Here is a 236,761-nt window from a genome sequence, read left to right on the forward strand (position 1 = left end):
GGGCAGCTAGATGGCGCAGTGGGTAGAGCACTGGCCCTGAAGTTAGGAGGACCTGAGTTCAAATCTGGCCTCAGACCAAACACTTGACACTTAGCTGTGTGACCCTGGGCAAGTCACTTAACCCCAATTGCCTAAAATAAAAAAGTGAATCAACTACTTTCTTATTGGCTTCTTAAAAAAAAATTTTTTACCTTGGTCAGGCACTAATAAATCTTGCCAACCATTTTGACCTCTTTCAAAAAACCAAAGAGTAACTGTCAGTGATCTTTAGAAGATCATGGAGAATAGAAGTTTTGGAACAGGGCAAATATCCCATTTTCAAAAAATGGAAAAGAATAAATCTGTAAAATGTAAACCAAAAAGTTTGACTTCAATCTCTGGAAACATTCTAGAACAGATGCTGCTGGCTGCAAGCAGCCCACAAAACTCCTGAGTGTGTCCAATGAGATTAAAATATAATTTTGAAATGCTTAAATAAAAATATAATACAACATAAATAATGTGAATTCATGGTTTTCTAAGTCACTATGTTTCTATTGGAGTTTGCTACCACTGTTCTAGAACACAATGTTAAAGAGCTAGCTAATGAGAGAATTTATTTTGCTAGACTGTTTCTATTTATTATATGGGCTTTTTGTTTTGGTTTGGTTTTGTATTTTTCTAATGGTGGATAGGTAGAAGTGGGAGGAAGAGAAAATAGATTCTTGCTAATCAAATAAAACTAAATTTAAAAAAAGAAATGGCTAGTGAACATCTAAAAAAGGGAGGTATGATAATAGCATAGCATCTTCAAGATAATCCAATGCTTATGCCTATTTCTTTATTTGATAATATTACTAAATGGGTAGATAAGGAAAATGCTGTAGATAAAAATTGCCTAGACTGTTACAAAGCATTTGCAAAAGTTTCTTATGCAAGTGTTATGGAAAGAATTAAAGTTTGTGTGGCAGACCAGTAGTCTGGTGGAAGAGTCAAGGCATGTAATCAAAACTGTCCATTTTATTTTTTGTGATCCTCTCTACTTCTGTTCTGGTGACGACATCTTCCTCTATCCATAAATTGGAAAGGTAGTTTCTTTTATGCTCCTCTAACTTGTTTGTGATGTGACCTTCTATATCCAAGTCATATATCCATTTGGAACTTATCTTGCTGTATGGCATGAGATGTCCAAACCTAATTTCTATCAGATTACTTTCCAATTTACTGAACAGTTTTTGTTGGCTATTGAATCTTTGCGCCATAGGATAAGATGCTTGCGGTATTGTCCTAAAGCTACAAGACATAAGGGTTTTTGGTTTTATGAAACACCATACTGTGTTTGTTTGGTTCTGTATATTGTGTATCTAATCTGTTCTAATGATCAACTTATTTTTTAACCAGCACCAGCATCTTGAAAATTAGTACTTGGTAGTATAATTTAAGATCAAGTATTGCTAGGCCTACTGTCTTCTTTTTTTTTTTCCCTTATTCCTCTAGAAAAATTCTTGAGTTTTTGTTCCTCCAGATAATTTTCTTTAGTATTTGTCTATAGCTGGATAAACTAATTCTTTGGTTTTTTGATTGGTATTAGCCATGAATAACTAAGTTAATTTAGGTAGTATAATCAGTTTTACTTAGCCTACTCATAAACAAGCATTTCTCAAATTATTTAAGGCTATCTTTATTTTCATAATGTGTTTTGTAGCAGTATTCATGTAACTCCTGTCTCTTGATAAGTAGGAATGTGTGCACACGTTTTTTTCAGATGGGCCTGGCATCTTTTAAAATTTGATCATGTACTAGAGAATGAAAAACCTTATAAATGCAGAAAAGCAGAAGTATTGCATATTTTACTGACCACAGTGTAATAAAAATCATATTCAGTAAAGAGTCATTGGAAAAAAAGAATTAAAATTAAATTAGAGACTTAAATCTGAAAGAATTTGGTTTAAAGATCAAATCACAAAAACAAGAGATAATTTCATCAAAGATAATAATGAAAATGGAGTAACACACCAAAACTTCTGAGATGTCACCAAAGTGGTCCTTGGGGGAACATTTATATCTCTATGCACTTTAATCAAGAAAAGAGAGAATGAACAGATCAACGAAATGGGCATACTATTTTTAAAAAAGGCAATAAATATTTAAAACCTTAGCTAAACACTAGAACAGAAATTCTGAAAAACCAAAGAAGAAATTAACAAAATTGAAAGCAAAAAGCCCATTAAATTAATAAAACTAGGAGCTATTTGAGGGGGGAGGGGAATAGATAAATCATTGACTAACTTAAAGTACTAGCCCAATCAGTATTAGCAGGCAGTATTAAAAGTTTAAAAATAAAAAAGGGATTCATAAGTATGGATAAAAGGGAAATTATTAGAAATTATTTTGCAGTTCTATACCAACAAAACTAATAATTTAAATGGAGAAATGTTTACAAAATTATGAAATGTTCTGATATACTGAATAAGAAATAGAGAACTTAGATCAATCACAGAAAAATTGAATAAATGATAAGCAAACTCCCAAAGAGGAAAAAACATACAACCAAATGCACTTGTAAGAAAATTCTTCCAAATATTCACAGAACAATTAATCCCAGTATAATATAAACCCGTTTACAGAAGCAGGAGTAGAAGGGATCTTACCAAATTTCTTCTATGACATAAATATGATCATGATACCTAAAAAAAATGTAGCACCTGCTTGAGGGCTATTCACCTAAACTCTGACACTCACTGACAGTATACCTGCTTTAATTTTTCTCAGGTTCTAGGAATAAATCCTGAGGGGTTTTGTTCTAATGCCATAATTATTGAGTCCCCACTGGTATGCTTCCTGACAATATCAGCTGATATAAACTAGTCAGCCAGACTTAATTAGCTTTTAGAAAGGTATATACTAAGAAAATATAATAAGAGCAGTTAGTATAAAACATCCCTCCAAAAGTCTATGACAATCTGTCATAAGTACATACAAAGACCAGGGCAAAGTAGCATAAACTTAGCCCATATGAAAAAAAAAAAGGTAACACACCAGCCGAATATCCTGTTGTTTGAGTGCTCACAATATTCCACTTGCTTATCCTTTTAGAACCTTAAATCTGCTTTCTTCCTGTGATTCAGTTTGTCCTTGGCCTCTGAGGCAGACACTGCCATCAGCCAATCCTAGAACTCTGAAGAGAAGATGGGAAGTTCTCCAGAACTCCAAAGTTCATAAGGTCTTCCCGTGACTGAGTGGGGGAAAAAGGCAGGAGCCAAAGGCATTATACCTTCCCCACTCTCCAATTAGATCATTCTTAGAGGTAGAACTAAAAAGCTCTTTCTTCTCCATTTGCTTCAATTTATGGATCTGAACTAGTTCCTTCATTTTATGTAGCTCCCTGCAAGTTTCTTCAGCTATTTTGAATAGGATTCCTTTCTGGTGTCATTTCACTTTTTCCAGTCCCTTTCTAAAACATTTTAAATTGAGCAAAGACTTTTCACATTTAGTCTGAAATCTTGGATCGATTGTCAGAGACACATTCTCACTTTGTTAAGTCATGAGGGCTTAGAAACTTATCACTTATTTTAAGAGGCATGGGGTGACTTGACTAATTTATAAATGTAGTTCCACTCTAATAAACAACAGAGAAAGAAAACTGTGGAACAATATTTCTAAGAAACATTGGTATGAAAATGTTAAAATATTGGCAAAAAGACTATAGGAACATATCAAAGACCTTATGAGCTGTAGCCAAGTTGGATTTATGTCAAGAATTCAGGGTTGGTTCAAAATTAGGAAAATGATCAATATAATAAAGAGCAAAAATAACAATAAAATAATTGCATCAATAGGTAACAGAAAAGATTTTGACAAAACATAAAGATCAATTTCTGTTAAAAACATAAGAATAAACTTTTTCTTTAATATGGTAAGTAATATGCACATAAATCCAGAAAAAGCATTATATATAAGAAAGCTTTTGGACTTTCCTGTAAAATGAGGATGTAGCAAGGATTTTTATTATTTCCAATATTTGATATATTGCTAGAAAAGCTAGCAATAGGTATGAAACAAAAAATGGAAATTGAGGAAAGAACCTTAGCAAAGGGAAAACAAAAATGTTGCTTCTTGCAAATTTAATGGTTAAGTAGAGATCTCCAGAGAGTCAATTAAAATTAAAACAGTAGGTTCAGAAAAGTTGCAGGATCCACATAAATCACAAGCATTTTTGTATGTAACTAGCAAAACCCACCAGGAAAAGATAGAAATTTTATTTCAAAGTAACCTCAAAACGTATAAAATATTTGGGAATCTACCTATCAAGAGATAGGAGTTAAATGAATACAGCTATAAAACATATTATGAAAATAAAGACAGCCTTAAAAAATTTGAGAAATGCTTGCTTATGGGTAGGCTAAGTAAAACTGATCATACTACCTAAATTAACTTAGTTATTCATGGCTAATATCAATCAAAAAACCAAAGAATTGGTTTATCCAGCTATAGACAAATACTAAAGAAAATTATCTGGAGGAGCAAAAACTCAAGAATTTCTAGTGGAATAATGGAAAAATAAAAAAGAAGACAGTAGGCCTAGCAATACTTGATCTTAAATTATACTACCAAGTACTAATTTTCAAGACAATTTGGTGCTGGTTAAAAAATAAGTTGATCATTAGAACAGATTAGATACACAGTACGTAGAACCAAACAAACACAGTATGGTGTTTCATAAATCCAAAAACCCTTATGTCTTGTAGCATTAGGACAATACCACAAGCATCTTATCCTATGGCGCAAAGATTCAATAGCCAACAAAAACTGTTCAGTAAATTGGAAAGTAATCTGATAGAAATTAGGTTTGGACATCTCATACCATATAGCAAGATAAGTTCCAAATGGATATATGACTTGGATGTAGAAAGTTGCATCACAGACAAGTTAGAGGAGCATAAAAGACACTGCTTTTCCAATTTATGGATAGAGGAAGATGTCATCACCAGAATAGAAGTAGAGAGGATCACAAAAAATAAAATGGATAGTTTTGATTACGTAAAGTTTTTGTACAAATAAAACCAATGCAGTTAAAATTAGAAGGAAATATAAGGCAAAAGATTTTACAGTATTCCTCTCATAAAATTCTTATGTCCAAGCTATTTAAAAAAGTGATTCATATTTTGAAAAATAAGAGGCATTCCCTAATTGATAAGTGGTCAAAGAATATGGAACAGGCAGCTCACAGAAAGAAAAAAATCCAAGCTATCAACAACTATATGAAAAAATGTTCTGGATCACTGATAATTAGAGAAATGCTAATTAAAGCAAATCTGAAGTTCTACTTGATCCTCATTAAGTTGGTAAACATGACAACTGTTGGAGAGACTGTGGGAAAACAAATATTTTAGTGCATTGTTGGTGGAGCTTAACTTAAACAAAACAAAGTGAAAATGGATCTATATGTACAAAAATACTAGTATCAAGCCTCTTTATAATGGCAAAAAACTGGAAACTAAAGAAGCATCCATCAGTTGGGAAACAGTTGAACAAATTATGATGTATGAATGTAAAGGAATACTATTGCATCATAAGGAATGGTGAAAGGGACAATTTCAGAGAAACCTTAGAAGACTTGTGTGAACTGATGTAAAGTGAAGGGATTAGACCAGGAGAACAATTTGTACAATAAAAAGAACATTGTAAAGACTAACAATTGTGCAAGATTTAAGAACTCTGATCAATGCAATACCACCTATGATTCCAGAGGATCTACAATAAACAATACTACTCACCTCCTAACAAAAAGACTATGGACTCAAGGTGAAGAATGATTTCACTGTTTCATATACAGTCCCCTCCTCTTCAACAGGGCTTATGTATATATTGCCTGCAAAGTTCTTAATTTTTTAAAACAAAGTAATGTATGCAGTTAAAAAAATCAAACACACAAAGTAGAAATGTTAAAAATTAAAGACGAGATTAATAAAATTGAAATCAAAAGGACCATTGAATTGATAAATAAAACTAAGGGTTTAAAAAAATACTAGTTTAAAAAAGTACTAGTGTGATTTTAAAATGGAGAGAGAAAAATTATATCAAAAATAAAAAGGAAGAATCTCAACAATTGAAGAAATTAAGGAAGTTATCAGAAACAAAAGCATGAACTTGGAATAGATGAATATATAAAATAAAAGAAATTGAACTAGCCATAAATGAATTATCAAAGGAAAAAGACTCTAAGGTGAGGAGGATTTATAAGTGAATTTTATCATATATTCAAAGAACAATTCTAATACTACATAAAACTATTTTCAACAATAAGTAAAGTAAGCACCCTTTTAATCTTTTTGTATGGTAGGGAAATGGTCTTGATACCTAAGCTAAGAAGAGGCAAAACAGGGAGAACACTACAGACTAGTATCCCTAAAGAACATTGACACCACAACTTTAAGTAATATATTAACAAGTAGACTACAAAAACATAATAGAAAGATTATACATTCTGACAAGGTTGAGTTTATATTAGTTCAGGTTTGGCTCAACAGAAGGAAGATCATTAACAGAATAAATTATGTTAATAATATAAATAAAAACTATGATTATATCAATAAATGCTGTAAAGGCATTCATTAAAATTTAACACCCATTTATGTTAAAACTCTAAAAACAAGAATAAATAGACCTTTCTTAATATAGTAAACAGTATCTATTTAAATCCAAGAATAAACATTATATGCAGTAGAGAAAAGTTTAGAGGCCTTTCCAGTAAGACCAGGGATAAAGCAAGAATTTCCATTATTGCTGCCACTACTTAACATAGTGTAAGAAATTCTAATAAATAATAAGACAAGAAAGAGAAATTAAGGGAATAAATATGGAAAAAGAGGAAACAAAATAGTTGCTTTTTGCTCATGTTATGATAGTGTTCTTAGGACATACCTGCACAACATACAGCCCACAAGCCACTTGAGGCCCTCCAAAGGATTTTGGGTGGCCAGTGAAAAATGTAGGGTTGCCACTGTGCACTCTCTATCACGTGACCTGTGGCAACCAGCCATCCTCAGTCTGTCTCTAGTCTAACCTATTTGGAGCCCAGAGAAGTTTAGCCTATTTTAATTTTGGCCCTTACTGCCAAGTTATGCAGGTCTGACTTAGGACATTCTAGACAGCCAACTAAAAATTCTAACAATAACTTCAGCAAAGTTGAAGGAAATAAATATACATCAACCATCAGCTTTCCTATATAATAAGTTAAGAAAAAACCTAACAGAAAGATATAGATAAATTCCATTCAAAATAACTACAGAATGTATAAAATGTGGAAGTGTATCTACCAAGATTCAGTCATAAATGAATCCAATTACAAAACACTATTCACAGAAATAAAAACAGACCTAAAAATTGGATAAACATTCATTGTTCGTGGGTAGGTCAAGCCAATGTAATAAAAATTACAATATATTTAAATTTATTCAGTATTGCACTAACCAACTACTAAAGGAATATTTTATAGAATTAGAAAAAAATATATATGTAGAGGAACAAAAGGTCAAGAATCTGAAGTGTAATAATGGAAAAAGTAAGAAGAAAGTGGGTGGTGGTATAGATTATCAGGACCAGATCTCAAACTGTATTACCATTAAAATGACTAGTTTTAAAAAGGTCAATCAGTGGAACAGATTAGGCATACAGCATACAGAAAGCATAGTGTTTTGACAAACACAAAGACCACAATTGCAAGGGGAAGGACTTTAATATTTTACTCAGTTGACAAAAATTGCTGGAAAAACTAAAAGTAATCTGGCAGAAGTTATATTTAGGCCAACATATAACAAAATAAGTCAAGAGAAGCTCCAAATGAATATATGATCTATCTGTGTAAGGTCACATCATATACAAATTAGGGGAACAAGGAAGATATTACCATTTAAATCTATGGATAGGGGAAGAGTTTATGGATAAGTAATAGAAAAGATCACAAATTAAAGTGAACACTTAATTCTATAAAATTAAAAAGGCTTTATACAAACTTAATTTTATTTAGTAATGAGTAGGGAAACAAGTAACTGCAGGGAAAAAAATCTTTGCAACAAGTTTCTCTGATTCAAATTTGTAAGACAAAGAGCTATTTCCCAGTAGTTAAATGGTCAAAATATATGAACAAGTAGTTTTCAAAGGAAAAATTCTGAACTATCAACAATCATATAAAAAAAATACTCTAAATAGTAATGAAAGAAATACTAATTAAAGCAGTTTTGAGGTTCCACTTCATACCCATCAGATTGGCAAAAATGATGAGGAAAATAAAATGTTGTGGGGGGGCATAGGAAAACAGGTACCCTATTGGTACCTTTTGATAGTGCTGTGGATTAGTTCAGCCATTCTTAGAAACAAATTGGAACTATGCTCTAAAAGATACTAAGATGTACAAATCCTTTGACTCAGCTTTTTTGCTACTAGGCCTGTATCTTAAAGAAATCAAAGAAACTTATATGTACAGATGTATGTATAGCAGCTCTTTTCATGGTGGCCAAAAATTGAGGTGGTGCTCATCAGTTGGGGAATGGCTAAACAAATTATGGAATACGAATGAAATGGGATATTGTACTAGACAAAACGATAAAAGACATTTTCAGAGAAAACTGGGAAGAACTCTAAATTGATGCAGAACAAAGTGAGCAGAACTAGGAGAAAAATTTATACATTAGTAACATTATAGAGAAAAATAATTTTGAAAGACTTTTAGACTTGTACTCTGATCAATATAATGATAAACCAGGAATATAAAACAAAATCAGTAAAACCTGTTATTCACCTCCTTCCAAAGAAACACCAGTATACTTTTTCAGACTTGGATTATGTGGGAATTTGTTTTGCCAAATTACGTAGCTGTATTTTCAGCTATTTTTTGGTTTGGGGTTTTTTTGTTGTTCATGGAATAGTGGAGAAGAGGGACAGGTTAATAAAAATTTTTGTTAATTGGAAAATTAGAATAATTTAAAAGAATAATTTAAATTGTGCTATAGAAATTAAATGAAATATTACTATACCACTAAAAATTACAAATATAATGAATTAACAGAAGCATACAAAAACTTACATGAACTGATGCAAAAATTATAGCTATATCAGAAAACCATATGTACAATGTCTACAGTAATGTAAATGGAAAAGGGAGACAGACAGAAATGCCAGAAGAGTGGAGCAGGGGCAAAATTTAAGGGGGGAAAAAAATAAGGATGAATAATCAGTATAATATATTCTTTGATATAAGGGATATGTTGGTGTTTAGTCATTAGCAGGAATGATCTTTGTATATTTCAGCCTAACTGATTTTTTTAAAACATAAATTAGTAATGGCTACATCTTTAGACAATAGATAGGCAGAAAACAGAAGTATTGTTGGTAGGTCAAAATAGCTTCCAGTCTTGGGACTCTAGAATGATCTGGACAACCTGTACAGTCAAAATCTTTGATAGTCTTAAGTCAGCTACTTGAATTCCTAGTCAAACCTGCATGACAGCACTCCATGAAAGCCCAGAAGTCTCAGTCCTAAAGTCATCTATTAGTTGCCTGCATGAAGTCTGAATCCAACATCAACCACCAGTCACTCAAAATTAGCTAGACTGAATCTCATTGGCAGCAGCCCAGCGTATAGGCATGTCTCTTTATCCCATTGCATATATTCTTCTCTCACAATATACTTAGGGAGTTCCAGCTTACCTGTTCTCTGTCCTAGAGAACACCAGGGCATTTTCACTTCTGGTGGTGTATCACATTCTATTTCCGTCTGTGCAAACTTCACGGGCCCTCAGTTCCCTACTCACATAGATTAAATCGTCAAGTAAACAAGCATTTATTAAACACCTTCAATATGTTAGGCATTATACTAAGTCCACAGGGTACAAAGAAAGGCAAAATATAATCCCTGTAATCAAGGATCTCAGAGTTTAATGAGACAACATACAAATGCTTATGTATAAGCAAGATATATACAGGATGGATTCACAAGATAATTCTATCAAAATTTAAAAATAATTTGTACCAATACTACACAAATTATCTCAAAAATTGAGGAAATACCCTTCCAGATTCCATTTCTTAGACAAATATAGCCCTAATACCTAAGCCAAGGAAAGAGGAAACACTGGGGAACTATAGACCAGTATCATTAATATCACTTGAAATACTTTTTGAGCAGGAGAGGAGGTGGGGCAATCAGGGTTAAGTGACTTGCCCAATGTCACACAGCTAGTAAGTGTCAAGTGTCTGAGGCTGGATTTGAACTCAGGTCCTCCTGACTCCAGGGCCAGTGCTCTATCCATCTAGCTATCTCTCACTTGAAATTTTAAAAATAAAATCTTGTCAAAACTACAGTGATTAATCCAATAAATTATTTGTTACCAACTTGGATTTATATCCTGCAGGGATACAAGATAGTTCAATATTAGGAAAATAAATCTAATCATATTAAAAACAAAAATATCCTAGGTCATTTGATTATCTCAATAGATGCAAAAAAGCCTTTGATAAAGCACAATATTTATTTGTGCTAAAAACCCTACAAAGTATAAGCAGAAAAGGATCTTTTTTAAGGTCATTAAGGGTATGTACACACAAAAAAGAAAAAACCAAGCATCATATGCAATAGAAATATATTAGAAGCTTTCCCAGTAAATACAACAGTAAAGCAAGAATGCCCACCCTGTCCACTGTTATTTGATACAGTTCTGAAAATGCTAGCAATAACAATAAATTGAGAAAGAACTTAAAAGCTTAAGTGTAGGTAAAGAGAAAAAACTATCCATATTTACTGATGATATGATGATTTACTTACAAAATCTTAGGGAATCAGAAAAGATATTAATTGAGACAATAAACTCAGCAAAGTTGCAAGCTACTAAATAAACTTCCCAAAATCAGCATTTTTATATTATAATAACAAAATCTAAGAAGAAATAATAGGAAAATTCCATTTCAAATAACTGCAAAGATGCACAAAATATTGGAAACAATCTACCAAAGTACACAAGATTCCTGTGTGGATTCATTTACAAAGTATTCCTTCAAGAAATAAAGACCAGCTTGAATAGATGGAGGAATACTAAGTACTTATGGCTTGACTATTCCAATATAATAAAAATGGCAATACTACCAATGATAATTTAGTGTTTTAATGACATAATCAGATTATCAAAGGAATACTTTATAATATCTAATAAAAGAATATTAAATTCATTTGGAAAAATAAACCATCTATACTGTCATGGTAAATAATAAAAAGAAGTAGAAATGAAGGGGGAATTAGACTTCTAGGCCTTAGGGTATACTATAAATCAGCAGTTATCAAAACCCTCTGGTATTGGTTAAACAGTAAAAAGGTAAATCAATGAAGCAAATGAGCTAAAGGATAATCAGAAACAATGGAGCTGAATAACTTATTGTTCAATAAACAGTAAAAAAATAAATTAGTTATGGAAAAAACCCCAGGTTAATTTTCTTAGTACTTTTTCTAGATGTATAAAATCATCTTTTAGAAGTTTTATTGGTATGGCAGTGAATGAGTAAATTAAATCGTATTGCCATTTTCATTGACTTAACTTACTCCTAAAAGGCAACTGGGTGGCAAAGTGGATAGAACTCCAGGTCAGAGTTGGGAAGACTCATCTTTCTGCATTCAAATTTAGCCAGAAAAATTGGCAGGTCAAAGAATAAAGCACAGAAACAATAATGACAGGAATTAGACATCTATTGTTTCTGTTTTATTCTTTGACCCAACAATTATTCCAGATTGAGTTATGTGCTCTCCTGTTGATTTTTAATCCTTTATTTTTAAATAATATTTTATTTCTCCCTATTGCATGTAAAAACAATCTTTTAACATTCTTTTTTTTAAATTTTGAATTGCAAATTCTATCCTTCCCTCCTTTCCCTCCCTACTCCCTGAGATAGTAAGCAATCTGATATAGGTTATACATGTGCAATCATGTAAAACATTTCCACATTAGTCATTTTCTGGGGAAAAAATTGAAATAAAGAAAAATAAAAAGAAAGAAAGAAAGAGGAAAATAGTATCCTTAAATCTTTATTCAGATGCCATCAAGTCTTTCTCTGGAGGCAGATAGCATTTTTCATTATGAATCCTGTGTGATTGTCTTAGATCATTGTATTGCTGAGAATAGCTAAGTCATTCACAGTTATTCATCATACAATATTGCTCTTACTGTGTACCGTATTCTCCTGGTTCTGCTTACTTCATTTTGTATCAGTTCATGCTGCTCATCATAATAATATTCCATTACAATCATCTACCACAACTTGTTTAGTCATTCTTCAGTTGATGGGTATCCCCTCAATTTCTAATTCTTAGCCACCACAAAAAAGTGGCTATGAATGTTTTTTTACAAATAAGTTCTTTTCCCTTTTTCTAAAATCTCTTTGGAACATAGACCTAGAAGTGGTATTGTCTGGATGAAAAGGTATATACAGTTTTATAGCCCTTTGGGCATAGTTTCAAATTGCTCTCCAGGATGGTTAGGTCAATGAGATAATTTCACAAGTTTGTCAGCAGTGCTTTGGGGTCCCAATTTTCTCAAATACCCTCTGATATTTGTCATTTTTCTTTTCTGTCATGTTAAGCAATCTGATGAGTGTGAGGTGGGTACCTTAGAGTTGTAATTTGCATTTCTCTAATCAATAGTGATTTAGAGCATTTCTTCCATATGATTAGAGATAGCTTTGATTTCTTCATCTGAAAACTGCCTGTTCATATCTTTTGACCATTTGTCAATTGAGGAATGACTTGTATTCTTATAAATTTGAATAACAGATGTAATTAAATCAACCTTGAACATTTATGCACCAAATGGCATAGCATCTGAGTTCTTAAAGGAAAAGTTAAATCAGTTACACGAAGATGTAGTAACACTACAATAGTGAAGGACCTCAGTTTATCCTTTTTACACCTTGATAAATCTAAATATAAAATTTTAAAAAGCTATGGGGATGAATAGAGTTTTAGAAAAGTTAGATATGATAAACCTCTAAAGAATAATGAATGGAAAGGAGTACACCTATTTCTCAGCTATACTTGACAATGTCACAAAAATTGAACATGTACAAGCCACAAAAACCTCACAAACAAGTGCAGAAAGGCAGAAATATCAAATGCATCTTTTTGAACCATAATGCAATATAAATTGCATTCAGTAAGGAACCTTTGAAACATAGATTAAAAATTAATCAGAAACTAAATAACTTAATCCTAAAAATGAGTGGTTCAGTGAATAAATCATAGAAAGAATAGTTTCATTAACAATACTGATAACGATGAGGCAACCAAAATTTTTGTACCAAAATTTGTGGGATGTTCCCAAAGCAGTACCTAGGGGGAAATATATGTCTTTAAAAGCTTATATCAACAAAAGAGAGAAAGAGCAGATGAATGAATTGGGCATGCAATGAAGCCAGCTAGGGAAACAACAAATTAAAACCCCCTATTGAACACCAAAATAGAAATCTTAAAAATTAAAGGAGAAAATAACAAACTTTAAAGCTTAAATAAATAAATAAATCTAGGAGCTATTTTTTTTCTGTAGAAATTAAAAAAAACCAACAACAATATTAAACCATTGGTTAATTTGATTAGAAAAAAACATACCAATAAAAAGATTAATTGACTAGCCAATGAAGAAAAGCAATTCTTAGGAGACTTTTTGCTGAACTATAATAAACCAATAGAATTAACAAACTAGATGAAATTAGTATTTACAAAAATATAAATTGCTCAAATTAAAAAAACAGGAAATAGAATACTTAACCCTGTTTTAGTCAAAGAAATTGAATAAGACATAAATGAACTCCCTAAGAAAACTCCCAGGACTAAATTTATCTACAAGCTAATTCTACCAAAACATTAAAAGAACGATTAATTCTAATACTAAATAAGCTATTTGAAAAAATAGGTAAAGAAGGCTTCTTACCGATTTATACCAGGAATGTAGGGCTGGTTCAATATTAGGAAAACTATTAGCATCATTGAGCATATCAACAACAAAACCAACAGAAACCACATGATCATCTCAATAGATGCAGAAAAGGCTTTTGATAAAATACAACACCCATTCCTATTAAAAACACTAGAAAGCATAGGTATAAATGGAGTCTTCCTTAAAATAATAAATAGCATTTATCTAAAACCTTCAGCAAGCATTATATGTAATGGGAACAGGCTAGAAGCATTTCCAATAAGATCGGGGGTGAAACAAGGATGTCCATTATCACCGCTGTTATTCAATATTGTACTGGAAACCTTAGCTTTAGCAATAAGAGAAGAAAAAGAAATTGAAGGCATTAGAATAGGCAAAGAAGAAACAAAGCTATCACTCTTTGCAGATGACATGATGATATACTTAGAGAATCCTAGAGAATCAAGTAAAAAACTACTTGAAATAATAAACAACTTTAGCAAAGTTGCAGGCTATAAAATAAACCCACATAAATCATCAGCATTTCTATATATTACCAACAAAGCCCAACAGCAAGAGATAGAGAGAGAAATCCCATTTAAACTTACTGTAGACATTATAAAATATTTAGGAGTCTACCTCCCGAAACAAACCCAGGAACTCTATGAACACAATTACAAAACACTTTTCACACAAATAAAATCAGATCTAAATAATTGGAAAAACATCAGTTGCTCATGGGTAGGCCGAGCTAATATAATAAAAATGACAATCCTACCTAAGCTAATTTACTTATTCAGTGCCATACCAATCAAACTACCAAAATTATTTTATAGAGTTAGAAAAAATAATAACAAGATTCATTTGGAAAAACAAAAGGTCCAGAATATCAAAGGAACTAATGAAAAGAAATGCAGGGGAAGGTGGCCTAGCAATTCCAGATCTTAAATTGTATTATAAAGCAGCAATCATCAAAACTGCTTGGTACTGGCTAAGAAATAGGGAGGTGGATCAGTGGAATAGGTTAAATATGCAAGACACAGTAGTCAATGACTATAGTAATCTATTATTTGATAAACCCAAAGACCCCAGCTTCTGGGATAAGAACCCACTCTTTGAAAAAAACTGCTGGGAAAACTGGAAAAGAGTATGGCAGAAACTAGGCATAGACCCAAATCTCACACCATATACCAAAATAAAGTCAAAATGGGTTCATGACTTAGATATAAAGGCTGATACCATAAGTAAACTGGGAGAACAAGGAATAGTTTACCTATCAGATCTATGGAGAACAGAAGAATTCATGACCAAACAGGAGATAGAGAACATTATGAAAAGCAAAATGGATAATTTTGATTACATTAAATTGAAAAGTTTTTGCACAAACAAAGCCAATGCAACTAAGATTAGAAGGAAGGTAGAAAATTGGGAAAGAATTTTACAACCTCTGATAAAGGCCTCATTTCTAAAATATATAGAGAATTAAGACAAATTTATAAGAACACAAGCCATTCCCCAATTGATAAATGGTCAAAGGATATGAACAGACAGTTCTCAGATGAAGAAATTAAAGCCATCTATAGTCATATGAAAAAATGCTCTAAATCATTATTGATTAGAGAAATGCAAATCAAAACAACTCTGAGGTACCACATCACACCTATCAGATTGGCCAACATGACAAAACAGGAAAATGATAAATGTTGGAGAAGATGTGGGAAAATTGGAACACTAATACATTGTTGGTGGAGTTGTGAAATGATCCAACCATTTTGGAGAACAATTTGGAACTATATGCCCAAAGGGCTAAAAAAATGTGCATACCCTTTGATCCAGCAATAGCAGTTCTAGGGCTATATCCCAAAGAGATCAAACAAATGGGAAAAGGACCCACATGTGCAAAAATATTCATAGCAGCTCTTTTTGTGGTGGCAAAGAATTGGAAATTGAGAGGATGCCCATCAATTGGGGAATGGCTGAGCAAGTTGTGGTATATGAATGTAATGGAATACTATTGTGCTATAAGAAATGATGAACAGGCTGACTTCAGAAAAACCTGGAAAGACTTATGTGATCTGATACTGAGTGAAGTGAGCAGAACCAAAAGGACTTTGTACACAATAACAGCCACGTTATGCAATGACTAAGATTGTTAAACTGAACCCTTCTCAGCATTATGAGGATCTAAGACATCTCCAGAGGCCTCGGGATGGAAAATGCTGTCCACATCCAAAGAAAGAACTATGGAAGTCGAATCGCCATCACTTATTTTTACCTTCTGTTGAGTTTTGTTTCGTCTTTCTGATGGTTCCTCCTATTGGTTTTAATTTTTACTTAGAACTTCACTAATGTGAAAATATGTTTAATGGGTAAATGTAAAGCCTATATCAGATTGTGCGCCGTCTTGGGGGAGGTTGGGGGGGAGGAAGGGGGAGAAAAATTTTCAACTCAAAAGCATATGGAAGTGATTATTGATAAATCAAAATAAGTTAATAAAATTAAAAGAGAAAAAAAGAAGGCATCCTACCAAATTCTTTCCACAATACAAATATGGTCTTGATACCTAAACCAGGAAGAACGAAAACAGAGGAAGGAGGATGAAAAAGGAAATAAGCATTTATATAGTACCTGCTATGTGGTATTCACTATGCTAAGTGCTTCATAAATAATATCTCGTTTGATCCTCGCAACAACCCTGAAAGATAGATGCTATTAGTATCTCCATTTTATGTTTGAGGAAACTGAAGCAAAAAGGAGGTTTGTGATTTTCTCAGGGTCACAAAGCTAGTAAATGTCTCTGGCCAGATTTCACCTCAGATCTCCATGATTCAGGGTCTGGCTCTCTGTCTACTCTCTTTCCATTATCTACTGTCTCTATCCATTGTGCCACCCACCTGCCTTTATTCATGGAAAGAAAACTATAGACCAATTTCCCTAATGGATGTAAAAAAATTAAAATACTAGCAAGAAGATTATAATAATATGTCACAAAGATTATACACTATGACCAGCCTGGATTTATACCAGTAATGCAGGGTTGGTTCAATACCAGGAAAATAATATGCATAATTGGCTATATTAATAACAAAACAACACAAAATCACATGATCCATCAATAATGCATTAGTGTTCCAATTTTCCCACATCTTTTCCAACATTTATTATTTTCCTGTTTTGTCATGTTAGCCAATCTGATAAGTATGATGTGGTACCTCAGAGATGTTTTGATTTGTACTTCTCTAATCAATAGTGATTTAGAGCATTTTAGGAAAATGGGAGGGGAGAAATGAGGGAGGTCTGGCTTGATTGAAGTGCAGATACCTAGGGGGAGATACTGAATCAACAAACAAGTCCTAGGGGTAGCAGCCTCAGCTTCAGGAACTGTGGTCCTATGGGCGGTGTGGAGGTCAGATGGTTGATTAGAGGAAGATTGCAAGGCCCTCCACTGGTCCTAGACGTGGGGCCCAGGTATGCTGACCAGATATGGTCCTAGGCTGTGACTCTGGGAAGGGAGGGTCAAGCACATTCTGGTCACTGTAGTCTCAGAGTTGCAGAGGCCCTACTGGTTGTGGTCACTTGCAGAAGAGTAGAGTCGTTGGTTTTGGTTCCAGGGCAAAGGGGTAAGCTAACACTTGCAGCGACAGGAGGGAACGAAAGGAGAAAGAGCACAGAGAGGAGTACCTGAGGTCAGGCCAGAAAACAATAGCTTGAACAATCTGAAGCCTGAGACATTATCCCCTACACCTCAGGACTACAGCCCAACTGTAACATAAAGTTAACAGCCAAGAAATAAGCTACTGAAAAATGAATAAGCAAAAAATAACCTGACCATAGATAACTACTGATAGAGATGATATGAGCTCAAACTCAGAAGAGGATAGTGAAATCAAAATAGCTGCTTCTACTTCAAAGCAAAATGTAAAATGGTCACAATACCAAGAGTTCTTGGAAGAGCTTAAAAAGGACTCTAAAAATCAAATGAGAGAGACTGATGAAAAATTAGGGGAAAAAATAAGAGTAATGCAAGAAAATTATGAAAACAAAGTCAATTGGTTGGAAGAGAACCAAAAACTTACCAAAAAAATAACTCTTTAAAAATCAGAATTGATTAAGGGGAAGTGAATAACTTCATAAGACACCAAGAAATAATAAAAGCAAAATCAAGAGAATGTGAAACATCTCATTAGAAAAACAGCTGATCTGGAAAACAGATTTAGGAGAGACAATATATAAGAATTGTTGGACTTCTTGAAAGGTATTATTATAAAATATAGGCTAGGAGTGAAAGCAGTGACTTGCTTGAGCACTCCCCCAAACCCCTCCAAATACTCATAAAAAATGGCTCTAAACAAATTCTGAAGCAGCAGAACCCACAAAAAGACAGAGTGAAACAAATTTCCAGCCCAAGACAACCTGGATGATTGATCAGAAAGGTATATCGCACGGGGCTGGGAGAGCAGCACAGCTTGGCGTGGGCGCACAGGCCGCAGCAAACCTGGAGCAGGCCTCAGAGGACTGAATCGCAGGCAGCTGTGGAGGTTTCCAGACTCCTCAATCCACCAATGCCAAAGACAACTTAGAAGGTCAGTGGGAAAAGTCTGTTTCTGTCTGTGCTGAGACAGGAAGGTGGGATTTCAGATCCATTCCTCAAGAGCGTGGCCCGGGGTGGGGGTGGGGCAGCTGCTTCCCGAGCTTCCAGCCCACAGACTGAGGGGGAATCCAGTGGCTGATCAGAGAGGGCCTGCAGGGATCTCTTTGCCAGTGCTGAGGCAGGAATCTCTTGCTTTGCCCATGTGTGGATCTGGGTCACAGTTCTGGGCGGCAGTGCTGGGGTGAGGAGGAGCATTGGCGTGGTGGAGCTTGTAGTGGCTGTGGAGAGGAACCCCTCTTCACAGTTACAGAACAGAAAGGAATACTTGTGGTCACAGGCCAGGAAAGGAGTAAACACCTCGTCCCTTATCATACCACCTTGGAAGAACTGAAAATTTACAGGTCCCTACAGGTATCTCTGAAAACAGCAACACAAACCCCTGAAGCTTGGGACAGTACACTCTCCACATTGGAAGCAGACTCTTACCTTAACAAAGAGTTTAAAACTAAAGTAATTGGCTGGGATCATGAGCAAGCAGCGCAAAAAAGAGTCAGACTATATTATCTTACTTTGGTGAAAAAGAAGATCAAAATATACAACCAGAAGAAGACAACAAAATCAAACCTCCTACATCCAAAGCCTCCACGAAAAATATGAATCAGTCCCAGGCCTTGGAAGAGCTCAAAAAGGATTTTGAGAAGCAAGTAAGGGAAGTAGAGGAAAAAATGAGAGTGATGCGAGAAAATCACGAAAAACAAGTCAACAGCCTGCTAAAGGAGACCCAAAAAAATACTGAAGAAAACAACACCTTAAAAAATAGCCTATAACCCAAATGGCAAAAGAGGTCCAAAAAGTCAATGAGGAGAAAAATGCCCTAAAAAGAAAAATTAGCCAAATGGAAAAGGAAGTCCAAAAGATTACTGAAGAAAATACTTCCTTAAAAATTAGAATAGAGCAATTGGAAGAGTGACTTTATGAGAAATCAAGACACTGTAAAACAAATCCAAAAGAATGAAAAATTAGAAAACAGTGTGAAATATCTCATTGGAAAAACAACTGACCTGGAAAATAGATCCAGGAGAGAGAATTTAAAAATTATTGGACTATCTGAAAGCCATGATCAAAAAAAGCCTAGACATCATCTTTCAAGAAATTAAAAGGAAAACTGCCCTGATATTTTAGAACCAGAGGGCTCCTGAAAGAGATCCCCAGAGTTCCCAGGTCAAGGAGAAAATATTACAAGCTGCCAGAAGGAAACAATTCAAGTACTGTGGAAACACAATCAGGGTAACACAAGATTTAGCAGCTTCTACATTAAAGGACCGCAGGGCATGGAATATAATATTCTGGAGGGCAAAGGAGATAGGATTACAACCAAGAATCACCTACCCAGCAAAACTGAGTATAATCCTTCAGGGGAAAAAATGGTCATTCAGTGAAATAGAGGACTTTCAAGCATTCCTGATGAAAAGACCAGAGCTAAACAGAAAATCTGACTTTCAAATACAGGACTCCAGTGGAACATGAAGAGATTGCACTTTGTCCCTGCTTATCTCCATTTTCCCCATCAGCTCAGCAACAGTTCTCCTGGTCCCTCTCTCTTCAATGGATCTTTTTGTATCTCAGTATGGTGGGCCATCATAAGATTTTAAAGTTGGAGACTTGGAGTTGTGAACTGATCCAACCATTCTGGAGAGCAGCTTGGAACTATGCCCAAAAGTCTATCATACTGTGCATACACTTTGATCCAGCAAAACCACCACTAGGTCTGTATCCCAAAAAGATTTAAAAAAAAAAAAGGAAAAGGACCTATTTGTACACAAATATTTATAGCAGCTCTTTTTGTGGTGGCAAAAAATTGGAAATTAAAGGGATGTCCATTGATTGGGGAATGGGTGAACAAGCTGTAGTATATGATTATAATGGAATATTATTGTGCTATGAGAAATGCTGAGCTGAATGATTTCTGAAAAACCTGGAAAGACTTACATGAACTGATATAGAGTGCAGTGAGTAGAACCAGGGGAACACTGTATATAGCAACAGCAACATTGTGTGATGATCATCTGTGAATGACTTAGCTCTTCTCAGTAATACAATGATCCAAGACAATTCCAGAGGACACATGATAAAAAAAAGTGTTTTTCACCGCCAGAGAAAGAACTAGGGTCTGAATGAAGCATACTTTTTTTTTCCACTTACTCTTTCTTTCTTTTTTAGTTTTCTTCCACAAAATGACTAATATGTTAATATTTTACATGTTTGCACATGCATAACCTGCATCAGATTGCTTGCTGTCTCAGGGAGGGGATAGGGGGTAGGGAGGGATAGAATTAGAAACTCAAGACTTAAAAAAAGAAATACAACAAATATTAAAAATTGTTTTTACATGTAATTGGGAGAAAATAAAATATTATTAAAAATAAAAATAAATTTAAAAAAATAAAATAAAATAAATATAGGCACTAGACACTATATTTCAAGAAATTAATAAGAACTACAAGGTAAAATGGAAATTGAAAACATCCACTTATCACCATCTGAAAGAGATCCAAAGATAAAAACTCACAGGAACATTATAACTAAGTTTCAGAACTCCCAGGTCAAGAAGAAAATACTATAAACAATTAGAAAGAAACAATATAAATACTGTGGAGCTACAATCAGGCTAAGACAAGATTCAGTGGCTTCTATATTAAAAGACCAAAGGGGATGGAACATGACATTCTGAATAGCAAAAGAAGTGGGTTTGCAACCAAGAATAACTTACCCAGCAAAGCTGAATGTAATTTTGCAAGGAAAAAAATGGGTATTTAATAAATTAAAGGACTCTCAGGTTTTTGTGAGGAAAAGACCAGAACTAAATGGAAAATTTGACCTACAAGAATCAGGAGAAACCTAAGAAGGTAAATATGAAAGACAATATTATAAGGGATTTAATAAGGTCAGACTCATTTTGGAAAGTGGTATCTATAACTTAAGAATGTTATCATTACTAGGATAGTTGTTTTTAAATAGTATTTTATTTTTTTCCAGTTATATGTAAAGACAATTTTTAGCATTCATTTTTACAAAATTTTGTGTTTCAAGTTTTTCTCCCTCCTCTCCTCTCCTCTCTTCCTAAAATGGTAAGCAGTTTGATATAGCTTATATGTGTGCAATCATGTAAAACATGTTCCATATTAGTCATAGTTGTGAAAGAAGAAACAGACTAAAAGAAAAAAAAATGAAAAAAATAAAGTGAAAAAAGTATGCTTTGAACTAGAGTAGTTTGAAAGTGTATATATAGATAGAAGGCTTGGGGTTAAGTTGCATATAATGGGATGATCCTAAAATTTGGAAAGAGGGGTAAAATGGAGCAATAATCTCACACAAATGATGCATGAATGGAAAAACTCGGTGGAGGGCTATTAATACAAGAACCTTATTCTCATCAGAAATGAAGGAATAACATACGTGTAGAAGAGTATAAAAGTCTTCTTAACCTAAAGAGAAAAAGGAGGGTGAGGGGATAGGATAAGGGAGGCATTCTTTGAAGGGTATACAGATTAAGAAATAGGAGGGCAAAGAGAGAAGATAAGGGAATGATTCCTAGAAAAGGTGCAGATTAAGAAGGCAGTGGTCAGAAGTAAATTAGAAATCTGAGGAGAAATAAGATAAAAAGAGGGAGAAAAGGATAAATAAAAAATAGGATGGAGGGAAATACATAACTAGTAATTATAACTATAAATGTGAATAGGATGAACTCATCCATAAAATGGAAATGGATAACAGAATGGATTAAAAACCAGAATCTGACAATATGCTGTTTATAAGAAACACATTTAAAAATGAGAGATATACATAGAGTAAAAATAAAGGGCTGGAGTAGAATTTATTATGCTTCAGCTGATGCAAAAAAAGCAGCGGTAGCAATCATGATCTCAGACAAAGCTAAAATAGCTAAAATAGATTTAATTAAAAGAATATGCATGGAAAATACATTATGATAAAAGATACCATATATGATGAAGTAACATCAATAATAAACCTGTATGCACCAAATGCTATAGCATCCAAATTTTTAAAGGAAAAGGTAAGTGAATTAAAGGTGAAAAAAAATAGCAAAACTAAAATAATGGGGGACTTAAACTTTCCCCTCTCAGAACTTGATAAATCTAACCAAAATATATATAAGAAATAAGTCAAGGAGGTGAATAGAATCTTAGATAGATAGGATAGATATCTAGAGAAAACTGAATGGGAATTGAAAAGAATATACCTTTTTCTCATAGGTATATGGCAACTTTATATTAGGACATAAAACTTTAAGTGTAGAAAAGCAGAAATATTAAATGCATCCTTTTCAGATCATAATGAAATAAAATTATATTTAATAAGAGACCATGAAAACACAGACTAAAAATTAATTGGAGACTAAATAACCTAATTTTAAAGAATGAGTAAGTTAAAGAACAAGTCATTGAAACAATAAATGATATGAATGATAATTATGAAACAACACGCCAAAATCTATGGGATCCAGGAAAAGCAATAATCAGAGGAAAATTTCTATTTCTAAATGCTTACATCAATAAAATAGAGAAAGAGCAGATCAGTGAATTGGATGTGCAACAATAACTACAACAACAGAACTAGAAAAAGAACAAATTAAAAGTCCCCAATTAAACATTATATTGGAAATCCTAAAAATTAAAGGTGATAACAAAATCAAATGTAAGAAAACCATTGAATTAATAAATAACCAATAAAATAGATAAACCATTGGTTAATATGATTTTTTTAAAAGAGGAAAAAGAGACAAATCATTAGGATCAAAAATGAAAGGGATGAATATGCCACTAATGAAGATGGAATCAAAGCAATTATTAGGAGTTATCTTGCCCAATTACATGCCAATAAATTTTACAAGTTGAGTGAAATGGAAGAATACTTTTAAAAACATAAGCTGCCTAGATTAAGAAAAGAGGAAATAGGTTATCTAAATAAATCTATTTTAGAAAAAGAAATTGAACAAACTTTTCCTAATTAAAAAAGCATCAGGACTAGATGGCTTTACAAGTGAATTCTACCAAACATTTAAAGATCAACTTGGCACAGTGGATAGAGCGCCATCCTTGGAGTCAGGAGGACGTGAGTTCAAATTTGGCCTCAGACACTTAGTAGCCATGTGACCCTGACCAAGTCACTTGACTGTGCCTCAGTTTCCTCATCTGTAAAATGAGCTGGAAAAGGAAAGGGCAAACCACTCCAGTCTTTGCCAAGAAAACCCCACATGGGGTCACAGAGACTCAGATGTGACTGAAACAGTTCAACAACAAAATCTGGAATAATAGGCAAGGAAGGAGTCCTACCAAACTCCTTTTATGAAACTAATATGATGGTGACATCCAAACCAGGAAAAGCAAAAACAGAGAAGGAAAATTACAAACCAGTTTTACTAGTGAATATGAATGTAAAAATCCTAAACAAAATGCTAGCTAGGAGACTATAACAATATATCACAAAGATAATACATTGTGACCAAGTGGGGTTTATACCAGGAATGCAGGGATGGTTTAGCAGAAGGGAAATTATTAGATAATTGATTACATCAAAAATATAAGGAACAAAGATCATATGATTATATCAATAGATGCAGAAAAAACTTTTCACAAAATATAACACTCATTCCTATTAAAAACACTTGAAAGCATAGGGATGAATGGATTTTTCCTTCAAATGATAAGGATATCTACCTGGAATGATCAGCAAGTGTTATCAGTAATGGGGATAAGCTATAAGCTTTCCCAATAAAATCAGAAGTGAAACAGAGATGCTCATTATCAGCAATATTATTCAATATTGTATTAGAAATGCTAGCAATAGCAATAAGAGAAGAAAAAATTTAAAGGAATCAAAATGGGCAATGAAGTAATAAAAACTATTTCTTTTTCCGCATGGTGTGATGACATACTTGGAAAATCTTAGAGATTCAACTAAAAAGCTAGTTGAAACAATTAATTTTGGCAAAGCAGCAGTATATAAAATAAACCCATATAAACCAACATTTCTACATATCACCAACAAAACCCTGCAAGAAGAGATAGTAAGAGATACCCCATCTAAAATAAATGTAGATAGCATAAAATACCAGGGAGGAACTACATGAACATAATTATAAAACACCCTTTCTACAAATAAAGTCAGATTTAAATAACTGGAGAAGTAGTAATTGTTCATGGGTAGGCAGAGTCAATATAATAAAAAATGACAATTCTGCCTAAACTAATTTGCTTATTCAATGCCATCCCAATTAAATGATCAATAATTTATTTTATTGAGCTAGAAAAAAAATACTGAAATTAACTTGGAAGAACAAAAGGTAAAGAAGATCAAAGGAATTAAGGAAAGATGTAAAGGAAGGAGGTTTAGCAATACCAAATATTAAACTGTACTATGAGATAGTAATTATTAATACTGGCTAAGAAATAAAAAGGTGGATCCATGGGACAGAGTAGACATACAATACACAGTAGTAAATGTTTGTAATAGTCTTGTATTTAACAAATGTAAAGATTTAAGCTTGTGAAATAAGAATTCACTATTTGGTAAAAAATTATTGGGAAAACTGTAAAATGCTCTGGCAGATACTGGCTATAGACCCATGTCTTATGCCATTTACCAAGATAAGGTCAAAATGAGTACATGACCTAGATATAAAGGGAGATATTATAAACAAATTAGAAGAAAATGAAACATATCACCTATTGGACTTATGGATATGAATAAACAAGAGATAGAAAGCATTGTGAGATGTAAAGAAGATAATTTTGATTATATTAAAAAGGTTTTGTACAAATAAAACCAATGTATCGAAGATTAGCAGGAAAGCAGAAAACTGGGGAAATTTTTATACACAGTTTCTTAGTTAAAGGTCTCATATCTCAAATACATAGAGAACTTTGTCAAATTTATAAGAATGTGAGATTCCCCAGTTGATAAATGGTCAAAGGATATGAACAAGTAGTTTTTTGATTAAGAAATTAAAGCCATATATAGGCATATAAATATGCTCAAAATCATCATTGATTAGAGAAATGCAAATTAAAACAACTTTGAGATATGTCATATCTCTTAGATTGGCTAAAATGATAGAAGGGGGAAATGACAAATATTGCAGGGGATGTGGAAAAATTGGGATGCTAAGATTCTGTTAGTGGAACTGTGAACTGATTTAACCATTTTGCAGAGCAATCTGGAATTATGCCCAAAGAGTTATAAAACTATGCTTACCCTTTTACCCAGTAATACCAATGATATTAGGTGTGTTTCCTAAGGTAACCAGGCAAAAAGGAAAGGAACCTGTATGTTCTAAAATATTTTTAGCTCTCTTTAGTGGCAAAGAACTGGAAATTGACGAGATAGCCATCAATTGGGGAATGGCTAAATAAGTTGTTAAATATGATTATGGTGAATACTACTGGACTGTAGGAAATGATAAGCAGGGTGATTTTAGAAAAACATGGAAAATTTGCATATAATACTGAAGAGTAAAATGAGCAGGACCAAGAAAACATTGGATATAACAGCAATATTGTTTGAAGAATAACTATGAACAACTAAATTATTCTGAGTATTATAAATACCCAAATCAACTACAAAGGAACTATGAAAGAAGATGCTATCCAGAGAAAGAACTGATAAACATAAGTATGAATAGTATGGTTTTACATCTATCTATCTGTCTGTCTATCGATATATCCATCCATCCATCTAGCTAGCTGTCCTTCTATCTCTGTGTCAAATGGTGGCTTTCTCTAATGCAAGGTGGAAATGGGGAGGGAGATAATTTGGAACTTAAGATGGAACAAAAAAATTAATTGAAAAAAAGAAAAAAGTACTGGGCCAAGCACAGATCCTGGGGACACTCCCATGGAGATTTCCTTCAAAGGTGTTATTTAAGTATTAGTAATTTTTCTTTATTTCTGTCTACACGGCCATTTCCAAATAATTCCAAATAATAATACTATTATTTAAACTGCAACTTTCAATCTTTCATACAAAAATAGCATGAAATCCTTTCTCAGATCCTGGGTAATCAGGGAAATGCAGAAGAATATAATTCTGAGATATCACCTTATCCCCATTAAATATAGCAAAGAGTTAAAAATACAAAATTAAACTGGCTAATCTGTAAAGAAGCAGACAAGTTATACTGCAGACATTTTGAGGAAAGTATGACAATTTAGGAGAGCTATAAAACTTTATACTTTTTGACCCAGTGTTCTCAATTCCAGGGCCTGTACCCTAATATTATTGAAATGAAACAAAAACCTCTAGAAAAATAATTACAGCAGTTTGTTTATAAATTTTTGTTGAAACCTTTTACTGTTATATCATATACATTTCTAAGTATATCTGTCCTGTTTCCTCTGCCCAGCCAACCCTTGTACAAATACTGAAAAAGAAAGGAGGAAAAAGCATTTCAGCAAAACCAAGCAATATATCAACTGTGTTTGAAGATATGTGCAATACCCTACCCTACACCCACAGTCCTTCAGCTCCTCAACGATGAGAGGGAGGCACATTTTTTAAACTCTTGTTTGGAACTAAACTTGGTTATTACAATAATAGCATTCAATTTATTATTCCTTCAATTTACATTATTGTAGTCATGGGGTATAGTTTTACTGGTTGTTTACTTCACTATTCATCAGTTCATGGTTTTTTCAAGAGGCATTCATTCTATTGAGGGAGACAATATACAAATAACCATGTACATACGAAATGTAGAAAGTATACATGAAAGGTAATCTCAAAGCTTTTTTTTTCCTCTGTAATTTTTTTCTTTTTTTCTTTTATTAATTTATTTTGATTTATCAACAATCACTTCCATATGCTTTTGAGTTGAAAATTTTTCTCCCCCTTCCTCCCCACCCATCCTTCCCAAGACGGCGCACAATCTGATATAGGCTTTACATTTACCCATTAAACATATTTTCACATTAGTGAAGTTGTAAGTAAAAAATAAAACCAATAGGAAGAACCATCAGAAAGATGAAACAAAACTCAACAAAAGGTAAAAATAAGTGATAGCGATTCGACTTCCATAGTTCTTTCTTTGGATGTGGACAGCATTTTCCATCTCGAGGCCTCTGGAGATGTCTTAGATCCTTGTAATGCTGAGAAGGGTTCAGTTTAACAATCTTAGTCATTGCATAACGTGGCTGTTATTGTGTACAAAGTCCTTTTGGTTCTGCTCACTTACTCAGCATCAGACCATATAAGTCTTTCCAAGTTTTCCTGAAGTCAGCCTGTTCATCATTTCTTATAGCACAATAGTATTCCATTACATTCATATACCACAACTTGCTCAGCCATTCCCCAGTTGATGGGCATCCTCTCAATTTCCAATTCTTTGCCACCACAAAAAGAGCTGCCATGAATATTTTTGTACATGTGGGTCCTTTTCCTATTTGTTTGATCTCTTTGGCATATAGCCCTAGGAGTCATCAGTTCATGTTTTCCAATGCTTTGAATACTTCATATTAGTCATTTCTTATGGCAGAGCAATATTCTATTATATTCATGTACCACAATTTGTTTAGTCATTCTCCAATTGATGACAACTACTTTCTTTCCAATTCTTTGCTAACAAAAATAAAAAGAGTTCCCGTAATATTTTAGTAAATATGAAACCCTTTTTTCCTCTTTGACCTCCTTAACATGCCCCGCAGTGAAATATCTAGGTCGAAGGATATAGGCATTTTAGTCACTTTTTAAAAACTGAATTCCAAATTGTTTCTCAAAATAGTTGAATGAACTCACAGCTCCATCTTGTGGAGCCTTGTGTGTTCACTTTATATATCTTCCTGAAGTTTTTCTATTTCCATCTTTTGTCATCTTTATCATTTTGCTGTGTGGGAGGTAAAATATCAGTTGTTTTAATTTGTGTTTATTTTCTTACTCATGATTTGGAGCACTATTTCATATAGTTTTTAATAGTTTACAGTTCTTTTGAGAACTGTTCTTTTTTCATATCGTTTAATCACTTATTCATTGAGGATGTTCTCAGTCTTATACATTTTTATTATTTCACTATAAATCCTAGTTATTGAATTTTTACCAAAGACATTTGATGAAAAGATTTTTTTCTCTATTTGATATTTTCCCTTCGTATCTTAACTGTAGTGATTTTCTTTTCCTACAAAAGATTTTTCATATAATCAAAATGATCAGTTTTTACCTTGTATGATTGCTTCTTCCTTTTTCCATAGCTGGAATAGGTAACCAGATCTGTTCTTCTTATTATTATTTTGTGTGTGGCTTTTCTGTTCAAGTTGTGTATCTATTTTGGGCTTATTTTGGTACATGGTATAAGATGTTGGTCTAAACCTATTTTCTGTCACAGTGTTTTTGAGTTTTCCCAGCCATTCCTATCAAATAGGAAATTCTTCCCAAAGTAGTTTATATTCTCAAGTTTATTGAACACTGTCTTGAATTCAGTTTATTCTGATATTTATTTACCTCATCAGTTTCATTGACCTACTACTTTTCTGTTTTTTAAGCTGATTCTAAGTATTTTGATAATTCCTATAGCACTATTATTAACTACAAAAAATTAAAGACAACCCATACTCAACAATTAGATTATTGTTAACTACTGTCATATAAATGTTATTGCCTCTTCAAAGTTATCCTTTCTTAAGAATACAAAGAAATATGAGAAGACAAATGAAGTGATACTGAATCAGAATATACACATTGATAACAATTGTATAAAGAAACTCTATAGAAGCAACATAAACCTTAAAAACACATTAAAGTTAAGGAAGATCAGAAGGGGATAAGGAAGTAAGCAGAACATTTTGTTATTAATTTATTAGTTTATCTATATGTATGTATATTTAAAAGGAGAATGGATGATGAACAGAGGTGAGTTTGAATGACAACTGAAGATTTAACTCAAAAGAAAGATGAAAAAGAAAAATATCTATCTCCTACCAAGTGACTTTTCTTTGAGTTTAAAAGGAAATATGAGTGTAGGAATGTCAATGTAGTAGGAGTGATGAAGAGAACCCTTAATTTGCTGGACCCGCCATGGAGCTTGGCATGAGCTCTGGTTCTAGTGCTGGTACAACACAGCAACTCCTAACTGGCCTCTAGTGACTTGGAGCAATCACAGATTGGAGGGGAATAGAGCAAATCAGGGTTTCCCCTGATCATCCTAGCTACATCAGGAATGTGATTTGTTAAGAATATAAGGCTGTTTGAAGGCACTTTTATCAGACAGCTTTATATCCCTCAGCCTTAGAGAACTTTGAGGACCATTCCTTTCTTAGAATTTAAAAAAATACATACACTTGAATGACCAGTGGGCTTTTGCATGCAGTGGTTCATCTTCTTGCTTTTTACTCACTCACCTTTATAGCTATTTCTTAGGAATTATCACTCTTCATATATTCTTGAGTAGATACATGATGAAAGTGGTGTTTCAGGAATAAAAGAATGAGAAACTAGTTAGCTGCTTTTTTTCACATAGGCGGTCACAAATAGACAAAGGTATTAAAGCAATGCTGAGCCAGAGACATTTTTTTACTATTCTAAAGAAACCTCACTCCAGAAGGAGGTAATACTGTGATATTCTAGGCAGCTCCCTCAACTGAAAAATGAGCTACCAAGTCTCTGTACATGCCTCCTAAACAGAATATAAGATCTGAGATGATGATACTTTTTTAACTTTTAAAATTATTTACATTTTTTTTTTATCAAAGGCTGTTTTTAAAAAACCTAACGTGGAATTAAAGGAGATGTCCTTATGGATAGTCAACTGATTTAAACTTCTCTGAATAGTAAGCTTCTCCAGGATTGGCAGCGGAACTAGTTTTATCTAATATGTCCATAAATCATCCATAAGTGGGTGTGCGTGGACATTTCTAAAATAAAAGATGACACAAAACTTTCCTGGGCCACAAAATGCCCCATACCACCTATATTCTTGTCTTCGTACTTCACTGATCAATCCCAGGAACGTGTCATTCAATTGTAAGTAAAAGCTGTGAGATGAGCTCAAATATAGGCAGGCATAAGAACTATGCTTCTAACGTGATGGCTGCTGAAGTTACTTACCATGACCCAAGACAACTGTTTTGGAATTACTGGAGACTATTCACTGAAGACATAAAACCAATTTGTTGCCTCAATTAAAAAAATCAACAAAGTGCTAGGCATTTCCTGCCAGGAAGGGGAACAGGAGGGGAGCCAGAGGCTGACCACCCTGCTTTCTCAAAGAAGGTACCAGGCTAGAATTATATCTACTCCTTTAAATATTGTTAGTCTAGGGGAAGTAACTTTAAGGTTTAATCTAAACTTCTGATTGCTATATATTAATAGAGAAAACCTTTATATGGAGAGCCTACTCCATTCTCATCAAATACTTGTTCCACCATGAACACATGTTATAAATAACAAAGAAATTCATGTATCCAAGTTGATAGCAAAATAGAAATCAGAGACCGTATACATATGAGAATATATACAAGACAATACAGATTGAAGCTCTGCCATGGGGAGTGTGATATCTCAGCTCAACCAAGAGAGACAATCTCAGATCTCACCAAAGGAAAAAATTCCCCAAAGTCTCTAGTGTAGCAAGCTGAGGATAGGTACATAATGAAGACTACCAGTTCTTCTCATGTTGACTTCTCAGAATCTTTCCCTTCAGCAACTGGAAGAGAGGTTGGAATAGCTATCTCTCAAAAATGGAAGTCAGAAGAATACTGGATTTCTCTCTTCTCTTCCTCTTGCCAATTCTGGGCCCACCCCCAACGTGGGCATAGAGCATTGTTCTCCGCCAATCAAGAAACAGTCCTATACCAGTGGGCTTTGGGGATCAGGTTATAGATTAATGCCACATTTGTTGATGAACCTTAAAGTTTTCCCAACTTTTAATTTCTAGTTAAACAATATTCATTTTAGACATTTCTCTTGAAGATATATATATATATATATATATATATACACACACACACACACAGAGACATACAACACACACACATACACATACCCTTTTTCTCTTGAAGAGGTCTATCATCCTCAAGAGAGCCATATGTAACCCTCACAAGTATATGCTACAACCCATAATGTTAAATACAGTATTTTATGTTAAGATGAAGTAGGCTGTGATTAATTTCATAGTTCATTTTCCCCTTTGTACCAAGATAAACAGCTATGCTCATTTATTCCCTTTTGTTTATCTTATTGCAAATTTGAAATTACTGTGTTACCACACTCACCTAGAAGGCACTATGAATTAATTTCGAAAGTGGGATTTCACAAGATGTTAGACCAAATGCTTTTCTGATATCTCAATCTAGAATATCTAGCATTTCTCTTCTGCCCACTGTTCCTGGAATTCTTAAACCAAAAAACCCCCAGAAAACCAATCAAATCAATCTGGCAAGGGCTGCTATTTATAATTCATCACTGCTGCTTAGGATTCCTTCAACCCCAAGAGGTTTTTAGATTTTTCTTTTTTAAATATTTATTCCATTATTTTAATCAATGTTGAAATCTTAGAGAATGGTGGTTTCCAAGAACACTTTTAAATTCAGTATATTTATTTTCTTTTCTCCTCCTTCTTTGATTACTCTAATGCCTAGTATTTATTCCATACCTGTAGTATACAGAGAGCTGAAGGAAACTGACTATGCCACACTTTTCAGAGATTTAAAAAATATCTGTGATATTTTAAATCTTATCACCACTGAACAGCACTACTAGTAATGATAATTTTGAATTTCCTGGGTTTTTACCAATAAGTGTTTATGAAGGATATTTATTGCTCCTATCCCATTATGAGTAGACCTTATTCTTCTTGCCAGAAGATAAAATGTAAACATATATTCATTCAGTGCCTCAGCTGTTTGATTGTTCTCAATTTCCTGACTCCAACTTGATAGTCATATTTCTTGTAATCTCTCCTCTTAGACATATTTATAAAAACTTCCTCTCTTCTCATCAGTATGACTTAATCCATACTATTTTCTCCTGAAATATTTTCTCCATATGTCTTTTACTTAATGAATGCTTGTTGAATGAATTTTTTTTAAAAAGGCTAATATGAGGAATTCAGAGAAATATAGGAGATATATTAAGTGATAGAGCAAAGAATGCAGAATCAAAAGTCTATAATATGTGTATGTATGATGACTATAAAAATGTAAACGAAACACTAATAGGCATTGAATTCAGCCAAAATGTAAAGGATAATCTTGGTTTTAAAGGCTAGATAATGAAAAACATTTTGCTCCTCTTGGTAGAAAGGTGGGAGTCTAACAGGTATGGAATGTTGTACATCCTGCCAGAAATAGTCATTGTGTTTATTGGTTTCGCTTAACTCTTTTCATTTGAAGAGAGGATTCTATGAAGGAAGTGACTGTTGTAAAAAACAAAGAGCAGCAGTAACAGGAGGACCTGAGTTCAAATCTGGCCTCAGACACATAACACTCACTAGCCGTGTGACTCTAGGTAAGTCACTTAACCCCAACTGCCTCACCAAAAATTAAAAATATATATATATATATTGGTTAAAAAAATGTAATGAGGTCCCAGTTTCTAGAAGTATTTAAACAGAAGCCAGATAACCAGTTGTCAGAAAGGTTGCAAAAAGAACACTTTACACTGAGTGAGAAATTATCCTAGAGAACTCTTTAGGCTTAATCTGAACTCTAACACTATATAATTAATAAATACTGTTTGAATGTAGTACATGGAATTTGTCAAGAACCTCAACATGTTGTCATTTAAATAAAGGCACTGAAGAAATAAGCGTACCCTGAGCTCATGGAGAATATGTTTTTTAAAAAGTAACTTTTAAAGATGTCTTCTGCTTTTTATATCATCATAGTTATCACCTCTCTCTCTCTCCCCCTCCCAGAGAGCTATACCATATAAATAGTATTTTTTAAGACAAAAAAGAAAATGGGGGGGGGGAAATTAGCACAACAGATGACTACATTGAAAAAGTCCAAAAACATGCACAATTCCTTACACCTGTGGACCTCCCATCTCCATGAAGGGAGTGGGGGTATCCTCATATCTTGAGCTCCATTAATATTAGTATGCCTGTCACTCCACAACCTTCCCAACATTGATTCTTGCCATTTTTTGGTCATCTTTGCCAATTTGTAAGGTGTGAGATAAAGTTTCAGGGTTGTATTTATTTACATTTCTCTATTATTAGTGATCTGACCCATTTTTTCATGTGGTTGTGAATACTTTGCAATTCTTCTTTTGAGTACTGTTTGTTCATATCCTTTGACCATTTAGCTATTGGGGAGTGACAATTAAGAGTGAGTGAGAGGGGCAGTTAGGTGGCACAATGGATAGAGCACCAGCCCTGGAATCAGGAAAACCTGAGTTCAAATCTGACCTCAGACACTTGACACTTACTAGCTATGTGACCTGGGCAAGTCACTTCACCCCATTGCCTTGTCAAAACAAAAAAAGTGTGTGTATAATTTGTTTATACATCTTGGATATCAGACCCTTATCAAATAAATTCTATACAAAGATTTTTTCCCTTTTTGTCTATTTCCCTTCTCATCCAAAGTGTGTTAGTTTTCCTTATGTAGTTTATCAGTTTCATATAATCAATTATTTCCTCTTGTAATTGCCTCTATCTCTGGGTATACTCTGCTTCTCTTCTAATTTTTTAATAGTATGATCCTTAATACTAAGGTCACATATCCTTTAAGAATGTATTGTGAAAAAAAAAAAGAATATATTGTGGACCCTTTGACCCAGCAATAGCACTTCTAGGACTATATCCCAAAGAGAGCGTACATATGGGAAAAGGACCCACTTGTACAAAAATATTCACAGCAGCTCTTTTTGTGGTGGCAAAGAATTGGAAATTGAGAGGATGCCCATCAATTAGGGAATGGCTGAGCAAGTTGTGGTATATGAATGTAATGGAATACTGATGAACAGGCTGACTTCAGAAAAACCTGGAAAGACTTGTATGGTCTGATGCTGAGTGAAATGAGAACCAAGAGAACGTTGTACACAATAACAGCCACGTTGTGCGATGACTAATATTGATAAACTTAACCCTTCCCAGTAATACAAGGATCTAAGACGTCTCCAGAGGCCTTGTGATGGAAAATGCTATCCACATCCAAAGAAAGAACTATGGAAGTTGACTTGCTATTTTTTTTCCTCTTCTGTTGTGTTTTGTTTCCTCTTTCTGATGGTTCCTTCTATCAGTTTTAATTTTTACTTACAACATCACTAATGTGAAAATGTGTTTAATAGGAATGTAAACGTATAGCCTATATCAGATTATGTGCTGTCTTGAGGAGGGTGGTGGGAAGGGGGAGAAAAATTTTAAACTCAAAAGCACATGGAAGTGATTATTGATAAATCAAAATAAATTAATAAAATTTTTTTTAAAAGAATGTATTGTGGAATATGGTGGAATATGTTTGTTTAAGCCTAATTTCTGCCAGATTACTTTCCTGTTGCCCCAGCAATTTTTATCATATAAGGCATTTTTTTTCCTAGGTAATTTATGTTCTCCACTTTATCAAACAATGAATCATTGGATTCCATTGTTTCTGATTCTCCTTTGTCTAGTCTGTTCCATTGAACTATCTATTTTTAACCAACATCAAGTAGTTCTGATAACTACTGCTTTATACTATAGTTTGAGGTCTGGAAGTGCCATTGAGGGAATGTTCTTTGTAAAGGTGTTTGCTTGGTATTCACTGGGAAGTCCTTGCGCCAAAACCAAATATATCAAAATACAAAAGAACAATAAAATTAAATTCCCATCTAATGCTTTTGCATTTGGAGTTTCTATTTTTGAATAAATGAATGAATGAAAAAGCTAAGTGCTGGGGATACAAATGAAAAAGCAAACAACTCCTGCCCTCAAGGACTACACATTCTATTGGGGGCGGGGGGGACTCATATATAGGATGTTTCAGCTGCAAATCAGATAAAAAGGCCCAATGATCCTTAGGATCCTCTGCAGTTACAATGCCAGTACATTTCCTTTATTGTTACTTCCACTGATAAAACCATGTCTGTTTCTTAGGTTGAACCATTTAACAGTGCCAAGGTCTGTGGGGCGAGAGCTTTTTTCTTCCAGGACTTTAGAAGTTGCATCACATATAGAGGTAGTTGTCAGTTCTCATTTCCACAAAGGTTGATTGCCTTGATGGTAACTGTGGAGGCAACTGTAGGCACATGTTAAAAACCTTTCACTTGTTAGAACAGAAAAATAGGATAACAGATTTAAAGCTGGAAGGGACTTTAGTAATGATTAATTAAGATTCTCTACAGAATACAGACATTCAGGTGGTTAGCATGTTGGTCATGGAGGTTATTTTAAGTAATTCCCTTGCTAGATGCCCCTCTTAGGTATGTGTATAAAATTCATTAGTTTTCAGAGTAGGCAGTAAACATGTGGAATTTGTGACTGCCATTACTCTCTGCTCCTACCAAGATCCAGCCTAAAAACCAAATTTTAAAAGTGTTTTTAGATAAATTCATGGGAGATTGATCCTTCTGGGTGATTGGTTACTAAAATGCAGCTGAATGCCTCCAAAAGCAATGTACTTTAAGATCAAGTCCATAAGCATTGAATCTAATATATAAGGTTAAAAACAAAAAAAACCCCTACTTTATAAACAATAGCTGCAGTCACTACCCCACATATGTTACACTTACACTCTGGTAGAATACATACAATTAGCTTTGAAGGCACTATATTGAATTTTACAAAATTTTAAATGTTTATTTTCATATATACTTATAATTTTAAAATAATGGATTTTATTATTAGTATTTTATTTCATTCTAATTTGCCTTATTTTTCTTCTTAAAAAGGAAAAAATGGAGGCCTTCAATTTATTTAACCCTAATCAATTTTGGGCTTTCAACTGGCTTCTAAAAAGCAAACTATGGCTGTTCTCCAGTCAAGTTTCACAACAAAGGCAACTTCTTCCACTCACTTCCCCAATTACTGGAACTTGCTGTTTTGGCCATTCTTTGGAAATATTTTCAATAGAATTTTTTTTCCATTACAAGACTCTCATTTAAGAGATTCATAACTTGGATATCAGGTGACTTTCAATCTGCAAACAATGCACTTTAGGGGAATTTGAGAAATCCAGAATGAAGGAGGAAGTATCTTACATGAATCAGGGATGTTACTAGTATACCAAATTAAGTCTTAAAGTTTGGGCATATCACATCTGAATGTTCAGTCCTTCTAGCAGTATAGCCAGCTTTATGAAGAAACAATACATGAAAGTGGATTAGTTCCTAACTCCACTAATTCCGTTCACTTAGTGTCTTCTCAATCCTCATCTTTCTTGATCTCTCTGCAGCCTAATTCTGTCGATCACCCTCTACTTAATATTCATTTCTCTCTTGGTTTTCATGACCCTGCTGGGTACTCCTAGTTGTCTGACCACTCCATTTATGGATCTTTATTCAAGTCACACCAATTAACCATGGGCATCCCCCCCCCAGCCCCCAAGGGTCTTTCCTGGATCCTCTTCTTTTCTCCCTCTTATATACTATTTTGCTAAGTGATCTCATCAGCTTCCATGGAGTCAATGATCATCTCTATGAAGATTCTTGCATTTGTCAAACCCAAACCTCTCTCCTGACCTCATCTCATATCTCCAACTTCCTATTAGACATATTGAACTGGATGTCCTCAACACATTAAACTCAACATATCCCAACTAAACTTATCTTTCACCCAAATCCTCTTCCTAATTTCCCTATCTAGGTCATCGACATCCTACCAGCCATCCTCAAGTCCTTATTCTCCTTTAGCCCTTATATTCAGTCTGTTATCAAGTCTTATTTTTACCTTCACATTATCTCTCCTCTATATACCCTTCTTTCTTCTGAGATAGCAGCTACCCTGGTTCAGATTTACATGACTTCACACCTAAATTATTGCCATGGCCTCTGGCTGGTCTCCTTCCCATAAGTTTCTCCCCACTCCAGGCCATCCTCCATTTAGCTTTCAAAGTGATCTTCCTGAAGTGCAAGCCTAACCATATCACTTTCTTATTCTCTAAACTCTAATAGCTCACTATTACCCTTAGGATAAAATATAAAATCCTCTGTTTGGTTTTTAAACCCCTTCAAAACTTTGCACCTTCCTACCTTTCTAGTGCTCTTACACATTACCCCCCTCCACATACTTTGTGATCCAGTCACACTGGCCTTCTTGCTGTTCCTCACACAGTTCACTCCACCAGTTACCTCCAGGCATTTTCACAGACTGTTCCCCATGCCTGAAAGTCTTTCCCTTCCATCTCCACCTTCTGATGTCCCTGGTTTCCTTAAAAATCTCACCTGAAATACCATTTGCTGCAAAAGAACCTTTCTAGATTCTTCTCAATGCTGTTGCTTCCCTCTAAGATTATCTCTGGTTTATCCTGTACATATCTTATTTGTATGTAACTGGGTTCAAAGCCCAAAGATTTTCTTCTTTGGTGAACACTGATTATTCAATGCTCTTCACCTACATGAGGAGTAAAGTGGGCAAGAGCTTCAGAGAAGAGAGATCCTCATCTTCTGGCTTCCAGCTTTGAGAGAGAAAGGAGAGAAAGACTGGGAAGAAACCCACTTGCAGACGAATTATCACCATAATCACCTCCATTTCCCAAGCTTACTACGTTAGAGACTTTGGGGCATTTCCCTTTAGGTGAGATCTGGGATTCTTTGTGATGGTTAGACTAAGTTTTCTTGATCCCAGTGGGACAGCCCATTCACTCTGTGCATTATATGGTATATTCTCATCTCTACACCTTTTTAAACTTATTTTCTGTCTACTTGGATAAATGGGTTTATTTGCTATTCACTACATGTGTTCTTTATGGATCTGGCATCTGGTAGGAAGGGAATCAAGCATTTACATACATAGCTTAGTACACTCAATTCTTCATTAAGGGGTAGTCATCAGGAGTTCAACTTTAACCTAAACATTTCCCCTAGACTAATCTCAATATTTAGAGGAGATGACAAATATATTTCTATCCCAGTACTATTTCTCTGAGAATAGAGTGGCCAGCTTCTGCCCACAACTCTTGCTTCCCCTCCTGGAAGGAATCAAAAGCTCCCTTGGAGAAAAGTGGACAGAGAAGATTCTAGAGAATTCATGTCTCACTGCAGGCCACATCTAGACACACTTAAGTAGACACAAAACCTACATGGGCATAATACACAGCACACACCCTTGCATGCACATAGCTGTTTACACTTTGTCTACTCCATTATATTGTGAGTTTTTGAGGACAGAGATTGTTTTTGCTTTTCTTTGTACCCTTACCACTTAGCACATTGCCAGTACATAGTAGATATTTACATACATGCTGACTTCATATTTCTTGACAAATTTCCTAAAAGGGTTAATTGTCCCCAAGCAAGTCTGAAATCCATTCAGAGCATGAAAGTATTGCCTCTTTTTGCCCCCACAGGCCTTAACTTGCAAAGCTTAGAAACTTAGAGTTATGGTTCATATGACTTAAAAACTTATTAGTGTTCACTGTTCTGTATCCTTCATCATATAGACTTTCAGCTTTGGTGGGAGGAGTGGAAGAAGAAAAAGACAAGCTGAATAAGGAGAAAAAAATAGTGTAGGTGATTTGGTAGGGAAGGGGAGTTATGTGTGAAGGTAAGAGACTGAATTTGGGGAGGAAAAAATTTGGAAGAAATGACAGAAATCTTGAAGAACAATTTACACGTTCAGGTTCTGCTTCTGGTTTCTGTGAGAAAAGTTTGGAGGTGTAGAAGGGACCAGCAAAGGAAGAATTTAGGAGAAATACTTAAGACAGAAAAAGAAAAGGTAGTTGGCAAAGCAAGGGCCAGATTCCACTTCTAGATCTTTAAAAGAAGATTGCATGAGGAGTAAAATTAAGGAGGAAAAGACCCAAGAAGGCAAGGAAGATGGAACAGACTGGAAGAGGAAAGTAGATCTGTGGAACAGATTGGTGGGTACAGTAGATTAGTCAAATAGATGAAAAGGTTAGTGCTATGGGTGTTGGGGAAGTAGAGTGTTATTGTGGATTTAATGTTGAAACAACAAAAAAGGAGGGGGCTATCAAGTTATTAAGAGATAACTGTCTAGAAAGATGCTTATGGAGGTGCTTAGAAATAAGGTATAAATATAAATGGATGCAGTTCAGATGGGTCAGGTCAGTAACTTGTTCAAATTTTTAAAAAAAACAAGGTTGAAATTATTTGTCATTATGGAACAGGGCTAATTTTGCAGTGATGTTCATTGAGCATGGGATATTTTTGTTTCTGCCACAGTCAAGCAACTATTTTCTGTTTGTATGGGTTGCTCTCTCTCCTGAAAGAGAAAGTAAAGGAATTCCATGAAAGCCTATCCACTCTTCCAATTGAACACCTGGTTGAAGTGTTCCTAAGGGAAAAAGAATCAGGTATTTAATGGAGAAAAGGATAGAAATACAGTAAAAGCAAAAAAAAGAAAAAAGTCTGAAGAGCTTGTTCTGCAAGGAACAATATAGTAAAGCCACAAAAATTATCAGTTAAGAGATCAACCAGTAAGGATCTGAGATAAAAGCAGAGTACATTGGTTTGTATTTGCCTGCTCTGGGGTACTGAGGAAGCTATTTGTTAACCTGCTAACAATAGATCTTTTCTGTTTCTGGTGTCTCATACATACCAGAGAACCCCTAAATATATACCAAAATAAATTATTACACTTGTGGCAAGCAGGAGTGTAAACAAATGATACTGCTAGGGGGAATGGAAAAATTATGGCTAAAGATTATGAAGTTTGAGGCAAGAAACTAGTGACCATAAGAAGTACCACTTGTGTTCTCCTCACTGTTGCCAACTGAAGACAAGACATGCAGAATAGGGAAAAAAATAGATTTGGAAAATGAGCAGCTAGCTAAGATAGTGGTTTCTGAGAATGTCATTTTGACTTGTTGGCCACAGCTTTAATATAAGAATGAAAATTTCTGGTCAGGAATAAATACACCTAACAAAGATTGATAAGAATATATTTACTGCATAGACGTCTCAGCAATTTAATCAGAAAAGCTTTAAGCTAAAATGGATAGGGGAGAAAGAAAATGGCCTATTTATATCCAACAAGCTGGATACTATAGAGAGTAGCTATAATGAAGAAAGAACAGCATTTAAACACCCAGAAGTTCACAGGAGACAAAATCCAAGAAAGGAACCAATAGTAAAATTCAAAGGCAGCTAGGTGGCACAGAGCACTGGGCCTGAAGACAAGAAGACCTGAGTTCAAATTTGGCATCAGACACTTACTGGCTGTGTGACCCTGGGCAAGTCACTTACTCCCTATTTGCCTCAATTCCTCATTTGTTAAATGGGGACACACCAGAGAAGGAAATGGCAAACCAGTCCAATATCTTTGCCAAGGAAACCCACGGACTTTGTTCATGGGGTCATGAAGAGTAGGACATTATGGAATGACTGAACAACAGTAAAACCCAAAGTCTCAAATGTCTAGAATTTAGGCAATAAACAAAAGGAACTAGAGGCCCTAATATAAGGAGGCAAATTTTACCTCTGGGATGAGATATGGGGGGATAAAACGATTGCTGGCCTATGGCTCAGGATGAGTAGACCTAATTCTAAAGAAATAGGATATCTAGCAGCGAGAGAGAAGAGAAATTCCATTTAAAATAACTGCAGACAATATAAAATACTTGAGAAACTACCTGCCAAGACAGACCCAGGGATTATATAAACACAATTACAAAACATTTTTCACACAAATAAAGACAATTGAAGAAATATTAATTGCTCACAGGTAGGACAAGCCAATATAATGAAAATGACAATTCTACCTAAGTTATTTATTCAGTGCCATACCAATCAAACTACCAAAGAATTCCTTTATAGAGCTGGAAAAAAAATAACAAAATTCATCTGGAAGAACAAAAAGTCAAGAATATCAAATGCATCAATGAAAAAAATGTTAAGGAAGGCATCCTAGCAGTTCCAGATTTCAAACTATATTACAAAGTGGTAATTATCAAAACAATCTGGTAGTAGCTAAGAAATAGAGTAGTGGATCAGTGGAATAGATTAGGTACACAATAAACAGTAGTAAAAATGACCATGGTAATATACGTTTGATAAACCCAAAGATCCGAGCTGTAAGAACTAACCATTTAACAAATATTGCTGGGAAAACTGGAAGGCAGTTAGGCAGAAATTAGGCAGAGACCAACATCTCACATCATATACCTGGAAAGGTCAAAATGAATAAATAATTTAGATATAAAGAGTGATATCAGAAGTAAATTAGGGAAGCATGGAAAAAATGTATCTTTAGATTTATGAATAAGGAAAGAGCTTATGACCAAACTAGACATAGAGAAGATGACAGGAAGTAAAACAGGTAATTTTGATTACATAAAATTAAAAAGATTTTGCACAAGCAAAACTAATGCAGCCAAAATTGGAAGGATAACAGGAAACTGGGGGGAAAAAATTTACATCAAGTTTCTCTGATATAAGGCCCCATTTTTCATACATATAGGGAACTGAGCCAAACTTGACAAAAATGAGTCACTCCCCTAGCTGATAAATAGTCAAAGGATATGAACAGGCAGTTTTCAGAAGAAATCAAAGCTATCAACAGTCACATGAATAAATGCTCTACACCACTACTGATCAGAGAAATGCAAATTAAAACACCTCACACCTCTTAAATTGGCTAACATGACAGAAAAGGAAAATGACATGCTGGAGGGGATGCAGAAAAATTGGGACACTAACACAATCGGTGGAGTTGTGAATTAGTCTAACCATTCTGGAGAACAATTTGAAACTACGCCCAAAGATCTATAAAACTGTGCATACACTTGGACCTAGAAATATCACTACTAGGTCTGTATCCCAAAGAGATCAAAGAAAAGGGAAAAGGGCCTATTTGTATAAAAATATTTACAGTAGCTTTTTTTGTGGTAGCAAAGAAGTGGAAATTGAGGGGGATGCTCATTGATTGGGACATGGCTGAACAAATTGTGCTATAAGATTGTGATGGAATATTATTGTGCTATAAGAAATTACAAAGGGAATGAAATTTTTTCAGAAAAATCTGGGAAGACTTAGACAAATTCATGCAAAGTGAAGTGAGTGGAACCAGTAGAACACTGTATACAGTAACAGCAGTATTGCAAGGATGATCAACCATGAAAGACTTAGCTACTCTGATCAGGACAATGATCCAAGACAGTTCCAAAGGACATATGATGAAAAATGCTATCCACCTCCAGAGATAGAACTGATGTACTCTTAATGCATATTGAAGAATACAGTTTCTAATTTTCCTAATTTTGCTTGTTTTTTTTTTGTCTGTTTTATAACATGGCTAATATGGATATGTATTTTTCATGACTCATTATATTGCTTGCCTTTTAAAGAGGTGGAAGAGAGAATTTGAAACTCAATTTTTAAAAAATGAATGTTAAACATTTTTACATGTAATTGGGAAATATTTAATAAAATAAATGAAAATATATTTTAAAAATAAAGAAAAAGGATAAGCAAAAGAGATGGGTGAGACCCATACTGTATATTAAGAAGGTATAATCATTGGGAGGAAACCCAAAAACAAGAGAGAGAAAGCATGACAGAGAGCATTTAGGTGAAGATTAATAGAGAAAAAATAGAAGTGATTTTGGCTATGGACCACCTAAACAGAAAGAGAAAATAGATGAGGAATTTAGGAAACATCTCAACCCTGAAATAGAGGCTTGATGTAGGAATGATAAACTTTAGTAATGCATACAGATGCTGGAGCTCACTTTACTCTCTGCTAAAAGTGGAGCAGCTAACAATTTCATAACTAACATTCCTGATAATTTAATTCTTCAAAAAAGTACAGAAAACAATATATCAAAATGCTATTCTGCATGGAATTCTCACTAACTGGGAGGAACTGATTTCAGGGTAGAAATGATAGAAATTGGGAGGGGAGGGAGGTTGAAGAAAGTGACCAGTCCCTCCTAGAGTTTGTGACAGAGAAGCTGGACTTGATTTTAAGGAAGTATATTTCAAAGGGTTCAGAGGAAGGATAGGTCAAATCCTTGAAGTCAAATGATGTATTAGAGTAGTGGTGCTGTGACCTCATGCAAATAGGAGTGTGTATGTAGAGAGTAATAATGTGTTTGGAAGACTGTTATAGTAATGTACTAGAGAGTGTTATAATGATATGTGGACACTGGGTGATGCCTGAGGTAAGACTGGCCAATATCCCAGCACCAGGGTAGGCTACCAAGTAGATACCCTGCTAGATTAGCTGAAGCCTGTAGGCTTAAAAGGGAAACACCTCACTAGTGTAGCTGAGGCCTACTAGGCCCCAATGGCAGCTAGCTGTCCCATAAGATTGATGTATGTGCCCCACAGAATATGCTAACGAGGCAACCTTAAGATGGCATCAGCAAGGGATGCATCATCCTAGGACTGCCTCCAAGGCAAAGTATAAGAGGTGGCGCTGGTGCCCCAGAGCCCCAAGCACTGCCTAGCCAGCAGTCATCCATCATCCAGTGCTCCCAGTGGTCTCAGAACATAAGTCATCTATATTCTCATTTTAGTGTTCAGTAAATTATGTGAGCATTTAACTTTTTTTATGTGAGATAATTTACCCCATTCTACCTCTCCCTTTCTCCTTCTCCCAGTATAATCCTCTCTCACCCCTTAATTTTATTCTCCAGATATCACCCCTTCATCTTCAACTCATCCTGTGCCCTCTATCGATATAGATATACATATATATATATATACATACATATAGGTTTTACCCTCCAACTACCCTAATACTGACAAAGGTCTCATGAGACGTAGAGAGCAGCAACCACACCTATCATAGGGGAACATGGTGCTTTGAGTCCATGGGTAGAAAGCAAAGGCCTCAACAGGAATCCCCTGACAGAGCAACTAGTTCAATAGACAGGATTCTCTATGGGATGCTTCTTTAGCAGTAGGGCAAGAGGAATACTTGGAAGACTGAGACAGGTCCTGAAACAGCAAGGACAGAGATTCTAGGAGGCAGGTAGAGATGTGTGGAGCCCCAGCACAGAAGGTTTCTGTACCTTCTGCTTTGAGGTTTGTCCCTGTTGTTGCCAGTAGTGAAGAAAGGAGGAGAGGGCACCAGCACAGCAGTGATGGGAAGAAGGGGGGCTAATAACTCTTTTGTAGCACAATGAGACTCCCAGAGGAGTAGGGGACCAGACAGTGAAAGCCTAAAGCTACTGAGTGTGGGAGTTATCCCACCTACTCCATGAGAGTTGGAATAAGTGAATCAAGGACACTATCCTGGAGATCAGGTGAAGCCACTTGTTCATAGGCCTCAGGAAGGGAGGGTACAAGGACCGACTGGGGGCACCAATCGGGCAACCAGCGAAGCCACTCATTTGCAGATCTCAGGCTGCTGGAGTCAATCCCTTTTTAGAAGAGGTAAAGTGACTTGTTAATGCCAGCTCAAGTAAGTAAACGGGTGGATGAGAGAAAAGGGAACATAAAAGGAGCACAGCCATTTGTAACCTCAGGCACTCTAGAGGTGGCACAGAATCCCAGAGAGGCAGTCCACCGATAAAACTTTATCCAACTGGGCTAGCACAGACTCAGCACCATGCTGAGGGCCAACCAGCCCAGAAAGGCCAGAGATTGCATGGTAGAGTCCCCATTCCTCTATCGCAGGGAGCCAGCATTAGTAGGGCACCCACCCCAGACAAGGAAGGAATGTGGAATAGGTTTAGGAGAGAGTAGAATCATAAGTAAGGCCTGCTCATGCCTCTGTTGCTGTTTGTGCTGCTGCCACAAAAAAGTCCCAGTCCCCAGGGGTACCAGCAACCCAGCATGTAGTGCCAGCAGGTGCCAATTCATCTCCAGGTTCCTTACTTGTCCCACATGATCACCACTTCCTGATTCTCTGGAAATGAAAGAACTAAAATGACTATAATAGGGAGTTGATACATTGATAAAGAAAAAGTTAAATAGAGCACCAGCCCTGGATTCAGGAGGACCTGAGTTCAAATGTGGCCTCAGAAACATAACACTTATTAGCTGTGTGACCCTGGGCAAGTCACTGTACCTACCGCATTGCCTAACCCCCCCTCCCAAAAAAGAGAGAAAGTTAAGAGTATTTAGTTTCCCTTGCTGAAGTAAAGTCATCTGGCCCAGATGAACTATATCCATGAGTATTGAAAGAATTGGCAGATATGATTGCTAAGCCACTATCAGTAATATTTGAAAAATTACAGAAAAACAAAAGATGTCACAGGCCTGGAGAATGGCAAATATTTCAGTTTTCAAGATAGGGAAGAAACAGTTTATAAACTATAAGCCAGGGAGCTTGACTTAAGATTACTGGGGAAACTCTTGCTCATTAAAGAGATAGTGAACATCTAGCAAAAGAAAAAGTGGTTATAAAGAGCCAGCATGACTTCATCAAGGACAGGTCACATCAGACATTTACATGGTTTATTTTTACAGGGCTACTAAAGATTTCAGCAAATCTTTTGACAAATTATTTCATAGTATTCTTGTGGAGAAGATGGAGAAATGGTCACTAGACAATAATACAGATTGATTCAAAACAGGTTGGATGGCCAGACTAGAGTCCTTAAAGTCCTTAAAGCTTTAATATCAATGTGACAGGAAGTCCAAATAGAATATCTAAGGGTTCTGTGCTTGGCCCTGTGCTGCTTTAACAATTTATCAGCAACTTCAATGAAGGCATGGATGTCACACTTATCAAATTTGCAAGTGACACAAAGCTGGAAGTCAAACATACTGGATAAGAGTCAGGATCCAAAAAGATCTTGACTGGCACTGGGATAACTCTAGTAAAATGAAATTCAGTAGGAATAAATGTAAAGTCATATGGGTACAAAAAATATACTTCACAAGTACTAGATCAGGGAGGAGGATCAGACAGCATTTCTGGAAAAAAATCTGGGAGTGAACTATATGCTCAATATGAGTCAGCAGTGAGATTTGGCAGCCAAAATAACTAATGCTATGTTGAGCTACATTAAGAGAAATATAGTTTCCAAGAATAGGGATGTAATAATCCTACTGAACTCAAATGAAGGAAAAAGTATCTATTAAACAACTCAGTATGTTCCAAGTACTGTGTTAATCTTTGGAGATAGAAATACAAAATGCATAAAGGTCCCTGCCCTCAAAGAGCTTGTATTCTAGAATGAGAGAAGACTCCATATATAGGGGGAAGAGAGTTTTGGTCTGAGAAGTCACAGAGATTGTGAGTAGAGCCAAAGGACAATTGTCTTTTCAGGAATAGTAGTACTGATTAATTACTGAACTTGGATCTACAGGTTCAAAAGGGAGGGAAGAGAAACAAACACACAAGGGAGACATGGCATGAAGACAGCAAGAAAGCAACAGAAAAATTTAACCAGTCAGGAACCTAAGACTCCAGAGCAGAAGATGCAGCCCTGAGTCAATGGATCAGTGGCCAAGATGAGGGTCAGGTCTCATTTGATGTATTATAATCAGGAACAAATCCATTCAGAGAGTCAGTGGGCCTGAGTCTGCAGGTGGAGAGAAGGAGGCACATTTCACTATACTAAAGAATGAAAAGGTAGATTAAAAAATATATTTTCTGATGTACAATGAGCTGTCACCCTTTCTTTTCTCTCTAATCCAAAGGGATAACCAAGTTCAAGTTTCTCTTATTTCACCTGGACTACTGCAATAACCTCTTAATTCGTTCGTGGGCCCCCACTCTCTACCCCTTTCAATCCATCCTCTACCCAGCTGCCAAATTAATATTCCTAAAGCACAAGTCTGATCACATCACTTTCCTGAAAGACCCTTGTTACCTTGATGATTTAAAAAAAAAAACCACCACCAAACTCCTCTGGCACTTAAAACACTCCAGATGTTTTCAAACATTTCCAGTCTTCCACATTGCTTCCCCTTGTACTCTGCCTTCCAATGAAACTGGTCCCCTTGTTGTCCCTATACAAGCCCACCGGCCCACTCTGCACATTTTCACAAGCTACTTTATGGGCCTTGGGCTGCTCTTCTTCCTCATCCTCCACTGGAAAGCCTGACTTTTCTGACCTCTCCCCATCCTCCAACCCTTAGTCTTTGCCACAATGCTAGTTACTTTGTACATAGTATATATTTATTTGTAAAAATTGTAACACCTTTCAGTAAAATAGAAACTTACCAAAGGCAGAGACTGTTTTGTTTTTATTTATATGCTCAGGACAGGTTGTCTACAACATAGTAGGCACTTAATAACTCAATTGAATAAAAGGTAGCTCTTTTATTTGTTATGTTACAAACATTCTACATATCCTTTCAGTTGCAAACTCTTATCAAAGCTACTGTAACATCATAACATCGGCCATCTGTCCCCTTCTCCACTCCCCCTATCATGACCTCAGCTTAGATTCCCATAGCTCCTAACTGATCTCAACTAAATTTCTTTGCATATGTCCTACATTTACCTATTTTTAAATGCTTTTATGTATCTTTTGATTCATATCATCTACTTTTTTCCTTTATATTTTTCTCCCAGAAAGTCATTACTTATAAGAAAGAATTATAAAAAGATTGTGTAAAACTAAAAGATTTTTGTAATAATTAAACTAAGGCCCCTAGGATAAGAAGAGTCTCTGATGACTGGGGTGGGGGGGGGGAGAGGAAGGGGAGCCTACATAAAATACCTCTGATACAGCTCTGCTATTCAAAATACATAAATAACTAACAAATAACAGATCAAAAGCCATTCCCCAATAAACAAAGGATACAAATAAAATGTCCTCAAAATAAAAATTGTAAACTATGAACAACCACATGAAATGTTCCAAGTCACTAATAACAGAAATGCTAATCAAATAACTGTGAGGTTTTAACTCACAGGAAACAAATTGTCAAAGATAACAAAAGATGGGAATAATCACTTTTGTACTGGTTGTGGAAAGAATGGTACAGGGATGCCATATGGGTGGAGCATGAATTGGTCCAATCATTCTGGAAAGCAATTTGGAATTATTAAATAAAGTGACTAAATTGTCCTTAGTTTTCCCAGGCTTCATCTAGTGCCCTGTTATGGTTTTCCACTCCAATCACTGAAATCAGGACATGAGATATGCAAAGTACCTTTCAAAATACCATGTTCTAAAGATACCTGGGTTTCTTCTGGATTATTTCATAAAAAACAAATCTTGATCCCCTCAGCAAACTTTCTGAGACCATCAAGTACCAAAATGAGCTTATTATAAATCCCAAACCACACAGGCTCAATAAGCAAACACTCAGCACCTAAGTAAATGCCCTGGCCCAAGCATGAGGACCTTGCCTAAGAATTTGAAGAAAACCCTTGAGATATAATGTATGAAATGAACACGATGTCGAATCCTTGTGCTAAGCAGTTGACAGTGTATTGCTTCAAGAACAGGGATAAATAAATCAAGTACAAAGAAACTAAAAGAATTTCCTTGGCAGAAAGAAACTTGAAATATAATCTGCTAATGCTTGTTTATGGCACAAAACAGATAAGCCATTCAAAACAAAGCAAAAAAACCAGGTTAAAAACAATAAAAATTATAATGTGTCGATAACAAAGTATTCTGTAAGTAAATAAATATGACTGAAACTAAAATTCACCACTTCTCTCAAAACTAAACCAAACCTACCACAAAGAGATGACTTTCTGATAATGAACATAAGATTCTCTTTCTCTTCAAACTTTTTTGTATGCAATAAGAAATAACTATTACTGCTACTGGTAAACTTACCATACAATGACATAAATGAGTCCGAATTTGACTTTCTCCACTATTTAACATGCCTATTTCCAACCCTCACAAAACAAACAAACAAAAAACCTAAGAAGTAGGAGGTGAGGCAGAGAGAAAAGATCACACATAAGAGCTGGAAATTACACACAATGGGGAAAACTAAGTCTTCCCACACTTACAAAACCAGGAAGATGGTAACTTTTCCTCTGTAGGAACAGAATGACTACAAACATGTTCCATCACTGGGGCTGTCAGCCATCTTCCAGGTTACAGAGCAGCTAGTTACTAGAAGGTTTTATATATGAATTTAGCTAGGAGTCAGGCTTCTCCAAGGCTGAACAAGAATAAGATTAGGGAACTACAGATCTCTTTAAAGGTTGAAAGTAATCTCTTGGAAGTGTTAGTTTCCTGCAGAAGAGAAAGAGCCAGTCATTTTGTTTTCTACATTCTCGTCTTCCTTTCCTCCCATCAACAGCAGTTCTATTTTCTCTTGCAAGGACATGCTAGATTGTGTCTATTTTGGTGTATCAGTTTGTTCCTTCCGAGTTACTTTGACATCCTTTGACTCCTGTCGACCAAAGCAACTAGGTGTCTCTGTAGTAGAGTCACCTGTTTCCGGCTCCTCTGTGGAAGATGAATGTTGATATTTTGTTCTCACTTGTTTGCTGTCATATTTTGTTTCTTGTTTCTGCAAACATGTATCTTCCTGAGCCTGGTGAGGTTTGAGACAACCTAAATTCAAAGCTTTAGGAAGCATGGCTCCTTCAAAAGGCAAAGAACCTCTAGTGTTTTTTTGTTTCCCTTCTTCTACTGGCTTTTCTTTGGGACATACTAGCTGCGGTCTAACTAGGAGCCCCTCTGCATTTGTCTCATAATCTTTCATGGCTCGTTCCCTTCGAAGTCTCTGGAAATCCATCAGCTGACGCAACTCCTCTGGCAGCTCCATACATGATGGCTAAATAAAGAAAAAGAAACATTCCTGCTTTTTCAAAAACTTCTGAATACTGTATTTGAAATCATCTTACACTTAACTTGTAAGCAATTGCCCATACCTTAAATTATGTTAACACAGTGCCCTCTAGTGACATCAACTAGTATTGAGGATGGAAATAAGTAAGTTCATCCACAATTTTTTAAGACCTGGTATGAATGTGCACATGGTGACAAATAATTCCAGAATGTGGCCCCAGTTAGAATATTTGTCCCCATGCAATGCTATCAATATAAAGTTTGTTATAGCAACTGGGAAATAGCTCAATGTAATGATAAAAACACATGGAGTCAGAAAACCTAAGCTCAAGTCCTGGCCAACCTTTATGTGATGATGGACAAGTCTCTTATTCTCTCTCTCTTAGTTTTCTGATCTGTAAATAGGGATAATACTTGCATGACCTCACAAGGTTATTGTAAGGAAAGCACTGTGTAAATCAAAGTTCTCTATAAATACTGATTTAGTAAACATTTCAAGTAGAATAGTTCCACCATTTTCCCTAAAAAATTAAGAATACTGGAGCAGCAAGGTGGTGCAGTGGACAGAGCTCCAGCCTTGGAGTCAGGAGGACCTGAGTTCAAATCTGACCTCAGACACTTGACACTCACTAGCTGTGTGACCCTGGCCAAGTCACTTAACCCTGATCGCCTCACCAAAAATAAAAAAAAAATAAAATAAGAATACCGAGGTCTTTTTGTCATCTACCAGACAAGCAAAGTTGTGCCTACCTCTGTGCCTCCCAACAGACCTCCAGACCCTTCCCGATAGGTATTTAAATATGCATCCACCATCATAGTCAGGTCAGACATCATCTCATCCAGAAGCAACAAGCGAAGGGGCAGCAAATATGTTGTCTCCAGGGCTAGCACTTTCAGCAAGGAAGGTGGGAGAGGTCGCATAAACCATATTTCAGGATTCTCCTGTAGCCATCAAAATAATGTCTTCTGAATTATAAGCAAATATTTAAGGCTAATATCTACTTTTATCCATGTTTCCTTTACTCACGGAGTAGCAGCTTACTGAATTATTACTCTGCACTTATCTGATAATTTAGTCAACTATTTCTTAATGTTTCCTTATAAGGAAGTATATCTCATGCTCTGCCTCCTCAAATTTCAAAAGATGAGAGAAGGATAACTTCTAATCAGATGGAGACTTCTTCACCCAGAGCTATTCCTAGTATAGATAAATGAACAAGTCTTATGATTCTTGTGGCCATGGCCTAAAATCTGGAGATCACCATCAGACCACCCCAGTAGCTGAAGAAATTATCCTTTCTTTGTGAGAAGCAGCTGGAAAAATTTTGATTCCTATTCCCTCAATTAAGAATCTTGCCCCTCTACCCCTAAACTTGAAAACTGAATGCTTTCAGAGAACATCTCTTTGGAAACACAATAAGACTGGTCTTGGCAAGGTTACAAAGATTTTCCAAAGCAGGAAAATTAAGAATTTGGTACTATGTATACTTCTAGATTGCATCTAGCTCTTCCCTTATATAAGCTGATCACCTGATTCAGCAAACACTAGAAAAAACAATACCAAGCAGAATATTCTTTGAAAGTCTCTACCAATCACCTGAACCATCTTTTGCTTGTCATCCAGGAAGGAGACACATTTGGAGGACATTTTAAGGTGTCGAATTAAGCTCTCCTGCAAGGTACTGATGCAATGTGGAAGAAAGCCACCTGTTTCCATGGAAAACTGAAGGACATCAGCCACCTGTTATATTACAAAATAAAAATAAAAATAAAAAACCACCCCAAAATATTTGTGCAGTGTGAAAACACTATAAAGTAGAATTACAAAAACACAGTAATGTAGTTAATATCTGTGTGACCTGGTACAAATCACTTATCATCTTTGGACCTCAGTTTTATTATCTATAAAATAACACGGTCTGACTAGGTGGGTTCTGTAAGATCCCTTCTGGCTCTACATCTATGACGCTAGTATTATTCCATCATGGCATAAATGGTCTGTACCCTGTATTCATGTTACACAATCAACTGCTGACCTCTCCAAAAACTAATTATCTAGTTCATGAACTATCCCTGCCTAATACTTTTGTTCTTTTCAAGGGCCATGAGTACTTTCATTAGAGACACAATAAAGAAGTAAAATTCAAGAACCAAATATGCTGTTTGTTCATTCAGGTAAAGATTTCATAGAGAAGGTGGTTGTAATTAATGTTAAAAATAAATTTATCTATAAACTCCATTAGCACAAATAATAACAAAATAAACATATAATAAATGGATCATAAAAATCTAAGTCTTGAACTCCTGCTTCCTGGTCTATGGATATCTGACAGAAGTCTGAAAAGGTTACAGCAAGGCCTTCTTTATAAGATGTATATAGGCACAAAGTAAGAAAAACAGAAGACCTGGGGATAACCCTAGGAGAACAACTCCTTAGCTAAAGAGTGGTACTTTTCTTGAGCTGAAGGGTAAGCACAGAGGAAATCTCTTCTTTAGTGAAATAGCCTGAAAGTCAGAAAGGTCCTGAAAAAAAAATCCTAACAGAGAAAAATAACACGAAGGTTCCTACGTGAAGAAACACAAAAAACATAAACCAATCTACGGTTTCAATGAACAGACTTGATTTTTCTGTGGTTACTGGCCAACAAAACTTATACAGCCTTTTAGTTTATTATATTTGTTGATGAGTTGAGATTAATTTTATCTTCTCTCCTCAAAAGGCTTCAAACTAGAACCCCAGTATTGGCCCAAACCAGATGGCCTAAAAAGAGCTTTAAAAAGCCTACTGCAAATCACTGTGAAATTAGCTGCCTGAATTTATTTGCTCCTAAGGCCATAACCAGGAATTTAAGTTTCCTTTTAGTTCTGGACTACCAGGGTTTCTCTAAGACTATCCTAAATGCTAAAGAATTCTAAGGAAAACAGATCATTTGAGCTAGACACTCTCTCCATGCTATTATGAAGCATATTTCATTCCCTGGTTCTGCCCAGTTTTGACTTGCAGACCTCATCCACAAGCATCCTGATTCTCATAAGTGAATCATTTTTCACCTCCTGGTATTGTCTTTAAGGAATGAGCACTAAAAGCCATAATTTCAGATGTCTACATACAAATGCACAAAATACAGGTGACCTATACAAAATGATCTGGAGATCCTGATATGAAGAGGCCAAGTTTACTTCACAGTTATTCCTGAGACTTGGTGGGATGAAGCCCATGACTAGGATATGGCTCTAAAGGAAGAAAAAACAAGCAACAGGTGTAGAATAGCAACATCTATCAAGAAATGCGAGGGGAGGAAATTTCAGAACGGGAAGGGTAAAGCATGATATCTGGGTGAAGATTTGAGAACCACAAGTGGCATCCTCTGAACTGGAAAGGACAAAACAAAAATGACCAATCTGGTATTCAAACTCAAGATGTTCAAGATAATAAGAAAATGTTTTGCTTTTGTCAGAGCTCTGTTTCCTCAAGTCAGCAGATTCATGAGAATTCCAGCCTCAGGTGACTGCAAGAACCTGCAGATGTGGTTGCTAACCCACTCTATCAATGATCTCTGAAGGACTGCTGAGAAAAGAAGTGCTATAGGACAAGAGGACAAATGTTCCAATTGTCAAAGCAGTTAAGAAGGTAGAATCTGTAAGGCAAAGAGTGGTAAGCTTGATTTCAGTTCCTAGAAAAATTCTAGAATGCCATTAAAGTTACTGAATACCTAAAAAGGAAAACATGGCCTAGTCAAGTCAGGCTGTAACGGACTAACTTCACTTCATTATGTGACATGGGACTACTGGACTGGTAGAAGAAGAGAATGTCATCAACAACTTTTACCTAGAAATCAGAGTCCTTGGCAGTCTTTCCTAATATTCTTATGGAGAAGACAGATGAAGGCTAAACAACAGAACAGTTAGGTACATTTGGATTCCTGAGGTGATGTCAAGCTGTTCGGAGGTCTTTAGTGGAATGCCCAGGTTCTGTTCTTATTTCTCTGCCACTTCACATTTATCAGTGACTTCAACGAAGTAGTCAATGTCATGCTTATCAAATCTGTGTATAATACAAAGCTGGAAGGGATAACTACCACAATGGATATTAGGATGAAAAAGTTCTTGATAGACCAGAACAATGGACCAAATCTAATAAAATGCAATTACTAAAGAAAATGTAAATTCCTACATGTGAGTCCAAATATTCCAACTTTCCAAAAACAGTTTTCTTAAAAAGATATCACAGGGAAATACAAGGTGCCAAATTATCAGTGTGATCTTAGGCTACACTGAGGATGGAACAGTGTTCACAACAAGGGAGGTGACAGCCCTACCACACTGTGCCTGCTTAGACCACAACTGGAGGACTGTTTTTTGTTTGAGATTCCATGTTTGAAGGTAGATTGCACTGTTCTTAAACTGAAGAGTCTCCATAAAAAGATAACCAGAATAGAAGGGCCTCAAGGTCATGCCATTAGGTTTGATGTAAGGAAAAAGTGCCTACCTGTCCATGATGGGATGCCTCAAGAGGTACAATGGAGGTCTCAAGAAAAGGTCAGATGAACACCTATGAAGGATGCTGCAGAGGGACTTAGCAGCCTTTGAATTCCCTTTCAATTCTGAGACCTTGTGAGTCACTGCCAGATTCCCGAATTTCTCCTCTTTATACAATGGGACTAGCCATTTAGCATAATGAGGCATTGACTTTATTTCTTGTCATATTTCTTTCAAGAGAACTTTAAAAAAAGAATCATATATATCCTATACTAAAAAGTGACTCATTTATTCCTCTGAATCAGAATCTACTGTTTTCTACAGATACAAACAACAAAATACACATATTCCAATATACCTCTGTATGCCAGAGGAGGTATACAGTGAAACAGTGACAAGAGTTATGAGCTGAAAAATACGAAGACTCATGCTGGAGTCTTGGTTCTGACACTTACTACAAGGGTAATTTTAGGCAAGTAAGTTCCTTCTCTGGGACTCAGTCTTGTCTGTACGACAAAGACAGTACTACTGCACTCCCTGCCTCCTCCAGCTACGGGGAAATGTTTTGCACAGCATAATATAAATATCAGCTATTATTATTGCACACACCTGTGTGTCAAATACATTAGAAAGAACAATTCCATACTGATGAGAAAGGCAGTCAGAAAGCCAACGACAATCATGAATAACCTGAAGAACAAGAAAACAAGAAGATCAGGACCTGACTGACACCACAAGCACCATTCTCAGACTACCCCCCTTCATTCCACATATCAGGAGAGTCACTTATACTCACTTTCAAAATCTTCCTATCTTCTAACACCATCTGAAGTCCATTATTGAAAGCTCGACTTCCCAGAAGGAAAATGTCAAATAAGTAAACTCGACTACTTGTTGCCACCTATTAAAAAAACCATCCAGACACATGAACCCCAGGACTGAATTGTGGAGGAAAGGGTTCAAGGATTGAATAATAGGAAAGATGTAACAAAAATTTGATATCCATGCTTTTATGCTATGGAATGTGTTTATAAAGATTTTTCTAAACAGGTTTAAAATTACTTGAGAAAGGACCCACAAATAATCTGGGTTATTTTCTTTGCCTTTTTAAAAAAATAATTTATTTATTGTTAGTTTTCAATATTCACTTCCATAAGATTTTTTTTTTTGGTGAGGCAATTGGGATTAAGTGACTTGCCCAGGGTCACACAGCTAGTGAGTGTCATGTGTCTGAGGCCAGATTTGAACTCAGGTCCTCCTGACTCCAAGGCTGGAGCTCTATCCACTGCACCACTTAGCCGCCCTCACTTCCACAAGATTTTGAGTTTTAAATTTTCTCCTCTTCTCTTTCTTCCTCCCTCCCCGAGACAGCGTGAAATCTGATACAGGCTGTACATACACATTCATATTAAGCATATTTTCCCATTAGTCATGATATAAAGAACAATTAGATCTAATGGGAAGAACCACAAGAAAGAAGCAAAACAAAACAACAAAAGAAAAGGAGAACAAATAGTATGCTTCCATCTGCATTCAGACTCCAGAGTTTTTTTCTCTGGATGTGGATAGCATTGTCCATCATGAGACTTTTAGAGATGTCTTAGATCCTTGCATTGCTGAGAAGAGCTAAGTCTATCAAAGTCAGTCATTGCACAATGTAGCTGTTGCCATGTTTTCCTGGTTCTGCTCATTTCACTCAGCATCAGTCCATACAAGTCTTTCCAGGTTTTTCTGAAGTCCACTCGCTCATCATTTCTTATAGCACAATATTATTCCATTACATTCATATACCACAACTTGTTCAGCCATTCCCCAACTGATGGGCATCCCCTCAATTTCCAATTCTTTGCCACCACAAAAAGAGCTGCTATAAATATTTTTGTACATGTGGGTCCTTTTCCCATTTTTATGATCTCTTTGAGATTGCTGGACCAAAGGGTATGCACACATTTATAGCCCTTTGGGAATAGTTCCAAATTGTTCTCCAAAAGGGTTGGATCATTTCACAACTCCACCAATAACGCATTAGTGTTCCAATTTTTGCACATCTTCTCCAACATTTATCATTTTCCTGTTTTGTCATGTCAGTCAATCTGATAGGTGTGATGTGGTATCTCAGAGTTTTAATTTGCATTTCTCTAATCAACAGTGATTTAGAGCATTTTTTCATATGACTACAGATAGCTTTAATTTCTTCCTCTGAAAACTGCCTATTCATATCCTTTGACCATTTATCAACTGGGGAATGACTTGTGTTCTTATAAATTCAACTCAGTTCTAATCTGGGCTATTTTCAAAGGAAAAAGATAAACATAGTATCTATATACATAACCTTTTCTCTGTAAATATTCAAATCCCATCTATGTTTTGATTATCTACCTTCAATAGTCTAGTAATCTTTTCCACAAAGATTTAGAAGGAATGAGGAACAGAATGTAATTGTCACTAGATAATAACGATATACCAATATGAACACAATATTATGCTAGATATCTATCACCTAAAGCTTCACAAGCCAAAAACTCTTATTTATCCAGATGCTTACATTTTAAATGGGCAACAAAAACTGGACAAGTGTCAATAAAGTTCACAATACTCTGAGGTAGATAAATCAAAAAGGGATAAGTTGGTTTTAAAGAAGTTTCAAAGAAATCTTTTGTTTACCTGAAGCCAACAGAGTTTCCCATGACGACATAAATTAACTCCTTCTGCCGCTACACTCAGGACACTCTGTTTCTTGATGTGCAGCATCTAGTAACAACCAAAAGAAAACTGTTCCTGAAAACTCTCAGGCTAATCAACAAAGGAGAGGGATATTAGTAGGACTCAAGTTTTAGCAATGAAAGAATTTTCACATAAAATAAACATCTGCAGTTTGATGAACCTGTTATCTTATAAAAAATTTGCCTTACCAAACCTGCATTAAGCACTACTTATTTCAGGGGTGGGGACCCTGCAGCCTGGAGTCCACATGTGGGCTTAAGGCAGCAAGTTTCCCATCCTTGACTTATTTTCTTCACTGGTAAACTCAGCAAAGAAATCCTAGCCTTGGAAATTAACTACATTTACAAGTCAGAATAAAAGGAATAGAAACTGGTACAGCTCCCACTAGCACAAATGCTGTAGCTGTTTTTGCAGAAGAAATTTCAAGATTTATCAATTTCAAATTCTACAGTGCTGTTACTTATAGTTGTATATTGTCTTTCTTTGTTCAGAGGACCTGAAAAGCTCTACATGAAGGCAACATAACATGATACAGTGGAGACAGCACTGGATTTGGAGCCAGAGAACCTGCAATCTAATCCTAGCTTGTTCATTTATTCTTTGTGAGACTTTGGACAAATCACATAATGTCTCAGAAATGATTTCCTTCTCTGTAAAACTGATAGGGGAAAGAAGAAAAGAAGGCAAGATGATTTCCAAAAGTCCCTTTCAGCTCTAAATCTATTATGATAATAATGACAAGGACAAAATTTAAAACATGTCTTTTTGTTGAGTGACTGAAGAGAACAGAATTGAGAATAGAACCAAGTCTCTTCAAAACTAGTACACTGCAGAATGGACTCATGCTTCGGGTCTGAGGGCCTGGACCTCTAAGATCTTTTCCAACTATAAGGTTCTATAAATTTCAGGGTCCTTTTATTAATTATTAAACTAAAATGAACTCTTTGACCCCTAAAATTTCTCAAATTAACTCTTGAAAAAATAGGAAATAATCAATGGACAAAACTATCTAAAATATTGCAAAATTTTGACCAGTGATGTTGAAATCTATGGCATAGAAGAGATGACAAAGAGTTTTAAGTAATACTTACAGCAGAACCAAACTTTTGTTGGAACTGATTAACTACTGTGTATGTCACATCTTCTTCCTCTGAATGAGAAAGACAGCAATTACAGACAAATCTCTCTTCACCAATGGAACTTACTCTCCAATTCTGGCCATATTGGTAAACCTTTCCCTTTTGCAAATCAAATCCTAAAGAATCTTCATTATTGTCTGTCAAAACCTATCTACTAACCCCACATCTGTACTTTGAACATACAGGCACAGGAAAGAGAATACCAGTGACAATTTCCTCTGATATTTCAATGCTTTCATCCTTGTAAAGAAGCCTAAAAAATTCTCTGGTCTAAGCCCTGACTGTGTTAATTTCACAATAATTCTTGCAATAACAGAAAATAATCTAGTCTTAAACAAATTTGGAAGACAGCATATGAACAAAAAGTCTATATCTTAAACAAATGGCTATCCCATCCATCAGCTGGCATGTCGTTGAGTCATTTTTTAGTTGTGTCCATAAGTCCATTTGGAGTTTTCTTGGCAGAGATACTAGAGTGGTTTGCAATTGCCTTCTCCTGCTCATTTTACAGATGAAGAACTGAGGCAAACAGGGTTCAGTGACTTGCCCAGGCTCACACAGCTACTAACTGTCTGAGATCACATTTGAACTCAGGAAGATGAGGTCCTAACTCTGGGTCCTGCACTCTGTACACTATGGCACCACCTAGATGCCAGTTTGTATTATATATTTAGCTTCTTTTCAATACCATGTTATTTTATTATGTTGATACCCAGAGAAAATGATGCAGATTAAAATTTTTGGCCTAGAGAACAGATAAGAAAAATCTACCTCCTTCCCTTCATTTTATAGATGGGGGGATGATGGGGGTGGCCTGTTATGTATGATACCAGTGTCACTTGGTTTTGATTTTTTTTAAGTTTATTTTAAACGTAATAAGAAAAGGAAAAAATTGCCGGGTACACAACAGAACATGAGAGGATTCAATATAAAGCAATTAATTTCCATTTCAAGAACCTATATAATAAATACTACACATTGTTTTCAAAGTTGTCCAGCTTTTCTTTGTTTTCTTGTCGGTTTTCTTTTGTTCTTTGATGTATACTTTTACTTTTTTCCCTCCCCCTCAGAAGGCTACAATTAAACAAGGATATTTATATGTGTATGTGTGAGTGTATATATGTACATATATACATATACACATATATATAATACATATAAATGGATATCTATAAACATACACATATACACTTATATACATGTATGTAAGACCATACTGTGCTTATTTCTATTTGTCATTTGTTTCTCTGAAGGTGGATATCATCTTCTTTCATATGTCTAAGACTTTCCATGTTTTTCTAAATCAAGCAGCTCATCATTTCCTACACTACAGCCATATTCCAACCCAATCCCATTCTATCTGAGAGACTGTCTATGAAAGTTTTTTCCCAAATTTTCTGCACTCTTTCTATCCTTGGCTGCATAGGTTTTATTTACATAGAAATTTTTAACTTAAAATAATCAAAATTATCCATACTATACTTCAACAATGCTCTCACCTTATAATATGGTTTAAGGTCTATTATTACTGGATCTGCTTCCTTTACATCTTTTTCCCCTGGTTTCTTTGAAGTTCCTGACCTTTTGTACTTCTAAATGAACTTTGTTACTTGGTTTTGATTTTTTAAAAAATCTTTTGTTGTACACAGTAACAGCCTCATTGTGCAATGACTGACTTTGATAGACTTAGGTCTTCTCGGCAATGCAAGGATCGAAGACAACTGGAGACTCACAATGGAAAATGCTATCCACATCCAGAGAAAAAACTCTGAAGTCGGAATGCAAAGGGAAGCATACTATTTGTTCTCCTTTTCTTTTGTTGTTTTGTTTTTTTCTTTCTCATGGTTCCTTTCATTAGTTCTAATTCTTCTTTACATCACAACTAATGTGAAAACATGCTTAATATGAATGTATAAGTAGTCTATATCAGATTGCATGCCGTCTTGGGGAGGGGGAGGAAAGGGATAAAATTTAAAACTCAAAATCTTATGGAAGTGAATGTTGAAAACTAAAAATAAATAAATTAATTATTTTTTAAAAAGCTTTGTTAGAAGAGAAGGATCATCGGGGAGAGAGGAGGATTCCATGCTTTCATTGGGACAATCAACACTAGGTCAAATCCTGAAAAGTCTGAAGCCATAATAAACCTCATTGTAGAAAATTCATAGTACCAGATCCTGCCTTCCAGGCCCACTATCAATTAATTACCTGATGGACTGTATTTTAAGTCATTCAGCAAGGTGATAGTATGTGACTCAAGGGAAGAAGAAGCTGAATCATTCATACTCTGGTCTGCTTCTTGCACTTTGTCCATCCTTGTTCCTTCTGTATTTAGGCTATCCCTACATTAAGACAATACTCAGAGGTATTTATTCTCTACTACCATTGACATATATAGATTTTGCTTTATATCAGTAGTATAGCACTGCAGACCCTATAAGGGTAATCTTGCCTTAGCACACCTGGCATACAGCAAGTGCTTAATAAATGCTTATTGACTAACTGAATTTAATAAAAAGGACCTAGTTCTTTTGGATAACTCTCTTAAGAAAAATTACCTACAAAATGGAAAAAGCCACCCCCCACATTCCCTGTAAATTTTTCTTACATCAAAACAACTTTTCAGACAAGTTCAAGAAAAATTTGGCTGATAAAGTACAGGAAAGACCTTTTACCCTGACCAAGGTTACATTAATGAATATATTCCTGAAACACCATGATTAAAAAAAATTATTCCTTCTTCATACCTGACAGAGGCTGTCTTTTCTCCTACTCCTTGTTCCACATCATCCAGCAGTTCCACTAAAAAAAAAAAGTTTCCAATAGTTCCCCGCATAGAATCACCATAATCCCCTCAAAAACAGACCCTGATCATGTTACCCTACACAAGAAATAAGCTTTGAGAAACATAAAGTTTTATTGATGCCTTTTTCCCTTCTGTATATATTCCTCTTCTCTTCCCAATAATCCTTCCCTTCTAACAAAGATTTTTTTAAAAAATCAAAACCAAGTGACACTGTCTATTATCATATGTAAGAGGCCATAATACATACATCTATACAATGAAGGGAAAGAGGCAGATTTTTGTATCTATTCTCTAGGCCCAACTTGGCCATTATTATTATTATAGTGTTCAGTTTCATTTAAGAATTACACACTTATGCACAGTTACCAGAAAGAAAGAACGAGTCACAATTACAGTCAGCTCCAAATTATTCACATGGTCCAAGGATCATTTGCTCCCTTCGATGCTATGTTCTTGGACAGCTTTTCAGTTTTCTCAACAACAACTAGGATCACTCTGTTGTTCTTTCCTCCTGTTGGCCCCGTCAAGGCTTTTGTGGTCACTCAACTGAGTTTTAAGGCCCTTTCCTTTTATTTACCCACCACATTTGCTAAGTCATCCTCTCTTATATTACAAACTTTTATATTACCTTATTTCAAGTTATCCACGCAAGATTTTGCTCCATTAAAAAAATAAAAATTTAAAAAAGATTTCTCTCCATTAATGTAGACTAGTGAATTACCCCTATCAAAACTATTCTTTTCAGAGTTTACCAAATGCTCTACTAGTTACTAAATCCAATGGCCTTTTCTTAATCTTCCTCTTCCACGATTATTTCACAGCTTTCAGTAGTCATGATTAATTCCTCCTTCTGGATTCTTTCTCTTCCCTAGATTTTCATAAACTCACTTTCTCCCTGTTCTTCTTTAATCTGTCTGACCATTTCTTCTCACTCCCAACTAATTTATCATCCTGCTCCCACAGATGTTTCCTAGGGCTTTCTGTCTTGAAGACTTTTTCTGCTTATTATATATTCTCTCCTTTTATGTGATCTATTCTCGAGTAAATCACACACAGCCTTACTATTGCTCCTAAACTTTCGTTCTGCATCTTCAACAGCCTATTAGCCATATCCACCACTAGCATTTCAAATTCAGCATCTCTCAAAATGAATTCTTTATCTCTCCTTTCCCTCCTCTTCTAAACTTCCCCATCTCTGTACTCAGGTTCAAAATCTTGGAGTCATCCTTGACTCCCCTTCTTCCCTTATCCCTCAAATATAATCAGCTGCCAAATCTAATGGATTCTAGCTCTACAACATCTTTCTTCTCTCTCTTCCTTTTCTCCATTAATACAACTATCACTTTACTTCATGCCCTTATTACTTCTTGCTAAGACCATTACGAAAAGCTCCTAGTCTTCCTACTTTCCAGTTGCTCTCTTCCCTGATATAATTGCCACAAAAAAAAAAAAAAGGTTTTAAGCCATAGGCTTGACCATGTTATTCTTCTGGTCATAAATGCTTAGTAGACCCCTTACTGCCTTTACGATAAAATGCAAACTCCTTGGCCTAAAAATTAAGACCATCCCCACTACCATCCAATTTCTAGGCTTCATTCACTTTACCTCCATTCATATTTCAGTCAAACTGAATTACTTGCTATTTCTCTGAACTCAACATACTGCCTCCCACCTTTGTGTAGCTACACAGGTCATAACACATAGTGGAATGCCCTCCATCTCAGTTTTTTTAGAATTTTTATCTTCCTTTAAAGCTCATCTCCTCTCATGAAGTATTCTCTAATCTACACACTAAAAGTATTCTCTTCCTTTGACCAATTTGCTATCACTCCCAATCTGGTACCACATTTAATCTGTGTACACATATTTAATCTCTTCCAGTACAATGTAAAATCCTTGAGGGCAAGAATGTTCTCATTTCTGTTTTTATTACCTAGATACTGAGGCACTTAATGAACTTTTGTTGAATTGAATTTAACAAATGTACAGTGAGAGTCTATGAAACAATGCTTCAAGAAAGTATAAAAAGGTAAAACTAGGAATTCTGTTGGCTTTATGGGAAATTCCAGTGGTTTTATGTTTAATGAAATTTCCTTGGGTAGTATGAAAGCATTTCACAATATTTCTTTTAAAAATATATTATCAAGAGTATAAAAAAATTATAATAAAATAAAGCAATACTACCCCTTTATTCCTAATATTGGAGAATCAAACTTCAGTTTACTAATAGGGCAAATATCAGTCTTACTGTTCAAGATGAAACACTCACCATTCACAATCTCATGGCCAAAAAACATCTTCACTCCTGGGACGCTTCGGCCAGTCTCCAAATTCTTGACTACATTTTAAAAAAAATTATGTTAACAAAATATTATATATTAACAAGAATAATGAAACTGCCCCAAATCTACAAAATGCCTTGCTTCTTACAAGCTTAAATCTAAAAAGTACTATCATATTATCTCTTAGAAGAAAAGTTAAAAGTGAAATTAAGTTACAGCCTTGAAACCTATAATACAGAAAACATAGTAATCCCATAATATACCAATAGGAACTAGACAGACTGGTAGTATTGTAAAAAATTTTGATACTCAGGGGCAGCTAGGTGGTGAAGTGGATACAGCACTGGCCCTGGATTCAGGAGGACCTGAGTTCAAATGTGGCCTCAGACACATAACACTTACTAGCTGTGTGACCCTGGGCAAATCACTTAATCCCATTGCTTAGCCCCAAAAAAAGAAAGAAAAATTATAATACTGTTTTAGACTCTTTTCTAGGTCAAAAACCCCTTAAAGGCAATCTGTGCTCAATTTTGCAACATTTTCCCATTTTATACTTTTTTATTTGTTTGTTTGTTTTAGGTAATTGAGATTAAGTGACTTGCCCAGAGTCACACAGCCAGTAAGTGACAAGTGTTTGGTCTGAGGCCGGATTTGAACTCACGGTACTCCTGACTTCAGGGCCAGTGCCCTATCCAGTGCGCCACCTAGCTGCCCCCCCCCTTTTTTTTAAGATATAAATTTATTTATTTTTAGTTTTCAACATTTACTTCCACAAGATTTTGAATTCCAAATTTTCACCCCAGCTTGCTCCACCCCAAGATGGCATGCATTCTGAATACCCCTTCCCCTAGTCTGCTCTCTCTTCTATCTCTCCCCCTCCCCTTCTCTTATCCCCTTCCCCTTCTATTTTCCTGTAGAGCTGCCCCCCCATTTTACACTTTGCTAAGCTTACATAGTGCTAAATGTTCTTTGGGCACACAAATCTTAATTTTCATGAACAACCATCAGGTCAAATCAGAGATATGAAATGTGGATGGGTAAAGAAAAGAAGCTTCAATATCAGTTTTAAAATATTTAGTATTTTTTTGGATGGAGGAATACATCATAACATATAATACTGGCTGACACTGACAACACCCCCCCACCCTATACACATACATGCATGTCCAGGTATAAACTTGAAAATTCAGATAAGAAGTCTATACCTATCTCAGACAGAAGGAGACTTTAAACTAGAACTGTTTTGATGTAGTAGATAATGCAGGAAATTGCTTTGACAGTACAGATTAATTTTATAAGACTTTTGATTTGTATAGACTTATTTGTATAGTTTTCAAAACAATTTTATATCTATGATCTCACTTGATGCCCATAATAGCCATGTAAGTTTTTTCATAAACTTCATGTTGCTAATTAGGAAATAGGTCTCAAGAACATACCCAAGGTCATACAATCATGGCAGAGGAATTAAAACCCAGATTTTTTTTTTTTACTTTTAGGCAATTGGGGTTAAGTGACTTGCCCAGAGTCACACAGCTAGTAAGTGTCAGGCATTTGGTCTGAGGCCAGATTTGAACTCGGGTCCTCCTGACCTCAGGGCCGGTGCTCTATCCACTGCGACACCTAGCTGCCCCTCAAATCTTACGATACTAACCACAAATCTCTCCCTACCATATTACCCTTCAGAACAGAGGTACTTCTCCAGCTAATATAATATCTCATATTTATAGCTTATATAAACCTTAAGATTCACAAAGTGCTGATAATACAGGTACTATAACCCCTTTCATAAATGAAGTACTGAGCTTCATTTTGTGTTTTCCTACTATGAACTGTGCTCCACTATGCCTCTTACAAATGGACTGTGTTCCAAAAGTTCATTTGTAAATACACTTTGAAATTTGGAACTCACTTTTCCACAGTAATCATGTTATAGCTAATATGGAAATTAAAGCCACAAAAGCCTATGTAACACCTATAACATGGAGAAGGAAATGGCAAACCACTTCAGTGTCTTTGCCAAGAAAACCCCCAATGCGGTAAGGAAGAGTGGGACACAACTAAAATGACTAAACAACAACAATCATAAAATATGGCCGAACCAATAACTAAATATCATTAACTATGTGGTCTCTACAGGAACATATGTTCCAAGCTGCAACTTTTATCTCAGAATGCCTATGAGCAGCACAAAGGGACTCTCCTCCCATCACCCCTTCTCCAAATTCAGGTTCATTGGAGACAGAGAAAAGTTTTCTTACTGTAGAAGCATCTTGGGAAGGGAAGTCCCCTAAAATAGCTGCTATCCTTAACAATAGGTGTTTGCATGCAAAATATATTCATGTGCAATAGGCATCTGAAAGCTAATTTCTAGAATCTCTGTAACTGACTATCCTGGGAAATACCTTTCCTACACAATGATAAGAGTAAATGTTTCCCAAAAACCTAAGAACAGTCATATTGCAAACCAGATAGAACTAGACTTGAGGGATTTAACACTTTACTAAGGAGTTGCCTGGATTTGTCATTTAACTAGCTGAGTAAATCTGGCCAAGTGAGTATTTCTTCATCTTATATTTCTTATCTGTAAAACAAGATAACTGGACTAAATTATTTCTGAGTTTCCTGAACTGAATTTTGATTCTGTAAATTTAACATTCTAGGCAAATATGAATTGGAATAAATTTTTCACTTTAGTGGAAAAAAGGAATATAGAAACACAGGCAAAAGTCTTACAGAGTTATGGGCTGTTGTGCAAGCCATTATATGCTACAATGCTCCTGTGTTGGGTAAAGCCATCTAACCTTCCAATTTCTCACAAAGTAGAAAATGCCTCAATTCCCAAATGATCATAATGGTATCATTTAAACTTTGGTTTAATGGCTAATGTTTCACTTAAGAGAACAGTAGAGACAAGACTAAAAACCAAACAGAATAAGACCTTTTTTCAGGACAATAATCTTGCTAGGGTCCACGTGTTGAAGCACTCCCTGGAAGATGCCACAGACTAAAGTTATTTTCACCCTTCTTCCCAGAATCTGGTTTAAGAAATGGTAATCACTGCTGGGATCCATCCTGTTTGATACTAAAGAGAAGTCTTCAAGCCTTCAGCTTCCTTAAATTTCTAAGCAGTTGAAAATCAAAAAGAAAATGTGATTTTTTGCTATTGGTTTTTCCTTTTCTTACATCTGAAAGAGACAAAGAAAAGAACAAGAATTATAAATTTGCTATACTTATTAAGTTCCTATTATATACCTGAGCAAAATGCTACGGGCTGTCTCAGGAAGTATGTAATGGTTCTTTGTAAGAAATATACTGTCACAAACACCAACGCAAAGTCATGCATTGGAAATCAAAGAATTATAGGAAAATTCTCCTGTTTCCTTAACTAAAACGTGAAGCAGACAGTACCTAAAGACAATTTATATGGGTAAAGAGTACTCCTTAAACAAAATAAAAGCAAATAGGAAAAAACTAACATTGGTAAATTGTTGTCCAATATATTACTAGTTTGCTTACTCAGTCTGACATTTAAATATTATAACTACAATACATCAATCTAGGGAAATAAATGGGTATCTCTGAACCTAATATAGAGTCAGGACTGCTTGAAGAATGTCGAATGAATGCTGACCCTGAACATAGAACATTACATTCTACCCAGCATGCAGCACAATCTCCAAGTCCTATATGTAAAAATGTATCACAAGCACAAAGCAAAGCAAAAGATCAAATCTTCAAGCAAATGATTTTTCTATTCTTTTTTTCGAGGTTAAATAGATAAGATTTACAAGTAACAGAAAGAAAAAAGAAACAGGAGAAAACTGATTCTAATAAAAGAGAAGACAAAATGCAGTTTCCTCCTATTATTCCCTCACTTTATTTGGTCTGTTTGACAACTTTCCTTTAATATGACTATGACAAAAATTAAGATAAATAATAAAATCACAATAGGCTTTTGCAGTTATATATTTTATCATGTATAACTTCATATCAAATAAAGCTGTTATTAAGCTGATGAACATAATTTAAACTCAACACCTTGAAGAAGTTATCCTAGATGTACAAAAACATAGGATTAAGAATCAAACATATACTTAAAATTTCAAGGATCTATGACTTAGCCGAGTACTCCCTCCACCAATGGAGACTACAAACTTCTCCACCTTAGTTGTCTCAGGTTGCTGTAACTGAAAAATGCATCACCCTGTTGCCAACTCTCCTTAAGATGATAATCATATAGTTTGGAGGCAAGGATACTGCAATTTTCCTAGCTTGGTAGGGCCTTCCAGAGCTTTTGTTCCAGTGGCAGAGAGCCTAGAAAATCTCCAGGTTCACCCCTATGTCAACAGTTGGATACAATGGAGCAGGTTCCACGAAAAAAATTAAAAGCAGAAGCCCATTTTTTTCCAACTATCAGGCTAAAAGGTAGCTTATTCTAAATATTTACAAAAACTTCTATCAATTACCTTTTTAAAATGGCTTAAAGAATATGAGACGCTTAAAAGTTTTATATGTAAATATATACTTCTAAAAAGAAGGGGAAAATTCAAATCATGGATTATTAGGAAACAAATAATCCTATGATCTGATGGATTTGCTGGTAAAAAGTAAACAGAAACCTCAGGAAATATCAACAATGAAAAGCTAAACTAAATAGAAAGCTGCAATTCAAAGCAATCAAGATTGAGTAGGTTAAGGACTGGGAAAACATCATAGAACCATGGATTTAAACCTGGAAGGTCCTGGATCCGACCACAATATTTTATAGATGAGGAATGGAAAACTTATTAGCGATGAAGCAAGCTTAAAATGAAATGCCTATCTTTTCCAAGGCTATCATGATTTTCCTAGCCCACCATAAAAATCTGCAATGCAGATTTCTTCAGGGGGCAAAGAGTTTTCTATCACTTAAAGAAAAAAAATGGTTAAGAAAGAGTGGCCCACTCTGGCAGGTGAAAACTACTAGCAACAAAACAAGCTGCTTTCAAGGCCTACTTGGGAAAGCATTTTATTATTTCATCGGTGAAATAAAGAAAATTGGTGGTGTGCCCTGCTGATGCCACAGAAACTCAAACCCTTTTCTGACTAAGGGAAAAAAGATTATTTCTACCATAGAGCGCTGGAAGGGGGAAGGGTATTTGAAATCCAAGTCGGTGACTACTCGAGGCCCAGCTAAAGGGCAAAGAAGACAGTTAAGAGGAGCAGGAAGAAGGGGTGCAGTGCGGGCCCCAAGTCCGTGATTCCTCGAAGCCACGAAGTGCTGGGGGCCCAGGCAGGGCCAAACTCGGACTAAGACGCCGTTACCCGGGCGGTCGGAGGAGCCAGGCCTGACTGGCAAGCAAAGAGGGTCCTGAAGCGAAGAGCAGGAAACCGGGCCGAGATCAGCCTCGCCGCGGCCCAAAAGTCAGGGTTCGGCCCCAGTGCGGCGCGCTCAGCTTCGACGCTCTGGGCGGACGCGGACGGCTCTCGACTGGCCCGCCCCCGCTCTCAGGTGCCGGAGCGTGCTCGTTTCCCCAAGAGCCAATCAGCAGGAGCCTAAGAGCGCGCACTGCCGGGGCGGGGGAGGGAGTGAGGCAATACGTCACCCGAAACCAGACCCCAACTCCCGGCTTGCAATTCTCTAGCAAAAGGGATTAAAAAGTATTTTCCCCCCCCATCGTCCCAGCAACCTGTATGCCGGCACTCGTAGTAAGCTTTTTTCAAACTGTAGAAGGAACCAGGCGTCGAGGACGCAAAAGAAAGGGGTTGCACTTCAACCTCATTTTTGAGGTCACCCTGTCAGGCCACCGCCGTTTGGATTCCAGGTGACTCTGCGCCTCAGACATTGTCCCTTTTAAGGCAAGCGACCTGGTTCCGGGGGGCGGAGTTTCTCCCTCCGAGAACTAGTCCCGAGGAAGGCGCGGCGATTTCACTCGGGGTCAGCGGCCGGCAGTACGGACGTCGGTTCCGTGCGAGGGGCTTACGGGCCGTTTTCGATTGGCTGACTCGCTCGGGCCGCCCTCCTCCTCGTGCCCGCCCACAGTCCTCCCTCAGGTCGGCCGAGAGTCTCTGTCTTTCCCTTCCTGACCCCTATCCCTTCCTTCCCTCTCCCCCTCCCCCCTTCCCTGCTGCTGCTGCTGCTGCTGCTGCCGCCGCCGCCGCCACCGCCGCCGCTGCCGCTGCTTCTGTCTCGGGAGCAGGTCGTCCGTCTCGGCGATGGGTTCTCGGGCCTCCACTTTGTTGCGGGACGAAGAGCTCGAGGAGATAAAAAAAAGAGACCGGCTGTGAGTCGGGGCTGCGGGTGGGGACAGGCCGGGTAGGGCCACAAGTGTGGGCAGGGCAGCCGCGCTCCTCCGGACCCCCGGGGACGCTTGCGGCCTCCCCGAAAGCCAGGCTTCCGTAGGCCGTGTAGGGATCCCAGCACCCCTCCCGCCCCAAGCCGCGGCACCCCCCCCCGTCGGTGGTCGGGGAACCTCGTCCACTTCTCGGTCAGCCCGGCATCGCGCGACACGTCGCCGCCGTCCACTCCACGGGCGTGTTCGGGTCGGCGGAGGGGTGGGCTGGGGCGCGGGGGATCGGGGTCCGGACCTGGGAATGCGGGCGCTCCTCCGCTTTGTCAGCACGTCTCTCGTCCTGCTCAGTGCCCGGAAGAGGACGAGGTGTAACTCCCGAAATAAGGATGCCCATTTGGTTAGTCCTAGCCCTACCGTTCTCCAGCCCGGCTTTAAACTGAGCAGTGCCCCAGACTCGGCGAGGCACGCTGGCTCTTCTTAGAGGAGACAGCCTGCTCCTGTGACGTTTCTGAGCAGGGACCTCAACCACCACCAGCTGGTGGAAATCAGAGATCATTGCCAAGCATAGGATGGCTGTCCACAAACCAGCAATTAAAGCTAGGGAATCCGAGCTCTGAGAAGTGACCCACGACCAGAACCCTGGCTAGTGTGATGAATCTAAGGATCTCTCCAGGTAACAACGCCCACCCCACCCCAAAGATCACCTTTATAAAAGGAATGCTTAGTTAAATCGTCCATTTGAGTGTAACAATGAGTTATCCAAACTTGTTAGTACCGTGTTCCTTGCTGCTTTAATTCCAGATATATTGACTTCTACAGCGATGGGGTGCCTTATAGTATGGCCTTTTGAAATTGAATGTGTTCTAGAAAACTCAGTGATACTTTGTACTAGAAGCCTTGTCATAACTCTGAAGTATTACTACAGGTTTAACCACACTGTACACATAAGGAAACTGAGCCTTAGAAAGTTTGTTATTCACCCATGACTACACAGCCTGGCTAGCTAGTAAAATGGAATTCAGACCTTCTGATTCTAGATCCAGTGCTTATTCGCCTATAGCAGGCTACCTCCTAAGAATTTTGTGTGAACAGCTGGCTTGAGTTTTCTAAATAAAACCAACGGGTAGGCACAAGCATTGACCCTTTAGTGACATCTACCCCCACTATTTATTTGTACTGACATCAGAAACAGTTCCTGAACTTGAATGACTTTTATGTAAAGCATAGAGGATATGGAATTGCTAAGATTGTAAATGTCTGATAGTTCTCTTGGGATAAGTAAAATATTGTCTTACACATCCTGACCAGGACTTTGCACAGCTTTGTAGACTCTTAGAAGTGGAAAAGGCCTTAGAGGTTAAATAATCCTATCTCCCACCCATTACAGGAATCTCTCCTTGTACCACATTCCTATTTGTCATCCAGCCTCTGTTTAAATAACTTCTGTGAGGTGAAGCTTAAGACTCAGAACCGCAGTGTTCTTGGATCTTGAGCAGGAAACATTCTTTTTATGACTGGTTCTAACTCTAGGGATAGAGACATGAGTTCTTGAGTGCATCAGTACTTTATTACATTTATTGACTCTGGCCTGTGGCCACATTTACAAACAGTTTCTGTCATCATGCCCGATTGTCAGTAGACACCAGGAAATAAGATCTTCAAACCTACCCCACCCCCTGAAAAACATGCACAATATGAGGAAATGTGAAAGAAATCAAGGAGTTGGAGAGAAGATCCTTCCTTTAAAGTGGGGAAGAAATAAGCGTAGAACTGCCCTCCCTGTCTGATTAAATAAAGAATATGGGGATAGGTTAAACAATCTGTCCTAGTAACTGCTTTAATGATACCTATCATGAGTTTCTGGATCTTATGATTCCCAGTTTCTCTTTTAGATTTTTACCCTCTGCTACTTGTTGCATGCAGATGTCTAAATCCTTAGAAAAAGCTTTCTTTCGGGCAGCTAGGTGGTACAGTGGAGAGAGTACAGGCCCTGGAGTCAGGAGGACCTGAGTTCAGGTCCCAATACCTTACTGGCCACTCCCACACATAACACTTACTAGCTGTGTGACCCTTAACCCCATTGCCTATTCCCCCCCCCAAAAAAAGGCTTTCTTTCCTGTTTATCAGAGAATGCCTTCAGCATGAAGGGAGTCTGGGCTTCAAAAGATGGAGGATATAAGTGGTGGGATAGAAATGGCTTCTAGTTCTCGTAGGAGTTAGTCTAGCTTGCTTTTTGTTAGAACAGGAGTATCAAATAGAAACAGATCTTTCGGGCAACATATTGACTTAGAAAACCACAAATTCACATCATGTAGGTGGTATACTTATTTATTTTATTAAACATTTCCCGAATACAAGTTAATCTGGAGAGCTTTGCCTTAAGTTTGACACCTCGGTGATAGAGGACCTGTGTGGTGACTTGAGTTCAGGACAAAGCCCAATGTTTCCTTTCAAACAACTTACCTAATTGTGGAGATTAGACTGGCAGATAGGAAATTTTGAGAGAAAAGTACAAAATTGTTTACATTTCTGCTAAAAATGGTACAGTACCTTCTCCTGAGGATCTACTGCATATAGGTGACTAACAAAAATATCCTTATTGAAGTATATGAAACTAAAAAACAAGCAGTGCTTAAAAGTCTCATACCCCTAACAACCATTGGAAAGAATACTTCAAATCGTTAATAATAAGAGAAATGCAAAGCACAGCAATGCTGAGGTTTCACTTCACAGCCAGCAAATTACCAAAGATTATTCAAGATGGGAATAGACAGTATTGGAGGGGTTCTGAAAAGACAGGGACACATCTGAGTTGTTGGTAGAGCCATGAATTGGTCCAGCCTTTCTGAAAAGCAATTTGGGGGGGGCAGCTAGGTGTCGCAGTGGATAGAGCACTGGCCCTGAAGTCAAGAGGACCTGAGTTTAAATCCAGCCTCAGACCAAACACTTGACACTAGCTCTGTGACCCTGGGCAAGTCACTTAATCCCATTGCCTAGCAAAAAAAAATAATAATAATAATGAAAAGCAATTTGGAATTAATCAAAGAAAATAACTAAAATGCCTATATATTATAAGCTAGAGATTTCACTGCTAGACATAGATATCAAGGAGGTTAATGTTAAAAAAAAAGTTACAATATAAATATTTATAGCAGTACTCTTTGTGGGGAATGGTTAATATTACTATTCTGTATGGAAGAATAGATTATTGAATACAGAGAAGCCTGGGAACACTTATATGAACTTATTTGAAGAAAAGAGAACCAGGGAAATGATATACACAGTGATGACAACAGTGTAAATGGGAAACTATCTGCTTATATTTGGTTTTTGTTTTGTTTAGAGGGGTTACCAGTGTGGCACATCAGCTGTCTCTCATCCTGCCCTTTTCTCCCAGTACCTTACTGGCCACTCCCTTTTCTAGTTATACATGGGTGTGAAATCTTTTTTTTTTTAATCACTTTTGTGCAAGTCAAGAACAGTTGCACACTCTTGAGATCCTCCTTACCTATCAGATATTTTAAGATAGTTGAAGAGCACAAATATGAGATGATCTCTTAAAAGCTTTACATTAGAATTGGAAACCATATTCTAAGATTTCCTTTTCATAGTTCTAATTTGTTTGGAATTTGTTCAGAGGGCCAGTTTAGCTGTTGCTCACAATTTGAGCCATTGGCGTTGGGTAAAATAATTCTAAGAGTAGTTCAGTATTAACCATTCTAATAGAAGTAGAGATTATTTCACTTAGCAAATATCCTGTGTAAACACTAATAAATTGGTATCTAAAGCCAAGGGAGTGTTGCATAGTGGCTGAAGTTGGCCTCAAAGACAAGACTCTTAAATCCTGCCTGACCTACACTGGCTATGTGACCATGGGGAAGTCACTTAATTTCTTAGTGCGAGTTTAGGCAATTCTTTTTAAGTTGAAGAGAAGGTACCTCTTCTTTGGGACCAAGCTTGGTCTTTGTAGTTTTGCAGAGGCTCATTGTTGCAGTCACTGGGTATATTGTTTCCCTAGCTCTACTTATTTACTTGCCATCGATTCATATAAGTAAGTCATCATGTTTATTGTTTCTTACAACATATGTTCCATTACGTTCATGTAGCAGTTTGTCTAGGCACTACTCTTTGAATGATGGGCCTCTTGTTTATTTCCAGTTCTTGATTACCACCACTAAAAGTACAGCTATAAATACGTTGGTGTGTGGGGAGCCTTTCTTCTTGTCATTGCCACCCTTGGCATAAGTGCTTAGCAATGGCATGTGTGAGTCAAAGGGTATGGACGTTTTAGTCGATTTCTTTGCTCATTGCAGATTGCTTTCCAGAATGGTTGGACCACAGCTCCACCCACAAGACAATAGTTTGCCTGTCTTTCCAGAACCACTCCCACATTGACTATTGTCATTTGTCATCTTTGCCAGTTTTCTGGATATCAGACAAAAATTTAAGAGTTGTTTTGATTCACTTTCTCTTGCTATTAGTAATTTCAAGCATTCTTTCTGTTTGTTGTTAATAGTTTGCAATTCTTTTGAGAGCTATTCCTTTGACTATTTCTGTATTGGCTTTTGTTCTTATGTATTTCTGTGAGTTTTCTATCTATCTTAGATACTGAATCCTTGTCAGAGCTTCGATACAAAGATTTTTCCTGCAGTCTGCTGCTTCCCTTCTTATCCTAGATGTGTTCATTTGGTTTGTGGCAAAAGCTTTTCAATTTTATGTAATCAGTATGACCTATTTTATCTTTTGTAATTGCCTCTATCCCTTGTTTGGTTAAGAATTCATCCCCTACCCATAGTTGTAAAAGGTACATGATCTGCTTTTCTAATTTTTTTTATGATGTGATCTTTAATATTCAGGTCATGTATCCATTTTGAATTTATTATGAAATATTTCGTTCTTGTATTTCATTTGTTTGCTCTCTCCTTTCTCCTCACAGTACTCTGTACATACCAGGAATTTGATAACAAATTGAAATAAATGTGAAACACATAATTAAGAGGAAAGTTAGCAAATGTTAAATTACTCTCACAAATTGGGTAATTTACACCTACCATTCAGGCATAACTTTGTAGCAATGTTCTGCCTAGGAATTATACTCTTAAAGCAAGAATGTGACAAATGTAAAACAATGTAAAAAATCATTAATGCAAATAGAATAAAGAATGCCCATTCATTTTGCTACTTTCTAATGAAAGTGGAGAATAGTTTGAAGGCAGTTGGAGACCCCAAAAAATCCGTTTTTAGGCTAGTGAAGTTTTCATGTGGAGAAGGTATAATTTTACCAGCAGTTCTATGCCATGCCTACATTGGAAAAGCTGAAGCAATGGGGAGTGCTGGTGTTGAGATTCTTATCCTTTCCACTAGAAACAAGCTTTCCATTGACAAAAGTGTTTGGATAGTTGAAGAAACACCCTCACTCCATATATTGTCCCCCTTCTCACCTTTTGTTCATGTTAACACACTGGCCCATTTTCACATTACTAGTGGCCCTGGGAATGAGGCGAGATAGTGGAGTGGCAGCATGATGTAATGAGTGGAATGCTGGACTTGGAGTCAGGAAGAACTGGGTTCAAATTTTTGCTGTGATGGACAAGTCACTTAATCTCACCTTCAGTTTTCTTATCTGTAGAATGGGGAACTATTAGGCCATATAGCGTGATTGTCAGGTGAGTGGTAAAATTTCCATACTAGAGAAGTTAGGGTTGAGAAGCCTTCTTTCAAGGGACTTGAGTATTACTTATCATTTTTTATTTACTTGTTAATTCAGGATAATTGTAGAGATAAAAGTTTTTATTTTTGTTCTCTACCTCCCTTCTCCACTTTTGTTTAATCTCTTTGTACTTTTACACAGGGTTCTTCCTCCTACTTAATGCTGTTACCTCTCCCCTTAAAAGTAACACAGTGCATTCACTTCTCAAAGGGCTTAAAAGGGCATGAAGTTTAAAAGGGGGGAGGGGGACATGCAGTAAAAAAAAATGACTGGAAAGTCTATACCCTTTGACCCAGGGATTTTGCTGGTGGGTAGGAATATACACAAAGACATTAGTGACAAAAAGAAAGGTTTTATATATACCTCCCAAAATATTTATGTAGCAACCATTTTTGTGCTACCAAAGAATTGGAAACAAAATAGATGCCTACAATGTATACAGTGAAATGTACCGTAAGAAATGATAAATGTGATTAATACAGAGAAGCATGGAAAGGCCTATATGAGCTGATGAGGAGCAAAGGAAGCAGAACCAGGAGAACAATGTTCACAATTATTCCAGCAGTGTAAATGGAAGAAAACAGCAAAACCTGAATGCTGGGAAATGAAAATGACCAAGACTGGTCCCCCCCCCAAAAAAAGATAATTCCTTCTGTTCCTTTGCTGAAGTAGGGGACCATAGGTGTGAGGTGCTGTAAATAATATCAGATTTTTAAAAATATATCAGTTTTGTAGAATCTTTTTTTCTCCTTTTCTTCAAATGTTATTATAAGATATGGAATATAACGAGAAATATAGATTGTTGGGTTTTTTTAAGACATTAATAAAAAAGTTTTTAAGGTCCATTCAACTTGTGTATGATGTAAGATTTATGGTATATTGGTTAGTTTTGCTGAATTTTTTCTTTGTTTAAGTGATGATTGTCTGGGAGAGAGTTGGGGGGAAGAACAATGGGAACTGTGTATGATATAAAAATAAGATGATAAAAGTTTATTTTTTAAAAGACAGTCCATTCCATGTTAGATGTGTAAGTCAGGAAGGTTTTCAGGACCCAATTTCCTTCTTGGAAAGAGCATAAGATCTGAAGTCAAAGGACCAGTGTGCGAGTCCCAGCTTGGCCATTTTTAGCTGTATGACCATGACCAAGTCTCTGAGCTGAATTTCCTCATCTGTAATATAAGACTAATAGTATTTGTCCTTCCTACTTCCTAATAATGTATGTGAAGCACTTTGTAAGATTTAAAGTGTCATAGAAATGTGAACTATTATTATTTTATAGTATGAAATTGTTTTATTAGAGTAGATGAAGAAATATTTCCTTCAATGACCATGAAATTCCCATTTATATTTTATATATTAAATATTCCCATTTATGCTTCATAAGGAAGCAACTTTAACTACTGAGGGTCTTCCTTTGGTTACCAAGAATGTAGTTGCTGTCAGGCATTTGTCCTTAGCTAATGCCTTCCGAGAGAAAAGAGTTAACAGGAAACACGGTAGGGATTGAGTTGATGCCAGTAACTTCCTGAACTTCAGCTCCTTTTAGGGGTAGTTTGGAGTTGTGCCCAAATCTACCCCACCCCTCTTTTTACCCTCCCAGGGTTTGTTTTGTGTTCACTGTTAAGAGTAGACTTGGCAACCAGCTCAAAGAATAGTATTATCATTTAAGTCCCCAAAGCCCTTTGTAACAGTTTCAATAGCGAACTGCCTTTGGAATCCAGGAAATAAGTCTTGGATGATACTACATTGGAGAATGTTAAATATTGACATTTGATTGTGTATTTCCCTAGTACTTCCAGTACTTTGCACATAGTAGGTGTTCAATAAATATTTGTTGAAGGAATGGCTCTGATCCAGTATGAAGATGCCAGTTCAAGGTATTGGTGTCTTTAAAATAAAAATTAACAAAATCTTTTAAAATTATGAAGTGGTCAGTTGTAAAGACTGGTCCATTTTTACAAGTTATAGCGTATGTTGGTCACCTTACAAAATGCCTTTGGGAAGGATAGAGAAGGTAATCTTAAAAACATCATGGAGAGATCTGTTTCAATTATGAAAGGGTTACACGAAAGAATGTCTTTTGTTTGTTCAGTTCACCTTCTAAAAGGAAAGTGGCCTGAGATGCTTAATATTGGATCGGGATGTTAGTGAATCTACTGGCAATTCTAGGAAAACTTGCTTATGTATTCCAAACATTTGTATACCCTGAAATTCTAGTGGTGGTGGTGGTGATTGAAGGGCTAGAGAAGGAAAAACATCATTGTTAAGTGGTAGATAAGCAGTTTTCTGGACTTTTTCCTCATCTCTAAAATGAGGATAACACCCAGTGGTATCTACCTCACAGGTAGTGTGGGATGCCACTCAAATTAAAAAACACAGAGGTATCCAAGGAGAAACAGAAAGTTAATTTTTATTTGCTATTCTCGAGAAAAGGGTGTCCCTCCACCAGAATACTCTGATGAGGGGAGACAGAGCACAGGAGCTAAGAACCAGATTAAATAGCCCTAACGGGCAAATCCCCCCTCTCACCAACTGGCCAATGTTTTGGCTCACAATCTATGGAAACAAAAAACAAAACAAAGAGATCTGTATTTAGCCCCTTAGTTTGCTGAAGTAATACCAAAGAAGCAATTAAAGATGTGCAGTCAAGCTAGACACTGTACTGTATAGCCAGGTCACCGTGACCGAAATATAGCAACAGGTGTATCAACAAAATACAGAGGGGGTTTCAAGGGTTTAACAATGGCTGGGGCGGGGGGGGGGGGGACGGGACGACCTGGGGCTGGATTCCCGTAAATCAGGTGATTTCTAGTAAACCGAAACTTAGGCCTGTCAGGCTGCTATGCCTGCCTTGAGTCTAATACAATTTCTATTTATTCTTCTAAGAAGTTTTCACAGGACCCCTCATCCCACTCAGCCTTATCCCAAACCTTAATTACAATGAGGAGTCTTCACCAGGACATCCCATTCACAGGGTTGTTGTGAGGATCAATTCATATAATATAGACTCTTCTGGTTTTGCCCGAGGGAGCTGCTATATATGTTCAGATTTGGGTAGAAAGATATTCTTGACATCTGATCTATCCCCCGATCTCTTCAAATTGCTGTACACAAAGAAACCAGCCCATAAGAATAAAACCTAAGGAAACTATTGGGATCCTGATATTAACAGCTGTTCAGTGATCTCCTGCCAAATTTTGCCCTACTCACTTTTCTGTGTTCCCTTATTTCTCATCTTCACTGAAATTTCAGGTGGGTTTTTGTTTGTTTTGTTTTTCTTCTGGGCAATGACTAAATATTCTTAAACCTGTGGCTAAGCTGTCTTACAGAACTGATTGTGCCATGGTATCCCTTATTGATTCCTCCCTAATTCAGCCACCAGTTGTCTCTAGTAACATCTAGCCTTCCTGGGGCTGCTACTGTAACAAAGTTCAGGCTGGCCACACCCTCCTTTTCTCCTTTGTTACTTCTTCTACCTTTCCTGCTACCTTATTTCTCCTGCACAAAAACTGAGTGGCTCAAAAAGGCCATTTTTCAGGATTAATTTTGTAAAGTTCTTTGTCCTTTTGTCATTTGATAGTGATAAATTTCATTCGCATTCTGGATTTACTTTTCTGTGTATGTCTCCCCCTTCCTCTAACAGGATGTTAAGCTCTTCAAGGGCAGAGACTGTTTCATTGTTATCTTTTATTTTATCCCCAATGCATAGTGCATAGGCACTTAATAAATGCTTATTGAATGGATGTTGGCATACCCTTTAATTCCCTAATTACCTTGCTCCCAGCTTTATTGGGAAGTATACAGAGCTCAAGCTCAGTTAAGAAAAAGGAGGCTTATCTTAGGCTGGTTAAAGGCTATGCCTATTCTTTACTTTTCCCAAGGGGAATGATAAGTCTCAAATGGCTGATAAATGAATAAACCTGACTTAAGAGATATAGAATCTACTTATTGTTCCTTAATCTTTAGTACTTCATCACTTAGTCATTTACCTAGTGCCAAACTGAAATCTCAAACTGATAAATGGGTTTGTGTTTATAAAATCAGCATGTTATTAAAAATCTCTCAATCAGTAAGAGCATAGAGACCTTGAAGCTTCTTTTTTTTTCTCCAAGAACATTTGGATCCCCTTGGCTAACAATTTATGTGGGAAAGAGAATTTTTTAGAGTATACTTATGATGTGTGGGTTTTTTAACCTACATGTTCAAATCTATAGACTTGGAACACAAAAACTCTTGAGTTAATCTATTGATAAGTTAAGCTCTTAGCCAAGTGAAGTTTTAACACAAAAATTTCCGTATTGGTGGCCATATTTGATTGCATTTGATTTAGTTTAGAATTTCTAATTCCTTTTATTCAATTATCTTTATGGACCCGAAAACTTAGTTATTAACTTATTTGGCCATATAGTGGCAAATTAAATGTAAGGCTCCCTAAAAGGAAAATGAGGCACGTAGTTTGTAATTATATAATGATGGAATCAGGAAGAAAGAGTTAACTTGGTTCTAAAATGTTATGCAACATGGTATTTTAGTTTTGTGTTTAACTTTGTGGAGGGGAAGACCCCTGCCATATTAATCTGGATCTACTTTTGTATTCTTTAGTTTCCCACAGTCAAATCACCCGTCTCTACAGCCGGTTTACCAGTCTGGACAAAGGGGAGAATGGTACTCTCAGGTAAGCATTGTCTTTCTTCATTCACTGGACACCATTCCCAGGTGTTCTCTTAACAGCTGCTATTACTGCAAGGGCAGACTAGACAGTCATTTATCATACAAAGAACTAGCCCTCCTTGAATAGTAGAACTGTAGTCTTCTTGGCCAATGAGATCAGCTAGTAACAACCACATATTTATTGTCTTTGCACTTTTCCTTCTGTTGAACTCAAATATTTATTTGGCTGATTTTTAATCAACATCCAGGTAAGAAATATGTGATGTGTTTCATGTCTAAGTATCAGATAAGCCTGATTGTTAAATTTCCCCACTGTAGGCTTTCTGTATCCCAGAGCTGAGCTTGTTTTCTTATGGTAATGTAATGTTTTCTTACTGATGTTATTATTGAACTCAAGTGAATTATTCCTAAGCTCTGGGTAGATAATACACATTTAAACTGGGCTTTTTTGGAGGCTGTCCCAAAGAAGTTCTATGTACCAGGCTTCTGGCATAATCAGTGGAATATAATATGAGATTAAAGGTACAGAAAGACTATTTAATGTTGTAGTCTCTGGAAATAAATCATAGAAGGGAAAAGCCTGATCCATAAGACTACTTAGAATGTCAGAAAAAGCTCTAAGTTCATTAAAACTAAGTTTCAGAACCTAATACTTATTGTGTATGAAGAGTTAGCAGATTAGAAATCCTGGCCTGATTTTCTATCCCCAAACACAATTTAATAACCTCTTTAAATTAAGAGATTGGGTAGCAGTCCTCAAATAAAATGTAAACCACTTCAAAAAGGGCTAGCCTGCATCCAGCCAGTTTCAAACTAATTCATTCCTTTTTCCTTTGTGGGAGACAAGTTGTTTGGTTTTTTTTCAGTGTTTGTGAGAAAATACCTAGTTCCTCCCTCACTAGTTTGTATTGCTCCTAAGTAACAATAGGAAGACTAGAATCTTTGTTTAAAAAACCAAAAAGGGGGTGGGTGCACCTCCTCCATTGAAAAGCTTAGCCTTTGTTCTTTTCATTTTAGTATCCCAAGATCTTCTGTGTTAGGCTTTTGATTGGGAAAAAGGGAAGTAGAATTCATCCAAATGAGAATGGCTGACCATACCCATGCTGTACGTGATGTACTATCTGTGGGCTTCATATGACCTTGACTCCTTCTCCTGTGGTCATTAAGTTCAATTGTGTCTTGGATTCATAAAATTTATATTAATCCTTTCTGTCTCTTCCATGCCTTTTATCTTTTCTGATGAAAGTTATAGCCATGACAAACTCAGGTTCCAATCACAGTAGTTTATATAATACTTTATCACTGTAAAATTAGGGTTAGGGTTAGGGTTAGAATTCTCACAGAAATCCTAAATGACAGGTAGCATAAGTATTATTTTCTCTCTTTTACAGATTAGAAAACTTGTTGAGGTTTAGGGGTGCTGGGACCCTGAAATAGCAACACGTGGGTCCTGCCAGAATAAATTTTACCCAATCCTTTCTGCCAGTGACAAGGTTTATTAGAATACTGATTGGGGTGAGCAAGATTCCTAATGGGTCTGCACTGTTGACTAGATTTTAAGAATCTGATCCATTGTCCAGATTTTAAGAATATGAGCATCTTAATGGATCTTATATACAGAAAGACCATGGGAGGGATCTAGGAGTGGCCATGTAGTTTGGGGTGACCGGAGGAGGAGTCTAGGGTGCATCTTGATTGGAGTGGCCAATAGGCTGGAGTGACTGTGAGGTGACAGAAGGATTGGGTGAACACCAGGGACCTAAATCGAGTGGCCAAGGGAGAATGGGGTCTAGATGGTATCAAGAATGGGTAGGTAATAGACAATGAAGGGCTGGGTGGGTCTGAGGTAACAGAAGTGGGAGATTGGGCACAGCCACAATGAAAGGCCAGATGAGTGGATTATAGTCTCAGGCCAGAGGCCTGACCATGTGGGAAAGTCCAGGGCTTTTCCTTTTTGGGGTCCAGATCCCAAAGACATGGTCTTTTCCTTTTGGGGGTTCAAACTGAGTCTCAAAGAAATTGATTGACTTGCCTAAGGTTAGATAGTGAATAAGTCAGAGAGCTGGGGCAATACTTTAGGATTGTGCTCTTGCTCCAGGCCCAGCTCTATTTCTAAATTCAGCCTTTTTGAAATGTAGTTAAGTTTAGTGGATAGTAAGTTCTTGTTTTGTGTGAGACACTGTGCTAGCCTCTAGGATACAAAAACAAAAATGAAAAATGTTTCTCTCCCTCAAAGAGCTTACATTCTACTTGGAAATGAAATGTGTAAAACAGATGTAAGTAAATAGAAGGTAATTTGATGAAAGAGAAAGCGCTAACTAGGGTGATCAGGAAAAACTTCCTGGAGGAGGTGCATCAGAGCTGAGCCTTAAAGGAAGCTAAGGATTCTTAGACATGAGTAGGAGAGGGAAGTACGAGTCCTATATAAATGCTTGGAGAACACAGAGGATGCCAAGTTTGGGAGAACAGCAAGTTCTTTGGTTGGAACATGGATTACATGAAGGAAAGAGTAATATGAAATTAATTAAAAAAAAAAGTAGGCTGGAGCCAGGTAGTGAAGAGTTTTAAATGCCAGCCTTTAAAGGAGAAGCTTGTATTTTATCCTAGAAGCAGTAAGGATACACTGAGCTATTTGAGAAGGGGACTGACATGGTCAACTTGTATTTAAGAAGTTTATTTTGGCATCAGGCAAGGGCAACCAATTAACTGGCTGTTACAGTAGTCCCAGTGAAGGGTAATAGGGCCCTGAATTTACGTGTTGGATGAGTGAATAGGAATAGAGGTTGAATTTGAGAGATGTGGAAGTAGGATCATTAAGTTCTGGTGACTGATTGAATGTGACGGGAACAAATTGAGGGTGAAAAAAGTTGCAAAGCTAGGGGATTGAAAAGATACTTTCCTCAGAAAGTTTGGAGAAGGGGCTGGTTGTTTGAAGGGAGGACTGCCCTAGAACTTTTGGGACACTCTGTATAGATTTGGGAGACATCGATGTAAAGTGATTAATTCAAGAGAGAAGAAAAAGATCCTAAGACAGAACTTTGAGAAGCACCACAGTGAAGGAGTAGGAAACGAGGAATGAATCAGGAAGCAAAACTGAGAAAGAAATGGTCAGGTAGATTGGGAGAAAACCAGGAGAAAGTGGTATCCTGGAAGCCAAGATATCAAGGAGGACATAGTCAGTAGTGTGGCTGTAGAGAAATCCAGTAGAATGAGCACTGAGAAAAGCACACATGAGATTCATCAATTAAGATTTCCTTGGCAAACTTGGAGAAACCAGTTTGATTCTAGTAGTATAGTCAGAAATTAGATTGCAAGGGGGTGAGAAGTGAATGAGGGATAAAGAAGTAGAAACAGTGAGTATAGACAGCTGTTTCTAGGAGTTTGGCTATGAAAGGAAAGAATGAATGAATGAATTAGCATTTATTAAGTGTCAAGCACTGCTAGGTGCTGGAGATATAAATACAAAATTAGGAGTCCCTGCCATTAAGGAGCTTACCTTTGAGCAAACAACCGGTACACATCTAAATATGCAAAAAGTATATAAGGAGGAGGAAGCATCGACAACTAGGGGTCAGGAAAAGCTTCATTTAGGAGGTAGAAAGCAAAGGAAGCTAAAAACTCTTTAAGATGCAGAAGTGAGGAAGGAATGCATTCCTGGCATAGAAACAGCCAGCACAAAGTCACAGCAATAGGCAATGCCATGTCATATGTGAGGAACTGCAGAAATAGCAGTTTGATTAGACCAAGATTTGGTAAGAGAGAGTAACCATAATTTAGAACTATAGATTCAAATCAGATTGTGAAGGACTTTAAATCCAAAACAGAGGAGTTTCTTTGGCAGTTAAATGGAGCATGGATTAGCATGAGGAAGATTTCAGGTGAGCAGACAAATTATGAGGTATACAGGAATACCTAGGAGAGGTTGTCAGGGATGAATGTTGTGGGAACAGAACCAGGAAGTGTCTTCCTGGCTTAACGATCTTGAGTTGAAGTCTCCCCTGTTCTGCACAGCTTTAAGGGTGTGTATCGTTGCTAAATAAACTCCTCCTGATGCTTGCTTATTATTTACAAAGCCTCTTAGATGTTAAATCACCATGCAACTTAATTTGATTGCTGCTACTGATCAGCTGACCCCTGTTGAAAAATAATCATTGGAAATTTCTAGTTGCTATGTCATTTATCAGCTAGGAAAATAGACAACCATCTGTCCTGGTGGCAGACGTTTACCTGCTAGATTGAATAATCTCCTTAACTTCGTCCTGCTTTTTTGATTCTACTCTACTCTGTGTCAGACTTTTTCAGAATCCTCCAGTAGCTTCAACCTCGATAGAGTTGGATTCCACCCAATTTCCAAAACAAAGATGGAATGGTAATAATAACTGCCATTTATAAATGTTAATAAAGATAAGTTAAATTCCTTCCTGGGGCTGAGCTTATTTGGCAAGTGAGTGTAAACTCATCTGTGTTTATTTGCAGGCCCCAGCAGTGTTTCACATCTATCTACCCTGAACCTCTTGGGACATCTTGCCATCCCATTTTAACTCCCTCCCCTACTTTCCACCTCTTGCTGAGGTAATAGTAATCAGATCAGTGCTACTGTTGCTTCTGGAAAGGGAGTGATAACCCTCTAGTCCACTTACCAACATCCCTGGGGCCACCTTGATAACTCATTTTCCTTACCAACCTCCCTATGGGAGCTGTCTCCCCTATTAAAACTGTCAGGTCCTTGAGGGCAAGGATCTTCCCACTTTTGTATTTATATCCCTCGTACGGCACCTCCCACATAATTGTTATTTGAGTGCTTTTTCATTCATTCAGACTCAAGTACTGATGAATATTGTGTAAAACTCCAAGAAAAGTTATTATGGTTAATAAACTCTGAGCTGCTTAAACATGGGAATGAAATATAAGTGAAAAGAGCACTGGCTTAATTAAGCCAGAAAGCCTAGCATTTTGTTCTCTTATTAGAAGTGTCTATTAACCCTTCTGTGATTTAGAGGCCTTGTATATAAAATGAAAATAATACTTGGTCTCCTTATTTTGATATAGTTATAGGGATCAAATAAGATGATAGAGTCATTTAATAAACTAGAAAATGTTCTGTGTATAGTAGATATTTAGTACATTTTTATTGAAATGTTGCCATACTGTACAAATGTAAGGTGAGTATTACTGTTACTGTTATGAACTATGTAGAGGCTTAGTTTTCTTAGTCAAGTGTGACTATTAGAAGAAAGGTGAAGGGAGTTTTACCTTTTCATTGAGTATAAAATTATCTAATGTATTAGCTTCTTATAGAGGCAAACAAGTGAATAATTGACTAAAAAAATTAGTGTCAGAGAAAACAATTTGCGTATTTGGACTTGGGCTTAAGATTCAAATTTTGGCCATTTGGTGAGTAGGGAGAATCTGTCTGCTTAGAGACTTGCTTATCTGATCCAGAGCCTTAAACTAAAATGGGAGGGGGAGGGAAACAACTACTAGACGAAAACAAAAAAATAATAATAATGTGCTTGTGGGAGGAAAAACAGTAATGAAAGGTTGTCATAATTTACAGAAAATACTAATGGGAAAGAAAGACAAATTATTTTCATATCCAAAGACCAATGTATTAATAATATAAATTGTGGATAATAAGTTGAGTAGAGATCTTAAAGCAATGAGATAAATGTAACTTCCTAGACATAACTAAGGTGCATTGGGATTCAACTGGATATGGGCAAAAGGCAGCAGGGAGACATTGCATAGCAAAAAGATTTACTTCTCTGTGAAAATTCAGATACCTGAGGAAGGAAGTATGGTAGAGAGTATATAGGTGAGAATTAGAGAAATAAGAGCCAAAAGTGATTTCAGCATTAGAATCAACTATAGGGACCTGGCAGAAAAAAGGAATTGGATTCTGAATTCCTCATACAAATCACAAAGCTGACACAAAGCCAGTATAGTTGGCATCACAGGCATTTATATGACAAAAGCAGTGTAGCTCATAAATTCTTGCCTTGCCTTGCCTATTATTTTATCTTTCACAATGTAGAAGCAATAAGAATTAGTATCCTAGATCTAATTGTGACCAATGAGGAAGAACTGGTAGGGGAAGTAAAAATTATGGGACTGAATTAGCATGCTATTTTAGAATTTATAATAGCTAAGGAGATTGCCCAACATAGTATACATGGTATGTGGTATACATTAGACTTCAGGAGAGTAGACTTTAAGGAATTCAGAGAAAGGTAGATAGATTTAATCTGAGACTGTAAAAAAGAAAAGCTTGCTTTGAAGGGACAGGAGACAAAATTGTACACAAGTCCCTCGAATGGGAAAGAGGGTGGGGGTAGAGATACAGATGCTCTATGGATGACTCTGTGATGTTACTGGGATAGCTAACTGTCTACCAATGCATGTTGGCTGCCTGTAGCACTAAGACTAGCTCAGGATCTATGTCAGGTTTAAAGTGGGGTGGGCAAACTATAGCCTGCCTGACACATTTTTTTGTGCAGCCAACAGGCTGAGAATGGTTTTCATATCTTTCAATAAAATTTTATTGCATTTAAAAATGTAAATTCATTGTTACCTGAGGAGAAAGGGGCTTGGCCCTCCAGCCATACTTTGCAGAAAGGGAAGTCTTTAAAGAGACTGGTATAGCTATACATGTTGCTCATGAAGGAAGTCATATTTTTAAAGCAGACACAGAAAAGATGGTAGGTGAAACAGATAACTGAAGGTGAATGAAAAAGTATAGCATATTCTTTTGAAAAGAGTATCAGCCAGACTAGAGCCTTGATCAGACTGAGGCACAAGAAGAGCCTTTTTCAAAGTTCTGTTGGGAACAAGAGGGGGAGTGTGAACAAGGCCAGACTGGAGAGGAGGGTAGAATGACATCTGCCCTTTCTTAACAAAGGAAAATGGTCTTCAGAATGAGAAGGGTAGAATAAGCATCGTTAGCAAGTAACTGAAATTCGAGGTAAGTGTAATAAATAAGAGAGCACCTAGTTGTATTCTGTTATACATGTAATACTGATGAGTCATAAGGTTTTGAAGGAACTTGCTAATAACACTAAAAATACAGTGTTCTTTGAGGAATCAGAGGAAATTAGGGAGCTTCGTGGGACTGGAGATGTACAAGCATAGCACCATTTTTCCAAAGGAAGAAAAAGATAGATACATTAAGCTACAGACCAATGAAATAAATGTTGGTTTCTCGAAAAATTGTGGAACAGATTGTTAAAAGAATAACTTATGAACACCTTGGCCAACTCACTACTTTTCGTTCCTGAGTCTCATCTCCAGGTGGGTTGGACTGAATGGTCTTTGAAGTTCCTTCTAGCTTTAACTTTCTGATCCTGAGACTTCAGAACGCAGGAATGATGAGTAATGTGCAATAATAATGGCTAACATTTATATAGCACTTTAAGGTTTGCAAAGCAAATTACAAATATTATCTGATTTGATCTTCACAACAACTCTGGGAGATAGATGCTATTATTAACTTCATTTTACAGATGAGGACACTAAGACAGAAAAAAGTTAACTAATTTGCCCAGGGTCACAGCTGTGGAACTGAACATGGATCTTTCTGACTCCTGACCCTGCATGCTATCAAATGGCTTGCCAGCTGCATTTAATAAAATGAAATCTAATGGGGATAAGTATAAAACCCTTAAATGTAGGTTTAAAAAATCAACTCTACAAGTATAGGATTAAGAAGACAGACTAAAGACAGTTTGGGTGAAGTAGACGTAAAGGTTTTAGTGAATTCCAAATTTAACAAAAATCTCCATTTTGGTGCCACAATTGAATCCCCACCCCAATTGTAGGATATGGGACTTATGTGCACTGGTGGTCCAGGGCAATTACTGAGTCCAGAGTGAAAGAACTTTCTTTTATTTGTTTTATTTGGGTTTTTTTTTCTTTTTTTGCTTTTTTGTATTTGAGGCAGTCAGGGCCAAATTTCTTGCCCAAGGTCACACAGCTAGTAAGTATCAAGTGTCTGAGTCCACATTTGAACTTAGGTCCTCCTGACTCCAGGGCCAGTGCTCTATCCACTGTGCTACCTAGCTGCCCCTGCTTATTTGTTTTTTAAGAGAAAAAAAGCTGTTGGCTGGAGTGAATAAACAAGTTTTAAATACAGAGAAGAGTTTACTTGGTGAAGCCAGAATCCATAGAGTAAATAGACCAAAGAGGCTCAGCATGAAATCATCAGTAATCAATAAACATTTGTTAACTTTCTACTATGTGTCAGGTACGAGGACACAAGAAAAAGACAGTCCCTGCCTTCAAGGAGCTTGTAATCTTATGGGGGGAAAACAACACATAAAAGGAAACTGACGGGGAGAGTTGCCAGAGGGTACCCAGAGAAGAGGCATGATGTTGATGTTTTGTGGTGTCAAAATCAAGCAGAGCAGCTGATAGAAAATGCAGCAGAATGGAAAGTTCTGAGCCCTCTCTCACAGGAATGCTTTGGGAGCAGAGGCCACAGAGAAGGTGCTGAGCATCAACACCAGGTCAGTCTCCATGCTGATAAGCTTCTGCTGGGGAAGGAAGGAAGCTAAATATCTGCTAGTGGAAGATGAAGACATAGTGAAAGAACGTATAGAAACTGTACTGCAAAACAGTGTCCTCAGAGCCTATACAAAATTGAAACACTCTGTGTCCTCAGGGAGCTAGCTTACATTCTATAGAGCAAAACAATAGGAATACATCTAAGTAGGATATGGATAGATATGTCCATAATCTAGATAGTGTAATTGGGGAGGAAACACTAGCAGCTGAAGTTCAGGAAAAGCTTCTTGTAGGAGGTAAAATCAATATTGAAGGAAGCTAAAAATTCTAAGATGCTGAGGACAGGAGGCAGTGTGTTCCTGATATGGAGATATTGCCTGATATTGCCAGAGCAAGGATGCCAATTTGATTAGAGCTTAGAGTTGGTAAGTGGGAGTTATTTATAATAAATCTGGAAATTCAGGCTGAAATCAGTTTGTAAAGAACCTTAAATACCAAATAGGAGTTTCTGTATAAGGAAGAAGTTGGTGGTGACAAGATGCAAGTTTCATAACAATTTTTTGCTGGTAAAGGTGCAAAATGGTTCAGCCATTTTAGGAAACCATTTGGAATCATGAAGGAAAAGTTGCTAAATTGTTCCTACATCTTGACCTAGAGATTTCACCACTAGTATTTACCCCAAGGGAGGTCACTGACATTAACAAAAGACCTATATGTACCAAAAATATTGAGTGGCATTATTTGTGATGACAAAAATCTAAGGAAAAAATGTACCCAGCAACATGGTACAGTTTCAAGAGTAGTGACAAGATGAAAGCTTTTCTTGCTCACTGTCTCTACATGAGACAGTGTTCTTCTATATTGATATCCCCCCACCTTCCCTTGCTCTCCTCCTTTGGGGTGAGTGTGGTTCCAGACAGAAGAAGCCAAAAAAATCCAATGCCTAGAACAAGGAAAGTGATAATCATGCTCTACACTGTCCTGGTCAAACCAACATCTGGAGTATCATGTCCAGGTCTGAATGCCACATTATTTTCTCTCCTTTAGAAACCAATAAGAACAACCAACATATATCTAAGTCTTTAAGGATACAAAGTGCTATGCTTGCATCATCTCTTTTGAGTTTCATAGTGACTCTGAGGTGGGTAGCTATTGTTTCCCCATTTTTCAGATGGAGAAACTGAAGCTCAAAAGAGGTTACATGGTTTGCTTAAAGTCACAAAATGAGAAGTGTCAAAGGCAGAACTCAGATCTAAGATTTCCTCATGCCAGGACCAGCAGTATCCACCATGGCATGCTGCTTTTCCTGTTTTGACACATCAGATATTTTTCAACAAAATCCCTCTGCAAAATATATTCACCCACCCCCTCAAGCAATTATATTATCAATTGATTATTAACAGAAAGAATGGATGTCTCTTCTTTTTGGCTCTTTGATATTAACATTGAGTTGTATTTGACTGGAATTTTGTTGCTTCTTCATGTTGACTTTCCATTACATTAATAGGCGCAGTGGATAGAGCACCAGCCCTGTAGTCAGGAGGACCTGAGTTCAAATCCGGCCTTAGACACATAACACTTACTAGCTATGTGACCCTAGGCAAGTCACTTAACCCCATTGCCTAGCAAAAGAAAAAGAGAGGGAGAGAGAGAGAGAGAGAGAAAGAAAGAAACTGCTATCTATTACATTAATAGGTCATAATTTGTTGGTCCATTTCTCCAATCATAAGGTCACATATTTAGACTTAGATTAGATGACCTCTAAGGTTCCCTTTAAGGGGATCTTAGAGGTCATCTACTTTACTCCCCCCGTCCCCCCCTTTTTTTTTTAAACAGGTGAAGAAACAAGACCCACAAAAGAATTTTCTCATATGGGTTGTAAGTAGCAGAGATTAGATATAAACGCAGGTCTTCTGACTCCAAATCTAGCACTCTTGAAACTGTACCATATTGCTGGGTACATTTTTTTCCTAGATTTTTGTCATCACAAATAATGCCACTCAATATTTTTGGTACATATAGGTCTTTTGTTAATGTCAGTGACCTCCTTGGGGTATAATACTAGTGGTGTAATCTCTGGGTCAAGGGGTAGGAACAGTTTAGGAACTTTTCCTTCATTATTCCAAATTGTTTCTTGAAATGGTTGGACCATTTTGCACCTTTACCAGCAGAAAACTGTCATTCTTGACTTACCATAACCCTTCAATATGCTAACACTTTTACATTATCATGGTTTTCTAATGTATTAAGAGTTATCTTGTATGAATATGATTAGATTTGTTATCTTTGGTCCTGAAAAAAAGCAGAAGTAAGACTAGTGAGTGGAAGCTATAACAAGACAGATTTTTGGCTCTAGTTAAGGAAAACCTTTTATCAGCTAAAGACAGTCCAATAAATATTAATTAAGTCTCCCTGTGCCAGGATACAAAGAAAGGCAAAAGATGTCCCTGCTCTCAAGGAGATATATAAAGGTGGAGATAGTGGCAGCAGGGCCATCTGGTAAATTTGAGTTGAGGAGTGGAGAGCTTCATGTGGCTTCAGTTCTTTAGAAGAAATATGAGGCAAGATTTTCAGCTGAAAAGATGAGAGGGAAGAAATCTATGGGAAATTTGAGATGGAATGAAAAGGTTTTGAAAAGCCCCTGTGGTGAGTGGAATAGGTCATCATAAGGAAGGCAAAGGAAGAGGTGGTATGAAACTAGAGAGCTGTCCAAGAAGGGAGCAAGCTTCTTGGAGAGCTGATGAGTTATCATCAGTATGGATGATCACTTGTTGAAGATGTCATCCTGGGAGGAATTTGTGCTTCAGGAACAAGCTGGACTAGCCTCAGAAATTCCTTTAAATTGTAAGACTCTATAGATTTTATGGGGAAGGTTGTCCCTTGTCATGTCAGTTTATGCTCTTGTAAAGGAAATCTCAGGCCAACAAAAAGAACTCTCAAGGTAGAGACAACTTGCACAGAGTAGAGTCCACATCCATAGTAGCTGTATATCTGGTACTCTTCCCTCTCACTGAGGATTTTTTTACCGAAGAGAATACTATTAAGTGTAGTTAAATCTTAAATTTCACTATCTTAAGTCATGATGGCTTGTGGCTCTCAAATAAAACCGTGAGAAACATAAAACTGATGGGGCTACAGAGCTATCAGATCTCTTTAGGGAAACTGACCTTACGCTGAGGCGCAGGAATCATTAAGCCAATACCATACTATGCTTGTGTTCTCAGTCTAATAACTCCTGCTGCATCGGCTATTTGACCTGCATGCTAATGGCACCATTGAAAAGTGTCAAAGTACAAGGTTCAGGTTCTCATTCACATATGAACTTAGGATGAACTGTAGTGAAAATCCAAAGTTAGGGCCCTTTTCCAGACTGAGTTCAAAGGAAATTGTTCACCAGCCACTTAATACTAGACTTGGCATTTAAACTGTGCCTTTTCTCAGTTGAAGTTACTTAAAGCTGGTTAGAGATTAAACCAAAGTTTATGACCCTTGCAATTCAAATTAGCCTTAGTTTTCCTCCAAGAAACAATGCCCATCTCTTTTCTAAGCTTTCTCCTGTCAGACAACCAGTAGCCATGTTTTTGGGAGATAGTGAGGCCTCCATATTACAGATTTTATCAATTACATATAAGGTTCCTAGTAAGTACTTGCTAAATTAACTGCATCAGGAGTTTTGTCTTTTTTTTTAAATTCTGTTACAAAAACCAACTCATGACTGATTTCCTCTGATTCATTCATTAATGTTTTAAAAACATTTCTTACCAAAGGGCCTAGGATCAAAACTTGGAAATATCATGATAACATCAAAGATCTAGACTAGAAGTGACATCAAGAGTCCAACCTCCTCATTTTACAGAAAACTAATTGAGGCCCAGAAAGATGAAGTCAGTTGCCTAAAGTTACACAAGTAGTTGTATCACAGAGGGCAATGAGAATTCCATACATGGCCTCAAACTAAGCTTCCTAGCTAGCGCCCCCCCTCCCCACTCATCCTTATCACACCATTTCCACCATTAGCATTACCATTGGTTCATCCATAATTTAATTTTTATAGTACTTTTTTAACTCATATCAGTAGTTTCAGAACTACTGAGGAATATCTTTCATATTTCTTCCCTTCTGTCTGTTACTACTGATACCATCTTAGTAGAGGTTCCATGACACTGTTAGCAGGCACTCCTGATAGAAGAGAGGTTATATTTATTTTGCTTGCTTCCAGAGGGCAGAACTAAGAACTGTGGTTGAAATTTGCAGAGACAGACTCCCATTCAAACTAAGAAAATCTTCCTTATAATTAGTACTGTCAGGGCAGCTAGGTGGCACAGTGGATAGAGCACCGGCCCTGAAGTCATGAGGATCTGAGTTCAAATGTGACCTCAGACCAAACACTTGACACTTACTAGCTGTGTGACCCTGGGGAAGTCACTTAACCCCAATTGCCTTTAAAAAAAAAAGATAATTAGTACTGTCCAAAAGTAGAATGGGCTACCTCCAAAGGTAGGGAGTGAGCTCCCCAGCACCATAGCTCTTCATGTTGTAGAGGGAATTCTTGCCCAGGTAGGTGTTGGACTAGATGACTATATAAATGTTAGTCTTTATCATCTTTATCTTTTTAACTTTGAGGTTCTGTGGTTCTTCATGTCTGCCACCCAAAATGCTGTGGAGATAAGTTTGATTTAATCAAGCATTGATTAAAATTTAAGCTTCAAAAGAAATTGGTTAAGGATTCACTTTTGTGTGAAATAAAAGCATTTCCTGCGGATGTGATGTGAGGACAGTCTGTCCTTATTAGCAACATCTGGTCTTTTGATTGAATATTTTGTATTTAAGGATTTTTATCTTCTAAAGAATTCAAAATTCTTTGACATATATTGTCTTCAGAGCATCCTTAAGAAAGCAGTTATTGCCTAGTTTTGGAGACAAAAACATGGAGATCCGGAAGGACAGGATTGTTTTTAGGGAAAAGGTTCTTATTTCACTTTTTCACTCAGTACGAATTGTGTTTGACTCTACCTGACATAATTATTTTCTTAAATTCTTAATTTACACATAAAAATGAACTTTATAATCTCAAAATTTGACATTGAATGGAAAGTATGTATAATTTTCTTTTGACCTTGCCCTCAGGTCTCAACAATTTGCTTACATTTAACCAATCTGTATTAAATACCTATTATGGTCAGGACATGGCATTACTCGAGGCTCTGGAGGAGCTACACAGATTAAATAAGGTACCTATCTGCCCTCTTAGAGTTTATAATTTAGAGGGGAGGATACAACACAAATTCAACTATAATATAAAAGAGAACAAGATAAGTGTTTGGCTTAGGTATATAAACCGAGTGCTATGTGCAGTCCAGTAGGGGAAGGGTGATGTACTGTATCAGGAAAGGCATCATTCTTGATAAAAGAGGCATTTGAGCTGATTTTTTGAGAAGGATTTCAACAAGCAAAGATGGGGGTTAGGGAGTAGGAAAGGTGACTTTCCAAGTGCGACATTAGCAAACACACAGTTTGGCTGGAACATCAAGTTGTGATGAGATGCCTGTAAAATAAGGTTGAAAAGGTAGAGTGGCATAAAATTCATGGAGGGGGGAGGTATGGCTACTAACTGAAGGAACTCGGTCTTTTTTTAGTAGGCTGTAGGGAACCATTGAGCAGAGTCATGATACAGTCAGATATCTATGCAAAGATAAAAGTGCCATTAGGCACCGATTCTAGGGTTTCAGGAAACTGCATTTTGTGTGAAGTATTCACTACAGCAAAGCTTGCTGGAGGTAATTACTATTACTCAGTTTTTTGAGGATTAATTTTTTCCTCTAATTTGGGAAGGGGAGAGTGGGCTAAAATAAAAACAGAGCAAGGAAGCAGCCTGTTATCTCATGTTATTCTTTCTATTGATATAAATATTGCCTAAGTAGCTCTATGTTGCTATAGGACCAAAGTTCTCGTTAATTTGCTATTAATTAAGGGGTAAGAGGACTCTTTGTAAATTTTTGCTTAGAGAACCAAAATTTCAGGCTGTGCCTTTGCTTGATGATGCCATCATTTTTGCTGTAAATTGTCCAGATATGACTGGAAACAAAATGGGAATGCTTGGGGAATCATTTACTTGTAGGGATTAGTATTTGCATGGGAATTGGTTTCCTTAATAAAGCAAAGTGCTGAGTTCACTGGAGTGTAGCATAATCAAATCTGGCTTCTTACTGCTTTTCAGAGTTGTTGATGGAAGAACATTTGGCAGGTGTTGCATGCTATATCCTGCAGTTGTTCAACTACATTTGGCATAGAAGTACATTTCAGAAGGTGAAAAGTGTGGTCAGGGTCAATGGGTTCTTACTCAACATGGTTTTCTTTCTGATTGGGTAGCCGGGAAGACTTCCAGCGGATTCCAGAGCTTGCCATCAACCCCCTGGGGGATCGAATCATCAATGCCTTCTTCCCTGAGGGGTGAGTTTTTCCTTAAGAGTCTGATTTTTCCTTACTAGATACTGCCTTAGCCAATGTGAAAGTATACAGTAAAATCTGAAATGGCTTTGTGGGCTAGAATTGCCCTCCAGTTCTGGATCTCTCCTCCTAAAATTGCTTTGTCTTAAGTGCAACGAAGCCCAGATTTGCTAGAATGAAACGAAGTATAACTTTGTCTCTAAGTTTTACAGGAGAAATCTTCAGAGGTGAGCTGTAAAAAGTAAATATATGCTGCACAATATATCATAACACAACCTCTAAAACACTGTTTCTTGATTGGTCTATTGTCTTTCCTGACCAGAGTCCTGTTCAGCATTTATCTCCGGTAGAGGCAGTATTTAGTGCCCTTTATAATAGTCAAACTGCTGTTTCTAAATTTTGTAGCTCTACTCACCCTTTTTCATGTAATCTAACTCTTCCTTTCCCCCTACACCAGGTATCCTGTGGCAAATTAGAAGTTTCTATCTATGTCAGTGGGTGGGAAATATTAGGAAGTATTGCCACAAGACTCCATGTTCCTGTGTCAATCCTCATCCCACTCAGTTATCTCAATACCCCTTCACTTGTCAATTGAAATATCTTTGATAGTGCCTGCTAGGATTCATCTAGGAAAATGACCCTAAACTCAAAATTATGGGTTTTTTTGGTTCCAGCAAGGCTTTCAAATTTCTTCTGTGCTTTTCACTTAATAGGTTAATATTAGGTGAATAAGTGAAATGCTCAATAAATATATGTTGATTATGAAACTTTTAAATCTTTAATGTGTGCCTAGTAGCTGGTAATTTGGCTGTATTTATATGAATAAAGACTATAATGTGACTTTATACTGAGCTGTCCCCTTACACAATCCCTTTCTGTCTCCATGTCCCAAGTGAAACTGGGACTAAGAACAAAAATTCAGTGAGAGCCAGTTCTCAATTGTGAAACCAATTCCACCCAGGACAGTAAGCACAGATGCCTAGTCTGGAAGTTTAGATATCTCAGACTGTCAACAAAGGAACTTTTTAGTTAGTGAGGAGAAAGAAGAATGGGAAAACTGGTAGCTATCTTGTTTAAACAGATACTGAATCTAAAGAAAAAGTTAAACACAGGAGGGTGGTTCATGCTGATAGTACTTTCCCTAAGCCTGAAACTTTACTACTTCTTCTTTACATACTAATCTAGTTCATTTCCAGGTTCAACCCCTGCACAAAATCTTTCCATGTCCTGACTTTTTTCTTTAGCTTCTACAGTATGTTAAAACTCCTGCAGAAATAACATTAAATGCTAGGTTTGCCCCGTATTCAGGCAGGTTTTCATTACATAAAGAAAAATCTAGTTAAACTACTCTTACCTGAACTTAGATTTTCATCCTTTGTAAGACTCTTCAGATATACTAGTAGGTATCTTGTAAAGAAATACTGAATCTAAAAAAAAGTTAAACACAAAAAGGCTGATTCATGCTGATAATATTTTCTGTAAACCTTAAGATTGTCTGCCAGCAGGCTATTTCTTCTCAATATTTTGCCAGGCCAAATCAGTATCTACTGTGAGTATGATATCATCTGTATTTATGTCCACTGACTTCCCATTTTCTTCAGCAAGGTAGAAATAGACTGTTAGTGAGCTCTTAGCCAAGCTACAGCTCACTCACTATCCCACGTTGCCCTAATCAGAATTAGATGTTAGGCTGCCAAGTTTTTCTTTTCTGGTCTTTTTGACTAAATATGAAAAATCAGATTTGGAAATGAGTTTTTAAAGATGGTTTCTTACCATATTCACTTCCTACATTTTGCTCTGGTATAACATGCCACCACCATCTACCAGTATCATCCTAGCAAAGTAATTCCGGTGTAAGTTTCTTCAATGCAGAAACTATTTCATTTTTGTCCTTATAATTGCAACATCTAATGCAGTTCCTGGCAAATAGTTCTTATTAAATGCTTATTGAATAAAAGAATGCAGTGTTGTTTCCCAGCCTCATGGCCACCAGTTCTTTTTTACCTTACTTAATATGTTGCAACTTTATTAATAGGATAACTCCTTTTTGAATAGCTGAAGGTCATTCTTTTGGCTGCATTGTAAAACAAAAAATGTATCAGCTTTTGTCTTTTCAAAACCCCCATTCCTTCCCTTGCTCATGCTGAACATCCTATCACCCAATATATCGCACATAACACGCCCAATATATCGCACATAACACACCCACTGTGGCCTGGAATTTACTTTTAGGTGCCTGTGGTAACTAGGCAACCTATCATTCCCATGACTGCTTTTGAGAGTCTAAATAGCTTTGTTAAATGTTTCTTTAGTCTTTAAAAAAAAAAAGGGGGACTTCTGGAGAATCATTTTCTTTAGAGTTACTGTTTGGTCTAGAGGCCTGCATCATAAAAACATTTTTTTTAAATTACTAAAAGAACTGATTAGATGTATATTAGTGCAGTAGCAACACAGACTGTAGAGATGTCAGTGTGTTGAAGTGATTGTCCTTAGTTATCACTAATTTAGTAGTAGGCTACTGAATCTTTAACTAAGTCCTTAATGAATGTGAATTCATTCACAACTGATTTATTTAATAAGCATTTTGTATATTATCCTGGATGAGCCTGACAACAATTTTGTGGGGCAAGTGTTGTTCCCATTTTATATATAATAAAAAAGAATTTCAGATAAATTAAATGACTTTGCCCGTGGTCACATGGTGTCAGCAATGGCCTTTGAACCTAGGTCTTCCTTAGTTCTAGTATTAACGACATAGAAAATAGTCCTGCTAATCAATATACACTGTTGTGTTTATTGTAACTCTTATTCAGAGAGGACCAGGTAAACTTCCGTGGATTCATGAGAACTTTAGCTCATTTCCGACCAATCGAAGATAATGAGAAAAGCAAAGATGTGAATGGACCAGAACCACTCAACAGCCGGAGCAATAAGCTACACTGTAAGGCGCTGTCTGTCTTTTTTGTTGGAACCTTCTACTTTCTTGTCTACTTTTTGTTGCTGTTGTAATTCCATTTCTATCTCTCTGGGGTTCAGTCAGACTCTAGCGATCTTACACATGTGAGCAACACAAGTTGCAGGCCTTCTATTCATGCCTATTCCCTAATTCCTTTAGTGATATTTTAAATTCAGAGACTTTTAGGAGTTGACACTCTTGTCTCATTTAGTGATACCTCCCTACTTTTCAACTCCCCTCTCATCCCTTCTCTCTTTGCACTGCAAGAAGGCTTCATGGTTTATGTTTTTAGTTAAAGTATGTTAAAATTGAGGAAAATTGAATTAGTACATAGATAGAAACTTAAAACTTAAAACCAAGGCTGCTACTGTCTGAAGCAAGAAAAGATCACTAGGAAAGTTTGTCAACTACAATTTTTTATAGTTCTGTGAGAGATAATTACTTTGTAGCTCAAGAGATCTGCCTCAATTGACTATAAATGTAAGAAAATATTGACTTGACCCTCATACTCTGGAATTTTAAAGTTGAAATGCAAGTATATTACTCACTAGGAAGAAGTAATCACCTTAAAAGCCGGAGACTTAAGTCCACATGTGATTGGAGCTGGCAGTATGGTTAACATACGCTGTAGTTAGCCCTCAGCGCGTTTCCATTCTTGAAGTAAATTATCGATTTAGGTATTAGATCAGCACATAAAGTTTGGCAGAACTTGGTTGTAATTAGCAAATGAATGTGAGTTTGGATTTCAGAAGTTTGAGTTTCAGAAGTTTTGCGTTTCATAACAGACGGTGCTGAGCCTCTAAGTAATATAGGCATAGAGAAGAATGGTAGCTTAGCATTTTTCCCAGTGCTAGTTTTTATTTCAGTTCATTGTGAAAAGGGTGAGTACCACATGTTTACATTTGATTATCTAGAGTAATAGAAGGGAAAACAGCATGGATGATCCAAAGGTTTGGATAAGTCAGAAGTCATATATATTTTGTTTAAGAAGGTAGATTTTAAAATGGGTCTAAGTGATTTTTCTACTCGTGACACCTTAAACCTGGCTGATTTTTGGCAAATCACTTAACCTCCTGGGCCTCGGTTTCTTCATCTGTAAAATGAAGAGGTGTTAGGGGCAGCACATAGACAGTCTCTTCCTGAGTTCAAATCTAGCCTCAGACACTTACAAGCTCTCTGATCCTGGGCAAGTCACTTCACCCTGTTAACTTCAGTTTCCTCATCTGTAAAATGAGCTGGAGAAGGAAATGGCAAACCACTCCCGTATCTCTGCCAAGAAAGCCCCAAATGGGGTCAGGAAGAGTCGGACAGGACTGAAAAATGACTGAACAACAACAGAATGAAATGTTGGACTAGATAGACTGTGAGGCCACTTCTGTTATAGATTTAGGATCCAAGAATTTTCTATAAACAAAACAATGAAACTCTGTAAGGCTTAAGAAATGTATAAAGCTGCCCTTTCTTTGCTTAGTTCTGCTGAAAATATCCAGTTCTCTCATATTGGTGCTAAGTAGATCACCTCTAAAATGTTCCTTAGAGCTGGGTCATGGTATAAGTTACAGATTCCAAAGATCTTTCCTGCATGAGAAGAAAGAGCAAATAGAATATGATATCACAAAAGCAGTTACCTTTTTTGATGGGAAAAGTTGTTTTTACCTTTTTAAAAAGTTAGTTTTATTTTTTCAATCAGTAAAAATCCGTCTTTTTACCTTCCCATTCTAACACACATCTTGAATATTAAAGGAAAATAAACCGCATTATGAAAGTATATCTATAGTCAAAACAAACGTCCACATTGGTCCATGTTCCACCAAAAAAAAAAGTTTGTCTCATTCTGCATTCTGAGTCCTTTACCTCTCTATCAGGAGATGGGGAGAATGTTTTTTCATTAGTCCTCTGGAGTTACGGTTGGTTATCACACTGATAAGAGATCCTAATTCTTTCAGAGTTGTTTGCCTTTGCCATTTTGTTGTCCCTGTATTGATTGTTTTCCTGGTTCTGTTCACTTTACTTGGCATCTGATCATAGAAGTCTTCCCAACTCCATCATTTCTTGTGAAGTACCTGGTAGCACAATGGCTAGAGCTAGGGGCCTGGATTCAGGGAGGCCTCAGCTGTAAAATGGGGTTAATAACAGCATCTACCTCAGGGTTGTTGTGAGGCTCAATTGAGATAATACTTGTGAAAAACACTTAGCACAGTACTTGACACATAGTAGGTACTATGTGAATGCTTATTCCCGTCCTCTTTTTCTTTCTTACATCACCATAATATTCTGTCATGTTTACATGCCATAACTTGTTCATCTTTTCCCCAACTTATGTGCAACCACTTAGGTTCCCATTGTTTGCCACATCAAAGGAGCTATAAATATTTTTGTACGTCTTTAGGGTTTATGTAGAACTAGTCCCTCTCTTAATCTAACCTCTTTAATTCCTCCTCCCCTTTCACTCCTATTTCTCTGTTGAGTAAAATGTATTTCTATGTGTGTGTATTCTTCCTTCCTTTACCCAGTTCAGATGAGAGTGAGGTTCAAGTGTCAACTATTATCTCCTGCCCTTTCCTCTTTGTGCACATAAAATATCTACTTGTGCATACTAATAATGTGTTAATTTTCCCTAACCTTTCCTTTCTCCCCTCCACCCCCCCATAGTGTATTCATCTTCCCCTCTTTTTCCATCCGTTTATTAAGATCAACAAAACATAACAGAATGTCTCTCAAGCCTTATCTAATTTAGACGTCCTCCTTTGACCCTTGATGATGATAGGGATCAGAGAGAGGGGACACATGTATGGAGTGATGGCCCCATATTTGAATATAAGTTGTCTGTCATTGTTTAGTGTCTTATTTTTCATTTATGTTTACCTTTTCATGTTGTTCTTTACTTTTATATATAAACTTCAAAGTTTCTCTGCAGCTCTGGTCTTTTCATCAGGAATTGCTTCGAAGTTTTCTATTTTGTTGAAGGTCCATTTCTTTCCCTTGTAGCATTATTCTCAGTCTTGCTAGGTATATTATTCATGGCTGTAAGCCATTTGCCTTTTACAATATCTAATTCCAAGTTCTCCCTTCCTTTATCATAGTGGCTGCTAAATTGTGTGTGATCCTGACTGTGTCTCCTTAGTACTTGAATTCTTTCTTTCTGGCTGCTTGCAGTATTTTTTTTTTCTTTGACTTCGAAATTCTGGCTTTTAGCTATGTTATTCCTGCATGTCTTGATTTTGGGATTTCTGCCAGAAAATGACCAGAAGATTCTTTTTCTTTTCACTTTACCCTTTGCTTACATAAGAGAGCTGCGTAACTAAGATTTCTTGAAATAGGATGCCTAGGAATTTTTTTTTTATCATGACATTCAAATAATCTAGTGATTCTTACATTTTTTCTCCTTGGACCTGTTTTTTGTTTTTTCCTAGTTTTTCAGTCTTTTGACTTTGTTTTACTATTTCTTGTTGCCGTATGGAATAATTAGCTTCTGTTTGGTCCATTCTAATTTTCAGGAAGTTTGTTTTTTTTGACAAGGTTTTTCCAGTTCTATCCCCTGTAGCTCTCCTTTGTTTTCCAGTTTTTTTCCTCAGGTGCTCTCATTTCATTTATATAAACTTTAAAAAAAAACTCTTTTGAAATTCTTGCTTCATCTCTTCAAGGAATTCTCATTGATTTTGTGCTCATTGTGTTTTTCTCTGAAGCTTTACTCGTAAGTGTTTTGGAGTCATTCTCTACTTCTGGGTTTGTGTCTTGAGCACCCCTGCCACCATAATAGCTGTTTATTGCGGGATTCTTTTTTTGTTTGCCAATTCCTACTTCCTGACTTCAAACTTAGGTTAGAGCCAGGCTCTGCACACTTCTGGAGGGAAGGTCTGGGCTGGTCTTATTACTGCCTTCTTTCGGTTTGGAATGTTGTGTTATCCCAGGATCTTGGGGACAGGCTGGAGATCTGTAAGCTGCTTTCATTTTCTCCTTTTTGGTTGTCAGGTAGTCAACTAAGAACCAGGCACTGAGGATACAAGAATCAGTGAGTCCCTTCCATCAAAGAACTTGAACTCCATTAGGAAAGAAAATGTGTATGTAAATAGCATATGCAAAATATATACAAAATATGCACAAAGTCATTTGGCAAGCACTAGCACTTGAGGGCGGAGGGTCAGGAAAGGTGTACTATGATCTGTGTGCGTCATGTGCAAGGACAGTTTGGCTAGACTATAGAGTTCAGGAAGCGGAATAATATATAATATGGCTGGAAAGGTAGTAGGTCTAGGGCCAGTTTGTGAAGAGTTTTAATTGTCCAACAGAGTTGTTGTTTGATCCTGTCAGTCAGTAAGCATTTATTAAGCACCTGCTACATGCCAAGCATTTTGCTAAGCACTGAGGATACAAAGAAAGGCAAATGACAGCCCCTGCCCTCAGGGAGCTCACAATTTAATTGAGGTGGCAACATGCAAATAATCATGTACAAACAAGCTTTATACAAAATAAAAAGGAAACAATTAACAGAGGAAATGAGCTAGAATTAAGAGGGATAAGGAAGGATTTCCTTTAGAAGGTGGGATTTTGTCTGGGATTTAAGCGAAGCCAGGAGGTGAAGTTAATGGGGGAGAGCCAATGAAAATGGCCAGAGTCAGGAGGTGGAACAGCAAGGAGTCCAATGTCATGAATCAGAGTGGGGGGGGTGGGGGGGTGGGGCATGGAGTGGGGGGGAGTGCAGCAAAGTATAAGGTGTAAGAAAAATGGAAGGGGGTGAGGAGGGAGGTTATGAAGGGCTTTTAAATGTCAAACAGAGGGTTTCATATTTGGTCCTGGAGATGATAGGCAGTCACTGGATTTTATTAAGTAGGAGGGGAACCACTGGAATTTATTAAGTATAAGAATAACATAATCAGAACTACACTTAAGGAAAATTACTTGAGTCATTCATGTCATTTATTCAGGAACTGGAAATCAGTAGTAATTCTTCTAAAACGTCAGAGCCCCAATTCCTACAGCTGGGTATTTTATGCCTCAGTGGGCAATGAGGCCAGACCAGTGTTTCTAGCCCTAAATTCCTCAGGCCAATCAGATCTAAAGAACATCCTACATACACCCTTACTAGGAAACTAGCTCAATTGATAAACAAGCACCACCCTATAACATCCCACCCACTGGTGGCATGGTCCCCAAAATTTTCTAGGATACCATATCATGCAAATAATCTTAAAACAATTCTAAGCTCATAAGCAACACTGGAAGAGGAGCTTAATCAAACAATAAAAATGTGAATACTCTTCTTCATTCTCATAGTGAGGATAATATCAAGGATGGGTTAGAGTAGATTTTCTGATCTAAAAAAAGACTGTCCAGGAGCATTGCAGGAACATTAGATCAGTAGCACAGATGACAATACCTCCAATGCTATCATCTATAGGAAAATAGGTAAGAGGTCACAGGCTTTTTCCATGAAACCTCTGCTTGGACCTGAGTTAATGGCAGAACTCACCCTATGTAGTATTTTAACAATCAACTATCCCCACTCCAAAGAAGCCTCATCAGGAAATGGTACCAAATTTTGCCCCTTTTAGAGGCCTCTACTATAAGAGTTGGGTGCACACTCTATTTACCTTCATCCAGGGACTTATATTACCATCGGGTCAATTAATGGCTTTCTTCCAGGAGAATTCTTATCAACTATGATTATAAAAATACAATTTTATCTCCTCTATACTTTGAAAAGAGCAACACACCTCCCAACTTTGTAGAAAAAAAGTTGTTCAGATCATCTGGGGGAAAAGATGCCAATTCAAGTGGAACCTGAACCATTTTTCCTGAGTTGTATAGAATTCTCTGATGAGGCAGAAACCTTAACTGAGACAAAATCCAAAAGCAGTCTGTACTTATCGGGTCAGTCTTAAGGCCAGTTCTGAAAAACTACTGGACCAGATAGCTTTCTCCCTTCCTACGTATCATTAGTTTATCAAAAAACACAGCCTCTTGGATGTGGAACACACAATTGCAGTTACCAGAGGTGTGATGACAAAGTTGTACTTTCAAAAATCTCTTCAAAGTTTCAGTGATGCCAGTTGCCTATGAAAAAGCCAGTTGATGGGATGGTACCAAGCCAAATCTGACCTTCATAATAAAATGAGTGCCCTGATCAGGGGAAATGATATGAAAGGGCCATAAAGAATAAGAATATGTTCCATATCAGCTATGATGGTGGTTTCCATAGTAACAGATTTAATTGGTACTTCAGTCTCCTCTCCTAAATAGGTAGAAACTTTAGTGAGATCAAACTTCTTGCCCTGAGATGGAGTAAGAGAATAAATGTAAATGCTCTGATTGACATGAAGAATAATCTACCACTATTAGACCAGATTATTTGATTCAGCAGACGGCGTATGATGTCTCCAAGAGGCATTAATATACCCCATAAACAATTATATGGAATGAGATACATTAACAAAATTCCTGCAGTGTTTCTCACCTGGAATAGGTGTACCTTTAACTTTCCTGTGATGTTCTCTCGGGCCCTAGACTGCTCGAGCAGATCCATGGCTACTATCCAGGAGGCAGTATAAATAAAACTCTTGGCTGCCTCATCACTCAGAACTATTACATGCTAGCCATGCAACTCCCATTTTGACCCATCCAAAGGATTTTTTAGATGGATCTCTCCTATGCCTTGTCTCATATAAAATGCCATCTGTTTGTTCTAGGACCTCTGCTATCTCGTTCAACATTGATTATTATGGTCTTAGACATCAGTGCCCTCAGGAAGTATGGCCTTTTTCGGGTCTTTGCCCACCAAACTGGCAGTAAGAATATTCAAGAAATCCTGAGGAAAGATGGTGAAGGTATAGCGAAAGCCTTCCCGGGTAAAAGCAAGCTACTTCTACCTCATCTTCAGCCAGGTGAATGGAGAAACAGTCATTATAGAGATATCACTCACTCAGGGTTTGGTCTGCCTTGTCAAGATCAAGAACAGCCACAGCAGTGAGCGCAACTTTTTCATCTCCTGATAATCTCCTATAAGTTACCAGGTACCATCTGCTTCCTTCACTGGCCATACAGGGGTATAGGGGAGTTTGTGTAGTGAAGTACTCCTGCCTCCTCCATCATTAAGAAGGAAAACATCTGTTACTGCTTCCCTCCTCACAACCTGAGGGACCTGATATTGTTTGATATTAACTACAAAGGGTGGTTTGGGCAAATCCAAGGATTTCTGTTCAGCTTTACCCACCAATATAAATACTACTGTAAGCTGCCATACAGGTACTGACTCCCCTAGAATTCATATCTACACCCTGTCTTTATGATTAGCCTTCACAACTGAAACCCAAATGGAGGTCTTCCATCTGAGCTTGGGTGTTCCTTCCCTTGGATTCCCTCTCACCCACAACAGAAATTGAGAAACTCCTATGGAATCCTAGGGAGTCCCTGGAATGATGATAGCTTGATTACTGGTATGTAGCAGCTTTCCCTTTTGCAAATCACAGTAGTACTACTACTGTAGCTTCCAGCTCCTCCTGTGGTCCTGACCACCTGAACCTTGGAGGAACCACTATTCCTCTGCCACCTAGAAGAATCAGAAATCCTTCTATAAACTTTTTTATTATTACTTTTGAGGTAATTGGACTTAATGCAGCCAATAAAATTCATTCTGCCTTTTTGCTTTATAATGGTTAGTTTATTCTAGGTTCCCAAGCAAAAATTTAAGAAGCTAATCCTGTTTATTTTCTAAGTAAGTGAATCTATGTCTCCCTTTGTCTGTAAGGGATACTTAGGTTTAACCAACCTAAGTATTTTACGGAAACTTAGAGATCTCTAATAACTTGATATAAAATTAGTATTCTGAGAAAATTTAATGTTTTATTCAAATAACTTATAATTGTTCATATGCTCATGTTACCTTAAATCACATGAGAGGCAGTGTGTTGCCAGTAGTAGAGAGCCACTGTTATGAAGACCAGCATTCAAGACAAGTCACTGAGACTCTCAATGTGCCCAGGCCAGTCTTTAAGACTCTTAAGTTTCCAAAAGGCCATAGATCTGCAGTGGTAGAGGGGACACTATACCACTGAAATCACAGGTCCTATTTGGGGGGGGAATCATCCATGATTTTCAGATGAGTTGAAACTTATCCTATAGTGGAAGAACCTAAATTTTTACTTTGCTGCATGTAGTTACTTCTTGAAAATTAAGATAACAGATGTTAGAAAAAGACAATCCAAGCTTACCAGCTGCCTTTTATTTCTCTGTAGACTTAAAAATCACAGAATCACATGGCTAATAAATGAAACCAGACTAGAACTCAAGTCAACAAGCATTTATAAACACTTCCTATGTGCCAGGTACTGTGCTAAGCTCTGGGGATATAAAGAAAGGCAAAAACATGTTCACTGCCCTCAGGCAGTTCGCATCCTAATGGGGAGAAAGTGTGCCACACACAAGGAATATTGGAGGTAATTTTATAAGGAAGGCACTAGCATTAAGGAGGCCTATGGAGGATTTGAGCTGAGACTGGAAGGGAACCAGGAAGCAGAGAGAAGGAGGGAGAGGATTCCAGCCACTAGGAAAAGCCAATGAAAGTGCCCAGAATCGGGAGTCAGAATGTCTTGTACCAGAAGGCCAGTGTCACTGGATTGTAGAGTATATAGAAAAGGGAGTAAAGTAGAACAAGACTGGAAAAAATAGGAAGAGGTTAGGTTATGAAGAGCTCCAGTATCCAAAGAGAGGATTTCGTGTTTGATCCTAGAAAGTTCCTGGTGCTCCAATTGAATGGAGGTTTGGGGGAGGGAGTAGTCAGTGCTTTAGGAAGCTCTCTCTGATAGCCAAATGGAAGAGGGATTAGAGAGGCGAGATGCTTGGGGCAGAAAGACCAACCACAAGACTATATCCGGAGTCTAGGCATAAGGTGATGGGGGCCTACTCCAGGTGGGCAGCTGTGTCAGAAGGGGCTATGGAGGAGAGATATTGTGAAGGGGAAAACAGGACTTAACATCATATTGGATATGTAGGGCAAGGGAGAGTAAGAAGTCAAGGATGACACTTAGGTGCCTGGAAGGACAGTGGTGTCCTCAGCAATGATAGTAAAATTTGGAAGTGGGAAAACTTTGGGGGACAAAGAAGAGTAATGAATTCATTTTTGGACATGTTGGGTTTTATCCAATTTGAGATGTCCAATAGGCAAAGATGAGAGACGAGAGATCAGGAGAGAAGTTCAGGCAAGATAGAACTGAGAATTACTTGCATAGGGATGATAATTGAATCCCTGGGAGCATATGAAATCAAACAAAATAAAATAGAGAAGAGTTTTATTTTTTTCTCTATCTATAGAAGAAAGGATAGATTTATTGAAGTTTCATACACCATCATATCCAAAGCAACTAGGTACCTATTAGGCTGAAACCAGATAACTTAAAGAGATAGGGAGCTGGCCCACTATATCTCCTGCAGGTATTTTACAGAGGAACAATCTGCTGAGACTTTAAGCAGTCCTCAGAGCAGATAATATCATGCCCCAATCTTTTGCCCCACCATTTTTAATGGTGGAGGAAAGCATCAGCTATGTTAGTTATCAACATATTTTAAATTAAAAGCTGATCTGCATTCTTAAGACCAAGGGTTATCACTTCAGCATTAACTTCTTTTAGTCTTTAAAAACCCTTCAGTAATAATATTGTTCTTAGAGAAATCTACTACTAATTGATTTTCAGTTTTACATATTTCCTTTATAAATTCAGTTCCTTGGGAAGGGGAAGAGTAAAATGCCATTCATTTGAAATGACTTTATCTTTTCCTTTCTAGTTGCTTTTCGATTATATGACTTGGATAAAGATGACAAGATTTCCCGAGATGAATTGTTACAGGTATGTGGGGCTACTGGTATGGATTAACTTGTGTTTTGATTCTGCCCACTAGAAAGGAAATTGTCTCTTCATTCAGCCAGCCTCTATACAGAGCACTTTATAAAAAGACTTGAGCTACCATTTATTTCAGTAGGAGGATGGCAAAAGATTGTCCTTGCTGTATAAAGTACCTGGCTTAACTTCTGTATATTCACAGGCAAACAAGCATGCAGGAAATAGCTAAGCTCAGACAAGTTAATTGTTGGCAAATTACTTTTTGGGCAATAAGACCACTTCCTGAAAGGATGGTTAGAGTGACTATCCACACCCAGAGCTCACCTCCAAAAAAAAAGAGCAGGAGAGACAGACTAGGATGTGAGGGCAAAGGTAGTACTATAATGCCTCCTGTTGTCACCTGGCCTTGCTGCCTGACATTCCTGCCTTAACCCCTGGTTCTCCTGCTAGAGGCTGCTGGACATTTGCCTCATTTGCACCTTCTATCCCACCCTTTCTTCCTTTAGTTTAGGGGAGGAGAAAATATGTCCCTCTTGGATATATAGCCTTAGACTAGACTGTGAATTTGAATGATCTTCTAGGACCTTAGTTGACTCATGACCCATCTTATAAATTAGTTTATTCTAGAGTGGGCTCACAGCCTGAGAGCCTGGGGCGATAGAGGTTATCCTAAAGAAATCAGAACTAAATTAGTGTCTGGAAAGAAGGAAATAGAAGATGATTCAGGCCACATTAAAGATTATCTCATTTGAGTATCATCCTGTAGTCGTAGGACAGGACACATACTATAACTTGTCCTTTGGGTGAAAGTATCCTGTCTTGGATGAGATGTTCATTCACTTTTTCTGTAACAAACTCTGAAGCCCCTATTCAGCAGGGTTGTATAAAGGCAATTCTATTAAGTCATTTCTATAAGGCAGTTCACTAGTAGAATCCTCCTGTGTTTTTATCCTTTGGCTTACACCTGGCTGCAGGAAAGATTTCAGTTGATTTGAGTTGGTTTGTTTGTATTTTCCCTCAGATTCCTATTAAGATAAGGAAAACTGAGAAAAGGACATGTGATTAGAGAATGTTTCTGGACCTTGTTTGTATCATGGATGTCTTTGGAAGTCTGGTGCAGTCTTTGGACCCCTTCTCAGGATAAAGTTTTTAAACACATAAAATACATAAGATTACAAAAGAAACTAGTTATATTGAAATAAAAATGGAATTTTTTTTCCCATCTAAAATCACAGATTCCCTGAAATTTGTCCACAGAAGCCTCAGAGGTCCATGGGAACCCAGGTTAAAGACCCCTGGACTAGAGTGTCAATCACCTATTTTTCTAGTCAGTGGCACTGGAGTGTTCCCAGAGCTGAGATTGACTGTATGGTTTATTCCTTTTTATATTCTAAATGTTTTTGCTTGTATGATCGCAACTCCTACTTTTTTTTTTATTCACCTGATGTATAATAAAAAATTTTCTAGTCCTCATTTTTATTCTGTATATGTCTTTGTTGTAAGTAACAGATTATGGGGTTTTGTATTCTTAGCCAAACTATCACTTTTTCATTTTTTTGGATTATTTAACCCATTCATATTTAAAGTTATGAGAATTAGCTTTATATTTTCCCTCCATTTGTCTGTAACAATGGGTTTTTTCCCCTTCTTTCTCTGTAAACACAGTACTGTGTCTCTTCAGTTATTTTAGCTAATCTATTTTAAAGCAACCCTATTCCTACCAGCTCTCTGCTCCTTACAAGGCCAAACAGTTCCTATAAAAGGTGAATCCTAGTCTTAGCCACTATACTCAAGACCAAGAAGGGCCTGCCCCAATTATCCAGTAGTACAGGAATAGAGTTTGACTCAAGCATAATCCCCTAACCCAGACACTGACAGGACTGATGATGTGAACACACCTAAGAAAATGCTAAAACTATAAAGTGGGACTGTGAGATGCCAAAGAGGTAACCCACTACCACCACCAAAAAAAGAAAAAATTAGTAACTTCACAAGATGTCCAAGTAGAACCTCAGAGTAAAAGATGGCCTAGCCACAAGGAGTATCTGGAAAATATGAAACAAGAGATACAAAATGGAATAGCCTAAAGGGGGAAAAGGTTCACAAGAGAGATTGATACTTTAGAATAGGTAGTGAGGAACCTTATCTGAGAACTGAATACCTGGAAAATTAATGAACCAAATAGAAAGGAACTCAGTGAGACAATAAGAAATATTAAAAGCAAAATCAAAAGATTGGAAAAAGCAGAAGAAAATAAGGAATAAAATACCAAAAATAACTGGCCTGAAAAACAAGTCAAGGAAATATAATCCAAGAATCTTCAAACTACTAGAGAAATATAACCCCTCCCCCAACAAAACAAAACAAAAGGCATGGATACCATATTTTAAGAAATTACACATTGAAATTTCTGTATCACTTAAAACCAGAGGGCATAGTGAAAATAGAAGAGATCTTCTGGCTACCTCCTGAAAGAAACCTCAAAATAAAAACTCCCATAATGGTCATAGCCAAAATTCAGAACTTCTGGATCAAAGAGAAAACACTCTAAGCAACCAAAAAAAAAATTCCAGTATCATGGAGTCAAAGCCAGGATTACATAAGAATTGGTAGCAGCCAATATGAAGGAGAGGAGAGCTTGGAATATGATATTCCGAAAGGAAAAAGTCAAAGGGTTACAACCAAGAATCAAGTCAAGATGGCAGAGTAGTAGGAATTAGTACAGCCAAGTTCCTTTCCACAGAATTGCTCCAAACATCTAGAAAATGCACTAAATCTTGATGAAGAAATCCAGAAAAAGTCACAGTGTGTCATTTGTCCAGCCCAGGCTGGCATAGGACAAGAGACAAGGAAGCCAATGGTGATGGAGTTGAGTTGCACCAGAACAAAAGGGGGTCCCAGACCTATACTGAGATACTTTGGGACAGGTGTGAACTGGCAGTTTAGTCACTGACTACCCAAGTCCAGGTCACAGATCCAGGACAGGCTGAAGAGACTTTTGCAAGTTTCCAGGTAGAGGTGCCCTGGGATCATAACAGAGCAAGTTCTGAAGCCTGCAGCAATGTGGATCAGACCCCAGGAGCAGGGCAGAGTCGCATTTCCAGCACCTAGCCCAGAGAAATAACCAGGACAGGAATACCAGACCAAAGGAGAGTGTACAGTTCTGTTATTGAACCAGAAAAACTTCCTAAATGGCTGATAGGGGCTAAGTATAGCAGCAGATTCCTCATGCTAAGATCCAAACTCAGGATAGGAACTTGTAGCGTTCAGATGGGGGAATCATAATCATAATCAGACTTTGCCCAGGATCAGACCACTTTGGGAGCACTGAAAGCTTGCAGGTCCTTGGCCTGTTCCTGAGATGCTGGAATAACACAACACTTTACTCCACGAAAGCAGCAATAGGACCAGCTTAGCCCTACCACTAAGTGGGAAGTTAGGAAGTAGACTGGAAGAGTGGGCAAACAACAAAAAGAATCCCACCGTAGAGTTATTATGGCAGGGACATTCAAGACATCCAGAGGAGAGTAACTCCAGAACATCAACAAGCAAAGCCTCAGAGAAAAACACAACTTGGGCACAAATTCTTCTAGAATCCTGGAAGAGGTGAAGCAAGAGTTTAAAAAAAAATTAAGAAACTTTTTATAAGTGAAATATGATGTAATTTAGCAGCCATCACTGTAAAGTAGTGAGAACTTGGATTACAGTATTGCAGAGTACCAAGGATGTGTGCTTAAAGCCAAGAACAACTTACCCATTAAAACTGAGCATTGTAAGCTCCAGCCTTGGGAGTCGGGAAGACCTGAGTTCAAATTTGGCCTCAGACGCTTGACACTTACTAGCTGTGTAACTCTAGGCAAGTCGCTTAACCCATTTGCCTCACAAAAAAACCCAAAAAAACAAACTGAGCATCGTAAGGGATAAAATGAATCTTTAATGAGGACTTCCAGGCACTCTTGATGAAAAAACCAGAGCTGTGAAGAAACTTTAAAGTTCAAACACAAGAGTGAAGAGAAACATAAAAAGGTAAACAAGAATGAACAATAAGTACTAAACAGGAATAAACTTCTTATATTCAAATGTGGGGAGATAATACATGTCTCTCTTTTGAACTCCATCATCATCAAAAGTCATAGCATCTAATCAGATGGGGTTGAGGGGAGCCTGGGATTGTTTCTGTTATATCTTGGTGATCTTTAAAAAAGAATGGAGAGAGGGAAGGGAAAGGAAAGTTAGGAAAAATTTTCTCACATAATTAGAATGCACAAGTAGGCATCTGTAACAACCAGGAGGAGGGAGTAGGACTTCAACTTCACTCTCATCTGAAGTGTTCAAAAGAAGGAAGAATATGTGCAAACACACAGTTGCTTATAGAAATACATTTCATTCAGCGGAGAAATCTGAGGGAAGGGGGAATTAGAGGGAGGGTAAAGTAAGGGTGAGATTAGTCCTAAATGAAACAAACTAAGGATGTACAAAAATGTTTATAGCTCTTTTTGAATTGGCAAAGATTGTCAGTCTGAGGGGATGCCCATAAATTGGGGAAGGGATAAACATGTTATGGTATATAAATGTGCTGGAATACTGTTGTAGGATAACAAATGATAAAATGAATGGTTTCAGAGAAACCTTGGAAGATTTATGATCTGATGCAGAGTGAAGCAAACAAAACCAGGAAAACGGTTTGTACAAAGATAACAATATGGTAAAAACAAACAACTTTGAAAGAATTATATACTTTTATCAGTATAATGAATGACAAACCACCTTCTGGAATACTAATGGTGAAGCCCACTCTACTCACCTCCTGATAGGATGGTAAAGCATTCTAAATGTAGAATGAGAGGGGAAAAAAATTTTTCCAGACATAGCCAATGTGGAAAGTTGTTTGATTGGCTGTGCTTGTTTGTAATGGGTTTTATTTTTCTTGTGTTCTCAAATGGGGAGGTGAGAAGGCAGGTCTTTGCTGGTTAAAAGAAAAAATATTTAAATATAAATAGGGATTTCCCAGTATTTTTGAGAACCTAAATTGAGTAGACACTTTGAAATGGAAACTGCCCAGAAAGTCACTATATGTACATCTTTTGACCCACCAACATAATTTGTAGGCCTGTACTTCAAAGAGATCAGGGAAAAGAGGAAAAAGAACTCTGTGTCCAAAAATGTATAGCAACCTTTTCTGAGTAGCAAAAACTGGAATCTAAGGAAATTCTCACCTATTGGGGAATGAACAAATTATGTTATGTGAATATAATTGAATATTATTGTGCCAAAAGAAATGATGAAATGGACAGTTTCTGAGGAAACAGGGAAGACACCCTCTATCAAATAGTACAGGATGAAGTGAGAAGAACCTGGAGAACAGTTTATTTAATAGCAACATCATAAAGAAAAGTAACTTTGGTTTGTTTTTTTTTTTAAGGCAATTGGGGTTAAGTGACTTGCCCAGGGTCACACAGCTAGTAAGTGTCAAGTGTTTGGTCTGAGGCGAGATTTGAACTCAGGTCCTCCTGACTTCAGGGCTGGTGCTCTATCCACTGCGCCACCTAGCTGCCCCAAGAAAAGTAACTTTGAAGGACTTTAGAACTGATCAGTGTAATGACAAAGCATTATTCTATAAGATTAAAAATGCAGAATGAGACGTACATTTTTGGACATGACTGATGAGAGAATTTTCTTTGCTTGATTATTCATGTTATGAGGGTTTTGATTTTCTTTTGTATTGTGGATCAGTTGGGAGAGTGTGAGAGGGAGAGAAAATAAATTTTAATTGGAAAAACAATAAAATAAATTTAAGAATATGAATATGAGGCTAAAAAATAGGAGACAAAAATAATTAAGGTATCATGGTGGACTGGTGGCAGTTGGGGACCTAAATTCTAATTCCAGTTCTGCCACTTATGACCTTGGACAAATCCTTTTCAACATTTCTTGACCTTACTTTTCTCATTTGTAAACTGAGTTCCTTTCTAATCAACCTGCCATTTGGGGTTAGTTAGCCTAGTTGAATATAATTGATTAAGGCAAAATTTCAAACTACCTTGACTTGCCATTTTCATGCTAGTAAAAGATTTTCCCCAAAAGCAGCCTGTAATTTCTGGACTTTTCATGTTGATAGGTATTACGCATGATGGTTGGAGTGAATATTTCAGATGAGCAGCTGGGCAGCATTGCAGATAGGACAATCCAAGAAGCTGACCAGGATGGGGACAGTGCCATATCCTTTACAGAGTTTGTCAAGGTCAGGAAATCGTTTCTTTTATCCTAGAAATAAAATTCTAATCCCTGAAAGGAGAAAACATACCAAGTATTTGCTGGGGACAGAGCTTGGTGAACCTGACCTTTGGAATGTTGGATGTGGGCTTCTCTCCTTCCTATTTCTTCTCTGAGACGTGGCTTCATATCCCAACATATGACTGATCTGTGGTTTGGGATACTAAAGGGGTTGTGGCTTTTGAACTTAAAACAAAGAAGTTGTCTTATTGCCTATTTGGGTTCTTCTTTCAGGTTTTGGAGAAGGTGGATGTAGAGCAGAAGATGAGCATCCGGTTTCTTCATTAATAGATTGGGACCAAATTGTTCCTGACTGCCTTGTATTTAAGAAGCGGAACTTGAGTTTTTCTCCCTCTCCCTTCAGAGTCCCTCCCCTCCCCAAGCGCTGCTGCTGTTGCATGACACACCTTGCCCTGTTTGTGCCAGCACACACCTGCCAGCCTTGGTGTTAGAAGCAGGGCACTAAGTTATGAATGGTACACCTGGGCTCTCCTGCTCTCTTTGGTTTTTCCCTCCACAGTTCTCCATTTATCAATATTGCCTTTCCTTTGTGTGCTGCTGTCAGCTATAAATCCATCAGTCTGAGAAAGAGAGGGAGGGAAGCACTCCCACCCATCCCCAAAGAGCCAACAAAGCCCCTTCCCTGGATGGAGACTGGAGCCATACGTACGTTCTAGTCAGGTTTTAGCACTCCTTCTCGACTTTCTTTAATGTCTCTACCCGCACGTATGTAACTACACAGCCAATCCTTCGGTCTCACTGTTCCTTTTTATTGAGTCTCACCCTCCCTTGCTCTTCCTTCCCCCAAGCTACACCTATCACACTCGCACATCTCTGATTTGTCGGGGCTTATAAGGTTGGTGAAGTGGCCTGATGGTTTTTAACCACTTTCCACTCCGAACTGAGCTTCTAGGACCTTGCCTCTCCAGGATCTTTTGGGTACCTGCTACTCTTCCTTGGGCTCTTTATACCGTGTTGTAGTTGAAAGACTGCAGGATGGAGGCATCCTTCCTGAAAACAAGTGGCCAGGGTGAGAGGTGGAGGTCAAGCCCCCTCTGAGTGTGCTCACTTAGGTCACCTCACCTCTGATCTCTGACCTACATGATTACTCTTGTTAGTACAGTATTTACCCTTCAGAAACTGGCCATCCACCTGGAAGCACACTTGATCTCTAGGCATGTATTATTGGGATGGCATCTGTGGCAATATGTATGTGAAATTTCTCATGGCTCCTTGGAAAGGGAGGCAAGCTTAGCATCCCAAGATCCTCGGTATTGACACTTGCTGCATGGTTTATACTTCGATATTATTACCCTGAAGTATCTTATATTTTGAGTGTCCAAGCAGACAAATTAGTGTTAAGGAAGTGCCTAACTTATCCCAGACCAAGAGATTTTAAGATTGTCCTCAGTATCTTGAAGTTTTGCACACAAATTAATTCTCTTTAAAATTGACATTTGCAAATGATTACGCTGGAATTCATAGCCAGCTTATATTACAGGTCCAAAGAGATGAATGTATTGCAAAGTTAGCCTCCTGGTTAACTAGCTTCCTAGATCCTCATATATACTGCAGCAGATTCTTCAGAAACGAAGGGTCTGGCACTGATTGCACATCCTGAGGTGGATTTGTAGGTCCTTGAAAAAAGCCAGAGCAACTTCCCTGCCAAAGTCAGCTTAACTGAGGCTTCCCTGAATCAGGCTGTGCCATGCTAACTGTTGTATGAGTTGATTCATTTCTGTATCTGCCCTGGACTGGCTTTTTCCTGGTTCCTTGCTTGCTTATTTGCATCAGAAGACTGATCAAGGTGTACATGGGATTCTTTGGCAAGGTACCTTGCTTACCTATCCTGAATTTTAGAATGCCAGGTGGAAAAATGAGGTGGGTCAGATGGGGCAGTGTAGATGCAAATTGCCAGTGACTTTCTCATGAAGGAATGAACCTAGATTACTGCTCCAATGATGTAATATAGGAATTGTATAAAAGGGAAGAATTGTCCAGTGTGATCTGTTAGAGAGGTACTTTAGTGGCTTCATGACTTGCATATTTAAGGTTCTTAAGGAAAAAAAATGCATTTTCCCCCTTTGGCTGTATAGCAAACTGTTTTAATCCACGGTTGTGCCTTACTGTTCCATTAAAATTGTATTCTTTGATCCATCAATAAATACTTGTGGCTAAAACAAATAAACAGCTCGTTTTAGACTTTTTTTGAAGCATAATTCTTTTCCCATGAACATACACACTTTCTTCCCTCATCTCCCCCACCAAAAGTGGGTTGCAAGTACAGTAATTTATGACCTATTTACACCCAAGGCTGTAGACACAACTAGACAAAGGACAACTCTGCCTCCAATTTGCATGGATACATGTATATCTGGGAATTCACCAGAAGGCTGTAACTTTTTTTTCTTTTTAAAAATTATGATGATGAATTTGACAATCATCAGTAATCACAAACGTTTCCTTATAGAGAGAATAGACAATGAGAGTTCATATGACACCATGATTCTGTTATGTAAAGCTCAAAATGTACATGGATATGTGCATATAATTTAACATGTTAATTCCTACACTGCCCTAATTTTTTTTAATATTTCCTTGATGCTCTTTTCATCCTTATGGAGATTATCACTACCACTCTTCTCTCTCTAAAAAAATAAAAAACCCCAACCATTCTTCTAAATAAAATGCAAACGAATCCATACATAAGCTGTGTCAGATGTATGTCTCGTTCTGTACCTCTAATCCATCACCTCTCTGCCCAGAGGTTAGAAGCATGATTCCTTATCAAACATCTGGAGTCGTCATTGGTCATTTCATCTTTCAGTTACTTTGTTTTACAATGTTACAATGCATAAATTGTTCTGATGCTGTTCACATCACTGCCTCAGTTCATACAAGTCTTCCCAGGGTTCTCTGAATATGTCTCATGTCATGTGTCACTCCCTATGCGTTTTATTCTAACAATTCAATCCAACAAGCATTTTTTGAGCACCTACTATATTCCAGATATTGGGGGGAAAAAAAGATTCCATAACCTCAGGGAGGTTACAGTTAGCTTTTCACAGCCCACATCATACCAGAAACAGCAAAACAAAGTGGGAGTGCTGTGTGAATGACTGCTGAGAGAACATGGCATAGCTAGAAAGCTGACCTGGAAGCCAGGAAAACTGGGTTCAAGTCCTGCCTCTGATACTGACTGGCCCTGGGCAAGTCATTTTACCTCAGTGTCTTGGCAATGCTCTAAGAATATAAGTTGCAGAGAATGTAGAGGGAGTTTATGAAATCTCAGGTTAAAAAAAAAGCTGATCAGGAGAGGACCCCCAAAAAAATCCATAAAAAGCAATAATAACATCCTCTGGAGCAACAGCAATATAACTATTCTGTTCAAAATATGAGTAAATAATTATGTTCCAGATACTCTAAGAAGTCAAAGAATTGAGTGACACTGCTTAGGGGGAGAAAAAGTGCTAAAAACAGCAAATGTCACATCTAGAAAATCCATTTATGTGGAACAGAGTTGGCATCCTAATAACTCCAGCTAAATAAAGTGTTTCTATATGTGGAAGCTTGTTATATTTGTATTTCAAGAAATTGATATTCCAAGCCCAACATAGCAGCTGTGAGGCGATGTTTCCCAGGTTAACTGGGAAAATCCAATGTGAGATCAGCACAAAACAAGGATGTCCTACTGAGCTTATCAACAGAAGCTTTATTTGCATGAAATGGTTCTCGGAATACTAGGAGAAAAGCATGTCTGCCTATAAGCTGCCCCCTCTTCAGCTGCCTGAGTTCAAACCCAGATTGTGACTGTTCTCTGAAAATGTCCTTGTTTAGATGTGAGTCAGGCCCAGGTGAAAGGGATAGCTAATTTTTTGGGAGTGTGTGTGTGTGTGTGTGTGTGTGTGTGTGTGTGTGTGTATACACACACATTCCAGAGCAATGTGGCATTAAATGGTGTCTGAATTCTGTACCTTGTGTGCAATGAAGAGAATATACACATGGATTTCTTGAAGGCAGAAGCTGTGTTTGCTCAGCTTCAGTGAAAGACCAGTTTAAATTTTAGACTGATACTGAAATATTCATTTTTAGGGAGGAAGAGGACAAAGAGTTATCAAAGAGACTTTCACCATCTTTTGAAATAGTTTCTCAAAACTGAGCAGTGAGTGGCTACGTTACTTCCTGAATCAAAACTATCCTTTTCAGCAAAATACTTTCACATTCTAAGGGATCTATATTCTCACCTATGTAGATGTTCCCTTCAGTGATACAGAATGCAAATGATTAATGGCTGCCCATCCTATACAATTTCTGTTTCCTCCTGTAAGTTTTTTGCAGGGGAGGCTGCCCAAAGTTTTTAGTTTAATGGCAAAGTGCAAATGTTCAAATGTTTTGAATCCGAATTCAAAGATGCTTTTTGCTTCCCTCCCTCCCCCCCCGCCTCTCATTTCCTAAGCAACTGTAGAAAAGGACACTGGCAAGCAAAAGAGGACAAACGGTGGTTACTAAAAAAAAAATACTTCCTGTGGCCATGATCACAGATCACACTACTGGTGTCTTCATAGATCTATCAAACATTCACAGTCTAATTTTAGGAGACTTTGGCTCCAAGGGAGGTTGTGTTTAAAAAATAAATAAATAACTCACAAAGCAATTTCAAAACATCCAGAGAAAAGGATGGTATAACTAGAAACTATAAAGAGGAATATGATTTTTTTCAAAGGACAGGTGGTCCTAAAAATGAAATTCTAACTATATAATCACAAGTAATAGCAGTGAGGAAGACAGATGAGAAGGCATCTAAAGAAACCACTGTTGCTGCACAGGGAGGTGTAAAAGATGGAAGGCAGTGAACATAAGGATGACTAAGTCTGGGAATACGATCTGACAAAAATTGAGCACCCATAGGTAGGCCCAGGGCAAATATAAAATTTATATTATGGAACTTCTAGTAGAACATTATGCATATCTAAGTAGATAGAGTATAATTATAAATAATAATAATAATAGTTGACAATTATATAACACTTTCAAGTTCAAAAAGCCCCTTAAATATATTATTTCATTTGAGCCTTACTCACAGTCAATCAATGATGACACCGAGGTTGTGATCCTGGATGAAAGGAAGGGCTGTGGAGCCATCAACAGAAATACTGTAGCTAGGAAAAGGTGGGAAAGATAATGAATTCTGTTTTGTACATACTGGGCATATGATCTGAAATGTCCACTAGGCATCTGAAGATACAGGACTATAGCTCAGGAGAGATGGATGTGAGAATTGTGCAGGAATCAACAGGGCTTGGCAGGCATGAATGGAGAGGACTCATGATTAAACTACCTACCTACTGACAGAGGACTCCAATGGATTGAGTGTAGATTGATTTTTTTCCCCTTGCAATAGCCAATGCAAGAATTTGTTTTGCATGATTATACATATGGGGGGGGGGGTGTTAACCTTTCTTGCTTTCTCAGTAGGAGAGAGGTTAAGGCAGAAGGGAGAGAAGGCTTTTTGCTGATGAAAAAATAAACTAGAATAGTCTCTCCAACTGTGGCTTCCAGAGCTGTTCTGCATTCTCATGCTACAAAGTAACATAAATGCAAAGGACAGAGTCAACTACAGGTGTTTATGAGAAAATAAGATTAGATGACTCAAATACAGTATTTAAGAGAATAAAAGAATATACTTAGAAATACGGTGCCAGTCACACTCAGCTATAGTAATGGAGGGCAAGGGGATAAAGGCTGAGAGTTTCTCTGTATCTTTTTTTTTTCCCTAGCACTAAAGGAAAAAAAAAAGGTCTTAGACTTTGCTGCTTCCCCTTTAGCTTTCACATCTCTGGAGTCTTCCTGAAGGCATGGGTTTGAAAATTCATACCATTTTAGAGTTAAATGGGATTACAATATCTTTAACTCCTACATACCTAAGGATCACACGCTTACCTGCCCCTCCTTGCTTGGAGGCTAATAATATCAATAACTCACAGCTATATAGTGTTTTAAAGTGGGCGAAGTGATGTGCTTGCAACACCACGGTAGAGTTGAGAAAGCACCGTCCCCCAGACACGCACTAAAATTTCTCTGGAACCAGTAAAATAGAATCCCAAGCCCAGTTGGGCAGAAGGGAAAACAACTCGGTTCTAAATGCCAGGAAAAAGTGCCGGGGGAGCAACCATCAAGCTGGGTCCCTTGAAATGCTGAAAAAGGTGGGATAATTAACTAGTCCGCCAACCCCCTTTGCCAGTGACGTCTGCCCTGTTGTTCGATTGGATTTTTAAAAGAAAAGAGAGAGGAAAAAAAAGGGCCAGTTGATCGACATGGATTTCGGCCAATTACTACAGGAAGGTGGGGCATGACCGGTGAAGTCAACTATCAATCGGATTTCAGAGACGGATACGAAGGCGGGGCCTAGCGGGTTCCGTTCGACGCTGGATAGGCGGAGCTGAAAAGGAGAGGAAGATGGCGGAGTGAGAAGCTGCGGTTCCCGCTGCGGCCGCGGCTGCGGCTGCCGGGAGCCCGCGGTGGCCGGGGTTGACCAGCCCTGGTCAGCGGCCGGCTAGTCTTGACAGCTCAGGTAAGCGTGGGAGGAGGATGGATACACGGTTACGGGCGCTTCTTCCATAGACTAGGCCTTGGGAGGTGCCCGCTCTCCTCCCTGTCGGGGCCACCCTGACTGGCCGGGGAGAGAAAGGGCTGTCTCCCCGAGGTGGCCTCATTAAAGTATGAGCGAATGCCACCTTCCCTACTTCCCACCGCCGCCGTTGGCTTGTTCTCGGGAGTCCCATATTCCCGCCTTCTCTACGCCTTTCGTTGGCCCTCTTCCGGCCGTCTTTCCGATTAGCCCGCCCCCTGGACTCTCCCATTGGCTGGCACCTAGCCTCCTTTTTCAGCCTCCCGTCATTCTCATTGGATCGCTCTTGGCTGCCTTTGTGTTATCCCGTTCTATGACTCCCTGATTGGGCAAAGCTTGGGCGTGTCTCTCATCCGCTTTGCCTGCTATTTATTGCGGCCTAAGAGACTGTTTTCTTCATCTGGTTTATTAATTGGAATTATTTTTGCTACTCTAATTAGAATTTCAGCCCTAACCCTCCTTTCCCTCCCCCTCTTCCTCTCTTACCTTCCCCAGTTGATGGGGGACGATTTGATCCTGGCCCCCGCCCTCATCCCATTGACCTTGAGATTTGTCACCGAGAGGTCACCCAGATGGATTTGATTCTGCTCCTGTGCCGTGTGGACACCACCCAGGTTTCCCTTACGCGCTGAATATGCAAACTTTTTTTGGGGGTGTGTGTGTGGTTTGGTTTTTTTTTTTTGCTATTTTACGCCGTACAGGTGCTGAGGTTACTCTTGGCTCCATTAACTTTAGCACCCTGAAATTCACAACTAGATTTTTGTCTCAGCGTCAAGGGAATCAGTAGAGTTAGTCTTCAGTGAGAGAAGGGGTCAGATAGCGGACGCGGTGGATAGAGCATTGGGCCTGGAGTCAGCAAGACCTAAATTCAAATCCTGTTTCAGACACCTACTAGCCGTGTGACCCTGGGCAAGTCACGTAACCCTGTTTGCCTCAGTTTCCTCATCTGTAAAATGAGCTGCAGAAGGAAACGACAAACCTCACCAGTCACTTTGCCAAGAAAATTCCAGATAGGTCATGAAGACCTGACAGGTCTGAACAACAGAAACAAATTGTAGGGATAGGCCAAAGATGTTTTTAAGGGACTTGGTTATATATGTTGTGCTAAGTTATTTTGCCATTCTGAGGGTCATCAGAATGCACCATATAACTTGGATTCGATAATAAAATGTAATTGAGGAAGAATTGAATTTATTATGTAGTAATATTGTTCTGACCCTCTTGGTAGCTACAACACCTCGCCTTCCTCTCTTCCGCCCCCTGCCCCCCAATCATATGACTTCAAGGACTTTTGCAAACTCCAGACTGAAGTACAAATGTAGTTTTTCGAATTGAAGTTAATAAACATTTCTCTATTATGTTTAGACTCTGAACTGATGAACTTTAAAATCAGTCATTTACATTGTTGTAATTGCCTTTTACAAAATTTAATTGAACCATATGCCCCTTGGAGGGAGTTATGGCAGCTGTTCTCTCTGCAGATAAGGAAGCTGAGACTTAAATAAATTAGGGTGGATGAGGTAAGTGGCGAGAGCATTGGACTAAGTCAGATTAATTCCCTCAATTCCTTAATATATTCATCTCTAAGTTGAGGATGATAGTACTTGCACAGAAGTCACTGGATTCTTTCAGGAAATGCTTTGTAAACTATTAACTTATTTGTTATTAAGTTATTGCTATGTATTATTAACATGTATTATTATTAAGTTATGTATCTTTGTATGGAGTTGTTAAGATACTTGCCCAGAGTGACTCAAGATTTAAACCCAGATCTTTTGACTCCAAGGCTAGTGCTACCTGTACCACACAAAACCTTACAAAAAGGTTTTGAAAAGGCTAGATTCTTATTTGTTAATGGATTTGTATCAGAGGAAAGCTTATGTGAAAAAGCCCTTATTTAGAGTTTTTGTCTGTTAGTCAAGACCCGTTTGAACAGACATTTCATAATGTAAGAACATAGACTATTTAGAATAGTCCCTTGTATATAGTAGTGTCTGTGTAAGGAATGAAATTATTTCAGAAATTATGTGCTGTACTAGGAAGGTTCTTGTTTAAGCATGGGCTCGAAATACCTAAATAAGCAGCACTTAGTTACCCTTAAGTCATTTCTATGCATTTTTATAAATAATAGATTGTTGCCCTGTTCAATCCTTGACCATGAGAATGACTGTCAACTTAGACCCCTTTAGAAGAAAAAAGGAGGATTTGGAGGAAGGAAAACAAAGTAAGGAAATTTTCTGTCACAGTTCTTTGGTCATCATAAAGAGAAATCTTCTAGCATCATTTTTAGGTAAATTCAGTTCAGGGTAAAGAATAAATAATTATCAAGCTGTGATTTCTATGTGGTATGTGATAATGCCGTTTCTTAAGGTAGATTGGTTCATTTTAATCGCCATATTGATCCACAAAATGCCAGTAAGGGGCATATTAAAAGCCTTTAAAATTCTGAGATTTTCACTTTTTCTTTATCTGTAGGTTCCTTATCCTAGACACAACAATTTTCTTGTGGTATTTATGTTGTCGTCATCTTGAATGGAAAACGGAATCCATAGCTCAGGATTTAGTAGGTAAGTAAAAGTTGAAGTACCATTCCAAATCCTTTTTCTTTTGAACAGCCTCTTAATAATTCCTTTGACAGTTTGCCCTAAGCAAGTAGCAGTTTCTGGTCAGCACGTAAAAAAGATGCAAATTTTATTCAATTTGCTACCATAAAGCAGGTGGATTGGTAAAAATGTTATATAAGTAAGTAAATTTTTGGCCCAGGAAGACTGATGTTTAAAACCTATTGTTCATGTGAATATGTTTTAAGTTACGAACTTACATCCTGCAAAATAATTGGTATGTAATGCTTTCTTTGATGACCACATAAGCTGTTACATAAAAATTCTCAGGAAATACACTTGAAAGATTTCTAGTTTTTTGTCTGCTATATCAGATGTTTTATATCCTCTGAATTTATCACAAAAGGAAAGTAGTTTTTATGCTTAGAAACTTACTTAAAATATGAATTTCTTAAGGTTTCTGCCCCATCTCCTAATCTAAGAAACAGGCATCATAACTACTTAGCTGTAGCTAATTCTATGATATGAACATTGTTTAATATTATAAACTTAATTTGAAAGTGAAAAACCTACTATATGAGTTTCATTCATTTATAGAAGGGACCAAAAAAAATGGAAAAATAAACTATTGGACTAAATCTAAACCAGTTGCCCTTTAAAAATAAGATTAAAGTCATTTTGCCCATGTATTATATTTATATCTTCCCTAGATTATGAAATCATAATGTGCAGAAACGATTTTTCTGTACAACTCTCCCTGTGGTGTTTAGCATACCATATGCAGTTGACCGATTCTTATCAGCAGTGCTTTTGGCAGCATTATGAAATAGTATTCCAAATCTGTAGTCTGCATAGTACAGCAACATGCTTGCATTATTCTGCACAATGAATCATTCTTCCTGTTACCAAAAAAAAACCATGGTTCTTACTCCCCTAAGCAGGATAGTCAAATTGCTTATATCAGTTTTTGCTAAAAAGTGCTGTTTTCTTTTTCTTCCAGTAAGTCATATTTCTTAATGACATACTCTAACTCTATAGACAGGTGGCTTCAGAGGTTTAGAAGTGAAACTTAATGGACTCCAGCTTTATAGGGCATTTTATATCTAAGTTCTACATTCTGAATCATAGTTCTTTCCCTTTAATGCTATAGAAACTTGCTTTTCTAACCTTTGTATTGAGTTCAGACATTTAATAAGAGCTTGTGGTATACAAAAAGCTTTGTTCAAGATGCTGAAGGAAATGCAAGGGGTCATGAATATAATGCACTCTGTTATGGCAGATAAGAAATGCAGGTAAATAAATATAAAATGTAACCCAGGTATATAAGAAAAGTAGAGGGGAAATTATGAGATTTCTGAATGGAGGACATTTCTGTGTGACAAGATTGGGGAAAAAGTACGTGAAGTAAGTGATATTTTTAGTTGGGCCTTCAGAATGGATAGGATTTCAGCCTGTGGATATTGAGGGGGGAACGAGATTCCAAAAAACTGGAAAGCTAAATTGTTGCCAGGTGATGGAAGGCATTGAATGCCACCTTGAAGATTCTGACTTTATTTGGTAGGCTGTGGTGAATTGTTTGGTTCAGTGCAGTTGGAATCCTGTTATCAAGTTGAGTAGATCCATCCAGTCAGCTGTTTTGAACAGTTTTGACGTGTGCTTCAAGAATATATTCTATAAATGAATTTCCACATTGGAGGTATTAATACTCTTACACGATGTTTTAAAGAGTGTAAACTTTAGGTTTTATGATTTACCTCCACTATTTAGTGTTAGGGCAGCTAGGTGGCACAGTGCTGGACTTGAAATCAGGAAGACTCGTCTTTTTGAGTTCAAATTTGGCCACAGGCACTTATTAGCTGTGTGATCCTGGGCAAGTCACTTAACCCTGTTTGCCTCAGTTTCGTTATCTGTAAAGTGAACTGGAGAAGAAAATGCAAACCACTCTAGTGTCTTTGTCAAGAAAATGGGATCACAAAGAATTTGACAAAACTAAACAACAGCATTTAGTGTTAAGATACAGATGCCCTGGGATCTATGATTTTTTCATATCTGTTTTATCTGTATTCACATGTAATATTTTGATTTGTTGGTTTGAGCAAATAATTTTTATTAAAAATAAAGGTATATTCTTACAAAGGCTTATTTCAACAAATTAAGAAGAATGTAATTTAGGTGTTTCCCCCATTGTTTTACTCATTATAAAACCAGGTGTGTTCTCAGAATGATTTTACTTCATGATCAGTTTTGATTTTTTTTTTAAATCCTAAATCACAGGGATTATTTTATCAGAATTTGACTAGAAAGACTCAAGTTCTGACTTGAATCAGTCATATTGGTGGAAGGTACAACCAATTTTTGTTACCAGATCAGGTTTTTAGCTACATATGAAATAGAGCAAGTTATAATTATGAATTATTTATTAGCTAACAGTAATGCACTGAATTCTTTGCAGAACATAAAGTTGGATTATGAAAGAATGTCTTCCCTATTGAATTATTTGATTATTCAAACAGAAATGAGGAAGATTTTAGAGGTTATACAAGAGAGTGAAGATAATAATACCATTTCTAGGAACATCCTATACTATTAATTAGGTTGATACTTGAAAGCATTACCCATGGAAAAAGAAAACCTATCTTTCCTTTTATACCAGATTTTCTTTAGAAGTGTTTTATATTGTAAAGGTAATAGATGCCTTGTTTGCTTCAGGAACCATTTGCAACGTATTCTTATAGACCAAAAACAAAAAATGTATAACCTAAGAAGAAGGTTAGAAGAAAATGCTTCTTTCTCCATTCATATTTTCTTTACCTTTCACTCATCCAATTTTTATCCATTTAGCCACCTATAGGAAACCTAACTGTAGTTTCTCTTTCCTGTTCTGCATATATATAACCTAAGGAAAAAAAATTTGCCAATTCTTAAATAGAAAAAGATAACCTTTCTCTAAAATGGGGTTGAGAGCAAAAACACAGAATAGTGATAGTAGGAACTGAAGCCTGCACAGAGGCTGATTTTAACCTCTTGTCCTTTCAGGATATTTGTTGTTGAGGCTAAGGCTAGGGATTAAAGACAATGTCATGGTAAATTGGGCATGTGACAATTGACCATAGCTGCTTATACAAAGTATAGTGCAGAAGTGGGAATGGGCCCTTTCAGAAATCAGTGTTGAATCCTGTTAAGTTACCTTGTAAAAATTCAAGCAAACAAATCATTAACTTCTTATGGTGATCTGCAAAGATTAATGTGATTTTTGGAAACTAGGTTTCTTGATTGGGAACTGCCAATATGAAAGCTTATTTTGACTTCAAAATAGAGCTCGTGTGGTGGGGCATGTATCATTGCAGACTGCCATTGAGTCAGAGGTAAAGATTTCTTCTGCTGACAGCCTTTATACAATTTGATGTCATTTCAGAGAACCCTTTACAAGTTATGTGCCCAAATCACCTCTCTCCCATCTTCTATCACAGTCAGAATTTTCTTACCTCAAAAATATCCCCAAGTCTCTTTCCCCCCTCTTCTTGAATAGTTAATTCCCTAACACTAATAGCTACCATCTTCTGTTCTTTCCCACTTTTAATAAATCCTCATGAGATACGCTTTTTCTTTGTGTCTTACAGGTTCTTTAGAAGGAAAAAGACATTCATTTGAATCATTCTGTAGGTATCTCTGGATTTCATTTTGGGGAAGTCTAACTTAATAATAAATCATTGATCCAAGTTCAGTTTTATCCTCCTTCCAGTTCATTGCATGACCCAGAACAAGTTCTTTTTGATGTCATTGTTTCCCCATGTGTACAATGAGGATAATAATAATTTGTACTTGCTTATTACCTCATTAGGCTGTTGTGGGAATTAATGAGGTCATGTCTTTGAAATGGAGTTTCTCGGGGGTATAGTGCCAGGCAGGAACATAAGAATTAGCAGTTAATAATCATTTTATAACTTACTGTTTTGTACTTTAACCAGATACCAATGTCATTCCCATTTTAGGTTAATCTATTGAATAAATAGGCTGTTTTGACTATTTCTTGTACATTGCTAATCTTGGGTAGGGTGTGACTACTCTTTGCAGAACCCCTAAATCAAATTGAAATGTGAAATGTGATGTTTTTCAGTATCAAGTCCTATAGGTTCTTATAACTTTCATGTGTTTCCTATATAAAATTAGCATTGCATTATATCATTGAAAGTTAATGACAGTCATTTCCCTTTTCTTTCATTCCCAGTAGTTATGGTTTAGATATTTGTTTTCCTTTTAGGGAATAGCTTTTGTTTATTTGCATGTGCTTGTGTTATTTATGTATATTTCATATATGACTGAGTGTTGAAGCTGGATGCTTCGATTTGAAAGTCAGCATCAGACAACAAGAGACTATGTAGGCTGTCATGACAAAACTGTGTCAGGAACCACAGAAAACAAAAGCAAGATGCATCTTGCAGAAGGGATTTTTTAGTCTCTTTTGCCTGTAGGAATGTTCCACAGTGTAGGAGGAAGGGAATATGGGAAACTAGCTTTTGTAGGCTTTGAATTAGCCCGAGTAAACTCTGGCTAATGAAGGAGACTTGCAACCCAGAGATTATGTCATTTCAACAACTGGGTTTTCAGCATCCCAAAGAGTTCCAAAAACCTGCAGCCAGCCTGCTCCTTCCTTTCATCTTACCCACTGTGCTTCTTACTGGATTTGCATATTTTCCTGATGAGTCTTCTGTAATTCTCAGGTTTTTTCCCCTAGGCTTTTACAGTCCACTTCAGTGTATATATTTGTAATAGTCTAAAGACCAAATAGAGGCAACTAGGTGGCTCATTCAATAGAGCACTGGGGCTGGAGTCAGGAAGACCTGAGTTCAAATGTGGCCTCAGACACTTGATAGCTGTGTGACCCTGAGCAAGTTAGTCAGTTACGTGTCCAGATATCTCTTTCATACCTCCCAGACCCAAACCCCCTTCTCTGGGCCGAGCTTGCCCTATATGTGTTGTGCACCCTAATAGGAGTGTGTAGGCCACAAAAAGAAAGGATTTATTCATACCTAAATATTTAAAGCAGGACTTTTGTCCTGTAACATTTAGCACAATGCCTAGCACATAATAGGCACTTAGATATTTATTGTTTGGTTTTTTTTTTAATTTTATAGTAGCAAAGAACTGGAAACAAATGAAAAGGCCATTGACTGGGGAATGGCTAAATAGGTTGTGGATCATGAATATTACTGTGGTGGATGGAATATTACTGTGTAAATAATAAATATGATAAATGCAGAGAAGCATGGAGAGACTTAAATGGAATGACATAAAGTGAAGTAAATAAAACCAACCAAGGAAGCAATATGCACTTAAAGTAACAACATTGATAGTGAGAAGAATAGCAGTCTAGCCTGGCCTCAATAGAAGGCCCACCCTACCTGTCTTAATTATTCTTTGTTAAGAGGGATAACTTTCTGGGAGGGGAGGGGATCCATTGGGAAAATGTAAGGGATGTTTAAAAAAAAAGTTTTCAGTACCATTTTATTTTTTTTAAAAGAAGAATGTGCTTAGTAAATTTCTTTCATTTTTTTTTCTGCCTTTGTACAGTAACTAATGTGCCAGTCTAATGATATTTATTAGGCACTTACCAGGTATACCAGGTACTGTGCTGGTGCTAGAACACAAAATCAAAAGTAAGAGAGCCCTTTCAACACAAGACACAAAGGATACTGGGAGCCAGGAATAAAGTAAAAGACTAAAAAGAAATCACCCTTGCTCTCAAGGAGGTTACATTTTATTGATATTGACATGTAAATAAGGAGTTTACATTTTATTATGGATGTAGGAAAGTAAATACAAACTATATAAAGATGTAATCATTAGGTGATGTTTATGTGCAAAGTACTTTCCATAATTACTCTAGTGGTCTTAATCTGGTGCAAATTTATACTCTTAATATCAGTGTAACAGTTTCAGACACATTAAAACTATTAGACACAAAGCGCTTTTTCAAAAAACTTAGCATTTTTGTAGGGACAACAAGGTAGGGTAAAATACATAAGTCTAAAAAGGGGAAGAAGGAAGAAGTGATTCTGGACTTTATTATAGTTTATGTATAGTTTCCAGGGAGACTTGATAATTGTTTCCAGAGGTGCATAACTGCAATATCTAGGTTGGGGTAAAGTAGGTAAGGATTGGATTGAGTAAAACCATTATCTTTAAGGTGGTACATTCATAGGCTCTAGAAGATGATGTTCTGTTTTGTTTTTTAAATTTGGTCTCTTTTATTTTTACATCGCCTTTATTTCAAAATATATTCTCCAAGCCAGTGAACCATCACTTATAACAAAATAAAAAAGAAAGAAGGGGGAAAAAAGCAATTCAGCCAAACTAGTCAACATATCAGCCAAATGTGGCCATATAGGGGATGCTACACACCCATAAACCCACACCCCCATCTCTGCAAAGAAGAGAGGGAGGTGCATTTTCTCATCTTTTCTTCTGGGCTGAGCCCAGTTGTTATAATTACACAGATTCAGTCTCAGGTTTTTGGTCTTTCCATTTACATTGTCGTCCTTGTGTATATGCTTTCCTGGTTCTTGCTATACTTTGTGTACATTTATGTAAGTCTTTCCATGCTTCTCTAAACGAATAGGGTCATATTTTTCCTGTAAGTGTGTTTTAACTTTTCGGCCTTGCATTCAGAAACAGGGACTCATTCTTCAGCAGAGGTATAAATAAGAGCTCTGTTTAGTTAACCTCGTATAACTGGCCTGCTGCTTTGTCACTAATTGTGTCACATATAAATCACCTTTAAGGGTGGTTTCAGATGGAACTGATTTCAAGTCTTATGCAAGAGATAGAGAATGTTGTAATTGCTAAGAGAAAGGCATAAAATAGCATGTGTTTCATAGATTCAGGGATTAAATATGGAATTGTTTATACCTTTAGGAAGTAGGTACCACATTTTCTTCTCTTGGACTTTGTTAAAGAACACTGTTTCCTCACTGTTTTCTGGTTTGCAGCTGAACTAGAGTAGATCTAGACTTTTGGAGACCTAGAAGTAATTTAGTCTGAACCTCCACCCAATGCAAATACTTTCTAATATCCTTTCTTTGTAGCCAGACTTGATCATTATAATTTTGTTTCATTTGCTTTGTTCTTAGAAACATTTAGATTGTTGTAGTGGTCATCCATATTGTTTTGCTGGTTCTGTAATTCATGCGTCAAGGACATCCTTGATAAAAGAATGAAATGGCAGCAGGCAGACTTTTCACAATTACATCTATAGCACACTTTTATCTTTAAACCCATCTAACTGATAGAAAGATGCACAGAATACAAAATTTCCTTGTTTATTTTTTATCAACTTTTTAAAAGCATTGAACTTGGTAGAACAAAGTGCAGTTTTAACAGCTAGCTTCCAACAAGTTTTCTCTCATGGATATGTAAAGATCGTGTGATTATAGATTCACAGCTTAAAGATGCCTTGTAGTTCAACCCCATCCCCATCCTCCCTTCATTTCACAGAAGATTTGAGCTTGGAGAGGTTGTGATTTGTCCAGGGTTACACAGGTAGTAATTGGCTGAACTAGGAATTAAATGGAAGTCCTCTGCTCTAAATCCAGTACTCTTTAAAAGTATTACACCATACTGTTTCCATCAATCACATAAATTCCTTGAAAGATAGAATAAGATAGTGTTGTTTGGTGGTCCTCTTGCTATGAATATTAAACTAGGCATAAAAAAACAAGGAAATATGTGCTCGTCCAAAGTGTTTTCCACTGTTGTGGAGGATGTCCATTTTGTAATAGAAGGTGAATTCCCTGTAGATAATAAAAGTTCTTCATAATCTTTTTCTGAATGATGTTATTATGATTATAACAAACTCAAAAATGTTGAACAGGGTCTCAAATTATAAACCCTTGAGTTCAATCTAATAATCCATATAGGAAAACAGAAAGTGGGAAGAGTGCCTATTGCCCAGATTGTAGTATGGAGTTAGTTGGACAGTGTAGAACTGGCCTGTTGGTACCCAGCATATACAGGGAGATCCTAAGTTGGGCCCAGAATTAAGAGGAAGAGAGTGTTTTAGGTTTACATTTGGGAAATTATTGATGCTTATGATTTGTGGATATGTCTATAAATGTATGAATATTTTTCTGTGACTGCTCATTTGCTTTTGTACAAGTAAAACTTTGTTTACTATTTTGGCAGTATTTGGGGTAGTGGGGGGGGGAGTGTTTTGTTATGGAAATAGACCTTTACCATTGAAATAAGCTCAAGTGGAAATAATCATGCTAATCATCCTACTTTTCTTTTCTGTTTTTAGATCCTTCACTGTTTTCTCAGGTGATCCTGCTTCTTTTATGTAACTGCAGTCCTTGGTCTTGACATGTGGATCTATCTCCTCTCTACTTAACTCCATGGACCAGAATGGAAAAAATTTCTTCACTTCATGTTCCACTTCTCAAATACAGCACATTTAGCTTGTTAGGTGGCTTCTTCCTTGGTGCCATTTAGCTGGCATCATGCCAATTCATCCAGGAAAAAAGAGGCAATTGATGTTGGTACTCAGCAGCAGAGAGAAAGGATTTTTTTTTCAAATGAAGCATAATATTTAGATTGCTGTCAGGCGTTTATATAAAGCTTTTCAAGAATACACAGTAAGAAGTCAAAATGTGTGCTGGGGCTATTTGTATCCTGTTTGAACTAGCATAAAATTACACATATGCATAATTACAGCAGAAAATCTTATATTTCAATACAAGAAAGTACATTTCAGATCTGAATCCTAATTAATTCCATTACACAGATTTCTTAATCCAGAACAAAGGGCCAACTTTGTAGATACTCCTGTGATGTGGTGGTAAGTAAAGCAGCTTATGTACAGTACAATGTCCCTGCATTTTTTATGTGTATGAAGAAAACATGTTCTTTGAACCAAGATATTTCTGCATGGGTATATCCACATTTATCAGTGAGAAGAAAGATTTCTTCCAAGAACAAAGTCTGGCTGCATTGCCTCTTCCCCTGGTGACACTTGGTTGCTTCATACCATTTTAAGATGTTTTTCCATTTTCACAAGAAAGGAGCAGGTTGTACAGAAACAGACCTCATGAATGCATTCCTGGGTCCATTGGAAAACAGTTTTCATTGACTTTTGACTAAACAAAGAACAAAAAGTTTTGATGTTAACAAGAATGGGGGCTCTCTTGTGCATATATATGGCTTGCTGTCACCTTTTTTCCTTGTGGAGTGTTACGGGACATTCTGGAGTTGGCTTTTCATACTTTTGTGCCCAAGAGTGAAGTGGAACAAGGCATCTGCATTGGATACTCAGAATACCAGATCAAACCTATAGTTGGCTATGAATATGGCAGAATGGAAAAAGAGTGGGAGTAGAAAAGAAAATTTTTTTCCCCATACAACTTCAGCCTGAGAGACAAAAAGCAGAAATACTTTGTGTGGCTTGATTGGACTGACATATTTACATGACATTCTGTATCTTCATCCCTTGCAGTGTCATGGGAACATTATCCTTCAATTCAAGATGGCTATGAGAGTGATATCCATGGGTGAAACTGAAGCATCCCACCAGAGAGTGGGCCTCAATATAATGTCCATCAGCGTTGGCTTGAGGCAAGGTGAACTGAGATCTGGAAGAAATTTAGCAATTACATTCCATCCCCCATCCTCCCTGGCCCCCCCCAAATTTCACAAAGTAGTTTCATATCTAGATTAGGCAACAAATATGGAATAGCTTGTTTTCCTCTTAATAAGGGGGAAAAACCCAACACTACCCTTGGGAGCTGAAATCCTTCCTTGCTCCTGTACCTGAGATGCACAGCAGAGTTTGGGATGACATGTTACTAGTAGAGGAGAACATCTACCCTCTTTTATTTGTTATCTTACATTACTAGAGAAATCAATGTAAAACTTGTCAAATATTAAGACCATACATTGCATCTTTGTGTTTCTGGGAATGTGCACATCCAGAGCCCTGTTATGATGCTGGAGTAAAGATAAACAGCCTGGATTTGGACTGCTGTGCCCAAGTAGAATTTTGTTAAAGACAAGAATTGCCAAAATGGAAAGTTATTCTTTGATGAATAGTAGTTCTTAGCCAATGGGAGTATCTTTTCGGGGAAAAAAGATTTAGATAAAGTATGATTTTAAAAGGGTAATAATTAAGATTGGCTAGCAGTAAAGTACACCATTCTCAAAGTCTTGGTGCAGTTTTAAGTTTTAATAGCTTAAAGCTCTAAGACTTTTGGGATACCATGTATAAGTTAGTCATGTCTTTTGAAAGTTGTGTGTTTATAGTAGTTAGAAATCTTTTACTTCAGTTAGTCAGACCTCCCAGTCATTTGTTTGTTTTTTCATTTGTTACTACTACTCTAAAGATAAAGACCAGTGTTGTTGGGGAAACTCCTTACTAAAGGGGTCACTACGGGTGCCACCAAGATGTTGAGAAAGATTTTAAATCTTGTTTCTCTGCCATTCCCTTTAATGTCTTATTATTGGTAGCCTTTCCGGCAGGCAGCAGGGCCATCCTATTCTCCTTACCTCTTCTGTCAAACTTACAAAGAAATCCATTCTGGCCCATTGGTGCTTCAGGCATCAGATTTACTTTTTTAGATTCCTTAAGAGTTCTGTGAATTCATAGCCAATAAGTTAACTGTTTAATGTTTCCCTTAAATATGCTCCTGCCTTATTTACAACTGTCACAAAATCTCATTACAACTAAAATTTGGTCATGATCAGTTGTTTCAGCCTTATGCTCTCTTAAGACACCCTCTTTATTTCTTTTCTGCCTGTCTTTCTGCAGTTTCCTTCCTGGCTGTAGTTTTAGGCAGCACAGTCTATGACCTATTGCTAAACCTTCTTTTCTTCCAGTCCTCCTTGTTGGTTGGAAATTTTCATTTTTGAAAAGTTAAAACAAATAAACAAGGGATATGTGCAATAATTATATATATATATATATATATATATATATATATATATATATATATATATACATATATATATATATATATACACACACACACACATATATTTTAATACTTGTGGACAAAATAATGTTACAAGTTGTTTGAGAACAACAAAATCACCAATGTCTTCCATTTTGATAATATGTATAGTTTCATAAGCATTAATGCTTTGTAGCAAAATGTAGTGCCATGTTAGGGGCCAGTGCATGAGCCTAGTAGTAATTTTAGAATTAAAAATTAATTCTTTATAATAATAACCAATAGTATAACAAAAAATGGAAAATATAAAAATTTCCTTTTTTCTTAAAATTCTGAACCTGTATCTTCTCCTTGGGGAAAAGTGACAGACTAAAAGGGCTAGTTTAGAAATAGAGTGATTTTGGGCCTTGAAGAATATGCTTGGAGATGTTTTGACTTCACATAATGTGGCTGTATTCTAAACCTAATGTGACTGTGTCCAATCTGAACCACACACTAAACTATAGACAACCATCCCCCACCCACACTCCCTCCAAGGTAGTTCTCCTGTATTGTGTTTTTGTGTGAACTAAAATTATTCTTCCTGTGTCCTTATATGGGTATATCTTATAGCTTAATCCTGTTTCATTTCCGTATGTAGACATTCTCTGTATCAAGGAACCACAGTACAATTTAAATATCTTAATCAGATACTCTTGTCAGCCTCACATGAAGTACTCTGTTAACTTAAGGGTAGTCTGTAGACTGTTTTACATTTCCTGTCTGCAGGTCACTGTCTCTGTGTTGTGTCAAGAAACCCTTGTAAATGTTAGAGAGAGTCAAAGTATTTAAGGCTGTCCCCACTTAATCCACTGTGGGGTTTGGTTTTGTTTTTTAATGTGGTTTTCTTGCTGCTACTTTTGCTTGATTTACATTTTGAGAATTGGATGTTTAGGTAGATAGAATCTTGATAGGTCGCCACATTAGTGAAAAGGAAAGGAAAGCATTTGCTTATGTTGGCAGTATGCAGTTTAAAGCTATATCTTTCAGACTTGTACATGTCCCCTTTTCCCTGCCTTCCCAGAAGAAGTAAACAGTTATGTCACTCATAGGATAGTTCATCTTTCTCTGGTAAAGCAATTCCTGTCTTCCTTGAGAAATTGGACCAGGTGGTTTTTCTGAAGTGATTTGAGGGTCCAAGACTCAGATGATCCAGGTTTTATAAAACATGGACTCTACAAATAGTTAAAAATGTGAGAGTGTACAACACTGCATGAGCGAACAGCTTGGAGTAAGTAGGCCCTTTTGTAGCAGTTCTCTAGGGACCAGGTTCAGGTTCTCTTAGTCTGGACTCAAGTAGTTATACCTTTGATTCAAACAGTATAGTGCTTAGGAGAATCCGTTTCAAAAAGAAAAAAAATACCTCTGAAACAGGAATGCAAAATAGCACAGTATGCAGGGGGAATGCCCCTGATGCAAACAAAGCCATAAAATGATTTAATAATTTTTAAAGGATAAAACTTTAGTAGCAATAACTGTTTTGCATGTATTAGTAACTAACTTGAATTAGTAAACCTGTTTAGTAAAGTAAGTTACCACTCAAGTTTGTGGTACGTGGTGCTCAGTCCTTGACAGAGCTGCGTGAAAGGAAACATGTTTTAGGTAGATGATATACATAAAAGATGCTGTTTTCCTTCCTTTGAAAAGAGGTGTGTGTGTGTGTGTGTGTGTGTGTTTATGTATGTGTGTGTTAGGGAGAGAGAGAGAGAGCCATTTCCATGCGTGAGGCTAAAAGCCCCATTTGTTTTCCCAGGTAGCAGGAGGGAGCTGTTGAAGTGAACTCTTTCTGGGAGACAAAGTGGAGTCTCACCAATGCATTCCAAGTAGATCTTCTACTTGAGCCTTTACTTTGAGGACAGCTCCTCTATAACAGAGATTTTTTTTTTCTCATTTTGTTTGCATTTTCCGTATTTGTGGTTAAGAAAGCTCTTGGTAACACGTGTGAGAAAGACTTTATGTATGTGAATTTCTCTTTTTTTGTTTTTGACCATATTCTTAATGGAGGAGTGGCCAGAGCTGTGGCCTTTGACAGTTTGTCCTCCAGTATAGAAAACCATTCCACCTCCTGGAGCACTGTCCCAGTTTACAAGCCAAGACAGAGCAGTGGGGACCGAGACAATTTTTCTATTGTCTCATACTACCTGTACATGTGGATAATTCATCCTGGCCATCTAGTGCCTGGCAAATGAGTACGTCTCTGCATAAGCTGGCCATAAATTCCCTTGGTTCATGTTGTTCAATTATATGCCTCTGTGTGAACCCAGGAGAAAAGATACAGGGTAGATGGGGCAAAGCCAAGAAAGTCATGTCTTTGAAGACTCCTTACAGAATAACCAACCATCCCTCAGCTCACAAAAGAGAACGCACTACATTCGGTTCCTTTTGGTCTGTCTTCAGTGTGTACCGCAGTGTCACCATTGGACACATTGGACTGCCCAGGTAATTTTGAGATACCTGGCTTGGTCACAGGTGTACACTTAGGCCATATAAAGGACTTTGTAGAACAGCCACATTAAATATAGATTTAAATGTTAAAATTGACCAGATGCATCCAGTGCATGGAGGGTATCCAGATAAGCTTATTATATTCAAGGGTGTAGGTAGGCATCATCCTTTTGTGTAGGTTTCACACTGATGGCCGAGCTCTTATTAAATATGAAGTATGCACTTACAGTATGCTAGGCACTATGCAAAATAGGGTGAGGTCTTTGCCCTCAAGGAGTTTACATTCTCTTGGTGCTGCTGGTAAAGGCAAATGGCATCTAGTTTGTTTAGAACATGCTTGACTTAGAATAATCTCGGCCCAAAGGATCACTTGTCACAACAGTTTTTAGGAGAGGGCAACACCAAATTTTAAGGCATTGAAGATTTAACTAATTTACATTGTACTAGCTATGCTATTAATATATTTTTCCAGGGTTTGTGTGGGGTGAGAGGGTAAGGAGTGACGTATAGGTAATTTTCTTCAGTGTTAGTAAAAGAAACCACTTTATTCAATAGGGTCTCCACAATATACCACCATTGTCTTTTCATGGTGTACCCATCACAAAGTTGGCCAGAAAAAACCATAATAGATAAGGCTCTTATTTCTGCTACCATATCATTTCCACCCTTAATAGAATAGATTTGCATACCAGTCTCCCCTGTACCGGTGTGAAATGATCCTAAATTTTACCTTTTTATTTGCTGGGTTTGTACTTCCATTCAAAAGCATCATAGGAATAGACATGTAGAGAATTTAATTAAAATAGTCATTTCTTTTTCCTAAAAGTTTCCAGTTTTCTCCCTTTCAGTTGCAATATTTCAACGAAAATAAATTGCATGCACCCTAGCTAAGCCTCATAATCCCTCTGAATCAAGAGGTTTTGTTTTGCATGAACTTGGGTCTGATTGAGAGGCCTTAGGTAAAAATGCATGCTGATCATATAAGCAATAGTAGCACAAATCCTAGTCCTGTAGAGCTAGAGTCCTAATTATGCATGATTGAAAATGTCTAGTGTCATATAATTACTAAAAAGCTGATATATGCATTTATATATAACAAAGCAATAGTAACTATTAAACAGATAGCTTGAATTTACTGCTTGAAACCTCAGTTCTTGTTTCTCTTAAAAAGATGGTTTGCCTCTATCAATAAAGGGAGGTTAGATAAGAAAACAGGGACAGCAGCATGACACTTCAGCTGTTTGGAAGAGGGAGTAGCAGAACTTGCCCTTCGTTTTACTCTTACCTGGTTTATATTAGTACCTTAAGCATGTGGTTTTTTAAATAACAGGGCGCGAACTAAGAAGCATGTTGTATCAATGAATGATTTCTTAGTTGCCTCAACTGTAGCAATCAGAAAGGTGCAGAGTTTCAGAAAGAATTGAGAGGGTAAGTGAGGCCCAACTGTACATAGAAAGTAATAACTGGGTCTTTTAAACACGGCAAAAGTAGCCTGAGTGTAAGCCCAGTAAAACTAGTCCTTTGGAGGTGAATAAAATCAATAAGCACAGTGCACACATTTCAGGTGTTCAGTAGCTTTTTAATACAGTATTTTTAGGTGATTTTAGCCACTTAGGCAGCTGTACTGAATTGTACTGGTGTCTACCAGCAATAATGGCTCCCTGCAGCAAAGGAGACTTCCACTTTGCAGGAATTGACCTGAAAATATTGTTATATGTGTGATTTTATTTCTCTTTAGTTGTTATATTGATGTACTTTTTAATATATGTGACTTGAAATAGATTTTTAGAGCCAGAGACACAAAATTATTTACCCTTAATGGTCTGATCAGTCAGTCCAGTTAAGCTCCATAAAGAACTCTTGCCCCTCAAGGTGAATTTATACATCCTCATTTCATTAAATAGATTTGCCACTAACTTCTTTATTTGGGGAGAAAAAAAATTAGATGCTCTTTAATTCATTTTAACACTTCAGAATGTTGGGGAATAAAGATTCTTGTGGGGCTTTTGTTGTAACCCCTAGAAGCATATGTGGTAATAGCAAACAAGATAAGAATCATCTACTGCAAGCTAAAGAGGTGACCATAAACTCGTAATTCTTCCCACAAAGGTTTTCCCTCTTAAATTAGCATAACCTCATATTAAAAGGGCTTATCTTGACATTGCTGGGAAAACTCCATCTTCCAAGTTAAAGGATAAAAGTAACCTTTAAATGGTTCATAATTGAACTGCTCAGTTCATATTTAGCAAGTTTATTTCTAATACCCATTGGGAAGATAAAGCTTTACCAAGCCTCTTTACAGTTTTTCTCTTTGCCACTTATTGATAGAATATCTGTGAAATCAAGTTGGAAAATTAAATGTTGATTTTGGCTTAAGAATACAGTAACCATCAACCTTCATTAACCCACTCCTTTTATCTTAAAATTTATCAAGAAACTTAAACTTTAAGAAATACTCTTTAAAGGCAAAAGCTCATAAACAGAAGGCCTTTCTTCTAATTAAGATCTCCCTGGAAAACAAAGTCTTATATGTGCTGCGCCATTGTTGAGATGTTGGGTTCTTTTGTTTTTTTCCAGCAGTGGGAAGAAATATCCAAAATAAATAAAAAGAAACTAGAGCAGGGCATGGTACTTCCATCCTGAGTAACTACTATTCCTGAAGCTGCTTTTAAATTGTGTGACTCTTCTATGTAAAATAAATAATTTGGCATTAGATTAGAAAGACCCAGTGCTGAAGAGCTCACTTCACATACTCTCACATTGTCTTTACTGCAGGAAACGTTGTTTACTTACTGTATGCACGTGCAGCACTGTAATCTCTCTACTCCATTGCAGTTATTCTATTTTACAAGGTAACACTTAGAATTTCATACCTGAAATTTTGGAAAAGGCAACTTGCTGTTATATCTATGCATCTTTGGGGATTTGAAGGAGAGATTTTATTCTTTTGATGGTGTAAAGAGGAACTGTTTTTAAAAACCTAAATTGGAAACTCTGCAACTATATGTAAAACTTTTGGGGTTTGTTTTTGTTTTTTAGCAATAAAGCAGCATGGGCTGAGAATGCACTGAAACTTGACTCTGTCTCATTTGTTACTCAGAATGTATACCTGCAGTAGTTCTACATATGATTGTGAAAACGGGAGTTGGGAGCTTTGGGAAGTGGAAAAGTCAGAAGAAAGTCCCTAAGGGATAAGATAACTCAAAGAATGGAATATATTTACAAACAGACCTCATCTCTTCTTCCCTCCCACATAATTCCACTCTTCAGACTTCCCCATTATTGTCAAAGATTCCACCATCCTTGTTATCCAAGCTTCCCCATCTCTGGCTGACTTACTACCTGCTACATATCCAATCTGTTGATGAAAGTAGGTGGTAGCACAGTGGATAGAGCTCTGGGGCCTAGACTCAGGAAAACTCGAGTTCAAATATGGCCTCAGGAACTGTGTGACCCTGGGCAAGTCTCTGCTTCAGTTTTCTCATCTTTAAAGATGGGGATAAAAGCACTTAGAGGGTTGTTGATGAGGATTAAGTGAGTTAATATTTGTAAAGCATTTATAGTGCTTGGCATATAGTAAATGTCCTATAAATGTTTAAGCCCTTCCCATGCTGAACATGTCATTTTCAGCTTCATAATATCTCTTCTATATGTCCATTTCTACTAAGCCAGCAGATTGGTATAGGCCTTCCTCATCCCTAGACTAACGCAATAGCCTTCTTGGTCAGTCCCCTTGTATGTCTCTCCCTGCTCCAGTCCTCACCTGCTCAGGGGACAAAACAATTTTCCTAGTGCAGGTCTAACTCACCCCCTACCCAATCAACTTGAGTGGCTCCCTGTCACCACCAGGATCAGATACCTCATGATGTTTGCCTTTTAAAGCCCTTCACAACCTCTCTACCTTTTTTATCTTCTTATACTTTACTCTCCAGTCCACCTGTTCTGACCTTGTTACTGCTCCTTGAACGTGACGCTCCATCCCTCTTGACTCTGCCTGTCCCCAAAGCTGAGAATGCTCTTCCTTCTTCCCTCTGCCTCCTGTGTTCCCTGGCTTCTATCAAAACTAAGTTCAGCCCTTTGACCCAGCAATACCACTTCTAGGTCTGTATCCCAAAGAGATCATACAAATGGGAAAAGGACCCATGTGTACAAAAATACATTTATAGGGTTTCCCTGAGGCATGCCATGCTCAGCCAGGGCCAGAAGGTGCAGAAGGTGATAGTGCAGCCGATCAACCTCATCTTCAGGTATCTCCACAATCGGTCCCGAATTCAGGTGTGGCTATATGAGCAAGCAAATATTCGAATAGAGGGCTGCATAATTGGTTTTGATGAGTACATGAATCTTTGTATTGAATGATGCAGAGGGGATTCACTCTAAAACAAAGTCAAGGAAACAACCTGGTCAGATCATGCTGAAAGGAGACAACATTACTGCAAAGTGTCTCTAACTAGAAGTATATGGTTAGTGAAGTTAGAAGACACTCAGAAGGCAATACTTTTTTTTTCTTAGTTACATTCTCTGGGCTTCAAAAGCCAGCTGCACATTTTTCCATGTTATTTTGATCTTTCTTTTATGATATTATAACAATAAATGGGTTGCCCTGGAGTTTTTTTCTATTAAAAAATATATTTATCACAGCTCTTTCTGTGGTGGCAAAGAATTGGAAATTGAGGGGATGCCCATCAGTTGGGGAATAGCTGAACAAGCTGTGGTATATGAATATAATAGAATACTATGGTGCTGTAAGAAATGACGAGCAGGCAGACTTCAGAAAAACCTGGAAAGACATACGAACTGGTGCTGAATGAAATGAGCAGAACCAGGAGAATATTGTACACAGTAATAGTCACATTATGCAATGACTAACTTTGATGGACTTTTCTCTTCTTAGCAATGCAAGGATCTAAGACAACTCCAAAAGACTCATGATGGAAAATGCTGTCCACATCTAAAAAAAGAACTATGGCATCTGAATAGAGATGGAAGAATACTATTTGCTGTCTTTTTTCTTTTTTGTTCTTTCTCATGGTTTCTCCCATTGGTTCTGATTCTTCTTCACAATATGACTAATGTGAAAATATGTTAATAGGAATGTATATGTTGAGCCTGTATCAATTTACATGCCACATCAATTGGGGAATGGCTGAGCAAGTTGTGGTATATGAATGTAATGGAATACTATTGTGCTATAAGAAATGATGAACAGGCTGACTTCAGAAAAACCTGGAAAGACTTATATGGTCTGATGCTGAGTGAAGTGAGCAGAACCGAGAGGCCTTTGTACACAATAACAGCCACGTTATGCAACGACTAAGATTGTTAAACTGAACCCTTCTCAGAATTACAAGGATCTAAGACATCTCCAGAGGCCTCGGGATGGAAAATGCTGTCCACATCCAAGGAAAGAACTATGGAAGTCGAATCGCTATCACTTATTTTTACCTTCTGTTGAGTTTTGTTTCATCTTTCTGATGGTTCCTCCTATTGGTTTTAATTTGTACTTACAACTTCACTGATGTGAAAATATGTTTAATGGGTATGTAAATGTAAAGTCTATATCAGATTGTGCACTGTCCTGGGGAGGGTGGGGGGGAGGAAAAGGGAGAAAAATTTTCAACTCAAAAGCACATGGAAAAAATAAAAAAAAATTTACATGCCATCTTGGGGAGGAAGAAGGGAAGATATGGGGAGAAAATTTGGAACTCAAAAACTAAAAATAAATAGATTTTTAAAAAACTAACTATTGTAAAGTTGTTTGTTAAGATCATTAGGTAAGTGTAATAAAAGAAAGAGATGATATAGCTATCTTTCAATTTTCAGAAGTTATGTGCCTGAAAAAAAATTACTAAAGAGTGAAATTCTGATTATTGAACTTGTTTTCTCATTGACTATTAGATTGTAAGCTCCTTGAGGGTAAGGGTCTATATCTTCATTTTTCATCCTTGTATCTGCAAAACCCATCACAGTGCCTTGAATATAATTGGGGTTTAATAGATGTTTGTTAGACTCTTAAAAAAAAAAGACTAAGCTCAAGTCCTGTCTTCCACAGGAAGCTTTTCTTGGTTCCCCCACCCCACCCCACCCCACCTCACTCCCATGGCTAGTGCCTTGCCTCTGAGATTTCCTTTCATTTACATTGTATATATCTTGAGGGCAGCTAGGTGGCGCAGTGGATAGAGCACTGGCTCTGGAGTCAGGAGGACCTGAGTTTAAATCCAGCCTCAGACATATAACACTCACTAGCTGTGTGCCTCTGGGCAAGTCACTTAACCCCAAGTGCCTCAGGGAGAAAAAAATTAAAAAAAAAACACAAAACACTGTATATATCATATATACACACACACAAACACACACACACACACACACACACACACACACATTGTATGTTGTCTCTCCCATTAGAATGTAAGCTTGAAGGCAGGGACCATTTTTTTTTTACCATTCTCTGTAACCCCAGAATGTGCCTGGCACATAGTAGGCGCTTAAGAAATACTTGTTGACTGACTTGACAATACTACCTATATTAACAGCTCACATTCACATAGTATTGTAAAATTAAATAAAGCACTTTCTTTACAACAACCCTGTAAGGCAGACAGTGAAAGTCACTGTCTCCACTTTATGGCTAAAGGAGCAGAGCCTAGAGCCAGGTCTTCTGATTTCAAAGCCAATGCTTTTCACAATGGCACGCCACTTGGAACGTACAGGCAATATTTTAATGAAACATTTAGTAGTTGATCATGTCATCAGAATCATCAGAAAAAATAAATAAAATGGGAACAAAATATGTTGTAAATAGAAGGGCATTATGAACAAAATCCATTTAAATATTCTCGGGTCGGGGGCAGAAGGAGAATAAGTTAAGGTTAGTGGGGGCAGGAGTCTCATGTTTCCTCAGTTTTTCAGTGAAAGGAGGGCCAGAAATGCTGTCTTAAGGATGTGGCAGAAGGGATTCTCTGTAGTGTGGGTTGGATAGAGTGGTCATCCAACTTTGATTAAAGATCTCTGGGGCAGGGGAGGGGAGAAGGGAAGAAACCCACTACACCCAAAGGCAGCCTGAATTTTTTCCTTTTATCAACTGCTTCTCTACAAATCCATTCTTCTCAATTCTGCCCTGTGCCCAAGAACAAATCTAATCTCCTCCACAAGATAACTCATGTCTCCACAAAGTCTTCTCTCAAGGCTACAGAACCCTAGTTTCTTCAACTGATCCTCATACATACAGTCATATCAAGATCCTTCTCCATCACAGTAACCCTCCTCTAGACATCACAATTCACCAGTGTGCTTCTCAAAACTAAACATGATTAGGGGCAGCTAAGTGGCACAGTGAACCTGAGTTCAAATTCAGTCTCAGATACATAACACATGACACTAGCTGTGTGACCCTGGGCAAGTCACTTAACACCAATTGCCTAGCAAAAAACAAAAATGAAAAAACCCTAAACAATCATAAAATGGATAATTTTGATTACATTAAAAAGGTTTTGCACAAAACATACAGCCAAAATTAGAAGGAAATCAGGAAATGGGGGAAAGTTCACAAAAAATTTCTCTGATAAAGGTCTCAATTCTCATATATGGAACTGAACCAAATTTATAAAGAGCCATTCCCCAATTTATAAAAGGCCAAAGGATATGAACAGGCAATTTTCAGAAGAAACCAAAGCTATCAAGTCATGAAAAGATGTTCTAAATAATAACTAATTAGAGACCATCATATTAGCTAACATGACAGAAAAAGATGACAAATGTTGGAGGGGATTTTTCCTCAAAAATAGGTACACTATTGCACTGTTGGTGGAGCTGTAAACCAGTCTAGTCATCCTGAAGACCAATTTGGAACTACATGCAAAAGATGATAAAACTCTACATACCCTTTGACTCAGCAATGCCTCTAACAAGGACTATAAGCCAAGGAGATCAAAGAAAAAGTTAAAGGACCTGAATTTACAAGTGGTGGCAAAGAACTGGACGCTTGAGGGGATGCCCATCAATTGGGAAATGGCTGAACAAGTTATGGTATATGAATGTGATGGAATATCATTGTGCTAAAAGAAATGAAGGGAGCAGGACAACTAGGTGGCGCAGTAGATAGAGCACTGGCCCTGTGTCAGGAGGTGAGTTCAAATCTGTCCTCAGACACTTGACACTTACTAGCTGTGTGACCCTGGGCAAGTCACTTAACCCTATTGCCTAGCCAAAAAAAAAGAAATGAAGGGTATAGTTGGAAAAACCTGGGAAGATTTATATGACTAATGCAAAGTGAACAGAACTAGAATATTGTACACAGTTAACAGCAACATTGTAACAACGATCAACTATGAAAGACTTAACAATTCTGATTAATATGATAATCCAAAACAATTCCAAGACTCATGATGAAAAATGCCATCTACCTCCACAGAATGAATGACTGAAGCATTTGTTTCTCATTTTGTTATTTATTTTTTACAACATGGCTAATGTGGAAATGTTTTGTCCTATGTATAGTGGTTATTTCTTGCCTTCTAGGAGGGAGTGGGAGAGAATTTGGAACTTAAAATAAAAATAATAAATTAACAATAAAGATCAAAATAAAATTTAAAAACTAAATATGATCCTGCAGGTGTGATCTGGACAGGGTGAAGTGGGACTACTTCCCTAGTCTGGACACTATGTCTCTCAATGAAGGCAAAGATCACTTAGCTTTTGAGACTATTTATATTTATACTTCATTGTTTACTCATGCTGAGCTTGTAGCAGCATCATTGTCCTGCTGGAGAAATACAGATGCTAACCTTAATCTGGCATTGAAAACCCTCCCCAATGGAGCTCCCATCTATTTTTCTAGCCTTATGACATGCTACTCCCCTAAAGAACTGTTTGAACCAAACTGAACCACTGGCCATTCTCCACACTTGGAATGATTTCCCTTCTTATATCTGCCTTTCTATGTTTTAGCTCAAGTGCAGCCTTCTATATGAAGTCTTCCCTGATACCATGCTCTTTTTCTCTTCTGTTTTCTTTGAAGATGTATCTCCCAGCCATACAAGTTCCTTGAGGGCAGGGATGATATATTTATATTTGTATGCTCAGCCCTCAACATGTCTTGCACAATGTATGCACTTAATGTTAGTTAAATTAAAACCCACAGTTTTCAGATTAACCATGCCCATCTTGTTTGTGAAGGCATTTATTTGAACACAAGTCTAAGACTTTAACATTTACTCCTATTAAACTTCATCTTACTACATTAAGCCAAATGTTATAATTTATTAAGATCTTTTTGCATTCTGACTCTGCCTTGCAACTGTTGGCCAGTCTTATCTTCTCTAAATTTTATTATAGTAAGTATGTTATCTCTGCCTTTACCCAAGGCATTTTCATTGGCTGTCCCCCACACCTGGTCTCCCTCTTGGCTTCTCTGCCTTCCTTCAAGTTCCAGGTAAAATCTCACCCTTTATAGGAAGCCTTTCCCCATCCCTCCTAATTCTAGTGCCTTTCCTCTGCTGATTATTTCCAATTTATACTGTATATATCTTGTTTGTATATTTGCATGCTGTCTCCTACATTAGACTGTGAGCTTCTTAAGAGCAGCAACTGTTTCTGCCATTCTTTGCACTCCCAGAAGTTAGCACAGTGCCTGACACATATGAGGTAAATAAATGAGGTAATAAATGTTTACTGACTGGCAAAAATATTAAACCAGAAATTCCTTTGTAGTAATAAATACACAGGACATCACAATTTTCTCCAAGTTCTTTTAATAACTTATTATTTAAAAAAATAAGTAGAGATTCATAGGTAAGAAAAATAAGAAAGACAAGAAGCTGCAAAAATAGTGTATTGAAATTTTGGCAATATTTATATAAACAATTGCTTTGTACAGGTTTAAAATTTAATATCCTGTTCACTTTCAATTGATACTTCAAACAAAAGACATCTGGAAGACAATCTTAAGTTTGAGGCACATACCACCCACTATAATTACTAATAACCTTTGAATTTATAGTCATTAAATGTTATTTTCTTTTTTTAAAAGATACTATACTGACACTGATAAGCTGAAAAAAAATATTTTAACATAACTGAATGCTGAAGCACCACAAAATGGTCAGCACTGAAGGGAAGTCTCAATAAGCTTACTTGGTAAAAAATGTTCTTAAAAACAAATTATTTTATGAAACTTAAATCTTGATGTATATTCCTGGTTTTTAAAAGCTTCCTCCTTACCTCCTTTTACTTTCCAGTTGCAATTATATCAATACAAATGGTTAACCAGAAGAGAAGGAAGACTTAGGGGCAAGAGTTTGCCAGTCAGAAATCAACCAAAGTCTAGACAGGATACACAGACATCATTAGATACTTCCTGAGATCACAGTACAAGATAAAACTTCTCTTAAAGGTTTGTTTCTGATTCGAATGTTAATCTAGCTCTACATCCAATGGTCCATGGATAACCGTCTTCAGGTCCTCAATTATTGTTGTTAAGTTAGAGTCCATCATCATAATCTTCTCTTTCAGCTAAGAAGCAAACAATAGTGAAAATCATCAAGAGGATTATATTTAAAAAAGAAAACACACAATAAAATGAAAGCTTACCTTTGAAATTTGAGCACTTAGATGCTTAGTAGGAAATTCCATCTCAGATGCATTTACTATAGATTTTGTTTTTAAAAGGTAGCTGTAAGAACACAGAAAAGTCATTAGTATTAGTTTCCTTCCAACAACAGTGCCTACAAAACCAATTTCTACGGAGCAAATCCTACATTGTTACCGACCACCATAAATAAGAGAACAGAGGGGGGTGGAGAGATTTGAGGTCACAGTGAAGATAAAGAGAAATTCCTGTTATGCAACAGATAATGAAATAGTGAAACCCAGTGGGAAATAAAGTGTGGCAGTAGTAGAAAGAGAATCAGGTGTGGGTAATCCCCAGGATCTTCTAAAGAAAAGAAACCCAGAAACCAAGTGTAATCTTTCAGGGGGAAAAATGGATATTCAATGAAACAGAGGACTTTCAAACATTCTTGATGAAAACACCAGGGCTGAATAGAAAATCTGACTTTCAGATACAACACTAAAGAGAAGCACAAAAAGGTAAACAGGAAAGAGAAAGCACAAGAGACTTATTAAAGTTGAACTGTTTACATTCCTACATGGAAACATGACATTTGTAACTCATGAGACCTTTCTTAGTATTAGGGCAGCCAGAGGGAATACATATATAGACAGAGGGCACAGGGTGAGTTGAATAGAAAGGGATGTAAAAAATAAAATTAAGGGGTGAGAGAGAATTGTACTTGGAGGAAAAGAAAGGGAGAGATAGAATAGGGTAAATTATCTCACATAAAAGATGCAAGAAAAAGCTTTTACAGTGGAGGGGAAGAAGCAGGAGGTGACAGGGAATGAGTGAATCTTAATCTCATCGGATTTGGCTTAAGGAGGGAATAACATACACATTCAATTGGGTATGGAAATCTATCTTACCCTACAGGAAAATAGGGGGAAAGGGGATAAGAGAGGGAAGGCTGGGATGATAGAAGGGGTGGGCAGGTTGGAGGAAGGGGTAATCAGAAGCAAACACTTTAGAGGAGGGACAGGGTCAAAGGAGACAACAGAATAAATGGGAGAGCAGGATAGGATGGAGGGAATTATAGTTAGTATTTCACAACATGACTATTATGGAAGTGTTTTGCATGACTACACATATATAACCTGTATCAAATTGCTTGCCTTCTCAATGAGGGCAGGTGGGAAGGGAGGAAGGGAGAGAATTTGGAACTCAAAGTTTTAGAAATGAATGTTAAAAACTGTTTTTACATGCAACTGGGAATAAGGCAATGGGGTATAGAAATCTATCCTGCCCTACAGAAAAACAGAAGAGGAAGAGGATAAGAGAAAGGGGGAGGGGGTGATAGAAGAGAGGGCAGATTGGGGGAAGGGATATTCAGAATCCGTGCCGTCTTGGGGTGGAGGGAGGGGAGAGATGGGGAGAAAATTTGGAACTCAAAATCTTGTGGATGTGAATGTTGAAAACTAAAAATAAATTAAAAAAAAAAGAAAAAACAATAACATTGAATATTCCAGAAAAAAAAAATTAATGAGACTACACTGACGACTAAAAAAGAAAGAAAGAAACCCAGGCCCAATTAGTGGCACCAGGCAAGTGGTCACTCTTGTTCCTTATTACCAGCTCCCAGGATGCTGTCCCCCTCCTCCCTCGCTCTTAACAGCTTCCCCTCAGTGTAGGTATTCCTGGTCCTAAAGTATGTAGTGTCTACTGATACCAAATAAGTGAAGACTGAGCTGGGGAGAAGCTGCCCTTGTTCCCAGATCCCTATAGTGGTTAGGGAGAAGACATATTTCTGGCATCTCTGAAAGCTATTTCCAACAGAAACACTGCTAAACATGGTGGTTAGGTTGTATAGTACAATAAGTACAATACCCTAATTCAGGTATATTATGGCTTAAGAAGGCTGTGGTAGAAACCTTGTCACTATAACACTATACGGAAAAATGCCTTTGTAGTTTCAAACAATTCACTAAAATAAGAACTTACGTGTAAATTTACCTAAGGGTTATGTTTTTAGCCAAAAATTACAAAGTATCTTTCCCTCAGTGAGAAGCAGCATGTTGTAGAAAAAGAGCACTGGTCTCTGAGAGGAGGCTTGAGTTCAATCATGATCTGGACACCAATTTACTATATGACCTCAACAAGTCATTTAACCTGAGACTTAGTTTTTTCAAATGTAAAGGATTATCTATGTAATACCTACTGCAGAGTTTTTGTTTTGTAAACCTTAAAAGCACCATAAAAATGCAGGTTCAGAGGTCTATCAGATTTAAAACTAGAAAGAGAACATTTTGAATAACTCATTTTTCAAAGTAACTTGTCAAATTCTTGTCTTTCAGTTTAGATTTTGCTTGTCTCTAAAAATTATAAATAGCTATTTAGAAATTGTAACTGAAGCAATGTGTTAATGACAACATACCTACTAAATTAGTGGTTTTAGGAGAAATTGTAATTACCTTTAAGCTGTTCTAATGAAGAGATGTAATTTAAAATATTACACAGGGAAATATGACACAGTAGTAATAGAATATTATTATTATTGCTTAATAACGACTCTGTAGCCAATCCCAACCCTATCCAGTAAGGGCACTAAATTTAAGAAAGTAAGCCCAAAGGCACAATCATAAATTGACTGGAATACAGCATGCCATGAATCCTCTACATAAAGGCTGCTAGAAATGTGAGAATGTACTTTCATTTGGTTGGTTTTTTATGATGGTTGGGGGAGGTGAGGGAAGAAGGGTTGGTTTTTAATTTTTTCTCCCTTATGTTGCTACTGCCCATATTTTTTTCTGATAGGGTCTCTCCATCTCACTCAGATTGGGATGGAAGTTTTGTTTTGTTTTTAGGCAATTGGGGTTAAGTGACTTGCCCAGGGTCACACAGCTAGTGAGTGTCAAGTGTTTGGTCTGAGGCCACATTTGAACTCAGGTCCTCCTGATTTCAAGGCTAATGCTCTATCCACTGCGCCACCTCGCTGCCCCAGGATGGAAGTTTTGACCTGGTGTTTCTAACCAGCATTAGTTCACCCCGACTCAGGCAGCCTGTTAGCCCCCTGCTCCTGGAGGCTCATTATATCAATGGTGGGCTTAGATATGCAATTATTATTAGCCCTCCTGTAAAGGACTACACTCAGAACTCCAGGTCAGGCACCCTCAGGAGCAGATATAACAGTCATGTTCCACCACACCTTGCCTACTTTCTGCATTTTGACAGCTTCTACAGTGATCCATGGAGCTCCTCAGTTCTATGAAAATCAGTCGCATTATTGGCATTGAAAATATTCTATGAGAGGCAATGTGGTGCAGTTGATGATAAAGTTCTGGACTTGGAATCAAGAGATGTGGATTTAGATCCTGCTTCAGACTCTGATTTTGGGAGCGGGGCAAATCATCTAACCATTCATTCTGTTTCCACATCTGTAAAATGACTACAATACTACTTGTACTACCTACCTCAAAAGTTTGTTGTGAGAAAAGTGCTTTACAAACTTTAAAGAAAAAAGTCAATTCTAATACTATTAGACCACACTTGATTTTCTTTTTTCTAGACAGGTGACATACAGGATTTTAGAGGTGCAAGAGGCTTTTTAAAAAGCCCATCTGACTCAAACACATCAGTTTATAGATACAGAAACTACAGAGGCCCACAGAATGACCGGCCAAAGGTCATACCCCTATAGTCAGGGGAAGGGCCAGGATTAGAATCTAGTTTTCCTGACTCTCAATCCAGTACTCTTTAAATCCTTCATTTAATTCTAAATAGAAATTTCATAATGGCAGAAACTAGAAACTGCTAATCAAGTTTCCAGACTGTAACACCACCAGATTTTATTACCTTGAGCCCCTTGATGGAAAGAAATTATAGAAATATTATGTTGGGTTTTTTTACTGGATACAAAACAAGATGTCACTGAAGAATGGACTGAGCAAAATAAAGCTAGAATTTTGTCCCCACTCCATACCAATTTTACTGCATAATTGTCACACGCTGTGGGTTTTCTCAATCCAAAAATTGGTTTATATCATTTCATTGCATAATCGTCGCACGGCGCATGTTATAATTCTGTTTGTCACACCACTTAAAAGGTAAACAGAGCAGCAATGTATTCACCAGTAGCATATGTATACACATTTATCTCTCACACATTGAGAGCCTAGAATTCTCAGCCCACCTGCATTGTCAGTATTCAATTTTAACATATATTCACGAATATTCTGTGCATCCTCATCTTTCACCAAAGACAGTTTAGTAATAGATGATTTTTAAGTAATACTGGCACAACTTTTTAAAGCTTCACATAATGGTCACACCCCACTTTTTCGGAACAAATTTGTCATAAAATCTTTGACGATTATATGGTGAAATGTGGTACTTTTGAACCTTGCTAATTTTCTCAAATAGGAGTTAATTACATAGAAAAAATGAAATGGTATCTTTAATAATAATAAAAGCAAGCACTTATTGTAGTACTTTAAGGTTTACATGGCACTGCACATGTTATCTCATTTTTTTACACTATTAAAAATAAGAGATCTCTTTTGAGGATATCTGTCAAGGAAAATATTTAGAAATTATTCTGTTTAAACGTTCCAAGATTTCCTTGCTAAAAGAATAGTTGTATTCAGTACTATTTGGCATACTAACGATCATAGGCCCTGTTTTGTTTTGGTTTTTGGTGAGGCAAGTGGGGTTAAGTGACTTGTCCAGGGTCACGCAGCTAGTAAGAGGCCCTGTTTTTAATTCAGTTCTCTAACATACTCCCTACAACAAAGCACCCTGATCCCCTGAACATTCTCATTTATTTAATAAAAATTAAAGTCTACTTACCACACAATGCTGTTCTTAAAAAGGCAGAAGAGACCCTTCAAATCAGAAAGGGTTGCATATGTAGAATAAAGTCTGAAGCCTACAGAAAGCCCACAAGAATGGCAGAATAAAGGGTTGTAGGTACTGAAAAACAACCAGAAAGATAATTAGAAAAACTGTAGCACAAAAGTTAGTCTCAGGAAGCTACCCAGTTTCCACTGTCCACTTCTAGAACCATAATCAAATCACCTTTGTTACGGCTCCTAGAAAGAGTGTGTCAATCAACTCCCCTAAGGGTCTAATAATCCTCATAATTTTCCAAACCAAAAGTCTCTCCCCTGGCCACCACTGCCCAAAATTTGTTGTCTCACTGGTTCAAATATAAACTCCTGAGAGCAAGGACTGTCTTTGCTTTCGAGCTTAGCACATAATAAGCAAGTAATGGGTGCTTTTTTCATCCATTCATTGCCATAAAAATCCAGCCAGTCACTAAGCATTTATTAAGCACTTACTATATGCCAGACACTATGCTGAGTGTTAAGGCATAGACAATCCCTACCCTCTAGGAGCTCACGTTCTAATAAAGGAGGTATATGCAAACACTTTATCCTGTAAAAATACAGGACAAATTGGAGGTAATCAACAGAGGAGAGTCACCAACATTAAATGGGATCAGAAAAGGCTTCTGGTAAAAAGTAGAATTTTAGCTGGGGCTTGAAGAAAGCCAAGGAAGTCAATCGGCAGAGAGCAGAACAGCAGCAATCCCAGGCACATGGGACTAATCCAGAGATGGAGTATTTTTTTTGAGGAACAGCCAGCATCACTGTATGTCACAGACTGGGGGGGGGGAGAGGGGAAAGAGAGCTGTGAACGAGATGTAAGGTGGTAGAAGTCTGAAAATTTAGGAGGGGACCAGGCTATTCAAGGCTTTGAATGCCAAAAGATTGATATTTGATCCTGATGGTGACAGGAAGCCACTGGAGTTGAGTGAATAGGATGGTTAACAGGGTTAGACCTGTACTTTAGGAAGATCAATTTGATAGCTGAATGGAGGATACAGAGGCAAAGGGCTCAATTAGAAGAGGTAATGAGGGCCTGTACTAGGAAGTGTCAGATGAGAGAAGGGGAACTATTAGGAGACATTAGAAAGGTAAAATCCATGATATGGGAGGGTCAGAGTAAGTGAGAAGCTAAGGATGACACCTAGGTTGGAAGTCTGCGTGACTAAGAGGTTAGTGGTACCCTCAACATTAATAGGAAGTTCAAAAGGGGGGAGGATTTAGGTGAAAAGAAGAAATCAGTTTTAAACATGTTGATTTTAAGATGTCTACTGGACATCCACTTCAAGATGTCCAATAGCAGCCTATTAGAGATGCTAGACTGGAGGTCCAGAGAAAGGTTATGACTAAATAAGTAGGTTTAAGAATAAGCAGCATAAAAATAACTATATCCATAGGTTAAAAAAAAATTGTGCGCTTGACATTTGCTAGCTGTGTGACCCTGGACAAGTCACTTAATCCCAATTGTCTCACCCCTCAAAAAAAAAATTGTGCATACTGGCTGCAAACATCCATCATAGATGTGTTTTAAATTTTTTTAATTATCATTGAAAAGATAAGAAATTACATAGTAGTATACATAGAATACTTAACATCACAAATATTACACTATAAACTTGCCATCATCATGTCAATTACTAACTGAAGGAGAAAAAATAAAACCAAATGTCTCCTGGTACAGCCAATGGTCTCTCTGTGGCAGAACTTGATTAGAACATTGACAATTACACTGAAAATCAACTTTATTTGAATGCACTGATAATAATATAAGCCAGTTGCATTCAAGATGCAATATAATCTGGCTCTAATTCACCTTTCAAGTAGTATTTCACCCTGGTTCCCTTCATACATCCAGCCCAAATGGGCTTAACACAAATGGAGAGGATCTCAGAAACAATTTGACAGGCATTTACTGAAGGTTTACTGTGTGCTGGAGGTACAAAAACAAAAATCAATCAGTTTCTCTGCTCAAGTTTAGAATCCTGCTCCACCCAATAGCTGACAAGTGGTCAGCTGTCCAGCCTTTAGACTTGAAAATTTCTTTTTGTTTTGTTTTGTTTTTTTAGGCAATTGGGGTTAAGTGACTTGCCCAGAATCATACAGCTAGTAAGTGGCAAGTGTTTGGTCTGAGGCTGAATTTGAACTCAGGTCCTCCTGACTTCAGGGCCAGTGCTCTATCTACTGTGCCACCTAGCTGCCCCTTGAAAATTTCTAAAAAAGGGAAAATCACCAGGTTCTGAGGCAAGTGTGGACAACTTCAATTGTCGAGAAATTGTTTCTTTTATCTTACTTAAATCTGCCTCTCTGCAATTTCTACCTACTGTTTCTACTTCTTCCTCAGCAAAAGTCTAATCCTTTCACATAATAGACTACAAGTCTCTATCGACTGCCTTCATGAAACCCTAAGTCTTTTGTTCTTTAATGGCATAGTCTCTGTACTTTTCACCATCCTCTGGATATACTCCAGCTTATTTAATATCCTTCCTAAAAATGTAAGGACTGGACACAGCCCCTCAAAGGCAGTCTGACCACCTTTGTTCTAGATACAAGGCTTCTCTTAAGGCAACAAAAAGATGTTGTCTAGTTATACCTCCTTTGAGGCTAATTTTTGTTTCTCAACTGTAATACTTCACATTTACCTCCATTACATTTCATCTTATTCATTTTGGCCTATCAGTCGAATGTGATGAATCCTGAATCTGTCATTCAATTCATTTGCAGCATTAACAAATTTGACTACTAGTTACAGATAAGTTGCTGATTTGCATAGAGTATCCCTTACCAGACAGCTCCTCACAGGCAAAGGTTAAAAAAAAAGGAGGGAGGGGGCAGCTAGGTGGCGCAGTGGATAGAGCACTGGCCCTGGATTCAGGAGGACCTGAGTTCAAATCCGGCCTCAGACACATCACACTTACTAAATGTGTGACCCTGGGCAAGTCACTGAACCCCAATGCCTAACCAAAAAAAAAAAAAAAAGGAGGGGGGAAGAGGTGGAAAAGAAAGGAGTATAAAACAGTAGAAAGGTCATATAAAATGTGAAAAATAAATGGGAGAAAATAAACTCTTTTTCCAGTACATTTAAATATCTCTCATTATAATTTCATCAAATCAGAAATCACAGACACATTTCAAACAATTAGTACTTACCTGCCCAGGAGAGCACCATCAATGCCAACCAGTAAGGACTTATCCAAAATAATATTATGTGTGATCCCTAGGGAGAAAAACACATTAGTGTTTTAAAAAAAAACACTAGTTTTAGTGTTTATTAAAGTATCTGACTCTCTGCTAGTATTAGATTTCTCCATCTAGTATCTTCTAGCCTGATTCACTCCTTCTTCACCCTTCTCAACAAAACAACAGACAATTATAAAGCTCCTACTAGATGTAAAGTAAGGTATGTTAGGTCTGGAGATACAAAAGCCAAAAAAAAGTCTTTGTTCTCAAGGGGCATGCATTCTAACGGAGAAATACAACATGTGCACACAGATAAATTAAACACAAGATAATTTGAGAAGGGAAAGAACACTAATTGTGGTTATCAAGGAAAGATTCAGAGAAGATGGGCCCTAAACTGAACTTAGAAGTTAAAGGCTCTGCACAGACCAAGCTAAGGGCTGACTATATTCCAGGCATGAGGAAAGTCCTATGTGAAGGTACAGAAATGGAAAGTGAAATATTTGGGGAATCTTCACTTTGGTTGGAATGTAAAGAAATACTTGGAAAGGTAGGCTGGAACCAGATCGTGGAAAAGGAAATGAAAAGGCTGAAGATTTTGTATTTTGTCCTAGAGACAATATAAAGCCAATAAAAGTTTCTGAGCAGGGGAAAGTCAGGCCTGTGTCCGAGGAAAACTTTTGGCAGCTCTGTGAAGGACATGTTGAAGCAGGAGAGTCTAGAAGGAAACTACTAGGAAACTTGTGAAATAGGAGGAATGCATGGAAAAAGGCCTGAACCAGGATGTCAGCTGTGGGAAAGAAGAGAGCTGGAGAGATGGCAAAGAGGTTGTAGGATGACTTGGCTCATCAGATGTGGGGGCAGGGAGCAGTGAGAGAGAAATGGGGACAAAGAGTCAAGAACAAATCCTAGGTTAAATATACTTTACAATCCTAGTACAAATCTCAAAAGTAAATGGGGAAATTTCAAAGAAAGGACTGGTGAAGAGTGGGATGTAATCAATTCCATTTTGAACAAATTAGGCTTGAGATATCAGGTGGCATCTAGGTGATGTCCAGCAGGCAGGTGGCTATGCTTTGCATGACTATAACTCCAGGGAGCAGGGGTAGATATGGACATCTAGGAGTGATGTATGTAGAGATGATAATTAAACAAGCAGAAAGTGACCATCAAAGAACAGAGTATAAAGAGGTAAGAGAACAGGGCATATGACAGAACCTTGGAGGATACTCACATGTGGTAGGCCAGACATGGGTCTAGAAAGGAGAGTGAGAAGCAGTCAGATAGGTTAAAGAAAAGAGAGAGAAGTATTCTAGAAATCAGCACAGATGACTCTCTCTACGTATGTGTGTGTTTATATACATATGCACACATATATATTCATATGTGTGTATACATGTATACAAATACATGTGTATACACTGAATGTCAGATTTTGTTAGCATCCTAGATTTATTTTTGCCTTTTCTTTGTATTACCCACCACTTAGCACAGTGCCTGACACATGACAGGTGTTTAATAAACACTTGTGGACTGACTGCCTAGTTTGGGGAAAACAAAGGACCTAACTCCCTAGACTACTGTTTCTTCCATTCCCCACCTATTAGCATGGGCGATGATTGAACAACTAGAGGTCCACAACCCAGAGAGTTCTTGGTAGTAGAAGGCCAGACAGCATATAATCAGCTGTGGATTCAGCTAGAAAGAAATTCAAACCCTTCATTTTACAAATGAAGAAACTGAAGCCCCAAGAGTGACTTGCCCAAGGTCACATAAGTAGAAAGTGACAGAGGTAGAGAATCTGAAACAGGAGCCTTGGACTAATCCGGCATTCTTTCTACGGTGCCAAGTGTAGGGCTGCCTCAATGTGAATTAATTTTCCACCTGGGATTTCCAGAGACCCTAACGCTTCTGAGGCTTAAGTTGACAAACTGAATCAGCACTGATTTCACAGGGCTGTTAAAAGGAGCAAAATGAGATAACTTACGTAAATTGCTTTGCTAACCTTAAAGCTCTATATAAATGCAATTTTTTTATGTTTTTAAAAATTAACCCACTATATCTAGCTGGCCCCAGACCCGCAGTTCACATCCCAATCAGTCATCTCCCAGGAAATCGCTATGCCTGTGACTCCCCAGACCAAAACCCCCTTCCCCGGCCAAGGCTTCTTCCCCTTATATGTAGTCGTTTTCAATTCATCAAACATTTATTAAGCGCCTACTGTGTGTGAGGCACTGTGCTGGAGCCAGTCGTGCCTCCCTTCGGTAGTTGCGCCGCCCAGCGCAGAGCCCAGCTCATACAAGGCGGCGCTCATTCACTCACTCATTCATGCATGCATGCATGCATTCATTCATTCATTCCTTCCTCCCTCCGCCGGCGCAGGGGGGGGAGGGGGCCCCGCGCCGCACTCACGGCTGAGGACGAGAATGCTCAGCAGGCGCGTCTCCTCCCCGCACAGATGCACACTGTCCCCGAGCACGGCGAAGCAGTCCAGGCAGTGGAACACGACGAAGTTCTCCAGAGGCCCCGAGGCCTCGGGCTCCGGCGCGGCCTGGCCTCCGCGGAGCCCGCGGGGACCCGGCGGGCAGGACCTCTTGGCCGCCTTCGCGTCCCACTCCGCGGAGGCGGAAGAGGCCTCCTCACCGGCCGACGGCTCCTTGAGCCGGCGGCTCTCTTTGGCGGCCTGCGCTTCCAACTCCTGGAAGATTTCACTGAGCGGCTTTGAGGTGGTCTTCCTCCCCGACCTCCGGGGCGCCGCCGCAGCCGCCTCCTCTTCCTCTTCCGTCTCGGCCCCGGCGCGCGGACCCCGCTTCCGACGCGAAGACCTCCTCATGGCCAGACTCGGCTCAAGCAACCCCACCGACCCTGACTCTCCAGCCTGAGGATCTCGGAAGCAGCTGGGTGGGGAGGCCCGTAGCCCAAATGCGTGCAGGAAGGATCATGGGCCTGAAAAAACAAACCCCAACCAACCCGAGCCAATCGTGCTGGAGGGGGGAGGGGACGGAATCGAGGTCGGCTTGCTATTGGGGGAATTCAGGATCCCCGCCTCCCTAGCCACGCTCAACCAATGAGAAGACGGCATCCCTCAATTTAAACGGTCTGGCAGAAATTAGCAAATAACGTTTCCGTGGGTGGCGCGGGAGTTTTGAACTGTTGCCGTCTCGTCTGTTAGACTTCGGGGAACTTGATAGCAGGAGAGACGCGTCCCGATGGGAGAGAGCGGCATGGCCTTCCCTTTGGCTGCGGAGCTGGACTCCTTCAAGTACTGCGAGCTGCAGAGCTTGGCCAAGAGCTTTGGCCTCCGGGCCAATCTCCGGGTATGAGGGGCAGGGCCTCTGCGGGGCTCCGGGAGGAGGGTCGGTGGGTACGAGGACGGACAAAGGCAGGTGATACTCGAGTGATCCGTAAGACTGATCCCTTCCAGCCAGGGTTGTGCTGGAGCCAGCTTCCACCTGCTGCTAATAACCGATTGTGAAATGTTTGTTGTATTTACAATACAACTTTCATATTCATTCATTCAAATAAACATTTATTAGCGCCTACAGTATGGCCGCCGGAAATCTGGCAAACGCTACAAATCAGTGCTTGATGTATTGATTTATTGATTGTCCAGACTCAGGGAAGTGCTGGATAAAACTGTTAAAAATGCCAATTAAACTTAAAAGTGTGGCATGCGTACATCTCTTTTTTGGAGAACTGGCTGTTAAACATTTACACTCTCTTGCCACTCTCCATTCCAGTGATCTATCCTCTGAGGGGGCTGGCCCCTCCCCTGAAGTCTGAATGTTTTGTCTACTAGTGTATGTGAGCCCTTTGGTCTTGGTAGCCCCAGAGCCTGGCATACAGTGGGTACTTTACAAATGTTTTTCGAAGTGCATGCCGGGGCTATGGGACTTGACCGTTGTTACTGCTGCTCCATAGGGTTCTCAAGCATCCCTTCCCTATTTGGCCAGGGAGATCCTATCCTGGCATCATAGATTTAAAGCTGGGAGGGGCCTTAGAGGTGGGTTATCTAGTCCCAGCCCGATACCTTTGTTTTATTGGGGGGGAGGGGGAGACAGAAGTCCTGAGATGAAGCCACTGTGCAAGGCCATACAGGTAGTAAGGTAGAATTTGAAACCATATCCTTCCATCATACAGTGCTGCCTCTCAGCCTTACAATCTTGAGAGCACTTTAGGTCCTCTAGCTTTGCCCAGAAAAAGGAGGCTGAGAAAGGCATTGGCTGGGCCAGAAGGCTTTTTGGTTAAAGGATGACTTAGTGGTGATTACCCTCTAAGTGTACTTGAAGCTGTGATGGATAGTATTGGTAACAGCAGGGACACACTTTGGGCTTTAAAGTTTGCAAAGTGCTTTACTTATATCATCTCCTTTGATCCTCACAACAACGCTGTGAGGGTGGTACTATTATTATAATTAACATTTTACTAATGTGGAGACTGAAGTAGGTGCTGGCTGTTATTAGATGCTATTATTGTCAGCACTTTACAAATATTATCTAATTCTGCCCTCACAACAGCCCTCGGAGATAGATGCTATTATTATCCTCATTTGACAGAAGAGGAAACTGAGGCTGAGTGGTTAAATGGCTTGCCCAGGGTCTCATAGCTATTAAGTGTCTGAGGTGGGGTTTGGACTCCATCTTCAGGCCCAGCACTACTGCATCACCTGGACAAACAGTCCTTCCTTCTCAAAGAGGACTATGGCATCAGGAAGGTAATGCCATGTCATGCAAATGCTTTGGATTTAAGTGAGAGAGGGCTGTTTGAGGTCAGCAGCCTCACTTTCCCCTCCAGAGCCATCTGGTTCCAGAGGCAAGACATAAATCAGAAGGACTGGACATGGCCCCCTGCTATCACCTGCCAAGTGATAAATACACCAATTCTTTTCTTTTTCCCAGAATGGGGGTGGGCTGGGGAAATAACACTGGCTATGTTAGAAAACTCTAAAAGGAGCCCCTTATGTTTTATAAATTGTAGGTCTGTGGTCTTAGTAGAGAGAATTCTTCAGTAAGTTCTATTCAACAAACATTTATTAAGTGTGTGCTGAGGGCATGCCTCTGTGCTAGGTGCTCTGTTTGAGACCTATGTTTGTCTTGGGGTAAGGACCCAATGTGTCTATACAAATAACTTCACAAGAGAGAGTTCAATAAAAACTCTGGGGATCAGGGAAGGCAGTCTAACCCTTAGGCAAAATTTCAAAATAGGGCAGTGGTTTTTTATAATCTTCAGGTTGTCATTGCTCATTGTTGTGCATTGCACGAGTCACTCTGGGGGCTGTAACTAGGGAAGATTATTGTAGGAGGGTTGAAAGCAGTATAGTATATCTGTTTTGATAAGGTTTTCCTAATAGTGCTTGTTCTGTGATGTGTGACCTTTTATACAAAAAGAATTCATCTGGCTCCTCCCTTCATTCATTGGGTGCCATAATTAACAATAGAAATCTCAAGCTGATTATTCAGTCACTCATTTGGTTGTGTCCAGCCCTTCATGACTCTGTGGACTATGGTCCACAGCACATCAGTACTGTCCACGGGCGTTTTCTTGGCAAAGATACTGCAGTGGTTTGCCATTTCCTTCTCCACTGGATTGAGGTAAATAGAGATTAAGTGACTTGCCCAGGGTTACATAGCTAGTAGGTATCTGAGGTCGGATTTGAACTCAGCAATTCCTGACTCCAGGCCCAGTGTGCTATCCACTAAGCCATCTAGCTGCCTATCCAGTCACTAAAGACCTTTAGAAGGGGTCCTTAGGGACAGCTAGGTGGCACAATGGATAGAGCACCAACCCTGGATTCAGGAGAACCTGAGTTCAAATGTAGCCTCAGACACATAACACTATGACTCTGGGCAAGTCATTTAACCCTAATTGCCACCACCTCCACACACACACACAAAGGAGGCCTTAGGTCTGCCACCTGTTGTGCCTGAAGGGTAGGAAAGCCTAGGTGTTGGTGATGGTTTAGAGTCCCCTTTTATTACCATGTCTCTCAGCTGGTGCAGTTTGGACTATGCCCAAAAGACTATAAAACTGTGCATACCCTTTGACCCAGAAATATCATTACTAGGTCTATATCCCAAAGAGATCAAAGAAAAAGGAAAAGAACATATGTGTACAAAAAATATTTATAGCACCTCTTTTTGTGGTGGCAAAGAATCAGACATTGAGGGGATGCCCATCAGTTGGAGAATCGCTGAACAAAATGAGGTATGCGATGGAATGCTGTTGTGCTGTAAGAAATGACAAGCAGAATGGTTTCAGAAAAACCTGGGAAGACTTATATGAACTAATGTAAAGTGAAGTGAACAGAACTAGGAGAATATTGTACACGGTAACAATATTGTACAAGGAACAACTGTGAATGACTTAGCTATTCTGAGCAATACAGTGATCCAAGACAATTCTGAGGGGCTTAGGATGAAAAATGTTATCAACTTCCAGAAAAAGAACTGATGGAGTCTGAATGAAGGTCAAAGCATACTTTTTTCACTTTATTTTTATTGGGGGAGGGGGAGAGATTCATGGTCTATGTTTTCTTTTGCAACATGACTAATATGGAAATATGTTTTGCAGGACTTCATATATCATCTATATCAAATTGCTTGCCTTAAGGAGAGGGAGGGTGGGAGAGAATTTGGAACTAAAAATATTTTTTAAAATGTTAAAAAAATTTACATGCAATTGAGAAATAAACAGGTTAGTGCCCTGTCTTGGTTCATTTCAAAGTGAATAACTGCTACAAATGAGGTGTTTGTAGAGCCATTTCAGACAACTTTCCATTTGTTCCTTGGAACATTAGATCTTGAGTAGAAAATTAATTGCCTAATTTTTTTTCTAGATGGTATGTTAGCGGCCACTTAATTTCCTCAGATTACTATAACAGTATAAACTGCTAAACTAAATAAAATAAATTTTCTCTCCTTGCCCCTCCTGCATTGGAAGAGAAAAACTCTTATAAGAAATATGCACAGTCAAGCAAAACAGATTTTTACATTGGCCATGTCCAAAAAATATGTCTCATTTTGCACCCTAAATCCATCACCCCTGTGAGGCAGTGAGTAGCATGCTTTGTCATGAATCCTTTTCATTTATAATTAGCCGTTAGATTAAACAGAGTTCTTAAGTGTCCCAAATTTTTTTCACGATGTTATTCTTATTGTATAAATTGTTCTCCTCCCTTTTTTAATATAAGTTTTCCCAGATTTATCTGAAATGGTCATCATCATTTTTTAATAGCACAACAATATCCCAATATACTATACATGCTATATACACATACTATAATTTGTTCAGCCATTCTACAATCGACGAACATTCCCTTAGTTTTCAGTTCTTTGCCACCACAAGAAGAACTACTACAGATATTTTTGTACATACTGGGTCCTTTTCCTCTCTCAGTGATGTCTTTGGGGTATAAGCATAGCGATGGTATCGATAGGTCAAATGGGATAAGTAATTGTGTAACTTTTTAGGCATAGTCCTAAATTGCTTTCCAGAATGGTTATACCAATTCACAGCACCATGAATAGTATGTTAACAATATCTGTTTTCCCATGGCTCCTCCAGCATTTGTCATTTTCTGTTTTGTCAACTTTGCCAGTCTGATGAGTCATCAGTTCTTTCAGAATCTCAACTGCAGAAGAGAATGTGAAGTTACTGTTTATAACTTCCAATCTCGTTAAGACTAGTATCTCTGTCATATATAAAAATCCATAGCATGGGGGCAGTTAGGTAGCTCACTGGATAGAGCTCTGGCCTGAGTTCAAATCCGGCCTCAGACACTTGACACTCACTAGCTGTGTGACCCTGGGCAAGTCACTTAACCCTGATTGCCTCACCAAAATAAAAAGAAAAGAAAAGATCCATAGGATGTGGAATTGGTAGGGACCTTGAAGATCAGTTAGTTCAACCCTTTTATTTTACAAATGAGAAAACTAGGCTTAGCATATTTAAAGTATCTTGCACAAGGTCAGGTAGGTAGTTTGGTAACCCAGTTCTTGCTGCCTGACTGCAAAACCTGTGTTCTTTTTACTGTACTGCACTGCATTTTGATAAGTGAGTCTCTGAGTCAGTATTCAAGTCGTGTAAAGTTCAGTTCTCTGATAGTCATCTAGTATATCTCTCATTTGGGAAGTCTGCACAGGGTGGTGAAAGTTGGGACCAAAGAAATGGGGAACCATGGGGAAGAGTGCAATGGTTCTACGTCTTCATTTGATTTCCACTGTAATTATGAATTCTTTAACCCTTTGTAGGGGGACAAACTTTTAAAATCATTGAAAGAATACTTTCAACATGAGTTCAAGAAAGAAAATGAGAGTCAGGTAAGTAATCACATCTTGTTATATAAGCCTGTAAGTAAGCAAAAAACTGACCTTAGTAAGTAAGTATTCATCATAATTGAAGTTGACTTACAATCTTCTGCTAATGGATATTTTGGGGACCGCTGTTGGAAATAGAATTAGTTTCCATGGATAATTAACCAAACAAGTGACTTTTGTTTTGATTAGTAATGCTGCTTTCCAGCAGCTAAGTGTGGAATCTAGCACCTAAAAATCTAATGAAACTACTGACTGCCAAACTCTGTTTCATTGTACAAAGACCAGAGTTCTCAACAATCAGGAATTTACATGGTACCAGATGGATCACTGAATGCCTCAATGATGTATGAGGAAACAGAGTAAAAAGGCAGGGAATTTTAAAGTACTTAAGACGTTGTAAAGACATGGTTATATATAAATGTGACCTGATAATTCGGTATTATTCTTCCCCACAGGCTTTCCTCCGTTCCCTTCATAGTCTAGATAGATCTGTGTCTCTGGCTCTAATCTTTCTAAAGTCTGGTTTCCTGTTGATGAATCCTCCATAGTTATTCTAAGCCAATAAGCATTTATTAAGAACCAGCTATGTGTAAGACACTGTGGAAGGTGCTGGAGAAAAAAAGCCAAACTGGCCCTCACCCTCAGAGAGTTTATCTTCTACTGGGATGGGTTGGGGTTGGGAGCAACATATAAACACTATTAAGAATATACATAATTTTTTGGGTGGAGAATTGCTGTGGTTTGTCCTTCCGTTCTCCAAGAGTACCGTGACATTCGGGAGATGATGACGTGACTTGCAATTGACTTTGATTTTAGTGAGGGAGGGCTGTGCAAAGTCACCAGCCTCACTTTCTCCTCCAGAGCCACGTGGGTCCAGTGGCCAGAATATGGATCAGGACGACTGGAGATGGTGCAGGATGCAGTAGAGGACCTTGGCCCTTTTAAGCTAAGGTCTTTTCAGGTTCTCACTTTGAGTGAGGCAACACCCATTCAGTGAACAGGCCTCTCATAGAAAGAGGTAAATGTAAGGAAGCTAGGGACTCTGAGAGGCAGAAGTGATGAGGTCATCCATTCCAGGAATGGGAAAAGGCCACTGGAAATTCATACAGGTAGGAGAGAGAAGGCTAAGTCCAGGGAGCACCAGGTAGGCAAGTTTGGCTGGCGTATTAAAAGTATGAAGGAGAGTAATGTGGAGTTAGTTTAGAAAGGTAAGCTGGAGGAAGATTATGAAGGGCTTTAAAGAACAAACCAAGTTTATATTTATCCCAGATGCAAAAGTGAGACACTGAAGATTCTTGAGCAGGGGAGTGGCCAGGTTAGACTTGGGCTTTAAGATTATTCCAACAGGTGTATGGAAGGTGAATGGGAAAGATGAGAGACTAGGAGACTGGAGTCCAGTTGGGAGATTGTTGCAATAATTGAGCTTAGCAAGGGCAGCTAGATGGCGCACCGGCCCTGAAGTCAGGAGGACCTGAGTTCAAATGTGGCCTCAGACCAAACACTTGACACTTACTAGCTGTGTGACCCTGGGCAAGTTACTTAACCCCAATTGCCTAAAACAAAAATAATAATAATTGAGCTTAGCAACAGCAACAAACATCCACCTGGGAGCCATAATCCGATGAAAATAACAATTCAGTTTCTTGCTAAGTTATGTATAAGCAATTATTTAATAAAAGTAATATATTAATTATATTTTAATCTTATTTGTTGTATCAATTATACCTGTTTAAACTATCCCCTATTATTAAATAATAACAGTTTTAATGAATAATTAAATGCAATATTTGAGGGAGAGAGTCGGACCAGAGCTATGATATCTAACTCACAGTGTCAGAAGGATGTCTACATCACTGAGCTACTAGGTCCACACAGCCAAGATGGGACCAGAACCCTAGTGTTTCCAACTCCAGGGCCAGCTTTCTATCCATCTTACTTGACTGAATCCAGACAAGATATTTGTTTATATATCTGGAGCATTTATGCTCAAAATGACATTTTCTCTTATTGGATGATCCCAACAACCCTGTCAAGTGAGAAATGAAAGTATCATGATCCCTAATTTACAGAAGCCTAGAAAGGTGCAGAGATTTGAGCTGAGGCCTTCTGCTCTATCTTGTTGCTTCCACATCAGCCTTGAGATCATTGTCTTTTAACATTCAAAGCCAAATGAACCTTAGAGGACACCGGTGTTGCAACCCTTCTTATTGTAGAGATGAGGAAGCCAAGGTCAAAAGAAGTATATCTCTCTCAGGAAGTAAGGAGCAGAATCATAGCCTCGTATTCCAGATCCAGTGCACTTTAGAATACCCTGGTCATCCATGGTACCGAGAAGAGGTAGTATCTGCTTTATTTCAAGGACCTGTTATTTTGACAGTATGGAGTACTCTTCCCACTGATGGAAAAACCCTCTATGATTTAGTAGATGGCATTTAATAATTGCTGTGCTGCTGCCGTGCCCCTCCCACCCCCCCAAAAAAAATCACCCTATAGCCACCCTAGTGAATTTAGCTCTAAAGTTAGATAAGCTCGTTCTCTGACAGTAGTTCCTCACTAGATTTGCATGCCCTATTCTTGAAGTCCTTCCAGTTTAGTAGGATTTATGAGAACTTGAACTGTGTTAAGATAACCTTCCCCTGTGATAAGGCATTAGAATAGAATAAATCTGCTTTTCTATAAAAATTCCCTAGTTTTCTTCCCCTAGGCCTACTCTTAAGTTAATGGGGTTTTCAAATATTGCTTTTACACATATAAAGTATGTTTTGTTTTGCATTTGAAATATGGTTTTTCATGTAGAGAATAGTTTTTCACTGAATATTTTCCTATACTTAGGATGTGATAAATTTGTTTTTCTTTTTTACAGGATGGCAAAAGTAATATCTCTGCTTCTTCTCATGAGGAGATAGAAATGCTTAATGGCAGTGAAGACAAATCTGACCAGGAAGCTGTGCTTGTCTCTGTGACTTCACCCCTGGGAAAAGGCAAAGCAGCCCCAGGAAACCTCGGCTCCAAGGTGAGAGTGTGGAAGCCCAGGCTAGATGCACACTATGAGAAGGGGGAGTGTGGGTAACTACATGTGTTGCTGGATTCTGAGGGTATTAATTTAGAGCCTAATACTAGTGCAGCTGTCTAAGAAGAGTGTAAGACAAGGCGGAAATGACGGCTGAATTCAGTGTTGGTAGATCTGTGGTGTTAAGTTTTCTGTTTGTTGTAGGCTTCATCAGGTCACCCTCATTTAAGCAAAAGAGCAGCCTAGGAGGTAGAGAGATATCTTTTTAAGAGTGGCCCACATAATGCATGTGCCTAAAGTGGACTGTCCTACATGGGGTTTATTCAGAGACCTCCACAAGCAAGGCTTTGTGGCATATGGCTTATTTTTCTCCCCATTCTCATACCCTACACATCAAAACTCTTTTAGACTGGGGCAGCCAAGTGGCGCAGTGGATAGAGCACCAGCCCTGGGGTCAGGAGGACTTGAGTTCAAATCCAGCCTCAGACACTTGACACTTACTAGCTGTGTGACTCTGGGCAAGTCGCTTAACCCAAAATGCCTAAGCAAAAACCAACAACAACAAAACCCAACTATCTCAGACTTTTATAGCTAATCTATGTTTCAGAAAGGAAGACGCTTTTTCTCATGGTAACATAGATATATAACATGTGACGATGTGGAGAAATAGAAACATAAATCTAAAACTTTTTACAATTCAACTCTGCAGGGTTCACTCTCCACCTGACCTTGTTAATCTTTGTGAGTGTTAAGCTGTTGTTTTCTGGAGTCTTCCCTCATATATTCAAATGGCTTGATAAATAAATCCTTCATCTTATCCTTTCTTTCATTCAGATGTCACTTCCTCAAGACCTGCTGTCCTCAAGTTAGTATATTTTTTATCTAGATATACCCAGTCTTTCCTTGCCTAGATCAGGTCCCCAACCTTATGGGTGCTCCAAAGGAGTCCTATCTGCAAGTTATCCTCAGCAGTGGACCAAAAAAGTATCTCTCAATTGCACATTACATTATAATGATACTGTTGACCTTGCAGCTAAAGGACCAGCCCTGTTCTGTCTTTCTCCTGTTCTCTTTACAAATAGACTTGAGTGAAAATTCTGTCCTTCCTTGCTTCTCTACTTAATTTTTTGTTTCCCTCACTTTGGTCGCCCTTTTATGGCTTAATGGAACCCCTGAATTTTGTAACAGGATCATTCAGAGATGATAGAAAGTGATCATCCTGGGTCTCCCCAACAGAAAAAATATCAGAAGGAGAATGCCTTAGCTGCTGCAGAGGCCACAAAGCCATCCAAAGATAAGCAAAAGAACAAGCGGGCACTTTGCTCTGACGAGAAAGAGGTGGAAGGTATGTAAAGTAGATAAAGAGCCCTGATTAGCAAGGAGGTCCTCCAAATTCAGAACCAGTAAAGACATTCAGCAATATTAAGCACCAGTAGGAGATCCACAGAGTTTAAATAAGATCGAGCAGCTGTTCTCTGGCTTTCTTTACTTCGGAGGTGGGCTTAAAGCAGAGGAACAAAGAAAATAAGCATCTCCCTCTTACCCAGAGGCCCTGTGACTGAGAGCATCAGGGCGAGAGCCTGCCTGAATGCAGGCTGGCTGTGTGATCTGGGAAAAAGCTCCTTTGAGCCCTTTTAACTAATCTTTCTCTCTGAATTAGGTGATACTCTTTTAAATATCCCTTCAGGAGGAAAGAGCCCTCATCGTAGAGATGGTTTGTCCAAATCTAAGAGAAGGAGAGCAATATTTACAACTCCAAGTAAGTTTAAATAATTGTTAACACACAGCCCTGAATCAGATGCCAGGAAAGTTCACGAGGGACTGTTTGAATGCTTCCCTCTGACATTTATACTGCCTAGTGTACTCCTATGTACGTAAGCACTAAAATGCTCACAGAACTAATGAATTAGATAACACAAGGCTTTCTAAACCTATTTTGAAAAGCCAAATTGTCATGCATAAAGATGCTATTATTTCTGTCTTATTTCTGTCCAAACCAAGATATTTTGGCAAGAAGTGAAAAGGGTAAAGGATAGACAGTAACACATAGAAAATCTACAAGGTGGGGCTTTTCTTCCTTGATCTTAGACCACCTAGACTTACCAAAACATTACCACGCTTGGGAAAGCTTGCACAAAGAGCATGTTGAAATTTGCATGTCTGTGATAATCAACAAGCATTATTAAGTGCCTCCTATGTACCAGGCACTGGGCCAAGTGCTGGGTATAGAAATTACAGGCCATTGACATTACAGGCAGGGACTGCCATCAAGGAGCTTATATCCTAAGGGGGAAGATGTGTACTTATAGAGGAATACATGAAATGAATATGGGGTCGTTTGGAGAAGGAAGAGAGGGAGAGCCCTAGCAGCAGTGACAGGTGGAAAATGTCACTTGAGCAGAATCTTCAAAGAAGTCAAAGATCCCAAGAACGAACAAAAGAAGGGCTTAGTATTAGGGGCAAACAGAAAATGTGAATAAATGGGTTTGGTCTTGATGACTTAATTTTCTTTTTGGGGGGGGTAATACTGTAGATTTTAAGAAGATTCATGAAGCTCATTTTAAGGAAATGGAATCTATTGACAAATATATTGACCGAAAAAAGAAACGTATGGAAGTCCTTAGCAACTCAGTGAAGGAATTAAAGGTATGACACCTAAATTGCATCCTTGACAGATTTGGGCTTTTATTTTTAAACAATGAAATAAAGTTATAGGAAAAGCTATTGTTAGTGATTTACTAATGTTAGCTTTAATTTACATACTCAGTTACCATTAAGTTCAAGGCACTGTGTACCATATCTGTATAATTTACACTCAAGACTTTCCAGCCTGTGAAAAAGCATGAGCTACCCAGAATTCTGTCAGTGGCACCAAGGAACATAGGGTACAGATGTCTTCAGTGATGTGAACCTCAGTGACTTGAGATATAAAACCCCCAAACGTCCAAGATTTTTCTTCCATTTATGAGTGACTGACAGACAAATCCAGTCTCTTGTAAAGTTACCTTATTTCTAGCCTATATTACTTAAAAACAAATTCCCTGACTCCAAAGTAATTCTGCACTTGTTCATCTGACCCACTCATGACTGAAGTATCCTGAGGTTTGTGGGGAGCCTCCCAATCCCTTTATCTACCTTACTACCAAATTGCATTGGCCCCTGATACCTCTAGGTCACCCAGGAATGGTCTGGACCGAGCTGCTTTCCTAAGGTTCAGCGTGTCCCTGTCAACTTGGTGTTTTACTTCCCAGAAAAGTCTTGTCATCTACAAACTGAGATTTTTGCAGGGCACTGACTCTTACAGATTGACAGAAATGTTTAATGAGATCAGTCCTTGTACTTATTCCTAGGGAAATCTCCTATTACTTTTTTCATTAGAGAAATCAAGGTCTGACCATGACGCTAGCTTGTAGCTCCTCATTGCCAATAGAATAAAATACAAACTCCCTGGTTGGGCATTTAAAGTCCTTCCCATCCAACTCCAAGAACCGTCTTTGCAGGCTATGTACATATTACTTCCTCCCTGGGACTCTAACTAAACTTGCTTTCTGTGTTTTTGTCAGTGTTCCATTTCTACATATGTCCCCCAGAACTGAAATGTTCTTTTTCCTCACCTCTACCTTATGAAACCACCCCTCCCCCTTCCCTTTGAAGCTCAGCTTAAAAGTTACCTCTGCCATGAGGCTTTTCCGATTACTCCCTTGTTGTGAAGATCTCCACCCCAAATCACTTTTGTATTTATTATTTATATCCTATACTTACCTTTCTGTGAATATGTCGCATTCTCCCATCTCTACTTTCCACTAGAATGTAAATTCCTTAAAAGCAGGGACTGTGTCCCTTTTGTATTTGTATCACCAGGGCACAGTACCCTGAACACAGTAGGTACTTAGTAAGCACTTATTGATTTATTGGAAAGAGCCCACTACTTTTTGTTTCCTGTTTTGTGCCTTTCTTCTAAATCCCTTCCCTTGTCATGACCCAAGAGGCCCGTTTCTTCCCTACTTTCAAGCCACCAAAAGTCTTTGGCTCTCTTTCTTTCTGTCTTACTAAATACATTCTTTGCTTTCATTTTAGTATCCACTGACAAGCATGAGTAATAAAATATACAAGTAGGAACAGAAAAAAAAAAAGGGAAAAAAACCCCAAAATATTGAAAATAATTATACCTGTGGCATAAACTGTTATTTACTGACTCCTTTAAATAAAAAGTCCACAAAGTTGTTGACCCCTTTTGAAGTCTCTGTGTATGTGTGTAATGTGAACGTTTGTCTCTAATTGTTTTAGCTTTGCCACGATGCAGCTGGGACTTGGCTGCAGAGAAACAGGATGGAGACAGTATGTAGTGTCCCCTCTATTTAGGGTTGAGTCTTGGATACCTCCAACAGTGTTCTTTCTCTGCCACCAACCAGCATGTTAAAACATTGTGGCTTTTGAAGTCAAGGATCAAATTCTTTTTTTCTACCTAGTATGTCATTTGGGACAATTACCATCCAACAAACTTTATAATTACTAGTTATCATCCTGGATGAATTTTCTTTTTCTCCCATGATCCCTGAGAAGCTGAATGGCAGTGACAGAGGGTGATGGTGTTGTGGAAAGATGGAATGGTTTGGAGCTTTTCAGTCCAACCATTTGTAGGAAACTTCATGTATAAACTATAAAATGTGTTCTGGAATCAAATGTGAATTACCATTACAGTCTTCCTACCTTTTTATTGTAGACTTTTTATTTTCAAAAAGCCTTATTGATGTCTTTTGTTTTTACATCACAGTCACTTCAACCCCTGCCTCCAACTGAGCGTGACTTCATGCTCCCTCAAAAAAAAGTTATGCAAAAAACCATCTAACGCAATAACCATATTTTATAAGGAATGTGATATTCTATTCTAATAGTCCTCAGTCCTTCTGCCATGAGATATGTTTCAGAGTCTTGTTCCATGGGACCCTAGTTGGTTTTTCCAGTTGCTAAAAGTTTGACTTCTTTTGATTGTGTTTTCATCTGTATTGTCAGAGTTATTGAATTTGTGCTTTTGTCCATATGGAAGCTTTTACAACGGCTCTTTAGACTGAAATGAATTCAATTTACTTATGGTCTTCCACCGCTACCTTTTATGGTAGGCTTTTGCCACCACAATATTTACGTGCCTAGGGGAGAATAAATTATAGACAAGGTAAATTACATGTATTAGCACAGGAGCTGTAGCCACGAACAGTTTTCTTCCTGGCAAAACCTCAGATGGTTTTACCAAAAGAGTTAAACTATTGTTAATACATCCAGCTACCTGACACTCTTTTAGAAAGCAGGGCCGTTATAAAGCTGTTCAAATCAAACTTAAATGTAACTGGTGCTGACAGAAAAGTGGTCTAGGGGCAGCTACGGGGCGCAGTAGATAGAGTACTGACCCTGGAGTCAGGAGGACCTGAGTTTCAAATTCAACCTCAGACACAACACTCACTAGCTGTGACTCTGGGCAAGTCACTTAACCCCGATTGCCTCACCAAAAAAAAAAAACAACAACAAAAAAAAAAAACCAGAAAAGTGGTCTCCTAAGAGTTCAAAAAAAAACTTTGGACTTTTAAAAATAGAAATAAGAATTATTTTCTTTCTTAAAATGCATTCTGTAATATAGAAATTATATGTCATTGTCTAATACTGCTGAGTCTATGGTAAAGGATTACTTGAGATCTTGGCATTGTAGACTGTTTAAATGCAATTCTCTAGTTTCTCTTTTAGATCTTAATCTGAATTCTGCTACCTTTGACAACATATTGCCAATTTCAACAGTCTTCTCTGTGCCATCAACTAAGATTAAATTTCTTTGTGATGTAGTTAAGACTAATGGAATTCAGTACTCAAATTTTTCTTTCCCTTTTGACAGATATTAGCTAAAAAAGCTAACCTAACTGGAACTCCCCACAGTAATTCCAAGGTAAGCCTTCTGACATTTTTCTGAAGAATTTAGGAATTTATAAGTAATTGCTTGATTCAATGTATCAATATGTTCTAGTCCTCTTGTCTTAAGCCAGTAAGCAACTAGCACAATGTCTGAGATGTAGCAGATACTCAGAAAATTTTTAACTTGAACTATGTTTGGTTTCTGTCTTCTTTAGTAGGGGTTCTCAAATAGGTCAACAGGCATTTCTAAGAGATCTCATAGATGTTCCCCTTTGGGGTATTCTGTGCAGGGGTCTTCTGCTCCTTCTTTATCCTATACATTGGCCGGGAACTAGAGAGTCTATGGGGGCCATTTGTCCTTGTGCTTGTGTTCCAAGTCACCATAAAACAACATGGCCACTGGTGCAGTTCCTGAAATGTTATAATTCTTCGACCTTTTGTGGGGATGCCATGATAATGAGATTATTTTGGAAACTCTCCATTCATACTAAAGGAACAAAATTTACCAGTAAAACGTGATTTTTAGTGGACTGACAGTCACTAGAAACCATTATATTAAAAACGTGGCAATTCTTTTTGTTTCTTCTTTCAGAAAAGTTCATCTGGCATGAGGGTAGTCAGCCCAGTTCCTCAGAGAGGCAGGCCCTCTTCGACCTGCACTCCTGCCAGTCCACGGCGTTCACTTCGTATATCCGTTGGGACGGCGAATCGAAGTATCTTGTGTCAGAAACTGTTCAAGCCGTCTACCCTCTCAACTAACAAAATGAATGTCAGGTAAAGGAGATAAACCAATAGGCAGTCTTCAGAAGCTCTTTTAATCCTATCTAAAGGTTCTAATAATCCTACAACATAATTATGTTACCCACTTGTTAAGGTGGTGAAATATCAGGGGGAGATAAAAAAAAAGTACCAGTTGCGTGATTTATTTTATTTTATTTTATTTTATTTTTGGTGAGTCAATTGGAGTTAAGTGACTTGCCCAGGGTCACACAGCTAGTAAGTGTCAAGTGTCTGGTCTGAGACTGCATTTGATCTCAGGTCCTCCTGACTCCAGGGCTAGTGCTCTATCCTGGCTGCCTCTCCCATGATTTTTTTTTAAAGTTACCCCAATTGACTAGCCTCAGGTTTGAGGGAATACAGTGTTTTAGATTTTTTTGTTTTTGATCTTTTCCAGTTTCCCTAAACATATACATGCAATTAATTACTAGAGAAAATAAGAAAATGGACTACTGTAGTAGAATGGAAAGAAAACTAGTTTGGGAGTCTGAAATCTCAAACACTACCATCTCCGTGATCTTGTTTTTGCTTGGACACACACTCAACAATGTGACTGAATTATATTTGGCTCAGAACTATGACATTTCCAGACTTGGCCAAAAAATCTTGGAGATATTAAAAGAGCTGTGAATGCCAAGCAGACTCCCAGCAGCTCTTAATTCTAGCTCCAGTAATGTCTTCTGGATGCTCTGATCAAAACTTCCAACATACTTTTTCCTCCTTTAAACCAAAAGCTCCTAATCACCAGGCTTGGGTCATTTTCTTCAACCTATGATACAGTGAACTATGAGCTAAAAATGCAGCTGTAACATCACATCTACCCCTTTTTAAAAAACTGTGCTTTACTACCCCCTGCAACCTTTGATCCCTCCACCTCCTTGGAGAATTCTGAGACTTGAACAATGGTATCTGACCAGGAAGTATGACATTTAATTAGTGGTTACTCCCCTTACCTTGAGGATTCCTAAGTAGATATCCATGGGACCGTGGGTAAATTATTTCATTTCTCTCAGCCTCATTTTCCTCTTCTGTAAAATGAGGGGATCATCCTAGATCATCTCTTGTTCTGTATTTTTATAAAACCTCCTTGAATAGATTGAACTGGCAGCTAGCTAGACTGCCTAAATGGTTCCTTCCCACTCCAGCACATTCTATATTAGCATTAGAAACTCAGAAATTCTGAGTTCAAATTCTTACTCTGCCACTTACCAGCGCTGTAAACTTGGGCAAGTCCTTCAGCTTCCCTGAACCTGATGAGGTTTTCTCATTTGTAAAATGGGAATAATAATCTTTGCTCTCCCTACCTCACAGGGCCCTTGGGAAGAAGGCCTTTTGTAAGCCTCAAAGACCTATGTAGAATTGAGTCAGAAGGGTGCTTGCCCTAACCTGGCCTCAGAGGGATCTGGACTGTCCCAGAAACATCTGGCTTATGCATGGATAAAAATTATTTTTCCCTAAAGCCCAATCTGAAGCCAATAATAATTATAATTAGCATTTATATTGCACTTTAAAGTTTGCAAGGCACTTTACAAATGTCTCCTTTTATATTTAAAACAGCTTTGGAAGGTGTGGGGTGTTAACTATTATTCCCATTTTACAGATAAGGAAATTGAGCAGGCAGAGACTAAGTGACTTGCACTCACACATCTGGTGTCTACGTCCATATTTGAACTCACATCTTTCTGATTCCAGGTCTAGCACACTATCCATGGTGTCACTTAGATAAAAAAAAAAAGCTAGGATATCAGGAAGAAAAGTTATATACTACATAAAAAAACTAGACAACTTCAACTCTAAAATTCTATTTCTAATCATAATTTGTGTTGAATTGTCCTCTCTAAAACCTTCCACCATTTTTACCAGTATTCAAGAGATTATATTAAAATGTCTATTTTCAGAACAGTAACACATTTTCTACCTTCTCCCCAAAGAAGAAAAATCAGACAAGTGGGAGTAGAGTTTGAGGAAGTCTGCTTTAGGCTTCCCTCCCTCACTGCTTGGTGAAACTGACGTCCAGGACATGAGCGTCAGCATCAAAGGTGCATGAGCCTCTCAATAAGAGTGTATTCCATTGTATTATTCTGTTAAGGTTCTCAGAGGCTACTAAGGATAACGAGCACAAACGCTCACTGACCAAGACTCCAGCCAGAAAGTCTCCATATATCAGCATGCTTGACACCCAGCCTAAGTGCCAGGCTGTCCTGGTGAAGAGTAAGGAAAAGGAAGCCAGTCAAGCCAAGGCTGGACACACTGCAGGTAATGTTTGCTTCATGTTATCTTGTCTTTCCTCTTTAACAAAAAAATGTTGCAAATCTTCATCTTTAAGCCAGTTAGTTTCCTGGATTTTTTATGTATCCTTGTTTACCCAAAGTTTCTCACAGCAGGCATAATCAGTAGTTACATTCACAACAGCAAATATTTCACACAAAAATTAACCTCTACCTGCTGGGGGAAATACTAGATGCTCACAAGCATTGAATCAACCTTGCTTTCTGGATTCTAGAGGTGTAGCCCAGAGATTGAGCAGGACCTACCTGGGGCTGTGTTAAACGTTCACATTTTTTAAAATATTTTTAAATTTTTAAAAATATTTTATTTTTTCCCAATTACATGTAAAAATGTTTAACATTTGTTTTTTTAAAATTTTGAGTTCCAAATTCTTTCTCTCCCTCCATATCCCCTTTGAGAAGCTAAGCAATCTGATGGAGGTTGTACGTAAACACTCACATCTTAGAAGAAAATACTGCCACTGATCCTAATAGGCTGTCCTTGAACGTGGCAAGATCTAAGCCCAGAAGGTCCCACACTGGCAGCTGCTCATGGAATAAATTCCATGCCTTGAACTGTTTTCAGAAGTAGATTGTACAAACTAGAGTTCAGCTTGAACCAACTGCAGCCAGACCTCTGCAGACAGTGACTACGGTCCTCTTTAGGGGTAGTTTCTGGCTGCAAAGTACATTGCAGCAGTGGTCTGAAGGCAGCAAAGGTCTCCACACAGAGAAAGACAGGTGGAAGAAAGAAGGGTTAATTCACTGGAGGCTTTTATTACAACTCAGGCCCCCGGAGCCTGGACAGTCGTGATGTGTGGTTCAGTGGCAACTTCAAAAGAGTGCCAAGTGTTACAAGTAGTAAATTCAGCCTTCTGCCTCCTAAACATCCTTCCTTTTCCTTATCTTAGCCCAGCAGGCAAACAACACTTTGTTTACTCCCACTGTGTGCAGAGTCAGCGCACGGCATGAGGACACAGACAGCAAACCTAGGAGGCCTAAAGGGAAGGCCTTCCTTGGAAGCATGGACAAGACCAGATGAGGCCAATATGACAGAAATCGCCACCTAAATCAGTTTCCTTACTTGGTGCCATACCAAACCACCAGAGGGTTACTTTATAGAACTAGGAGAAAATTCATCTGGAGGAACAAAAGTTGAAGAATCCTAAGGGGAAATAAAGGGAACAAGTGGGAGGAAGGGGGCTTAACAGTACCAGAGTTCTAACTATACTATAAAATAATTATGAAAAACATTTGGCAGGATGTTAAAAAATTGAAAAGCTGATTAAGTATATGACAAACTGTAGTAAACAAGTAGAGCTACATAGTATTTGATAAACCCAAAGACCGCGACTATTACAGTAAAGTCTCATTTCACAACAAACATTGCTGAGAAAACTGGAAAATAACTGTGTAGAAATTGGGTATAGACCAATGTCTCACACCAAATGCCAAAATAAACTCTGAAAGGATACTTAGACACAAAAAGTCACATCATAAACAAAAACAGAGAAGGAGATACACATGAAAACTATGGATAGGGAAAAATTCTTGACCAAATAAGGGACAGAGAAGATGACAAAATATGTTTTGGGAGATATGACAGAAAAATAAGGCCCAGTGGCTAATTATTTAGCTACTCTTTCTACCACATAATCTTTCATTGACTCTGTTAAGTTTAGACTACTTAAATACATTGCCTTCTCAAGACAAGATACCATTACTTTGAAAAGTCTGAGACTTTGGGAGTGATTTATGTACTATTTACAAATCTTCTGTTTGTCCTTTTGGTTTTTAGTTGTTACCCCATTCAAGTTTACAGCTGAGGCAGCACAGACTCCAGTCAGTAATAAGAAACCAGTATTTGATCTCAAAGCAAGTCTTTCCCGTCCACTTCGCTATGAGCCACACAAAGGTATGTCATGATAGTATATTTTGCATAGGGCATGCAAAGAACACACCTCTAAGCAGTTCTACCATCCTGAAGACTCAAAGACTTTGTCAAGAAATGAGACAGCTATTGGGGGCAGCTAGGTGGTGCAGTGGATAGAGCTCTGGCTTTGGAGTCAGGAGGACCTGAGTTCAAATCCAGCCTCAGACACTTGACACTTACTAGCCGTGTGACTCTGGGCAAGTCACTTAACCCCAGATTGTGTCATCAAAAAGCAAAAAAAAAAGAGAGAGAGAGAGAGAGAAAGCTACCACCTAGTTTAGCATGGTGGTAGTTTGGTTACTGGCTGACTAACTACAACTATCCTTAGAAATGTCACTACACATCCATCTATCAAAATTAAAAACTAGTGATGGATGGGACCCCAAAGGTCATCTAGGCCAACTCCTTCACGTTTACTGCTAGGAGAGTGAGGCCAGGGACAGAGGGCTGAGCCAAGGTCACATGGGTGTTAAGGCTCTGGGAGGGGCTGTGAACCTCTTAATTCTAGAGCCCAAGGTCTTTGCTGTTCCTTGCTGCTTCATGCTTTATTTAACCATTCTCCTATTGCTGGATGTTTAGTTTGCTTATGAGGTTTGTTTGGTTTTTTCCAATTACATATTATGCTGCTAGGAAAATCTTTGAACATGCAGTTCTAAAAAAAACCAAACTGTCCAGTTATATTCATAACCAAAGGAACTGGGTCAAAAGGGTATGACTGTTTTTTATGGTTAATGCTAGATTGCTTCCCAGTAATTTAATGTTTTAAATTCTAGCAATAAATGAACATACTTGTTTTGCTATAACCATGCTAACACTGAGTTTCATTGCTTTTCATTATTTTTGCCAATTCGGTGAGTGTAAGGGTGGTACCTCAAAGTTGTTTTGGATTTAGACGCAAGCATTTTTTCCAAGTGGTTATTAATAATTGTATTTTATCTTTTGAAAATTCTATTCCTATTTTTTTACCATTTAGGTCAAAAGGTCTTTAAGTATTACCACTGACAAATTTTAGGTGTCTTATTTGTGGGCATGTTATTTACATATGACTATAAATAATCTGTTTTTTAAATTATATAGTTTTCAGGTTTTGTTTTGTATTATTTTTAAAATTTCAATATACTCAAACACATCTGTCTTGTTCATTGTAATTCCTTCTGTTTGTTAAATCAAACAATTGGTCTTCTATGGGTTTTGAGATAACTTTCATTCTATTTTCTCCCATATCTTCCAGATCTGTGTATATTTGTACTTTACCTATTTAGAATTCACAGTGTTCTGCCATATGGATCCAAATTCCTTACCTGTCAAACTGACAACTAATTTTACAAAGTAAAATTTACAAAAGTACCATTGTTCACAGCATTTAAATAGTTAAAGGTACTACTGTCAGATCTATAGTTTTAGAAAATATCTGTTAAAATAGAGTAAGTTGGATTTTGGTTTTGGGGGTGTAGACTCTCCCTAGAATCTAAAAGTGTCCCCTTGAGAGAGGTAGTTATTGTATACTTAGAGAACCCTAGAGAATTAATTATAAAACTAGTTGAAATAATTAACAACTTTAGCAAAGTTGCAGGACACAAAATAAGCCCACATAAATTATCAGCATTTCTGTATATTACCAACAAAAGCAGGAGATAGAAAGAAAAAATCCATTTAAAATAACCATAGAGAATATCAATGGGAGTCTGCCTGCCAACAGAGAGGTAGTTGTTGTTAGCATCTTCATGTTGCCATAATCGAGGTGTTAAATGCCTTCTTTGTACTTCGTGGAAATAATGATCATTTGAAAATTATGCAGTTTGTAATTTTTTCTACATGAAAATAATTTGATCCAAGTTTTTTTCCATATCTGACTTCCAAAAACCTCCTACAGAATATATTGAAAATTCAGCGGCATAGATAACAGTATGAAGGTGGCCCTGTGCAGGAGGCTGACACAGAAATAGACTACTGTGTTTTGGCGGGGAGGGAGGAAAAGGGAGCATCTTAATACTTGAAGTTCATTCCAGGAGTATGGTATCAAAATGAGTAGAAGACAGTATAGTGTGTGGGTAAATGGGTGTGTATGTGTGTGTGTGTACACACACACATACACACACACATGCATATATATTTTTTAAAGGACAAACTTTGACATTCCCCAGGGAGCCATAGCTGATAAGAACAAAGGTAGCAGCGATATAAATGTAAGCAATCACTAAAACTTTTCATTTCTTTTTGCTCTTATGTAGGGAGGCTAAAACCATGGGGGGAATCTAAAGAAAATATTGCTCTGAATGAGACAACAAATAGAATTGACTTCCACAAAAAAACTTACAAACAGCCACATCTCCAGACCAGGTCAGTTACATAACTGTTGTGATTGTTTAGTTTTGAACTTTTCTATAAAAACACTTAAAATGCTCTTCTTGTATTAAATGTTTTACAGAAGCACTATTTTTTAACTGTTTAGCATAGGGGTGATAGGGGCTTTTAACCATTTGTGCTTCCTGGACCCCTTTGGCCCTCTCTCAGATTGATGGAGGGGCTGCTAGGTGGTGCAGTGGATAGAGCACCGGCCCTGGAGTCAGGAGAACCTGAGTTCAAATCCAGCCTCAAACATATAACACTCACTAGCTGTGTGACCCTGGGCAAGTCACTTAACCTCATTGCCCACCAAATAAATAAATAATTGATGGAAATACTAAGTTTCAGTTAGAGGTTAGTGAAAATGAAGATGTAAATTTTTTTTCCCATTAAAGACCCCCTGAAATCTATCCATGGAGCTCAGATTAAGAAAATCTCCATAGTTTTATACTTTCATTAGATGAAATGCTGTAATTTCATTCTTATCTGGCATATTTGTTGTTTGGGCATTAATACTACTCTGATGTTAAAGTGGTATTCTAATTGCTGCAAGATTATCTTGTTGCTCCCTAATCTCAAATATGTGCTTGTCTTTGTCTTCAGAAAACAGCAGCGGAGGAAACATGAGCAGAAAAGGAAAGAGAAGAAAGATGGTGTCCTTGGAACTCGAAGGGGACTAGTCATGCTTGGGGACTAACAGGCCGCCAAGCACTCTGTAGCTATTCTTCATTATGAATCTTTTATGCTTCTGTAAATATTTCTGTATTTGTTTTGTCATTGTAAATTTCATCCAGCCTGTCCTAACTCTGTTCTTACCCCTGCTTATCACATTAACCTGCTACTAACCGCCACCATTGAAATAGTGAGCCTATCAGCTACAATTGTTTCTTTTATAAACTCTGGCAAATTATCTAAAATGGTCTTTCCCTAACTCTTTTTTTGTTTAATAAAGTACAGCCTCTTAATCCTTGAACTAGATTTTTAATGTCACGTATCCTTTTCTAGTCCTAGGGTTTTAAATAACTTGCAGGCATAACCTTTTTTCACATTTTAAATGATGGGACAGAAGGAGAAGGTAGAATAGAAGCCTCCTGTAAACTTCTAGCGAACTTACTAATTAAAAATACTGAACCCTGACTGAATAAGCATCAGTAGAAAAGAAGTCAAGCTTCAATGTTTTCTTAGACTTTTCCTTAGATAAGTGTTCTCTATAAATGGATACTCATTGCTAATTTGTTAGTAGATGCAATACTTCACATTTATGCCTTAAATGCTTTCGAGACTAAAGCAAAAGGATCATGCTCACAAGAGGCTTTTAATTCTTATATTATTTCTTTAAGTTAGTTTTCAAGATTATTGTGCTCTGTAATCTAGTCTCTTATTCAAAGGATATAAAAGAGTGCAGATGCTTAGAATTAGAGCCATCTCTATTGACTTTCAGAATTTTACATTGGGCATAGTCTCTGTCAGATTAAAATACTGTACCTAAGCTAACCTGCTAAAAGATTTCTACTGCTTTGTAAGATTTTTATAAATAAAATTAAAACTGAAAATTCAGTTTCTCCTGAGCTATAGCCTGGTTTATACTTTTAATAATAATAAAACTTGGTACCCCAAGGAAAAAGAGTAAGAAACAAAAGGAGAGGATCAGCGGTGAGGAGAAGAGAGCCAGTGGGAACAAAGGCACTTTAAAAAACCTAAAGGAGGGCAGCTAGGTGGCAAAGTGGATAGAGCACCGGCCCTGAAGTCAGGAGTACCTGAGTTCAAATCCAGCCTCAGATACATAACATACTCACTAGCTGTGTGATTCTGGGCAAGTCACTTAACTCCAATTGCCTCACTAAAAAAAATAAACAAAAAACCTTAAGGTAAAGTAACTGAAGGAACATAGTACTGTGTTCAGAAGAGAGGGAGGAAAAAATCCTAACTTGAAAAAAAAATAATAGTAAGGACTGATGGGGAAAATATAAACCTAACTCATAAATTTAAATGTGAAAAGATTTTTAAAAATAACACAAAAATGAGTGACACACTAAATAAGAAAACAAAGCCCTACAATTTGTTGCTTACAAGAAACACATTCAAATAAATAAAGAAAAGAAACACATTCAAAACACAAAGACAAAATGAAATAAACCTGAGGGGATAGAAAAAAAATTATGCATCAAAATAATAACAAAGTTCATTTGGAAAAAACACAACATCTGGAATATCATGGGAAATGATTAAAAGTAGTATAAATAGACGAAGGGGGAGAACACTTCTAGAACTCAAACTATATTATAAAGCAGGAGTCATCAAAACCATCTGGTATTGGTTTAAAAACAGAGAACGAGAGCAGCTAGGTGGTGCAGTGGATAGAGCACCCGCCCTGAAGTCAGGACAATCTGAGTTCAAACGTGGCCTCAGACCAAACACTTGACACTTAACTAGCTCTGTGATCCTGGGCAAGTCAGTTAACCCCGATTGCCTAAAAAAAATAAAAACAGAGAACAAGAGAATGGAACAGACTAGACAAGGGAGAATTCAGAAGCAACAGAATGCAATAATCCAACATTTGATAAGGAAGAAAACATAAATTACCTAGGAAAAAACTCCTCGTTTGATTAAAAACTGCTGGGAAAACAGGAAAGCAATCTGGCAGAAATTAGGCTAAACCAATACCTGCCAGTGCTTCTTAAACTGTGGGGTTCAACTCTATATGAGGTCAAGAAAAATTTAGCAACAGTAAAAGGTTTCTGAATGCACAAAGACCAAAAATTAATTCAAAATCAAACACTTCACATGCTGCATCCTACAACTTCCCTGCAGCCTTGGTACTGAACACAAAGCATGCACACTTTGCAGGGCACATGCCTCAGCCCATGCAATGCCAACCAATGCTGCCAAAACTCAAAAAAGCTAGTGGAAAAAGCTTAAGAAGCCCTGTGGGCACACTCCACAGTACATTTTAAATGAATACGTGACCTTAACATAAGATCATACTATAAAAAAGTTGGAAAAGAAACAGATCATGTACCTCTCAAAGTTATAGGTAAGTGACGTACTCTTAACCAAACAAGAGACAGAAGCAATCACAAAAAATAAAACGTAACTTTGATTATCTGAAACTAAAAAGCTGCATAGATGACATTAATGCATCTAGGACAAGAAGAGAAGTGGTCAAATGTGGAAAAAAAAATCTTTGTATCAAAATTTCTCTAATGAGGGCTTAGTATCAAAGATAAACAATGAATACATATGACACATATGTATGTGTGTATGACTAACAGCCATTCCCCAATAGCTACATTGTCAAAGGATATGAACAAACAGTTCTCAAAAGAACTGCAAAGTATTCACAACCACATGAAAAAATGTTCCGAATCACTAATAATAAGAGAAATGCACAATTTCACCTCATACCCTGCAAACTGGCAAAAATGACAAAAAAATGGCAACAATGTTGGAGGGGTGACAGACACACTAATACATTGTTGGTGGAGCTGTGAAATGGTACAACCATTTTGGAAAGCATTTTAGGATTGTGTAAATAAAGTGACTAAAATGTCCATACTCTGAATCAGAGACTCCATTAGTGAGAAAACAGTCACATACACGAAAAATTTATAGCAGCACTTTTTGTGGTAACTAAAAATTGGAAACAAAGTAGACACCCATCAATTGGAGAATGGCTAAACAAATTGTGGTATATGAATATAATGGACTATTACTGTGCTGTAAGAAATCACATTTGTGATGAATACAGAGAGGCATGGAAAGATCTCTATGAACTGAGGCAAAGTGAAGTAAAGCCAAGAAAATAATATACACAGTAATTACAACAATGTAAATGGAAAAATTAACTACACATCAAAAAATCAAAGGTAAATGTAACAAAATTGTAACGATCAAGTGGGACTCAAAGGAAGAGATAAAAGAAGATATCCCCAACCTCAGCCCTTCATGGAGGTGAGAGATCTAAAGGAGTTAGACATTGTACTCATTTTTGGACTTTTTCAATATATTGATCATTTGTGCTGATTTTTTTCTCCCTAAAAAAACATTTCATTATATAGGATGGCTCTCTGGAAGAAGAGGGAAAGGTACTTGAGATAACTATGATAATGTAGAAACAAAAGATATCGATAAAAACTTATTTAAAAAACAAATAAAAATTTTAAATGGTACTGGATTTTTTTTAAATATAAATTTATTTATTTGTAGTTTTCAACATTCATTTTCACAAGTTTTTGAGTTCAAATTTTCACCCCATCTCACCCTCCCCCACCCCAAGATGGCATGCATTCTGAATATCTGTTCCCCTCTTTTCTTTCTCTCCCCCTTTCTCTTATCCCCTTCCCCTTCTATTTTCCTGTAGGGCAGGATAGACTTCTGTACCCCATTTCCTGTATTTCTTATTTCCCAGTAGCATGTGAAAACATTTTTTTTAAACATATGTTTTTAAAACTTTAGGTTTCAAATTTTCTCTCTTCCTCCCTCCCCACCCACCCTCATTGAAAAGGCAGGCAACTCAATATAGGTTGTACATGTGCAGTTATGCAAAACACTTCCATAGTAGACATGTTGTGAAAAACTAACTCTGTTTCCCTTAATCCTATTCTGCCCTCCCATTTATTCTATTCATTCTTTTGACCCTGTTCCTCCTCAGAAGTATTTACTTCTGATTACACCCTTTTCCAATCTGCCCTCCTCTCTATCATCCCCCTGCTCTCTTGTCCCCTTCTCCCCCTATTTTCTTGTAGGGTAAGACAAACTTCCATACCCAATAGAATGTGTATGTTATTCCCTCCTTTAGCCAAATCCTATAAGAATAAGATTTACTCATTCCCTTTCACCTTCCCTTGCTTCCCCTCCACTGTAAGAGACTTTTCTTTTGTTTTTTCTTTGTGAGATAATTTACCCCATTCTACCTCTCCCTTTCTTCTTCTCCGATTATTATCCTCTCTCATCCCTTAATTTTATGCTCCAGATATGACCCCTTAATCTTCAACTCACCCTGTGCCTTCTATCTATCTATCTATTTATCTATCTATATACATAACATAATTTTTTTCCTCTAACTACCCTAATACTGACAAAGGTCTCATGAGTTACAAATATCATCTTTCCATGCAGGAATGTAAACAGTTCAATCTTAATAAGTCTCTTATGATTTCTCTTTCCTGGTTACCTCTTCATGTTCCACTTGAGTCGTCTATTTGAAAGTCAAATTTTCTATTCAGCTCTGGTCTTTTCATCAGGAATACTTAAAAGTCCTCTATTTCACCCTAATGACCATTTTTCCCCTGAAGGATTATACTCAGTTTTGCTGGGTAGGTGATTCTTGGTTGTAATCCTATCTCCTTTGCCCTCCGGAATATTATATTCCATGCCCTGCGGTCCTTTAATGTAGAAGCTGCTAAATCTTGTGTTATCCTGATTGTGTTTCCACAGTACTTGAATTGTTTCCTTCTGGCAGTTTGTAACATTTTCTCCTTGACCTGGGAACTCTGGAATTTGGTTATTTTATTCCTAGGAGTTTTCCTCTGGGGATCTCTTTCAGGAGGAGATCTGTGGATTCTTTCAATTTCTATTTTGCCCTCTGGTTCTACTATATCAGGGCAGTTTTCCTTGAGAATTTCTTGAAAGATGATGTCTAGGCTCTTTTTTTGATCATGGCTTTCAGATAGTCCAATAATTTTTAAATTCTCTCTCCTGGATCTATTTTCTAGGTCAGTTGTTTTTCCAATGAGATATTTCACATTGTTTTCTAATTTTTCATTCTTTTGGATTTGCTTTACAGTGTCTCGATTTCTCATAAAGTCACTAGCTTCCAATTGTTCTATTCTAATTTTTAAGGAAGTATTTTCTTCAGTAGTCTTTTGGACTTCCTTTTCCATTTGGCCAATTTTTCTTTTTAGGGCATTTTTCTCCTCATTGGCTTTTTGGACCTCTTTTGCTATTTGGGTTAGGCTATTTTTTAAGGTGTTAATATCTTCAGTAGTTTTTTTGGGTCTCCTTTAGCAAGCTGTTGACTTGTTTTTCATGATTTTCTTGCATCACTCTCATTTCTTTCCACTTTTTCCTCTGCTTCCCTTACTTGCTTCTCAAAATCCCTTTTGAGCTCTTCCAAGGCCTGGGACTGATTCATATTTTTCTTGGAGGCTTTGGATGTAGGAGCTTTGACTTTGTTGTCTTCTTCTGGTTGTATATTTTGATCTTCTTTGTCACCAAAGTAAGATAATATAGTCTGACTCTTTTTGTGCTGCTTGCTCATGATCCCGGCCAATTACTTGAGTTTTAAACTCTTTGTTAAGGTAAGAGTCTGCTTCCAATGTGGAATGTACCCAACATACAGCTGTTTTCAGAGATACTTGTAGGGACCTGTAAATTTTCAGTTCTCACAAGGTGGTATGATAAGGGGCGAGGTGTTTACTCCTTTCCTGGCCTGTGACCACAAGTATTCCTTTCTGTCCTGTAACTGTGAGGAGGGGTTCCTCTCCACAGCCACTCCAAGCTCCACCATGCCAGCGTTCCTCCTCACCCCAGCACCGTCACCCAGAATTGTGACCCAGATCCAAACATGGGCAAAGCAAGAGATTCCTGCAATCCCTCTCTGATCAGCCACTGGATTCCCCCTCAGCCTGTGGGCTGGAAGCTCGGGAAGCAGCTGCCCCCCCCCCCCCACCAGGACCATGCTCTTGGGGAATGAAGCTGAGACCCCGCCTTCCTTCCTCAGCACCGACAGAAACAGACTTTTCCCACTGACCTTTTAAGTTCTCTTTGGCATTAGTGGGTTGAGGAGTCTGGAAACCTCCACAGCTGCCCATGATTCACTCTTCTGAGGCCTGCTCCATGTTCGCTGTGGCATGCCACGCCACACTGCACTGCGCTCCCAGCCCGGCACGATACACCTTTCCCATCAATCATCCAGATTGCCTTGGGCTGGAAATTTGTTTCAGTCTTTTTGTGGGTTCTGCTGCTTCAGAATTTGTTTAGAGCCATTTTTTATGAGTATTGGAGGGGTTTGGGGGACAGCTTAAGCAAGTCACTGCTTTCACTCTGCCATCTTGGCTCTGCCCCCATGGTACTGCATTTTCAAACATGTCTTATATACTTTTCTGGCAGTCAAGTAACCTGTTTGAATTCTGCCACTTAAGAATTTATATTCAAATGCACATACTGTCAGATGTTAGACATGGTGTGGTGGTTGGTTTTGCTAAATTGCCTTTTTATTTTAAAATCTTTGTTACAAGGGAAAGCTTATTAGAGGAGGCATATATTTGGAAATTAATATGGTATGAATACAAGCCACCCATACAAAAACATTTTCTTAAATTTATATTCATAACAAGAAAGCATCTGAGTCCCTATGCAGACAGTTACATGGAAATACAGAGAAGGAGCTTCAAGCCAAGACAACATAACTACAAGATATTTTGCTATCCTGAAAACATCATGGTACAGTAGAATGTCTGACTTGAGGGATTAGAATCTCTGGGTATAGAATCCATGGTCATAACATGGCTAATGCAGAAATTTGTTTTGCACAACTATATATATTTGTAATAGGTTTTGTTTTTCTTGCCTTCTCAAAGGGGAGGAAGGGGAGTGCGGGAGGCGAAGAATTTAGAACTGAAAATAAAACTGAATTTAGAATCTATGGTCACATGGCTAATGGCTGAGGGAGGAAAGCCACGTACCGCTCAGTTCATCTCTCTACCTGTAAAAGGATGTTAATATAGCCACTACACAGAGTTACTGTGAAGAAAGCACTTTGCAGACCTTACATGCTATTTAAAGAAATGATTATCCTAAGTGTCCTATACATCCCTTGCCTTCTCTTTAGATTTGGATCCAACACTGTTCCTGTTCCTCTTAAGAAATGAAAGGAATTGATCATTTCACAATACATACAACCAAAGACGACACTGCATAAAACACTAGCAATAAAAACTTTATTTCATCACTCTCAAGTAACAGAATGATATCAATTACTTAATTATGAACAAATGATGATCCACTGTGCTGGCTAACGATTCCCAAAAATCTTTTTACTATTTTCATAGGCAAATTCTTCAGTATGAGTGGGGTCATGAAACACTCCAATAAAATCTAATTCCAGGTAGAAAGGACCATTAACTTTATCAGCCAGGGTGAATCCAATACTACTGATCTGTATTGAAAAGGAAGAAAATAATTAAAATCTTGTGTTCATTGTTTACAATATATCTTTAATTCTCTCAGATGCTTATTAACAGCTGAGTCTCTTCACACTTCAATCTAAGTTGCTTCTATGCTCTAATAACAACCTGTAAAACCCTGTTAATCCCCAGGGAGCATTAAAAAAGGTCTTGTCCTCTCTTGCAAAGCTAGAGGAGATTATCACTTGCCCATCCAGGCCACTAGGACAGTGCATGACAAAAGAGAGAGAAAGAGTTGTGTCTGAAACCTGGCTCTGTCACTATCTTGCCACACCACAGGCCTCTCCCTGTTTCAGCTTCCTCATATGTAAAATAATATAATTTTTACTTCACAAAGTTGTCATAAGAGGGTTTACAGACTTTTAACACACCATAAAAATGTGAGTGGTAGCTCTTCTCACATGTAGCCTTTCTCCCATTCTCTTCACTATTCCAGGGAAGGCCCTTTAATTGACTTGTGACATTGTAAGAAGTCCCTGGATTTTGAACTGCTCTACCCCATTTTAAAGATGAAACACACTGTTGTGGCTCTACAAAGATGGGAGTATCACAGTTCCTTCATTTCTTAGGCTGCCTAATGAAAGAAGCAATGATAAGCTTAGCCATAAGATTGGTACTTTTCAGGCATAAACAGTCATTCTTTGCTATCTGTGGAAAATGCAGTCAACGCTTTCACTGGAACAGCATCGTACAAAAAGACCTTATGGTTCTGAAAATTCACAAAAAAACTCACCCGGTCTTTCAGAAGCTGCTGCTGGTTATCCTGGATCCTCCCCTTACTGGAGAAAAAAAACTTGGAGAATGGAATCTGCAGTAAGAAAGCACTTATCTCATCATTCATGCTTGAGATGCAGAGAACTTTGGCATTTACTTAGATTTGATCACATATGCGGACGACAGTGAATTTAAACTTAATTCTCAATTCACACAGTAAGGTAATACTACATTTAGACACATATACATATCACTACATATATACCTAATGAAGGTCTCCTGCAGTTAATATGCTACATCTTAACATACTCTGTTAAAAATAAAACAAAACACCACCTCTTCTGTAGCCCCTTTGCCAACCTTACCACTTCTCATGCATCTGGCTATTTTTATCCCTGTATTGCAAACTTACTTTCCTGAAAAACCTTTTTGGAACTAGCCAGACCTAACCATTGAATAAGAAAGATGTTTATATTCACCTAGTCACCTACCTATACTCCCTAAAATATTTTTGTAGAGTTCATCTCCTTGGCATATAAATTCCATAAAAACATTTGACTAATCCCAATTTCCTATTGTGTATGTGTATATAATTTCAAAAACATAAATATGCAGAGATATGTACCTCGAGACTTTGCAATGTACAATTCTCTTTTTCTGTTCTCTACATACAAAAGTGCCCATTTTATTTGGTGTTAAGTTCTAAATAAAAATTAATTTTACAAGCTATATATGCAATAAAAAAGAATGAGATAAAGTTATACAAATAAGGAAATTCAGGTTACTTAACCAGTAAAAGAAAAAGCTAGTCAGAAACTTTAAACATTCAAAATTTATTTACAGAAGATAAGATGTTATCCCCTATTAAATAATTTCCTTATCTTTAATCCTTCCTTCCTGAAAAATGAGAGGGGAACCATGTAAACATGTGGGCACATTTCCACCATAAACTTAAGCAATTTTAATTAATCTTTGACAGTCTTGCTCTTTCCCAAATCACTAAGGGTTAAACGACATCAAAAAGTTAAGTAGGAGATACATCTCATTTCCTTGCCAATCTAAAAAGTATTACTGGGAGCAAAATCGTTTAAGTCAAGTATTGTTATAAGATTTGTACAGAAAAGAGAAGGAAAACAATTTGTTGGTGACTTTAAAAGCATTTACACATAAGATTTCTTTCATTTGGAGTGTTTAAACAATTTTTGGTTTAGGCAAAACACTAACACATACTAGCTTAGTATTATACCTGACACAAGGTTGGTGATGCTGGCTCTCTGCTTCTTTAACTAAAAGATTAATTATATGGAAATCAACACATCAGCAAACCTGGTTTCAAGTCCTGCCCCTTACAACCTGTGCAACCTTGTCAAATTTATTTAACCTCTTTAGATCTCAATTTCCTAATCTGTAAAATGGGAATAAATAATAACTTGCCCTACCTAGCTCCGAGGAATTCTTTTAAGGTTCAAATGCAATAATGTATGTGAAAGGTTCAACCAATCAACAAGCATTTATTAAACACCTACTGTGTGCCAGGTACTGCACTAAGTGATTCTGTAAAAACATAAAGCAAGCACTAACCAAATGAAAGGAAATATTATTACTAGTTCAAATAGATGAGGTGAGAAATGAAAAACACAATCTCATAAAGTAACATCCCCTAGACTTTTGTTTGTATCCCTGTGCATTGATGCAATTTTGTTCCATAAAGTTTCAATAACTTTAATTCCTGAGAAACTGATTTCTCTTCCTTGAGAACTTAACAGTACCATTCATTGAGCAGAGATGGTTCAGAGTTGCTATGACATAAATTACATGTGAAAAAAATCTATTTGTGCACTTGGCATTATCTAAATCTCTGTGACTCAGCACATTCACGAATATCGCCTTTACCTAATCACATCAATATACTCAGTATCATGATGTGATACTTAGTATTATAACACATTTGCCATAAGGGCAAAGGCCAGCTCTTCACTTCTCCAAATAAAGCAGTTCCACATTCTATCAGCAGAGATTAGTAAAACAAAGAAAATGAAGATGCAGCCATGATTCCAAAGGATCTCAATTCCGGAACCCAGAGTAAGTCTTTGTTGTTATTACCTTGACTTCCTGCCAATATGGCCCCCCACGTGTGAACATGAAGTAACTATGCAAATGTTGATTTTTTTGGATCAGGTCAGTGTCTGTTTTGATATTCACCATCCAGGGCCGACCATCCCCACGCACACGGAGATAGAGAGTATTAAAACTGGACCAATCATAATACTTCTTCCTCTCAAAAGCACCCTAAAGACATGGAAAAAAGTTAAGATAATGTGACATATCAGTTGATAATTTTAATAATATAACCTAATATTTATACTGATAGTGAGAACACTGTGAAATACAGATCACCATCTAAAATAATCATAATAAGAAAACACTAGTTATTTTATCTTTCTTGCAGAAGGAACCATTTTTGGCTTTGTTCAAATCTACTAATATAGGCCAAAACGAAAAGAGGACACTGGATAGTTATTATTGTCTGAGCACCAGACACTATGGTTCTGTATTTCAGAATTTATATAATTTTGCCCTATTCTCTGGGGTAATAGTCGTTGTCGTTGTCGTTGTCCTTTGCTTCCGAAAAGGACCAAAATGACATCACTAGGTTAGAGTCAAGTTTCAGTGTGTCTGACTGTGGCTGGTCAGACCAATACGAGCTCAGAATGCTCTTCCACAGGTCAGGCACAAACAGTCTGTGTGAACCTTTAGGGTGGATTCTCTAAGTTTGCGTATCTTGTGTTTCTCTTGAGCTGTTTCAATTCTGCTTTGCTCACAGAGCACAGCACCTTCTCTGATGAGGGCACGCCATGCTGAGTGGTGGTGTGTCAGTGTCTCCCCTCTCACACAACCAATTCCAAAGTTCTTAAGAAAGACCGTGAGAGTGTCCTTGTATCGCTTCTTCTGACCACCGTGTGAACACTTGCCCTGTGTGATTTCTCTATAAAACAGTCTTTTTGGCAAATCGTGCTCTCTGAAGCAGAGTCTAAATGCTTGGCAGTTTAGTTCCAGAAAGGACCTCAATGTCTGGTATCTTAGGACCCCTTGTAATATACTTATCTGTGGTTTTCTATGTCCCTGTTAGATAGTAAGCTCCTAGAGGGAAGGAAATGTCATTTTTCATCTTTCTATCCCCAGGACCTATATGTCTTGCACATAGAAGGTGCTTAATAAATCTTAGTTGTTAAAACTAATTGATATTCAGCATGGGCAAACCACCTTCCACTAAACCATGCTTTGCATATAATACCTTAGTTCTGGTTTGGTTTTGTTTTGGTTTGTTTTCAACAAACGGCTTACAAACAATTCTGAAAGCCTTAAGAACTCTGATAAACAACTATGTTCTATCATGATTCCAGAGGGCTGCTGATGAAGCATGCTACCCACACCTCCTAACAGAGAAGCAAACAACAGGCACCCACTGAATTTTCTTGAGTAAGAGAGTAATATGGTGAAGCTGGTACTTTAGAAGAATTCTTTTTGTGGCTGTGTGAAGGTCAGCTAAAAGGAGGAAGTGACTGGAATCTAGGAATCTAATTAAGAGATTGCAACAGTAGTCAAGGGATGATAAGGTTATGGTTAAGTTAGTGAACAGAAGGGGAGGATATAAGAGATGTTGTTATTGACAAGACTTGGCAACTATTTGGAAATAGGAGAGTCAATGGGAAGGAAGAATACAGGATGACCCCAAGGTTAAACTTCAGAGTAGCAATATAATACAACACAACTCCAAGCAAATGACTAAGTTCCTACCAGTTTGTTTCCCGATCTGCTGAAAAAATCAAGTATGGGAATCTAGCACAGGACATCCCTAAACCATTCCCAGTCTGATGATTCCTCAGAGTGTCCTGAAAATCTGGGCTTGCTCTAAGGAGAGCCAGACGTGGGTACAGGAATCCTAGTTCAAAGTTGAGCCACGGGCCCACAAAAGAACAGCCGACTCAAATCTTCATCCACCACTTCTAAAACCGCCCTGGATAAACAGGGTTTTTCTCATATTGGAATGACCCGCTGTGGCCCAAATGACCAGGCTAGACAATAGGGGCCAGTCAACAAATAACTTGGGACTTTCTACTCTACTTTAGAAATGCTTTTTCCCCTTTAATTTCAGCGGCATAAATGTGTCCCTCAGTATAAATTGGAGTCCTCTGCTCAGGACATTCTGTGCATTTCCCTTGTCATAAATAAAAGCAATGTGCTACAACTGAGACTGCAGAGAAGGGCACTTTGGAGAGCCAAACAGCTTAACTATCTCACCTACCCTTGGAATCCTGGATGTCATTGCACAGTATCCACTCTGTTGGGTCACCCCATCACGAGGAAGTTCAGTATTGAGAATCCCATAGAAGAGCGCACTTTGGTTATTACTGGCCATTTTCAGGAAGGCTTTGCTTTTGCCTCCTATTGTCCTGTCAGACGTCACTAGCCACTTATCCAAATCTTCATCACTACGAAATTGCCACATCACTCTAGTATTTTCCAGTAAACCTTCATACAAAGGGCGACCTTCGGGTCCTCTCCAACAGTCAACCAACTCCTTTGCTAAAAGCTTAAAGTGATCTTTTATCTCAGCCTTAATTGCTTTATCAAAAATAATTTCAACCTTTTCCATAGGTGAAATTAGATCTAAACCAACCTCACCCTTAGTGTGTTTTTCCAAGCTGCTTTGAGTCTTCCCCTCAGGAGAAGATCTACCTGAAGCAGCTTCTGTTTTTTTAATACTACTGTACAGTCTGGAGGGACAGCCAGCAAATACAGGCCCCAACAAAAAGCATCGTGCAGCATCTTGCACTCTGCATAATTTAGGAAAATTAGTGCCATTTAGCAGCTTGTGAAGTAAAGCCATGGTAGAACCAATTCAAATCATAAAATTCTCCAGAATTCATCAGGGAAAAGAAATTTCAGCTACAAGTTCAGCTTTACCTGTAACAGAAGAAACAATACAGAAGTTACCAAATTAGCAGTGAATTCATCCTTTCTTTCAAATGTAATCAGAATCTGTAAAATGCATCACAATAATCCCCATCTTCCTGGGCCTAAGGTTAACTGGAAAACACACAATCATCTCACTAAGTTCCATAAAACATGGCAGTGTGGAAGGAATCAATCAAACTGAGCTCCTGTCAGTCCCTCCAAACACATCTATAAAATGTACCAAACCAAATCCTGATGGGGAAATCCAAAAAAAGTCATACTGAGTCCTTAATCAGGCCCAGGTCTGCACAGGGAGACTGAGAGGTTGGCAAGACACTAGGAGAAGGCCATGCACCAGCACAAAAGGAAGTCCCAGACACATACCAGGGCACACAGATGGGGACAGGTGCCAAATGGCAGCCTGGTCACACACTATCAGATCTGAGATCAAAGATCCAGGGCAGAGTAAGAAGGAGATCTGTGCACAGCAGTACTGTTTCCCAGGAGGAAGGCCCTGGGTGGTACATCAAGAAAGAAGTTCAGAAGCCAGCATCAGCAGCAGTGTGGATGAGACTCCAAGATCAGAGCAAGGTCTCAATTCCAGCATCTAGCCCTGCCTGCAGAAGAATAACCAGGGCAGAAATCTCAGACCAAAGGGAAGCCTATAATTCTGCCACTGTGAACCAACACGACTTTCCAGCTGGCTGATAAGGGCTGATGAATCCAGCAGCAGGCTACTCTTGCTCAGACCCAAACACAAGTCAGGAACTTACAGAGCTCAGATCAGGGGAGCAGCAATCAGACTCTGCCCTGGACTGGATCACTCAGGGAGCATTGAAATCTTTCATTGAGATCCTGGAATAACACAACCCTCAATAACCCAAGAAAGCAGCAACAGAACCAGCTCAGACCTTCCCTCCAGAAGTTCCACAGAGCCCAGCTCTAACATCAAGTCTGAAACAGGTGATTTAAAACTCTATTAATAAAAGAGTGGGTCAGCTGGTTTCGATTCCTGACTCCGTCATGCCCTAGTTACTACCTCTGTGACCTTGAACAGGTCATGCAACCCTAGGGACCTCGGTTTCCTTACCTGTAAAACGAGGACGTTGAGTTAGAAGACTTCGGCGTCCCTGGGATCCCCCGAAAAATTAAAGCCACTTCCGGTGGAGAGCGGCAGGTCACAACTTGGAGACTCAGCGGGGACCGGGGCCTGACACTCCTTTCCCCGGCCTAGTCTGGGGTGTGGTCCTGACTCCTAACTCTCCCCAATCAGCCTCCTTCCGATGCCGGAAGTCAGCGGTCCGAGATCTATCGCGTTCCCCCACACCAACCTCACATCTCCCTCCTCTCCTTCTCCGGCACAGCTCGCCTTCCATATCGGTCCTCTGCCGGCTTCAAAGAGCGACTTCCGGCCGCGCCTGCGTCCTACGCAGATTCCGGTCCTCTGCCGCACGAAATCCCAAAGCAAAGAGAGTTCCGCCCATTGCGCATGGATGATGAGTGATGATGCCCAATCCTCTCAGTTTTTGTTGGGTTTTTTTAAGGCCCGGCCAGAAAGGTTATGTAGGAAGTCCCTCTAAATTGTAGGACAGTTAGGTGGTGCAGGAAATTTTAAAGCCTTGGACTCGAAGCCAGACTGATCTGAGTTCAAATTCAAACTAAGAGAGTGACTCTGGGCAAATCACTAACCTGTGTCTGCCTCAGTCCTCATCCGTAAACTGGGGATAATAGTAGCACCTACCTTCGGGAGTTTTTTGTGACGATCAAATGAGATAATATTTGTAAAGAGTTGGGTTTTTTCCCCTTTTTTGGGGGGGTGTAGTTAGCTGATTTTTTAAAATTAATTTATTTTGAATTATCAACAATCACTTCCACAAGCTTTTGAATTTAAAATTTTTCCCTCTCTCCCTCCTCACCTCCCTCCCCGAAAAGAGTTTTGAAAACGTTAAAGTGCTAGCTATCATTGCAATATTATCATTACTATTAGATCCCAACTCTTCCCCTTTGGTCCACTATATGGTTCATTTTTTCTCTGTTCCTCTGTCCCTCCTTTTCCAAACTGGAGTCTTTCAATTTCAATTTTTAAACAAATTTTGTTTGTTTTATTTTATTAAATTTTATCTTTTTGAATCAACAAAATCCAACTTCTACCTCTCCCCCATTAATTCCATTTCCATTTTTAAAATATTTAAAATATTAATATTAAAATATTAAAAATATTTTATTGTCTAATCAGCCAAATTCCTCCAAACCCTTTCATTTTTTCCCTTATAGCATTATATTCAGTTTTGCTGGTTAAGTTATTCCTGGCAATAAGCCCTAAGTCTTTGCCTTCTGGAATATTACATTTCAAATTCTCTTTTCTCCTTTTACTGGCGGCTGTTAAATGTTGATTCTGACTGTGGCTCCTTGGTACTTCGCTTCTTTCTTTTTGGGTGCTTAGAGTATTTTTTTTTCCTTTAATCTGGACTGGAATCTGATGTCCCTGGAAGTTGTCATTTGGAGGTTTGTTTCAAGAGGTGACTGCTGGATTCTTAAGAGATCTGGACAGTTTTCTTTTCTTGAAATAAGACATCTAGGCTCTATTTTTGATCATCATGTTCAGAAACTCTGGTAATTCTTAATTTTTTTTCCCTCAATCTGATTTCCAAGTCAGTCGTTTTGGCTATTTCCCCCCCACTATTTTGACTTTGTTTTAATTTTTTTTGTTATCTCATGAAGTCATTAGCTCCTGTTTGGCCCATTCTAATTATCAGGGAGTTTGTCGATTGGGCAAAGTTAAACCTGTTGCCCCCTGCTGTTCATTCCCTTTCCAATTCTTTCTGACATAGCTATCATTTCTTTTCCAATTTTTTCCTCAAGCTTTCACTTCATCTATAAAAACTTTTTTTTTAATTCTTTCTTCATCTCTTCCAGGAATTCTAGCTGATTTTTTTGTCCAGCTTATGTTTTTAATTTATTCTCTTCTTCTACATATGTGTCTTGAGCTTCCCTGCCATCATAATAGCTCGTTATGATGTGGTTGTTGTTTTTTTTTCATTTGTCCACTCTTCCATTCTACTTCCTGGCTTTGGATTTGATGTTAGGGCCAGGCTCTGTGGAACTTCTGGAGGGAAGGTCTGAGCTGGTTCTGTTGCTGCTTTCTTGGGTTATTGAGGGTTGTGTTATTCCAGGATCTCAGGGACAGGCTGGAGAACTGAAAGATTTCAATGCTCCCGGAGTGATCCAATCCAGGGCAGAGTCTGATTGCTGCTCCCCTGATCTGAGCTCTGTAAGTTCCTGACTTGTGTTTGGGTCTGAGCAAGAGTAGCCTGCTGCTGGATTCATCAGCCCTTATCAGCCAGCAGGAAAGTCATGTTGGTTCACAGTGGCAGAATTATAGGCTTCCCTTTGGTCTGAGATTTCTGCCCTGGTTATTCTTCTGCAGGCAGGGCTAGATGCTAGAATTGCATCTCTACCCTGCTCCTGGGGTCTAAGTCAGGAATGGGGAACCTGCAGCCTGGAGGCCTCAAGGTTACAGGTTCCCCACCCCTGGTCTAAGCTATACCTCTGCTTACTTCTGAACTGAATGAACTTTCTTCTTTCTTGACCCATCATCCAAACACCACCTTCATATTCAGGCTAGATTTATGACTCAGAACTAGTAGTGGGCTACAAAGCTGCCAGTGAGTATGTTTCCCCATCACAGTCCCGCAGTATGAATCTGAGATCTCCCTTTCCCCTAGTATATAGCTTTCCCTTATGTACTGGAGTGTTTTGTACTGGTATGTTCCTAGCCCAGCTTAACCTCAGCACAGCATCAGTGTCTGTGAACCTCTCTGTCTGTCTCCCTATGCTAAGCTTGGCTGGACAAATGACTCGCTGAGACTTTTTCAGAATTTCCCCATCAGGATTTGGTCTGGTCTTTTTTTTTTTGTGAGGCAATTGGGGTTAAGTGACTTGCCCAGAATCACACAGCTAGTGAGTGTTACGTGTCTGAGGCCGCATTTAAACTTAGGTCCTCCTGACTCCAGGGCCAGTGCTCTATCCACTGCACCACTTAGCTGCCCCTTTCTGTTTAGAGGATATTAGCAAAACTAACATTTTAGGTGACCATATCTCCTCCTGTCATTATAATGTTTGCCTCAACCACCACTTGCCCTTACCACAGACCAGGGGAGTACAATTTAGGATGCTTTTGCCCAAAAGCCCCAGCAATAGCAACAGCCCCCAAACCACTCTCCCTTCTTCCAATCCAGCCCTCTCCAGGCACAGTCCAGGGAGCAACCCTTGTGGAGATGCTACCTGTCAACAGCCAGACCATCAGGTAGCATCTCTACCCCCACTTCCTCAAAAACCTGAACTACTCCTAAGAATTGTATCATTATTAGGGCAGTTAAAAGGAATTTACATAGACAGTGGGCATGGGTGTGAATTGGGAAGATCATGGGAATGAGCTTCCAAAAACTGAAAGGATGAGAAAGAGGGATGCACTAGGAAAAGAGGGAAAGGAGAGGAAGAATGGAGAAAATTTTCTCACAAAAAGAGGAGCTCAAGGAAGAGCTTTTACAATGAGGTGGAAATGATGGGGTGGCAGGAAATTCTTGAATCTCACTTTCATCAGAATTGGTTCTAAGAAGGAAGAATGTATATACACACTCAGTAGTGTATAGAAATGTAACTTACCCAATAGGGAAATGGAAGGGGAAGGTGAGAAAAGAAGGGGTGGGGTGGGAAGAGAGATGTGATAAAAGGAAGGACAGATTAAGGGAGACAGTGGTTAGAAGCAAAATAGACTTTTGAGGAGGGAGAAAGCAAGAGAGGAAGAAACAGAAGAAAATGGGATGAAGGGAAATATACAGTTAATAATCATAACTATGAATATGAATGGGATGAGCTCATCCATCAAATGGAAGCAGATAGCAGAATGGATCAGAAAACAGAATCCAACAGTAGGTTGTTTATATGAGACACCAGTGAAACAGAAAGGCACACTGAGCTAAAACAAACAGTTGAAACAAAAATCTAATATTCTTCAATTAAAGCAAAAAAGGCAGGGATAGCAATCATGGTCTCAGATAAAGCAAAAGCAAAAATAGACCTAAATAAAAGAAATAATCATGGAAACTACATCGTGCTAAACAGTACATATACAATGAAATAATATCCAAAATGTTTGCAGGAGTTTCTTTGATAAAGGCCTCGTTTCTCAAATATATACTGGGTATAGAACTAAGGTCAAATTTATAAAAATAAGAGCCATTCCCATACTGATAAGTGGTCAAAGGGTATAAACAGGCAGTTTTCAGATGAAGAAACCAAAGCTATCTACAGTCATATGAAAAAATGCTTTAAATCACTATTGATTAGAGGAATACAAATTCAAATAACCACCTCACACCTAGCAGAAATGACAAATGCTGGAGTGGATGAGGGAAAAATAGGTACACTAATGAACTGCCGGTGGAGTAATAAACTGGTCCGACCATTATGGAGAATAATTTGAAATTATGCCCAAAGGGCTATCCAACTGTGCCCACCCTTTGACCCAGTGATACCCCCACTAGTTCTGTATCCCAAAGAGATCAAAGAAAAAGAAAAAGCACCTACATGTACAAAAATAGTTGTAGCAGCTCATTTTGTGGTAGCAAAGAATTTGAAATTGAGAGGATGTCCATCAATTGGGGAATGGTTGAACAAGTTGTGGTATCTGCATGTGATGGAATACTATTGTGCTATAAGAAATGATGAACAGGTGGACTTCAGAAAAACCTGAAAAGACTTATATGAACTGATGCAGAGTGAAGTGAGCAGAACCAGATCATTGTGCACAATAACAGCCATGTTGTAATGATGATCAACTGCAAAAGGCTTGGCTACTGTGATCCATACAATGATCCAACAATTCCAAAGGACTCATGATGAAAAAATGCTACCCACATCCAGAGAGAGAATTGATGAACTTTGAGTACAAATTGAAGTATAATTTTCTCATTTTTAAATTTTTCTTGCTTTTTAAAAATATGGCTAATATAGAAATGTGTTTTGCATAATTTCACACACATAATTGATAGACTGCTTCTCTTCTGAGTGGGTGGGAGAGGGGTGATGAAAAGGGAAAGAATTTGGAACTCAAAATTTAAAAAGAAAAATGGTAAAAATAAATAATTCATTGAAATGTTTTTGAAAAATTAAATTTAAAAATTTTTTAAAAAGAAGCCTGAGTTACTGAAGACCAGAAAGGAAAGATCTCATTAGCAAGGCCCTTATCTTAAGCACAAAACTCTTTGAAAAACAGAGTAGAATCACCCCCAGTTAAATTGTACCTTTAAGTTAAAATCTATTTTACTTCATTGTATATGTACTGCTTAGCATAATGTAGTTTCCCTGATTATTTCTTTTAATTAGGTCTATTTTTGCTTTTGCTTTGTCTGAGATCATGATTGTTATCCCTGCCTTTTTTACTTCAGCTGAAGCATATTAGATTTTTGTTATGTTTCCTGATCCCCAAAGGCTATGTTCTTGTTTTCTTGTTCTTGTTGTTGTTGTTTTCCCCCAAAAAATGAGATACTTTATTAAAAGTTTTGCTAAAATCAAGGTAAATTGTGTCCGTGGTATTTTTGTCATTTATCTATCAGGAAGTGAATAGCACATTCATTATGTGCTATGGAATTGTGGTGGGTCATTGTGTTGATCAGAACAAAGTCTATTACCTTTACACTATTGCTATTATTATACAAATTATTCTCCTTGTTCTGTTCACTTCACTTTGAATTAGTTCATGTAAGTTTTCCCAGGTTTTTCTGAAACCATTCCCTTTATTAATTCTTATAGCACAATAGTATTCTAGCCCTTCATATACCATAACCTGTTATATGCCCCAAATGATGGGCATCTCCTCATTCTAATTCTTTGTCACCACGAAAAGAGCTAATGTAAATATTTTTGTACTTGTGGGTCTACTTCTTACCTAGTACCAAATTGTTTTGATGATTACAGCTTTGTAGCATTGTTTAAGGTATTGAGTGTTGTGTTGTTCTTTTTGGTGTTGCTGGTACTGCTGGACCCCTTTCTTTCTCATTTTAAAACGATTCTCTTGATATTTTTAATTTTTTGTTTCTCCAGATGAATTTTGTTATTATTTTTTCTAGCTCTATAAAGTAATTCTTTGGTAGTTTAATTGCTATGGCACTGAATATATAAATTAATTTAGGTAGTATTGTCCTTTTTATTATATTGGCTTGGCCTACCCATGAGCAATTAATACTTTTCCAATTATTTAGATCTGTTTTTATTTGGGTGAAGAGTGTTTTATAACTGTGTTTATATTGTTCCTATATGTGTCTTAGCAGGTAGACTCCCAAGTATTTTATACTGTCTATAGATGTATATCTATCTGCTCCCTTAAATATTGTTCATCTAGGGGAGATTTTTAGGTTCAAGCTGAGTGTCTGACTCTCCATACCATACCAATCTTGTCCGTGGGGTTTTCTTGGCAAAGATACTGGAGTGGTTTGCCATTTTCTTCTCTAATAAATTAAGTCAAGTGGAGGTTAAGTTGTTATTTTAAATGAGATTTCTCTTTCTATCTCTTCCTGTTGAGTTTCATTTGATGGTACTATACAGAAATGCTAATAATTTGTGTGGATTTACTTTATGTTTTGCAACTTTGTCAAAGTTGTTAATTGTTTCATTTAGTTTTTAGAACCCTCTAGTGTTCTCTAAGTATACCATCATAAATCATCTGCAAAAGGTGTTGGTTTTGTTTCATCTTTAACACTGATTATTCCTTCAATTTCTTTTTCTATTGCTAGCATTTCTAGTACAATATTGCATTCTAATGGTGGTAATGGACATCCTTGCTTAATCCCTGATCATATTGAAAAGGCTTCTAGTTTATTTACTTTACAGATAATGCATAGAAATAAAAGTAATAGTGGGAAGGTCGCTGTCTTTCTTTCTTTTTTTAATTTTGGAGGCAATGGGGATTAAGTGTCTTGCCCAGGATCATACAGCTAAGTAGTAAGTGTCTGAAGCTGCATTTGAACTCAGGTCCTCCTGATTCCAGGGCTGGTGCTGTATTCACTTCACTGTCTTTCAACTGACTAACAGAATTTCTGGACTTTCGTGTATGTGTGTGTGTGTGTGTGTGTGTGTGTGTGTGTGTGTGTGTGTGTGTGTGTGTACCCACCCCAAAAAACTCTCCAAGCTTTAAAAAATGTTGTCAGTTTATTAAGCCCAATGATAAAAGTCATCAGAAGAACATATTTTCCTGAAAAATAAAATCCTTTTGTATTACAAAAAAAAAAAGATAAGGAAAATACACAGTTTAGCCACAGATGCTGTGGCATTCCAGTTTCTTTGCAAATAGAGGTACAAGGAAGGAGATTCATGCTGCTGACACCACCCACTCATTATTCACCAACACCAAACACTAGTCACTCTCTAAATCAGCAGTATTGTAATTAAAATCATCCTCTTCTTAATCCAGCTCTCATTCATCCCTGCCTTGGAACAAAGATTCATCTTACTTCTATCCTGTTGCCAACTTCCAGTGATCAGATGTGCCAAGATGATGATCTGTTTTCTAACAGCTGTTTTCCACTTAGCTTATTTTTTTTCCTGCTTGCTCTTCTTCCTTCCTTCTTTTCCTTTTAAAAGAGCTCTGCATCAAACTTGGCCTTCTAGTTCAACAAAGTCTCAGTTATTAAAAGCATGCCATTTTCCTTTCAGTCTCTTCTTCTCCCCCTCTTTTCTGGTTTTGATTTGATGGACACTTTCATTTAGTTTTTTCTTTTCTTGAACAGATGATGCTACAGTGAAGATCATTACTATGCTAAGGTTCTTGGTTTTTTTGTTTTCTGCCAGTAACTTTGATAACTGTAATATACCTAAGACATCACTACCTTCTTGATTTTCTTGGAAGAATATCTTTTAGGGAGTAATCTCAACCTAAGCACTTTTCTCTCTAAGTAAACTTTAAAAGTTCATTTCCTCCTCTATCAGGTGGTATATACTGTATGTTTTGCCCATGTAGGCTATGTGTGTCCACATAGATTTGTCTAGATGTGGTTCACAAGGAAGGCAAGAATAACTATCTCTTGAGTTTCTTATACCACTTCCTACTCCTATTTTACAAGGGAAACTTTGATTCTTGCCAGGAAAAGGAATGAAGAGGTTGGGGCCAGAAGCTGAAAAACAGGGGAACCAAGCTAGACGTATATCTATCTGCTCCCTTAAATATTGTTCATCTAGGGGAAATTTTTAAGTTCAAGCTGAGTATCTGACTCTCCATAGCATACCAGTCCTGTCCGTGGGGTTTTCTTGGCAAAGATACTGGAGTGGTTTTCCATTTTCTTCTCTAATAGATTAAGGCAAATGGAGGTTAAGTGACTTGCCCAGGGCCACATTTGAACTGAGGTTCTTCTGATTGCAGGCCTAGTGCTCTATCCACTGAGCCATCTAGGTGCCTCTAATCAAGAAGACCTAAGTTCAAATGCAATCAGAGACATTTGCTAGCTGTGTGATCTTGGACAAGTCATTTAACCTTTGCTTGCCTCAGTTTCCTCATCTGTAAAATGGGGATAATAATAGCATTTAACTCCCAGGGTCACTGTGAGGGTCAAATAAGATAATAATTATAAAGTGCTTAGCACATTTCCTGGAACACAGCAAATATTATATAAATGTTAGCTGTCATCATCAGCATCATTGTCATCATCGATGTCATTGTCTTGGTAGGCTGGGGTGCTGGCTCCTCTACATGTTGCTTTCTTTCCAGAGCCTTTCTCTCCCATTAGGGACCTGAAGAGAGTATGGAGTCATATGTCATCTCTCAAAGTTGGAAGTCACAAAACAAAGGTTTCTACAAGCTTTCACCAACTCCACCCCTTATACAGGCAAAAAGTCCTGACTAATCAATCTTCTACAATGAGGAGAGTCTTATTTAAATAGGCTTTGTGCCATAGGTTAAGCCCAGTTTCAATGTTGCCATCATGGTGAACTAGGTTGGCTTTTCTGATAATACTGTAAAAGAATCCAGGCAGATGGATTCCACAGCCTTCAGCTTTTTGTGTTGACTGTGATTTAATCCATTATTATAGCTGGAGCTGCTGGCCCATGAAATATACACATAAAGAAGAGCTAGAACCTGAAAATGGAAGCCTAGAATTTTAGGCCACCTACACGTAGACTTGTCATACATTTATTAGGCAATATGAAGCCATTACAGATTTTTTGAGTTGAGAAGAGATACGACCAGATTTAAGGGGATTTAAGATCAAAGGGGAAGGAGAATCAGTGTAGGGAGACCAGACAGGCATCTACCACAATAGCCCAGGTGGGTGGTAACCAGGTTGATGGCAGCAAGAAAAGAGAGAAGGCATCAGATTAGGGAGAAGTTGAGTGGGTGGAATTGATTGATTGAATGTGAAAAGTGAGGGAGAAGGAAGACTCAAAGATAACTGGATTTTGAACAGGAGGGACAAGATAAAGGGTGGTGTTACTAATAGAAACAGTAAAGTTAGAAAGAGGAGCAAGTTTAGGGAAAAAAGTAATGAACTTAGTTTGAGACATGATGAGTTTGAGGTGCTTAATGAGACAGTGAATGGAGATAACCCTGAGAGTTGGAGAGCTCTTCTGGGGCTCAGAAGAGAAGCCATCACGAAAATGATGCATTTGAAAGACATCTTCCTGCAGGTTGAAGCTGGAGGTCAATGAGATTGCCAATGAGGAGAACAATACAGAGAAGAAAGAAAGTTTAAAGACAGAGTCTTGGAGAATACCTACATTAAGAGATTAGGAAGATGAGGATTCAGTGGGAAAAGACACAAAGAATGGTTAGATATAAGGGAGAACTAGAATAGTGTGGCATCTCTGGAGCCAAGAAAGGGAATGGAATATAAAGGCAAACGTAGCCAGAATTGGGGAAAGAGACTGAGAGAAAATGAATGTATCAAGAGACTAACTTCAGATCAAGTCAATGATCATTTAGTACTTAAATACGGGCCAGGCACTGGGGCAGCTAGGTGGTGCAGTGGATAGAGCACTGGCCCTGAAGTCAGGATGACCTGAGTTCAAATCCGGCTCAGACCAAACACTTGACACTTACTAGCTGTGTGGCTTTGGACAAGTCACTTAACCCCATTGCCTAAAACAAAACAAAAAAAAATGTGCCAGGCACTATGCTAAGCACTGGGCATTCAAAGAAGGATCAAAAAACAAAAACTATTGGAGGGAACAGAAATACCATTTTAGAAAAAGATTGAGTGGCTAGCATGGCAACTTTGTTCCTTGGAGGGACTTTCTAGACCATCATCCAAGCCCTGTCTGGTTGAAGGGAACCCAATAAACTGTTGAGACTCCCAATAATCAGCTTTCCTTGTTATGATAGAGCAATAGTCCATTGGTCCAGTTAAAGGCTTCAGAATGATGATGATTGGCTGCATATTTTAAGTGATCCTGAAAAGCTGTATAAATCAAGGCTGTACTCTAGAAACCTGACACTGCTACGAGGGAATACTCCTCTTTAATACCTAGTACATTTTTACTCCTTTCAGTTTGACTACTGACTTCCAATCTACTAGCTAGTAAATGAGATTCTCTCTGGGATCTTAGCAAGCCAGGCTGGGAAATTCCCTAACATCGTATCTGCCCTCAACAAGTTCACATTCTGATGGGAGAGACAACAGGCAAGAAACTATGTATATACAGGATACATACAGGGAAAATTGGAGGCATTCTCAGATGGAAGGTTCTAGCATTAAGGGGGGGCAGGAAAGCCTTCTTGCAGAAAATAAGATATGAGCTAAGACTTAAAGGAAGACAACAGTAGGCAGAGGTGAGGAGGGGTGGTATTCAAGGCTCAGGGGACAGTCAGTGAAAAGGGAAGGATTTGGGAGATAGATTGAAAATGGAGCATCCTACGGGATCAACAGCAAAAAGGCCAGTGTCAGCTGAGATCACAATCAGAGGAACACATGGATTTAGTATGAGTGGGAAAAATAGGATTGGAGGTGATAATCAAAGAGTGGAATTTCAGGTTTTGGATCTTTTAGGCAGTACCATCCCAGGAGAGGGTGGGGTAGAAGAGGTCATTGGATTTGAGTTTGATGATTCTTACATTCTGGTATTTATGTTCCTAACCTAATCTGTCCAAATGTCTCTCTCCCTCTTTCCCAATACCACACCCTCAGCCCCAGTTAGGGGAAAGCTGGGAGAAGCATGGAAAGATTTACACGAACTGCTGCAGAGTGAAGTCAGCAGAGCCGAGAAAACAATATACACAATGACTACAACAATGTGAATAGAAAAAAACAGTATATATTACTTCTGATTTTCACTTTACTGGTCAAGTCCTTCCAGAGAGAGGTCAATGGACGGAAACAGGAAAAACAGGGGAAAGTTTGGGAGTCAAGAAGGAAGCTGAAGGAACTTCCATCAAGCAGTGGTAGAAGGATAAATGAGGTGCTGGACAAGTTGGGGAATTCTGGTAATGAGCTTTCTAGATACCAAGGAGAAGTTGCTGGATAAAAGCCAAGTTCCCAGAGGAAGTGGGAACTGGATTCACAGGATAACCAAACTGAGCTATCATGTGAAGGATCAAACCTGGACTGTGCACATCTAGGGAAGAGGGTCAACTCTCTCGACACCTGAGTACCTTGGCTCTACACTAGGGTAGTATTAGAAATTAGGAAGACAGTATGGATCGCCGGAGGAGACAGAAGCCAACCCAAGAAAGGTCAGCATAGTTGTCCTAACTGCTTATGGGTTTGGATATATTCCTTTGCATTTTCTGTCTGGTGAAATAAAGCCCATCCTGCTTTTGCTGCGTTTGCTGGAAGGGGAATCTTTTCCCTCTTTCTGTCGAGATCTAGAAGTAAGCTAAATTCTGATGTTCCCAGAGAAAATTCTAGATAGGAGCACGAATCAAAGAGAATATTTTGTGGTGTGTCTCCAATATGGAACCTGATCCATCTAAGGCCAGAGCCTTTGGTTCTAAGCCAAGGGTAAGCAAACTGTAGCCTGCCCACCACCTGTTCTTGTATGGCCTGCAGCCCACAAACTAAGAATGGTTTGTTTTAATATTTTAAAATATAATAAAACTTTATTTACAAATAGAAAACTCATTCTTAGCTAACGGGCAGTAGCCCACAAAAACAGGAGGTAAGCCAGATCCGGCGATCGGCCCGAAATTTGCCCACCCTTGTTCTAGGCCAATGGTTACGATGCTCTTACTACCTACTTCACAGGCTTGTTGTGGGGAATGCACTTTCTAAACCCTAAACCATTATATAAATATGACTGCAGTGTTCCCTCTGCGGTGCCCCTCCTCCCAAATCTCAATCTAGGCTTGAGTCCTTCAGGGGATAATTACTTCTAGTTCAAGGTACTCAGTGGGTCTGAACTCTTAAAATGATATAATTATGTCATTATAATAAAATGACATAATTAATTCAAAGTAAAGGAATATACTGAAATGTCATAGCATGAACAGTAATAACACATTCACTTGATAAACCTGGGTGTACTCTCCCACAAATATATACAGAGTGTGTGGGAAGAATGGGCACATACATAGAGTACACCAGTAGAGAGGCACACATAAGGGAACATTGATGGATAAAGCAATTCATACCTCCAACACTGAAGAACCTAGTTTTTCTTTTTGTGCCTTCACACCATGTCCCTGGGGCACAGCATCTCTGCTCAGCTAGGCCTGCTCCTCTCAACAACTAAATTTATCTCTGAAGTTGGACTCTAGATTTGTTCTCTGTTAGGCATAGGGTCAACTACTGGGTAAGTTATTTCATTGAAAGATGCCACTGCCAATGGTGGAAATGGGAAGGTGAGAGACAATCCCACCCCAGTTTCACTTAATACTCAAGGAAAAGGTCAAAGAGTGATTCCCTCTCAAGAGCTGGTTTTTTCCTTCATAGCTAGTTCTTTTCTAAACTCTAGAGCTAACTCCCATTTAAAAATTTTTCATAGTTTTTAAAAATAAATTTTATTGATCTTTTTTTAAGTCTTACCCGCAATTTCCCCCAATCCACCTCCTCCCATATCCCATATAGCAAATTGTATTTTTAAAGACAAAGAGGGAAATATCAGCATAATTCATCATTACATTGAAAAAAGTCGGTACAACTGTACACTTGTAGACCTCCCATCATTGCAAAGTGGTAAGGTGGGGGTGTCTTCTTATATCTCTAATAATTTTGCAACATTCACTTTTAATAATTTTGTGCATTTTTTTTTCTTCTGTTCATGTTGTAGTCATCATACATATCCTTTTCTTGGCTCTGCAGCTGTTATGTAAATCTTCCTATGCATCTCTGTAGCCATCACATTAGTTGTTTCTTAACAACACAGTAATATTCCACTACTTTTATGTACCCCAATTTGTTTATCCATTTCCCAATTGATGGGCATTTACTTTGTTGTCAATTGTGTGCTATCACAAAAAGTGCTCCTATCAATATTTAAGTATAAGTGGGGACTTTCTTAGCACATAAATCTAAAGGATTTTCGTGATTCTAGGGGTAACTCTGTGGGGCTATGTGTCTTAATGTAACTTACGAGCCCCCACTGACGTGCTTCCCGTTAATAAGCAGCCAATAGATTAACTTTTTTAAAGACATTTACTAAGATGGCATAATAAGAAGAGTTGCACAGAGCATTCCCCCAAAATCCTGCAGAGTATTCTCCCACAAATGTATATGATATCCATGGGAAAAGTGAGCTTCAGGGTACAATAATAGCAAGGTGAACACGTAGGATACACAGTTAGCAAAATGTACTCATCTGTTACTATGCAACTCACCAGGGTACAACCCCTGGTACTAGAAAGCCTTTCTCTCTTTGTAAAATCCTCATAATGTTCAATCTATATTGAATGTAGAATATTCCCATAATCTCAAGATGTAGAACAAACTAGGAATTCTCACTCCTGACTTAGCTCAACTTCTCCAGATGTCTCTCTCCAAGAAATCTTTGTAATGCCTTTCCCAGAGGTCACTAGCTGGTGGATTCTGGGGTTGCATCTCCATAGATGTATAAAGTTACATAGATAATGGGGAAGGAGCCAGTAGATGGACAGAAATTGAAGATAAGGAGAAAAGAGGATGCTTGAAGAGGAGAAGTCAGAAGACCTGGGTTCCGGTTCCACCTTGGATACTTACTATCTGCGTGACCTTGGTCAAGTCACTTAACCTCCTTAGTTTCCTCATTTGTAAAATCAGGTGGTTAGATTAGATGGTCTCAGACAGCCTTTCCAGTTTTAGAGACAGGACCCTGTTATCCTAAAACAATTCACTATATGTCATACATGAAAAAGAGTCATATGGACTTTGCTTTGATGACTTCCACTGAAATTGGAATCCGCTAACTTCTAAGGCAGTCTTTTCCACTTTTGGAGAGTTTTAGTTGGCAGGAAGTTTTTCCTTATAAATCTGCTTCTTTGCAAGTTCTACTCAATGATTTGCCTCCTCTCCACCCTATTAGGAACTACCAGAATGGGGTCATTTCCACAAACTATGAGTCTGGCAGAATTGGTTTGTGTGTTTGTTTGTTTATTTTTTTGGCTAGGCAATGGGATTAAGTGACTTGCCCAGAGTCATACGGCTAGTAAGTATCAAGTTTCTGAGGCACATTTGAACTCAGGTTCTCCTGACTCCAGGGCCAGTGCTCTATTCACTGTGCCGCCTAGCTGCCCCAGAATTGGTTTTTTTTTTTAATTTCATTTCTTTTATTCTGAACTTAAGAAATAAAACAAGCATTTCCATAGTGTAGTGGAATGCGGGGTGGGGGGGGAATGATTGCACATGAAACCTTAAATCTATTACATATGACTTGTTATTCCTTTTAAATGTATTATAAATATAAACATATGAATATAAATATAAATATAAAATAAATACAATAAATTATCATGTAACTTTCTTTTTTTCTTCCCTTTCCCCTGCTCTACCCTAGAGATTGCTACCATTTGACACAAATATGTATGTATATGTAAAATCATTCCATACATACCTCTATTTATCAATTCTTTCCCTGAATGTAGACAGCGTCTTCCTTCACAGGTCTTTTGTAGTTAATTTGGGTATTGTTAATAGTCAAAATGACTTAGTTACTATAAATTGTCCTAAAACAATATTGCTGTAACTGTATACAACTTTCTCTTGGTTCTGCTCATTTAGCTCTCCATTATTTCATGCAAGTCTATCCATGTTTTTCTAAGATCATTGAGCTCATCATTACTTATAGCACAGTAGTATTCCATCACAATCATATACCATAACTTATTCAACCAAACCCCAGAGTTTAAACAGAGCTCTACTCATAACAGCATGAAACTACAAAATCGGAAACAAAGATGAAACAGCAACAACCATCAGCAGGCCAGGGAGTCATCGGCAGATAATACCGTTGACAGTAAAACTAGGGGAACAAAAATGGAGTAGACCCAAAAAACCTCCATGAAAATAGACCCATTAGTGAAAAAAGACATTAATGACATCAGCAGCAATAAAAATATGTGCAAAATAATAATAAATGATTGTACTTCATGACAACAAGTTAAAACTTGTAGGCCCTTAGATGTAAGAAAACCTCAGATAGGAATGAAAATTCCTTGGGTTTGCACCCATTCCAGGTTAGGCAAATTAAAGAATCTAAATGAAGCTATAGTGTTATAAACAGTGTACTGATGCTTAATTTTGAATCTTCATAAAGTGAGTCTTTGTATAATGGGCTTCACCTCTACTGTAGAAGACAGAAGTATTAATGCCTGACCTCATGATCTCTAAAATTAGTTTTCATTTACAAAAACATCAATACAGCAAATACTAAGACATTCAGGTTTCTCTTGATACTAAAAATAATGACTCACATTCTTTGAACATTTTAAGGTTTAAGAAGTACTTTCTCCCTCTAACCCCCACAACCACCCTGTGAGGTAGGTAATACAAGTGTTATTGCCCCCATTTTTCAGAAGAAGGAGCTGAGGCTTAGAAAAGTTAAGGAACTTGTCTATGAACACATAGCTAATAAGTGCTGGATCAACAATTCAAATCTAGGTCTCTTAACTCCAAAGCTAGTGCTCTATTAGTCACATGGAAAAAATTCAATATATAATACAAGATGAAGTTGGAAATTATTTTTGTAATTTCTCTTTTTTTTTGGAGGGGGGGAGTGAGAATCAGATCTGTGATTTCATTGGTGTAGATAGTTCTTTATCTGTAATTCACACTCTTTAAAAATTTTTTATTTTTATTTCATTAGATATTTCCCAATCATATGTAAAAAAGGTATAACAATCACGTCTTAAAATTTCAAGTTCCAGGGGCAGCTAGGTGGTGCAGTGATTATAGCACTGGGCCTGGAGTCAGGAAGACCTGAGTTCAAATCTAGCCTCAGACCAGCCACTTGACACACTAGCTATGTGACCCTGGGTAAGTCACTTAACCCCAATGGTCTCACCCCCCCCCAAAATTCAAGTTCCAAACTCTCTCCTTCCCACCCATTCCTTCCCCCTCCTTGAAAACAATTTGATATTGACTATACATGTGAAGTCATACAAAACATATATTAATCATGTTGCAAAAGGAAACACAAAATAAAACAATAACAATAAAGTTTAAAAAAGAAATTTTTTTTAAAAAGTATACTTCAATCTGCATTCAGAGTTCATCATTTTTCTTTCTGGAGGTAAAGAGCATGTTTTATCTTGGGGTTCCTTTGGAATTGTCTTGGATCACTGTCTTGATTAGAGTGGCTAAGTCTTTCACAGTTGATCATCCTTACAATATTGCTGTTACTGTAATTTATACTTCTTAAGAGTTGCCCAAAGTATTGAGATTAAATCACTTGCCCAGGGTCATACAGTGAGTATGTGTAAAGGGTGAGATTTAAACCCAAGTTTTCCTGACTCTTAGGCCAGCTTTCTATTGAGACAGTCAGGTGGTGCTCAGAGACTTCTAGTTAGGATGTTTTCAGGTTGCCTAGAATTGCCTTGGCCCTGCTGTCAGTCTGGTCCAACCCAGCTGGGAGAAGCTAAAAATAGTTGGCAGAATAGTGACTGGAGAATGCAGTTTTCTTCATTGACTGCCCCCCCCCCAAAAAAAAGTTGTAGCTTGTGCAAGAGAGGAGCATATAACAGAGGGGAAAATGAGAAACATCTTGGCCCTGGGATCTGTTCCCAAAATACTACATCAGCTTTCTGCCTTCCATTTCTTTCTTTAAAGAAATAGTACACATCACAGAATGATCCTTAATAGTTATAATAACAGTAGTTTTGTAGGAGAGTAAGATGAGACAGAATATAGAAAAATGCAAATCAAAAATTAAAAGGTGATAAAGGAAGGTAGACTACAGAGGTAGTTAATTGACAGGTTGGATTTCTTCCTTTAAGAGTTGCCTATTCAGGGGCAGCTGGGTGGAAAGGTTGATAAAGCAGCAGCCCTGCATTCAGGAGGACCTGAGTTCAAATCTGACCTCAGACACATAACACTTACTAGCTATGTGATCCTGGGCAAGTCACTTAACCCCACTGCCTAGCCCCCCCCCAAAAAAAAAAAGTTTCCTATTCAACTGAACAACTAAATGACAAAAATCGTTTGACCATTTATCTCATGGGGAATGACTCTTGTTTTTATATTTGAATCAGTTCCTTACATATCTTAGATATAAGACCTTTATCAGAGAAACTTACTGCAAAAAAAATTTTCCCCCAGTTAGTGGTAACAGAGGTAGAGTGCTGAGAAAAATGTTGAAGGAGAATGAAAAGGAAGGCATGAAAAGTAATGTTGGTAGAAGCAGGCTATTTAGAATGCTATTATATAAATCTTATATATTATATTATACATTATATTATTTCACATCATATATTATATAAATGTTAAGTGTTGATATCATTTGCATCTCTAAGGGTGCTTTACCCTTGGTATGATCACCTCTCATCCACGAGTTTGTCATTTAGCTTACCAGAAGCTGAAACTCCATTTAAGGGGTTTTCCCAGAGGTTAGGGTTAGTCCCCTAGTGAACTGATTCCTGCTGTAGGCTGGTTAAACTAGGTCCCTTCTACCAGAGGGGAAGGAATGGATGGGGAGGATATTCACAGAGATAGTATAATAACTCCATAATGAATCCATGAACAACCCTGACAACAAATTCAACCAACCGCCATGTTTGTTTGTTTTTAAAATCTAGTCTATTCATGTGTAATCAAGGTATGGCATACACAGACGATACCTCTCTGAGAGACCTAGACATGAGAAAAGAAGCTTGCTTTCAAGCAGAGTAGAGATGATATAGATTGAGAATGTCTTGGAGAGACTGTAGAGCATTCATGGACATTTTTTGACCAGTTCTAGTTAACTATGTTTTGAAGAAGAGGCTTGCTGATTGTCTAGAGGGACATTGAAAAAGACCTGTGGGCTTCAGCTTTATCTCCTTTGCCTGACTGGTGACTCATTCACACTGTCCAGTGGGAGACAATATTTTAAGAGGAAAGGCCATATGGCCCTGCCCTATGAAAAAGTCTTAGTCATTGTTCCTTTCTTTGTTCTTTTCTCTTTTAGGTGAAGGTGATTAGAACCTCTGACCCTGTGGTTTTGAAAGATCAGAAAGATGCTTCAACGTCCTAGACCACCAGAAACTGGTCTCTAGAGGCAGTGTAGGATTAACGTCCTGAGGAACAAGGAGTACTCTTTGGGATTCCAGCCTAGCAGTGACTGAGATAAGGACTCATCTGTCAGAGATCTTGCCTTTGAAGGTGATAGGACCAATGTTAGGTAGGCATTGAGCTAAGTTTTGAGCCTACTAACCAAACTGATGTGGTGTAGGAGGTTGTATGCTCCTAAGTGTGAGAATCAAATGTCTTTCTTTGTTCTTGCTATATATCTTTGAAGGAAATATAACTCTTTAAAAGGTAATTGATGTGAAGTGACTAAATGTAGCTGGGATACTAGTCACTGGCACCCATGGAGGGACACATCTGGTGGGAGCTCAAATTGACAGCAGTAGGGAAGAGTCACCTCACAAAATACCTCAGAGAACCCTGAGGGGGTGATGTACTAGCTTAGCTCTGGGAAAGCAAGAAGGAGTATATATATAATGGGTGAATTCCAAGGTGGCTTGTGGCTTTTATTCTCTATTAGACCGTTTGTTAAAAAAAAAATCTCTAGCATGCTTTGTCTTCCTATGTATAAAACCATCAAACCACTTAGCCAGTCTAACCATCTTAGGCTACTCATAATAAATTTGAAATTCTGGACAAAGCTGGTTTTTTGAGATTATCACAGATGTTGCATCACCTCTCAGAAGCAGAAACCAACACTGAGACCTGTGGGTAGTGAGATGTACTGAGTACGTGTTTCCTTATGTCCTTTTGGGTGTTTGCCACAGAATGGTTTGGGCACTATTCATAAACCCCATATTTAGATTACCTGATTGTTTGGCTTTGTCTCCATTGCTTGAAATCTTGACTAGACTAGCAGACTTCCCAGTAACCAAGCTCACAAAGGTTGATTTATAAATGAGAATATCAGATTTGTTTTTTATCATGCTGAGAAATAAAACTGTCAAGTAGATCAGATTTAGCAATTAGACAAACATTGATGTCAGCCAGTGTATTCTCTTTCCAGTACATTACCTGAAAAAAAAATTAAATTCTTGATTATTAACAGAGAAGAGTACTGTGTCATCTTTCAAATTTGAAGGTATGCCACTAATTGATTGTGTCAATCAATCAACAAGCATTTTTAAGTGTCTATTATGTGCTAGTTACTAAGCTAAGTAAAGACAGAGTGAAATAGTCCCTGTCCCTAAGGAGCTTACTTACATTCTAGTAGGGGAGGCACCATATGTACCTGTAGTAGAAAATACGTACAATCAATCAAGAAAATTTTATCAAGTACCTACAACATGAATGCAGGGTAGTTTTGGGAGAGAGAGCATTAGCAGCTGGGGGAATTAGGAAAGATTTCGTGAAGAAGGCGGCACTTGAGCTGAGTCTAGGAGGAAGCCAGGGATTCCAAGAGCGGGAGGTGAGGAGGGAGAACATTCCAGGCAGGAGGGACAACCAGGGTTAACGAGAGAATGTAGTACGTGCCAGGGAGAAAGAAGGCCAAGTGGCTGGCTGTGGAGTGTGGAGAGGAGTACTGTGCGTCAGCTGGACCAAACCAGCCTCTAACCTGTGGATCAGAGCAGGCGAAGACAGGAGAGTCAGGATTCAAACAGAAGTTTAATTTCAAAGTGAGGGAAATGGCTTGCAAGCAAGGAGGGAAATTAGACACATGTGCTGGGGCCTCATTTCTAAAATATATAGAGAATTAAGACAAATTTATAAGAATACAGGCCATTCCCCAATTGATAAATGGTCAAAGGATACGAACAGACAGTTCTCAGATGAAGAAATTAAAGCCATCTATAGTCATATGAAAAAATGCTCTAAATTACTATTGATTAAAGAAATGCAAATCAAAACAACTCTGAGGTACCATATCACACCTATCAGATTGGCCAACAAAACAGGAAAATGATAAATGTTGGAGAAGATGTGGGAAAATTGGAACACTAATGCATTGTTGGTAGAGTTGTGAAATAATCCAACCATTTTGGAGAGCAATTTGGAACTATGCTCAAAGGGCTGTAAAAATGTACATACCCTTCGACTCAGCAATACCACTTCTAGGTCTGTATCCTAAAGAGATCATACAAATGGGAAAAGGACCCACATGTACAAAAAATATTCATAGCAGCTCTTTTTATGGTGGCAGAGAATTGGAAATTGAGAGGATGCCCATCAATTGGGGAATGACTGAGCAAGTTGTGGTATATGAATGTAATGGAACACTATTGTGCTATAAGAAATGATGAACAGGTTGACTTCAGAAAAACCTGGAAAGACTTGTATGGTCTGATGCTGAGGGAAGTGAGCAGAACCAGGAGAACATTGTACACAATAACAGCCACGTTGTGCGATGACTAATATTGATAAACTTAACCCTTCCCAGCAATACAAGGATCTAAGACATCTCTATAGGCCTTATGGTAGAAAATGCTATTCACATCCAAAGAAAGAACTATGGAATTTGAATGCAGATTGAAACATACTATTTGCTATTTTTTTCTCTTCTGTTGAGTTTTGTTTCCTCTTTCTGGTGGTTCCTCCTATTAATTCTAATTTTTTTGTTTGTTTGGTTGGGTTTTTTTAGGCAATTGGGGTTAAGTGACTTGCCCAAGGTCACACAGCTAGTAAGTGTCAAGTATTTGGTCCCAGGTCAGATTTGAACTCAGGTCCTCCTGACTTCAGGGCCGGTGCTCTATCCACTGCACTACGTAGCTGCCCCTCTATTGGTTCTAATTTTTACTTATGACATCACTAATGTGAAAATATGTTTAATAGGAATGTATATGTATAGCCTATATCAGATTGTGTGCCATCTTGGGGAGGGTGGGGAGGAGGAAGGGGGAGAAAGATTTTAAACTCAAAAGCATATGGAAGTGATTGTTGATAAAACAAAATAAATTAGTAAAAAAATTAAAAATTAAAAAAAAGAATCCAGTGTCTAATAGCAAATAGATGGATTAGAGTGGGAGAAGATTTATGGTAAAGAGAACAAATAGGAGGCTATAGCACATGGCAGGTGAGAGGGCCTGAACTAGAGTGAAAGTTATGTGAGTAGAAAAGAGGGTCCGTATACAAGAGATGTTATGGAATTAGAAACAATGAAGTCTGGTCCTTGAATTGATATGTGAATGAGAGGAAGAAGCTGAAGATGATCCTAAGGTTTTGAACCTGTAACTAGAGGGTTAATTATGCCTTTGACAGTATTAGAGAAGTTTAGAAGAAGAGTAAATTTGGGAGGAAGGAGAATATTTTGTTTCAGATATTGAATTTGAGATGTTTATAGGAATCCAGTTAGAAATGTAGAGTAGGCAATTCATAATGTGGGACTGAAGAAAAACCATGGCTCTAGAAACTGATGAAATCAAATGAGAAAATAAGGAAGAAAAAACATCTCAAGACAGAGCCTTAATATTCCTAATATTCTTAATACTCATAATATTATTTTCTGACCAATTTTGTTGCTTCTTCAGACTGACTTTATTTATACTGTTGCAGTTATATTACTATACATAAGTTCTTTTAGCTCTACTTTCTTCACTTTATGTCATTTTCATATCTTTCCATGTTTCCCCTAATCCTTCACATTTGCCATTCTTTCCTTATTGTTTTTGTTCTTCATCCATGTCTGTCTCTTTGTAATCTCATTTGGGGTTTTCTTGGCAGATACTGGAGCGTTTGTCATTTCCTTCTCCAGCTCATTTTACAGATCAGGAGCAATGGCAAACAGGGTTAAGTCACTTGCCCAGGGTCACACAACTAGTAAGTGTTCAAGGCCGGATTTGAACTCATGAAGATGAATCTTCCTGACTCCAGGCCCAGTACTCTACCCACTACACCACTTAACTGCCCCTATGCTTTCTTAGGCCCAATAACATTCAACCCTAATTTGTTCAACTATTCTCCAATCATTAGAAAGATATTGCGTCTCTAGGGTTTATCACATATAATGCTCTTATGAACATGTTTACATATATAGTTTTTTTTTTCTTTGTAGACAGTGACCTTTTGGAGTTTTAGCATCAGTAGCAAAGTCTCTGGGTCAAAGAGAAAGTAAAGAAGGAACAAGTATTTATTTAGTGTCTGCTTTGTGCCAGGCACCATGCTATGCACTTTACAAATACCACATTTGTTCCTCATAACCCTGTGAGGTAGGTGCTATCCTCATTTTACATCTGAGGAAACTGAGGCTGACAGAGATTAAATAATTTGGCCAGGGTCATAAAACTAGGAAATGTCTGAAGTTGGATTGGAACTCAGGGCTTTTGACTGCAGGCCCAGTGCCCTGTCTACATCATCACCTAGCTACCTCTATAAGGATATAAACAATTTAATAACTTTTCTCGCATAATTCCAAATTCTTTCCCAGAGTGCTTGAATTGATTCCCAGATACACCAGCAGTGAATTATTTGGCCTCACTTCCAACAGACCCATCTAACAATAAGCCTTCCCATTTTTAGCATCTCTACTGAGTTGATTGGCGTGAAGAGCTACATTCACCAGATCGTTTCAATTTGCGTTTTTCTGACTATTAGCAATTTTGTATATTTTTAAATGGTTATTAATAGTTTGTATTTCTTCTATTAAATACTGTTTGTTCATGTCCTTTGACCATTTACATACTGGAAAATGGCTCATCATCTTACATATTTATGTCACTTCCTTTATTATTTCAATGTCAAAATTTTATTAGAAATATTTGATGTCAATATTTCCCTCAATCCGTATCTTCTGATTTGAATCATGTTGGTTTTATTTGTGCAAAGGCTTTTAAATTTCATATAATTGATATGGTCTACTCTGAATTTACGATCTTTCATCTTAAGGGATAGTTTCCCAAGGTAGGGGAATGTGTGAATCATCCTTCTCTACTATAGGGTCATGTTTACCTGATAGATTAATTCAATGTATTAAGCACCTGTTATTTGCAAAGGAATGTACCAGGCCCTGAAGATAGAAAAATTAGATAAGACTGCCATCCTCAGAGAGGGTTACAATCTAATAAGGGGGTATAAGACATGCATATAAATGATTTTACTATAAGGCAGATCATGATAAGTGTAAAAGAGCACACCATGCAAGGTGCTATGAACAATCTGAGGATAGAGAAATTACTTTTATTGGGGATAGAAAAGGGAGAGAAGAGAAATCAGGGAAGGCTTCATGGAACAGATCTGGGACTTGAAGAAGAAGTCCAATAGACAGAGTCTGGGCAAGTCTTTTCAAATCATGATCTGAATAAGGTAAGACCAGATCAGGAGACAATGAAAAGGCTGGTATAATTGGAGCATAGACTATATAAAGAAGGCTAGAAAGGTAGATTGAAGCCTGACTATAAATAGCTTTGAAGCTCAGCTTAAGTAGTTTGTCCTTTTTTGGTAGGTTGTAGGAATCCACTAAATGCTTTTTACAGAGTTAGAAAAATCAGTTGGGACACTACTACAATAATCCAGATAACAGATAATAGGCTCTGAACTGTGCTGGTTACAATAGGAGTGGACGCATATCTCAGAGGAAGAAGTAATAGCATTTGGCAATTCAGTGTACATGGGGATAAGGGAGAGGGAAGAATTAAAGATGATTTGAGGAAGGAAGACAAGAATTAACAAAAGGCCACTGAATTTGGTGATAGGGAGATTATTCCTGATTCAGCCGCACTTCATTTCCAGTCTCCAGCCTCATCTGTGGGTAGGGCCAAGAGGGTGGATTAAGGGAATGACAAAAAGAAGTAGCAAGCACTGGAGAGGGTTGCAGGAGATAAAGCATCGTCTGGGGAAAGCCAGGTGCCCCCCCCCAGTTATTGCCCAGGGTTGGAAGAAGTGAATAGAAAGAGGTAAAATATGAAGTAGAAGTAGTATATTGGCAATGGAACAGAGCTCCAAAGGGCACAGTGGAAGGAGTAGGCAGAAGATAAGGAATAGGGGAATGTTGTTTTTCCTTTGTTTTTGAAGAGGACCAATAACATCATGGGGTAATGTCTTGACTTTTGTGTGAATTGGATTTAAATGAGGCTGAATTGAACAAAGCTGTCAGCCTCACTCTTTCTTTCAGAATCATCTAAGGCCAGTGGCAGGACAAAAATCAAGATGACTGAAGATGGCCTGGGATGAAGTGGATGACCTTAGCATCTCAGATGTCTGACCCACCTCTAAGGTTGTAACAGTGCCTAATTCAGCCACCTTCATAGCCATTGGAACAAAATGTTCTTATCCACCTATTTTGCTAAGTGAAGTATTCACACACTTGGGATAGACACTCCCCTAACTCACCAACAGGTCTGAGTCCCATTGGTTACCCTCAACCTGGTTTAGTCTGTCTGTCTTCGGAGATGGTTTACTAGGGTATGGCCACTTAGCAGGCTACAGCTTCTTGGAGTCACAGGTGAGAGATGGGTGCCAGGTAGACACCAAAGGTGAATGAGCAGCCCTGAAAAGGGCCTGACAAGCCCTCACACCAGTGGTGCTAGGCCTCCTAGAACACCAGAAATATAAAGCTAGAGTGGAAGGGAAGAAAGCTTGTACTTTTTAGGTGGCATATTTGGGTTGTCTCTTTTGGAGGCACAGGACTCAAAATGAAAGTCCTATATTTATTTACATGTTTATATGCCCCGTAATCATTTCTTGGTTCCATTAAGACAAAATTCCCTTCCTCAACATAATCTTCTGTCTTTGCAACTCTCTTATATCCCCTTTCCTCACAAACTTGCCTTTTGCTTTTACCTTAGGTCCCTCAATCAATTCTTTGTTTTCCTAATCCTTCTTGCTATTCTCTTGAGGACATTGCCTCATCTATAAAAATTAAGGAACTAGAGGAATTCTAAAAGTCTCTTCCAGCTCCAAAATTCAAGGGTGTCAATTTAGGGATTTCACATTAATGTGAAATCAGAAGTCAAATCGACTTCCACACCTTATGTATGCTTTCTAGACTATTTACATTAAGACTATTTACAAACTTCCTAACCCCACGGAAATCAGCTACTTTCCCTTTATAAGACTAGCATTCTCTTTCCCTCACCACTGAGCCACTCACTCCCTTGATTTTTCATTCCATCCTAACTTCAACTAAACCCTCACTGTCGCCTAGCAACCCTTTCATTCATCTCTTATGGACTCCTCATCATGTTCCTTACCGTGGTTGCTTCAGACCTTCTCTTCTCTTCAATCCCTTACTCTACCATTGACTTTTTCTCAACAGATGACTTCATCTATTACTTTTACTCCTCTCCATACACTCTACAATTCAGCCTACTGGCCTCCTTTCTGTTTCTCATCTACAGCTCTCCATTTTCCATGTCTGGAATGTTTTCCTTCCTTGCCTCTCTATTTTTGGAATCCCTGGCTTTCCTCAGCATTTAGCTCAATGGCCACCTTCCTCAGGAGGCCCTTTATGGTCCCCATGTTGCTGACGCCTTTCTCCTCCAAAGTCACTTTGTATCTACTTTGTGTGTACTTTGTATATACCTATATGTACACTTTGTCTCCATCTTTAGAATGTAAACTCCCTCCAAGGACTGTTTAATTTTTGTCTTTGCATCTCCAGTACCCAAGATAGTACCTGGAGCCTAGCAGGACATTTAATAAATACTTGAATGATTGATTTTTTTTAGAAGAGATTGAGTTTTCTTTATCACCCCTTCCTCTATTTCTCAAAATCTTTCTATATCTTCTTCCAAGCTCTCCTCTTTGTCCCCAATCTTAGAGAATAAGATGGCTCTCTCACTTGCCCAAGTAATACCTTTTTTTTTGTGCTGGTAGTACCATCCTGTCCTATCTATTATTAGCTTCATTAATCCACTTCCCTCACCTCTAGTCTGCCTCTCTACTAGCTGCTTCCTTTCTGCTTATAAACATGCCATTTGAAGAAAAACCTTCTCTTGAACCTATTACTCCTCTAAGTTATTGTCGTGTGTGTATGTGTGTGTATGTGTGTGTGTGTGTCCTTCCCTGCTAAGATTTTGGAAAGAACAGGTAATACTTCAGGACTCACTCTTAAACTTCTTACCATATGACTTCAATCCCTACTGAAAATCCCTACTGTTAAAACTCTACCTGGGGTTCCGGGCTTTTGAAAAAATCTTAGATTCATCACTCTCAGAGCTGGAAAGCACCTTAGATATTTAATTCAATTCCTTCATTTTATAGATGAAGAAACTGAGGTTCGGGGAGGTGACATTGAACAACACGTCTGTAGCAAGTCTTGACTCCAAGCCGGATCTCCCAAACTCCCTACCAGTGCTCTTTTCACTGTGTCAATGATGTACGACTTACCCAATTCAATGACCTCATTTACCTTGTAGCATTTGGTAATGCTGGTCACCTGAACTCCAGTACCACATTTCAACTGCCTGCTGGCCATTTCCACCTGGATATTCAACAGACAATTCAACACGTCACAAACAAAACTCATCATCGTTATCCCAAAGCTGTTCCTCTACCTAACTGGCTATTCTTAGAATCATTCATCATTCTCCCAGTCACTGATGTTAAACATATGAGCAGTGTCTGACACTCACTATCCCTACAGCCAGTTGGCAGGCATCTACCAATGAAATACCTTTTATCAGTGCCCCTTTTGCTCTACCACCTCACCTTTGGTGTGGACCTGGCATGGACTATATAGGTCTTTTACTTGTTCACCCTGCCTTTATTCTCTAACCATCTCCAGTCCGCCCTTCACACAACTACTTATGTCCTTCAATCTCTTTCTCAAAAACTTTCTGCAACTAATAATTGCTTACTGAATAAAATACAAACTCCTTTGAGTCCTCAAGTCAAATTAAGTCAATAAACATTTATTAAGCATCTACTGTGTGTCAGGCACTGTGCTGAGTACTGGAGATACAAAAGAAAGGAGCTCACAATCTAAAGGGGTGTGTGTGGTAGAATAGAGAGCCAATATGGAAACAACTATGTACAGGCAAGATAGATACAGGGTAAGTTGGGGGTTGTTATTGTTGTTGCGTCCTTTGAAAATCTCAGAGGGAAAGCAATAACATATAAGGGGAACTGGAAAGAAAAGGTTTCTTGTGGTAGGTGGCACTTTAGCTGAAACTTGAAGGAAACCCAGGAAGTCAGGAGGCAGAGATCTAAGGAGAGGGAGAATTCCAGGCATGGGAATACTAATTAACTTTTATTTTAGTTTTTGATATGGAAAGTAACCGTAGATTAATCTTTGAATATGAAAAGCAATTATTAGAGACTCAAAAAGCTACAGTAATGTGATAAGGCTATGATATTATAATACAGATGCTCTTGTAATGGTTTCATCTGAAAGGATCCTCAGCTGAGAGCCCTTAATAGCATCCCATAAATTCAGTCTACTCATTTCTGGAGGCACAATAAGCTTCAGATTGGTGACTCTCAAGGCCAGGTGTTGCTTCACTGTACTACTATATCTTACTATGGAGCTAACTTCTTCCGTCTTCCTGGAAGCCATGGCAGCACCCAATTGGTTCTTTCAAATGATGCGCTCAACTGATAGTTGAGATAACCTGTGCCATGCTTGTGGTAGATTCTTACTTGGGCAACCATAAGCAATCAGTTGAGCTGAACTACTGATTTGGGGCCCCAGGCCAAGGAAGGGTAAAAATATCTTTGAAGAACTTTCACCTCGGTGCTCTCCTTTCCTGATTGGTGACTGTCTCTCCCAGCCATACTTTACTTCATTTCCTTCAGGCGTCCTATCACCTCTTCTGTTATTGTTGCTTGTTTTTCATTCTCAAAGAGGGCCTGACATCAGAAAGATGATGCCATGACTTGCAAGTAAATTAGATTTAAGTGAGGGAGGGCTGTGCAAAGTCACCAGCTGGGGGCAGCTGGGTGGTGCAGTGGATATAGCACCAGTCCTGGTGTCAGGAGGACCTGAATTCAAATCCAGCCTCAGACACATAACACTCACTAGCTGTGTGACTCTGGGCAAGTCACTTAACCCCAATTGACTCACAAAAAAAAGAAAGAAAAATCAACCAGTATTCCTGCATAATAATAATAATAGGATTCAGGAGTCAATAAAGAGAGGGGAAATCAATATCACACTTACAAGATTGGGGAGTTAGGTCTAGACCAGGTTTGTGTCATGGATACTTTTGGCAATCTGGTAAAACCTATGGACTCCTTTTCAGAATAATCTTTTAAAGGGCAGCTAGGTGGTGCAGTGGATAGAGCACTGGCCCTGAAGTCAGGAGGACCTGAATTCAAAGCCGGCCTCAGATGAAGCACTTGACACCTATTAGCTGTGTGACCCTGGGCAAGTCACTTAACCCCAATTGCCTAAAAAAAAATGTACACAGAATAATCTTTTAAAATGCTTGAAATAAAATACAAAAGGCTACAAAGGAAACCAATTATTATGAAATAAAATTATCAAGATATTTTTAAAAATTCATGGATCCTCTGAAAGCTCTCCAGGGGTTTTCAAGAAAGCAGAAGCCCTAGTCAAGGCAGTTACTCAGTTCAAAAAGATATGGGTTTTTCAGTGGACTACAAAGTCAATGTATTAATAGTGGGATATGGAAGCCGAGAAAGTTATTGCAGTTTTGGAGGAGTGTATTAAGAAATGTAGTTTCTAGGACTAGGAGGTGATATTATCAATACATTCTGCCCTGGTCAGATTATATTTAGAATACTGTTTACTTCTGATCATCACAATTTAGGGCTGCCACTGTTAAGCTTGAGCATATTAAGAGTGACCCTGGGCAAGTCACTTACCCTCATTGCCTAGCCAAAAACAAACAAAGTCACTAGCCACCCGTTCTCCTCTGGAGCCACCTGAGTCCTGTGGCCAGATATAGATCAGAATGACTGGCTTTAAATGATTTCCTTTAAAACCTCCTGAACAAATACCCGCTCAGGTCAGAGCTGCTCTGCCATTGTTCCTATAAAGGGTATATCAGCCCTATGATACCTAAGGCCCCATTCACCATCCTATTAACTTTAAGGACCAAAGTATCCTTCCCAGCCTCCACTCTCTTATTTATGTTTTCCCCCTATTAGAAGGTAAGCTTCTGAAGGGTAGGAGCTGTTTTAGCTTTTATATTCGTACCCTCAGTTTAATGGTATAATACTTGTCATGTAATAGGTGCTTAATAAACACTTTTTCATTCATTTATTCTACCATACCCTCACATATCTCTACTGAATAATTTGAATATTTGAATACATAGACATAGCAGAATGTAAACAAGAATTGAGTGCCTCGAACAAGTTTATTTGCCCAATATACTTAGTCTAGAATTTGAGACTATACATAATTTAACTCTAAAACTAGCTTTTCCAATCTCATTTCACAGCTCTCCCCTTAGCTATTCACTCTTCTCTAGTCATCTCTCAATGATTTCAGCCTTCTAGACTCTCTGCATTTGCCCAAAATTTCCCCCATGTGTGGGAGGCACTTCTCCCATCCCACTTCATTTAAAAAATAGTATAATAACAATACCTTACATTTTTATTGTGCTTTAAGTTTTTCAAGGTGGAAAGAGTCTTGGCACTGGAGGCTGACTGAGGACCTTGGTCCCAAATTCTGCCTCTGACTTTTACTATCTTAGACCTTGGTCAAGTGGCTTGATACCTTGGGACCTTAATTTCCTTATCTGTAGTATGAGGGAGTTGAAATAGGTAGATGGGGTAGGTCCATTCAGTTCTAAATAGATGGGCCTATAATATTCACAACAACCCTGTGAAGTAGATGCTATTAGCCCCATTTTACAAATTAAGAAAATGAACCACAGGGAGGTTCAAAGATTTGCTCAGGGTCACAGGCCTTATCTAAAGTAGATCTTGGATGCAGATCTTCCTGACTTAGAGTTAACACTCAGTTTATTAAAACATGATCCCATGGCCAGTTATATATATAATCAGGTTAAGTGACTTGCCCAGGGTTACACAGCTAGTAAATGTCTGAGGCCAGATTTATCTATCCAATGGTCTGCCCCCATGGCCAGCTATTGAAATTTTTCTCCTTCAACTCACAGTTCAGATGCTACCTTTCAATTAATCTTTCCTATTTCCACTAACTGAAAGTGATTCTTCTCTTGTAGAATCTCCTTTTTCTGTTCAACTCCTCCTAAGTACTTAATGATGGGGACAGGGGCTGAACTTGTGATTTTATTTTTAGAGGAGATCCCCTTCCTTCACCCCCTACCCCAAACAAGCCAAGTTCTCTCTACCAATGCCTCTCAACACCTGATGGCTGCTAGCTATGAATAGTGTTGAGTCCAGAGTTCAGAATTAGTCTTAGCTTTTTATTAGCTGTGTGACCCTAGGCAAATCATTTAATTTCTGCCTGCCTCAATTGTCTCATCTATAAAATGGACATAATAACAGCCACTACCTCATCTAGTAGTTCTGAGGATCAAATAAGACAATATATGTAAAGTTCTTTAGAAACCTTAAGGCACTCATATAAATGCTAACTAACACTGAGATAATTTCTCAGGTTTACACCGCAAGTATGAGTTTGAGATGGGACTTGAACTTTTCATCCCCTGGAAGCTTTCTAGCCATCTGTTAAGTTACCGGTCCTGGAGTCAAGGAGATTAATCTTTATGGATTCAAATACGGTCTCAGACACTTCCTGGCTCTATGACCCTGGACGAGTCACTCAATCCTGTTTGCCTTAGTTTCCTCATCTATAAAATGAGCTAGAGAAGGAAGTGGTAACCCACTCCAATATCTTTGCCAAGGCCAGCTAGGTGGCATAGTGGATAGAACACTGGTCCTGGAGTCAGGAAGATCTGAATTCAAATCTAGCCTCAGTCACTTGCTAGCTGTGTGACCCTGGGCAAGTCACTTAACTCTGTTTGCCTCAGTTTCCTCATCTGTCAAATCAGCAGGAGAAAGAAATGACAAACCACTCCAGTATCTTTGCCAAGAAAACCCCAAATAGTATCACAAAGAGTCAGACATGGCTGAACAATCTTTGCTAAGAAAACCCCAAATGGAATCACAAAAACTTGAAAATGACTGAACAATGACAGCAGATGTTAGTATTGTGCTAAGTCACTCCTCTATCAAGCAGCTCACTTTCTTGTTTAGGTGGCTTCACAGAGGAGTTAATGATTTTTCTACCTTGTATTATAATTATTTACGTATATCTCTCATCCTCATATCCCCAAACACCTGAAGGATAAGATCCTTAAGGATTACCTCTCACCTTGGACAAAGTCAGGGTTTAATAATTCCACAAACCACCAAACAGAGGATAGAGAACATTATGAAATGCAAAAGGAATAACTTTGATTACATTAAATTGAAAAGTTTTTGCACAAAGCCAATGCAACTACAATTAAAAGGAAAGTAGAAAATTGGGAAAGAATTTTTACAACCAGTGTCTCTGATAAGGGTCTCATTTTTAAAATATATAGAGAAGTAAGATGAATTTATAAGAATACAAATCATTCCCCAATTGATAAATGGTCAAAGGATATGAACAGGCAGTTCTTGAATGAAGAAATTAAAGCCATCTATAGTCATATGAAAAAATGCTCTAAGTCACTATTGATTAGAGAAATGCAAATCAAAACAACTCTGAGGTACCACATCACACCTATCAGATTGGCCAACATGACAAAATAGTACATTGTTGGTGGAGTTGTGAAATGATCCAACCATTTTGGAGAGCAATTTGGAACTATGCTCAAAGGGCTGTAAAAATGTGCATACCCTTTGACCCAGCAATAGCACTTCTAGGGCTATATCACAAAAAGGTCATACAAATGGAAAAAGGACCCACATGTAAAAAAAATATTCATAGCAGCTCTTTTTATGGTGGCAAAGAATTGGAAATTGAGGGGATGCCCATCAATTGGGGAATGGCTGAACAAGTTGTGGTATATGAATGTAATGGAACACTATTGTGCTATAAGAAATGATGAACAGGCTGACTTCAGAAAAACCTGGAAAGACTTGTATGGTCTGATGCTGAGGGAAGTGAGCAGAACCAGGAGAACATTGTACACAATAACAGCCACGTTGTACGATGACTAATATTGATAAACTTAACCCTTCCCAGCAATACAAGGATCTAAGACATCTCTATAGGCCTCATGGTGGAAAATGCTATCCACATGCAAAGAAAGAACTATGGAATTTGAATGCAGATTGAAACATACTATTTGCTATTTTTTTCTTCTGTTTGTTTTGTTTCCTCTTTCTGGTGGTTCCTCCTATTAGTTCTAATTCTTACTTACAGCATGACAAATGTGAAAATATGTTTAATAAGAATGTATATGTATAGCCTATATCAGATTGCATGCCATCTTGGGGAGGGAGGTGGGGGGGAGAAAAATTTAAAATTCAAAAGCTTATGGAAGTGATTGTTGATAATTCAAAATAAATTAATTGAAAACAAAAACAAGAAAATTATTCCACAAATCTCTAAGCAAATAAATGTTGGATGAATTTGAGTGGCTGAGAATTCCTGCATTGAATTACAAGATCCTTTGGATACACTCACTTTCACACAGGATATCACATGTCTGACCTTGTCCATGTCATCTTTGTTTAATGTCCATATTTTGCTCTCCTTTAATTTGGGGCTGGTGGTTGTAACTGCCTGTTTCCTGGACAGGTAATAGTGGGGAAAGAAAGGAGGTGAGAAAAGAGAGACAAGAAATAACATAATATATCAAAGAAGAGGGAGAGAAACAGACTGGGTAGGGACACTTAGAGAAGCTGGCGGTCCAATGGATAAAACGCTGGACTTGGAGGTGGAAATCCTAAATTCAACTCCTGCCTATAGCCCCTAGGGACTTATTAGATGTGTGACCCTGGGCAAGTCATTTAACTTATCTCAGTCTTGAGGTTGAAGGAGCTGTATTAGATGACCTTCAAAATCCTTTCTAGCTCTAAATCTATAATGCTATGGATGAAAAAAAAAAGACATGAGAAAGTAGAAATGTAATGTGATAGAAAGAAGGAAGGAGGGGAATAGAAAAGGAAGGTTTTTCTCCAACTCCTCTGCCCCCAAGCTAGAAGGCTAAAAGTACTCTCTCACTACCTACTATGACACCTTTCTCACATCTACACTCTCTGGGCTACACCCTAAACCATAAAATGTTCCTTCCCTCTACCTGTCAAACTTCCATCTTTCAATGGCAAGCAAAGAAAGCCTAGCTGCATAGTGGAAAGACCACTGGACTAAATGTCTGAAGACCCAGTTTCAGTCATGGCTTGGCTGCTAGTAACTGTGTGACCTTTGAGCGAGAGTCACTCCATCTCATTGGGCCTCAGTTTCCTTTACAAAACTAGGTGGTTAGACTCAGGACCTCTTCTAGCTCTAACATTAAAGGATATCTATTTGATTAACTTATTTCACACTATTATGTGAAATGTGTGACTCCCACACCGTGATATGTTCTCTCTTAACAGGACTATTTACACTTACATTGTCAACTTGCTGACCCTATAACATAACAGCTAGCAGATAGGATTAATCCTTACTATTAGAATTTTAGACTGCAAGGAAGGGATTGTTGAAAGTAGGAGGACCTCAAAACACAACAATTGGGACTTCTTATTTATCCATCTTTGTGTAAGGTTTGTGATAGAGGGGGAAAGCTTAGAAAGAAAAGGTAGAAAAAAGAGAAGAGGGTTGAGAAATATTAGAAAACTACCACCCAGGCAACCAATCTGTGCATACCCTTTGATCCAGCAATATCACTACTAAGTTTGCATCCCAAAAAGATCATAAAAAAGGGGAAAGGATCTACACATGCAGAAATATTTATAGCAGCTCTTTTTTTAGTGACAAAGAATTGGAAATTGAGAGGATACTCATCAACTGGGGAGTGGCTGAACCAGTAGTAGTATATGAATGTAATGGAATACCATCGTGCTATAAGAAATGATGAACAGTCTGATTTCAGAAAAAACCTGGAAACTTAACAGGAACTGATGTTGAGTGAGGTGAGCAGAACTAGAACATTATACACAGTACCAGCAACATTGTGAGATGGTCAGCTATGACTGACTTAGCTCTTCTCAGCAATACAATGATCTAAGACAATTCCAAAAGACTGGTGATGGAAAATGCTAACCACATTCAGAGAAAGTCTGAATACAGATCGAAGCATATTATTTTCTTTTTTTTCGGTTTTGTTTTTTCTTTCTCATGGTTTTCCCCTTTTGTTCTAATTCTTCTCTCACAACATGACTAATATGGAAATATCTTTAATATAATTGTACATGTATAGCCTATATCAGATTGCTTGCTGTTTTGGGAAGGGGGGAGGAAAAAGAGGGAGGGAGGAAAATTTAGAACTCAAAATCTAACAAAAAAAGAATTTTGAAAACTATCTTTACATAAAATTGGAAAAACAGTAAAATACAGGAGAAGAAGAAGAAGAAGAAGAAGAAGAAGAAGAAGAAGAAGAAGACCACCTACCTTTCTAGAAATCTCAGGAAGATCTACTCCCATTGTCATACTCCAAAACCCTATGCCACTTTCCCTATCCCAGCTACTGCCCTAGGATCCAACCCTTCCCAGCCATAGCACTTACCTTATCCAGGGTAAACTATGTACATGAATAATTACAATGTGACAATGGCTTTCATATGTATGTTTGAGAGGTACAAGCTAAGTTACATGACAGTTCAGAAAAAGAAGGGTTCGCCTTCAGCTGGAGAAATCACAGAAGGCTCCATGGAGGAGATGACATCTGAGCCAAAACTCAACCAGTTTTTTCTCTCTGTAAGTATGCTTTGCCCCTCCCCATATTGATTCTTCCTTTGCATCTTCAAGAGGATTCAGTACAAATGTATGAGCCAGAGGTCTCCCAGCTGGTGTGGCTAGTCATCTAAGCTAGTCAGTTGCCAGTATCTAATAAATTTATTGTGCCTTGCCACTATATTATACTTCAAAGTTAACTTTGTAACCCAAGGCAAGTTTTCCAATATGTTCCCAGACACTTGGGACCCACCTGTAGAGTCAATTACTTTCTCAGAAGACTATGACAATGACTACAAAGGAAATATTTTGTTGCTGTTAAGTGGTGTCTGACTCTTTGTGACCTCATGGATGTCATGGACTATAGCACTGAGGTTCTTCTATCCCCCTGAAGTCTGTCCAAGCTCATGGTCGTTGTTTGCATGACACTATCTATCCATCGAATCTTCTATCTCCTTTTCCTTTTGCCTTCAATCTTTCCCAACATTGCAGGCTTTTCCAATGAGTCTTGTCGTCTCCTTACAGAGCCAAAGCACTTAAGCTTCAGTTTCAGTATTTGTCCTTCATAAGAATAGTTAGAATTAATTTCTTTAAGTGTGGACTGATTTGATCTCTTTGCTTTCCAAAGGACTCTTAAAAGTCTTTTCCAGTACCATAACTCAAACAGCGTTGATTCACCTTTGTCAGCAAGGTGATGTCTCTGCTTTTTAGTAACCTCAAAATTGCCATAACTTTCCTTCTAAGGAGTGAGCAAGTGTCTTTTAATTTCATGACTGCAGCCACCATCTGCAGTGATCTTTGAGCCTAAAAATACAACATGAATTTAATACACATACATATGTATAAGAGGCTGTATAGTACAATGGGACGAGATTTGGATCTACAGTCAAAAGACCTGGGTTCAAACCTAGCTCTATTTATTATGTGACCTCGAGTAAGACCTCTGAATCTCAGTTCCTCATCTATAAAATGAGGAAGTTATACTGGATGCTGCAGGTGACAAGTCTGTTTGGGGTTGGACTGGGCAGAGCCTGGCTGGCGGTAGCAGCAGCAGCCCCAAATGGAGGCCTTACAAGAGGTGTCTATGGGGGGGGCAGCTAAGTAGCACAGTGGATAGAGCACTGGCCCTGGAGTCAGGCGGACCTGAGTTCAAATGTGACCTCAGATACTTGACACTTACTAACTGTGTGACCCTGGGCAAGTCACTTAATCCCACTGCCTAGCCAAAAAAAAAACAAAACCCAAAACAGGTGTCTATGGGCTAGGGTGACTTCTTCCAGGTGGACCACACACAGGTTGACCTAATACAAAGCAGACTTCCTGGGTCAGTGGGCACTTCTCTACTTTGGCTTCACACACTGTCTAGGCATCTGCCCTGGGAAACTTAAGAAGCTGACTAGAGTGGGAATGCAGCTGTGAGCCAAGCAGGACTGTCCTGCTAGGCAGCCTTTTTTATTATCATGAACCCCAATTGGGATGTCTTGGCTGCCATGGGACGCTATGTACCTGATTTCTATCCATGGCTGCTGGATCTGACTAGCACATCTGAGCAGCTAGGCCAGGTTAGATGGGTTGACTGTGTCTACCTCAGTGCCCTACTTGGGATGATGACCAGGTAGCTAGGATTGCAGGTATGCACCACTATACCTGTTTCTTTTTTTATTTTAAATGTTTTAACTAACAAAAGTTTATATTTTCTTTTTTTTTCCCCTTCCACTCCATTGAGGGAAAAAAGAAATACAAAATTCTTATAACTAATACGTTTATCAAGCAAAACAGAATCCCAAGTTGATCATGTTCAAAAATATATGTCTTATTCTGTGACTTGGGTTCAACATCTTTCTGTAGGACAGACTTTTTCATAGACCCAGGGTCTGTCCCTGGGAGAACAGTGGAGCAAGAACATACCTTTCCCTTAGAAGACAATAAATAACTATTATTGGCAGAGATGTCTAGATATATGAAAAGCAATGTCCCTTCCCTCAAGTAGCCACACTGTTGTCTGGTCAACCAAATACATTTATTGTGTAAAAACAGTGCCTTGCACAACAGTGCTTAGCATGGTTTTGGAATGGAATGTTCCATAAGTGTATTTGTTTTACAATAACATGACAAACTATTACAGCACAAAAAACAAATAGACTGAATTCATATCTTAACAAGAATCCCTTCTACAAAATGCTGGACAAATGGTCAGTCAGTCCTTGATTGAAGATCTCTAGTGAGAGGGAATCCACCACCTCCTGATGTTGCCCATTTCCCTTTTAGATGACTCTGAATTGTTAGGAAGTTTTCCCTTAGCCTTCAAGCCTCAATCTTTTCTCTTTGTGGTTTCTACTCATTGTTCTAAGAATTGTATCAGAGGCCCATTTCTAAAATATATAGAGAACTAAGACAAATTTATAAGAACACAAGCCATTCCCCAATTGATAAATGGTCAAAGGATACGAACAGACAGTTCTCAGATGAAGAAATTAAAGCCATCTATAGTCATATGAAAAAATGCTCTAAATCGTTATTGATTAGAGAAATGCAAATCAAAGCAACTCTGAGGTGCCACATCACACCTATCAGATTGGCCAACATGACAAAACAGGAAAATGATAAATGTTGGAGAAGATGTGGGAAAATTGGAATACTAATACTTTGTTGGTGGAGTTGTGAAATGATCCAACCATTTTGGAGAACAATTTGGAACTATGTCCAAAGGGCTAGAAAAATGTGCATGCCCTTTGACCCAGCAATAGCACTTCTAGGGCTATATCCCAAAGAGATCAAACAACTGGGAAAAGGACCCACATGTACAAAAATATTCATAGCAGCTCTTTTTGTGGTGGCAAAGAATTGGAAATTGAGAGGATGCCCATCAATTGGGGAATGGCTGAGCAAGTTGTGGTATATGAATGTAATGGAATACTATTGTGCTATAAGAAATGATGAACAGGCTGACTTCAGAAAAACCTGGAAAGACTTATATGCTGTGATGCTGAGTGAAGTGAGCAGAACCAAGAGGACTTTGTACACAATAACAGCCACATTATGCAATGACTAATATTGTTAAATTGAACCCTTCTCAGCATTACAGGGATCTAAGACATCTCCAGAGGCGTCAGGATGGAAAATGATGTCCACATCCAAAGAAAGAACTATGGAAGTTGAATCGCTATCACTTATTTTTACCTTCTGTTGAGTTTTGTTTCATCTTTCTGATGGTTCCTCCTATTGGTTTTAATTTTTACTTACAACTTCACTAATGTGAAAATATGTTTAACGGGTATGTAAATGTAAAGCCTGTATCAGATTGTGCACTGTCTTGGGGAGGGTTGGGGGGGAGGAAAAGGGAGAAAAATTTTCAACTCAAAAGCATATGGAAGTGATTGTTGATAAATCAAAATAAATTAATAAAATTTTATATAAAAAAAAATAAAGAATTGTATCAGAGGCCAAGAAGAACAAGTCTGATTCCTTTCCCCGAAGCCAGCCTTCAAAACACTTGAAAGCAGCTGTCAGGCCCCACACCCCTTTTAAATTTTCTCTTCTCCCAGCTAAGCCTTCAACTTCTCCTTACATGGCATGATCTTGAGACCCTTCTGGTTGCCCAACTTGCGATTTTCTTAACACTTTTCGATGTGCTCTGATGATCTTTAAGGACCATTTCAGCTCTAAATCTGTGATCCTATTATCCTCAGATGACCAACTCACAACTAAATACAATACTGTAGATGTGATCTGACCAGGAGAAAATACAGCAAAGCTATCACCTCCCTAGCCCCAGAATGCAGCAGTTCATATGCAACCATTAGTAGCCATTATTCTTTTAGGTCCATTTCCAAATCCATTTAATTGTACTTGGTCTCACTTAAATTTGTCCATTTTGCCAATATCATTAAAAACTTTGTTTTTGTAAATGTATGTAAACAATGTATGTAAATAACAACAGCTAGCATTTATGGAGCATTATTAAATGTTTTACAAATAGCATTTCATTAGATTCTTAACAATAACCCTGTAAGGTAAAGGCTACTATTAACCCCCTTTTACAGATGAGAAATTAAATGGTTTGTGGAGAACCACAAAGCTAGTAAATGCCTGAGGAAGGATTTGTACCAAGTCTTTCTGAACTGAAGGTCAGCATTCTATCTATTATGCCAATGTTTGTTGTTGTTCAGTCCTTCAGGCACGTCCAACTCTTTGTGACCCTGTAGCAGGGTTTTCTTGGCAAAGATACCGGAGATGTTTGCCATTTCCTTCTCTAGTGGAGTAAGGCAAACAGAGGTTAACTGACTTGCCCGGGGTTACACAGCTAGTAGGTATCTGAAGTTGGATTTGAACTCAGATCTTCCTGACTCCAGGCCCAGCACTGAACCACTGAGTCACTTAACAGTCTCTATATCAACTACCTGCCTGTATTTAGGGTATTTTCCTTATTTATGTATTTGGTAACTGGCAAAAAAAAGAAAAAAAGGAAATAAGATGGAATGACCTCTTCTTGATGAAACCATTCTGCTTTCTTTTCTAGATGTTCATAGAACTAAATAAGAGTTTAAATATTGTGTTGTACTGCCATTTTTCTACTGTATATGCAAAATACTTCTGAGAGATTTTAGAGTTAGTAGGCAGATGGTAATAGAGTTGTAAGGGATGGAGGGAGGGATATTTATTCATTTAGGTTATACATATACAGTCATGCAAAATATATTTCCATATCAGTTATATTGCAAAAGAAAACAAAAAAAAACCAAACAAGAAAAATAAAGTAAAAAAAGTATGCTTTGATATGTATTCAGATTCCATTAGTCCTTTCTCTGGGGATAGACAACATTTTTTCATCATAAGTTCTTCAGAGCTGTCTTGGATCATCATATTGCTGAGAATAGCTAAGTCATTCACAGTTGATCAGCATTCAGTATTGCTGTTAGGGGCAGCTAGGTGGCACAGTGGATAGAGCACTGGCCCTGGATTCAGGAGGACCTGAATTCAAATCTGGCCTCAAACACATAATACTTACTAGCTGTGTGACCCTGGGCAAGTCACTTAACCCCATTGCCTAGCCAAAAAAACAAACAAAAACCCCCCTCAAAAACAAACAAGCAATACTGCTGTTAGGTACAGTCTTCTCCTGGTTCTTTTCATTTCACTTTGTATCAGTTCATGTAAGTCTTTCTAGGTTTTTCTGAGAGCATCCTGCTCATCATTTCTTATAGCACAATGGTATTCCATCACAATCATATGCCACAACTTGTTCAACCATTCCCTAATTGACATACATCTGGGGGGGAGGATACTTAGAGTGATACAGTGTATAGCATACTGAACTTCTAATCAGAAGGCATGGGTAGGAATCCTACCTCAGGTACTTATTTGCTTTAGGAAATTTGATTAAGCTCCTTTCAACCTTAATTTCCCCTTCTGCAAAATAACACTTTACAGGGTTGATTAGAGAATAAAATGCAACAATTTATGTTATAATAGCTGAAATTGATATGGTACTTTAAGGTTTACAAAGCTCTTTACATACATTATCTCATTGGAAAAGCACTTTGCAAATCTTAAAGGGCTATGTGAACATAAGCTATCATTATCAATTTAGGGTGGAAAGGAATGAATGGGTCAGCGTGGAAAGGACTCTAATCCTACTTCCTCTATCTTCGCTCTTTCAGAACTAAAATTGTAGAAAAGTATTCAGAATATTTATTGCAGCATTATATTTAACAGGAAAAAAACTGGAAACAACCAATCAACTACTGGGGAATGGCAAAACAAATTGTTATATATGCATACAATGGAATGCTATTATGCCAAAAGAAATAACTAGAGGAAAACGACGTTTGGAAAGGCGTAGGAAATGACAAGAACGAAGAAAGCTGAATCAAAACATACACACTTTATAAAAATAGTAGCAGCAGCAACAAACCCCTGAAAAAAATACAAAGAATTGTGAGGGGAATTCTTTTTTGTTACTCTTTCATTAGATATACACAGTTTTCAGCAGCAGGTAAATAATGTAATTCCTAGTTTCATGTAGAACCACTGTATTTCCCGTTTACGTATGTTAATTTTTTTCAACATTATTAAATTTGGAATAAATTGACACTCCTTGAGAACACCAGACCCATGAAGTTGAGTAACCCCTATTCTGAAGAATGTGGTGATGATGATGAGATGAAGTAAATACAGACAATATAATTTAAATATATTTAAATATGCATATATCTACTATCTACATATGCAATTGTTAAGTAAGGTCAACCAGCATTTATTAAGCACGTCCAATGGGCCAGGCATTGTGGTAAGCACGGGATGGCATACAAAGAAAAGCAAAAACTACTTTCCAAAAGTACACATTCTAATGGGAAGGCAACCTGCAAATAAATATGTACATACAAGATACATACAGTGTAAATGCAAAGTAATCTTGGAGGGAAGACACGCAAAAGTCGGGGGAGTAGGGCCGGGGAGACAGGAGACGTACTCAGATT

General features: G+C 38.0%; 5 protein-coding genes and 1 long non-coding RNA gene across 8 annotated transcripts; 3 read left to right on the plus strand and 3 right to left on the minus strand.

The window, feature by feature from the left end:
- Positions 1-46,015: 46,015 nt before the first annotated feature.
- EXD1 (exonuclease 3'-5' domain containing 1) lies at positions 46,016-69,759 on the minus strand. Its single transcript, XM_021009235.2, has 12 exons — positions 68,841-69,759; positions 66,669-66,915; positions 63,715-63,783; positions 61,387-61,441; positions 60,848-60,981; positions 58,592-58,650; positions 57,441-57,527; positions 55,573-55,677; positions 55,386-55,466; positions 51,895-52,038; positions 51,048-51,239; positions 46,016-50,283 (listed from the first exon to the last, which is right to left on the minus strand). The coding sequence occupies exons 2-12, from the start codon at positions 66,799-66,801 to the stop codon at positions 49,843-49,845; spliced, it is 1,500 nt and encodes a 499-aa protein (XP_020864894.1). The 5' UTR covers positions 66,802-66,915; positions 68,841-69,759; the 3' UTR covers positions 46,016-49,842.
- Positions 69,760-116,579, plus strand: CHP1 (calcineurin like EF-hand protein 1). The gene is given in 8 exon segments (XM_021009236.2): positions 69,760-69,976; positions 69,978-69,993; positions 80,315-80,387; positions 95,252-95,332; positions 98,143-98,270; positions 108,063-108,124; positions 114,237-114,359; positions 114,626-116,579. Coding segments are annotated over 8 exon segments (588 nt in total). The 5' UTR covers positions 69,760-69,925; the 3' UTR covers positions 114,680-116,579.
- Positions 116,580-120,802: 4,223 nt separating this feature from the next.
- LOC110223703 (uncharacterized) lies at positions 120,803-140,074 on the plus strand. Of its 2 annotated transcripts, XR_002328764.2 has the most exons (4): positions 120,803-120,962; positions 123,495-123,586; positions 127,201-127,239; positions 131,877-140,074. It is a non-coding gene; the product is annotated as an uncharacterized LOC110223703 (long non-coding RNA). The 2 variants fall into 2 exon arrangements; XR_002328763.2 differs by lacking the exon at positions 127,201-127,239 and having other exon boundaries at positions 120,812-120,962.
- A 6,743-nt stretch (positions 140,075-146,817) lies between these two features.
- On the minus strand, positions 146,818-158,556 carry OIP5 (Opa interacting protein 5). The gene is made up of 5 exons (XM_021009375.2): positions 158,020-158,556; positions 155,578-155,644; positions 152,393-152,515; positions 147,589-147,670; positions 146,818-147,510 (listed from the first exon to the last, which is right to left on the minus strand). The coding sequence occupies exons 1-5, from the start codon at positions 158,438-158,440 to the stop codon at positions 147,412-147,414; spliced, it is 792 nt and encodes a 263-aa protein (XP_020865034.1). The 5' UTR covers positions 158,441-158,556; the 3' UTR covers positions 146,818-147,411.
- A 29-nt stretch (positions 158,557-158,585) lies between these two features.
- NUSAP1 (nucleolar and spindle associated protein 1) lies at positions 158,586-181,710 on the plus strand. 2 transcript variants are annotated; one of them, XM_021009373.2, is made up of 12 exons: positions 158,586-158,924; positions 163,857-163,925; positions 166,786-166,935; positions 168,121-168,277; positions 168,593-168,691; positions 169,466-169,578; positions 172,814-172,864; positions 173,423-173,604; positions 175,697-175,863; positions 177,673-177,789; positions 180,039-180,147; positions 180,757-181,710. In XM_021009373.2, exons 1-12 carry the CDS (start codon positions 158,817-158,819, stop codon positions 180,848-180,850), a joined length of 1,416 nt encoding a protein of 471 aa, XP_020865032.1. In that variant the 5' UTR covers positions 158,586-158,816; the 3' UTR covers positions 180,851-181,710. The 2 variants fall into 2 exon arrangements, with proteins under 2 accessions (XP_020865032.1, XP_020865033.1); XM_021009374.2 differs by having other exon boundaries at positions 168,169-168,277.
- Positions 181,711-188,073: 6,363 nt separating this feature from the next.
- NDUFAF1 (NADH:ubiquinone oxidoreductase complex assembly factor 1) lies at positions 188,074-195,414 on the minus strand. Its single transcript, XM_021009381.2, has 5 exons — positions 195,103-195,414; positions 193,360-194,021; positions 191,157-191,342; positions 189,073-189,147; positions 188,074-188,311 (listed from the first exon to the last, which is right to left on the minus strand). Exons 2-5 carry the CDS (start codon positions 193,942-193,944, stop codon positions 188,168-188,170), a joined length of 990 nt encoding a protein of 329 aa, XP_020865040.1. The 5' UTR covers positions 193,945-194,021; positions 195,103-195,414; the 3' UTR covers positions 188,074-188,167.
- Positions 195,415-236,761: the final 41,347 nt, after the last annotated feature.

The sequence above is a fragment of the Phascolarctos cinereus genome, unplaced genomic scaffold (genome assembly GCF_003287225.1).
Source record: "Phascolarctos cinereus isolate Bilbo 61053 unplaced genomic scaffold, phaCin_HiC Scaffold_3;HRSCAF=262, whole genome shotgun sequence".
Taxonomy (NCBI): Eukaryota; Metazoa; Chordata; class Mammalia; order Diprotodontia; family Phascolarctidae; genus Phascolarctos; species Phascolarctos cinereus.

Coding starts and splice junctions, on each gene's coding strand:
- EXD1 (XM_021009235.2), bottom strand. CDS start 66,801: ATGGATCCCAGCAGTGATTACCATTTCTTAAACCAGATTCTGGGAAGA. Junction 58,651..60,847: donor CTTAAAATACAGTCCATCAG/GTAATTAATTGA, acceptor TTTCTCATTCAG/AGGAAGAAGATGTGACATAC. Junction 57,528..58,591: donor AACAAAAGTTTGGTTCTGCT/GTAAGTATTACT, acceptor GGTTGTTACTAG/ATGCTGCACATCAAGAAACA.
- OIP5 (XM_021009375.2), bottom strand. CDS start 158,440: ATGAGGAGGTCTTCGCGTCGGAAGCGGGGTCCGCGCGCCGGGGCCGAG. Junction 152,516..155,577: donor GATGGTGCTCTCCTGGGCAG/GTAAGTACTAAT, acceptor GTTGTTTTTCAG/TACCTACAACCCTTTATTCT. Junction 147,671..152,392: donor TTTAAGAACAGCATTGTGTG/GTAAGTAGACTT, acceptor GTGTTCTTACAG/CTACCTTTTAAAAACAAAAT.
- NUSAP1 (XM_021009373.2), top strand. CDS start 158,817: ATGGGAGAGAGCGGCATGGCCTTCCCTTTGGCTGCGGAGCTGGACTCC. Junction 163,926..166,785: donor AGAAAGAAAATGAGAGTCAG/GTAAGTAATCAC, acceptor TCTTTTTTACAG/GATGGCAAAAGTAATATCTC. Junction 168,278..168,592: donor TGACGAGAAAGAGGTGGAAG/GTATGTAAAGTA, acceptor TCTCTGAATTAG/GTGATACTCTTTTAAATATC.
- NDUFAF1 (XM_021009381.2), bottom strand. CDS start 193,944: ATGGCTTTACTTCACAAGCTGCTAAATGGCACTAATTTTCCTAAATTA. Junction 189,148..191,156: donor CATATTGGCAGGAAGTCAAG/GTAATAACAACA, acceptor TTCTTACTGCAG/ATTCCATTCTCCAAGTTTTT. Junction 188,312..189,072: donor AGCAGCTTCTGAAAGACCGG/GTGAGTTTTTTT, acceptor TTTTCAATACAG/ATCAGTAGTATTGGATTCAC.